At 55.6% G+C, this 264,644-nt stretch overlaps 14 protein-coding genes across 43 annotated transcripts; 4 read left to right on the top strand and 10 right to left on the bottom strand.

The window, feature by feature from the left end:
• Positions 1–7,204: 7,204 nt before the first annotated feature.
• HDAC10 (histone deacetylase 10) lies at positions 7,205–13,525 on the bottom strand. 6 transcript variants are annotated; one of them, XM_058740918.1, is made up of 20 exons: positions 12,465–13,525; positions 12,260–12,394; positions 11,937–12,033; positions 11,609–11,706; positions 11,405–11,509; positions 11,180–11,248; positions 10,962–11,088; positions 10,705–10,770; positions 10,446–10,505; positions 10,279–10,368; positions 10,032–10,138; positions 9,892–9,959; positions 9,548–9,812; positions 9,366–9,450; positions 8,913–9,004; positions 8,716–8,772; positions 8,190–8,268; positions 7,865–8,047; positions 7,613–7,772; positions 7,205–7,521 (listed from the first exon to the last, which is right to left on the bottom strand). In XM_058740918.1, exons 1-20 carry the CDS (start codon positions 12,521–12,523, stop codon positions 7,505–7,507), a joined length of 2,019 nt encoding a protein of 672 aa, XP_058596901.1. In that variant the 5' UTR covers positions 12,524–13,525; the 3' UTR covers positions 7,205–7,504. The 6 variants fall into 6 exon arrangements, with proteins under 6 accessions (XP_058596901.1, XP_058596905.1, XP_058596902.1 ...); XM_058740922.1 differs by lacking the exon at positions 10,279–10,368; XM_058740919.1 differs by lacking the exon at positions 10,705–10,770.
• Positions 13,526–14,457: 932 nt separating this feature from the next.
• MAPK12 (mitogen-activated protein kinase 12) lies at positions 14,458–23,289 on the bottom strand. Its single transcript, XM_058740925.1, has 12 exons — positions 23,045–23,289; positions 22,826–22,955; positions 20,294–20,352; positions 19,291–19,402; positions 19,130–19,159; positions 18,802–18,849; positions 18,119–18,233; positions 17,817–17,888; positions 17,616–17,695; positions 17,457–17,535; positions 17,200–17,373; positions 14,458–15,086 (listed from the first exon to the last, which is right to left on the bottom strand). Exons 1-12 carry the CDS (start codon positions 23,167–23,169, stop codon positions 15,007–15,009), a joined length of 1,104 nt encoding a protein of 367 aa, XP_058596908.1. The 5' UTR covers positions 23,170–23,289; the 3' UTR covers positions 14,458–15,006.
• Positions 23,290–25,423: 2,134 nt separating this feature from the next.
• MAPK11 (mitogen-activated protein kinase 11) lies at positions 25,424–32,248 on the bottom strand. Of its 3 annotated transcripts, none has more exons than XM_058740926.1 (12): positions 31,886–32,246; positions 29,386–29,515; positions 29,238–29,296; positions 29,035–29,146; positions 28,929–28,958; positions 28,806–28,853; positions 28,601–28,715; positions 28,138–28,209; positions 27,864–27,943; positions 27,323–27,401; positions 27,061–27,234; positions 25,424–26,729 (listed from the first exon to the last, which is right to left on the bottom strand). In XM_058740926.1, exons 1-12 carry the CDS (start codon positions 31,999–32,001, stop codon positions 26,650–26,652), a joined length of 1,095 nt encoding a protein of 364 aa, XP_058596909.1. In that variant the 5' UTR covers positions 32,002–32,246; the 3' UTR covers positions 25,424–26,649. The 3 variants fall into 3 exon arrangements, with proteins under 3 accessions (XP_058596909.1, XP_058596911.1, XP_058596910.1); XM_058740928.1 differs by lacking the exon at positions 31,886–32,246 and adding an exon at positions 31,686–31,793; XM_058740927.1 differs by lacking the exon at positions 28,929–28,958 and having other exon boundaries at positions 31,886–32,248.
• A 4,484-nt stretch (positions 32,249–36,732) lies between these two features.
• On the bottom strand, positions 36,733–66,207 carry PLXNB2 (plexin B2). Of its 5 annotated transcripts, none has more exons than XM_058740907.1 (37): positions 66,084–66,207; positions 55,033–55,085; positions 49,838–50,924; positions 49,370–49,552; positions 49,151–49,279; positions 48,409–48,509; positions 48,170–48,296; positions 47,828–47,981; positions 47,105–47,219; positions 46,919–47,027; positions 46,736–46,837; positions 46,150–46,242; positions 45,802–45,883; positions 45,565–45,725; positions 45,300–45,448; positions 45,048–45,156; positions 44,715–44,851; positions 44,349–44,519; positions 43,736–43,865; positions 43,398–43,625; positions 43,116–43,292; positions 42,861–43,000; positions 42,657–42,757; positions 42,243–42,472; positions 41,937–42,118; positions 41,042–41,108; positions 40,762–40,908; positions 40,177–40,333; positions 39,928–40,028; positions 39,755–39,839; positions 39,446–39,600; positions 39,111–39,271; positions 38,879–39,026; positions 38,319–38,383; positions 38,102–38,177; positions 37,668–37,742; positions 36,733–37,583 (listed from the first exon to the last, which is right to left on the bottom strand). In XM_058740907.1, the coding sequence occupies exons 3-37, from the start codon at positions 50,909–50,911 to the stop codon at positions 37,479–37,481; spliced, it is 5,526 nt and encodes a 1,841-aa protein (XP_058596890.1). In that variant the 5' UTR covers positions 50,912–50,924; positions 55,033–55,085; positions 66,084–66,207; the 3' UTR covers positions 36,733–37,478. The 5 variants fall into 5 exon arrangements, with proteins under 5 accessions (XP_058596890.1, XP_058596891.1, XP_058596889.1 ...); XM_058740908.1 differs by lacking the exon at positions 66,084–66,207 and adding an exon at positions 59,259–59,386; XM_058740906.1 differs by lacking the exons at positions 55,033–55,085; positions 66,084–66,207 and adding an exon at positions 54,486–54,506 and having other exon boundaries at positions 36,733–37,365; positions 37,444–37,583.
• A 1,177-nt stretch (positions 66,208–67,384) lies between these two features.
• Positions 67,385–80,471, bottom strand: DENND6B (DENN domain containing 6B). Of its 6 annotated transcripts, none has more exons than XM_058740900.1 (20): positions 80,143–80,467; positions 75,381–75,419; positions 75,265–75,307; positions 74,447–74,559; positions 73,842–73,922; positions 73,091–73,196; positions 72,892–72,971; positions 72,742–72,804; positions 72,466–72,521; positions 71,854–71,976; positions 71,652–71,747; positions 71,459–71,553; positions 71,247–71,312; positions 70,870–70,934; positions 70,690–70,779; positions 70,561–70,614; positions 70,127–70,236; positions 69,924–70,026; positions 69,748–69,825; positions 67,385–69,667 (listed from the first exon to the last, which is right to left on the bottom strand). In XM_058740900.1, the coding sequence occupies exons 1-20, from the start codon at positions 80,302–80,304 to the stop codon at positions 69,545–69,547; spliced, it is 1,746 nt and encodes a 581-aa protein (XP_058596883.1). In that variant the 5' UTR covers positions 80,305–80,467; the 3' UTR covers positions 67,385–69,544. The 6 variants fall into 6 exon arrangements, with proteins under 6 accessions (XP_058596883.1, XP_058596884.1, XP_058596886.1 ...); XM_058740901.1 differs by having other exon boundaries at positions 69,748–69,822; positions 80,143–80,463; XM_058740903.1 differs by lacking the exon at positions 75,265–75,307 and having other exon boundaries at positions 73,842–73,884; positions 80,143–80,471.
• A 13,561-nt stretch (positions 80,472–94,032) lies between these two features.
• Positions 94,033–176,735, top strand: PPP6R2 (protein phosphatase 6 regulatory subunit 2). 8 transcript variants are annotated; one of them, XM_058740895.1, is made up of 24 exons: positions 94,034–94,261; positions 127,739–127,868; positions 138,568–138,810; positions 146,311–146,497; positions 155,801–155,938; positions 157,336–157,401; positions 159,002–159,114; positions 159,502–159,615; positions 161,511–161,637; positions 162,595–162,747; positions 165,374–165,577; positions 166,719–166,783; positions 168,449–168,564; positions 170,787–170,872; positions 171,284–171,364; positions 171,730–171,827; positions 172,258–172,315; positions 172,533–172,657; positions 172,834–172,997; positions 173,403–173,565; positions 173,651–173,739; positions 174,259–174,421; positions 176,226–176,486; positions 176,570–176,735. In XM_058740895.1, exons 3-24 carry the CDS (start codon positions 138,584–138,586, stop codon positions 176,619–176,621), a joined length of 2,850 nt encoding a protein of 949 aa, XP_058596878.1. In that variant the 5' UTR covers positions 94,034–94,261; positions 127,739–127,868; positions 138,568–138,583; the 3' UTR covers positions 176,622–176,735. The 8 variants fall into 8 exon arrangements, 7 of the variants coding, with proteins under 7 accessions (XP_058596878.1, XP_058596879.1, XP_058596876.1 ...); XM_058740896.1 differs by having other exon boundaries at positions 173,400–173,565; positions 174,262–174,421; XM_058740893.1 differs by having other exon boundaries at positions 173,400–173,565.
• Positions 176,736–178,728: 1,993 nt separating this feature from the next.
• On the bottom strand, positions 178,729–206,368 carry SBF1 (SET binding factor 1). Of its 3 annotated transcripts, XM_058740892.1 has the most exons (42): positions 206,147–206,363; positions 205,661–205,749; positions 199,808–199,893; positions 199,329–199,466; positions 198,936–199,094; positions 198,740–198,850; positions 198,038–198,143; positions 197,791–197,923; positions 197,606–197,714; positions 197,398–197,511; positions 197,207–197,284; positions 196,670–196,783; positions 196,464–196,592; positions 196,282–196,380; positions 195,972–196,176; positions 195,780–195,892; positions 194,322–194,471; positions 193,938–194,006; positions 193,684–193,842; positions 193,341–193,606; positions 193,079–193,251; positions 192,923–192,996; positions 192,651–192,846; positions 192,279–192,406; positions 191,610–191,788; positions 191,359–191,495; positions 191,035–191,242; positions 190,671–190,867; positions 190,408–190,545; positions 187,294–187,371; positions 186,796–186,977; positions 186,539–186,718; positions 186,165–186,266; positions 185,899–186,084; positions 185,696–185,822; positions 185,479–185,609; positions 185,178–185,408; positions 180,588–180,695; positions 180,288–180,499; positions 179,515–179,602; positions 179,279–179,410; positions 178,729–179,191 (listed from the first exon to the last, which is right to left on the bottom strand). In XM_058740892.1, the coding sequence occupies exons 1-42, from the start codon at positions 206,254–206,256 to the stop codon at positions 179,093–179,095; spliced, it is 5,823 nt and encodes a 1,940-aa protein (XP_058596875.1). In that variant the 5' UTR covers positions 206,257–206,363; the 3' UTR covers positions 178,729–179,092. The 3 variants fall into 3 exon arrangements, with proteins under 3 accessions (XP_058596875.1, XP_058596873.1, XP_058596874.1); XM_058740890.1 differs by lacking the exon at positions 205,661–205,749 and having other exon boundaries at positions 206,147–206,368; XM_058740891.1 differs by lacking the exons at positions 187,294–187,371; positions 205,661–205,749 and having other exon boundaries at positions 206,147–206,368.
• A 4,521-nt stretch (positions 206,369–210,889) lies between these two features.
• On the top strand, positions 210,890–212,865 carry ADM2 (adrenomedullin 2). Its single transcript, XM_058740889.1, has 3 exons — positions 210,890–211,041; positions 211,166–211,285; positions 211,967–212,865. Exons 2-3 carry the CDS (start codon positions 211,176–211,178, stop codon positions 212,283–212,285), a joined length of 429 nt encoding a protein of 142 aa, XP_058596872.1. The 5' UTR covers positions 210,890–211,041; positions 211,166–211,175; the 3' UTR covers positions 212,286–212,865.
• Positions 212,866–215,564: 2,699 nt separating this feature from the next.
• On the top strand, positions 215,565–218,207 carry MIOX (myo-inositol oxygenase). Its single transcript, XM_058740888.1, has 10 exons — positions 215,565–215,684; positions 216,161–216,241; positions 216,475–216,555; positions 216,706–216,868; positions 216,998–217,065; positions 217,190–217,299; positions 217,377–217,444; positions 217,539–217,588; positions 217,736–217,848; positions 217,953–218,207. The coding sequence occupies exons 1-10, from the start codon at positions 215,670–215,672 to the stop codon at positions 218,059–218,061; spliced, it is 858 nt and encodes a 285-aa protein (XP_058596871.1). The 5' UTR covers positions 215,565–215,669; the 3' UTR covers positions 218,062–218,207.
• Positions 218,208–227,251: 9,044 nt separating this feature from the next.
• LMF2 (lipase maturation factor 2) lies at positions 227,252–231,939 on the bottom strand. Its single transcript, XM_058740879.1, has 14 exons — positions 231,792–231,939; positions 231,053–231,306; positions 230,847–230,875; positions 230,497–230,714; positions 230,242–230,420; positions 229,651–229,792; positions 229,377–229,511; positions 229,201–229,306; positions 229,031–229,127; positions 228,779–228,961; positions 228,507–228,675; positions 228,270–228,381; positions 228,100–228,196; positions 227,252–228,008 (listed from the first exon to the last, which is right to left on the bottom strand). Exons 1-14 carry the CDS (start codon positions 231,883–231,885, stop codon positions 227,703–227,705), a joined length of 2,121 nt encoding a protein of 706 aa, XP_058596862.1. The 5' UTR covers positions 231,886–231,939; the 3' UTR covers positions 227,252–227,702.
• A 128-nt stretch (positions 231,940–232,067) lies between these two features.
• NCAPH2 (non-SMC condensin II complex subunit H2) lies at positions 232,068–245,274 on the top strand. Of its 4 annotated transcripts, none has more exons than XM_058740882.1 (20): positions 232,069–232,302; positions 237,573–237,674; positions 240,259–240,314; positions 240,407–240,491; positions 240,569–240,637; positions 240,763–240,842; positions 240,935–241,068; positions 241,375–241,455; positions 241,908–242,035; positions 242,899–242,961; positions 243,291–243,357; positions 243,542–243,649; positions 243,745–243,798; positions 243,935–244,005; positions 244,088–244,181; positions 244,272–244,340; positions 244,460–244,512; positions 244,593–244,694; positions 244,792–244,941; positions 245,007–245,274. In XM_058740882.1, exons 1-20 carry the CDS (start codon positions 232,195–232,197, stop codon positions 245,145–245,147), a joined length of 1,815 nt encoding a protein of 604 aa, XP_058596865.1. In that variant the 5' UTR covers positions 232,069–232,194; the 3' UTR covers positions 245,148–245,274. The 4 variants fall into 4 exon arrangements, with proteins under 4 accessions (XP_058596867.1, XP_058596866.1, XP_058596865.1 ...); XM_058740881.1 differs by having other exon boundaries at positions 244,457–244,512; XM_058740884.1 differs by lacking the exon at positions 237,573–237,674 and having other exon boundaries at positions 232,068–232,302; positions 244,457–244,512.
• Positions 245,275–245,375: 101 nt separating this feature from the next.
• Positions 245,376–247,425, bottom strand: LOC131518641 (protein SCO2 homolog, mitochondrial). 2 transcript variants are annotated; one of them, XM_058740886.1, is made up of 2 exons: positions 246,943–247,425; positions 245,376–246,217 (listed from the first exon to the last, which is right to left on the bottom strand). In XM_058740886.1, the coding sequence occupies exon 2, from the start codon at positions 246,202–246,204 to the stop codon at positions 245,404–245,406; it is 801 nt and encodes a 266-aa protein (XP_058596869.1). In that variant the 5' UTR covers positions 246,205–246,217; positions 246,943–247,425; the 3' UTR covers positions 245,376–245,403. The 2 variants fall into 2 exon arrangements, with proteins under 2 accessions (XP_058596869.1, XP_058596870.1); XM_058740887.1 differs by lacking the exon at positions 246,943–247,425 and adding an exon at positions 246,757–246,922.
• Positions 247,426–247,546: 121 nt separating this feature from the next.
• On the bottom strand, positions 247,547–251,096 carry TYMP (thymidine phosphorylase). The gene is given in 7 exon segments (XM_058682083.1): positions 247,547–248,440; positions 249,090–249,240; positions 249,671–249,873; positions 250,120–250,364; positions 250,367–250,493; positions 250,691–250,817; positions 251,050–251,096. Coding segments are annotated over 7 exon segments (1,224 nt in total). The 3' UTR covers positions 247,547–248,116.
• A 273-nt stretch (positions 251,097–251,369) lies between these two features.
• CIMAP1B (ciliary microtubule associated protein 1B) lies at positions 251,370–253,545 on the bottom strand. The gene is made up of 7 exons (XM_058740885.1): positions 253,394–253,545; positions 252,879–253,025; positions 252,500–252,703; positions 252,122–252,226; positions 251,854–251,975; positions 251,622–251,765; positions 251,370–251,502 (listed from the first exon to the last, which is right to left on the bottom strand). The coding sequence occupies exons 1-7, from the start codon at positions 253,473–253,475 to the stop codon at positions 251,422–251,424; spliced, it is 885 nt and encodes a 294-aa protein (XP_058596868.1). The 5' UTR covers positions 253,476–253,545; the 3' UTR covers positions 251,370–251,421.
• Positions 253,546–264,644: the final 11,099 nt, after the last annotated feature.

Genomic DNA, 264,644 nt, shown 5'->3' with positions numbered 1-264,644 from the left:
CCGGCTTTGTCGCCCACCCTGGAGCTGGAGGGCGAGTTTGCTCGGCGCTCGGTGTGTGAGTGCCAGGTTACCCTCGGCGTCTGTGTGATGGCCGTGGGTCAGCCTCCTCAGAACTAGAAGGTTCGGGAAGCTGTTTGATGGGGGTATGGAGCCCACGGCTAGGAAGGAATTCCCCAGACTTCTTTGGTGCAAAAAGGTGGCTTTACTAAAGCACGAGGACAGGACCCCTGGGCAGGAGGAGCTGGGCTGGACTGGTTATATACTGTGGACTTGCGCGAGGTAAAGGCAACAGAGAGTTTTCCAGAAGGACTTTGATATGCCAAAGAGAACTCCTAAGATACTGGAGACCTCCCTATTGTCCGGCTACGGTTGTTTTCTTCTAGTAAGGTATTAACATTAGGACAGTATGGGGTTCCTGGAGAAATGTTATACTCTGCATTTGTCAACGGGCGGCAGGTAATAAATTTAATGTTATTTACCGTTTCCTTCTTGCCTTTGTTCCCACATCACATGGAGGGGAGGGTAGCGTTGGGGCTCCAGGAAACTGAGTCCACAGTTTTCTGCAGATGAGACTATTGATGAGATTGCCTTTTTCTTGCAATTTACTAAGACATTTGTAAACTTATGGAGACTCTCAGTGTGACCATTTGTTTTCTGTCCTCTCCTTTGTCCTTGGGCAGCGGGAGTGCCTGAGGAACGTCACATGTACCCCACCTGGGGGAGGGTTGTGGGGTGTCAGCTTGCCTTCTCCCTCATCATGTTTGCTCTGAAAACCTCCAAGAAATGGGAGCCCAGACATCACACTCCTTTGAGGACATCCCCCCTTTCTGGGACCCCAGCCAGTTGTATGTTTAAAAACTACGGTGACGTCTCCTGCGGTTCTAACCAAACAGACCCATGGAACCAAAAGTAATTTAGAACGTCAGGGGCCATTGTGAGGAACTTTCGATCTCCCCTAACTTACTTTTTTCAAAACCGGACAGCCATGGCTCTAAAATTGTCAAAACTGAGGCGCCTAGGTGGCTCAGTCGGTTGGGCGTCAGACTTCGGCTCGGGTCATGACCTTACACTCCGTGAGTTCGAGCCCCACGTGGGGCTCTGTGCTGACAGCTCGGAACCTGGAGCCTGTTTTGGATTCTGTGTCTCCCTCTTTCTCTCTCCTCCCCTGCTCATGCTCTCTCTCTTCTCAAAGATAGATAAATGTTAAAAAAAAAAAAAAAAATTTTTTTTTTAATTGTCAAAACTGATTAAAAGGGCAGGGGAGCGGGGGCAGGGGCCTGGCTGGATCAGTCAGTACGGCATGCAATCCTTGATCTCGAGAGTCGTGGGTTCGAGTCCCATGTTGGGCATAGAGATTACTTCAAAAATTAAATAAAAAACAACAAAAAACTGAATGGGATGCCTACTTTGACTGGAATTTTGAAGCTTCAAAATGTTGCCAGGAATCTAAAATTGCCTGCCTGCAAAATACAATTTCTAGACTGAGGCAAGCAGACAAAAAGCTTCCAAGCCTCTTTTTCCACTGCCCTGTCTTCTGTTTCAGGACAAGAGGCAGCCGCCTTATCCCACCTCCTGCACACTCGGTTTCCCTATTCTGATTATCTCAGCAAGCTTCCCTTTCCTCCAAGCTTCCCCAACTCCTTCCTTTCCTAAAACTATCAAAACCTGCACCTTTGGAGTTAAGTCTTCTGAGGATCCAGACAGACCCCAGGTTTTTGACACTGCCTGGAATAAGGCTGGCTCGTAAGCATTGTCAGAGTTTCCTAAAGTGACTGAGGACCCCACAGGCTTGTTGAAGAATTTAACGTAAGTGACTCAAGCTCACCAACCTGGTTTCTCCGATTTGCATCAGTTAAGTCCATACGGGTTTTTGGTGAGGGCCAGGCCCACGGGTACATGCTGAAAGGGATTTAGAGAAACGAACCCCTTATGTTGGGCAAGATGCTAGAACTCTCACTGGAAATATCTACAGAACAACGATAGGAGCCTTTCCCAAGGCTGTTGATGGGAGCAAAATTCGGGCTTGCACACAAAAGCCTGGTGACTTGTTCACGGCTACTAGAATTAACTGCAAACTGTTTTCAAATAAAATTCTGGTCTTCCTTTAAAAAAATTTTTTTAATGCTTATTCATTTTTGAGAGATAGAGTGTGAGTGGGAGAGAGGCAGAGAGAGGGAGACACAGAACCTGAAGCTGGCTTCAGGCTCTGAGCTGTCAGCACAGAGCCCAACACGGGGCTTGAACTTGTGAACCAGATCATGGCCTGAGCCACCCAGGTGCCCCTGGTCTTCCTTTAGATGTTGAATCCACCTGGAAACATTTAACTTTGTTTACTAACAGGCTGAACCAGGTCTTCCTCCGGTAGTCAAAAGGACCGGGCTAGGGGCGCCTGGCTGGCTCAGTTAGCGGAGCGAGTGACTCTTGATCTCGGGATTGTGAGTTCGAGCCCCATGTTGGTGTAGAGATTACCTAAAAATAAAATCTTAAAAAAAAAAAACAAAGGACCAGGCTGGAACGGGAAACTACATCCATGCCAGATTTAGCTGTTTTGGCAGACTAGCTCACCCATATCCTAGATGAGTCACCTAAAAGCAAAACCACTAAAATTCTAGATTTTCAGCTCTGGGAAATGAAGGCCCCTGAGCAAAAACCAAAGCTTAATTTCTGTGTTCTTGCAGAGCGCTGCGATGCTGGTTAAACGACTGTTACAGACATCACTGCTTTCAGGGCCCTCAGCCGGCTTTCCAATGTCCCAGTCCCCAGCAGTGAGGCTCCAAGGAGCCGTCACAGTCCTCCCTTGTAATCCATTCGGAGGAACCCCTGTCCGGGTCAGGACGGTATCTGCTGCGAGCACTAGACCCTTCAGATGGGGAGAGTTTCTAGTAACCCTCAACAGCTTCCTGTCTCTGAACCTGTTCCTTTGTCTAGGCTCTTCTGGAGATTTCTGGAGATGCGTACCCTGTTCTTGGTACCTGCCCCATTCATTTCCTGGGCTGAGACTTCTCAGAAAAATATGACAGAACTCCTTTAAAAAGGAGGAAATAATTCTAGAATTTGACAATAGTAAACAAAATAGCCAACCAGGAAAGGGGCGCCTGGGTGGCTCAGTCAGTTAAGTGTACAACTCTTGGTTTCGGCTCAGGTCATGGTCTCACAATTCGTGGGTTCGAGCCCCTCAGCGGGCTCTGCGCTGGCAGCGTGGGGCCTGCCTGGGATTCTCTCTCTCTGTCTCTCTCTGTCTCTCTCTCTCTCCCCTTTCTGCCCCTCCCCCACTCTCACTGTCTCTCTCAAAATAAACAAACTTAAAAAAAAAGTCATCATTAAAAAAATGCTCAAGTCACAGCAGCGCGCGACTCTTGGCGTCAGGGTTTGTGAGTTCGAGCCCCACATTGGGTGTAAGATTGCTTAAAAATAAAATCTTCAAAAAAATAAAAAACAAAAACCAAAAAACACGGGGCCCCCGGGTGGCTCTGTCAGTTAAGCATCCAATTTTAGCTCAGGTCACGATCTTGCGATTCATGGGCTCGAGCCCAGCACTGGGCTCTGTGCTGACAGGTCACAGCCTGGAGCCTGCTTCAGATTCTGTGTCTCCCTCTCTCTGACCCTACCCCACTCACACTTTGTCTCTCTTTCTCTCTCTTTCTCCCTCTCTCTCAAAAATAAATAAACATTAAAAAATAAATAAATAAAAGAAAGAAATGAAACCAAAACAAAACCAGTAGCCAAATCTCTGTCATGGTCCCAAGTGATGTTCTCCCAAATGGTAATTTTGGAATACTGACCAGAGATGCCTGAACAATTGGCCCTAGAAAAGGAAAAATGATATTGGAAATCTAATGATTGCCAGTTTGGTAAAAAGGGAGAACTCTGGTTTGGACCAATAACAATCTGGCCCTACCAGAAATTCTAGAATTCCCACTGCTCACCACAGTACATGCATTAAACTACTGGCCTACTGACAAAATGATAGTGTTCAGGGGTACCTGGTTGGCTCAGTAGGGAGAGCATCCAACTCGATCCTGTGGTCCAGTCTTAGCCCCATGTTGGGTGTGGAGATTACTTAAATAAATGAAACTTTAAAAAGATCATAACTTAAAAAAACAAGATAGTGTTTGTGAACCAATATTGGTGGATTGGGGGAGAAATCACAAGGCCACACAAAGTTCCTGCCTCGCTCGTTCCACCTGTCCAAAGTATCATCCAGGAAAACCTGTTCACACAAATGGATCTCATACAGCTTCCCTGTCTCCTGGATATAAACGGCTCAGCCATGGTTTGTAGGTTTTCTCACTGGGCCAAACCTTTCTCTTCTAGACAAGCCAGTGCTGCTTCTGTGGCTAAAGTTCTGTTAGCAAATATTATCCCGACCCCGGGGAACGCCTCTTGAACTTCGTAGTCACTGGGGTCTCCTTGTTCAGAGTAAGCTTTAGGACATCCATGCTGCTCAGCAGGCCTTATGTTTTCGTTGCACGTTGCGTCCGCAATCCCGGCATTAGTCACACGCAGTACAGCACCATTAGGCCTCAACTGGCACATCTGTAGACCTTCCAAATACCTTGGCTGACAGCATTGCTGTTGGTCCTTCTAAGCCTCAGATCCACCCCTCTGGAACTCCTGGAGTCCCACCCTTTGAGATATCCAGGACGTACAGTGAATGCACTTGGCTCCTGCCTCCTCTGACTTACAGTTAAGGAGGCCTCATTGCTTCTGATAAAAGTAACCATGCTGGGGCGCCTGGGCGGCCCAATCGGCTCAGCGTCCGACTTCGGCTCGGGTCACCATCTCGCGGTCCGTGAGTTCGAGCCCCGCGTCGGGCTCTGGGCTGACGGCTCGGAGCCCGGAGCCTGCCCGGGATTCTGTGTCTCCTTCTCTCTCTGCCCCTCCCCACTCACGCTCTGTCTCTGTCTCTCAAAAATAAATATTGTAATGCCTATCAAAATGACACCGGCATTCCTCACAGAGCTAGAACAAACAATTCTAAACTATGTATGGAACCACAAAAGACCCCGAATAGCCAAAGCAATCTTGAAACAGAAAACCAAAGCTGGAGGCATCACAATCCTGGACTTCAAGCTGTGTTACAAAACTGTAATCATCAAGGCAGTATGGTACTGGCACAAAAACAGACATTAGATCAACGGAACAGAATAGGGAACCCAGAACTGGTACCACAAACATAGGGCCAGCTCGTCTTTGACAAAGCAGGAAAGAATATCCAGTGGAATAAAGACAGTCTTTTCAGCAAATGGTGCTGGGAAAACTGGACAGTGGACATGCAGAAGAATGAACCTGGATCACTTTCTTACACCATACACAAAAATAAACTCAAAATGGTTGAAAGACCGAAGTGTGAGACAGGAAGCCATCAAAATCCTAGAGGAGAAAGCAGGCAACAACCTCTTGGACCTCACCCACAGCAACTTCTTACTCAACATGTCTCCACAGGCAAGGGAAACAAAAGCAAAAATGAACTATTGGGACCTCATCAAGATAAAAAGCTTCTGCACAGAGAAGGAAACAATCAGCGAAACTAAAAGGCAACCGCTGGAATGGGAGAAGATGTGTGCAAATGACATATCAGATTAAGGATTAGTATCCAAAATCTGTAAAGAACTTATCAAACTCAACACCCAAACAACAAATAATCCAGTGAAGAAATAGGCAAAAGACATGAGTAGACTTTTCCAAAGAAGACATCCAGATGGCTAACAGACACACGAACAGATGCTCAACATCACTCATCATCACGGAAATACAAATCAAAACCACAACGAGATGCCACCTGACACCTCAGAATGGCTAACATTAACAGCTCAGGAAACAACAGATGTCGGCGAGGATGCGGAGAGAGAGGATCTCTTTTGTGTTGCTGGTGGGAATGCAAACTGGTGCAGCCGCTCTGGAAAACAGTATGGAGGTTCCTCAAAAAATTATAAATAGAACTGCCCTACGACCCAGCAATTGCACTACTGGATATTTATCCAGAGGATACAGGTGTGCTGTTTCGAAGGGGCACATGCACCCCAATGTTTATAGCAGTGCTATCACCAATAGCCAAAGTATGGAAAGAGCCCAAATGTCCATCAACGGATCAATGGATAAAGATGTGATATATATATACGATGGAGTATTAGTCAGCAATCAAAAAGAATGAAATCTTGCCATTTGCAACAACGTGGATGGAACTGGAGGAGGATATTACGCTAAATGAAATTAGTCAGAGAAAGACAAATATATGACTTGACTCATATGTGGAATTAAGATACAAGACAGACGAACATAAGGGAAGGGAAGCAAAATTAATATAAGAACAGGGAGGAGAACAAAACATAAGAGACTCTCAAATACAGAGAACAAACTGAGGGTTGCTGGAGGGGCTTGGGGAGGGGGGCCATGAGAGCAGAAGGCGTACAGGACGCTGGGCTTGCCTCCACAGGGAGAATTTTTCTCCTCTAAATCGGAATAAGTGCCAAGAAATCCCTCAAGTTGGCTACTTTGTAGACCAAGGGTCCTGGTTTAGAACCATCATTCGCTTTGGGATTGTTACACTACTGTTACACTACTGTCTTGTTTTATATACTTATTTTAGGTTTTATATTTTGTTGCCTGCCAAACTTTTGTAAAAATGATGTGCCCGGCACAATAAGGAAATCATCTCCAATATTTATAACCTTGAGAAGAGAGAGACTTTAGATGGGAGTGCCTGGCCTTCCTGACCTTCCTTCTTACTCAAACTTGGCCTTAAGTGGTTTCCAGCTGGGACGCACTTTCCCTCTGACATGGTCCTTGACACGGGAAATGTCCTTCCTGGCACCAACGGACAAAACCACTACATGTGGAAAACCTGCCTCGAACAGTGATGCTTTCAAAGAAAAGACCTTGATCAAAAGGAGGGGGGAAGTGTGAACAGGAATAAAGGGAAGCTCGCTGGCATGGGCTTGGGATGCCAGGACGGGAGCTGCACCATTTGGCCGATCACAGGAGGAATCGTCAATTCCAGACCCAACAGAAGCGTCAGCAGGAAAGAATCCTCAGAAATCCTCATCATCCTTCTCCAATGGATGCTCATTCAAAACGATCCCTCCCCACTGCCTCCTTTTCCATGAAGTAACGTTCCTCTGCTTTGTTAGTTACACTTGCTTATGGCTTTGCCATAGTCTGCTTATCCTGAATTTCAGTTCTCTGCTATTCCTGAATAAGCCCATTTTTGCTGGTAAAACGACTTTTATTTTTTGAGGTTAAGAGGCGTGCAGGAAGTGAGGATGGAACCATCTGTGCAGAGGCAGACCACTGGAGGCGGGGGGGGGGGGGGCTCCCGGTCACGGCCGTGGACATAGTGTCCCTGAGCCAGAGCCCCAGACAGCTCTGTAGCCTGGCCATCAGGACAGAGGCCTCAGGAAGTGGTGCACACGTGAGTGTTTAAAGCTGGTTCTTGGGGGACTAGTCTGTGGTGTCACCTCTGGAGTGCAAAGACTCCCACCCTGGCAGATTTCAAGCTGCCCGGTCACGGCACTTGAGGAGCTGGGAAGAGGTGCACAGTCAGCTTGTCACTGCGGTGAGCTGCTTCCCCCAGACCCAGTATTCAGCCTGGGCCGTGCCCCCCCAGCCTCACCGGCCACCTGCAGCATCTTCCACTCTGCTTTCAGCTGCCCTCTCAGGTATATCAGGGCCTGTGTGTCCTCTGGGGAGGCCACGGAGAAGGGACCCAGGCTGGGGGGCGCCTCTCCCTGCAACACCCGGGCCAGGACCCCTGCAAGCTGGGATGTGGATCCCTGGGCCGGGAGCAGAGGTGGAAGCAGCAAGTCACTGGTCGCTCCCCACCTGCCCCCCCCCCCCCAGCACATCCGCCCCCTGCCCAGCTCACCTGCTCCAGCAGGACCAAGACTCGGCCCCCCGCCGGCCCCCGCAGCAGAGAAGCCAGGAGTGTGGCTTGGGGGACCTGCAGGCCGTGGGCTGGCCCCAGCGCCACCAACACGAGGTCAGGCTGGAAGCCATAGGCCAGGGGCAGCACAAGGGCCAGAACACAGCTCACGAACCCACCAGTAGTCTGTGGGAAGAACGGCAGTCAGGGGTGACCCTGCCTCCCAATGTCAGGTGCACAGCCACACCAACAGCCCCACCAGGAAGGGCAGCGGGAGGAGCGGACCAGCCCAGTACGAGGACACCCTGCCCTCGACATCACCGCTCACCCCTGGCAGTGGCACGGAGACCTGGAATTTGGATGGGGCAACCGCTTCCTTGCCTCTGATGTTCAGCCACAGGTTCCTCCTTCCAGGGAAGAGCGAGCACGCGTGGGGGGTGAGCAGGATAGAGCGAGCACGTGCGGGGGGTGAGCAGGATAGAGGGAGCACGCACGGGGGGTGAGCAGGGAAGAACGAGCAAGCGTGGGGGGTGAGCAGGATAGAGCGAGCATGTGTGGGGGGTGAGCAGGATAGAGGGAGCACGCGCAGGGGGTGAGCAGGGAAGAGCGAGCACGCGCAGGGGGTGAGCTGCTGTTTGCCCTCCAGAGCCCAGACCACAGAAGGGGAGGTGGAGGAGACCTTGGGGGGTGGGGGGAGGGGGCACTGCTGACCCTCTGTGCTGGAGACCCTCCCAGGGACTCCTCTGCCAGCCCCCAGCTGTGGAAGGCCCTGCCCACCCATCACCCATGGGGACCCAGGACTGCGTGCCCACCCACACACAAGGCTGGATGTACACCTGACCCAAGGGTCATACCCGTCGTCGGCAAGGTCTGTGGGCCGATCCAGCTGTCCCACAGCCACACAGAGAAGCCTGGAGGAAAAGTGGGCCCCGGGACAGGTTGCACTCACCCAACCTGGAATCCATTCCCAGAGCCCTCCCCACGCAGCGGGGAGCAAGAGTGGTGGCCAGCAGGGCAGGGGGTGCCCACGGGCCATGCCCTGAAGACTCACCTCCGCGCTCCGTGGGACAAGCTGCGCCCAATGACCACATCCAGGGTGGGAGCCAAGGCGGGCTCCGGGGTTGCTGCAATGCCACTGCTCACCTGGAGGGGTCGACAGCGGGCGCGCAGGACCACTCCCAACCAGATAAACAGACACATCTGCCCCTTCTCTGGGCCCCCCTCTACATAGCTGCCATCTGTGAGATGCTTAAAACTAACTTACGTCATCCCCTTCACCTCTCCGTCAAGGAGTACTTAGTTGGGAAGACTGAGCGACCCTGAACTCATGACCCTGTCCCTGAGGACTGTTCTAGAAAGGGTCCAGGCACAAGGTAACTCACGTCCATGTGGTTGTGCACCACCCAGCACTCCCCCGGACAGGCCATCTGCTGTGGGCAGGTCCTGGGCCCTGGGCCCTGCCCCTGGCTCATGGCCACCCTTGGCCCATCCCAGGTGCACCCACCTGCCCATCCAGGATCCCATTCAAGAGGTGCAGGACCTTCCCAAGTGCAGTGAGAGCCTTGTCCTGGGCCAGGGCCTCGTGTAGCCTATGGTGGGAAAGCAAGACACATGGACAGGAATTGACAGACCGCAGCACATGTACACACACAGCCCCATCCCTCTCCCCAGGCCCACGCTGCCCACCTGGCCCAGGCCCGTGTCTCCTCCTGTGGGGCTGACCCCTCCTGACGGAGGACGTCGGCGGGTAGGACCAGAGCGGCATCCAGTGCAGTCAGGGCAACAGCCGTGCGGACAGGCAGTGTGGGGTTGAGGTGCAGCTGGTCTAGGAGGGAACTCAGTGCGGCCGAGGCCTGCGCCTCTGCTGCCTTGAATTTGGGTGCCCCGGGAGATACAGGTGAGGCTCTCCGCTCCAGGGAGTAGGTGCTGGGATTCAGTATGGGGGTCGACCCTAGGGGGTGGTTCAGAGTCAAAGCCACTGCGTGGGAGCCCAGGATGTGACCCTGCCTCCCAGCTTAGGCCACGCTGACCTTGCTGCCGGAGGCTCTTCCAATGAGGGGCCTGGGCAGCCCGGACACTCTGGATGGATTCCAGGGCACTGTGGGGAGAAGCAGGAGCAGTGAGGCCTGGCATCGCACCCCCAGCCCTTCCCACCTTCCTGGCCCCGAACCTGTGATGAGGCTCCATGGGCCCCGACAGGGGCAAGGCAGGGTCACCCAGCAGCGCCTTCACCACCATGCACACGGACTGGGACAGCGACTCCAGGTGGTAGCCTCCCTGGGAGGAGAAAGAAAGGAAGGGATGCGACTGGGCCGGGGCGTCGCCATCCCAGGCAGGTTACCCCGTCCTGTACAGCAGGCCCCCTCTGATGGCACCCCCGCATCTGACCAGTGCGCCCTCCCAGCTGTCACGGTCACCTCCAGCACAGCACAGACTCGGCCGCCGGCCAGCACCTGCAGCAGCTGTGTGAGGTGGGAGAAGCACTCCGGCGTGGCCCGCATCTGCCCCTGGAACCAGAGCCCAGTGTGATGGGCGCCTGGCCCCGGGACCCCGGGAGCCCTCCCCTGCCAGGCCAGGCCCTCACCTCCGGATCCCCGATCGCAGAGTCAAATCCTGCTGAGATGAGCACCAGCTCAGGGTCAAACTGTGGGCGGGGCCACGCGGGGATGGGCAGGAAAGAGACCGGAGCAGGGGTGAAGGAGGCCCCTCCAGATAGCACTCCCCATCCGGAGGGTTCCATTCTTCTATGGTGTGGGCGGGGGGGGGGGGGGGGGTACTTTGGACAGAGGATCGCCCCCCCCTTCTCCTGTCATCAAGACCACGCCTGCCCCCCATCCAGTTACCTCAAAGGCCACGGGGAGCAGCACATGGAGGAAGGCGGCCACGTAGTCAGCATTTCCCATCCCAACCTGTGGCCATGGGGCATCAGTGCTGGGCCCCGTGGCAGAGGGCTATGAAGTCTCCGTCCCTGGGGCCCAAACTCTGGGGGTGACCCTGGAAGGATGCCCTGAACTCTGTTCAGGAGGCCTGGGGCTGCAGGGCAGGGGCGAGGCCTGGGTGAGGGGCTCTGTGTAGGCGGCTGGCGGGGAGAGGCAGGCACCTGATTCCAGGGCAGGTTGACAGTGAAGCCACGGCCCTGCCCCTGCCCAACAGCATCTGCATCCGATTCTCGAAGGTAGGGCCAAAAGTGCCCATGCTCATAGCGGTGCCAGGAAAAGTAAAGGACGCTGTGGACAACCAGCCACGACCAGAGGTCAAGACCTTGTCCCCATGGCTCCCAGCAAAGGGTCTCGGGGAAGGGTTGCGTCCCCGGCTCACCTGGGGTCATCCTCAAAGATATACTGGATGCCCTGACCGTGGTGGACATCCCAGTCGACAATGAGGATCCTGGGGACAGGGAGTGCTCAGAGGTCACTGAGCGGCAGAGCCTCTGACCTTGGGGCCACAGCCCACCCCAGGAAGACAAGGGGCTGCATGGGGTCTCTCAGCAGCCCACTCTACCACCCTCCTGTGGGGCCTGGGCCCCTGCCTCGCAGGGCACACCTGTGCAGCCCGTGTCTCTGCTTGGCGTATTTGGCGGCTATGGCCACATTGTTGAACACGCAGAATCCATTGGCAGCGGCTCTCTGGCTGTGATGCCCAGGAGGTCTGTGGGTGAAAATTGGGTGTGGGACCCGTCAGGGTCATCCTGTGCCCTCACAGGGCCACCCACAGGTGGGAGCGACCCAGGAAGGGGACAGCTCTCACCTCACCAGGGCGAGCCCGTTGTGCACAGCCCCCGTCAGCACGGCGTCCACCAGCTGCAACACAGCCCCCACGGCCAGCCGGGCACAGTGGAAGGTACTCTGTGGGGCAGGGGTGCAAATGAGCCCCCACCCCCCGCACCTCACAGGCTCTGCCCAGGCCCGCGCAGGGTGCGGCAGGCAGCAGGGCGTGTAGGCCATGTGCACATTCATGAATGTGGGGCCGTTGGCCAGGGTTGGCGGCAAGGCCATAAGTCAGGCGCGGCATGTGGGTGTGCAGTGGGGAGGTAGCGTGTCCCCACCCAGGAAGTGGTGTGTCCCCAGGGCCGCACCGGATGGAAGTAGACAGCGTTGTATTGTCCAGACAGCGCCTGTAGTTCCCTAGTGCTCAAGGTCTGGGTTCCTCGCAACAAGGACACATACTCTGGGCTGCAGGGGGACAGGTAGGCAAGGCAGGGTCACCAGCAGGAAGAGGAGGAGAAAGAGGGGCTGGACCCCTGGGGGCACTGCCCACCTCACTGTTTCGTCACCCACCCACCCAGTGGTGAAACTGAGGCAGGTAGGGGAGACGCTCTGTTTTCAAGATGCTGGCAGGCTGGGTGGCCTCAGGTCCTAGCTGGCCTCCTCTGTGGCATGTGGCTCCCCAGGGTCTGACCTGTGTACCAGGCCCAGCTCTGCCTCGGAGGCCTCTCGGGCTGCCAACTGTAGACACCTCTGCTCCAGGCCCCACTGCCGCAGGCGCTCCAGGGCTGTAGTCAGGCGCTCCGGACGCTCGATCTCACACTCAGGGCTGAGTGGACACAGAGCTCAGGGTCCAGAGCCCCCTCTCCATCCTCCCACCTCTGCCAGGTCACACTTACTCTTCCCAGAGCAGCCGGGCCGCTGTCATGTCCTCGTGGTGCACCAGCGCAGTCCTCATGGCACAGCCGTGGTCACTTTGGGCCACCCTGGCCGGGCAGGTGAATGCACTGCCTGTCCCCTCCTTGCAGCCCCCGGGAGCTGGGACGACCGGCAGGGAGCCTGGGCAGGAACACGCAGAATCCAGGCAGGGAAGTAGGCCGCCGCGGGGGGGGCTCCCAGGGCCAGATTTCCCCACTTCCTCAGACTCTGACCCAGCGCCCAAAACCCCGCCCCGAAGCGCGGCCTGACGGGAGCTGGGCTGGCGAGACGCCTGGGGCCCGGGCCGGGGCCGTGCTGCCCCATCTCTCCTACTCCGCGCTCCGGCTGCGGCTCCAAGACCTACCTTCCCCCACCCCAGCCCGGAGCCTGAGGCGTGTCGCGGGCCTCCCTCTCCCTCCAGAGGTGGAGGGGGCGGGTGAAGTCCAGTGTGCCCAGGACCCCGCGGACCGCCCCAAATCTCCCCCGACCCAGCCTGACCGCGCAGGCCAAGGCGTCAGACGCGTCCTCAGCCCATCACGTCTGGTGCTGCCCTGGGACGCATCCGAGGGCCGCTTGGGCTAGGGGAGCCCGGGCCTGGGCGACGTCGACGCGCTGCGCTTCCCCCGAGGTGTAAGAAGGGAGTGGCGGGGTCCGATTTTAGCTCCAGAAAGACCCTGGCCAAAGAGCAGACCAGTCGGAGGGTCAGGGGGTGGCAGAGCAGCTAGACAAGAGCCGCGGAAGCGTGGGGCGAGGCAAGGCAGGAGGGAAAGGCGAACAGAGGGAGGGTCTGGGCAAGGAATGCATGCATGAGGCCAGCAACCGAGCCAGATGGCCAGAGAGGAGGAAAGTGGGAGCCAGGGCCCTGAAACATAAGGGCTCTGGCAACAGCGCCCAGGGCCCAAATCCTGAGGCGGCGGGCTTCACGGAGGCGGCGTTCTGAAGGGGATAGGCCCTGGGGGGCGGGGCACGTAGGAGGCGGGGCCCTGGGCGGGAGTGCAGCCAACCCCGTTCGTGGGTGCCCCGGAAGTGTAGGAATGGCCCCACCGGGGTTCCCACCGTCCCGGTCGAGGCACGGGCCAGAGTCCGCAACGGACAAGCTACCAGCGCCGGGAAGACTCCGATTGGGTCATTTGGGGTCAGGTGCCCACCCCTCAGCCAATCACGGTGGCTATGGGGCTGGCGTACTCTGATTGGCCATCCTGGCACACGTGGCCCCAGAGGCGGGGCCTGTGGCAGACCGCCCTTCCCGGATCGCTCTGAGCCGGGGGTCCAGAGAAGGGTCGGCCCCGGGAGCACCAGAGAGCCCCTGAGCAGAGAAGGCCGGTGTCCGCTGTGGCAACTCGGCTGGGCCAACTGTTCACGTGTCCGGCCGAACTCCAGGCCAGAAGGGGGACGGCCTGGCCCCGCTTTGGGCATACCTGCCCTGGGGACAAGTGGGAGGAGCCAGTGCGAACGCAGGAGCCCTAGAGCCTAGAGAGCCCGGCTCTCGGAGACATCCACTGGCTGGCAGAAGGCTGCGCGGGCTCGCCGATGGCGCTGGCATGTGGACGCCGGGGCGGGAGGTTTCAAATGACAACAGAACCCACTGGCGTACTGTGTGTGACAGGTGCCTCAAAGCGTCTAGCGTGACCCCTCCTCTCCAGGAACCTGGCCCTGGAGACTGCTGGGAGCTCAGACAGCTGGGACCGAGCCCCAGGTTGGGCCCTAACGCCCCGTCCTGAGCGGGCTCTGCCTGGGGCCTGGCTCCAGAGTCTAAACTTTTAGAGGAAGTCCTCAGAAGGGGCGGGACCAACCCCTACCCCGGGGGCTTCAGGCTCTGGGCTCACAGTGGACCTGGGAGGAAAGGCGTGCCCGGGGAACAGCTACTAAGTAGGGACTGAGGCTCAGGAGCCAGCTTCTTTTCTCTATGCCTGGCTGCAGCTCAGAGACCTAAAGGTGGAGATCCAGCGCGAGAATTAGGAAGGAAAGCCAGAGTGGGATCTCTACAAAAGGGTTTATTTCCTTCCCGTCATGTGGGCATAGCACAGGGCCAATTTACATTCCGGGCTGGGGGGTTCAGGAGAGTCCACACCAACGCCCCCCAGGAGAGACATCCCTGAGTAGGCACTCAGTGCCCTCCCTGTGTATCTCTTTCAGCTGTGTGAACTGGGTTCCAGCAGGGGCTGGAGCGGACAGGGTCAGGCCAAGCCTTGACCCAAGCCTCACCACCCCCATCCCCCACGGGCTCTGAGGCTTCTTGTTGCACCTGGGGAAGGGGACCACTGCCCAGGGAGTCAGAGGCCAGTCCCAGGTCAGTTTGGCGTCCTGTTCAGAAGGTCCAGATGCCCCCCCCCCAAGGTTAGACTGAGGTGGTAGCCTTGAGAGCAGGGTAATGGCTGGGGGAGGGGGTCCATGGAACCATAGGTCTCCTGGGATGCAAACCCCAGCCAGAGTCACAGTGATAATCAGGATCCCCTTCCAGGTGGAAGCCCCAGCCAGGGTCCTCAAGGCCCCCTCCCCACCGCTCTCAGGGCCCAGGGGTCTTCACAGCGCTGTCTCCTTGGACACCTTGGTCCCCAGCTGCCGGGGAGGCTTGAAGCTGAGCACTTCCTTATATGTGACACCTGGGGTGGGGTGAGGGAGACAGATCATCACGGGAGAAGGGACCCCATCACCCTTCAGAATCAGCTCCTACAATTCACACCAAAGGCAGAAGCCAGTGACCCAGGAAGAACACTGGGCCCAGCTCACTGGTACCTGCCCTAACCAGCACTGAGTCCTGTGAGGGGCGGCTCAGGGTAGGGGTGGGAAGAGTTCCCCAGCCCTAGAGCACAGGCTGTTAGCCATTGACCTAGGGGGCCAGCCGGTCCCCAAAAACATCAGGGCCAGAGGTCATTGCTGGAGTGCAGGTGCCACTTCATCCAAGGCTACGGCCACTCTCAGCCCACCTGTGCCCATCCACCCCGAAGGAGCTCCTGTAACCCAAACCCACTGCCCCTGGCGTGGCCAGACAGGCCCTGGCCCCGCAGCCTTCTGCAGTGAGCAGAGGCTGTCCTGGCAATGTAAATCAACGTGTCTACTCAAGCGGAGCCACTCAGGGCCCCAGCAGGGCACACCTCGATTTCTGGATCGAGACTATCCATAGAAACTTAAACGAGGGGAATTCCCACCACCCACAGCATCTGCCCTCCTTGCCTAGTGGTCCTGTCCCCTGTCCCGAGAGCAAGCCATCCCAAAGGAAGGAAAAAGCCTGATTTGCTTCTCCTCTGGCCAGTCTGCAGCGGGACAGGTTCTGCTCAGCCTACCTCACTGTTTCCATGCTCACCTGGCCAGTGGAGCACCTGTTTGGGGGACTCTGCTCCTCCAGAGCCCAGTTCAGGAAACACTGTGCATTTAGAGCAGGCGATCTGTGGTTTGCCCTGCCTGTGGCATGGATGTATTCCCGCCCCCTGTGGTGCCTCCTCGGCCCTTCATCTGACCCTAACACAGGGCTCAACCCATACACGGAAGGTCTATGTGAAGCTGGCTGTTCCCAGGGAAACAGGAGGCGATGAGAGTTTGCATTCCTGACCAGGGGCTTAGCCACAAACAGGTCACGTGTTCCCCATGGTCTATAGTAAAAGCAAAATCTCTTACCACAGTCTGTGTGGGTGGGGACCACAGAGAGGAGCCTGTGGCCCGTGGTTTTCATGTTATCTTTTTTAGCAGCAGAAAACTTTCCCCAAACTAAACGAAACTTAAGAGCACAAAACAGCACAACTAAGGGCGGAGCTCTGTTGAGAGTTAGCAAGCACCCCGTGGCTTAAGGAACGTGATTTGGGAACCACCAGTCCAGTCCCACCCTGACCCCCATGTGCAGGACCAGGGCCCTATGTCTGAGGCAGAGCCAAGATGGGGCCTAGGACACAGTGGCCACCGTGTGCCACGGCCCCAACAGTGCTAACTGCTGCCCTCGGACATCCCAGCACCCTCCAGGCTGGTCCTGCAGCCACCAAGAGAAAGACACCAAGCCCAGCCCTCACTGCCTGCCGTTCTGCCAAGACAGTTCCAGCCCAGGGCTTCAGGACCACAGCAGAGAGAGGCCTGGGGACCTGGCAGGTGTCCCTGAGCCCAGCCTGAGGCTTAATATTTGCTGGTTGGCCCTCAGGGATGAAGGGAAGGGCCCTTAGTGTACGGCAACAGCCAGCCTGGCAGTACAGAGCAGTGACAGGTGCATCTGAACTGCTCAGTGGGACTGGAGGAACAGGCGAGGGGTGGTGAGGGGGCTGTCTGGGGCTGGGGGTGGGGGGCTTCTGCTGCTGGCAGGACACGAGAGGTGTGAGTTGTGCAGGTGGGAGGGGTCCTGAAAAGGGCAGAGAGGCAAGGACGAGTTCAAGAGGTAAGAGTGGAGGCCTGGGGGATGAGTGGGAGTGGAGGGGCTCCAGAATGGCCTGGGTCTCTGGCCAGGACATGGGGAGGATGTGGGCAGCATTGGGCAGGGCCGGCAGGGCTGGGAGAAGCCAAGTGCTCACAACGGCCCTGAGCTGAGAGCTGCCTCCTGCAACTTCCAGAACTCCCCTCCTGCTCTTGTTTGTGCCGAACCTCCTGCCAGGAACATTCTTTCATCCCTCAGCTCCAGCCAGAGGTCACCTTGACCTAGAAGCCCCACTGCCCTCTGAGTCTGTTGTGTTCCTCAGCTGACCTGCATCCCAGGACTCAGAGCCCATGCACAGGCCCTGCCCAGAGCCCCCCACTCACGCTTCCACTCGTCCAGCGTGCGATCCACATCGTCAAAGGACTCGTCGTACTTCTGGGCCTTGGGTTCATCCTCCGTGTCCTGCAGTGACTCGAAGTAGGGGTGTGTGAGCGCCTCGGCCGCAGTCACCCGCCGTTCGGCATCCAGTACCAGCATTTTCTCCAGGAGGTTCACAGCTGCGGGGAGAACTGGTTAGGGAGGGTCGCAGGCCCCAGCGCCCTGGTCACTGACCCCACCCCACCCCCCAGTCCAGCCCTACCCAGAGGACTTGCGTTAGTCAGGATGGAAGCGAAATCCTTCTTCTCCAACTCGGGGAGGCCCTTCATGTAGTTCTTCGCCTTTTAAGGAAGAAAGGGTAAGGGGCCAACCCACAGGCCCGGCCCCAGCCCCTCCAGCCCCCGCCCAGCTCCCCACTGACTTCGGCACTCTGCAGCCTCTGCACAAATTCATCGGGAGGAGTCCCTGTCACCTTCATGATCTCCTTCAGCTGGTCCAGGTCTGTGCTGAGATGAGGAGCACAGCACGGGGCCAGAGAGCAGGGCGTACCCCCCCACCTGGCTGGGGCAGCATGCCCAGCACCCCCCCCAGACCCAGCCTACCCCCCACAAGTGTAGGATACGGTCACTGCCCTTGAACAGCGTCTTCCCTGTGATCATCTCTGCCATGATGCAGCCCGCTGACCAGATGTCCACTGAGACAGAAGCCCCTGCATCAGGGCTCTGTGGGCCAGGGAGGGGGGCGGGGGACACAGACACGGGAGGGGGACGTGGACATAGGGGCCATCTAGCCTGCCACACCCTCGCCCCAATCCCATCCCAGGTCAGCAGCCTCCCCGTGGAGCAGCCACCGCTGGGCTTCCCATGAAGAAAGGGAAGAAGGTGGGCAAGGCCAGGGTGGCTCTGCGTCTCTGGGCATCCTCACCCGTCTGGGTGTAGTGCATCCAATTCAAGATGACCTCAGGTGCACGGTACCACCGGGTCACCACGTACCCAGTCATCTCGCTGTCGGCCTGCCTGGCCAAGCCGAAGTCCAGGATCTATAGTCAGAATCAGGAAGGTGGGGCAACACGGCCCCCAGGGAGCAGGTGGGCCAGCCTATGACCCAGGAGCACCGGGCACACCGGGGCCTCTGCCAACCCTCCAGGGCCTGAGGTCATGGCCTCTCCATGAGTTCCTCCCCATGGCCAGTGCCCCCAGCCCCACCCGACCTTGCCTTTCCTACCCTCAGGAGCGGGCACTCCCATGGGTCTCCTCTCCCTGCTCCTCTACTCTCTGCTGACCCCAGGACCTGGCCAGCACTTTACAGGGGCCCCCTCGGCCCTATGCTGGCTCAGGTATGGAGGACCAGGGACACCTCCCGCCCTTCACCTTTATCAGGTGTGAGAGTGCGCCCACTTCGGCCCCCCATTCCCCGTGCATCAAGTGCCTCCCCAGGGCCCCTCTGCCTGTCAGCTGCCAGCCATGGCCTGGATGGCTGCAGTCTGGTCCCTCTGCCTGGGCTCGAGCCAACACTCCCCCAGGCCTGAGGGCCCAGGGCTACAGGCAGATGGACAGGCGGGGAGAGATGCCCAGCCCCCGCCCCCCCCCATCCCAACCAACACACACCTTCAGCTCACAGTCCTCATTCACTGCCAGATTGCCAGGCTTCAGGTCCTGGGGGCACAAGAAAGGTGGGCGAGCAGCCCCGCCCACCACACCAGGGCCAGAGCCTGGACACCTGAATGTGGGGCAGCCAGACTCGGCCATCCCCACCCGGATGCCCTTCCAGGAAGGACAAAGGTACCCAGGCCCCCACAGCTGTGTGTGAGCCTCGCACACACTCCCCACTGGCCCCATCTTGCCCCTTCACAGGCCAGCAGTGGAGGCTCCTGGCAATCAGGCCCCTCCCACACCTACAGGGCACAGAAAGTTCCCACCCAGCACCAGGACTCACCCTGTGGATGATGCCAGCAGCATGGATGTACTATGGGGACAGACAGAGGGTCAGTGGCAGTCAGCTCCGGGACCTCAGAACCACGGACGAGCAATCCCACCCTGGCCCCGGCCTGGCCTGGGGGGCTCTGCCCCTCCTGCAGCACCCCTGTGCGCTCCCACCTTTAGCCCCTTCAGCATCTGGTAGACAAGGAACTGGATTCGGTCCTCGCTCAGCTTCTCGTGCTTCATGAGTTTGCCCAGGTCGGTGCCCATGAACGGCATCACCAGGTAACTGCAGGGACCGGGGTGGGTGCGGACAGTGGGCATCACACCCCCTGGGCCGAGGCTCAGACCCTGGAGACCCTGGGGATCGCCTGGCAGCACGTTCTACCTTCCACAGTGCAGCACCAGGCTCCACCCACCTTCCCACGCACACCTGCCCCAGAATGTCAGGTGGGTCAGGACCGTGTTCTGGGGTTTCCTGCAGGGCCACATGGAGGCTAGGGTGTAGGGAGCACCAGGGATCACAGACAGAAGAGGGTGCAAGAGGAAGGAGGGAAGTGCCTGTGGGCAGGGGTGGGGACAGGAGGACACGTGGCTCAGAGGAGCAGGCTGGGCCTGTAGGTGGAGGGAGAGAGACACAGAGCACAGACATTTAACACCTCGCCAGGACACTGAGGCCTATGTGTGTCCTCGACCTCTGCAAGGTCAGACGGCAAGGAGCCTGTCCTCAGCCCTTCCCAGGCTCAGCCCCCAGCCTTGGCCGAGGACGGTATGAATCCAGGGATGGCAGCCACAGGCAGGCCCCCTGCCGCCCCTCCCCTGCCTGCCAGCAAAGGTCAGCAGCTCCAGTTACAAAGCCACATACTTGACGCCAGGGTCCCAGAGCACGGGGCCTGCTGGCTAACCGACGCAGGTCCAACGCTCACACCTCCAGCACTGGACAGCCCGTGCCAAGCGTGGTCCAAGGAGGCCCGGGCTGCACCCAGCTGCGCCAGTGCCGTGGTTCCCAGGGGTGTGTGGCAGGGGGTGGACTGTGGTGTGGGGAAGGGGTGGGCAGTGTGCATCCCGACCCCGCTGGGCCGCAGGGACAGGCCCACATGCCAACACAGAACCCGAGTCAGCACCCAAGAGCAACCCAACACCCCTCTGCCCTGCCCAGCCCTCCCAGGACGGCACTCACAAGTCTGTGAAATCATCCAGGGTTTCGTCAGGAGTGAACACGTCCAGCAGCCCGATGACCTGGGGAGGAGGCCGGAGTAACAGGTGGGATGGGGGCACAGTGGAGGGCATGGGGGTTCAGGCAAACCCCTGAGGCTGGCACTGTGCTCTGAGCAGGAAAGCCCCCTACAGATATCCCCGTCCCTTCCCACTGTCCACAGAGCCTGGCTCTGTCTGTTGGCCATGCAACCCAGCGCTGGCACACATGCCCATACACAGGCTATTTTTGAGTGATGACCACAGGAATCCTCTGGGGGAGGGGCAGCCCCAAGTCTGGGTCAGCTCCCAGCCACCCAAGGAGCTCCAGCCCCTTGGCCCTTTGTCCCCCTCTTTCTGCCTCCATGGAAGACTCGAGACCAGGGTGGGACAGCCCCCCAGGGGAGTGCCAGCCCCCAGCAGGTCCACCAAGGAGCCTAGTTTCCGCTGGAGAGGCCCAGGCTGACAGCACCATGATCGAGCTGACAGCTAGACCCAGCCCCGCAGGTCCCTGGGCAGCTTGTACATCCTAGTGGCCAGAGGGGCAGCTGGATGTGCCAGGAGGGAGGACCCCTTGTATAGGCCATGCAAATGGGGGCCGAGGTAGAAGGGAGAACACTCCAAGCGTTTGAGGAACACGGGGAGAAAGGCCAGGTGGCCGAGGCCCAGGCCAGGGAGCAGCCAAGGAGAGGCCAGAGGGAGCCCAAGTAGGCCCTTGCATGCCAGGTGAAGGTTTGGCTTCGATCCTTAGAGCTGCCGAGAAAGGGTTTAAATAGGTGTGATGCTGAGTGAGTCCCCCTGTGTGCTGTATGGGGACAGACAGGAGTGAGGCAAGAGTGGACACAAGGTAGAGGGATGGCTAGATGGCCTTCAGAGCCGCCAGCCAGAGCCATGGGCACAGGGAAGGAGAGAACAGAGAGGGAGGTCCAGTGAGGGCCTGGAGGCAGGCAAGTACTAGGGAATGAGGACAGTGTCTTTGCAAGAAGAGGACAGAGGACAGCGTCCCCAAGTGTAAGGAGGGTCCATCAGGTTGATGGGGACTTCCATACCTCTGCAGCGTGGATTCTGGCCTAAAGTGCAGGGAAGGAGAGGGAGAAGGCCTGAAGCATGGGTGGAAGGGTGGGACCCGCCATGGCACCCAGCCCCTCATAGCTTCAGCATTCTTGTAGGAAAATGGGTTTACGACGGGCTGAGCCTCCTAGCTGCGTTCAGGCACCATGCAGGCAGTGGCAGCTGGCTGCTAGTGGGTTGGGAGCTCAGCTGGGAAGGCACAGAGGGGGGGATTGGGCCAGGGGGCCCAGCAACTGAAGGAAAGCCCTGAGCCCTTGGGGAATGGGCAGGGCAGGCAGGAGAGGGGGCAGTTGGGGAGGAGTATGCAGCCTTGAGGAGATGGGTCTGCCTTCATGGGAACCAACCTGGGCATGACTGGGTGTAACCAGAAGGTAGGGAGGGCGGCACTGGGCTGCTGTCCGTCCCAAATGGATTCTGCCCCCGTTCCCCCCCCCCCACCGGGAAGGGCCAAGGGCAGAGAAGGAAAGTCAGAGTGAATGAAGGACCCTGTGTCAAGGGGACAAGTTTCCTGGTGGACGTGGGACTCGTTTTTCCCAAAGGAGGCTGGTGGCTCTGATGATCCAGGAGGGGCCAGACCATCAGGAGCATGATTAGCCCAGGGTCTGAGTACTCACACCAGCAGTCCAAACTAGGGGTGAGGCAGGAATGGCTGGTGTGGGAGGGACAGAGTTCAGGGCCACAGGAAGAACATCGAGAAGCAACAGGGGCTCCCCTAGGAGAGAGAAGGGACCCAGACCTGCCCTCTCCCGGCACAGAAGGAGGAGTCTCTGCGCTGGCCACTGCCTAGTGCCCTCCACACACCAGCTCTGTAAACCCCATCACCACCGGACACCCCAAGGCTCTGAGGTGACAATGCCGGCATGCCAACTCCTGCTCGGTGACTAGCTCTGCACCCCTGAACCGAGGCCGGGGCGGTGGACTGGAGCAGAATGCGCAGGACAGGGACCCGACGGGAGCAGAAGGGGGCCTGGGGCGCAGCTGTGGAGGACGCCTGGGGAGAGGGAAGAGGCTGGTGCCTCTAGGATGACTGTGTCCTCTCTCACCTGCAGGCTCCGGCTGGGGGCAGGATTGGGGTGAGGCCTGGAGGATGCCCTTGGCCTGGGCAAGCCACCGTCCCCTGACTGGGATCTGGGTTGAGGAGCCAGATGTGGCCCCAGGAACGAGCCAAGGAGCTAAGCCCTTGGCAGGGCCTGGCCTAGCAGGGAGGACCGGAGCCTGGGGAAGCAGTCTCTCTCAGAAAGGGGGCGGGGGGGGGGGGGGCTGCCCTCAGCACGTGGAGCCCCACCAGCATCGTGGCGTACAACGCCCTGATCCCGCACGTCCGCCCTGCCACATGGGCGGGGTCGCCCAGGGGCTGGGTACCGGGGCCTCAGCCTCCCAGGGCAGGACTTGCACGGATGGACGAGGAGGCCCTGAGCCCAGCTGAGCGGGGACCGGCGCGACTCACGTTCTCGTGACGCATGTGCTTGAGGAGGCGAAGCTCGCGGTAGGCGCGCTTGGCGAACAGCTCGGACTGGAAGGGCCGGTACAGCTTCTTGATGGCCACCTTGGCACCGGTGCGGCTGTCCACGGCCGAGCTGCGGGGCGCACCGCTGAGCGGGAGGCCGGCCCGCCCCCGCCGCGCGCCCCCGCCGCCCGCCGGCCGCCCCGCCCGGCCTGCGCTCACCACACGGCGCCGTACGCGCCGGAGCCCACGGGCTGCAGGTCCTGGTACACGGCGCGCACCTCCCAGGCCGTCTTGGTCACCTCCTGGCGGTAAAAGCCCTTGCGGGCGGGCGGCGGGGAGCTCATGGCAACCCCGGGCGCCGCCCCCCGCCGCAGACCCCGTGGGCGCTGCGCCCCGAGGACCGGTGTGTGTGTGTGTGGGGGGGGGACACCCGGGATCGGCGGGACTCCCTTGGCGCGCGCCCGGGGCCGCCGCCTGGGCACAGCCCGCTACGCGCCGCCCGGGTCCTCCGGCTCCCGGCTCTCTCCCCTTTTCCCGCCGCCGCCCTCCCGGCTGTCGGGAGCGCGCGACCCCGGCCCGACCCCAGCCCGGGCCCGGGGTAGCGCGCGGTCCCTCCCCTGCCCGCCGACCAACCGGCCCCCGGGCCGCGCGCACGTGACGCCCCCGCCCGCCCTCCGGCCCCCGCGGAAACCCGAGGCGGCCGCGGCGGGGGTGGGCCGGCCGAGGACGGGGGAGCGCCGCCCCGCAGGGCAGTGCCCGCCCGAACGCGCTCCGCCGGAGGCCCCCGCCGCCTCCCCACCGGAGCTGGACTCCCCCGGCCCGGGTCGGGGGTGTCTCAGCCTTAGCGCCTTGGGGCTCCCGGCTCCTCCCCAGTAGCCACGCCCCCGGGGAGCTGGGCCCCGACCGAGGACCTCTTGTTCCCAGCCGCAGGTCACTGTCCACCCGCCTCGCCAACTCCACCCCACCGACCCGGTCCCCCAGCCCTGAGCCCCCCTCCGCCCCCACCGGGCTGAGCTCCGTGTTCCCCGAGTCTGCTACCCACCTTGCAGGACACGCCCTTCCCCTGGGGCTGACCATCCTGTCCCAGTATGGGGTTTCCCCCCTAACCCTCGAATTGCCAGCATCCCCTTCCCTGTGGAGGAGCTGGTTCCGTTTCCCAATCTTAGGCTGCATCCCCAGCACCCCTCCCTGTGACCTCCCGACCCCAGGAGCCAGAGAAGTTGTTCCTGTAGGGTCCCCGCCTTGGGCCCTTGTGCACCTCCCAACCCCCTCCTCTCCATTCCCCCCTCCCCAGTGGGAAAGCCTGCTCCCAGCATTTGCAAGTCCCTTTGTCCGTCCCCCCTTCTGCCCAGCTTACTCCCTCTGGTTTGTCTCAAGGTTGGTCTGAGCCTCTGCACCCTCTCCAGAAAGTTGTGCTTGACCCCAGGGGTGAAGGAGGGCCCCACTTGGGCTCTCTGCGCCCTCTTTAACCCTCGATGGGGGCAGCGTCCTTCCATGTCTGGCCACATCCTGGACCAGATGCTCCTGGAGGACAGAGCCCCCTCCACGACCTCTTCCACCCAGTGACCTAGGCCTGAGAACCAGTGGAGTAACAGGATCCCTGAGGCCCCCTGCCCCTCCCTCTGTGCCCTGCCGGCCGCTGCCGCCATGAATCAGCAGCTCAGAGGCGGCCAGAGCAGCTTTGCACCTGGGCTGCGGGCTGGTGATCTGCAGCACCCAGGACTGGAGACTAGTCAGTGGGAGCAGCCTGGGGTCACTGGAGCCACAGCCAGTGGCCTTCATGCCCTGGGCTGCCTGTGACACTCCACCTGCCTCCTCCAGGAGGCCCCTAGCTGGCCTTCTTACTCCCTGTGGTGGGGTCCAGGGGTCTGGTCGTCTGGTCGGCTTCCCTAGGTGGCACGTGTCCCAGTTCTCCCATCCCCTAACCCCCACCCAGCCTCGCTTGGTTTCCAGGGGTTCCCCAGAACCTGAGGCCCAGTAGCCGTACTGACCAGGCCCCCGGAGGCCTCACTCCCACGTGGTCTCCACCCCCAAGGCCCAGGGCAAGGGCACGACTGCCTTTGTTGAGGCCAGTGCCTTTCCTCTGTTGAACTGCAGTGCAAGTGTGTCCTGAGAGCAGGTGGTCTCTTTCCCCTTAAAGAAGCTATTCCCCACACACACCCGCTTCACCCAGTTCCAAGCAAGGACAGGCCTTTGCTCCCAGAGACCCCCGATTGTCCCCCAGCAGCCTCCCTGACCACTGAAAGGCAGCACAGGTCTGTATCTGGGCCAGAAGCTGAGCCTGCCCAATGAATTCCTCAGCAAGGCAGCTGGGGTCCATCTGTGGGTGGCCATCCTGCCTTGTCCCTCCTCAGAACCCATTAGCCTGGGTGGAGAACCCAGTCCACCCCACCCCAGTCCCCCCTGAGCTCTTGGGGAGCAGGGAGGGTGCTATGCCGGTGATGGCTGCTTGTCCGCCTGGACACCCAAGGGATGGAGGCCGTGCGGGGTCTGGTGGGGCCAGGCCAGCTGGGGATGTGGTGCACAGATCCAGCGACCCACTCCAGGCAGTGCGGACAGCCAGGCAGCGGGGCCTGGAGACTTGGGACACAAGCCGAGTGAGAGAGAACCCCTTTATTGTGAAACCCTGGTGCAGGCACTTGACGTTGAGGCCTCTGGAAGGTGGGAGGTCACCACCTCCTGCATAGGGTGCCACCACCCCACAGAGAAGCCCCTCGACGGAGGACCCACACCCCCAACATGTCGAGCAGGTTCGTGTCCAGAGCTTACTAGATCAGCTCCATCCTGGAAGAAGGGAGGATGAGGGTCACCCACAGACCAGAACCCCTGGCTCTCAGTGGCAGGGCCAGGTGGACAGAGGTAGAGCGTGCAGAGCTCTGGGCCAAGGTCCGGAGCCTGAGTCCAAGTCTGCACTGGTGTGTGCCCCCTCCCCCCGCCCCCTCCAGGCTGGAGCCCCCTGTGCCAACCAGCTCTTCACACCTTAGAAGCACCTGCAGCAACCCCCACAGCCAAGGAGAAAGCGCTGGCTTTTGTCCACTGGATGCCGCCACCCGCCTGAGCCCCTCGAACGGTACACACAGGATCTCGGCAGCAGCACCACCACCCCTGCACCCCTACAGCAGGCACTGAGGGAAGGGGAAGTGACAGTGCGGCCACCTCCGTTCAAGCTTCTTGCTGGTCATGGAAGCTGGCCCTCCCCTCAGGCAGCCACGGATTCACACGTGCCTGCACACGCCTTGACACGTAGGTACCAGGAGCACACGTTAGTGCACACGTGCCACACACAGCACAGGTGAACACACGGCTCCAGAATGACTTTCTGATTTGATACCTGGTGGCTGTCCCTACCCTGCCAGCCTCCAGGAAAGACCCCGCCCAGCTTTCAGACTCGGGGCTCCGCATTTTCCAGAGTAGCGCCGCACTTGGGGGCTGAGAAGCTCTGACAACTAAGACCCCCACTTCAGTCTCCAGGGGGCCCTCCAGAGACAGTCCTCTGGGACTCAGGAGATCTGGAGACAGACACACTCCCCAGAGGGACCCCTTATGGCATCCAGGTGAGGTCCTGAGGGAGACCCAGATTGCTGGGAGGAGGCAGGGGGAGCAAGGACGCTCTGCCTAGACTCCTGCCCCAGTGGCTTGCACACAGGCACACTTCTGTGCGTTCACATGCATACGAGGACTGCCCACAAGGAGCAGTGTGCAGGCGAGGGGTCCCAGGCTAGGGTCGGGCCTGCTGGCCACAGCGGTGCTGGGAGGCACTCCTCATGGGAATCCGGCAGGCTGAGGGAATCCTGCAGTTCGAGTGGCCAGCCGGCACATTCCCCTCACTGCTCAATATCCAGGCTGCCAGGTGACTGCGGTGGCTCCGGGGGCTTGAAGCTGAGGACCTCCTGGTAGGTGAGCTCTGGGGAGCCAAGGAAAGGGTGAGCTCCTGCGGTCGCTGGTGGCTGGCCCGTCTCCCCTGCTACCCCAGCCCATCACCCTGAGGGCAGCCTCAGCTGCCCGCCCCCCCCCCCCCGCTTCCTTCCGGAGTCTGCCCTGTGCTGCCCGCCCCCCAGGTCCCTGCTGGACACCCCTCACCCCATCTCTACCTGCCCCACCCTGGAGGGGGGGGGTGGCGCTCTGGGAGGAACTAGAACACTTCCAGAAGGAAGCAGGCAACTCCTAGCCTCCAGGGGAATGAAGCCCTCAGGCCCTGGGCTCCACCTGTCCCACCCAGCCTTCCTCAAGCTCACCCTTCCACTCCTCCACGGTCCGCTCCTTGGCCTCAACGCTTTCATCATAGGGCTCAGCCTCGGGCTCATCGTCGGGGTCGTGGTACTGGCTGAAGTAGGCATGGGCCAGGGCCTCGGCCGCACTGACCCTCTGGTCACTGTCCAGCACCAGCATCCTTCCCAGGAGATCCACAGCTACAGAGTGGCCAGTGGAAGGTGGGTGGTCAGTTAGGCATCCAGGGCCAGACGTGGAGCCCAGCCCAGACCCAGGGCACATCCTCACCCAGGGGGTTGGCTCCACGGAAGATGCTCCTGAGGTCCTTCTGGGGCATGGGGGGCAGGGACTGGATGTACGTCCGGGCCTGGGGGCACAGAGGAAGGGCCTGAGGGGGCTGCTCACACCCTCCCTCCCCTGGCCCCAAGCCAGGCAGACGCTTGCTGAGAGAAGCCCCCAGACTCATTCCCTCCAACAGGCCTGGACAAGAACATGCACAGACCAGAAGCATCTCCCACTTGGGGTTTAGCGGCTCGAGCACCCCACTTGGCTCTCGATGCCTGGAGCCCCAGGGCCTGGTGTCGCCCCACTGCTCTGGGCAAGGGCAATGTTGGTTAGTGCTGGGGTTGTGCCCTTGTTGTCCCTCATGCCCCAACGAATGTCTTCCCTGTTCACCTGTTTCTCCCTTAAGGGGTCAGGCACTGCCTCAGGCTCCATTCCACTGTGACCCATGCTCCCCACAGGCTCCCTGGTCTACTCCCACAGAGCCACTCCCTCCAGAGTACCTGAGGGCATGGTTAGCAGAGGGAGCCGGGAGCTGGTGACTCACGTGTTCCGATGATATTTTTGCTAGAACCTCAGGGCTGGGCGTGCCCACCACCTCCATGATTCGCTTCAGCTGGTCGATGTCTGCCTGGCTGAGGAAATGCCCACTGGCCAGGAGTAGACCCTTCCCAGCCCCCAGATCCCAGACCTTGGGACACTGCCCCAAACCTGCTCTCCTACAGCGGGAGGCAGAGGAGGCAAGACCAGCCAGAAAGGGCCAGTGCCACATCCCCTGACACCCACCCAGCAGAAAGGGACCCAGCCTGGGGCAAGGATACAGTCATTTCCTGGGAAGAGGGCCTTTCCCTGGAGCAGCTCAGCCATGATGCAGCCCACAGACCAGATGTCCACTGTTGGCGAAGGAGTCTCCATTAGTCTGCCCTCCCCAAGCCCCCCCTCAGAGAAGCAGGGGGCTGTCCGGACAGTGCCAGCCTAGTGGCCTCTCCGTCACACCCGGGCCCAAAGACAGCAGCCCGCTTACTCCTCTAGACCCAACCCTGGGAGGGGGAGGAGTTAGCCCAAGACCTGCTGTGCTCAGTACCTCTAAGGTCTGTTTTGGAACCATGGTCCCAAATCTTGCCTGTCCCCAAGGCTGGACACAAGCACTCCCCCCCCGCCCCCCCCCCCCACCGTAAGGTCCTTGGCCTTTGGCCTCATAAGCCCCCACCCTCCCCAGGCCCTGGCCTGCCTGCCCACCCTGGCCCAACACAACCCGTGTGCCCCCATATGGGCTGACATCACCTGTCTGGTTGTAGTGCATCCAGTTGAGCATGATCTCAGGTGCGCGGTACCAGCGGGTGGCCACATAGCCGGTCATCTCCTCATCAGCCTGGCGGGCTAGCCCAAAGTCCAGGATCTAGAGTGACCACCAGGCCTGTCAGTGCCTCCAGGCAGGCCCCCTCTGCCGGCCAGCAGGGTGGCCGCCCCGCCCGCACGGCCAGCTCACCCTAAGCTCACAGTCCTCATTCACAGCCACGTTGCTGGGCTTCAGGTCCTGTGGGGCAGGCAGGGCGTGAGCGCAGGAGCAGGGCAGCGCCAGCCCCGACCCTCACCCGGTGGCCACACCTACCCGGTGGATGATCCCCGCGGAGTGGATGTACTGCAAGGGGGAGACGGGGCGAGCGTCAGGTTGTGGCCACCACATCCCACCCTGCGCCCACCCGCCTGGCTCCCACCTTGAGCCCGCGCAGCAGCTGGTAAACCAGGAACTGGACGTGCTCGTCGCTCAGCGCCTGGCACTTGACGATGTTGTTCAGGTCGGCGCCCATCAGGGTGGTCACCAGGTACCTGGGAGGGGTCAGGGGTCAGGACAGCCCCGCCTCCCCCCCCCCCCCCCCCTACAAGCTCCCGGCCAGCTGCCACAGTGGCTGCCACTCACACTTCGCTGAAGTCCTCAATGGAGGTGGCCGGCGTGAACACATCCAGCAGCCCGATGACCTGGGAGGGGGGTGGGAGTCAGGCCTGCCCTGGCCGGGGAGCCCCGCCCCGCCCCGCCCCGCTGACCCGCCCCAGGGCTCTCTGCTCACGTTCTCGTGCTTCAGGTGTTTGAGCAGCCGCAGCTCGCGGTAGGTCCTCCGCGCGTGGATCAGCGACTGGAAGGGTCGCGACAGCTTCTTCACTGCCACCTTCTGGCGCAGCCTCGTGTCGTAGGCCGAGCTGCAAGGCGGGCAAGTGAGGCAGCGCTGGCGCAGAGGGGGGACCCAGCCGTGCGCCCCCAGGCCCTGCTCCTTTTGGGCCTAATCTCGCCCTCTGAGCGCACTTTTGCTCGGAGGACCCCTAGGGTGCCCTGCCTTCGGTGCAGCCAGCCCCTGACCGGCCTGGAAACCCTCTCCTCTGAGCCTCCTCTGGGCCGGATCGCACCCTCCAGTCCGCCCCTTCCCACCAGTATTCAGGCCCACAAGGTCCTGGCCTGCCCCCACCTGGGAGTTCTAGAGCAGGACCCGGATCTTCTCCCCCAACTCAGCATGAGGCTGGGGGAGGGTCTCCAATGACCAGGCCTGGAAAACAACCACTGCAAATTGTTCTCCTGTTCCCCTGTGGGCCCATGCATTGGGGGGGGGGGGGCTCCCCAGGTCGTTCCAGAGCCACCTCCAAAGCTCCTGGACCCCCAATGCCTCTGAATATTCAAAATATGGACAAAAAACTGGCCAAAGGTGTTTACTGGATTGTTATTTTTTAAGAATGAAAAAATGGACAACATGAAATGTTCAACAGAGGGTGGTGTCTGGACCCCCACTCCACTCCCCAGCTCCTCACCAGCCTCACCCACCTACTCTTCCTCAGCAGAGACAAAATGGTCACTGGCATCATCTCCAAATGCAAATAGTCTGTCACCCCCACCCTCTCAGAGTCCCACTGCCCCCAGCACTGGAGCCGTGCTAACAGCCATGCCTTTACCAAGACTGTTTGGTCACTGATGCCCAGACCTTCCCTCTCTCCCAGTTTACCTCCACTCTCTAGGACCCTGCTTCCCCCAGGAATGAGTGTGCACAGGACAGGATACTCATGGGCCCAGGTGGTGGTGGAGGAGAGCCAGCCAGGTGCCTGGGGCACCCAGGCCCCTTCCCCCAGCCTGTCGCCTGCTGGGGAAGGTCCAAGTCACTTCTGGGGAGGCAAGCAGGGGAGTGGCTCCTCATGTGGGGCAGCGGACCTTTTCCCCCAGTGCTGTCTGCACAATCTGGTGACACAGAATTGGCACTAGGTCACCAGCTTCACCGTGGGAGCCCAGGAGAGGGCCGTCACCTGCACCGGGGCAACAGAGCAATGGGGAGAGACCCAGGCCTCGCTCAGGGAGCTGGCCCCCCCTAGGGACCCCCGAAGGTGGCTCCAGTTGAGAGGTGAATCCAGCAAAGACTGGTTAGTGGCGGGGGCCACTAACGCATCATCCCTGACCCTCTTCCTGCCCTTGAGGTCTTAGAAATGAAGTCAGAGGCCAGAGGCTGGACCGGCTGAAATGGCCAGCCTGCGGATTCTGACAAGCTGGCGGATGACTGCAGATGGGAGGTGGGGGTGGGGGGTGCCGAGCCCTTACACCAGCCCTTACAGCACTGGGACTCTGGAGGGGTTCAGGAAGTGCCACTGGTAACCTTCTGTCAGAGCCAGGAGTAAAGCCCCATCTCGAGGGGCTCTGGCCTCCCCACCTAAGACCCCCTCAGTGGACGGCAGCCACCAGCTCAGGCCTTGGTAAGGACCCCACTGGGTTTGGGGGGGGGGCACCTCTCAACATCCACATCCACACTCAGCCTGAAGGTATTGTAACTGCACCCCCACCACCTGGAACCACCTCACCTTAAGCCCCACCCCCAGTCCCTCCACAGCCCCACACAGGTCTCAGCCAAACCCCCAACCCTGTCTCCCACTTCCAGACTCTGTCCTCTGTCAGGGCCCCAGGGCTCAACTGTGGGGCTGTGGTCTGAGCTCTCTGGGTGGGGGCAAAAATGGAGCAGGGGTAGACCCCCACAAGCACTGCAGAGGGAATGGCAGGCTTCTCTGATCAGGCCTGAAACCCCATCCAGAGTCTGAGACCCTTTGGAAAACCGGGGAGGGGGCAGGACCCAGGGGAGTTTTGAAGCCGATGTAAGGGGAGGGGTCCTGCCCTCCCTCAAGTTGGGCTTTCTCTTTTGCAAACAAAACCACCCATCCTAGGAACGGGGCAGACCCCAGAGCTGCCCAACCCTTGACGGGGGAGGGGGTGGCACCCTGGACGCCTGTTCGCACATTTAGGGGCCCGGGAGACCCGCCCTTTGGCCGGCTGTGACGCCGCAGGATTTGGGCCCGGTGGGGGTGCTCCGGCTGGGACGGGGGGAGAACGACCCCTCTCCCTCACCCGGAGCGGCGTCCGGTAGGAAAGTTTCCTTCTTCCTGCCCCCGACCCCCCATTCATTCCCGCGATCGGTGAACGGCCCGGGGGCGGAGGCAGGGCGAGGCCCCTCCCCACGCCAGGAACCTCGCCAAGGGAGGGGAGGGGGCGCGCACTCCGTCCCGCCCGCACCTCCCCGCCCTCCCCGCCCTCCCCGCCGCCCCTACCAGACCGAGCCGTAGGCGCCCGAGCCCACCGGGCGCAGCCCCTGCAGCCGCTGAGGCACCTCCCACACCGTCTTGTTGAGTTCCTGCCGGTAGAAGCCTGCGCGCGGGCCCGACATGTCCGAAGCGGCCGCCGCTCGGCCCGCGCCCCGCCCCGCGCCCCCGCCCCCGCCCCCGCCCCGCGCCGGAGCCCGAGCCCGAGCGGAGCGGACGGAGGGCGGCGGGAGGAGGCGGCGGCGGGCGCGGCGCGGGGCGGGGCCGGGGTGGGGGTGCGCGGGGACGGCCGCGCGGCTTCCTGCCCCTGCCGGGCGGCGGTCGGCCGGAAGCCAGCCCTGCCCTCCCCTCCTGGGGTCGCGGCCGGGGCGCTTCTGCCTCCTGGGGTCCGCACTGGCCCCAGCGTCCTCCCGCGTTCGGCCCTCGGCCGCGCCCCGCCCCTGCCAGGCCGCCTCCGCTCCCCGCACCCTCCCCTGCCCGCACCGGTGCCGGCACCTCGGGTTCGCTCATCCCTCCTCTCCCCGCTCCTGCTCCGGGCCCTGCACGACACCCAACCCCCCAGCCTGCTCCCTCAAGATCAAGCCGTGGGAGCGGTTTTTCCATCGATGTAGAAAATGCTACCTAATCACAACTGGACACTTGACTGGGTCCCCCTCTGGGGTGTGCAGATGGCGGCGCCCTGCATCCCGGGCCAGCCTGGCTTCCCTCTCCCTTGGAGGCCGTTCTCGGCTTGGCCGTGTGGTTCCTCCGCTGGGAACCTTCCGGGGTCCGAAGCCGGCCGCTGGGCGCCGTCCGGCCGCCCCTGGGGAGAAGTGTGGCTGCTGGGCGGGCCTGGGGAACCAGCCCTGTCAGGACCAGGGACAGCGGCAGCGCCAGGGGACCTCGGAGGCGCTGCACCCATCAAATGCTATCCCCAAGTGTGTCCTTTCTGGTTCCTGGTACCTTGCCTCCTTCTAAACGCACCCTCGGCTGTCACCTCTTCCAGGAAGCCCACCCTGACTTTCCTATGTACAGAGGAGCTCCTCTGGCGCGTAACCGCTGTTACGCCTCCGCGCTCAGCGCGTTCCCCGGTTTCCTCTCCTGGCCTGGAAGGATTATTTCAAGCAGGCTGCTGTAACTGACTGGGGGGGGGGGGGGGGGGAATGTTCCTCATTCCAGCAAGACGGCCTCCCGCGACTGTCTGTTGCTCTGCACCCGCGTAGTTACTTTCCATTTTGAAGTGATACTTGTTCACAGACAGCATTGTCCCCAGGACAGACGCCTCCTGGCCCTCTATGTTGGGAGGGCAGTGGGTACTGTCTGGGCTGCAGCCTCCTGGAAAAGTGGGAAATCAGGCTCTGCGTGGCCTGAACCCCCACCTCTCAAAGACAAACTAAAACCTGAGTTTTTACGTGAAATCTCCTGATTTTTAAATATTGGCAACCAAATTAAAATAAGACATCTCAAGGCAGTGCCAGGCAAACGGACATAACTGCCCAGCGAATCGAAACCCTGGCGGGGGGTGGTGGCTGGGTGGGGGGCGCTGGGTGGCTCAGGGGGTTAAGCCTGGGACTTTGGCTCCGGTCATGATCTCAGGGTTTGTGAGTTCGAGCCCCCCCCCCCCCCCCCCCCCGCCCGCAGTCCGGCTTGCTGCTGCCTGCGCAGAGCCCGCTTGGGATCTTCTGTCCTCTCTCTCTCTCTGCCCCTCGCCCCCCAAAAATAAACATTAAAACCAAATAAAACAAAACAACTCTGGCGGGAGCGAAGAAACCACAAAGAGGGGCGCCTGGGTGGCTCAGTCGGTTAAGCGTCCGACTTCAGCTCAGGTCACGATCTCGCGGTCCGTGAGTTCGAGCCCCGCGTCAGGCTCTGGGCTGACAGCTCAGAGCCTGGAGCCTGCTTCCGATTCTGTGTCTCCCTCTGTCTCTGCCCCTCCCCTGTTCATGCTCTGTCTCAAAAATAAATAAACGTTAAAAAAAAAATTAAAAAAAAAAAAAAAAAAGAAACCACAGAGAAAGCGATCCGAGTCTCGCTCCGGCCAGCCTTGCGTGACTTCGGCCAAGTCCCGAGCCATCCCTGGCCTCAGTTTCCCCTCTGGGAGCCAGTGCTGGTCGGGCGGTGGTGGGGGGAGGAAACCGGTGTCGCCCCGCTCCGCACCCCCCCTCCAGAGTCCCCCCCTTCCCGGGGGGCGGAGGCGCGCCGAGCCCCGGGCTGCGGGGAGAGGAGGCGGCCTTTGTTAGCGCTAGGCGGGCGCGCCCCCCCTCCCCCCGCCCCCCAGACCCGCAACCAAAGCAGGTTCCCCGGGCGACAGGCTCCGCCCTTCTTCCGCGGCCCGGGGGTGGAGTCGTGCCGCCCCTAGGGGAGCCTGCGCCCGGCCTCCCCCTACCTGCCCCAAATCCGGGCTGAGTGGTCGGAACTGACCAGAGCGGAGTGGACTACCCGGTCGGCTCAGTGAGTCAGGCAGAATGGAGACCCTCCCTCAGAATTCACCCCCGTCGGCCCACCTGGCCCCAGGCTGGCGGGTCCTGGCCAAGCTGCCTCCTGGGGAGGGTCCGGGAGAGAAACCAGGGACTTTCCGGTGGTGGTTAGGGTGGGGAGAGGGCACAAAGCCGGACAGGTCAGGAAGTCCCCTGGAGAGAGACACCAGTGGAGCTGAGCCAAACTTTCAGACCGTCCTGCCTCCCCGGGACTGAGCTCGGGTTGAGGGACAAGAAAGGGGGAAGGTGGTCAGGGAGGAGGGTTGAGGCAGGCTGGGTGGGGCCACAGCAGGGATTTCATTTTTGCTCTCAGGGTGATGGGAAGCTGCGCTGGACATTTTCACAGCGTAATCCTGGCCACCAGGTCCGGAGGGTGAGAGAGGCCTGAGCCTAGAGAAGTCGGTGGTCATGGCGTGGAGAGCAGCGGGCAGCGGCAGGGGCAGCAGGTTGAGGATGGGGCGCAGATGGGGAGGCTACACCCAAGGGCCTCCTACCCAGATGGAAGCCCTGAGTCTCAGGACCCCCATCCCTGGTCTCCCTCCACCCTACACTCCAGTATCAAGATCCCACTCTCTCCATGTCCACTCTCCCCTCCACTGGCCACTTGCTGGCCTCCTGGCTGCACTTCTCCCTGTGGTCAGAATGAACTTCCTAAAAAGCTGATGTGGCTCTATCCTGGAGGCCTGGTGATTTAGGAGAGGGTCCTTCCTCGCCGTTAAGCAAGCAGGGTGTGGCCTTAGGCTGTTCCCTGCAACTTGGAAGGAAAGGTCACTGAAGTTGTGTGTGCATCCTCCCCGCCCCAGCCACTACATCAGGAGGAAAATGGTGAAGTGGAAACAGGAAGGTGGGTCATCCCTCAGTTTGACACCATCCTGACAACTCAAGGCTGGCCTGCCCCCTGCCACCTTGCACCCCAACATCTATGCCTTCAACAGCCGCATGAAAGGACAGCCCCTGGACCTCTTCATACCCCATCTGTTGGACCTCCAGCCCTTCCTGTCTCTAACCTTCACAGAATGGGAAGGGGGTCCTCACACTGCAGACTGTAGTCTGTAGGGGGCAGTAGTGGCTTCTTAGGGGCAGTAGTGGCTTGTGGAGGCCCAGTCTGGAAGCCAGGCCTCCTTGCCCCAGGCACCCCCAGCCTAGCACTTCCAGACTCTGTTCCACCTGCTTCTGAACAGCTAGATCTCAGGGAAGAGGAAACCTCGTGTGGGTCATAACAGTGTCATTTAGGGGTCCCTGGGGTAGGGGGTGTCAGCGTTTGCCTAGTACCCTTCCCTGTAGGAGAGACCCACCCTCATTCCAAGTGCACAGGGAGCTCACGATCGAAGGCCTAGCCTATCCCCAGCCACCACGATGCCCCAAGTGGAGGAGACGCAGTCTGGGGCTGCCCATCAACAACGTCCCCGCTGTCTGGGGACACAGCCACATAGGCCGGGAAGCAGTTCGGACAAGATGGAACCCTGAGACACGTGAGCACCTGGGTCCAGCCAGATCTGAGGCGGGACCAGCAGCACGCCCTCATTTTGGAGCCACCGAATCCCCTTTCGGCTGCGCGGTATTCCTGGAGCACCAGGGCTCCCTCGGAGCAGCCCGTCTATGCCATTTACTGCTGTGTTCCCAGGGCCCAGGACAGTGTGTACTGACCGCATGAAGCTGCTGTGTTACGCACACGCTTGTGTGCTGATGCTCCGGGGCGGTGCATCTCATTGCTGCCGCCCTGCGTGCAACACGGGGACCGGGAGCAACATGCTTTTCCTCCACCCCCAGAATCCTGGAGCACCCCCTCCGTGAGGCATTGGCAGGGGGCACTACTCAGCCTTACTTTTGTCCCAGGTCATTCTGGGGCTGTTCTCGGGGCCAAGGAGCCGACCCTGGGGGACACAGGGCCCTCTCTCCCAGAGTCACCCAGTGTCTGGTGGGGTCTGCACACAGCAGTGACTTACTACCTGTATGCTGGCTGGACCCCCTCCTTAGAAAAGAGGATCATAGGTCCCTGACCTACCAGGGGCCCAGACAGTAGCCCCTGCCAGGCCCACGAGTGCCCCCCCAGGCCCAAGCAGGCTCAGCCCAAGGAAGGCAGGCAGGGGCGTCCTGGCCACCAGATGGCGCCTGATCCACACTCCCCTGCCTGGAACCAATCCTTCCAGGATCACTTACTGGCGGTGGCGCCCAGCCCCTTTCTGTGCCCCAGGCCGCATCTCTCAGCCCTGGGGCAGCGGGGAGGGCAGGGCCTGGACTCAGCTCAACTCTCCCCTGCACACCCCCCCTACCCCCACCACCAGAAAGCACATGCTGGCCTGAGGGGAGACCCTCGGGCCAGTGTCCACAGGAGGAATGGGAGTGGAGAAGCAGGGACTGCAAATCTGCTGCAGCCACAGGAGGAACCCAGCCACGCAGCAGAGTGAAAAAGACAGGTGTATTTGATTTACAATGAACAAGATTTACAAAAGGGGGTAGGGGTGAGGGTGGTCCCGGTGGAGCTGCTGCCAGACCCCTCCGACCTGGGCAGGGCCTCCGGCACGGCCCAGTCTTCTGGGTCCCCTCTGGCCACCTGGGCCTCGACGTCTGACGTCCAGCTTGACCTTTGAGGTGGGGCCCGGGGCCCGGGGTCCACCCGGAGTGCCAGCGCCCCGCAGGGCAGGCCACGTGAGGTCAGGAAGGCTTCGTACCGTTGTTGTCCTCCAGTCCCGGCGGGGCAGACAGACACAGTCTGGGCGCGAGGCCCTGCGGGCCACAGGCGAGCAGACCCCACCCGAAGAGGCCAAACCCAGGAGTCTGAGGTGGCTGCTGGTGTTCAGACAGGGGGAGCTGAGGCCCCACTGCCCCCAGCGACCCGGCGCGGCGCCAGGGGCGTAAGGCACATTTGCGAATCGCGCGGGAGATGTGACACAGACAAGACCTGATGCTGGTTCTGCGGGAGCTGGCGCTGGAGGGCGCACGGCACTATTGCTCAGGAGATAGATGCTACAGACGCGGAGGTGGGGGCTCCCCCGCTGCACCCACACGCGGATGCCCGGGGCTCTTCCCCTGCTGGTGAAGGGTAAGGGCCTTACCCCTCGGCCTCGTTTCTCAGGGGCTGCCCGACGCCTGACACGGAGCATCACGCACCTGTGCCCAGAGTCAGTGGTGGCCGAGGCCAGAGGTCAGAGATCTGTGACTTTGTTCTCCAGCGCAGCCGCGATCTGCTGGAGGCGGAAAGCCAGCTGCATCTTCTGGGCGGCAGGGTCCTCCTCCAGGGCGTTGATGATCTGCAGGCGGGCCGCGTCAGACCGCACGCCAGGGAAGGGCGCTGCCTGGGTGCTGGCCCCCACCCCTGGGAGGACACCCCTCACCTCGTCATAGTACTTCTGTGTGTACTGGTAGAGCTGGTGCAGGGCCACGAGGGTGTTCAGCGAGTCTGTGTGTGCCTGGGGGGTTGGGGGGGGCGTCGGAGAGGGGCCGTGTGACCCCGCAGGTAGGAGGCTGTCCCCGGAGGGGGAAAGGGCCGACGCGTAGCACCCCAAGCACACACACGCGTCGGAGGCTTACAGGTACGCGGGACGGCCACAGACAGACAGGCGCTCTCACCCGCAGACCCACGGCAGTCGGGCCGGGTCAGCACGGCTCGCAGACCCCTTTCCTCGGGGCACGCCTGGCCCACCCCGCTTGCGCCTCCTGCAAGTGCAGTCTCCAGCGCCACTCAGCAGGGGGCTTTGGGGGAGGGGTGGGGTGCCCGGCCTGGGTACGGTCAGGGGGCGCACACGCACCCCGCGTCACCCTCTCTTACCCGGGAAATCTCCGCCAAGTGCGTGTTCATGTCCTGGTCGCTGACCTGCACCGTCTGCCTGACCCCCTTGTAATAGCTGCGGGAGAGCGGGCGTGTGGTCGGGGGGAAGGGGCGGGGCAGCGGGTCCCAGTCGCGGGCGGCGCCACCCCCAGGGGCCCCACTGGGTGGGGTCAAGGGCGAGTGCCCAGGGCCCAGCTGGGGGGACGGGAGCACTCACTCCTCCACCATCTTCTTGTAGGTGGAGATCTCCTTGGCGTAGAGGAGCTTGTTGCTGGGAGAGTCCTGTGGGGGGCCGGAGCCGAGAGACGCCTGAGTCGTGACAGAGCCGAGCTCGCACCCTCCCAGGACACCCACGGAACAGAGAACCGGAGGTGTGGCGTGTGGGGGACAGAGGCCCAGCAGGGGAGGAGCGCCCAGTGCCTTGGGTACCCACGTGAGGGGAAGGCAGGGAGGGCCCAGGCCCCGCCCCTCCAGGGCAGCGCGGGGGCGCAGACCGGTCCACGCTGACCTCCAGAGCCCACAGGCCGTGACGCGGGCCCTCTACCTCCCACAGGCCCAGTTACCGTGCACTTGCCTTTCTCGTGAGTTCGGGCCCCAAACGTACAAACCAACACCCCAAACTTCCCGGCACATCCCAAACTGACCTCCTCACCCGCATCGCACCATGGCTTCCCCGGGCCACCCCCCACCCCCCACTACTCGACCCGGACCCTACAGAACTCCAGGGCAACGACCTAAATCTCCCCACCCCCGAAACTGCCCTCAGGGTCCACTCACGCGGCTCAGCTTGTGCTCTGTGCGTGTGCAGGCGTCCATGAAGGTCTGAGCGATGACTGACAGGGAAGCGTCCACCACCTCATGAACGTGCACGTCAAAGATGAAATGGGGGTTCTTGAGAATGTTCACCCAGAACCGCAGTGGTAAACTGAGGCAGAGCGACAGGGAGTGAGGGGCTGGCTGCCGAGACCCCGGAGCAGGGCAGGCAGCAGCAGGACGGAGGAGCCCCCACCTGTTGGTCTTCCAGATGTGGATGGTGTCCTCATCCGTAATGTCGTGTTTCTCGGCCTGCTCGTCCAGAAAGTCGAAGAAATACTTGACAGCGGGCGGCACCGCATGCCCAGGTGCCAGGACGCTCTGGAAGAAGTTGTCCACAAACTGCTGCAGCGTGCCCTGCGGGGTTGGGGCAGGAGGGGGGGGACTCAGCCGGGAGTGGGAGTGGGCGCCGGACCCTGTGACCGCCCCGTTCCCCCCCCCACGTTGCTCCGCCCACAGGCCCCGCCCCCGGTGTGACCGGCCACATGTTGCCCCGCCCACCCACCCCCCACCCCCCCCAGCAGCGCCCACCTTGACAGAGAGCAGGCGGGTCAAGTATATCTCGGTGATGGCCTTGGTGCGTTCCTTCTCCTTCACGCTGCCCCGCTTGGACTTGCCCTCGTCCACCTCCTCCGCTGGCCGCACCAGGTGCCACACACGGTTCTCCTCCTCCAGGAGGGCATGGCCTGTGGGGAGGTGGCACTGAAGGCCAAGACTGGAGCTCAGTAGCCCCCCGCCCCTCCAGGGCAGCACGGGGTGCGGGGGGGGGGGGGGGGGGGCAGACGGGTCCACGTTGACCTCCAGAGCCCACGAGGGCACAGGCAAAAGGAAGGGACTCACGCTCTCCGGGTAGATCCGGCTGGCTGTCCTCAGGCTGTTGGGAGACTCCCACCGTGGACAGGATGAGAGTGGCTCCATCCCGGACCTGGGGCATGCAGTCGTGAGAGCGGGCCCCCGGCTCCCCCCCGAGGCTGGGGCTGCCGCCCTCCCCCTGCCCAGCCGCCAGCACTCACGTTGTAGTGCATCAGGGTGTTGACACGCTTCCACCGGCCCTCCCGCTGAGAGGTCAGGTCCAGGTCTGACAGGATCTGGGCTGTGGACCCAGGACGCCACTCTGGGAGGACACAGCCCAGCTCCTGGAGCCCAGCCACACCCCACCCGGCTCCCTCTTGCTGTCCCTCCACCCCACCTGCCCACCCAGGGTCCCCAGGGCAGGACCCCGCCCCAGGGCACAGAGCTGGGTACACGAGGACCTTGCTCACCGAGGACCACGCTGTCAGCCTTAGGCCAGCGAGAGCAAGGCTGCGTGCGGTACACCTGATCGATGATCTTCTCCTTGACCTGGGAGATGGTGTCACAGTTGAGGACCTTTACCGGGACAGCATCGGCGCCTTCGTCCTGAACGATCACGCTCACCGTCTGCCGGGGGACGTGGGGTGAAGAGCCAGCGTGGGGGGCCTCTCTCTTGGCCACCGGTGTGGGAGCAGCCTCGGGCACCCCCGTGGTCACACCCTCCGGTGCCCCTAGAGCGGCCTGACCTGGCCTTTCCTCACAGGCCCTGGCTCAGCGGGACAGAGAGCATCACTAGCCACGCGCCACCTCTCGTGTGCACGTAGGCTCACCACCAGGCACACCTGGACGCCCCACACAGGGCTGCAGGGGACCCAGGTGCCCGGGAGGCAGCTGACTCGGGACACTCGGAGCCTCTCTGCAGGGACACCTCTGGGGCCCAACACCCACGGAGGGTGCACAAGCCCCCCTGAACTCAGGTGGGCCCGTGCGAGGCTGTGAATGGCATCCAGCGTCCGCTCCTGAGGCAGCCCAGGCCCCCCAGCTGCAGTGCTCACCAGGGGCGCATACTCCACATCATCCCCCAGCAGCCCCGTATCGTTGAGGGTGTATTTGGCCTTCTTCTGCACAGCATCCACTGGCCCCTTCTCCACCTGATGCTTGATGGCCTTGAAAAGCTTATACAGGGGCTCGCCGGCACTGTCCTGGAGAGCAAAGGGCAGCTCAGCCACGGGTGAGACTGGAGATGCCCCCCGGGCAGGTGGATGTTTTGGGGGGAGGTCGGGGAGAACACCACCTCACTCCTGCCCCGACCCTGGCCAGGCCGCTTAAACCCACCTTGAGGTACTGGTATAGGCAGATAGACATCCAATTGGACAGCATCCTTTCCACCACCGTCTCGGACCTGAACGTACGAAGAGATGTTTCCTGAGGGTTCCCTTACTGCCCCAGGGCCCAGCCGGCTCCTCCAGGCACCCACACACCCCTATCCAGGCCCTGGGTCCCTGACCGAAAGCCAGGGGCGCCACCCCTGCCGTCCCTCCGCTCTCCCTACCTGCACTGCACTGGCTACATCTGCTGACAAACTGGATACTGGACTCAGCCGGTGCCACCCCACGACCCTCCACCTCCACCTCCCACCTGGCGCCGCCCCCCCCCCCCGCCCCACCCGCGCAGCATCGGCTTGGGGTTCTTGGCCACCAGGTACCGGCCCACCTCCCGCCTCTCCCCCGCCCCACCCGCGCAGCATCGGCTTGGGGTTCTTGGCCACCAGGTACCGGCCCACCTCCCGCCTCTCCCCCGCACACACCCGCGCAGCATCGGCTTGGGGTTCTTGGCCACCAGGTACCGGCCCACCTCCCGCCTCTCCCCCGCCCCACCCGCGCAGCATCGGCTTGGGGTTCTTGGCCACCAGGTACCGGCCCACCTCCCGCCTCTCCCCCGCACATACCCGCGCAGCATCGGCTTGGGGTTCTTGGCCACCAGGTACCGGCCCACCTCCCGCCTCTCCCCCGCCCCACCCGCGCAGCATCGGCTTGGGGTTCTTGGCCACCAGGTACCGGCCCACCTCCCGCCTCTCCCCCGCACACACCCGCGCAGCATCGGCTTGGGGTTCTTGGCCACCAGGTACCGGCCCACCTCCCGCCTCTCCCCCGCCCCACCCGCGCAGCATCGGCTTGGGGTTCTTGGCCACCAGGTACTGGCCCACCTCCCGCCTCTCCCCCGCACACACCTGCGCAGCATCAGCTTGGGGTTCTTGGCCACCACGTACTGCTCCATGAGCTCCAGGAACAGTGTGCGCATGATGTCCGTGTAGTACTCCAGCTTCCCGTGCAGCGCCACCGTCAGCAGGGACGCGAAATAGACCTTGGCGCGGGCTGAGAACTCCCGCTGGCTCTCCAGGGTGTGGATGAACTGCGAGGGCCAGCAGCCAGAGACCGCCTGAGCACTTTGGCCCCGGCACCCGCCAGCAGCCGAGGCCCCGGCTGTCCCCCTCTCCTCCCCGCCGACCCTGCCCTGCAGCCCTGGCCCCACTCACAGTGACCAGGAAGGACTTGCTGTTTAGCAGGTTGGAGAACTGGTAGAGGGCCTGCTCCACCACTGGGCGCCGTGACTCGGGGATGTCCAGCCTGCCCGTGATCATCACGTCCTTGTCGCCGTCCTTGGAGGGCAGGAAGAAGACGCGGTCGGTGTAGGTCTTGTAGTCCAGCACGGGGATGCCCGCCTCATGCACGTCGTTGGTCTGGTCCTCCATCTCGATCATCAGGTCTGGGGGCGGGGGGCACGGTGAGGCGTCCCGGCCACGAGCCGCAGGCCACCCTGCCCACCTCTGCCTCTCCGGATGCAGCCTCTTCCAAGGCCATCCTCCCTGGCCTTCCAGCCCCCAAGAGGTCTCGGCAGCGGGCTCCCAGGGCAGCCCGAGGATCCCGCTGCCCCTAGCAGGCAGCCCTACCTGTGAACTCCTTCTTACAACGGTCCCGCACGCTCTCCTCCAGGCCCTCCAGCTGGGACTTGATCTTCTCGTACTCACGCTCTGCTTGTTGGCTCTTCCTCCTGGGGGCACAGGGAGGTTCCTGGGACCTGGTGGCCCTGAGCCTGTGTGTCGTGCTGGGTGTGTGTGGCCAGAGGGGCGGAGGCAGGAGTGGGCGGGGCTCACCAGTAGCAGTAGACGGACACGACGATGACGGCCACCATGGGCACGATGACCAGCGGCAGGATGAGGTTGAGTGGCACATCACTCACCCTCGTGTCATACTCCACACGGCCCAACACCCACTCTCGGGAGCCAAACTTCACCTGTATTGTGGACAGGTGTGGCTTCGCAAGGACCCGTGGCTGCCCAGCCTGCCCTCCTGCCCTCCCTCTGCCACCACCGCTCGCCCAGCCCGGCACCCGGCCAACCCGCACGCACGATGAACTCAGGCAGGTTGTGTGTCGTGTCTCGCTTCTGCCGCCGCTTGGGCGGGGGCTGCACCTCGGGGGGCTCGCAGTACAGGTCCGTCTCGGTCAGCGTCTTCATGATGCAGCGTTCAGCGCCCACGAAGGCCTCGGCCTCGTGAAGCGTCATCGCCTTGTTCAGATTAGTGCCCTGGGGGTTGGTGGGGGGACGGAGGTCACAGTCACCGGGAGGGCGTCAGGGCCGTGGAGTTGGGGCCGCCTCCCCCGCCGACCCCGGGCTGTGGCCAGTCCTCACCCGGGCGTGGATGAGCTTGTTGACCTGCTTCTTGACGCCCCCCGTGAAGTTCTCAAAGGTGGGGTCAGCCACGTACTCAAAGGCACCGGCCTCGGTCCTGAGCAAGGCGCGGTGCCCGTCCATCTGGATGAGCGCCGTGAGATTGTAGGCCTCGGGCTCCTCGGGGACCGCCGGCGACAGGAAGACCACTTTGGAGTCGTTGTGGAACATGTACTCCGTGCCCACAACCTGCAGGCCGAGGCCGGGCCGTCAGGCCACGTGGCACAGGCCCCATCCCTACCCTGCACTTCCCGGGGGCCCACGTTGGAGCCGAGTCCCCAGCCAGTACCGGGACTGACCGTCGTGGGCTGCAGAGGTCCGGCCTCCCGCCTCCGCCGCCAGGACTGCAAGGGCTCAGCGATGACCACCATGGCGAATCTCTGGATCAGGCTGAAGCCTTGCCCCGTGACGTTGATGCTACGGCCACCGCTGGGGACGGGAGGTGGGCAGTGCCTGAGTGGACACAGCTCGGCAAGCCAGCTCTGGAGGGGGTGCCCTGCAAAGCTGTGTCCCCAGCAGCTCCCCCTCCCCTCTGGGGGGGAGGGCAGGGCCCAGAGTCCCCGGACCCAGTGTGCAGTCAGTTATGGGTGCAGGTCTGTGTGAACGAGTGCTTGCTGCGAGGTTGAGCTCAGAGCACATGACCATGGGCACTGCTGCTGCCTGTCGGGAGTGGGGCGGGGCGGGGGGCCGTGGGGCCTGCCCCTCTGGGTTTCTAGGAGGAAGCTGATCTGGGGGCACCCAGACCAGCCCTAAGACATCCTCCAAAGCCTAAGTGGCGGAGAAAGCCTGGGAAGTAGCTGAAAGGGGTGGGGTGTGGTGTGTGTGTTTTGGGGGGGGGGGGGAGGGTCCCATGGCTGGCGGTGGAAGCGGGGGGCACCATGACCTCTCAGGGAGGAGGGAGGGAGGCCACACCTGACGAAGCTTCGCAGCGGTTCAAAGGCCCGTAGCACTGGATTCTCGCGGTAGGTGAAGACGACACCAGGGCTGGGCACACGGGAGCCCCCGTAGTAAATCTCTAGGGGCAGCTCCCCCAGAGCTGCCTGCGGGCCAGTGACGCACTGCAGCTGGGCCCCAAACTGTGTCCTGGGGGTGGAAATTGCTAATCAGTGAACTCGGCTCCAGGACCAACCCCAGCCCCAGGCCGCCTAGTGGGGCAACAGATCAGGCTGGCTCCACGGCCCTCTCCAGGGCAGACGCCAGGTCATAGCCAGAGAGCCCCAACCCCACCCCCAGGACCAGGGCAGACCACAGATTCACCAGCCTGAAGGTGACACCCACACTTTACAAGGGACGTCATTGAGGGTCACCCGCACGTCTTCCTCAGAGCCTGTGTCTAGGTGGGTGCCATTGATGGTCAGCGTGGTGCCGCCTGCCTGTGGCCCCTGCTTTGGTTCCACACTGAGGGGCTGGGGCTGCTACAAGAGTGACAGGTGCATTCGGGTCAGGGTTGGGGCGGTGGAGACCTGACTGCGTCAACTGTTGTCAGAGCTCTGCCCCACCCCGTGTCAACACGCAGCCCCCGACGGTCCAGAGGTCAGCAGCAACAGCCACATCCCACTCACGTCTGTCCCAGACTGCAAGACCCACGCAGGTCCCGGGGCCAGGCGTTACCTGGTAGGTGAACAGGACGTGGGGCGGCGAATGACCCAGCTTCCCATTGACATCCACAACGACACCGGCCGTGATGGGCATCTTTGCAGCGTCGATAGTGCACACGATCCTGGGAGAGTAACAGACGAGGTGGGACACTCTCGAGCCCCTCCCCACACGTCCGAGGCCGTGCAAGTCCCGTCCTCCTCCTCATCCACCTGGTCGCCTGGCCCCCCAGGCCAGGACAGCACAGGCTTCAGGTCGTCCACTCACCGGGTGGACACAGAGTAGCGCTCTGGCTCAAAGACGCAGTTCTGCTCGGCCACGGTGATCCTCTTGACGTCATCCGCTCTGACCCCCAAATTGGACCCAAGGATAGTGATGCGAATGCCCCCGCCCAGCGGGCCCGTTTCAGGATGGATCTGGAATCGGCAGAGCCCAGCTTGACCCGGCAGCGGGGCCAGGCTGGCGTGCGCGGGGGCCGGGGCCAGGCTGGAGCTCCCCCCTCCCCGCCCCCCCACAGGCACCAAGGGCTCACCCTGGTGATGACGGGCGGCGGGCACTCGGAGGTGGCGTTGCTGCACAGAGCCTCGTACACGCACCTGCTCTGCCCGCCACACCACACACACTTGTACACGGGGTCGGCGGCCAGGCACAGGCTGCAGTCGCTCCGGCCAAAGGAACAGTTGTAGAGAGTGACTGTGGGGACAGCAGCCGGTGGTCAGGGGCTGCCCTGCCCCCCTAGCCCCTCTAGCCCCAGCTGCCCGATCCCTACCCTGGAGTTTGCTATCCACGTTCTTGCCGTAGGACTTGACGTACAGGTGCAAGGGCAGCGTCTCATTGGCATCATGGGACAGCTGGGGGAACACGCAGGGACAGGCTGCACTCCCTGAGCCCACCCAAACCCAAGGGTGACCACGAGGGCCCGTGTGGTCCCCTCACGGCCGAGAGGCAGCGGGAAGCTGGAGCCTCAGAGATACAAAGGGTCACTCTGATTGCGCGGCGTCGGCAGGGACAGAGACACTCTAAGGCCACAAATGAATGGCTGGCCACCCCCCGTGCACCCCCACCCCCAGGGCCCTTCCTCGGAATCCAGCAGCTGGGCCTGCCTGGGGAGCCGCACCTTTGGTGTCCGAAAGAAGAAGGTTCCTGGTTCCTGTGTGCTCACCGGCTCCTCAAACTTGAGCAGGTCACTACCCACGTACAGAGAGGAACCCTGCAAGGCAGTCTGGTCAGGAACCCCAGACGGGCCCCCCCGCCCTACCCGCCCCTCCCTGAGCCCAGTGTTCATAGTGCTGGTGCCCTCTCTGTGCCCCACAACCAGCAGTCGGGCGCTTCCTGCCCCACTGAGCCCTCGGCTGCTCCCAACCACGGCCCTGCTCCCTTCTCACCAAGTGACACCCCAGCTGCCCAGCCACTCAGCACCTGAAACTCAAACCTCGCTGTCTCCTGCTCCTGCCTATGTTTCCAAGGCCCACAGGAATGTACCCCCGTCCTACTGGACCTCTCCACCTTCTTCTGTCCCCAAATATACGTAGAGCGCCTCCCTCACTGGCTGGGTCCCGAGCCAGGGGAAGCTTGAATGCAGACCAGGCACTTTGACTTTGGTTTTGCAGGGAAAGGGCTCTGAAGAAGCCCCGCAGACACTCTACCAGCCCCCAAGGCCCCCGAAGGGCCCCCAGGCCAGCACCCCACAAGCCCCGCTCCACCTTCACTGTGTCCAGGTTCTTGCCCTGGAAGGTCACATCCGTCTCGTGGTTCATGGGGATGACCAGCGGGCTGGGGTTCAGGAACTGGGGGCAGCTGTCCTCCTGGAGAGAACAGGGCTGGTCAGGTGCTGCCTGGCTGTGGCTGGGCCACCCAGCTCCCGCGAGGTGCTCCCGGCGCCTCACCATGTGGGCGGGGACGATGCCGGCCTCGGGGTTGGGGGAGGCCTCCCGACACTCGTGGTAGCGCAGATCCCACTGGCAGGTCCAGCGGTTGCTTGAGCAGGAGATACACCTGGGGGAGAGGGCGGTGAGGGACGCGGGGCCCCCAGCAGAGGCGGGGCAGGCACACGGGGCCAGTGAGACACTCACGGCAGGTTCTCCGCCAGGCTCATGGCCTCCCGGCAGTCATAGAAGGGATACAGGTGAGAGGTGAGGAAGATGCTGCCGCGTCTGAAGAGCAGTTGGATGTTTACGGCCACGTGGTCTGTGGATGGCACCCGAGGACGGCATCAGGCAGGGGCCTCAGAGCTCTGGGCCCGGCTGGCACGGTGGGGGCGCGGCAGCCCCGCCAGGAGCAGAGGCCGAGGGAGGAGATCCCAGCCTGTGAGCTGGCGGCGGGGGGGGGGGGGGGGGGCGGGGGGGGCGGGGGGGGGGGGCCTTGCAGGGGCTGGCCCACTGACGTCGTTTGGGCTCAGCCAGGCCTGCCAGCGTGATCGGATCTCGGCTCCTGGGCCAGCTCCCGGGGCTGGGTCCAAGTTGCTCCCCAGGGGCCTGTGCTGCTGAACCCTCTCTCTGTCCCAACAGGCACCGAGGGCCATGGTTCCTGGCCGACGTCTGGGTCCCTGACATGTCACTGTGTGGCCCCCGCCTTCACTAGCAAGCCATCCTCCGCTGGCCCACATTCAGAGCCCTGCAGCGGGGAGTGGGGGCCGACAGCGCGTGGTCCCCGCGCACACGGCTCAGGAAGCCCAGAATCAGCACTGCAAGCCTCCCCCTCCATCCTGCACCCCTGGGACTGCAGGCCCCCGTGACCCCACGGCACGCAGAAGGGAGAGTGAAGTGCCCACTCTAGTCACCGGACGGGGGCCTCACCTTGGCCAGGCGGCGTGCCAGGAATGCTACTCGGGGAGTTGCATATGATGGCGTCGCCTTCCACACGGGCCGGGTGTGGTGGTGAGTCACCAAAGAGACACAGCAGTTCGTCGTCCTCACTCAGGGCCGGGAGAGGGCTGACAGACAGCTGCACCTGGGGAAAGGATGTGGGCTCACACCAGGACCCCTCCGCCCGCCCAGCCTTGGGGCACCACGGCCCTGTCCTCAGGCGGGAGTATGATAATACCAGGCTGGCTCTTCACGTTGTCCCCAAGAGCCCCAGGCCAGTGGAAGCCCCACCTCTGCCCAACACCGACCCCCTATCCCGCCCCTGCCACGCACCTCGCCCTGGGCCCGGCGGCTCATGTTCTGTGGCTGGGCCCCAGTGATGGCTACGCAGGACTCGTCACGGCTCCACAGCCAGTGGCCGTGCTCCTCAGCCCGTGGGCACTCGGCCCTCCTGGTGCATCTACAGGGACGGGGGGGGGGGTGGGGGGGGTGGGGGCTCAGTCCTGGCACCAGCCAGCCACACCCCATGCCCCCAGCGCAGGGCTGAGACTCCTGGTCTCCCGGGCACTCACCGTCCCTCGACGACACACCAGCCGCAGTAGGGGTCCTGGGAGCTGTGGCACTGTGTGCAGGTCGTGTAGCTCAGACACTCCTGCACGGGAAGCCGGAACACCTGGGCCAGCAGGGCAGTGAGGGGGACTACTGCAGTCACAGGCGACCGGCCAGCAGCCACAAGCACCTGTCTCTTGGGCCCTGGACTTTCCTGGGACCACAGGCTTGATCCCACCCTTATCTTTGAGCCTAAAAGCCTGATACTAACTCGAGGCTCACCGACAAGCGTCCCGGAACAGCTGCCCTCCAGACTCTGAATGACCCTGTCCAGTGGCTACAGCTGGCCCAGGTGATGCGGAGCCCAGGAAACCATGGGGATCCAAGCTATGGAGCCTCCCTATGCCAGTTCAGGCTCTTTAACTCCGCACCCCGAGAGAGGCGCCTGGCCAACCTCGGTGCTCCCGAAGGGCTCTTCTTATACTGCGGGCCCGGCCCATGTCCCCCGCCGCCCAAGCTCACAGGGCTGCACGGGGTCCCTTGCCACCCTGCCCACCCTTGGAGGAGGCCCACTCAGAGCACCGACTTGTCCCTTCCATCAGAATGGGGTCAGGGCAGGGCCGCAGACAGGGAAGGCACCGGAGAGACACGGGATCAGGACGCTGCCAGGAGCCCTTCCCGCCCCCCTCCGCACCTCCCTCCACACCGCCTGTCCCAAGGGCCCGGACCAGCAGGGCCCCTTCCCTAGGGGCTCCACAGGCCCACCTTGTCCTGGGTCAGAGCGTAAAGATTGGCCAGGTCTGCAGACAGCACCAGGTCCCGCTGGATCCTCTTACTGATCTCCACGAGGATGGAGCCGTACTCCGAGGAGCTGCCATCCGGGGCAAGGTACACCTGTGGGCACGAGGGCAGGTGCATGAAGATGGGGGGCCTTGTGCAGACGGCCCCCGCCAGAAGCTGCCCTGCCCCAGCCCCAGGCCCCACCTTGAGGACCCGGCCATCTGAGGTGCCCAGGAAGGCAACAGTGTGGCCATTCTCCGCGGTCACCATCACGGCCGTCAGGTTCAGGCCTCCACGCTGCAGCACGGCTGTGGCTGTGAGTCCGTCTCTGCTGCCCAGCGGGTAAGGCAGGTGCTCAGAGCCACACGGGAAGCTCTCACTGGCGCCCTGTGGACCACAGCGTCAGCGCTGGGCACAGACCCCCTCGCGCTAGAGTTGTCTCCCTGCGAGGGCTCCCAGCACATGTGCCCCCCCCCCCCCCCCGGAACAAGCGCCATGCCAGCAGGGACGTGTCACTGCCGCACGCCCCTGACACCCAGCGCGGGCCTGGCAGGGGACGGAGCGAGTGATCAGACACGTGGAAGAAAAAGGCGGCACCCGACCAGAGCGACGCCTCGCACACGCACCCTCGCGAGCTGGCGGGACGCGGACACACCGACAAGCCCCACATACCAGCCCGTGGCCTCCACACTGGATCTCGCCGTGGAAGGGCTTGTAGAAGGTGTCACGGCCCGCCTCCCGGGTGCCCGTGTAGCAGGCGTTGCGGCTGGCCTCCATCTTGGCGTGCACCTCGTCCAGGGGGAACAGGCAGAGGCCCGCACGGGGTCCCCCGCCGCTCCGGCCGTCCCTGCTGAAGACCGCGTACAGCACTCTGTCGGCGCTCGGCACACCCACGGAGGCCGCCAAGCAGGTGCCGAAGGCCGGGGCCTGGGGGTCGGCGGGGTCAAGGCACCGCAGGTCTGTCTCCAGGTAGGAGTAGTAGAAGGGGTCTTGCTTGCACATTCGCGCCAGCAGCGTGCGGTTGCGGGGCGGGTGCTTGTCCTGCTGGTTGAAGACGAAGAAAACGTAGAGGCCGTCCTCGAAGGCGGCCACGAACTGCTGCGTGTTGGTGGACAGGTAGCCGGCCTTGTAGGTGGCGTGGTCCGTGTAGGCCTCGAAGGCCTCCCTGCCCTCAGTCCGGTCCAGCAGGCGGGTGCTCACGATGATGCCGTTGTCATGGGGCCCGTTGCCCTTGCCCACGAACAGAACCCTCTCGCCACCGGGGCTCGTGGCACTCACCAGCCCCACCGTGGCCACACTCTCGTCATTGCTGGCCACGAAGGACTTCTCGCCGCTACTATCCTCATAGAAGAGACGCACAGAGATGTTGCTCAGAGCACGCAGGGCGCAGATGCCCTTGAAGAGGCTGCCGCACTCGATGAGGCGCTTCCCGGGAGGGTCGAGCAGCAGCAGCTGGTTGACGTTGTCGGTCAGCACGGCCTCGTGGCACTGGCTCGCCTCGATGGGGGGTGTACACTTCTTGTTGTCCAGGGCCGGGCCCGTGGCCGCCCGCTGCTCCAGCTGGAGTCTGGCACTCAGCTGGTAGAGCGCGTTCACCGCCCCCACGTACACCACGCCCGAGGCCTCATCCACAACCAGGTGGTTCAGCTCCGTCTCGCTTCGGAAGAAGTCCAGCTTTCGGGGCCGCAGGCCCGCACTTGTGCCCACGAGGCCCAGGAGGGCCAGGGCCCAGAGCTGCAGAGACATCGCCCCCGGCACCCTGTGGGAAGAGACAAGGGTCAGCGGAGCCCCAGCCCGGAGGATCCACCTGCGCACGGGAAGCCCCCGCGTCACGGGCCCCTCCAGATCCCGCCCGAATAAGCGGAACACAGGCCAGAGAGAGTCAGGGCTGTGCAGCACTCCCCCGAGAGCGCCCGGTGGCTTCTCTGCCTTCCCTGTGTCTGGGCAGGCACGCCTGCCCGCCTCCTCTCAGAGGAGACGGTCTCCCGGACCGTCTCAAAAGTCTCCCCTATAGGGGCGCCTGGGTGGCGCCGTCGGTTGAGCGTCCGACTTCAGCCAGGTCACGATCTCGCAGTCCGTGAGTTCGAGCCCCGCGTCGGGCTCTGGGCTGACAGCTCGGAGCCTGGAGCCTGTTTCCGAGTCTGTGTCTCCCTCTCTCTCTCTGCCCCTCCCCCGTTCATGCTCTGTCTCTCTCTGTCCCAAAAATAAATAAAAAACGTTGAAAAGAAAAAAAAAAAAAAAAAAAAAAAAAAGTTTCCCCTATAACGCAAACTAACGAGCAGGGTCCAGCCACCAGCACTGTGTGCTCCGGGCAGGGTGAGGCAGCCCCTGCACGACTGTGCCCCGACCTCCACCTCCAGGTTCTCAAAGCACCCCCTCCAGGAAGTCTCTCAGGCACTCACGCACGTGCCCTCCCCCAACCCGAGGACCCCAGAGCTCCAGGCCACGAGCCCTGCCAAGTGCCGCACACGGGCATCTGACAGCAAATAAGGAGAAAAGGAGCTGGAACCAACTGTGATCAATGAAGGCACACCCTTTTTTTTAAGTTTATCGTTTTTTCAGTCATCTCTACCCAGCGTGAGGCTCAAATACACACAGACCGAGTCGCACACTCTTCCGAACGAGCCAGCCTGGCACGCGCTTATCCACATTTGCCCACCCCTGCCTCCCCACCCACCTCCCCTCCAGAACCAGCAGAGGCGCCAGCCACACTCCACCCACCCTGCCCATGCCCTCCCGAGGACAGACACACTCAGAGACACTGGGACGAGTTTCCAGACACCACCAGCTCTCCGAGGTGGGGACACTCGGAGGCGGCAGTGGGGTGTGTGCTGCCCTCACGGCCAGGGCAGGCCGAGTCGGTGCGCAGGTGTCTCTGAGCACATTCCTGCACATACACAGGCCTATGCCCCCATCGACGTGTAGAAGTGTCCCCAGATTAGGGGACCCAGAACGCACGTAGTTCTCCCTCCCCACCTCAGGGACACAGGGATCTCGGGGAAACTCAAGCCCCTCTGCCTCTAGGCCTCTTCCATGTTGGGAGGGTCCCATATGCCCCGCCCTGGAGACCCTGCTCTATCCTGGTCAGAGTCCCCTGTACTGTCCTCTGCCGGCTCCCTCACAAACTGCCCTCTCTGGATGCATGCTGGGGCCCTTGCCCTCGAATCCACTGGAACCTTCCCTGAGGGCACCTGTGCCTGGCATGACACCTAGAGCAGTCCTGCCCACGCCACGTGCGTTGAGTGGAGCCAGACCCAGATGGCGGAAGGCAATGAGGGGCCCAGGCCCCCCGTCTCCCAGACGCCCGTACCGCCTACTCCTGCATGGTCCCAGACGCCCGTACCGCCTACCCCCGCATGAGGGGCCCAGTCTACCCCTGCACAGGCAAAGGTGGCTGCTCTTACACACCACACACCTGGATATGCTGGTACTCCTCTGAGAAACAATGACTTTTCCAACACCCTGACTTGCCCTGTGTCCTGTCCGTCTCTTCCAAGAAGGCAGAAAGGGATCTGCTCTGCTCCTTGGCCAGGGGAGACGTGTCTCTGGAGCGCTGACTTTGTGCAAAGCTGTGCTTACTAGAATAAGTTGGCTTTTTCGCATGGAATCCGTGATTCTGCCATCAAGCTAACTTCCTTCTCTGCTTGGGCCGCTAGGAAACCCCTGACCAGGCTGTGGCTGCTCTCCATCCCCCCTGCAACCCTCTGTTCTGAGTAACCGCAGCCTTCCTCAAACGTCTTGAGGAAGTAAAACCAAGAAGAAGCAACCGACTGACAAAACCGTCTCTCCCTCAGAATCACTGCAAGGCTTGGGAAGACACCACCTCTCTGGGGCAGCCACTGCCTCTGAGAACCCCCACCTGGTACTGGCAAGGGAAGTTCTCGCCTGGCCCCTGGCAACCCCAGATGCCCTCCTCACCGGCCACCGGAAGAGAAAACACCCACGGGTGAGCTGGAGGGGGTCCACAGGGGGAGACTGCAGGGACTTAGGAACCAGCCCCTGGTTGCTGGGGGCAGAAGGCTGGGTAGTACCAGGGAGAGGTGAAGGTGGTTCAGGGCAGGGCTGTAGAAGAGCCAGGGTGACCCCTGATAAGGGTAGCTAGACTGGGGAGACTTTAGTCAGTTAGGATGTCACAAGCCCTTGAGGTCATCCCACTGAATGGCAGGGGGTCCCCCCCCAGCACAGACTCCTCTCTGGTCTCAGCTGCCCATCTGTGGGGAGAGGAGATCAGGGTTTGGGAGATGCCCCAGACTCTGAGACCACACAGACCCAGGCGCACCAAGAGGCCCTGAACGCTTGGGCACCAGCTGGCACGGTCACTGCCGCTGGTCCCTCCCTCCCTCCCTCCCCGGGAAGGAAAGGGCCTGGGCTGGAGGACCCGCCCCCTCGCCCCTCCCCCGCCCCCACGCTTAGGGCCCAGTCTGGGCTCAAAGTCCACTCAGTGGCGCCGGCTAGGGCGCGGGCCAGGATGAGGGCCAGGGCCAGGGCGAGGGTGAGGGCGAGGGCGGACTTCCTAGCCCCTCAGTCTCGTTGCCAGGCTGGCCCTCCCCCACCTGGCTCCCCGCTCACCCGGAGTCCCGCTCACCCGGAGTCCCAGAGCCCCTGGCCCCGCTAGGCTCCCACCGGCCGCCTGCCGAGCCCGGAATGAATGGAATGTTCCCGGGGCCCAGGGAGGGACTGCGGGCGGGCGGGGGTGGGGCGTGAGGGCGGGCCCGGAGCCCAGGCCACCCTGGCAGCAGTCCGGATGGATTCGCCCCACGTGGACCCAAGGAGCCCAGGGCCCCTCTACTGGTCTGGACCAGGGCTTGAACACTTAGCTGACCAAGTGGGGGAGCTCTGGGGCACCCCTGTTGTAAAAAAGCTTGACTCAAACCCCAGCCCCTCCCTCAGCCCTGCTAACTCACAGCCTTGGGGAGACCCAAGAGGCAGAGGGGTCACAGTGCACAAAAAGAATGCTCCGGTCTCTCTCCGGTTCACACCCATTTGACTAGTCCATTAGGGCAGGAGCCCAGCCCTGCCCTCTGCCCCAGGGCCCTGCCAGGTCTGGGACACCATACCTGCTCAGTAGCACTGTGAGTCACCAAGGAGAGCTGGGCCAGACCCAGGCTCCCTGCCCCAGGACCCCTCTGGGTGGTGGGCAAAGTGAGGCTTAAATCCCAGAGCTGCAAACTTAACCCCCACCCATAACAAGCCCAGGTCACCTGGGGTGGTAGGAGGGACTTGGGTCACACTCCAGAGGCCGCAGCTCCCCTCCACTTCCCGGCCAAACAAAGCCTCAGGTGACCTGCCAGGCCAGGTCCCGGAGCAAAGGGTGACCCACCTGACCAGGGAGCTCAGGCCACTGTTGAGGAGGCACCAGGCACAGCCAGCAAAGCTTCCTGTGGCTAGTGTTCCTGGAACGGGCGCTTCCTGTTTTGCAGAGAGCCCCAGGACCCCTGGCTCACCGGGGCTGCCGGGGATTTCCTCAAGGGCATCAGACGGCCTCCTTCCTGGCTAGGGTCCAGAGGTGCACTTCCAAAAAGTTGCACAAACTCCGGCCTGTTGTTGGCCCAGAAAATGTCTGGACGGGCACTCCTCCCCCAAGCCCAAATTCCCAGCCTCAGTGTTCAGAACCCAGCCCCCTGCCAGTCTCACTGAAGAGCCCACCCTCCCGAGGAAAGCTTGATCTCAGAGAACTGGGGCGGGGGGGTATGTGTGCTGGCAGTGGCCCCCACAGGCAGGACACTTGGGTCTGCGCAGATGTGTGCACACTGGGCTCAGCCAGACCGGGGCCTCAAGGTCACCCCCACCCCCACCCCGCCCCGTGGTCAGTAGAAAGCGCGTCTAACCCCATTGCCTTCCCCAGGTGGGGCCCAGCCCCCACTCACCGAGGCTCCCGTAGTCCAGCTCAGTGTCTGCTCTGGGCCAGCATCAAGATTCTCTAGGAAGCAAAGGAGCAACAGTGGTCTCACCACAAGCCTGGCCCGACTGCACCAGTTTCCTCTGCTCCGTGTCTGGGGGGCGGGGAGCGGCTCAAGGGGTCCCATCTGGCCCTTGCTATCCTGGCACAGGAGACCCCAACCTTCTCTGCTTCCTCCACCCTGCTCCCAGCACACCCGGCCCTCAGATGCCAGCCTCCAGGCCCCCAGTGCATAAACACCCATTTGGTCGTCCCAGAATACAAGCCTGACACATCCCTCTTTCTGTTCAAAAGAAGCCGGGGAAAACAGGAGCAGGGAACAGCTTTCTTTCATTATAAGTCTGTCGGTATCATCTGCTTTTTTTTTTTTTTTTTTTTTTTGCCTTTTTAAAACTAGGTACTTATATTACCTTGATTAAAATATAAATTACTTTCTGAAAAATGAGCATACCCACTTACTACGAATTAGTAGAATACAAATTCTACTTACTAGCTGTGTGACTTTGGTCAATTACTTCCCTTTGCCTCATTTCCTCACCTGTAAAATGGAGTCACAGTGAACTCCCCCGGGAGTTTGTAAGGGCCAAATGATTCATTCACGAAAACCCTGGGCAGACCAGTTACACTGTAGCACTCAGCAGTGCTACTGCCTCCTACCACCTTGGATAAATAGCCACGTGTGTCCACGGGGGAGACATGTTCAAGGATACTTCTCAGCATGGTTGATTACCAAGAAAATGTGGCAACCACCCAGCATCCAACCAGAGGACCCCCAAAAAACAACCATGCCGACGCACATGGGTGGTCCATGCTGAATCCCACGGAGCCCAGACAGGACAGTGATGGCTGTGGCACAGGATTCCAGGTGCCTTCATGGGTGTGTATACGGGTGTGGGTTTAACTGCTGAGTTCTAGAAGCCTTCGTTCAAACTGAAAATAAGGGCACCTGGGTGGCTCTGTCGGTCAGGCATCCAACTCTTGGTTTCAACTCAGATCATGATCTCCTGGTTCGTGGGACTGAGCCCCATATCAGGCTCCTCACTGACAGCACAGAGCCTGCTTGGGATTCTCTCCCTCTCTCTCTCAAAATAAATAAATAAACTCAAAAAAGAAACCTGAAAACAGTAGTAAGGCCTGGGGGCAGGAAGGAGGGAATTAGGATAGCAAAGTAACTTCTTTTGCCAATTTTTGAAAAATTTTTACAAGAATATATTTGCATATCGTCTAGATAAAAAGAGGTATGTACCTAATAATAATGGTTGCCGCCCCCCAGCTCACCCCCTGCAGCTCCACTCTACCTTAGGATATGGCTTTCTGGGTCAACCATCTCTCCTGGCCAATCCCCGCTGCGCCGCCCCCCCCCCCCCCCATCCAAGGTTCAGCCACTCCTGCTTGGCCCTTTGGCTCCCAAACTGGCTGCCCCACCCCCAGCACTGTGCCTTCAGCACCTGCTCCATAAGGACCAGCCCCATCCCCCCCCCATCCCCCCTGGTCACCATCTACCTGCATCCTGGAGGGCAAGACCCAGGGCGGGACCTATGGCAGGTCCAAGGGGAACTGGAAGGGGCAAGGAGGGCAAGGGCTGCAGGCGCTTGGGCACAGGGTCTCCCAGCCCCTGGCTGAGGGGCTCGGGGCTCTGGGCACAGGGATGAGGGATGTCCTTTTGCCACAGGCCCTAAAGGCAGCCTTTGTGTAAGGAGCAAAGACCACTCCACAGACCAATGTAGGGGCCAAACCACAGGGCGTCAGCACCATGCAGTCTCATGAGAAAGCTGGGGCGAGCCTGGACCGGAGGCCGTGGTCGGCACAGGTGCAAACCACACTGGGGCCCACAGCACACAGAGTGCAGTTCATGCCGACCTGCCACCTTGAAGGGACAGCATGCCAGCCTCCAGGTACCCCATGCCTGTTCCCTCCCCCAGCACGGCGTGCCCTGGAGTCCCCAGCCCCCAGGCAGGGTGTGTGTGCATGTGTGTGTGCGTGTGTGTGTGTGTGTGTGTCTGTCTGTGTGCTGCAGGCAAAGCCAAGGGAGGCTGGTCTCTTCCAAGGGACACCTTCTTCCTGGGCCCACACAGGCACACAACCCCCTCCAGAGACCTATCCCGAGTGACCCACTGATGATGCTGGGTCCTCCTCTCACACCGGCCCAGAGGCAACCCAGTGACTTCTCCCCCCAACATCCGGCTCCTCCAGCCAAAACTTCTCGCACAATGAAACCTGGACCCCTCCCCTTCCTCAGACACCGGGCCTGGGGCCCATCCTAACTCGAGGTCAGCTCTCTCGACTACCCAATCCTGCTCCAGTCTCCCTCTTGTCCATCCTTCCCCCAAAGCCTCCTGCTCTCAGGAGGGAGCACCCACGGGCCACTGAGGCTGTGGCCAGCCCTCCACCACAGTCACACACGCCAAACACTGCTGCACAGAGGGGCCTCAAGGGCAGAACTCTGGAGCCAGACTTTTGGGTTCAAACCCCAGCTCTGTCGATTTCCGCGCTTAGGTTGTGTGGGTTGTTCACAAAGCCACACGGTGCCTCAGTGTCCCCATGTGGAATGGGAGTAATAACAGCATTGATCTCCGTGAGCTGCCATGAAGTGTAACCATGTCCACGTGTGGAAATCCTCACGTGTGTGTGTACAGCGAAGGTGGTTGAGGCCACCCTGTCCCTGCTCTGCTGTCCCACACCCCACCCAGAAAACTCCTACCCCTCCCTCAGAGTCTTGAGACACCCACCCTGACCCTGCAGGTCACTCACTCATCCCTAAGGTCTATGGGTCTCCATTGATGGGCCTTCCCTGAGCAAATCTGAGCACAGGAGCTGGCCAGGTAGGCACCTGTGGGCCTGAGTCCAGGGAACTGGGCAGGCGGAGCCATCCCAGAGTGGGGGGCTGAAAACACAGATGCCCTGCAGGGGCAGGAGACAGGCGCTGCCCAGGGAGCCCCCACCTGTCCTCCACACCTCAGCCTGAGCAGGAAGCAGTGGTCCCCTCCCAGATGGGTCCCTGTACTGTCTGTCTTCAGGCTCCAGCTTCCTCTAACCCAGGGCCACCAGGCCCCCGGCAGGGACAGAAATGCACCCCCACCGAGGAAGGGCAGAGGCCTGGCTCCAGACTAGACCCGGGAGCTGGGGCCTCTCTGGCCCTTCCCCCCCCCCCCCCCCCACCGGAGGGAAGCCTCTGCCTGGGGTATGCGCCAGAGGTGGGGGTTCTTTCCAGGTCGCTATTCTCTAGTAAACACAGACTGAGTGATCTCTTAATGCTAAAATCAAACCAATAACAAGCATCCGGGCCGGTGAAGTGGGGTCCAGCTTGGGGGCTGTCTTCGGCCACGCCAGCCAGCCTGTAGTTCAGGAAGAGAACCCGGATGGGGCTGGGAAGGGATAAGGGGGCAGAAGAGGTGCCCAGGGACCAAGACAAGGACTAAGGTGCAGGCAGACACAGAAAAAGGGATGATTCGGGGGAAGGCGCAGGGCCAGGTGGGGACAGACGCAGCTCACCCCACCCCAGCGACCGTGAGCGGAGGCCCCTAGCAGCCCCCCCACCTTGGGCGGGGAGCCAGCCTCCAGGCGGCCAGGCGCCACGTGAGAAGCCAGGGAGTCGCCCCTCCCCCGCCGGGCAGCTGGCAGCTAGGGGACCGGGCCTCAACTCTCCCGACGAAAATGCAAATCTGCAATTAGCCGGGAGCGTTAAACAAATCAGAGGAAACAAAACAGGCCGAAACGCCGGCAAATCGCCGGCAAATCCGAGCCTCGGCTGTTTTCAAAACAAGCGCGAGGGAGGGGCGCGATTGGGGGGAGAGGGGGGCGCTCCTGCCCGGGAGGGGTCGGTTCCCCTCGGTCTCGCGCGCCCAGCCCCCCCCCCCTCCCCTTGGTGACCCGGGTCAGAGTTCCGCTGGGGGGTGGGGGCCGCCCCGGCCGCGTTCCCGCGGGACCCAGCCGGGTGCAGAGAGCGGAGGGCGCGGGGCGGGTACCCGGGGACGCGGCGGAGGACGAGCCGGGCCCCGGTGCCGGCCAGAGGCGACCTCGGCGCCGCCCCCCCCCGCCCCACGCGCCTCACCGGGGACCCCAGGGCGCGCCGGCGGGTCGGAGCCCGACCTCCAGTAACAATGACAGCGGCGGCGGTCACGTGGGCACAGGGAACCGTCGCCACCGAGCGCTCACCTGGCGCCAGGCTCGGCCCCGCTCTCGACTGCCCATTACCTGCCTTAGTCCTCCGGGCCCAGCGGGTCGGTCCCAGGGCTCGGCCACCCCCTTCGCTGCCGGCCGGCCACGCACCACCTGGGCCCCGGCGGCAGCTGGCATGACCCCGACCCCGCCGAAGGCTGAGCTCTCCCAACACAAGCACCTAGGGCAGGGGTGGGGCGGGGCGGGGCCCTAGGGACAGATTGACGTCGCAGCCTGAGACTTGCGTCAGCGCCACCAGAGCCTCCCACAGGACCCCTGCTCCCCCAGGTCCCTCCCACCTGCCTAGACTATGGGGCCAGGTTGCCCAAACCCGGCAACGGCCTCACTGGGGGGACTAGTTTGCATCCTGAAGTCTGGACTCTGGGTCCCAGCATGAAGTCAGCCCTGGCTGGTGGCAGTGAGCAGTCACAGGCCCCAAACTAAATCTAAGGAGAGTGTGCCCAGAGAAACCCCAGCCCCTTGTGACCCCACGGTGCTCCCCCCGCAAGCCTCCCACTCAAGCTTCTGATGCTGTGTCCGCCTGAGTGCACGCAAGTCTTCTCTCAGCAACCCCTCCTGAGACCTGAGGTCACTGTCACCAGGGTATCTGCATCTAGCCCTCACCCTCAGGTGCCTCATGAGCTGGCCCAACCAAGCCCGGGAGTGTGTGCTCCAGCCCCTCCCTGTCTGCCCCTTGTGGGTGCCCACGTACACCAGGGTCCACATGCTGCTGGCAATCAGGCCACTCTTCCGTCCCACTCACTGCCTAACCCTGGGGGGCGCCTGGGTGGCTCAGTCGGCTAAGCTGAGTTGGACTCTTGATTTCGGCTCCAGTCACGATCTCACAGTTCTGAGTTTGAGCCCCATATCGGGCTCTGTGCTGACAGCATGGAGCCTGCATGGGATTCTCTCTCTCTGCCTCTCAAAACAAAGAAAGAAAGAAAGAGAGAAAGAGAAAGAAAGAAAGAAAGAAAGAAAGAAAGAAAGAAAGAAAGAAAGAAAGAAAGAAAGAGAGAGAGAGAAAGAAACAGCTGAGAACACAGTAAAATAAATTATCCTGGAGGGACCCTGCCTGCAGGCAGTGGCCTCCTGGGACAGAGGTAGGATTTGTTAGGTTCTGATGCTGACCACCGGCCGCCCCCACCGCTGCTGTAAGACCTGTCCCTTCCACCCTAACCACCCCTCCTGGGTCCTAGCCACCACTGTGTCACACCAGGACGTGCTCGGGCCCCACACAGGTCTCCTCACTCTGGCCTCACCCCCAGGTTCCTCCTCTGCACAGCAGTTCTGCATCAGAACGCTCCACAGCTCAACACCCTCCACTCACATCCCTGTGCTCCTGGGAAACCCCAACCTGGACCCACTGGCCTGTCCCATCTGCTCAGCCCAAAGCCCCTGACAGCTTCCTGTGTGCCGGGGACCCAGGAACGAGTCGGCACAGTGGCCTCAGTCAATACTTAAATGGATGACAAGGATGGGCCTGGCCCTTAGGTCCTGAGATAACCTCCCCAGTGGGTAGCCTATGGTCTAATTGAGGGAGACGACGCGGGGGTGAGAGATGGGCAGGGGCCAGCTGAGGGTGCAGGGCCTCCAGCCACCACCCAGGGAAGAGCAGTTCAGACAGCTGCAGAAGGGGGCCCTGTAGCTGAGTCCCCGAGCCCCCACATCCAAGCTAGGAGAGGCTAAGGGCAGTCCTGTGGGCACTTGGGCCTCAGTGGCAGGCGGGAACCACCGGTTCTCATGTTTGGCCTCCCTGCACACCAGCACCTCCCTGCCTGCCTGCCTCACCATCTCCCCTCTGCAGGCTCACCTCACAGCTGACTGGATGCTGCAGGCCACGACAGCCTGAGGCTCACGGCAGCTGCACATGGCCCAAGACCAGCCCCCACCCAGAGCCCCCTTCCTGGGCCGCGTGCAGGAGGCGGGAGTGGGCGTGGGGGGCGGACGGGTGAGGGCCTGAGCAAGTGAGGAGCAAGCAAGGCCTATAATCTCCCCATCAGTCTGTCAGCGCCTCGGTGGTCACCCCAGCCCCGCCTCCCCTATCACTACAGAACCCCACAATTAGCCTGGGGCACTGTGCCAAGCCGGCAAACCAGCCACCGCTCACACACGTGACCACACATGTGCAGGCACACACGTCTGTGATGCCAGCAGGGGTCCTTCCCCAACACCCACACAGCATCCCCAGGACAAAGAGCCCGTGGGAAGTTCCCCAGACCTGGGCTCTTGGGCTGTGAGAGGCTGTGTGTGGGAAGGGTCTTGGGCAGGCCCAGCACTGGCTTAGTCCAGGATGCCCAGAGGGGCCAAGAGGGCTGGCAGAGCTAGGCAGGCCTAGAGCTGGCCTCCAGGGTGGGACCATGTGCAGGAAAGGTGGGGGCAGCCCCATACACAGAAAGGGCTAGAATCCACATGCGGCCCAGAGCCCCGACCTCTTACTGGCCTTCAAACCCACCGCTTTATAGCTGGGCCCCCATACCACCCAGGTCACCCCCATGCTGCCCAACTGCCCCCTCGCGGCCTCTGAACCACACAAGTGCCACAGGCTCCCTTGCACCAGACCTCTGCCCAGCATACTTCCTCCCAGCAGGGAGAACACCCTCTTCCCCTGTCACCCGTGCTGCCTTCTATGGCCTTTCAGGGCCCCGGACCTGCCTCAGCTTGGGGCTGGTATGCCGGGAGGGGAGCCAGTACACCCCCCGGTAAGGCCCAGAGTCTACATAGGTGGCATGCTGGCTCAGGGGACACAGGCCAGAGGAGAAGGCCAACACCCCTGCCCGGCTGCTCTGTTGACACAGGTGGCCTCCTGAAAGGCTGACATCAACCCTGATTCTCTTTCTTGCTTTTCCTGAGGAGGGGCCAGGGGTTTGGCCCCTGCCCCAGAAAGCGATGGGTCCAGGGCCACGCTGATGGCAGAGCTAAGGCCAGAACCCAGGCTGCACCCAAAAGGCTTCCCTCTCCTTCCCCGCAGCACTCGGGCCAGGACCCGCCTAGCACAAGGATGGGGAACTGGTGGGCATCATGCCATCTGAGGACAAGGATGTGGGCACTGAGCCAGGCCCTGCGCCCAGATGCCCCCGATCCCAGCCCAGGGCGAGACCCTCCTGCGCCCAGCACACCGACATACCAGGCACTCAGGTGGACTAGCCCCCAGCCACAGCGGGAGGGAGCAGTGAGTGGTCCAGTCTCTATGCCTGAAAGGTTGGGTGGGGAGACCACGGAGAGTAACAAAGTGGGAAAGAGAACCCCAGCTCCAGGTCCGGGCCCGCCCTGGGGGTGTCCCCACGAACGGCCCCCGTTGCCACCCATGGCTGCGTCAGGCTCCCTCCAGAGCCCAGGTCCAGTCACTGTCACAAGAGTGTGAATCAACCACAGAGCAGAAGAACGCAGACCCACTTGGGTGGGACCTGGAGGCAGGGCAGCAGAGGCCAGGCCCAGCCCTTCGAATGCTCTGGCCGAGATGAGGCAGGGTGAGCTGTGTGCTGGCCTGGTTCAGGGGCCGCCGGGGGAGGCCAGGACAGGGCAGCGTTCTTGCCTGGGTAGCTGAAGGGGCTGAGGTCCTCCTATCATCGGGCAGAGAGAAACAGAGCCTGTCAGATGTGAAACCATGGAGGGGAAGGGAGTGCAAGGACCACGGAGAGAAAAGGGAAGCACTGGTGCAGGGCCCCCCCACAAGTCCCCCCACCCACCAGTCAATTACAGGCCACTGATCCCGCCCTCTCAGCCTGTAATTTGAGTCCAAAGACAATTAGCTCCAGGCCGGCCCCACCCCACCCCACCCCACAGCCCCACCCCAAACACAAACTCCTACTAGGCTCCGGGGCAGGGACTCTGCCCAGCCCCCACCCTCAGCAAGGAACCTGCCCCCAGTGAACCTGCGACTACTTCAGAGGTTGGGGCTGGAGGGACACTGTGGCCCCCCCCAACCGGTCACACGTGGGCTTCGGTTCCCGGAGGTCTGATCCGCTCACCTCCTCCTCCACCCTCTGGTCCCCAGCCTTACCAGGACCAGACCCGAGTCCAAGGCAGGCTCTGGACACAGGAGCCTCCTCGGACAGGGGAGAAAAGCTTATGTCCCCACCCACGAGCACCTGTTGCTGCAGCAAGGACTGAGGCAAGTGACCAGGAGACAGCCCTCAGTGGCAGAGGGCATCACACCTCAGCGTGGCCCTGCTCATATCTGAGAAGGGGCGAAATGGGAGGGTGCTGGAACCCACAGCCTCTCCCCCGGTGCACCCACACCCACACCCAACGTCCCAGGGGGATCATTGGCTCTGGCCCCAGGATGTGCGGACAAGGCAGGGGACAGGATGCCATGTTCCCAGAGTGGTTTTGGTCTTGGGATGGCTCAAGTGCCTGCAACCGTGCCCTCTTGGGAAAGATAGGCATATGCCATATGGACCCCTCCCCAGGCTGCCAGCCCACCCCAGTGCTTTCCAACCCAATCTCTTCTGCCCCACTTGCCTGGGCTAGGGCCAGGACCCTGGGCTTCCTGCTCTGTGCCCAAGCTGCCAGCTCTGTGTCTCCAGTGGGGTCTCCACAGGGGCTGCTGAGCACAGGGCTTATGGGCACACTCAGGCACAGAGCCAGGGGGCCCACACAGCAGAGGCAGCGCCCCAGAGAGCTCCTCATTCATGAATGGCTCATATCTCTTCACCTGGGGAACCCCTCACCTGCAGGCTGGGCTGTCAGAAGGGCTTCGAGGGGGCTGTGCATCAGTCAGCGTCTGGTCAGTGGGTCTTGGGGGGCGGGGACAGGGAGGTGGCCTGAGGGCCAGCCGGAGAAGACCCCTGTGCAGCACCCTAAGCAGCCTAAGTCATGCCCCTACCTGCTCCTCGTCATCCCTGGGAAGCACCAGGTGTGAGTAACCCAAGGTGTGTCCCTGAACCCAGCTCTGGAGAGTGGCCTCAGAGGCCTTCAGGCCACGGTGCGAAGCCTTCTGGGGCTGAAGGGGGTCCCCCGGCTGGGCCCCTCCCCCAAGCCCTTGAGGACAGGATCTGGGGCTCCTCCAGCCCTGTGGCCTCCCTCGGAGGGGCCTGGGTCGGCTCCAGGCTGGCTAGGCAGGGCCTGCAATCTCCAACCCGAGGGTGACGCATCCCCTCCCACCCCGCCCCCGACCGGTCTGAGCAGCCTCAGGAGGCGGTGGAGCTGCCCAGACTAGCCCGTCCCTCCCTCCCAGGGCTCTCAACCCTCAGCCCCGGAAGTGGATCCCTCGGCAGGGCTGCGGCCTCCCCCCTTGGGTGGCTGGACACGGCTGGATAATCCAAAATAATTCCTTCTTGGCAGGCAGCCGGCGGGGGAGGGGGGACTCACATTCCAAACCCTTGTTTTTCTCGGTAACCTCCCTCCCCTCCTGGGGCAAGGAACCCCTGGCCAAACCTCAGGCCCTCCTTGAGGGGCCCACCCCTTAGACCAAGGTGGGCACCCACAGGGACACGGTGGGAAGAGGTTCACATCTGTGGAGACCACCTGTTTGTCCTTAATCTCCTCTGGGAATTCCTGAAAGCTGACATGCCACAAAAAATAGCCAGCAGGCCCAGCCAGGCCAATGCTTGACCTTCCCTCCTAGGGACCCTCTCCTCAGGGCAGAGGGATGGCCACTCCTGCGAGCTGTCCAACTTTCAGACTCTCAGACGGCCTCTCCCGGACACGTCAGGGTAACATCTGGGCATGGGCCGACCTGCACCGCTCCGCTCTCACAGGGCCCAGCCCTGGGTTTGGGGAGGGCACAGGGGCTTAAGTTGGACATGGAAGAGAGAGTTCTCCCACAGAAGGCATGCGCTAGAAAATCCTCCAAGGTCCAGGATATTCCTCTAGCTTTGGGGCCCTGCTTCACGCCCCCGCCCCCGTCCTGTCCACTGCCACAGGCAGAGGGGACAGATGGACCCCTTCCTTCCTTTTCCAAGTTGCTGGGAAGAGAAGCCTTCGTGACGTGGCAGGAAACTCCGGGGCCCTTGAGCTCAGGGACCCCAGAAATCTGCCAATCAGCCTGAGCACAGAGGGGTGGGGAGAAGCCCATCCAGGAGGGCTTCCCGCAGGAGGAAGCAGCAGAAATGTAGGGTCAGAGGGTGAAGGGAGGGCTCAGGGACTGGGTATGCTCCCCCCCCCCCCCACAGTCTGAGATTTTCTCAGTAATAAACACTATTCCAATCAAGCACACCAGGAGCGGCCTTAGCAGGCCCTGTGGAGACGCAAGCAGGCCCAGGGCCACCAGGACTCGTCAGGTACCCCGGGTCAGTGCTAAGCTGCCCTTAGTCCCAAGACAGAACGCTTGCTCCCAACCTTCTTGCCGGGGCCAAGCACAGACCAGGGGGCTCACAGGGTGGTCCCAGCCGAAGCCCTCCTCAAAAGCAGCCCCAGCGGGTGTGTGGGGAAAGGTTGGGGGGGAGGGGGGGAGCGGGTAGCCAAGCCCTGACTGCCGGTCACTCCCCTGGGGAAGCCTGAGCTGAGACACCCCGGAACTGCTGCCGGGGTGGGGGCAGGTGGCTGGGGGTCCCGAGCTCTTGCACAACAGGGACAACTGCAGCCCTGCCCACGGATCTCAGTGGCTGGAGAGGTGGGAGGCCTGGGCGGGGAGGGAGGGTCCGGAACCAGAAAGGGTCCGAGCGGTCCAGAGGGCGCGGCGCCCGGCTGGGGGCCCTCGGCCGGACCAAGCCCGCTCGCCCCCGGCGCCGCGGGCCTCCCCGGCCACCTGGAAGAGCCGAGGACACACGGACGGCGGCCGAGGCCCGATCGTCCTCCGCGGAGCCGCAGCTGCCCCGGGTCCCCGCGCCCAGGGCGCGCAGGCTGGGACAGGGCGGCGCTAACGGCGAAGCCCCCCGACCCGCGCGGGCGCACCGTGGGCCCTTACCCCCACCGCGATACCTGCACGTCCGCCGCCGAGGCTCGATGGCGCCCGGGCCGCGATCGGCGCTGCGCTCCGGCCCGCGCGGCTGCCATGGAGACGGGCCTTTGTGTGGCCGAGGAGGGGCCGGAGCGCGCGGGAGCAGCGGCCCCGCCCCCGACGGGGAGAGGGGGAGGGCGGGGAGAGCGGGGTGGAAGAGGGACAGGGAGGAGGCGGAGGAGGGGGAGGAGGGAGGGGCGGGGAGGAGGACGAGGGCAAGGGGAGGAGAGAGGGGCGGGAAGGGGGGGAAGGAGGAGGGAGGAGGAGGGAGGGCCCGGAGGGCCCCGCCCCCCGCCCCCAGCCCTCGCCGCGAGTACCCCGTACCCCGTACCCGTACCCGCAGCGAGTGCGCGGCAGCGCGGGGTAGGTTAGGCAGCGTTCGAGCCCCGGTTCACTGCAGGCAGAGTGCGCCCCCCACCCACCGCCTGGCACCACCCTGGGAGGGCCCGGGTTCACCCGGGAGCTCAGGCCTCAGCGCTAGGGGAGCGCTCCGAACCACCCGACACGTCTGAACCCCTCTCGGTTGACTCCGAAGCAGGTTCGGCACTAGTACCGTCACCTCAGATGGGGGTCGGGCCGGCCACACCCCTGCTCTCCCCGGGGGGCGGGGAGGCCTGCGCCTTGACCAGTTCCCTGGAGCCTCAGCCCCCCCAGTCTCTCAGGGGAAGAGCACGCCTGCTGGGAGCAGCCTCCCGACTCGGCATCAGCCCCCAGCGGCCCTTCTCCCTCCTCACCTACTTCCAGAGGGTCTTTGGGGACCTGTACCCAGGCCCAGCATCAGGACTTTCAGTGCCTGGACTTGAGATCACGTGCAGTCTCCCACCACTGGATGGCGTGTGCTGGGCAGCAGTTGGGGACCCAGGGAAGAGATGGGGACTTTTCCCAAACCCTAACCCACACTCCTACACCAGCATGCCCCCCCTCCCCGCCCCAGCTCCTCCTCGCACTGTTCACTTGCTCCTGTTCACTGCCTCCAGCACCTCCACACACCCTCAAGCATCTCCTCCCCTTCAGCTCCCCCCACTCCCAGACCTGCCCCCAGTGATCAAGAACTCCCCCAAGGAGATGAAGCCATGAAGAGCATTAGAAGAATGTCCTGTTCTTTCAGCATCTCAGCCGCCCTCCACCCCCAAGCAGCCAGGCCAAACCTTCTCTCCTTTAGCCCTGAACTGCATTCATACCCTGGCTTACCCAATCCCCACTGCAGAGGACCCTAAAATTACTAGGGTCTGACAAGGATGCCAACTTTTTATCAAAAAAGGAAGTTAAAAGACAAGCATGGTCACAGAAGAACATTTTAATACCAAAAATGTGGGAAGGCCACTATCCCAGACTAAAAGGGAATCTTTAAATAAAGCACAGGAAGCTGGGGGGTGATGACCGTCCTTCCTGTCCCTGGTGTGGCTGACTGGCGTCCCCACAGCCACTACACACAGCCTTCCAACCTCAAGAGCCCTCGCTGACCAACCAAAACACCCCAGAGACACCCCCCCCCAAGGCTGTACTGTGCCCAGAGGTCAGGGTACAAGGAAGAGGGACCCCCTTCGTGGCTCCAGGAGAGATGCGTCCTCACACCTCCACACTTCAGCCTTGGACTCTCCGCCCTGGGCTGCATCGCCCAGCCTTCCGGGAGTCCTTCCCCAGAGCTCCTGCCCACAGTGGTCCTTGGGATGAACTATGAGGGACAGCCACGGGGCCTCCACCACACGGGAGGACTCAGGGAATTGGAAGAACCTGGTTGGGCCATCCGGGAGGTCCCTGGGGGTTTTGAGAAGGCCCCTCCCAGCCCCTTCCCTGCAGCCTGTGCTTCCCCGGCCCACAGCATGGCAAGCAAAAGCTAGAGTGATGCTTGGAGCATACCCCTCACAGTTGGGGTCACAGCCAAGAGAGGGGCCCAGGTCAACTTCCCAAGCCACCCACACACCTTGAAGCCATGGCCCTCTGGGGGCCCAGGCCCAGGACTGGCCCTGTCCCTAGCTGGCACACTAGAGAGCCAGTCACAAAGAAGGTGTTGGTGTCTTTGCAGACCCCCTTGAACACCACATCCTGGATAAGGAGGCTTCCCCTCCAGGCTGACAGCCAGGGCAGGGAGGCCAGAGTGGCATTTGGGGCCAATGTAGGGCCTCTGACCCGCAGCTCCAGCCCAGTCCTGCAAAAGTGGATGTGCCTCCGCCCGGCTCTATTCCGTTCTGCTTAATTCACAGCCGTGTCCTTGGACCCTGCGCCAGACTGGGCTCAGCTGCCTGCAGAATGGCGGCAGTGACAGGCTGTCCTAGGCCAGTCAGGGCTGCACAAGTCGGCACCAACATTTCTGAGACCAGCGGCCACTGTCATCTGGTGACTCTGCCAAGCCCAGCACAGAAGGGGCGCAGTGGTCAGTGAGTACTCGATCTACAGGCACGTGGAAGGGGAACAGCTTGCCCAGCCCACGCCCACTCACCCTGTAGGGAGGTGGCCAAGGCCAGCCAGGCGCCCACACAGCCTCACCTCTTGGATGAAGTCGGGAGGTCGGGAGACTTACCTGCCGGCCCACGGCGCTCGGTCCACACCTCACGCCCACCCACCCGCTGGCCGACAGCGCCGTCACCTGCACTAAGCCAGGGCAGCGCCGGGACCGGCCAGCACCAGGCATTGAGGGGCCCGGCACTCTACCGTGTCACACCTCTGGGCCTTCTGTGCCTTGCCAAGCAGCCTGGTGCTCCGAGGCTGCGGCAGCAGGGCTCTGGCTGAGAGGACCCGGTGAGGCTTGAGGCCAGGACCCCTCATGCTGCACGTGGGGGTGGATGGACACAGGGGACATAGCTCGAGGGCCTGTCAGCCAGGAAGCAGCACTGGGCGGAGCAGAGAGGGTGCCCAGTCGGGTATGCCAAGAGTGATATCCAGGACGATGCCCCAGATCCTCCTGGCAGCCTCCCAGCAAACTACAGGGCAGAGCTCCACCCCTGCAAACAGGCCTTTGCCCATCCCAAGCCAGTGACCACAGCGAGGTATCCCCCTCCCCCACAGGATGGGTGGGTGGCTGCATGAGAAGAGGGGTCTGCCTAACAGCTGCCTCCTTCCGTCTCGGGCTGGGCAGCCTGGTGGGGCCGGAGGACAGGGCCTGCAGGGCTTGGGCAGGTGGGCACCACAGGGGGCGGGTAGCCATGTGCCCAGAGCAGTGAGGGCTCTCAGCCAGCTCCGCCTCCCAGCCCTCAGGCCCTGCAGAGGGCAGGTGGGACCCAGGGGGAGGTGAGGCTCTGGCCAGCATGTGATCCGCCAATAGTCAGGGGCCAGGCTGTGGTTCCAAATGCCACCTTTACTGCTGGAACAACAGTGGTGCTGACAGGAGGCCAAGGCTGGGGAGCAGCAGCAGGGAGCTCGTGCTTGGTTGGGACCACCTCTCACTGAGGATAAGGAAGCTGGGCCAGACCCAGATCCCTGCACCTTGCCCTTTGGCTCTGTCCTAGGGGGGGCACAGGACAGCCTGCAGGTCCTTGGGCAAAGAGCCGATGGCTGTCTCGATGTACAGCTGTGCCCGCTGAAGCGTCGCCTCCTTCACCGGGAGCTGGTGGCCTTGTGCCTGCACCTGCAGGGGCAGTGGTGGTCAGGGGCAGGTGACTCCACATCCGGCTGGCAGAGGCTGGACAGGGCCAGGAGGCATCTCACCAGCTTCTCCCGAAGCTTCAGGACTAGGTCCACGACCTCCACTTCAGACTTGTCCTTCATCCAGGTCTCAATGTTCTGCTGGGAATAAGACGGAGCCAGCCATCACCAGGGCCCGCCCCCTGCCCGGGGGCCTGCACACCCCCACTTCCTCCCCCAGCCCCAGCTCCCCCACTTACCGCCTCACAGATAGCTTCAAGGTGCAAGGCCTCCAGCTTATGGGCCATCTCTCTGTGCCGCTGCCGGTACCAGCCATCAAAGTGAGGGGACTTGAAAAACCGCCTGTGGGGGATGAGATACAGCAGCCGTAGGCTGACTCTGGGTGAGGGCAGGGTCTGCACCGACCACTGCAGGGGCCTTGGGCCACCTGCCATCCACCCACCTGTACAGGCCCAGCCAGTCGCCCTTGAGAATGCAGGTGAGCTGGGGCCCTGCGTGCTCCAGGCTGCGCAGGAAGTCATCCTGGCGGAAGGGGCGGATCTGGGGGGGAGTCTGAGACAGGGGCCTGGTGAGTGCGGGGAGGTGGGGGACACGGCCTCACAGGCCCCGCACCTCGGCTGGCCAGGACGCTTCGCTGCCATACTCCTCAGCCACGTGAGGACCCCCAGGCCCCACCCTTCCCAGGACAGATCCTAGGATGGCCCTTCTCAGAGAGGAGGGCCTTGAGCCCCTCCTGGGTGGGCCCCGTTCTTCTGTCCTCTGAGGGATGTCGGGCATGTGTGGGGATAGCCTGGAGCCCTGGGGGCTCCTGCATACCCATGACCTCCTCCCTTACCTTCCTCCCAGACCCTCCCCAGATGCCACCTGGACCCAAACCTTCCAAGGTGTGATGCTCTTCTTCAGGGGCATGAGGCTGGCCATGTAGTGCTCCTGGCAGGGAAGGGGAGGGGAGTGAACCAGGGCTGTGGCCCTCCGCTTCCCTCCCCCTCCTGCCCTGGGCCTCACCAGGGGGATGATGAAGCTGTGGGTGAGCTCCAGGAGGTGCCGCCTCAGCGATGCCGTCTGTGTGTCCCACGGCCTCTTCTTCTGCAGGCCCTAAGGGAGCGGGGGAGGCGTGGGCTCGAATCCAAGGCAGCGCTTCACACTTCCCCACCCCTGAGCCCCCCCCCCCCCCCCAGCCTGTACCTTGAGCAGCCGCTTCAGCAGCGCCTTGTCTCGGTGGAGGTGGGCGGAGTAAGCCGTGTAGAGGCCTGGCAGGAGGGCAGAGCTGGCCCCATCCCCACTGCCCCCACCCCCTCCCAAGGGGGGGGGCACCCCCCCACAGCCCCACCTCCTAGGGAGGGCAGAGCCGGGCCTCCCCCCACAGCCCCAACCCTTCAGGAGGGCAGAAGTGGCCCCCAGCCGAAGGGCCCCCTCCCACCCCCCACAGCCCTACCCCCTCTGGATGCACCTGCACATCTATCCCCCTCTCCAGCCCTGTGAAGCAGAGAAGGCTCCCCGAGAACTCAGAGCCTACTGCCTGGGTTCTGGAGGAGAGGAGGGCTCCCGCCAAGGGCACACACCTGGCTTGGTGTCCAGGGTCTTCAGCCTAGAGGGCTTTTTCAGCTTCACCTGCTTAGGAAGATCCCCTACGAAACACGGTGGTGGCTGGGCCTCAGTGCCGCAGCTCTGCCACTCACAGGCTCAGGGCCCTTGAGGCCCCTCTCTGGGTGGGCCTCTGAGCCCCTCACCCCACCTCCCCAGGTCCCCTGGGCAGAGGACAGGCCAGCTTCACCTGACATCTTGGGCTCCCCAACACGGAGGATGTGGGGCCAGTGCTGGAGTGTTTTGATAAAGAAAGGGTTTGTGACTCCCAGGACCACGTTTGGTCTAGAGAGAGGAGAGAAGAGAGAGAGAGAAGAGGCAGAGGCAGGCCCAGGGAGGTGGAACACGGCAGGCTGGGGACAGGGCACAGACGGGGGACTCACGGGGCCTGCGTGCGTGTGGTGAACTCCTTGAACTCGCTGTCATGGATGGTGAAATAGGGGCGGTAGTCACAGCAGAACTTGAGGGGCTGCAGGCAGCTGTGGGGCGGCGGGGGGGGGGGGGGGGGAGCGTGACAGGGCCAGTAAACACGGCAGGGGCCGGTCCAGTGCCCCGGCCAGCCCCGCCCTGTGCCGCCCGGCATACCTGATCAGAGCCAGCACCAGGTCGGAGGCCATGGCGGGTGAGGGCGCCAGGACCAGCAGGGGCTCCCCCAGGAGCATGAGCTCCCACAGAGTCTGCACGTGGGTCAGCACTGGCTGGAAACACCTGTGCGGGGCGGGGGCGGTCAGGGAAGCCCAGCGGGGGCAGAGCCTGCCAGCCCTGACCCGCCCACACCTGGCACTGCCCCGGAGGGAAGGCAGTGAGGACATGAGGCCATGCCGAGGGGTGTCTAGGGTCTCCCCCCACTCCGCCGGCGTGCCTGCCTGGCCCTGTACTGCCTCTTGGGCAGGGCGGCTCAGTCTCCAAACCTGGCTCCCTCATAGACCTGCCTGGAGAGGAGTAGCCTCAGGCAGCGAGTATCTCCCAATGCAGCTGCTCCCTCCCTGCACCTGACCTCTGGAACCTTCCTGCCCACCGTGCCCACCTCCTCTAGGTAGAGGCACCGGGACCCTGGGCTCTTCTTCTGTATCACTGTCCCTCATGGAACCGGCCAAGGGTTCCTTTCTGATAGGCGGCCCCCGCCCTGCACAGGCTCTACCTTGGGGGACCCCTCCCCATGTATTCAGGTAGCAGGCGGCAGCCTGCCGGGCTCACCTGAACAGGTCCAGTTCGTGGACACTGGCAAGGACCACTGGGGTGGGCAGCAGACTCTGAGATGAGGGGCGGGCAGGGTGAGGCCGAGGGCAAGGCTGGCATCCCCAAAGCCGCAAGCAGCACCCCTCACCTCAGGAGAACACTGGGGGCAGGGGCCCCTGCCCTGCACCCCACCCCCACCCCCACAGGGCCCCTAACAAGTGGGGCGGGGAGGCCTGAGGAGGTGGGAGGTTTGAGGCAGGTGTGAGGCCCCGGGCCCAGGAGCGGCACCCCTACCTCATGGCTGCACTGCTTCGGAGGACTGTATTCTGGCTTGTCCACCCTGGACGGGATGCGAACCTGGGGGAACAAAAGGAACAGACGCCAGCTGGGAGTGGGTGTCCCCATGAACCTGCGGCCTTCCCAGCCCAGCCAGCCAGCTCTCACCTGGAGGACTACTCCCATGACAGGCAGCTTCAGGGTCTGCCCAGGCGTGGGGGCGGGCCACTGGTCAATCTCACTGCACACTGTGGACACAGGTGGCCAGCGTCAGGAGCCTGCCCCAAGCAGCAGGTGCCTGTTGAAGCCACTGGGGGCTACGGCCGGGATGATGAAACCACTCTGGCAGGACCTGACAGCCACTCACCCGCTTCCAGGCACGGTGCCAGCCTGTCGAAGTACTCAGGGGCAATGAGGCCCAGCAGCGCCTGGAACAGCCGGACGAAGGGCAGGCGGGATACCAGCACCAGAGACTGCAGGGCGCGCCGGGCCGGTGAGATGGAATCCCAGCCACTCAGGAGTCTGCAGGGACCCCTGAAGCCTGGCTCAGCCAGAGTCTGCCCGGGGCAGTACATCCCACAAACCCCACAAGACACCTGTCCCCAGAAATGGCCCAACTTGGACCCCAGGCTTATTAGGAGAAAACCCAAAGCCTGCCTCTGACGAGACAGGGAAACCTCAGGCGACAGCAGAGTGGGGCTGGACCCTGGGCCTTCTCAGGAAAATGTACGTGGCCAAGATTTCTGGGGTGATCTTCCCAGGAGGCAAGCAGCTTTTGCTTATGGTGTCTGAGTTCAAGGTGGAAGTTGTCCTAATCTTGAAAGCGTGACGAGGGCCCCTCCCCAGTCAGCAGCAAGGAGCAAGCAGCAGAGCCCATGCCCCAAAAGGCCAGCAGGAGAGCTGGGTCCAGTGGCACCCATCCCCCACCCCTTGCCCCCAGGTGGGGCGGCCTATGTGGCCCAGGGCAGTGAGCTCTGCCCAGTGCCAAGTGGCTGGGGGCTGCAGGAGGAGTGGGCACTACCGGAAGGTCAGGACCCCCAGCCTGTTGGTCCATCTGTCCTGATAGCCACCAGCCCTGCCTTACAGCAGCACCACCCCCGAGCAGCCAGGTGGCTCACCTTCTGGAAGTAGCCCCTCTTCACGGAGCTGTCCTTCACCTGCCTGAAGTACACGTAACCAAAGTAGTGTGCCGGCTCCCTCTGGAAGGGGAGCAGTGTCAGCCAGGCTGAGCCCCCTGCCCACCCTCCGTCCCGCCCACCCAACTCCCTGCCAAGGCTGCTACAGCTCTCCCCAGCCAGGAGAGTCCTGGGCTCAGAAGGTGGGCGACACCTCTGCAGAGAAGGTCCCTGCAAACACGGCGGTCCCCGCAGCTCCGGGGCCTGGGTGCACCAGAGGCTTACGCTGGCCTCCACACACTGGGCCACGCCCTGCCGCACACACAATGCACCGAAAAGCTCCAGGGACCCAGGAGAGTCCCCGGAAGAGCGAGCCCAACCCCAGCAGAGGCCAGGATGATGAAACAACTCTGCCAACTCTGGCAGGACTTGACAGCCAGAGGAGGTGGGGGCGCCTGTGCTGCAGGCGCAGAGGGGCTGGTGTCGCTTGGAAAGCCTACTGGCTGGGCCTGGCCAGTGCCTGTCCTCCCACACAGAGCCCAGGTGCCCTAAAGGGGCTGCTCACACCAGCCCCACCCTGGCCTGTGGGGAGAGGCAGCCACACTCACTTGCAAGGACACGGGAGCCCCACTGTTGTAGTGTCTGTCTTCCGCATGCCAGGGGCTCCTCTGCCCACCACACTGCCGGATGCGGAAGCTGAACTGAGTGTCTCCGAGGCAGCCTGGGAAGGGAGGCAGCCCCCACCAGACTGTGTCAGGGTGGAACCAGAGACGAAAGCCCAGCTTGCCAGGAAGGCCGTGTCCTAATTCATGCCCCTGAGAGTTTCACAATAAACACAGCACACAGAAGCACCAGGGACAGCCCCAAAGCATCCGTGCTGTCAACGAGCACAGGTGGGATACTGGGACACCCTGGTGTGGGGCCCAGTCAGCTTGCCTGGGACAGAAAAACAGGCCTGCCTGGACAAGAGCAAAGGCCAGGTCCCAGGTCCTGGTGGCCACTGTGGTGAAGTAAAGGGCACCAGACCCCGCCGATCCCTCTGCCCAGAGACCCTTCTTTCAACGTTTTTTATTTTTATTTTTGGGACAGAGAGAGACAGAGCATGAACGGGGGAGGGGCAGAGGGAGAGGGAGACACAGAATCGGAAACAGGCTCCAGGCTCCGAGCCATCGGCCCAGAGCCTGACGCGGGGCTCGAACTCACGGACCGCGAGATCGTGACCTGGCTGAAGTCGGACGCCTAACCGACTGCGCCACCCAGGCGCCCCCAGAGACCCTTCTTTCCATGAGAATCCGGGAACGTGACCACCACTGAGGCAGTGTGGAGAGGGGAGTGGGGCTGGTGGGGCTCTGGGACAGCCTCGCCTCCCACCTCCTTCCTATTTCCCGCCAGCCCCAGAGCTGACATCCCAGCTGGGGCTGCCTACCTGAGTGGGAGTCGGGAAAAGACAGGTAGCAGATGCTGCTTTTCTGAAACACAGGAAACCCGGTGAGGCCTGGCTCAGTGCAGGGCCACATCCGTTCCCAACAGGCCAGGACCCACCTCCTTGTCCGTGAGCCGGAAGTCACTGGGGTACACCAGCTGCAGGGACACAAGCACCGGGTAACATCGGCTGGGCAGGCAGTGCCACGCTGGTCGGCAGGAGTGTGTCCCTTGCCCCCTCCTCCTCTTCCCTGGGCTCCCTCCGGGCCCTTCTCAGCACAAGACCACACTATCCTTCCCCTGCCTTGGCCGCCACACCTGGGCAAGCTCCCCAACTCCCTCCTCAGACCCCTCATGCAGACTGTGGCCCCCCTGCCTCCACCATCTCCAAGATCTGCCCCCACAGCTTCAGAAGGTGGTTTTCAGAGCCCCCCGTGGCCTCCTCTTTCTTCTGGAGTGTGATTACATGGCCCTGCTTGCTGGCCCCTGCCCCTCCTGCTCTCCACCTCCTGAACCCCTCTACTCAGCCAGAGTCTTGGGCTGTACCGTCCCCAGACTTGCTCCCCTAGACGGGACTTGTCAACCTCATCTCCTGGTTTTGATTCAGGTGTCCTCCGAGACAGCGGCACCCTGCCTGTCAACAGCACCTTGAGTGCTTTCAACCCAACCTCTGCCGTTCTGGGATCCACGAGCTTCTGGCTTGTGCCCCACCTGGAGCGAGAGCCCCAGGAGAACACCGTGGGCCCCAGCCATGTCAGAAGCAGGCCCCTAGTGATCTAGGAGGCAGGCCACGCCCCAGAGGGGCAGGGGGCTGAGGCTTGGCTCTCAGGCTCAGCAACTCCATGCACAGGCCCGTGGCCAGAATGGGTTTCGTTGTCGGGGACCAAATTGGCAGGGAGCCCCACAGCCCTCACCCTCAGTGGGCCTCAAGGGGATTTCTGGGGAGCTGGCGTACCGTGGGCCTTGCTGCTGCCCTGGCTTGTGCTGTCAGGAAGAGGCGGTGCTGGGAGTCTACAATGGGCCAGGAGCCAAGGGCCTGTGTGCATGGGCCCCTTGCTCTGTCCCCCAAACTCTAACACTGAGGAGGAGTTGGGTTTAAGCTGAGACTCCTCCTGGGGTGTTCCCGGAGCCCCCAGAGCAAAGCGCCAGGTTCTGGGGTTTGCACTGTCGGAATGACGTAGCTTCTTGTGCTTTTATGCTCGGGCTTGCTGCTGTGCTCCCATTTTGTCTCCTCTGCTGCACACCAAGTGTCCTGAGGACAGGGACCATGTCCCAGATACTTTGGCCTCCTGGCCCCGGCAGGGACTATACCCTCACCAGATACAGTATTTACGACGTGTGTGAAAACGTCATATGTTTTCGTATGTCAGTATGTTTGAGGGATAACAGAACAGGCAGGTCGTGTGGCAACTTCAAGGACATGTCAGCTAAGGAGGCAATAAGATTGAAGGGCATTTTGTCTATGGGACTGGACCCACAGAGGAACCTTGGGAGGGCTCGGAGGGGCAGGGCCACAGGACCACTCAGGCCAAGCCCTCATGTGTGTCAAGGCCAAGGAAAGGCAGGTGCCTGGCAGCTGGGGCAATGGACCCTCTGCACTGAGACCAGGGGTCTGAATCAGGAGTCTTGCAGCATCTAAGCAGGCCACCTTGGCCTCTGCATCTGTGTCCACGGACCCCACTGGAAAAATTGGTGAGAGCACACGTTTATGGCCTGGTGCAGTCTCTCCTGAGAATGGAGACCAGAGGGAAGGCCAAACTGAGCCATGCCTCGATGGGGGGAGAAGTGGAGTAGACCCTCAGAGAAAGGCAGGAAGCAAGGAGTCGTGCTGCCTGAGGACCCCATCCCCGTAGGCCCACGAGGGCCTTGTCCTCTCTGCCCGAGACAGCACAGCCGCTGCTCCTGGGATGCAGTCTTCCCCGAGGAAGACAGATGTGGTGAAGTGTCCCTTGAGAATGCCCAGGTGCCTCAGGACTCTGAGGCCCAAGCTGTACCCTCGCACATGCACTGATGCTTCCAGAGGTTGTAACGCACACTGTCACGGCACGCACAGCAGAACCCACGCGGGAAGCCGGCTGCCTTCTCTCTGGCCAGGTATTAAAAAGGTTTGTAGAGGAGCGCCTGGGTGGCTCAGTCGGTTAAGAGGCCGACTTTGGCTCAGGTCATGATCTTGCGGTCCATGAGTTTGAGCCCCGCGTCGGGCTCTGTGCTGACAGCTCAGAGCCTGGAGCCTGTTTCAGATTGTGTCTCCCTCTCTCTGACCCTTCCCCGTTCATGCTCTGTCTTTCTTTGTCTCAAAAATAAATAAACGTTAAAAAAAAAAATTAAAAATAAAAAGGTTTGTAGAAGTGTCAATGATGCCACTCCTTTCACTAAATTTTGTTTTGCAAAATATGGCTGTTTTCATGAAAATATTTATTTTTTTTTTTTAAATTTTTTTTTTTCAATGTTTTTTATTTATTTTTGGGACAGAGAGACACAGAGCATGAACGGGGGAGGGGCAGAGAGAGAGGGAGACACAGAATTGGAAACAGGCTCCAGGCTCTGAGCTGTCAGCACAGAGCCCGACGCGGGGCTCGAACTCACAGACGCGAGATCGTGACCTGGCTGAAGTCGGCCGCCCAACCGACTGCGCCACCCAGGCGCCCCGAAAATATTTATATTAACACATACAGTATTTGTTTTTCATTTGGTTTTGTTTTTTACAATAGCTTAGTAAGTATTTTAAAATTTTCTCAGTTTTAACTTCTGGTAAACGCTGATAGGTGTCGTCAATACAAAAAGCTTTTTGGGATCCTCGATGACTTTTTTACTAGAAAAGGTCCTGAGACTGTGCAGGAGCTCTGTCCGGGAAGGACGTGAACACCACAGCGGAGAGGGGCTCTCTGGGCCTCCAGCCGAAGTTGGGCATCCAGGGCAGAGCCAGGCCCTCTCCTTGGCTGATCCGCATGTTCTCATCCCCCCCAACAAGGCCCTGCCTGCCTTCCTCTCAAGTGGGACTCCTGCCTCACCCACAGGCTTCAGTGCACCCATCTGCTTGGAACCCCCTCCCCATATTGTGTGTCTGCGGGTGTCCTGTCCACTTACTGTCTGTGTCTCTAGCACAGAACGTGAACTCCGGGGGGCAGGGCCTTGTCTTCTCACTTAAGTCAGTGTTCCCCGTGTCCAGCCCCGGTGCTGCAGGGCCTGGCTGGCGGCAGCCACTTAGTACTTGGGTTTATCGGATGAGTGAGTGGACAACTCCTCGCCTTTGTCCTTGCTGGTTTTTTGAGGGAGGGGTTACCTGAAACAGCCCCTTCTCTCCTGCCTGGCTGCCTCCTTCTCACCCTCCAAGCTTTGGCCAAGCCCTATGCCTTCCTCTGAGCTGCACTTGTCCATGGGGCTTCTGTGGGCCAGGAGCTCCTGGAAGGCAGCCTCTGGCTGTTCTGTCCACATCCCAGCGCCAAGCACAGAGCCGGGCTGTTTCCGGTGCTCAGGCAGTCCAAGACATCCTCAAAAGCCGGAAGATTCAGCTGAAATGACCCCTGATCAAGAGGCAGACCTGATAAAGACTGTGGCTGCACTGATAAGAGCGACAGCCCGATTGCTGCAGAGACTTGATGATTTCGAGGGGCTCTGGGTCCCCAACATCCCCTCCCAGAGCTGTGTAGCCTCACCAAAGGCTCAGAAGCCCAGGCACACAGAGCCTTTAATGGTACTTGCTTCGAATTAGCTTTCTAAACGGTTAAGTTCTAGAAAAACTTACGGAAGAACGCCTTTTCTTGTGATTTTATGGGGAACAATTTGGGCAACAGCATGAGTGTGGGCTCTGTAACACTGGGCAGATCACCTCACCTCACCTCTCTGTGCTCAGGTCCCTCGGTCAAATGGGGCTATCAGAGTAATAATGCCTGCCTGGTGGGGGTGGGATCTTCACAGATACCTGGGCACTGCACTGGGATCCAAAAAGGTCTCAGGAAGGGCAGATCCTTTGTGTTTAGAAGACTCGGGTTCCCCCCAGGCTCTCGGAATTCAGCAAAGGCTGAGAAAACATGCCTTCACTGGCTTCCCCAAGGATGGCTGCTGAGCCTCATCTTGGCAACTACCTGTCAGGCTCCCTGACAACCTGGCGACGCCCCTGCACTGCTCAGCTCCCTGGTGTGGGTCACCGCTTTCAGAGCAGAGAAATGACCATTGTGACAGGCCTGCGGAAGGCCTCCCCTCCCCGAGGAGACCACATTTTCATCTATAGGTGGAGGAAGAGAAGCTGTTTGAGGTGGGGGGAGGGGGGTGCACACGGCAGTGGGGACGCCCAGGCCCGGTGAGGTGGGTGCCGCTGGCGAACAGAAAGATGACTAGTGTGGTTGCAACGAGACTCCAAGGGGTCCGGGTCTGTCTGTAAGCGAACAAGGAGGTGTGGACGGATTTCAAGCAGGAGAAGCCACAAAGGTTGGACTTTGAAGGACAATTAGAAGGGGGTGACGGCAACAGAGGCAACGCACTTCAAATCCTTGTTGGCCCCTGGGATTCTGGCTGGAACAAATGGGGAGGGAAGGTATCAGAGCTAGTGGTGGAAAGGGGAAAGACGGGACAGATTTTTATGGGAAAGATCCTTGGTTTCCCCAAGTGCGGGGCTCCTCTCTCCTGCACCGCAATGGGAAGTCTTGGCAATTTGCCTTTTTTTTTTTTTTTTTTCTGCTTTTGCCGGGGGCGGGGTTGGGGCACCTTCAGGAGGTGACAGGTGCGGGGCTTCAGAAGAGGAAGAGGCCACCTGGGGGGTGGGCCCGACAGTACCTCTAGCGCGGGCAGCGCTCAGGCCGCCTGGGGGCGATGGCCGGGCCCTAGTCGGCCGGCGGCGACAGAGGAAGGCCCGCCCCGCCGCCCGGCCCCCCGCCCCGCTCACCTCCAGCGCCTGGCCTAGCTCCAGGTCGAAGGTGACCACGCACACGCACTCCAGCCAGGCCGAGAAGCGCGCCCAGGGCGCCGCCGCAGCCCGCGCTCCAGGGGACGCCTCGCCCAAGCGGCCGCGAGCCCGGCGAGGCCCAGCGCCCGACAGCGAGTCCATGGCGGCCGGGACTGCGACCGCCGAGCGTTGCCGGGGGAACGGCTCGGAGACGTTGCCGGGGGAACTGCTCGAAGGCGGCGGCCTGGGCGCAGGAAGGGACAGCGCCGCAGAGCAGTCGAGCGGCCGCCGCGGGCTAGAGGGGCCCTGCCGCGGCCTCGGCACCCCCGGCGGCCGGAGGAGCGTCGTGTGGCGGAGCGACGCCGAGTCCACCAGAGAGAAGGGCCCGTGTGGGCCAGAGCGGCCCTAGCCAGGAGGAGGAACTTCCGGGGAGGGCTGTAGAGCCGGGAGAGACTCGGGGAAGACTGCCCAGGCTGGGGTCGGGGCTTCCGGGGGCGCCGCGGTTTCCGGGGGCGCTGCAAGGGCGCTGCGGGAGCTGGAGGGGGGTGTGGGGCGGGGGCCTACGCGGCCGGCGTTCACGTCCAAGTTGCGTAGTTGCTGACTTCCTACCACCCGTCGGACACGAATTCCAGTCTAGTTGTAACGTTCTCTAGAGATTCCTGGTCTCCTCCCTGGGGTCGCCTCGAGGTGTGGGGTCCTGCAGAGGTGTCACGTCCTGGCTTTGCGTCCGGACACTGGAGCGTAGCTGTTACCTGCGTGCGGACTGCGCCCACGCCCGTGTCTATCGCCTCTAGGGTCCGTCGCTCCCAAATATTTCTGTAACCCTTGGGGGCTGCCTTGCACGCTCACTCAGGCCTGTCTGTCGAAACCAGATAATGCCTGTGACATGTAATTCGAGCCACCTGTGCCTTTTCATTTTCTGCCACGGGGGAGAAGTGAGGTTGAGCGGGCAGGTCGCCTCTCCCTCTCTGGCCTCCCGTGTCCCTCTGGCGTCCCCTGTTGGCCGAGCCTTGCCTGCAGAAATGTGGCCTCCTGAAATGTGGCTGCAGAGTCCCCTCACCCAAGGGCGAGTTTGGAGTAAGGACAATAACTGATAAGACAGGCCGTGTATATTCGAGTTGTATGAGAATCCGCTCCAAAGTTAGGCTAAGCTAGCCTAGGCTGGAGTAACAACCTCCAAGTCCCCAGTGGCTTTTTCACGCGTGCCTGGGCCGGTGGGAGAGCTGGAGGGCTCTCCTTCATTAAACCCCCAGAATACATGCCTCTGAGGTCACCAGCAGCGGAAAAGAGATTGATGAGGCCCATTACTTGTTAACCACCTTGGTCAACAAGTGACGTGTGCATCACTTTATTCACAGTCCTAGGGCCAAAGTTAGTCACATGGATACAACCTAACTGCAGGGAAAATGAAGGACAGGGATACTTGATGAGCCACACAATTATCCTTTACAATTATCATGTGTCATTGAGTTTAAGATGCTATTTTATAAGTCACCAAGATAAACTACTATTTACACAGTGATGTGCAATCAAATGTTTTCAAACATTCTATTATGAAATATTCAAAAATACATAAAAGATAGATGAACTGTACAAAGACCATCCTTTTACCTGCAACCTAGAATCTACATCAATAGTTAATATTTTCTTATATCCGTTTTATCCTATATCTACATTTGTCCTTTCCTGTCCCCATCCATCAATGCATCTTATTTTTACTTTTATTTATTTATTTAAAAAAAATTTTTAATCCTTATTTACTTTTTGAGAGAGAGAGAGAGAGTGCAAGCAGAGGAGGAATAGAGAGAGAGAGAGAGAGAGGGAGAGGGAGACACAGAATCTGAAGCAGGCTCTAGGCTCTGAGCTGTCAGCACAAAGCCCTATGTGGGACTTGAACTCATGAACCATGAGATCATGACCTGAGCCACCAGGTGCCCCATATTTTTACTTTTAAAAGACAGTTATAGACATCAATGCTTTCACCCCTAAATATTTCAGTATGTGTATTATTAACTAGTAATCTTTAGGGTTTTTTTTTCCTTTTTTGGGGGGAAAATTTATATATAATGAAATACATGAATCTTAGATGGGCAGAACCAGTAACCCAAAGAACTAGCGAGATACGGAAGGGACATTACCATCACCTCAGTTCCCGCATGCCTCTTTCCAGTCACTCTGAACAACCACTCTCCATTATTCTGATTCTTTGCACCATGAGTGACCCTGTTCTAGAACTTCATAAAAATGGAATCATACAGTATGAAATTTTGCGTGTCTGGCTTCCTTCACTCACATGTTTTTGAGATTCATCAATTTTGTGGTATATTTCATGAGCTCACCCCTTCTTACTGCTGTGTATGCTTCTATTTTGTGAATATGCCACAGTTTGTTTATTCATTATCCTGCTGATGGACAGCCGGTCTCTTTCCAGTTTTGGGTCGTGATAAATGAAACTGCTGTGAAGATCCCTGTACAAGATATTTTGTGGAAGTACATTTTCATTTCTCCCAGCTGAATACCTAGGAACTGAATTGCTAAGTCATAGCATAGTCACAAAGATTTTTATTTACCTTTTCGTTTTTAATTTTTAGAGAGAGGAAGAGCATGGGAGAAAGGAGCAGAGGGAGAGAGAGAGAATCTCAATCAGCCTTCATGCTCAGCACAACCCCCAATGCGGGACTTGATCCCACCATACTGGGATCATGACCTGAACCAAAATCAAGCGTCAGAAGCTCAACCCAGGTGCCCCTGTTTACCTTTTTAAAGAAACAGCCAGAACTTTTCCAAAATCAACCATATATTTTTAAAATTCAACAACAATGTCTTCCTGTTTGGTGCATATCCTTGCCAACATCTGATATTATCAGTCTTCTAAGTTTTAGTCAGTCTAGTGGGTGGGTAGTGATATCTACTTGTGGTTTTCATTTGAATGTCTCTGATAATGGTGTTGAGCAGTTTTTTCATGTGCTTATTGCCTGTCATCAATTGTAAGATGTATTTTGATTTCAGGTGTTATATTGTGAAAAAAAGTGCATTTTTTAAAATGTTTATTTTTGAGAGAGAGAGAGAATGCAAGCAGGGGAGGGGGAGAGGGAGGGGGACAGAGTACCCCAAGCGGGCTCTGCACTGGAATCCGTGAGCCCGATGTGGGGCTTAAACCCACGAACCTCGAGATCATGACCTGAGCCAAAGTCAGACGCTGAACCAACTGAGCCACCCAGGTGCCCCCCAAAATGTGTATTTTACAATCAATGAAATATAGTACTTCAAAAAAGTTCCTCTGTGCCAGTTCACAGCCAATCCCCACTCGCTCTTCAGGTCCAGAGGTCCAGGTACCTACTGATCTGCATTTTTTCTCTGCAAATTGACCTTTTCTCAAAATTTGTATATAAACGCAACATACCATGTAGCAGGCTGAATAGTTACCCTCAAAGATGTTCATATTCTAACCCTTGGAACCTGTGAATATTTTGCCTTACATGAGGCAGAAGGGACTCTCCAAGTGTGTTTAAATTAAGGATCTTGAGGGGTGCCTGGGTGGCTCAGCCGGTTGAGCATCTGACTTCGGCTCAGGTCATGATCTTGCGGTTCCTGGGTTCGAGCCCCCTGTTGGGCTCTGTGCTGACAGCTCAGAGCCTGGAGCCTGTTTCCGATCCTCCCTCTCTGTTCCTCCCCCACTTGTGCGCAAATGCGCTCTCTCTGTCTCTCTCTCTCTCTCTCTCTGTCTCTCTCTCTCCCTGTCTCTCAAAAATAAATAAACCTTTAAAAAATTAATTAAGGATCTTGAGATAGGGAGGTTGTCCTGGATTACCTAAGTGGACCCATTGTAAGAGTCCTTTTATTTTTTTATTAAAAATTTGTTTTGATGTTTTTATTTATTTTTGAGACAGAGAGAGACAGAGCATGAGCAGGGGAGGGGCAGAGAGGGAAGGAGACACAGAATCCAAGGCAGGCTCTGGGCTCCAGGTTGTCAGCACAGAGCCCAATGCGGGGCTGGAGCTCACAGATTGTGAGATCATGACCTGAGCTGAAGTCGGACGCTTAACCGACTGAGCCACCCAGGCACCCCTGTAAGAGTCCTTTTAAGAGAAGCAAGAGGATCTGAGTCAGAGAAGGCAATGTGATGAGAGAGAGAAATTGGAAAATGCCTCACTGCTGGCTTTAAAGATAGAAGAAGGTAGGGGCACCAAGGTGGCTCAGTCAGTTAAGCCACTGACTTCGGCTCAGGTCATGATCTCATAGTTCATGAGTTCGAGCCCTGCATTGGGCCCTGCACTGACAGCTTGGGCCCTGCTTTGGATTCTCTGTCTCCCTCTCACGTGCTCTCTCTTTCTCTCAAAAGTAAATAAATCAACAACAACAACAACAAAAAGACAGAGGAAGGGACCATGAGTCAAGGAATGTAGGCAGCTTCTAGAAGCTGAAACATTCAAGGAAACAGATTCTCCCCTAGAGCCTCCAGAAGGAACACAGTACTGCTGACACCTTGATTTAAGCCTCATTTCAGTCTCATTTCAAGTTTCTGACTTCCAGAACTGTAAGATAATAAATATGTGTGGTTTTAAGCCACTAAGTTTGTGGCGATTTGTTACAGCAGCAATGACAAACTAATCCATATAATATGTAGTCTTTTCTGTCTGGTTTCTTGCACTTAACATCATATTTTTGGGGTTTATCCATGTTGTTGCCTGTATCAGCAGTTTGTTCCTTCTTATGAATAGTATTCCATTATCTGGATATATGGCATCTTTCAGTCCACTCAACAATTGATGGACATTTGGATTATTTCCCATTTTTGCCTGTTGTAAGTAATGCTACTGTGTGCATTTGTGTAAAAATCTTTGTGTGGACACACCCTTAGGTAAATGCCTAGAAGGGAAAATATTGGGCTGTATGGCTATGTTTACCTTTTAAAGAAACTGTCAAACTGCTTTCCCAAGTGATTATACAACACTCAACCAACTGAGCCACCCAGGCCCCCCTAAATCTTATGCCTATTTTCAGATTGGGTTGTCTTCTTATCACAGGGTTGTAAGAGTTTTTAAAAATATATATTCTGAGGGGCGCCTGGCTGACTGAGTCAGAAGAGCATGTGACTCTTGACCTCAGGGTTGTGAGTTCAAGCCCCACATTGGGTGTAGAGATTACTAAAAATATAAATAAATAAACTTAAAAAGAATATAGATATATATGTTCTGGAATCGAGTCCTTTATGAGATATATGGCTTGAAATTATCGTGGCTTGTTGTTTATTTTTCTTAGTAGAATCATTCGAAGAGAAGAGATTTTTAATTTTGATAAAGTCTAACTCATCGGTTCTTTTCTTTCCCATGTCATGTTTTTGGTGTCACAGCTAAGAAATCTTTTCTTTAAAAAAAAAAAAAAGTTGTTTTTGGGAATGCAAGCTGGTGCAGCTACTCTGGAGAACAATATGGAGGTTTCTCAAAAAATTAAAAATAGAACTACCCTATGACCCAGCAATTGCACTACAGGGTATTTATCCAAGGGATACAGGTGTGCTGTTTCGAAGGGGCACATGCACCTCCACGATTATAGCAGCGCTATCAACAGTGGCCAAAGTATGGAAAGAGCCCACATGTCCATCGATGGATGAATGGATAAAGAAGATGTGGTATGTATATACAATGGAGTATTACTCGGCAATCAAAAAGAATGAAATCTTGCCATTTGCAACTACGTGGATAGAACTAGAGGGTATTATGCTAATGAAATTAGTCAGAGAAAGACAAAAATCATATGACTTCACTCCTATGAGGACTTTAAGGGACAAAACAGATGAACATAAGGGAAGGGAAACAAAAATAATATAAATACAGGGAGGGGGACAAAGCATAAGAGACTCATAAATATGGAGAACAAACAGAGGGTTACTGGTGGAGGTGTGGGAGGGGGGATGGGCTAAATGGGTAAGGGGCATTAAGGAATCTACTCCTGAAATCATTGCTGCACTGTATGCTAACTAATTTGGATGTAAATTAAAAAAAATATATATATATATATACATATATATAAATTTTGTTTTAATGTTTATTTATTTTTGAACAGAGAGACAGAGCATAAGCAGGGGAGGGGCAGAGAGAGACAGAGACACAGAATCCGAAGCAGGTTCCAGGCTCTGAGCTGTCAGCACACAGCCCGATGCGGGGCTGGAACTCATGAACCATGAGATCATAACCTGAGCCGAAGTCAGACACTCAACCAACTGGGCCACCCAGGCACCCCAAAGAAATCTTTTCTTAATCCAAGGTCCTTACCCAAATAGTTTCTTCTATGTTTCTTCTAAAAGTATTTCAGCTCTCACATTGAGGTCTGTGATTCATTAATTTTTGTGTATGGGTAAAGTAAGGATTTAACTTTTTAAAAAAATGTTTTATTTATTTTTTGAGAGAGAGAGAGAGAGAGTGTGTGTGTGTGTGTGTGTGTGTGTGTGTGTATGAGTGAGGGAGGGGCAAGGAGAGAGGGGAACAGAGGATCCAAAAAGGGGGCTCCGTGCTGACAGGATGACAGCAGCAAGTCGGATGTAGGGCTTGAACTCACAAACTGTGAGATCATGACATAAGCCGAAGTCGGACACTCAAGCAGCTGAGACCCCATTGCCCCCCACTTTTTTTGGCTTATAATAACCACTGTTTCCATGATCATTTGTTAAAAAGATATTGCTTCCCTATTGAATTGACTTAATGAAAGATCACATTTGTGAGAGTTTATTTTTTGACTTTCTATTCTGTTCCATTGATCTATATGCCTATCCTCATGCCAGTTCTATACTTTCTTGGCTATTTTAGCTTTATAGTTAAAAATAGTAGTGTAAGTTGTTCAACTTTGTTCTTTTTCAAAATTGTTTTGGTTATCTTGATCCTTTGCATTTCTACATAAATTTTAGTATTAGCTTGTCAATTTCTACAAAAAAAGAAAAACAACAAAACAAAACAAAACAAAACCACCTGCTGAAATTTTCCCAGGTATTGCATTGAACCTATAGATCAGTTTGGGGAGAACTGGCATCTTAATATTAGTTTTCTAACCATGACATGGCCATGACACGTCACTCCATTTATTCAGGTCTTCTTTAACTTATTTTAGCAATTTTTTAAGGTTATTTATTTATTTTGAAAGGGAGGGAGGGGCAGAGAGAGAGAGAGGAGAGAGAGAGAGAATCCTAAGCAGGCTCCGCATTGTCAGTATGGAGCCCAGAGTAAGGCTTGATCCTAGGAAACGTGAGATCATGACCTGAGCTGAATCAAGAGCCAGATGCTTAACTGACTGAGCCAGCCAGGCCCCCTTAGCAATGTTTTTATTGATTGTGAATTGCAGAAACACACCAGGTTTGACAACTTCGAGGAGGGCTCATAGGATTCAGCACATAGTCATTCTATATTGTTACATTATATCATTATGGTAGTAAAGGGATACAAAATAAAATCAGCAAAGAGAAAAGGCCCTTGGGGAAAAGTTTGGGGGAGACCAGCCTCCAGCTTCCAGGGCCCTCTCTCAGTGTAGTCACACAAGAGGCATTTAATTGTCTCCATGAGCGGTGACAAGAGTGTGTGAAATGTTGGCAACCAGGGAAACTCATTAGAGACTTTTATCCTCTTATCTGGAGTTTATATTTCTTTTCTAAGGCTGCTGTAACAAATTGATACAAACTAGGTGGCTTTAAACAACAGAAATTTATTGTCTTACATTTTGGTAGGCAGAAGTCAGAAATCAACGTGTCAGCTGGTTTGGTTCCTTCTGGAGACTGTGAGAAAGAGTGTGTTCCAGGCCTCTCTGCTAACTGCCGATTGCTACGTGCAAATCTGATTGGCTTGTAGATGTATCATGCTAATCTCTGTCTTTATGTCACTTTGTCCTCTGTGTCTTCTCTCTTTCCCTGAGAAGGACACTCGTCATTGGATTTAGGACACACACCCCCATCTTGAAGCAAGGATGATCTATCTCAAGATTCTTAACTTCATTACATCTGCAAAGACCCTATTTCCACAGATCACAGTGACAGGTTTTCAGTGGATATATCTTTAGGGAGAGAGGCACCATTCAACGCATGACAGGGCTGGTCAGATAGGCAGTCTCCATCTGGTGCCTGCCCAAATTCCAGACACCCAGAAAGAAAATGGGTGTTCAGTATAAATCATATTGCTTTTTTTTTTTTTAATGTTTATTTACTTTTTGAGAGAGAGAGAGAGAGAGTGCAAGCAGGGGAGGGGTAGAGAGAGAGGGAGACACAGAATCCGAAGCAGGCTCCAGGCTCCGAGCTGTCAGCACAGAGCCCAACGCGGGGCTCGAACCCACAAGCTGCGAGATCGTGACCCAAGCCGAAGTCAGACACCCAACCGACTGAGCCACCCAGTCACCCCTGCTCTTAATCCCCATCATCTAGTTCACCCATTCCCCATCCACTTCTCCTGTGAATGGAGTTTTTTCTTAAAAATTTTCAGATTGCTTGTTGCTGGTATATAGAAATACAACTGTTACTTATACATTGATATTGTATCCTCTGACCTTGTTAAACTAGCTTATTATTTCTTTTTTTTTTTAATTTTTTTTTCAACTTTTTTTTTTTTTATTATTTATTTTTGGGACAGAGAGAGACAGAGCATGAACGGGGGAGGGGCAGAGAGAGAGGGAGACACAGAATCGGAAACAGGCTCCAGGCTCCGAGCCATCAGCCCAGAGCCCGACACGGGGCTCGAACTCACGGACCGCGAGATTGTGACCTGGCTGAAGTCGGACGCTTAACCGACTGCGCCACCCAGGCGCCCCACTAGCTTATTATTTCTAGCAGGGTGGTTCTTTTTGTAGATTCCTCATGATTTTTGTTTTTTAAAGTTTTTTTTTATTTATCGATTTTGAGAGAGAGAGAGCAAGAGCAAGAGAGAGTGTGAGAGTGGGGAAGGGGCAGAGAGAGAGGGAGAGAGAATCCCAAGCAGGTTCTGAGCTGTCAGCACAAGAGCCTGAGGCGGGGCTTGATCCCAGGAACTGTGAGATCATGACCTGAGCTGAAATCAGGAGTTGGACGCTTGACTGACTGAGCCACCCAGGCGGCCCTCCTTATGTTTTTTTTTTTTTTAAGTTTAATTATTCATTTTTGAGGCAGAGAGGGAGAGAGAGAGCGTGTGCATGCACAAGTGGGGAAGGGCAGAGAGAGAGGAAGAGAGAAAGAATCTCAAGTGGGCTCAGTGGTGCTGACAGCACAGAGCCTGATGCATGACTCAAACCCACAAACCGTGAGATCATGACCTGAGCCAAAGTTGGATGCTTATGACAGCCACCCGGGCACCCCCTCCTTATGATTTTTAAGCAGATAATCGTATCTTCTGTGAATAAAAATGATTTTGCTTCCTCTTCTAATCTGCGTTTATTTTTTTTCTTGCCTTATTGACTAGCTAGAACCTTTAGTACAATGGAGAATCATTTCAAATATTTCTTCTGTTCCTCAGTGTCCCTTCTCCTTCCAGTGTCCCATTCCATGTATGCTATACCTTTTGTGGTTGTCCCGTAGCCCTTGGATGTTCTGTTTTGTGTAGTCTTTCTCTTTGTTTTTCGGTTTTCAAGGATGCTTCTGACACACGCTCTAGCCCAGAGATTCTTTGCTCAGCCGTGTCCAGTCTAGTAGGACCACAAGAGGTATTCTCCACTCCCGCCACAGTGTGCTTTCTCTGGCATTTGTTGTTGTTCTTTCTCAGGACTCCCATCGCTCCGCTTACACTGCCCACCCGCTCCTGCACGCGGCCGACTTTACCTATTAGAGCCCTTAGTGTATTGGTCACAGCGTTTCATGGTCTCCCTCTGACCGTCCCAACATCCCTGCCACGTCTGCTTCTGTCTCTTCAAATTGTGTTTTTTGCCTTTGGATCGTGTAATTTGCCTTGGAAATTTTTCTTGATAGGCAGACATGATGTGCTGGGTCAAGTCGGCTTTTAGTAACGTGGTGGTGAGGTGTGGGGGGAGAGGAAGAATTCTAGTCCTGTGATTAGGCCTCAGTCTTCAGTGAGCCTGTGCCTCTGGACTGTGGGTGCTCCTCAGGGTTTTGTTTGTTTGTTTTCCTGTCCTTTTAGCTGGGACAGGTGTCCAGAGGGGCTGGAGGTGGGTATTTCCCTTCCCTGAGGAAAGTGAGGTTCTGGTTAAGTGGTTTTCCTTGAGGTCAGGCCTTGGTGAGCAGAACGACCAAAGGGCTCTTTTCCCTCCCCTGCAGGAAGCATCAGGGGCCTTTCCTCAGGTGTTTACTGTGGGAGCCTGGCCAAGGTCCCGGGGATAAACCCCACCATGTGGTGGGACCCCGATGACTGGATCTCCCGAGGTTTTGAACTCCGAGTTGTGCACGCTGAGCCTCCGGAGATCCATCGGTCACAGCTCCCGCGGCGGCTCCTGTTTGTGACTGTTCACTCTGGGCCATGATGGCTGGGATTTACCTGTTCTCTGTCATCTCAGGAGCAGGGCTTTGCTGTGTCCCCCTTCTCTTAGAGACCCAAGAAGAGCTGCTTTTTCATTCTGTTCAGCTTTTTACCTGTTAGGATGAATGGTAACTTCCAAGCTCCCAACATGCAGTCCTAGAAGGTAGAATTGAAGTGGCAAAAGCACACAATCTTGTCTTGTTTTCAGTCTTAGTGGAAGACTGGTAAACATTTCCCCGTTGAGTTTGATATTATAGATTTCTCCGCATGTATTTGATGGACTTGAGGAGTTGCCTATCCACTCCTAGTTGGTTCAGAGTATTTATTACGATTGGTATCAACTTTAGTCAAATGCCTTTTCTGCAGCTATTGTGACCACCCTGTGAGTTTTGTCCTCTGTTCTCTCAATAGTGTGTATGGCATTGACTGAGTTTTGTTGCTAAACCAACTTTGAATTCCAATGGGATAAGCCCCATCGATCTTGGTAGGTAACACTTTTTACTTGCTGCTGAACTTGGTTCTTCATTCATTCCTGTTGATTTGAGTGATCATCTTATGTCATGTCCATTCAGGTTGAAGAACTCCCTTTAGTATTTCTGATAAGGCAGATCTGTCAGTAATGGATATTCTTTTTCTTTTCTTTTCTTTTCTTTTCCTTATTCATTTTGAGGGAGAGACAGTGTGAGTTGGGGAGGAGCAGAGAGAGAGAGAGAGAGAGAGAGAGAGAATCCCAAGCAGCTGAGAGTGCAGAGCCTGATGTGGGGCTTGATCTCATGCCCCTGGGATCACGACTTGAGCCAAAATCAAGAGTCAGACGCTCAACCGAGCCACCCGGGTGCCCTAAGAGTTTATTTTTAAGTAATCTCTACACCCAACGTGGGGCTTGAACTCACAACCCTGAGATTCTACCGAGTGAGCCAGCTGAGTGTCCCTAGGCAGCACTCATTTTATACCAGTTTTACCTTGTCCAATTTATTGGTGAATAATTTTGCATTTGGTGTACTTACTGATAGAATTTACTTTAGTTGATCCTTCTGTGTCAGAAATACGGAAATCAGCTTGGCTCTGTTTTAGCTGTGTTGTATACACCATAAGGCAGTTTAGAAGAGAAGTCTGTTGAACAGCCATACATGTCAACCATGTCTTGTAAGCAATTACAGAAACAGGGCTGGTGGTAACTTTACGTATTTTCTCTTTGACTGTTACAGTGTTTATTTGCATATACTAATCATTTTCTTCTTTCTCCTTTCCATTCTTTTAAATATACAAGTTTTCAGAGCTTAACTTTATTATTTAGCTTTAATGTAAGAGCATGAGAGAATGCTCAAAGGGACAATGGCACAATTTGAGGAGTGATGAATGAAGCCAAGCATAGATACAGTGACGGTTGGGAACGGGCCTGTGCTCATTTGCAATGCTTATATCAGCTCTATCCCTGGGCAACCCAGGAACGTCTCTGTTACCCACCAGGCTGCGGCCACACACCCCACCCACACAGAATGAATTCCCACCTTCGGGAGGGGACCCCCTTCAAGTCATGTCCTTTCTTGAATATGGAGTCCTCTTTACTCTTTTATGATAATCCCTTGCTATCAATAATTTCATACCAAGCTTTCTCTGTTGAAGTCATTGTGTGGTTTCCGTCCGGTTATTGGACCATGACTGTTGATACAAGGCAGAAAAAAACAACAGGGGAAAGAGGCTTTGAAGTGTGCATGTGTGCATGCAGGCTTCAGCTGTGAAATAGGTCAGGGAAGCCCTCACTGAGAAGGGGCTGAATGAGTAAGATCTAGGAGGGAAGTTAGTAGGCACAGCTGTAACTAGAGGAAGGACATGTGCAAGTGGGCTATGGGAGGAGGTTATCGTAATTAGAAGCAAATAAACACGGGTAGAGTAGGGGAGACGGGATCAGATCCCGTAGGACCTTGTGAGCCACAGCAAGGACGAGGCTTTCTCCTTGTGTGAGCTGGAAGCCCCTGGGAGAGGGGTGTGATGGACTTGTTTCCATTTGATCCCTCTAGGTGTTAGGCTGATGTAAGCTGGCCTCTAGCAAAAATGCCAAAATAGAAGCAGGGAATCCATGGGGGGCTGCTGTTGTCAGTCAGGTAGGAGAAACTGGTCTTGGACCAGGGTGTGGTTGTGGAGAACTGGCCATATTTAAAAGTGGAGGCATTTGCTGATAAATCCAGTGTGGAATCTAAGAGAAGGGCCCAGGCAGACCTCAGGTACTCTGGCCTGAGCACAGGAAGAACAAGATCAGGTAGAGGGTTGCAGGCGCTTTCATAGTGGGAAAATCAGTGGAAACATCTCTGGCATTAGGCCCCTTGGCCCTGAGCCCCCCATTCTGCTGCTCAATCCATTGCACCTCCAGCTTTGGTTGTAAGGGGCCTTCATAGGCAGGGCTTGAAGGGCGTTTCTTTTCTCAATTGTAAGGCCGATGCTTTTTTTTTTAACCTCCAATTCCTGGAAGCTCACCCTACAGAACTTGCCAGATATCTGCACCGCAGAATGCTGGGGAAAAGTGTTCAGGGGAAGACGTCTCACTAGAGACATCTGCTATAAAGTAACCCAAAGGGGTACTGAGCTGTGGGCCGCGGACCTGGATGCCGGGAAGACAGGCAACTGGGGAAGCAGTGCCTGCAACCGCAGAGCAAGCCCCAGACCAAAAACCCCTTCCCCCAGAGCTCAGCGTCTCTCTTGCGCCGCCTACTGATAACGTTTAGCATAGCAAGGGCTCGGATGCACTGTCGGACGGCCTCGGTGAGTTTGGAGGGTGTGCAGCTGTATCTGGCAAGTTGGATATTCCTGACACCTGAAATAATAATTTTCGTTTTAGAGATTAGTTTGATTGGATTAAACAAATCCAAAAAATTTCAATTTGCACATATTCCAATGTGCAAAACATTGCCTCTGGAAAAAAGAGTAAGTCTGGTGGCTGCTGCTCAGGACGGAGAGGGGACCTCGGCACGGGGTACAGACGGCTGACCACTGCTCACTCTTGCTTTGGCCGTGCCCACCCCACATGTTGAGGGGTTCAGGAAACACCCAGTGGGAAAGACCTTCGAGCAGAGAGGAAGGCCTGCAGGAAACAGGGAGACCCCTGCCCCGGGTATGTGACCCTCAAATCATTTCGGGCATCTGGAGGGGTTGCTCTGTTGCTGACATGGCATTAGCAAATTCATTACCGCAAGTGCATTACCCCGAAGCAAGTTAATTACGCTTGTATATTCGCATCATTATTCAGTAGCACCCCAGAGGGAAAAGTGAAAGAAGGCCGCTCGCCACCCCACCGCGCTCCAAGGCGGTCCAACCCCCCGCGCTCGAGCTAGCCGGCGCTTCGTGGCGAGCGCGCGGCCCCGCCTCCTCCCACAACACAGCTCCGCCCACGAGCGCGACTCCGCCCGCCGCCCCGCCCCGGCGCGCACGCGCACCCCTCCGCGCCAGGCACCGCCCCCGGCGTGCGCGCGCGCTCCCGCCGCTGCCGCCATTTTGGAGCGACCCGAGCGCCGCCCGCGGCCCGAGCCGGTCCCGAGCCGCCGGCCGGCCCGCGCCGTGTCCGTGGGCGCCGTGTCCGTGGGCGCCGCGCCCGGCCGGGCCCATGTGCGTGCGGCTAGCCCCAGGTCGCCCGGGCTACGCCTCCGCCAGCGCCCTGGCCTCCACCCGGGCCTCCGAGGAGCCGCCGCGACGCCCGGCCCGCGGGGCAGGTGAGTGCGGCCGCCCGCCGACCCCGCCGTGCCCGCGCCTGCCGGTGCCCCTGAGGTGTCCACCCCGAGTGCTCACCCGCCAGTGGCCACCCCTCTGTTAGTGCACCCGCGTCTGTCCACCCCGTCAGTGTCCGCCTCCGTCAGTGTCCACTCACGGCCGTGCGCACCCTGTCAGTGTCTCCCCCCCTCCCCGTCAGTGCCCCCACGACAGTGTCCCCCCTGTCAGTGTTCCCCCCCCGTCAGTGACCCCCCACGACAGTGTCCCCCTGTCAGGTGTCCCTCCCGACACTGTCCCCCACGACAGTGTCCCCATCAGTGTCCCTCCCCCTATACTGTCTCCCTGTCAGTGTCCTCCGTCAGTGTCCCCCCAACAGTGTCCCCCCCCCGTCAGTGTTCCCCTGTCAGTGTCCTCCCTCGTCAGTGTTCCCCACAACAGTGTCCCTCCATCAGTGGTCACTCCCTGTCACTCCCCCCACCTCTTTTCTTCCCTCCCCTCATTTTTTCCCCCCAGGCGCTGTCCACCTCCACCCCCATTCTTGGTGCCCTCCCAGTCAGTGACCCCTGTATCAGTGCCCCCCCCCCCCCCAAGCGCGCTCCTCGTCTGTCAGTTCCTCCTTCCTGCCCCTAGTCCCCTCCGTCAGTGCCCTCCCCTCTGCTGCCAGTGTCCCCCATGTCAGTGCCCCCCCCAAGGAAGCATCCCCCCCTTCAGTGTCTACCCCGTGCCTGCCTGTCAAGGTCCCCCGTCAGTCCTGTCGGTGTCCCACCCACATCCTCACTGCTCCTCCTCTCTTCCCTTCAGTAGGGACCCTTACCATCAGTGCCCTGACCTGTTTCTTAGTGCCCCCCTCCCCACCTGCTGCCACCCCTCTGCCTGCTCCCCCCTCTGCCTGCTCTCCCCCCCCACCTGCCCCCACCCCGCCTGCTTCCCCCTCCTGCTTCCCCCTCCCTCTGCCGGCTCCCCCCTGCCTGCCCCCCCCACCTCCCCACCTGCTCCCCCCCCCCCCCCGCTTGCTCCCCCTCCCTCCCTCTGCCTGCTCCCTCCTCCCCACCTGCTTCCCCCACCTGCTCCCCCCCCCGTTTGCTCCCCCCTCCCTCTGCCCACTCCCTCCTCCCCACCTCCCCCCACCTGTTCCCCCCTCCCTCCCTCTGCCTGCTCCCTCCTCCCCACCTGCTTCCCCCACCTGCTCCCCCCCCCCCGTTTGCTCCCCCCTCCCTCTGCCCACTCCCTCCTCCCTACCTCCCCCCACCTGTTCCCCCCCTCCCTCCCTCTGCCTGCTCCCTCCTCCCCACCTGCTTCCCCCACCTGCTTCCCCCCCATTTGCTCCCCCTCCCTCCCTCTGCCTGCTCCCTCCTCCCCACCTGCTTCCCCCCCATTTGCTCCCCCTCCCTCCCTCTGCCTGCTCCCTCCTCCCCACCTGCTTCCCCCCCATTTGCTCCCCCTCCCTCCCTCTGCCTGCTCCCTCCTCCCCACCTGCTTCCCCCACCTGCTCCCCCGTTTGCTCCCCCCCCCCTGCCTGCTCCCTCCTCCCCACCTGCTTCCCCCCCATTTGCTCCCCCTCCCTCCCTCTGCCTGCTCCCTCCTCCCCACCTGCTTCCCCCACCTGCTTCCCCCCCATTTGCTCCCCCTCCCTCCCTCTGCCTGCTCTCCCCCCCCACCTGCCCCCACCCCACCTGCTTCCCCCTCCTGCTTCCCCCTTACCTGCTTCCCCCATTTGCTCCCCCCTCCCTCCCTCTGCCCACTCCCTCCTCCCCACCTGCTCCCCCCACCTGTTCCCCCCTCCCTCCCTCTGCCTGCTCCCTCCTCTGCCCCCCCCCCCCCACTGGCTCCCTCTCTGCCTTGTCCCTCCTCTGCCTATCCCTCCTCTGCCTGTCTCCCCACCTCCTACTCCCACCCTCTGCTTGCTCCCCCCACCACCGCCTGCTTCCCCCCACCTGCTCCCCCTCTGCCTATACCCCCTGCCTGCTCCCTCCTCTGCCTTCTCCCCTCTGCCTGTCCTTCCTCTGCCTGTCCCCCCTCTGCTTGTCCCCCCCCGCCTGCTCCCCCCTCTGCCTGTCCCCCCTCTCTGCCTGCTCCCCACCTGCCTGCTTCCCCCCAGCCTGCCCCACCCCCCGCCTGTCCCTCCCACCTGTCCCCCCTCTCTGCCTGTCCCCTCTCTGCCTATTGCTTTGGGACTCCCGTCCCCAGTGCCCACTGTAATCAGTCCCCTGTTCCCTCACTCCTCCTGTCAGCATCCCCTCTTTCTATCACTGTTGTGGCTTCAGCGCTTGTGAACCTGTCACCTTCCCTGGCCTGTCTCCTTACCGTTCACTGCCTCCTTTCTTCCTCCATCTCCATCATCTCTGCCTTCCCCATGCACCTTATTGGCCCTCTTCAGTGGCTTCCTGACCTTGCTATGGTGTCTCCTACACACCTCCACCTGCCACTTCGTGGCCTTGACACCTGTTTACCTTGTCCGCCCACTAGTCACTCACTGCTGTCAGTTCACCACTGGAACAGTGCCCTGTCACCCCCAGCTCACCCACTCTGTCGTTTCTGTTCAGTCCCTGCCTCTCACTTCACCTCTCCCCCATTTCGTCACTGTACCCACCTGTCTTGTCCCTGTGGCCTTCTCCAGCCCCGCCTGTCACCTGCCCCTGTTGCCACTCCCTGCCATGCCTTTGGCCTTTCAGTGCTGGGGCCATCACTGACACTCTCAGCTGTTTACTTCTCCATGTTCCTTCCTTTCTGGTTTCTCTTCCATTCTGGCCACTCTAAGTCATGTCAGTTAAGCTCTGGAAGGTGAGAAGCAGCCAGCTATGAGAAGAGTGGGGGACAGGCGCCTGGGTGCTCAGTTGGTTTAGTGCGAGATTCTGGATCTCAGCTCACGTCTTGATCTCAGGGCTGTGCGTTCAAGCCCCGCAGAGTGGGGGGATAGAGCGTTCCAGGTTGAGGGGACAGCACATGCAGTGGCCTTGCAGTGGGTCTTCTCTAGGAACCTAGGTAAGACTAATGTGTGGCTGGGGTAAGGGGGAGATAGGAGCACAGGGTACCGCGTGGGCCTTGCAATCATCTGTTCTTGGCAGGTGTGTGCCTGAGTTGTGAGGGGGACCGGGATGGACGTTAAGTTGGGAAGGGCCGGCATCACAGAGGCAGGACGTGCAAGAGGGGGGGCGAGATGAGGTGGTGGGAGCGGTGTAGTTGCAGTTAGACCTTGGGGGTCGACTTAGGGCGATGTTTGGGAGGCAGAGCTGTTAGGACTTCCTGCCAGATGAGAAGAGGGTGTGGGGGAGAGGGCCCAAGGTGAGGTCTGGGCTTCTTGATGGGACTGTGGCATTGTCAGCTAAGATGGGGAAGCAGGATGGGGTGGTGGCAGGTGCAGGGCCTTAATGGTAGGTTAGATGTGGAAAGTAAGGCTTTCTCTTGGCTTTAAGTAGTGGGCGATGTCTGACTTATCCAAGGGTCATTGGCACGAAGGTATCTCGCAGAAGAATCTGGAGCCCAGAGGAGAGGTCAGGCTGCAGGCATATAGGACCTCAGCACAGGGGTAATGTTTAAAACCTTGGTAATGGCAGTTTTTTTTACACACGCACAGCAGAACGTGCTGATCGTTTATTGTGTGCTGCTGCTTGAAATGCTTTATGTGAATGAACTATTTAATCTTCACAAGAATTCAAGGGTATAGAAACTATTATTTCCTATTTTACAGATGAGAAAACTGGTATACAACAAAGTAGGTGATTGACTCAGGATTTATACCCCAGACAGACTGGCTAAAGCCCCTCCCCCTACTTTTTCTTTAGGTTAAGGAAAAGGCTGACTTTCAAAATACTGTTTTAAATTTTTAAATAGTGGTAGCTGATTACGTACCAGGCATATTTGTGTGCACACATGCATGTGTTCCAATAAAGCCTTATTTATTTAGGAAAGCAAGCCCAGGCACATTTTAAAGTACATTACCTATACCATCTTATTTAATTCTTTTTTTTTTTTTGTTTTTTTTTTTTTAACTTTTTTTTTTTTTTAACGTTTTTATTTATTTTTGACACAGAGAGAGACAGAGCATGAACGGGGGAGGGGCAGAGAGAGAGGGAGACACAGAATCGGAAGCAGGCTCCAGGCTCCGAGCCATCAGCCCAGAGCCCGACGCGGGGCTGGAACTCACGGACCGTGAGATCGTGACCTGAGCTGAAGTCGGACGCTCAACCGACTGAGCCACCCAGGCGCCCCCTTTTTTGTTTTTTTAAACAAAGTGCTTTACCGTTTTATTATCTTTGTATCCTTGTGAGATCTAACAGACATTTTGACAGAAAGCAGGTACATGACTTGTACAGAATTTATTATAAACCAGAGAGTGAAAGCCAGTGCTAAATTTTCTATTTTGACATCTAACACAGTAAGCACTTAATTCTTTTTTTGTTTGTTTTTTTTGGTCTATTTATCTTGAGAGAGGGAGGGAGAGGGAGAGAATGAGTGGAGTGGGAGAGGGGCAGAGAGAGAGAATCCCAAGCAGGCTGAATCCTAACCACTGACAGTGCTGAGTCTGATGCGGGCCTTGATCTCACCATGAGATCATGACTTGAGCTGAAACCTAGAATTGGATGTTTAACTGACTGAGCCACCCAGGTGCCCAGCATTTAATTCTTAAAACAACTTAATGATATAGCTAATCTTTTTTTCTTTAAATATCTTAAATTTTATTTTGGAGAGAGAGCGCTCATGTGCATGCAAGAGAGGTGGGCAGGGGGGGCGCCTGGGTGGCGCAGTCGGTTAAGCGTCCGACTTCAGCCAGGTCACGATCTCGCGGTCCGTGAGTTCGAGCCCCGCGTCAGGCTCTGGGCTGATGGCTCGGAGCCTGGAGCCTGTTTCCGGTTCTGTGTCTCCCTCTCTCTCTGCCCCTCCCCCGTTCATGCTATGTCTCTCTCTGTCCCAAAAATAAATAAAAAACGTTGAAAAAAAAAAAAAAAAAAAAAAAAGAGAGGTGGGCAGGGGGGGGGAAAGTGAGAGAAACCTAAGCAGGGTCCACACTCAGTGTGGAGCCTGACGTGGGGCTCGAGCCTGTGACCTTGGCATCATGACCTGAGCTGAAATCCAGTCGGATACTCAACCAACTGAGCCACCCAGGTGCTCCTATAGTTACTCTCAATATTCCTATTACCATTTATATGAGAACATTGAGGCACAAATTAAGAAATGTACCCAAGGTCACAGTAAATAAATGTGAGAACCAGAACTCAGCCTAGGTGGTCAGACTCTAGAGGTTGTGTTTTTCATTCTCACCTCCTGTGGTTCATACACAGGGTAGTCTGAACTCAGAGTATAATTCTGGAAGGTATCAAAATGGGTATCGTGAAGTTAGTCTCATTCTCACCCCATTCCTCAGCCATTGACTTCTTAGAAAACCTGTCACATCCATGTACAGCAAGCAGCTTTCTTCTTTTTAACACAGAATGTACGATTTTTTATTTCTTTAAAAATATTCTACCACTAAAAATTATTGAAGAATATTTTATACCCAGTAAAATGTACAGATCTTAAATATGCTTGATGAATTTTAGCAAATGTGTACACCACAAGTGTGTACACGAAAGTGTGTCCATCACTCATGTCAAGATATAGAACATTTCTATCTCTCCTAAAAGTTTCCTTGTGTCCCTTTTCAGTTACTACAACCAACCCCCAAATCCTGAGGCAACCATTGTTCTGATTTCTGTCATTACAGATTAATTTTGCAGGTCCTCAAACTTCATGTAAATGAAATCATAAAATATATGCTTTTTTGTGTATGTCTTCTTTGGCTCAGTGTAACGTTTTTAGATCTTCTTTACTTATTTAAAAAGTAATCTCCGGGGTGCCTGGGTGACTCAATGGGTTAAGCGTCCGGCTTTGGCTCTGATCATGGTCTCACCGTTTGTGGGTTCGAGCCCCACATCGGGCTCTGTGCTGACAGCTCAGAGCCTGGAGCCTGCTTCAAGTTCTGTGTCTCCTGCTCTCTCTGCCCCTCCCCTGCTCATACTTTGTCTCTCTCTCTCAAAAATAAACAAACATTAAAAAAAGAAAAAAAGTAATCTCCATGCCCAACATGGAGCTTGAACTCATGACCCTGAGATCAAGAGTCGCATGCTCTACTGACCGAGCCAATCGGGTGCCCCTTGAGATTTATTGATTTTAATGCCTATATCTGTAGTTTGTGCTTTTCATTTGAGTAGTACTCATTTGTATGAAAATATAATTTACGTTTTTTTTTTTCCTGTTGATGGGTGTCTGGGTTGTTTTTACTTTTTGGCTAGTATGACTAAAGTCACTGAAGATTCTTATGCATGTCTTCTGTGGACGTACATTATTCCTTTGGGGTAAATATTTAGGAGTGGTACTGCTGAGGGTCATAGTGTAGATACATTTTGAACTTTTTTCAAAAACCGCAAACTATTTTTCAAACTGATACCATTTTCCACTCCCACAGTAATGTATGAGAGTTCTAGTTTCTCTACATCTATGCCAGCCCTTGGCGTTGTCAGTCTTTTATGTATGTATGTATGTATGTATGTATGTCAGTCTTTTTAATTTTAGCTATTCAGTTGGTAGTGAGTGATATCTCACTATGGTTTTAATTTGTATTTTTCTTTAAGTTTTTTTTTTTTTTTAACGTTTTTTTTTTTTTTTTTTTTTTTTAATTTATTTTTGGGACAGAGAGAGACAGAGCATGAACGGGGGAGGGGCAGAGAGAGAGGGAGACACAGAATCGGAAACAGGCTCCAGGCTCCGAGCCATCAGCCCAGAGCCTGACGCGGGGCTCGAACTCACGGACCGCGAGATCGTGACCTGGCTGAAGTCGGACGCTCAACCGACTGCGCCACCCAGGCGCCCCAAGTTTTTTTTTTTTAAAGTTTACTTAGAAAGTGTGAGTGGGGAGGGCAGAGAGAGAGAGGGAGGGAGGGAGGGAGGGAGAGAGAGAGGGGGAGAGAGAGAGAGAGAGAGAGAGAGAGAGAGAGAGAGAGAGAGAGAGAGAGAGAAAATCCCAAGCAGGTTCTGAACTGTCTGCACAGAGCCCCAATGCGGGACTCAGACTCACAAACCAAGCCTCGCAAACTGAACCCAACTGTTAGATCATGACCTAAGCCAGAGTTGGATGCTTAACCTCTGAACTGCCTGAGCCACCCAGGTGCCCCTAATTTGCATTTTTCTGATGAATAATGATGGTGAACAACTTTGGTTTGGTTTGGTTTTTTGGTGAACACCTTTTTTTTTTTTTTTCTTTTGAGACTGACAGAGCACGAGTTGGGGAGGGGCAGAGAGAGAGTGAGAGACACACACACACACACACACACACAGCAGAATCCAAAGCAGGCTCCAGGCTCTGAGCTGTCAGCAGAGAGCCTGACACGGGTTTGAAGGGCTTGAACTCACAAGAGAGAGCCGAGAGATCATGACCTGAGTCCAAGTCAGATGCTTAAAGGACTGACCTACCCCAGTGCCCCAATGAACAACTTTTTATATGCTAATTAGCTACTTAAATATTTTTCTTGTGAAGTGTCAGGTTTTTAATCCATTCTTCATTGGATTTTTTTTTTTTTTTATTCATTTTAAGAGTTAAAATGACCTCCAGGATCAAGAGTTGCATGTTCTACTGACTGAGCCAGCCAGGCACTCCTTGCCTATTTTTTTTCTTAATGGTGTCTTTTTTTTTTTTTTTTTTTTAAATTTTTTTTTTTTCAACGTTTTTAATTTATTTTTGGGACAGAGAGAGACAGAGCATGAACGGGGGAAGGGCAGAGAGAGAGGGAGACACAGAATCGGAAACAGGCTCCAGGCTCCGAGCCATCGGCCCAGAGCCTGACGCGGGGCTCGAACTCACGGACCGCGAGATCGTGACCTGGCTGAAGTCGGACGCTTAACCGACTGCGCCACCCAGGCGCCCCTCTTAATGGTGTCTTTTGATGAACAGAAAATTTTAATTTAGGTGAAGTAAATTTTTGTCTCTCTCTCTCTCTCTATATATATATTTTTTAGTAATTTCTACACCCAATACGGGGCTCCAATTCACAACCCTAAGTTCAAGAGTCGCACGTTCCTCCGACTGAGACAGCCAAGTGCCCTGTTGGTAGTTTTCTTTTATGTTTATTATGTGTCCTTACAAAATTTTGCCTGCACCAGTGTTGTGAAGACACTATCTTTTTTTTTTTTTTTTTTTGTAAAAGTTTTCTTTTTTAAAGATTTTATTTGTTTTATTAAAAACATTTTCTTTTAAGTTTATTTATTTTGAGAGAGACAGAGACAGGACGAGTGGAGGAGGGGCAGAGAGAGCAGGAGACAGAGCATCCCAAGCAGGCTCTGTGCTGCCAATGCAGAGCTGGATGTGGGGCTTGAACCCATGAAACTGCGAGATCATGACTTGAGCTGAAACCAAGAATTGGACGCTTAACTGACTGAGTCACCCTAAAGATTTTATTTTTAAGTAACCTCTACACCCAATGTGGGGCTCGAACTCACAACCCTAAGATCGAGTCACACATTCCACTGACTGAACCAGCCAGGCACCCCTATGAAAGTTTTATAGTGGTAGCTTTTGTATTTTGGTTTATGATTCACCTTTTTCTTTTTAACAGCTTTATGGAGATGTAATTGATGTACAATAAACCACACATGTTTAAAGTGTAAAATTGGATAAGTTTTGACATGTATATACCTGTGAAATTATCACCACAGTGTAGTGAATGTCTATCATCCCCCAGATTTCCTCATTTCATTTTGGCAACCGTCCCTCCCACCCTTTCCTGCCTCCATCTCCAAGCAAATACAGATTTCCTTTCTGAATCCTTCTTGCATTAGTTTTTTATTTTTAAAAAAATTGTAAATGTTTTTACTTAATTTTTGATAGAGAGCACGCGTGAGCAGGGGGAGGGGCAGAGAGAGAGGGAGACCAAGAATCTGAAGCAGGCTCCAGGCTCTGAGCTGTCAGGCAAATGCAAGATCATGACCTGAGCCGAAGTCAGACGCTTAACTGACTGAGCCACCCAGGCTCAGTTCTTGCATTAGTTTTTTTTTTTTTTTTTAATGTTTATTTATTTTTGAGAGAGAGAGAGAAAAACAGAGCATGATTGGGGAGGGGCAGAGAGAGAGGGAGAGAGAGACAGAATCCAAAACAGGCTCCAGGCTCTGAGCTGTCAGCACAGAGTCTGATGTGGGGCTCGAACTCCTGAACCATGAGATCATGACCTGAGCTGAAGTCGGACGCTCAACCGACTGAGCCACCCAGGTGCCCCTTGCATTAGTTTTTAATGTCAGGTGAAATCAGGATACTTCCTCCCTGCCCTTCCCTCATGGGGTTATGTAATCATTCTAGCATCATTTTTTAGAGCCTTTGTCATACATTAATTGAACATGCGTGTGCAGGCTTCTTTTTGGGTTTTGTTACATTCTCTTGGTCTGTTTTTCTATCTTATGTCAATACCACAGTGTATTAATTACTGTAATTTAAAGGTAGTATAAGTCCTCCACCTTTAATCCTCTACAAAATTGTCTTGCCAGTTTTAGAATAACCTCTTCACTATATACAGAAATTTTTGCTGGAAGTTTGGTTGGGGTTATATTGAATCTGTAGATTTATTTTATTTTATTTTATTTAACGTTTATTTTTGAGAGAAAGAGAGCACGCACACCCACAGGGGAGGGGCAGAGAGACAGAAAGACAGAGGATCTGAAATGGACTGTGCGCTGATAGCAGCAAGCCCAGTGGGGGGCTCAAGCTCATGAATGGTTAGATCTTGTACCTGAGCTGAAGTTGGATGTTTAACTGATTGAGCCACCCTGTGCCACCCAGGTGCCCCTCAATACAGTGTATTATATTAATTTTCAGATGTTAAAGCAACTTTGGAGTCTTAGGTTAAATCTGCTTGGTGTGGTATATAATGCTTTAATTTTTTTTTTTTTTTTTTTTTTTTAAATAATTCAGAGCTTGAGCATGGGACAGGGGCAGAGAGAGAGAGAGAGAGAGACACTGACTGACTGACTCTCAAACAGGCTCCACCAGTGTGGAGCTTCACGCTGGGCTTGATCCCACGACTCCAGGATCATGACCTGAGCCGAAATCTAGAGGTGGATGTTCAACCATGACTGAGCTACCTAGGTGCCCCTATAATGGTTTTTATAGGTGGATGGATTTGGTTTGCTAGTGTTTTGTTGAAGACTTTATATATATTCATAAGAGATTTGTGAATGACTTTCTTTTTATATGATATCATTGGTTTTGGTAATACTAGCACCTTGGAATGAGTTGGGAAGTTGTTCTTTCCTTTTTGCAGATCAGTTTTCTATGTGGGATCATTTTATTTCAGCCTGAAGCACTTCCTTCAGTATCGCTTACATTGTGGATATGCTGGGAACAGAGTCTCTGTTTTTGGTTGTCTGAAAAGGTCTTTTTTTTATTATTATTATTTTGTTTTGTCATGATAAGTGTACTTTTTAATTCTCGTTCTGTGTTTAATTCCCATCCTCCCTATTTCACCCACCTCCCCTCTGGTGACCATCAGTGTGTTCTGTACAGTGAAGATGTGAAGGTCTTTATCCTTCAGTTTTGAAGGACATTTTTGTTGAATATAAAATTCTAGGTTGATAGCTTTTTTTCTTGTAGCACTTTTAAGTGCTTTTAGCATCTGTTGTTTCTAAGAAGTCAGCTATCATTCTTGTTCACCTGGTATCTTCTTTCCTACTGTGTTTAAGGTATTTTATGTACTTATTTTAAATAAATTATTTTTATTGTTTTTCAATTTGACTATAATTTTTCTAGGTATAGTGTTTTTGTGTTTTTCCTTTTTGGGATTTATTTAGTTCGTTGGATCTTTGTGTTGATGTGTTTAATAAACTTTGGAAAATTTTTGGCCATTGACTCTTAAATATTTCTGAAATATTTTTTCTGCTTCATATTTTTTCTCCTCTTGGGACTCCAGTGATACTTACTTTACATGGTTTGACATTTTCCCGTAGGTTTTGAATGTTTGTATTTGTAATATTCCTTTTCTTTCTATTTGTATATGTATATTTTCTATTGATCTATCTTCAGAGTCCCTGTTTTCTGTTTTGTGATCATTGTGTTAATTTTATCCAGTAGTGTTTGATTTAACATACTGTATTTTTCAGTTTAGAATTTCCTTTTGGTTTTTACATCACGTTTGTTAATGAATATTAGCTCTGCTAATGAATATTTTCATTCCTTCTGACCATTTCCCCAAATGTTTTAATATATTATAATTGCTGTTTTGAAGTTCTCATCTGCCAGTTCCAACATATGATCTTTGTGGGTCCTATAGATTGTTTTTTCTCTTCATCATGGGTCACCTTTTCCTGGTTTGCATGTCTAGTAATTTTTTATCATACAATGAACATTATGCACGGTGCATTATAGAGACTCTATTTGGGGTTCTCTTCCTATAAAGGATCTTGAGTTTTGTGAGGGCAGACTTAAATTACTGGGAGATCATCTTGACCCTGTAGAAGCTTGTAGCCTGTAGGGTGGATCTGTTTTGTTTTGCCTTGTGTTTTAAGACATGACCTTTAGTTCTGGAATATGGTTTTTACTCCTCTAAGGTGTGACCTGTCTAGGATTTTAATGGAAAACCTTTCTAATTTGCCAGAACTGAAACTCTAAATTGTCTTCCCAGGACTGGACAGCAGCTGGCGTCTTTGCTTAGCTCTTTGTCCTCACAACAGTTGCTTTCTGCTTGTTTTTCTTTTTAGTTTTTCAGCTTTATTGAGATATAATTGACAAAGTTGTAAGTTATTGAAGTATGTTATGATGATTTGATGTATGTATGCATTATGAAAGGACTCTCCCCATCTGGTTAGTTGTTACATCTGTCACCTCACATATTTATCTTAGTGTGTGTGTGTGTTTGAGAACACTTAGGTTGGGGTGTCTGGGTGGCTTGGTTGGTAAAGCATCCAACTCTTGATCTCAAGTCTTTATCTCAGGGTCATGAGTTCAGGCCCTGCATTGGTCTCTGTGCTGGGCATGAAGCCTACTTAAGAAACAAAACAAAAAAACCTCAGTTAAGTTGTGCTCTCTACAGCGTTCTCAGCTGTAGTCACCGTGTCTTACATGACGTCCTCAGACCGTAGTCATCTGTGTGTGGACCCTTTGACCAGCCTCTCCCTGTGTCCCCTGCACCCAGCTCCTGGCAGCCATTTTTCTGCTCTGTTTCTGGGAGTTTGATTTTTTTTTTTTTTTTTTTTTTTTTTTTGCTTGCTTTATTGGTGTCTCATCCTGCCATCTGCAGTTTAGGAGTCAGTCAAGGATTGGGAGGAATTTAATGCAGATGTGTGAGATTTTTGCTTCTTTTGGGTTTTTCCTTTCAGTTTCAGCCATTTTGATAGTCCTGAACTCTGACCTCTTTTCTTCCTGTAGTGAGATGCTTAGCACTGCTGTCACCTAGCACTGTTGCCTCATGCTCAGTGAGAGCTGGGCAGTGCCCACAGGTCACAAGACATTTCAGTGCAGAGCTCATAGTTTGTTCTTATACTGATTGTGCTCCCTCCAGTTTCTTTGTGTTTTTGGTTGTTCTCCAACACCTTCAGATAGCCTTTTTTTTTTTAAATATTTTGTGCAGTTTATAATTATTATCAGTAAGAAGATCAGTCAGATAGAAGCTGGAACCAGAACTGTCAGATCTGCACTTTTTAATTTTTTTTTTTTTTTCAACGTTTTTTATTTATTTTTGGGACAGAGAGAGACATAGCATGAACGGGGGAGGGGCAGAGAGAGAGGGAGACACAGAATCGGAAACAGGCTCCAGGCTCTGAGCCATCAGCCCAGAGCCCGACGCGGGGCTCGAACTCACGGACCGCGAGATCGTGACCTGGCTGAAGTCGGACGCTTAACCGACTGCGCCACCCAGGCGCCCCTAGATCTGCACTTTTAAACCCTGTGCTATACATGCCTGACAGAGGAAGAGAAGGGAGACCACGGGGAACGTGGGGGTGTGTCCACTTGTGGAGGTGAGCACAGGAGATGGAAGCTGACCAGGAGTAGCTGTGGGTGCTGGACGGAACCAGGAGAGTGTGGTGTCGCAGAAGCTAAGAGAGGCTGGTACTTCACTGTGATAAGCTTTGGGATGTAGAGTGAGGGAAGGACTGAGAGGTGGTCCTGGGAATTCATTGGCTTCCTTCATTGGCTTCCTTGACAAAAGTGGTCTGGTGGCATGCTGGGGAGAGAGGTTTGATGGGAGGAGAGGGATTAGGGACCGTAAGTGCAGACAGCTCTTTAAGGAAGCATCGCGTCAACAGGGATTGGAGAAATGTCTATGGGGCAGAGGGGTGTGTGTGTATGTGTGTATGTGTAAGTGTGTGCACACTGACGGGACTGTGCTAGCAAAGGAGGAGGGACTGGAGATACCAGAGGAGCAGTCTTGGGAAGGCATGAAGGGTGGGGTCCAGAGCATAGGTGGAGGTCTTGGTGGGAGCAAGGACCATTTCTCCATTGTAATAGGAGGGAATGCAGTGGATGTGGTGATTAGGGTTGGTAGGTTTGATGGAAGGAAGATGGGAGAGTTCACACTTGAAGCCTTGTGCTTTTTCTGTGAATTAAGGGGTAAGGTTATTGGAGAGTTGAAGAAAGAGTTGAAAGAAAGTATCTATTGCTTTGTAACAGAGCATCCCAACAATGATTGGGGACTTAAAATAGCAATCTTTGTTTTTGGTTATGAGTGTGGGTTGAGCCCAGTTTGGGCTGGTCCAGGCGTGGCCAGCATGGCTCCTCTCTGCTCCTTGTGTTGTCTGCTTGGCTTCTTGTATGATTGGGGCTTCAGCTGCATGTTTAGGTCTCTCTCCAGGGTTCTGTCAGCCTCAAGGAGGCCACATTGTCACAGGACTCCAAGAGGGCAAGACTGGCAGCTGGTTCTCAAAATGGCACCTGTCCTCTGCTGCCTTTTGGTGGTTACAGCAGGTCCCAGGAGTCACCCGATGGGTGGATAGACTTTATATTTTATGATTTTATTTTTTGACTTGACTTCTTGATACAAGGAGCTATGTAGAATTTGTACCCATCTGATATTTGTCACAGTTGTCTCAAGAGAGGGAAGCTAGCTTCTTAAGAGTTCGAAGGCTAGGCTGTATTTAATGTTCACTTGAGATGTGTGGTCGTTAATTTAAAACAAGTGAAACTCAGGCTAGGTTTCCTCACGGAACCCTCTCTGACCAACAACTTCCTGCTCCCTGACTAATGATAATTGATGACATTTATTGGGCACTTACTGTTTTCCAGGTATTTTGAGCACTTGATTCAGATTATCTTGCTTAAGATTCACACTGTCCTTTGAGGTAAATACCATCATCATCTCCATCTCATAGCTGGAGAGACCGAGACATAGAGCTTAAGAAATGTAACTCAGGTCAGTATGTGGAGGCGCTGATGCAGGCCAGGCAGTCGCATCTGGAACTGAGCTTGTAGCCACCTTGACGCACTGGCTGCAGACGTCACGTCTTCCACGCGTGACCACCATGGTAGCTGACACACGCAGGCACTCTTGGTGCCTCTGGTTCCTTGCAGTGAACTTTGCCCTGGACAGTCCTCACGTCCACCCTAGGAGGATGTTATTTTTATCCCTGTCCACCAGGACACCCCAGGGCACAGGGGACCAGTGACTCTGTCCTCAGGGCTTGCAGGTAGGAAGCTCTCTGGGCAGGGTCCTTCAAGATTTACTGGAGGTCAGGCCTCTGGGGGTGGGGCTGTGTTTGTGTCCTTTCTTCATTTGTTGCTGAGTAGAGGACACCCGGTGTCCTCTCTGTGGGCTGTTATCAGCATTGAAACCTTTCAGAGTTGGGGGGTGGGAGGGAGGGGAGGGTGGGTGATGGGTATTGAGGAGGGCACCTTTTGGGATGAGCACTGGGTGTTGTATGGAAACCAATTTGACAATAAACTTCATATATTGAAAAAAAAAAAAAAAAAGAAACCTTTCAGAGCTCCTCTTCAGGGATGTGCCCATCTGTGAGCCCACCGACCGCTCCCGTACAGCACTGAGATGGAAGTCATATGCCATAAAGTCGCCCTTCTAAAGTGTGCAAGTTAGTACATTCACAAGTGCAGCCAGCACCACTGATTCCAGAACAGTTTATCACTCCACGGAGAAGCCCATTGGCTGCGTCATTTTTAAGACTTGCTCTTCTCTCCTCAGGGCCTCATTTCCCCTCAAGCCTACGAGACCCTCTTCTCACCCTTTCTTGGCTCTGCCGCATAGTCCTCCCTGGACCAGGCCAGCCCTGGTTGGTACCTTCATGTTATCTCCCTCCATCATGATAATTCTTTTTGTATCTCCTTTGATACCTCCTTTTTTTCTTTATTGACTGGACCAGTACCTGGTGTCATGTGGAGACTGAGAACTTGACTTTGCTGTCAGACAGTCTGGGTTCAGGTTTTGAATTGATGTTTATTAACCTGTGGCCTTGGGCTAGTCCTATAATTATTGAGACCTCTGCTTTTTAACCTGTGAACTGGGATTAGTGGTAAACTCCCTGCTGCACTGAGTTGTACTGGGCTCATGCAATGCTTGCACACAATAGAGTGTCCGTGAACCAGCTCTTGTCGATTCCCTTTCTTGTGGCAGGTGTAACCCTGCAGAGTTCCTCGAGTTAATTCTCTTGTGCTCTTGTTTGGACTCAGCTTTGTCCATTGCCCTGGCTTCTGCCCTGTGCTTGTTGGGGCTTTTTCTCTGCCTTTTTGGCAATGCTTTTTAGCCACAAGTCTCCAGTTACTTGTCCTTCCAAGAGTCTCGGCCCAGCATGTGCCCTGCCTCCCCTTGGAGCTGGTTCTCCCAGGACCACAGTGTTGAGAACACCTGCAGTGCAGGCATGGTCTGTTGTTTGTTGTGTGGGGCACATGTACACTGGGGCCTTGCTGTGGTGTGTCTTTGGGTCCCTGTACAGGCAAGCCCAGATCTAGAATGGTTCACCTTAACATATTTTCAACTTTATGATGGTGTGAAAATGGCATGCATTCCATAGAAACTGTACTTGGAATTTTGAATGTACATCTTTTCCTGGGCTAGCGGTATGTGGTACGATCCTCCTGTGTTTCTGGGCAGCGGCCTCAGCTCCCGGTCAGCCCATCAGCACGAGGGCAACAATCATCTTGTACCCAGACCACCATTCTGTTTGTCACTTTGAATCCAGCATTCAGTATGTTAACATGTAGGTTGAGGAAGATCTACAGTTGATTCCTCTTCTCTGTCCTAGACCAGTGGTAGCAGTCATGACATCTCTCTGTCAGTGAGTCACATTTTTACTTGCATCACATACACATTGGACCAGGATTGCAGAACTAGTCAGTGGTGGAGGCTGGACTTCATGCCAGAGAACACCTCCCATGGTCAGGTCTGCTGCCCTGGTGGGTTCTTTGCTTGGGTTCTGTGTCTGTCTCCAGGAGGGAGGATGGGGGCCAGGTGCTTAGCATACGTGGGGAGAGTGCGTGCCAACAGTGCCAGTTGGCTCTATCCTTAACCAGGCAGAGTGGCCGTGATTACTAGCAGCACGCAGACAGAAGGTCTTCAGCTTTCACTTTGAGTCTTCTCTTCGTCACACCCAACAGCCAGGAGGAAGCTCTTGAGAAAACCAGGAGAAGGTGAGAGCCCTCTCAGGCCCGACAGAGCTCTTGCTCAAGGTATCTGGTGGGGCTGTGTATCGATCACCTTTATCAGACTTTGGTGGGAGACCATCTGGGCTCCACCACCAAGGGGAGAAATGCGGCTTTTGGTAGCTTGGAGCCCCAGGAGTGTGCAGCCACCTAGGCAGGCTGTGGTTGGGTGGCACTCAGGCTGATGGCAAATTGTTGGCTTTTCCCTGTAGGCCAGGTGTGGGGTGGATGCTCCCTCTGCATGTGGGTCTCATCTCGTCCTCACAGCTCCTGGGCTGGGGTCAGCGGGGGCAAGAAGGCAGGCTAGCTCTCTGGCAGGGACACTGTCAGCCTGAAGACGCACTTTTACTTATTCTTCACAGTATTGGCCCACATAGTGTTAAAAAATGCAATTAGTTGTTGGGGCGCCTGAGTGGCTCAGTCAGTTAAGTGACTGACTCTTGGTTTCAGCTCATAAGTTCGAGCCCCATGTCGGGCTCTGTGCTGACAACATGGAGCCTGCTTGGCATTCTCTCTCTCTCTCTCTCTCTCTCTCTCTCTCTCTCTCTCTCTCTCTTCCTCTCCCTCTCCCTCTCCCTCTCCCTCTCCCTCTCCCTCTCTCTCCCCCCCCTCCCCCACTCATGCTGTCTCTTTATCAAAAATAAATAAATACATACACTTAAATTCGTTGTTGAGGAGGGCGACTGTTGGGATGAGCACTGGGTGTTGTATGGAAACCAGTTTGACAATAAGTTATATTTAATATAAAAAAATAAGTTAACATTTGAATAGATTGGGGGATTTAAGAAAATCTGGGTTTCTGGCCTTTCTTGTAGAAACTGGCAGATGTGTCCTCGTGCCCTGTGTCCCTGCAGGCCTGTAGGCGGCTGCCATGGATCTTCCCTGCTCCTGCCCATGGACGGCCCTGTGCTTCTCCTGCAGGCTTCACTCCTCCTTCTGTCTTCTCTGGCTGCTTCCTTCCACTTAACACCTTCCTGTTCTACAGGCCTTTTTTGCGTTGTAGCCCTTGCATTAGGATGTGGCCGAAGAACTGGAAATTCGGTGACTGGGCGCTCTCCTATTGCCATTGTAGGACAGCTCTTGCTCCAGAAGCGTAGGGTTTGGGTTGTTCGCTTCTTAGTGGAGCTAGCTTCCTTTCTAAAAAATTCTTTTGCATCCTTCTGGCACGTGGAGTTAGCTAGGCTGCGCTTTCCTGTTTTCTGACCACAACACTCGTGCACTCGTTCTCCAGGAAGACTCTCCGCCTTTTTCTTGGCCCCTCTTTCTGGGGACACCTACCAGAGTTAGGAGCTGGGAAGCTGCATGCAGAAGAGGCAGCCGGCTCAGCTGTCAGCAGCTGCTCCCTCCTCAGCCTGCTGACCCCTCCTGCTCTTGGAGACGGGCAGGCTGGGGAAGGAGTTTGATTGCAGCCCTCCCACCGGCACTTGTTTTGGGGTCCAGTTTTTCTCTCTTGTTTCCCCATTTATTTATTTTGCTAGAAAGTGTTTTCCTGTAGAATTTCAAGTTTATTTCTATATATTTGTATGTCTGATTCTCTAATAGAGCTTTTTAAAGAAGTGGCTGTTTAATTGCTAACACAGTAACAAATATATGGGGCTTCTAATTAAAAAAATCTATTCTTACATGGAGCCTTCCCATCTTCTAGTTCTATTTCAAAGAAACAACTATTTTTGAACTTTTAATAGCTGTTTAATTCTGGTAGTTAACTTCCATAAGTTAATAATAATAAAAACTAGTAGCAGCTCGCATGTATCAAGGCTTTTCACGTGTCAGGCACCTTCCTAAGATCTTTACATTGATTTCTTTCAGTTCTCACTGGCAGTGTACAAGGCAGGTGTTGTTACCCACCTTTTGTAGATGAGGAAAATGAGGCACAGAGGCTAGTTGACTTGACCAGGGCCTCTGTTTTTTGTCTTTTAATTTTTAAATTCTGGTAAAAATATATGTAACAAAAAACTTATCATTTTAATAATTTTTAAGTGCATAGTTCAGGGGCACTAAGTACATTCACATTGCTGTGCACCCACCCCACTACCTGTCTCCAGAACTTCTCCATCTTCCCAAACTGGAACTCCCTCCCCATCAGACGCTTACCCCCCCCCCCCCCCCCCCCAGCACCCTTCCCAGCACCACTGTCTCTACTCTCTGCTTCTGTGAATCTGACCACTCCAGATTCTGGCACCTCCTATAGATGTGAAACCACACAGGATTTGTCTTTCTATGATGGCTTCTTTCACTGAACACAGTGCCCTCAGGGTTCACCTGTGGTGCAGCAGGTGTGAGGAGTTCTTTCCTTTTTATTTTTATTTTTGAGAGAGAGAGAGAGAGCGAGTGAGTGCACATGTGAGCGGGAGAGAGGGGCAGGGGAAGAGAGAGAGAATCTTATTTTTATTTTTGAGAGACTGCAAGAGTTGGGGAGAGAGGCACAGGGAGAGAGAGAGAATCTTAAGTAGGCTCGACGCTCAGCACAGAGCCTGACACGGGTCTTGGGATCATGACCTGAGCTGAAATCAAGAGTTGGATACCCAACTGACTGAGACACCCAGGCACCCCAGAAGTTCCTTATTAAGGCTGAATAATACTCCATTATATAGATGGGCCACAATTTGTTTATCCCTTTGTCAATCAATGGTTATTTGGGTTGCTTCCACCTTTTGCTGTTGTCAACTTCTTCTTTTTTTAAAAAATACTTGTTTATTTTGAGAGAGAGAGAAAGCACGAGCAGGAGAGGGGCAGAGAGAGGGAGAGAGAATCCCAAGGAGGTCCATGCCCAGTGTGGAGCCTGATGTGGACCTCGATCCCATGACCATGAGATCATGACCTGAGCCAAAATCAAGAGCTAGATGCCCAACGAACTGAGCCACCCAGGTGCCCCATCAACTTGTTTCTTGATATGGTCACAGGAAGACCCTCTTGGGGGTTCTGTGCTATGAACTGTTTTGCGTGTCCCCGAGATTCGTATGTTGATGCTCTAACCCCCAATGTGATCATATTTGGAAATAGGACTTTTAGAAATGTAACCAGGGTAGGGGCACCTGGGTGGCTCAGTCAGTTAAGCGTCAGACTTAGGCTCAGGTCATGATCTCGCGGTTTGTGAGTGAGAGTCCTGCGTTGGGCTCTGTGCTGACAGCTCAGAGTCTGGAGCCTGCTTCGGATTCTGTGTCTGCTTCTCTCTCTGCCCCTCCCCCACTCGTGCTCTGTCTCTATCAAAAATAAATAAATGTAAAAAAAAATTTAGAAGTGTAACTAAGGTTAAATGAGGTCATATGGGTGAATCCTAATTCAGTGGCCTTAAAAGTAGAGGAAGAGAGAGGCCTCTCTCTTCACATGCACACACCAAGGCAGCCGTCTGCAAGCCAGGAAAGGACTTGCGCCAGAGCCACGTTGGCCCTAATCTTGGACTCCCAGCCTCCAGGACTGTGAGAAAGGAAATTTCTAGTTGTTTAAGCTTCCCAGTCTGTGCTGAGCTCAGCCACCCTGGCCCCTCGTGAGGATCAAGGCAAATTGGCAGGAGCAGAGATGACCCTGAGGAGTTATAAGAACCATTAAACCTGGCTGGCTCAGTTTGTGGAGCATGCTAGTTTTGATATCGGGGTTGTAAGTTCAAGTCCCACGTTGGATGTAGAGATTACTTAAAAAAATCTTTAGGGGCTCCTGGATGGCTCAGTCGGTTGAGCATCTGACTCTTGATTTTGGCTCAAGTCATGATCTCACGGTTCCTGGGATCAAGCCCCGTGTCAGGCTCTGGGCTGACAGTGCAGAGCCTGCTTGGGATTCTCTCTCTCCCTCTCTCTCTGCCCCGCCCCTGCTCATGCTGTATCTCTCTCTCTCTCTCAAAATAAATATTAAAAAAAAGAAACCTTAAAAAAAAAATCTTTAAAAAACAAAACATCTGTTTTGACCCAGCTTAGAGATCCTTTTAATTGTCAGGCTCCTTGTTGGGTAGCTGGAGCCCCCAAACTATAGAATGGAGGTGCCTGCCCTACTTTGCTTTCTGACCATAACCATGGGTCTTAGCTTCTAGAAAATTTTTCAGGCCCAGGAAGTGATTGAGGATAGATGCCCATGGCCCTCTGCCTGCCTCAGGGAGAAGAGGATATCATTCTTAGAAGGTCGGACTCTGAATCTCAGCTCCATTAATCTTTGGACCTGCTATGATACCCCATTGGGTGACTGTGCAAGACATTGCTGAGTCCTCTACTGTTAGACAGCCTGACCACCGTGGTCGTAAAAGAACATCTCCCATTCCTCTGCTGTCTGACACTTCCACTGGCTGATTATGTCTTGGGGATGGTCACTGAAAGTACTCCTAGGGTTGATTCACCAAGGAGCCCCATCCAGTCTGGGTGACTTGTCCCAGAAAGCCTTCAAACATCCCTCTTTCCAGGGACTGGTTAGATGTGCTCCATCTTAAACTGGAGGAATCTGGCCTCCCACATCCAGGGGAAGTCCCACCGTTGGGCATTTGGCAGAGACTGGTCTGTGTGGCAAGGGCAATAGTTATCTTCTCTTAGATTTGGTGATCTCCCGTGAAAGGCCCCCAGGACTTTTAGAATGTGGCTTACTCGGCCAGAGTTTTCTGATGGGTAGTTACACACATACCTACACATATGCACAAGTAGAGATAATTATGTAATGAATCTTTATGTACCCATTACTTAGATTTGTCAGGGAGCAAGAATGTCCTGTCCCCATCAGGGTCCTTCTGGCCAGACTAAGGATCAAATAGACAGGAGAAATTAAATTTAATTTTGATGTAGGTAGGGGGAATCCAAACAGACATAGAAATTCCAAAGATAGTATAAACTACCAAAACTGAAACAGGAAAAAATATAAAACTTGAGTAGACCCATGACCAGTAAATAAATTGAATTAATTAGTAACAAAAAGTCTCCCCCCAAAAACGAGTCCAGGACTGGTTGGCTTCCCAGGAAATTCTACCAAACATTTAAAGAAGAGTTAACACCTATTCTTTTGAAGCTGTTCCAAGAAATAAAAATGGAAGAAAAACTTCCAAACTCATTCTATGAGGCCAGCATTACCTTGATTCCAAAACCAGACAAAGACCCCGCTAAAAAGGAAAACTGTAGACAGTTTCCCTGATGAACATGGATGCAAAAATTCTCAACAAGATACTAGCCAACCGGATCCAACAATACATTAAAAGAATTATTCACCACGACCAAGTGGGATTTATACCTGGGATGCAGGGCTGCTTCAGTATCCGCAAATCAATCAATGTGATACACCACGTTAATTAAAAAAAGACAAGAACCACATGATCCTCTCAATATATGCAGAGAAAGCATTTAACAAAATACAGCATCCTTTCTTGATAAAAACCCTCAAGGAAGTAGGGAAAGAAGGGTCATACTTCAAGATCATAAAGTCATATACAAAGGACCCACCACTGATACCATCCTCACTGGGGAGAAACTGAGCGCTTTCCCCCTCAGGTCAGGAACACGACAGGGATGTCCACTCTCGCCACTTATTCAACATAGTATTGGAAGTCTTAGCCTCTGCAGTCAGACAACACAAAGAAATAAATGGCATCCAAATCGGCCAGGAGGAGGTCAGACTTTCAGTCTTTGCAGACGACACGATACTCTATATGGAAAACCAAAAAGATTCCACCAAAAAACTGCTAGAACTGATCCATGAATTCAGCAAAGTTGCAGGATATAAAATCGGTGCACAGAAATTGGTTGCATTTCTATACACCAATAATGAAGCAGCAGAAAGTGAAATCAAGGAATTGATCCCATTTACAGCTGCACCAAAAACTATAAAATACCTAAGAATAAATCTAACCAAAAGAGGTGAAAAGCCTATATACACTGAAAACTATGGAAACCTTATGAAAGAAATTAAAGAAGACGCAAAAAAATGGAAAAATATTCCATGCTCATGGATTGGAAGAACAAACATTGTTAAAATGTTGATACTACCCAAAGCAGTCTACACAGTCAATGCAATCCCTATCAAATTAACACCAGATTCTTCACAGAGCTAGAACAAACAATTCTAAAATTTGTATGGAACCACAAAAGACCCCGAATAGCCAAAGCAATCTTGAAACAGAAAACCAAAGCTGGAGGCATCACAATCCTGGACTATTACAAAGCTGTAATCAGGACCGTATGGTACTGGTACAAAAGCGGACACTTAGATCAATGAAACAGAATAGAGAACCCAGAACTGGTCTCACAAACATAGGGCCAGCTCGTCTTTGACAAAGCAGGAAAGAATATCCAGTGGAATAAAGACAGTCTTTTCAGCAAATGGTGCTGGGAAAACTGGACAGTGGACATGCAGAAGAATGAACCTGGACCACTTTCTTACACCATACACAAAAATAAACTCAAAATGGTTGAAAGACCGAAGTGTGAGACAGGAAGCCATCAAAATCCTAGAGGAGAAAGCAGGCAACAACCTCTTGGACCTCACCCACAGCAACTTCTTAACATGTCTCCACAGGCAAGGGAAACAAAAGCAAAAATGAACTATTGGGACCTCATCAAGATAAAAAGCTTCTGCACAGAGAAGGAAACAATCAGCGAAACTAAAAGGCAACCGCTGGAATGGGAGAAGATGTGTGCAAATGACATATCAGATTAAGGATTAGTATCCAAAATCTGTAAAGAACTTATCAAACTCAACACCCAAACAACAAATAATCCAGTGAAGAAATAGGCAAAAGACATGAGTAGACTTTTCCAAAGAAGACATCCAGATGGCTAACAGACACACGAACAGATGCTCAACATCACTCATCATCACGGAAATACAAATCAAAACCACAACGAGATGCCACCTGACACCTCAGAATGGCTAACATTAACAGCTCAGGAAACAACAGATGTCGGCGAGGATGCGGAGAGAGAGGATCTCTTTTGTGTTGCTGGTGGGAATGCAAACTGGTGCAGCCGCTCTGGAAAACAGTATGGAGGTTCCTCAAAAAATTATAAATAGAACTGCCCTATGACCCAGCAATTGCACTACTGGATATTTATCCAGAGGATACAGGTGTGCTGTTTCGAAGGGGCACATGCACCCCAATGTTTATAGCAGTGCTATCACCAATAGCCAAAGTATGGAAAGAGCCCAAATGTCCACTGACAGATGAGTGGATAAAGAAGATGCAGTGCATATATATATATATATATGTGTGTGTGTGTGTGTGTGTGTGTACACACATACATACAATGGAGTATTACTTGGCTATCAAAAAATGAAATCTTGCCATTTGCAACAACATGGATGGAACTAGAGAGTATTATGCTAAATGTCAGAGAAAGACAAATATATGACTTCACTCGTGGGCTTTAAGATTCAAAACAGGAACAGAAGGGAAGGGAAGCAAAAATAGTATAAAAATAGGGAGGGGGACAAAACATAAGAGACTCTTAAATACAGAGAACAAACTTAGGGTTGCTGGAGAGGTTGGGAGTGGAGGGATGGGCCAGATGGGCAAGGGACATTACGGAGGACATGGGTTGGGATGAGCACTGGGTGTTATATGTAGGGGATGAATCCCTGGATTCTACTCCTGAAGTCATTTTTACACTATATGCTAACTAACTTGGATGTAAATTAAAAAAAAAAAAAACAAACCAAAAACCCCTAACTGCCCCCCCCCCCCCGAAATTCCAAAGATGGTCAAACTGGTATATATGTCATTCTGAAATAAGGAGAATGGGGTGGGAGTTTGGGATGTCAAAGGGGGGAAGGGATGCAATTCACAGGAAGGTGAAAAAGAGGAAATGTTTTGTAAAGAAATGTTTGCTGCTCCCCAGGAACAGTGGGACCCAGAGAGGACTTGGATCAAACGGGCCTTGCTAGATTTCTCCCCGTCTGCTGTACCTAGTTCATAGTATGATGTAGTTTTCATAGTGATAAATCTCTTCCTGGAGGAGGTCCTCTATCTAAATTTTTTTTAGGCAATTTGAGGGGGAGGTAAAGAGCTCTTCTTGGATCTGCTGGGTTTTGATTGCTTTTCAACTCAAAATAACCTTCATGCCAAAGTGGTCTATCTTGGGGCAGCCTGCCTTTGGCCCCTATAGTTTCAACAGTTACAACATTTTGCCAATCTTGTTTTGTCTATCTGTACTCCTCCCAATCTTTTTTTCCCCTGGTGGATTTACAAGCAAATTCTAATGGGGCCCCTGGGTGGCTCAGGCAGTTAAGCGTCCGACTTCGGCTCAGGTCATGATCTCACGGATCCTGAGTTCGAGCCCTGTGTCGGGCTCTGTGCTGACAGCTCAGAGCCTGGAGCCTCCTTCAAATTCTGTGTTTCCCTCTTTCTCTGCCCCTGCCCTGCTCGCTCTCTCTCTCTCTCTCTCTCTCTCAAAAAAATAAACGTTAAAAAACGAATTCTAGCAATCATGCCATTTTACCTGCCTGCAGATGGGTCCACACTCAGCCTAAGAAGTGTCTTCTGTAGGTTTCTTTGAACCAAAGTCCAAGTGTCACACTTTGTTGAGGGTCTCTTAAATCTCTTATTCTTAGAGTGCCTCCCCATTCTGTATCATTGATTTGTTGGAGAAATTTGGTTATTAGTCCTGTTAATTCCTACATTCTGAATTTCACTAGTTGCTTCCTTTTGTGTTAACTTGTTCCCCTTTCTCTCATGTTTCCAGTAAAGAGATTGACAGGGTGATTAGACTTAGGTACAACTTTTTTTAGGTAGGAAAACTGAACAGGTGTGGATCTGATGGATTTTAATGTAATTTCCACAGAAGACCTGGATTTTAAAACATTCCCTTTCCATTTTATGTACATTCTAGGATGGGTTGACTATCCTTATTTCATTAAACTCTGGGGATGTCTGTCCACATAGCAGTTTATTCCTTTAGGTTTTGGTTCAGTTCTCTGTTGAGGTAGACTGGTTCTTAGTGTGTGATGTCTGCTTAGGTGTTCAAACTTTTTTTTTTTTTTTTTTTTTCATTCTACCTTCATTTGCTCACTGGGCTTCTTCCAGTAGCTGTTGGAAAATAGTAGAATTGCTTCTCTTTGGCTACAGACAAGTGTATTAAACCCTACAGACAAGTGTATTTCCCCTACAGACAAGTGTATTAAACCAAATAGAACATGTTTAAAGAAAACAAAAATGGGGCGCCTGGGTGGCTCAGTCAGTTAATCATCCAGTTCTTGATTTCAGCTCAGGTCATCATCTCCTGGTTCATGAGATTGAAACCCATTTGGGGCTCTGAGCTGACAGTGCAGAGCCTGCTTGGGATTCTCTCTCTCCCTCTCTTTCTGCCCCTCCCCCCACCACTCGTTCTTTCTCTCTCTCAAAAATAAGTGAAAAGAAAACAAAAACAAAATCTAGTGGTATAGAGTGATGATACGTGGGACACATTTTGGGGGTGAATGTCACATACGCCTTTCCTGGAGACAGGTATCTTTTTTTTTTTTTTTTTAAATTTTTTTCAACATTTTTTATTTATTTTTGGGACAGAGAGAGACAGAGCATGAACGGGGGAGGGGCAGAGAGAGAGGGAGACACAGAATCGGAAACAGGCTCCAGGCTCCGAGCCATCAGCCCAGAGCCTGACGCGGGGCTCGAACTCACGGACCGCGAGATCGTGACCTGGCTGAAGTCGGACGCTTAACCGACTGCGCCACCCAGGCGCCCCTGGAGACAGGTATCTTATATAGGTCATAGTCCTTATGGTGAGTATTTTATATTATTCTTTTATTTTAACCCTTGTATAGTCAAATAAACAATGAAATAATTACTCCAAATAGATCAGGGGTTATAATATAAAAAATTAAGCCATGTGAGTACTAAAAACAAAGGTGAGTTTCTTTAGAACTTAGGAGTGGGGAAAACTTTTCTAACTATGACTCAGAATCTAGAAACAGTAGAAGACTCACAGAAATTGATTACATTAACAACAGAAAAACTGCATTGCAAAAATCACTGTAAGCAAAGTCAAAAGACAAATGACAAAGAGAAAGATATGTTGAACTTCTGTCATAGCAAAGAGCTTTTATCTCAAATATTTAAAAGAACTCTACACCTGAAACTAATGAACACACACTGTATGTTCACTAACTGGAATTTAACTAAAAACTATACATACATACATACTCGTTCGTAGAGGGGCTTTGGCTGGCTCAGCTGGAGAAGCATGTGGCTCTTGATCTTGGGATAGTGAGTCTGAGCCCCATGTTGGGTGTAGAGATTACTAAAAATATATCTAAAAAATTACCAATAGAAACTGAGAAGAAAAATAAAACAACCTGATAGAAAAAAATGGGCAAAAGATGGGAATAGTTTATGGAAAAGAAATGAAAATGGACCTTATATAGTTGAATAGATGCTTACCATTTCTTGTAATAAAAATACTAATCAAAGCTATATGGAGACACCACTTTTTGCTTACCATATTGGTAGAATGGCCAACTCTCCTGGTTTGCCCAGGACTTTCCAGGTGTTAGCACTGAAAGTCCTCTGTTTTGGGAAACCCCTCAGTCCTCAGCAGACTGGGACAGTTGATCACCCTACATATTGGCAGAAATTCAAAAGTTTATATTTTCTTTTGACAAGGCTGTGTTGAGGGGTGCCTGGTGACTCAGTCTGTTAAGCATCCGACTTCAGCTCAGGTCATGATCTCGCGGTTTGTGGTTTTGAGCCCCACATTGGGGGCTCTGTGCTGATGGTATGGAGCCTGGAGCCTGCTTCGGATTTTGGATTCTGTGTCTCCCTCTCTCTCTCTTTGTCCCTCCCCTGCTTGTGCTCTGTCTCTTTCTCTCAAAAAAAAAAAAAAAAAAAAAAAAAAAAAAAGTCTGTGTTGAAACTGATCTCTTGCCAATAGAAATGCAAAAATGATACAATGCTTCTGGAGGAGGATTTGTCTATATTTTGCAGATTTATATGTGCATTTGTCCTTTGACCCAGCAATCCCACATCTAGGAATCTGTCTTAAAGATATGCTGGCAAAAATATTAAATCACTTTGTTAAAAGCTCTTCATTGCAGAATTATCTGTAATAGCAAAAGACTGGAAACAACATGTGTCCACCACTAAGGATAAGTCCACATAATGGAGTACTGGCTAGCACCTTTGGGGACATGAGAGGTACTTCTGGGTGCTCGTAATCCAGTTTCTTTTTTCTTTTCTCCTTTTTTTCCCCTTAAATCTTTAAAAAAAATATTTGGTTATTTTGAGAGAGAGAATGCGAACAGGGGAGGGGAAGAGAGAGAGGGAGTGCAAGAGGGAGAGAGAGAATCCAAGCAGGCTCTGTGCTGCCAGTGCAGACCCTAACCCTGGGCTTAAACTCACGAACCACAAGATCACACCCTGAGCCAAAACCAACAGTCAGACGCTTAACTGACTAAGCCACCCACGTGCCCCAGTAATCCAGTTTCTTGAAATGGATGGTGTGGTTGCATAGATGGGTTTATTTTGTGAAAATTCAGTGAGCTATTCACTTACGATTTATGTCCTTTTATTGTGTATTTAAAATTTGTAAAAAGTTTGTTTAAAGAAAGAAGGAAGAGTTTTATGAAAAAAAACAAGACACAATAGCAATTTGTTACCTTTTGAACAAGAAATGTTGGAAAGTATCAAAAAAAATTTTTCAGTGAAGCAGTAAATCAGAAAATTAATAAAAATAGCTATGTTGAGAAGGAGGAGGGAAGCATGATGAAGGGGCAGGAATGGGATGAGACTCGTGAGCTATTTTCTTATGAAGTTCTTTTACAAAATTTGGAAAAACTTTGGGTGTAGTTTCTTCAGGTATTTTTATGCTCTATTCTTTCATTTTCCTCTGAGATTTCAGTACAGGTATGGTAGGCCACTACCAGTTGCAGGTATGGTCCCACAGGTTACTGAGGCTCTGTTCTTTCTTTTTTCTTTATTTTTGGCTCTATTCATTTTTAATTTTTTTTTTTTTTTTTTAATTTTTTTTTTTTTTCAACATTTTTTATTTATTTTTTGGGACAGAGAGAGACAGAGCATGAACGGGGGAGGGGCAGAGAGAGAGGGAGACACAGAATCGGAAACAGGCTCCAGGCTCCGAGCCATCAGCCCAGAGCCTGACGCGGGGCTCGAACTCACGGACCGCGAGATCGTGACCTGGCTGAAGTCGGACGCTTAACCGACTGCGCCACCCAGGCGCCCCGGCTCTATTCATTTTTAATAAAACCTTTCTCTCTCTCTCTTCAGGTTGACTAGTTTCTGTTGATCTGTCTTAGGTTCACTGACATTTTCTTTTTCAGTCTCAGTTTTTTATTAAGTCTATCCAGTGTATATTTTTATTTCAGATATTTTACTTTTCAGTTCTAGAAATCGTTTGTTTTTCTGTGTAATTTGTTTCTTTCCATCTCTATTTCTGAAATTTTGTTTTTTCACTCATTATCACTATCTTTTCCTTTAAGTCTTTAAACATATTTATTATAGCTGCTTTAAGGTCTATTTCTGGTAAGTCTATCATCTGAGACATCCTATGGTCTGTATCTAATAGCTGCTATTTATTTATTTCCTAATAGCTATTTAAAAAAATTGTTTTTGAGATGAGATGATTAAAAAAAATTTTTTTTTAATGTTTATTTTTGAGAGAGTGAGAGAGCGTGTGCGAGCACAAGTTGGGGAGGGGCAGAGAGAGAGAGAGGGAGACACAGAATCCAAGCAGGCTCCAGGCTCTGAGCTGTCAGCACAGAGACCGACTTGGGGCCTGAACCCACCAGCCGGGAGATCATAACCTGAGCTGAAGTTGGAGCTTAACTGACTGAGCCACCCAGGCACCCCTGATTTGTTCATATTAAAAAAAAATAAATCATATTAATTTTTATTAATGATGACTGCTACTAATAAGGCTACAAATTCTCATATACAGTGTAGTGGAACCTTTCCCACCATTTTCTAGAAATTTGATTTTTCAACTCTTTTTAGTGTATCTTTTTTTCTTTCTTTTTTTTTAAGTTTACATACAAGTTAGTTAGATAGTGCAGTAATGATTTCAAGAGAATTCAGTGATTCATCCCCCACTTATAACACCAAGTGCACATCCCAACAAGTCCCTTGCCCATTTAGCCCATCCCTCCACCCACAACCCCTCCAGCAATCCTCAGTTTGTTCCCTGTATTTAAAGAGTCTCTTATGTTTTGTCTCCCTTCCTATTTTTTATTATTTTTGCTTCCCTTCCCTTCTGTTCCTGTTTTGTATCTTTAATTCCACATATGAGTGAAGGCATCATTCGTCTTTCTCTTTTTTAAATTTTTTTTTTCAACGTTTTTTATTTATTTTTGGGACAGAGAGAGACAGAGCATGAATGGGGGAGGGGCAGAGAGAGAGGGAGACACAGAATCGGAAACAGGCTCCAGGCTCCGAGCCATCAGCCCAGAGCCTGACGCGGGGCTCGAACTCACGGACCGCGAGATCGTGACCTGGCTGAAGTCGGACGCTTAACCGACTGCGCCACCCAGGCGCCCCTCATTCGTCTTTCTCTGACCCTCCATCCACGTTGTTGCAAATGGCGAGATTTCATTTTTTGATAGCCAAGTAATACTCCATTGTATGTATGTGTATATACATACATATATATATATGTATGTATATACACACACATATATACGTATACACACACACACACACACACATATATATATATATATATATATATATATATATATATATATACACATACACACTGTATCTTTAACCATTCATCTGTCAGTGGACATTTGGGCTCTTTCCATACTTTGGCTATTGGTGATAGCACTGCTATAAACATTGGGGTGCACGTGCACCTTCGAAACAGCACGCCTGTATCCTCTGGATAAATACCCAGTAGTGCAATTGCTGGGTCGTAGGGCAGTTCTATTTTAATTTTTTTTAACGTTTATTTATTTTTGAGACAGAGAGAGACAGAGCATGAACGGGGGAGGGGCAGAGAGAGAGGGAGACACAGAATCGGAAGCAGGCTCCAGGCTCTGAGCCATCAGCCCAGAGCCCAACGCGGGACTCGAATTCATAGACCGCGAGATCGTGACCTGAGCTGAAGTCGGACGCTCAACCGACTGAGCCACCCAGGCGCCCCTATTTTTAATTTTTTGAGGAACCTCCATACTGTTTTCCAGAGCGGCTGCACCAGTTTGCATTCCCACCAGCAACACAAAAGAGATCCTCTCTCTCCGCATCCTCGCCGACATCTGTTGTTTCCTGAGCTGTTAATGTTAGCCATTCTGAGGTGTCAGGTGGCATCTCATTGTGGTTTTGATTTGTATTTCCGTGATGATGAGTGATGTTGAGCATCTGTTCGTGTGTCTGTTAGCCATCTGGATGTCTTCTTTGGAAAAGTCTACTCATGTCTTTTGCCTATTTCTTCACTGGATTATTTGTTGTTTGGGTGTTGAGTTTGATAAGTTCTTTACAGATTTTGGATACTAATCCTTAATCTGATATGTCATTTGCACACATCTTCTCCCATTCCAGCGGTTGCCTTTTAGTTTCGCTGATTGTTTCCTTCTCTGTGCAGAAGCTTTTTATCTTGATGAGGTCCCAATAGTTCATTTTTGCTTTTGTTTCCCTTGCCTGTGGAGACATGTTGAGTAAGAAGTTGCTGTGGGTGAGGTCCAAGAGGTTGTTGCCTGCTTTCTCCTCTAGGATTTTGATGGCTTCCTGTCTCACACTTCGGTCTTTCAACCATTTTGAGTTTATTTTTGTGTATGGTGTAAGAAAGTGATCCAGGTTCATTCTTCTGCATGTCCACTGTCCAGTTTTCCCAGCACCATTTGCTGAAAAGACTGTCTTTATTCCACTGGATATTCTTTCCTGCTTTGTCAAAGACGAGCTGGCCCTATGTTTGTGAGACCAGTTCTGGGTTCTCTATTCTGTTTCATTGATCTAAGTGTCCGCTTTTGTACCAGTACCATATGGTCTTGATTACAGCTTTGTAATACATCTTGAAGGCCAGGATTGTGATGCCTCCAGCTTTGGTTTTCTTTCTTTCTTTCTTTTCTTTCTCTTTCTTTCTTTCTTTCTTTCTTTCTTTCTTTCTTTCTTTCTTTCTTTCTTTCTTTTTCTCTCTCTCTCTCTTTCTTTCTTTCTTTCTTTCTTTCTTTCTTTCTTTCTTTCTTTCTTTCTTTCTTTTTAAAATTTTAATGTTTATTTATTTTTGGGGGTGGGAGGGGTACAGAGAGAGAGGGAGACACAGAATCTGAAGTAGGCTCCAGGCTCTGAGCTGTCAGCACGGAGCCTAATGCGAGGCTTGAACCCGTGAACCGTGAATTCATGACCTGAGCCGAAGTTGGACACTCAACCAACTGAGCTACTCAAGCACCTCCTGGTTTTCTTTTTCAAGATTGCTTTGGCTATTCGGGGTCTTTTGTGGTTCCATACGTAGTTTAGGATCGTTTGTTCTAGCTCTGTGAAGAATGCTAGTGTTTTTTTAATAGGGATTGTATTAAATATGTAGATTGCTTTGGGTAGTATGAGGAAAAAAAACTTCTTAAGATTTTACTTTTAAGTAATCTCTACATCCAATGTGGGGCTCGATCCCATGAACCATGAGTAAGATCCTAATCTGAGCCAAAATCAAGAGTCAGACGCCTAACCAACTGAGCCACCCAGGCGCCTCCTAGCTGCTTTTTAATTAAAAAAAAAATTATAGTTACATTTTCTGCTGCTTTGTATGTCTAATAATTTTTTTATATGTTGGTATCTGGATTATGATCTTGAGTTTTGTTCTGGCAGATGGTTAAGTTATTGGAAGATCATTTTGATCCTGTCAGGCTTGGCCTTACTCTTTGAGTAGTGTATTTTGGATTTGAACTTTGTGTTTGGCTATGGCCTTTGCTCCAGGTTGTAATTTTTACTCTGCTGGCAGGGCCTTACTGGGATGTTTGCTGTGTACCTCGTGGTGCTCTGTCTGCCTGGGTTGGAACTGCCAATACCTCTCCAGTGACTGGGTCTGTGTAGCTGGACACCTCTTTGTACTTTTTTACTTTGCAACCATGTAAATATTTTACATAAGTTGAAAACAAAATTAAATAAAAAACAATAGCAAGTAGGCAACCCCCCCTCCCCCAGTTAAATATAAATATATTCTAATAAACATTGGTTCAAAGTTAGAATAAACAGGCCTAAAGTCAGTCTTACTGAAATACTTTCTTACTTTGAAAACTGTATAAAGTGCTGAAAAGCCAATGTTGAATTATTTAGCTTAATAATTTAAAGTGCTAGATGTAAAAAGAGTTACCTATCTAGAAGATGATAACACTGATTTGTGGCTTAGCACACTTTATTGTCTTTTTAAAAAAAGGTTTTTTTTCAAGTTTATTTCTTTATTTTGAAAGACAGAGAGTGTGAACAGGGGAAGGGCAGAGAGAGGAAGAGAGAGAATTGCAAGCAGGCTCCACAGTGTCAGTGCAGAGCCCATTGTGGGCCTCAAACCCACGAACTCTGAGACCATGACCTGACCGAAACCAAGGGTCAGCCATTTAACCAACTGAGGCACCCAGGCGCCCCGTGTCTTTTTTTTGGGAGAGAGAGAGAGAGAGAGAGAGAGAGAACGAACCAATGGGGGCGTGGTGGAGAGTGAGGTGGTGTTAATGTATAGTTATGAAACTGGACAATTTCATGGAGATCCTTCTCATATGGATTCTTTGGAGTGATATTCAAACCATGGCACTAGTTACCCAGATGTAGAATGGGTTGTATCATCAATTCCATTCTCTCTAACACGAGCAAAGACAAGGGAATTTTTAGTTCCTTAATCATAAAATAATTTGATCATAATAATCGTAAAATCTGATAATTTGAATACTAAGTAAAGATTCTGATTTTCGTTTTCCTTTCCTCTACTGTTCTGGTAAGTTAACTTTACAAAGGCAGAACTTAAAATAAGTTTTTTTTTTTCTTATTTTCCAGGTGAAAAGATTATAAATCTTCCACTGAATGAAAAAATCCTTCTTAAAGTTGCATATAGTCCAAGAAAAAAAACCCAAATGTTTTTATATTTTGTTTGAATTCAAACGTAAGCAAGAAGTTTTCATAGAAGGTAAGATAATTTTCCTTTTTAATTCTTTTTTGTAATTTATGTAAATATACTGTATAAGTGGAAGTTCAAAGATGGATGACAACAAAATTAGCTTAGAAGGTGTTGTATAATTATTGTCTTTTGGTTGTTTTTGATCCTTCTGTATCTGGTTTTAATTGCTCTGCTGTGGAAAAGTCACTTAGTCTCTCTAATACAAAAAAACAGGGAGAGTCGTGTGTAGTGAGGCACATTCTCACTTGGGGGGAACACATGAGACAGGGCACAGACACTGTCATGGTTGCCATCCAGAACATACACTCCTCTTACAACATGAAAATTGAGGAGGACTTGATTTCCTGCAGTGTAAGATGCTGTCAAAAGGCTCACCATTGCAATCCAGTTAGATGCTGAGTAAATTGCAACAAATGTAATTTCTTTTTGGGGGGAAGGGGCAGAGAGAGAGGGAGACAGAGGACCCAAAGTGGACTCTGCACTGAGAGCAGAGACTCCAACATGGGGCTCAAACTCATGAACTGTGAGAGCATGACCTGAGCCAAATCTGGACCCTTAAATGGCTGAGCCACTCAGGTGCCCCACAATAAATGTGATTTCTTGTGAGCACTTCAGTACATTAAAAGCTGAGATAACTCTCCAAAGGCCAATAGAGAAAAAAAATTTTAAAAAGGAACAATGAGGGGCACCTGGGTGGCTCAGTAGGTTAAACATCTGACTTCAGCCTAGGTCATGATATCACCGTTCCCACGTTGGAGCCCTGTGTTGGGCTCTGTGCTGACAGCTCAGAGCCTGGAGCCTGTTTCAGATTCTGGGTCTCCTCTCTTTCTCTCTCCCTCTCTCTCTTCCTCTCCCTCTCCCTCCCTCCCTCCCTCTCCCTCCCTCCCTCTCTCTCTCTCTCTCTCTCTCTCTCTCTCTGTCTCTCTGCCACTTCCCTAACTCCCCTAAGCTCTCCTTCTTTCTCTCTTGAAAATAAATAAACATTAAAAAAAATATGAACAATGAGCATTGTGATAGCTGTCCTTTGTTCCTCACTGAAGAAAACCAGTCCTCTTCAGAAGAAAGCATACTCAGTGTTGGCCCTCAGGATTTCTATAATTTTTTTTTTTAATGTTTATTTACTCTTGAAGGAGAGAGAGAGAGAGAGAGAGAGAGAGAATGTGAGTGGGGGAAGGGCAGAGAGAGAGGGAGACACAGAATCTGAAGCAGGCTCCAGGCTCTGAGCTGTCAGCACAGAGCCTGATGCGGGGCTCGAACTCACGATCTGTGAGATCATGACCTGAGTGAAGTTGGTTGCCCAACCGACTGAGCCACCCAGGCGCCCCTCTATAGAGTAAATTTAAGCAAACTTGAACTTAATAGTCAGAACTCACACACCCCTGGGAGGAAGTTAGCATGATTAGATGCCCCAAGGCCTGCAGATTGAATAACTGGATGCAGTATAGAGTGTTTGAAGTAATACAAAACAGAATACAAATTAGTAATGAAAAGCAAAGTAGCAAAATGATCCGAGAGGAACTTTCAGAAATGGAAATGATGTTGAAATTAAAAACTCAGTGTATGTGGATTAAACAGATTAAATGTGGCTGAAGACAGAATTTGTGAACTGTAGTATATGTCTGAAGAAATTACCAGCAGCACTGAGAGATGGGGAATGGAAAAACGAGGATAAGAGGACGGAGGATAGAATAAAAATGTGTCATAAATGTGTAGTTGGAATCCCAGGATGGAAGGGTTGGGAAAATGGAAGAGAGGCATTGTTCAAAGTATTAATAGCTTTGACTTTTCAGAAACTAGTAAGAGATACAAATCCACAGATTTAGAAGCACACTATGTACCAAGTGGTATAAACAAAAAGAAACCCACACCTATATATTGAAATCATGTAGCAACAAAGACAAAAAGCTCTTAAGCTGTAGGTAAAAGATAGATTTCCTACAAAAGAACATCTGTTAGGTTGACAACAGATGTCATTAGCATGAGTAGAAGCCAATAGAGGAATAGTTCGTCAAAGTGATAAGCGAATATAAATTTCAGTATAGAATTGTGTATCAGGTATGTTTGGTAAAAACTCCCAACAATGGTACTGATAAATTTTTAAAAAAATATTTTACTTATTTTTGAGAGAGAGAGCGAGCGAGCGAGCATGCACGGGAGGGGCAGAAAGAGAGGGAGACAGAGGATCCAAAGCAGGCTCTGCGCTGACAGTAGCGAGCCTGATGAGGAGCTCAAACTCATGAACTTTGAGACTGACCTGAGCTGAAGTTGGATGCTCAACCAACTGGGGTTTTTGATTAATGTTGAGCTAGTTCATTTGGACTACCTTCTAACCTCCCACCCCCTACCTTTTGGAAAACAACTACAAGTGTTGGATTGAAAAAACAAAAACAAGTGAGAATATAACAAAGAAGTTCTAGACCAAAACCAGAAAGTAAGAACCCAGATAATTTAAGCACTAGAGGGTCTGCCTTTGCTCCGAGGGCGTTTGCTGATCTGGACAAAGTGGGACTTTGATTTCAGAGGTCTTGTAGGGTAGGAAGAGTAGGAGTTAAGATCCACAGTCTTCTCAAGGTGGAGAGCCCAAAGGAGACTCTTCGCCGTGTGAGAGGGGCTCTGAAGGCTCTATCCTCAGAGCAAGAGTGAACTAGAAGCAGATGTACCTCACTCTATCCCTCCCTACTACCACCTGGTTGTCTTTTACTGTTAAACACAGCAGGAAAAAAGTGGGGGGGGGGAGTGCTTGCAGCTATGGGTTAGCCTTTGTGAGGATTTATAACCTAGGTTCACATTGCCTGTAGTTCAGGGAAATCAAGCACAAATTTAGTTTAAGATTTTCTGGTTTGGTTTATGCCTTCAGGCATCCTGCAGGAGCAAACATAAAACCTCTGTGGAGGAAGTTACCTGTATCCTAAGATGTGAAAAAATCCCTATAGATATTTTTTAAGGACATGGATTTGTGCACAGACAAAACTGACCAAGCACACAAGGAAATAAGGCACCATGAGTAAAACCCAAAATCTGAAGCCTTCCAAGAGTTCATTTTTGGAATTATCAGAAATAAACTCTCAACACAAGCATGCTGTTTATTTTTAAATAAGTATTTGAAAAAATAAAAATATCTGTAGGAAAGTATAATAAGTGGTCTATAATATTTGAAAAACAAAACAAATAGAACTCCTAGAAATCCGGATTGCAATATCCACTGTTAAGAATTTCACGTATAGGATTCATACTGAATTATATATAGTGAAGAGAAGAGCTGGGACAGAAGGCAAGGTGCACACTCTGGTCACTCAGTTAGCCCCTCTGAGCTTCAGCTTGTGGAGCCCAGGCCCTGTTCCAAGAGGCAGGCTGGCACAGTGTGTTTCTGACAGTCTCAGGTGGCTGCAACTTGCTTTGAATTTATTGCATAGATCTGTGTAAATTATTCTTTTACAGTCATTTTAATTTACCTTTGTGGTTATTTCTTCTCTTCGCTTTTAAAAAAAATATTTAATTTTGAGAGAAGAGAGAGACAGAACAAGCAGGGGAGGGGCAGAGAGAGAGAGAGAGGGAGAGAGAGAATCCTAAACAGGTTCTGTGGTGTCAGCAAAGAACCCAGCCCGGGGCTTGACCTCATGAACCATGAGATATGACCTGAGCTGCAATCAAGAGTTGGGACGCTTAACCAACTGAGCCACCCAGGCATCCTTCTTCTCTTCTGATTTTCTGTTTTTGCTCATCTGTTCCTCCAACCCCAACCCTTTTTTAGAATTGACTCTTTTATTTTTTAAGTTCGTTTATTTTTGAGAGAGAGCGAGAGAGAGCATAAGCAGGGGAGGGGCAGAGAGAGAGAGAAGGAGAGAGGGAGAGAGGGAGAGGGAGAGAGAGGGAGATAGGGAGAGGGAGAGGGAGAGAGAGAGAGAGAGAGAGAGAGAAAATCCCAAGCAGGTTCCTTACTATTAGCGCAAAGCCTGATGTGGGACTCGACCTTACGAACCGTGATGTCATGAGCTGCGCCAAAATCAAGAGTCAGTTGCTTAACCAATGAACCACCCAGGCGCCCCAGACCCTTTTTTTGATCTTTCTTCCAGTGCAGTGTGTCCATTATAGACATGGTGTCATTTGTTGATTGGGCAAAAATTACTGCTCTCCATGGACTCGAATTGCCATTTTTTTAGGCCAAACAGAATTCCAGTGGTACATTGGTAAATGTTTAACAACTGGCTTTCTGGAAGAGTAAAAAAACCTTGTTGTTTGAAGCATTTGTCGATTTCTATAGTGCAAATACTTCCATCATGTCTGATTTAAGTGGGCAGTGTGATGCCACCGAAGGTGGGGTTGGGAGAGGCATGAGCCTCTCTGGCCACTGTGAATCTGTCCTCTGTGGCAAGGTGACCTCATTTGTTTCTTTCTCTTCTTTGCAGTCAGAATCCATGAGGGTAAAATGTGCCAGCCACTGTTCTGGAGTCAGCCCTCACAGTAGCTCTGTGAGATGCTCATTATCCCTGGGTTACAGGGGTGGAATCCAAGGCATAAGAGGTCTTATAACTGGCCTCAGGTCATACAGCAGAGCCAGGGCTTTGATCATAAATTAAAACAACAACAACAAAAACCCAATTGATTTGTGGCCAGATGGGTACAGGGTGCATTCTGGATTCTAGTTTTTCTTAGGAACAGTTTCTACCACAGAACGTTTTTTTTCTGGAGAGCTCTGTTCATGGAACTATATGGGCTCATATGGGCAACATTTCTCTTTAGAATCTACCTTCTGTGTGATGGTTATGCTAACCTGTAAAAGTAAATAAAGAATTTCAGGTTCCTTTTGTTTAAATGTTGGATGAGCATCCAGAAGATTTTGGTAACAGTTTGGTTGACATTGCAGATGGACTGTGCAGGGCCTTGTCAGGGTGTGCCAGGGACCCTTGGGCTGTGTTGATACTTTGTGAATACCAGAGACGTCTCAAGCCAGTTCATGAGCCAATTATCTGTCCTAAAGATGCTGTCAGTGGTGGGTCTTTCAGTCATCTAGGGAAGGAAAATTATGACCTTCCATGTAGGTAAGTGCCAACTGACAAGATGCTAGCATCTCTGTGCAGAGTAGTGCACAATTGCTGGGATACCAGAAACCTTTGGAAGCCACATATGTACTGTAATCTGAGTAAGAGTTCCAGAATCAGGGGCACCTGGTTGGCTCAGTCAGTTAAGCATCCGACTCTTGATTTTGGCTCAGGTCATGATCTCATGGTTTGTGGGATTGAGCCCCATGTTGGACTCTGTGCTGACGGGGCAGAGCCTGCTTGGGATTCTCTCTCTCTGCTCCTCCCCATCTTGTGTTCTCCCTCTCAAATAAATAAACTTGAAAAAAGTTATTATTTTTTTGAAGTGAAATGCTATCCTTAATACTGAGATTATGGCTTTCCTTTTTTTTTTTTATATTTAAAAAGTCATTGTTTCCTGCAATTAAGGTAATTATGGGTGATAATTTATCCTTTGCTTTCTTTTCGTTTCTTCCTTTGTGTCTTCACTCTCTCTTCCCTCCCTCCTTGTTTGACCTAGTTGAAAAGTTGGCAACCCTTTGTTGGTTTTCTCTTTTCTTTTCTCCTTTCTTTTTCTTTTCTTTTCTTTTCTTTTCTTTTCTTTTCTTTTCTTTTCTTTTCTTTTCTTTTCTTTTCTTTTCTTTTCTTTTCTTTTCTTTTCTTTTCTTTTCTTTTCTTTTCTTTTCTTTCATCTGTGTATCCATTCTGTGGGAGTGGGGGAGCACGGGAGGGGCAGAGAGAGAAAGAGAGAATCCTAAGCGCTGTCAGTGCAGAGCCAACCCACAAACTGCGAGATTGTGACCTGAACCAAAATCGAGTCAGATGCTCAACTGACTGAGCCCCCAGAACCCCTCCCCCCATTGTTTTTCTAAATTAAAAGAAAAAAAATTTACCTGCCCGCAAAAGCCCAATGTTTTGGAACTATGGAGCTGGGCCAGCTTTTCAGACAGGTCCCTTGTGCTTGGTTCAGTGAATAGGTGACTTGGTACACTTGATTTCTTAAATGCGGTGAGTTCTCAGAAGCCCTTGAATGTCTTACTCTTCTTACAGGGTAGATAACCTTACTAAACTTTCTGTTTTACAATTTAGAAGTAAACAAGTGGATGTTAAATTAGTTTGTTATTTCAAATTATAAATTATAAGTAAGTGGGTAATATGATTTTGGTTTAGTTTTGGTTTTATTTGTTGTACAGATTGTTCTGTTTGTAGTCTGTGATGGAATGCATAATATGTATGACCTGTCCCACCCACAGGGGGACCTGTGGTCCGTGGACTGTTGTGTGCAGACTCCTGTGTTTGCTGTGTTGGCTTCACACAGAGTGCCATCGATGACCCCTTTCCTCAGTGGGGGATAGTGCAGTGGGCACCTCAGTGCCTCTGTGAGTGGACCTGCTGGCGAGACATTGCCTGTGCCCTCATATGGAAAAAACAAGCCAACCTCTCCATGAAGGGGAGCTCCTAGATACCTGGAAGGACTTAATGACAGAGTTAATAATACTGGAGAGATATCTCAGTAGCCTGGGCAGTGACATGGTGATGTCTGGGGAAACTCTAAGGGGGCAGGGTTAAGAGGCAGTCTGGATAAGAGCAAGTGAGCTTGAGTGGATCTGTGTTGAGGCTGAGAGAGAGGCACAGGAGGATCATTGTACTGCTCTCGCTATAGTTAGGCATGCGTGAGATCTCCCAAAACAAGTTAAAAATACAAGAAAACAGGTAAAAACCCCAGCCACGTAGGAACAGTGATGAGGTGCAGATTTGACCTGGGACCTCTGTGGCTCCTGGTTGCTGGGGAACACTGAGCATCCCTACCCGCCTGTGGACTCTGTGAGAGAGAACCGTGCAACTGCTGCGGGGGGGCAGGGGATGCTCTGCAGGGTTCATGGAAGCATGACGTTCTCGGTCCCTCTCTCCCTTTTCTGGGGGTACGCTCCGGGTCCAGGCGGCCTGGCTCCCTCGGCTGTTTTTTTCCTTCAATCTCCATCTCTCCCTACAAGCAGTCATTGTGACGTGTTCATTGGATACCCTGTTCTGTGTCTGTGTTCCTCGGAATGCATGTTGTTGCGGGGTGTGCATATATTTTATTTTACTTTTATTTATTTTTTGGGGGGGGGTCTTTTTAAAAATTTTTATTATTGCATGTAGTTTAAATTAAAGGGGTGGATTGCATTATGGACCTGATTTGTTTCTTATGTTTTCTCGTATAGCACCATCCTTTTAGGAATCCGTGCTGTCGTGTGTCCCTCTAATTTTCAGTCCCTGTGTGTGACTCCCCAGTTTGCTTCCTTCTCTGCCACCTCATCCTTGTGTGGGGTCCTGCCGCTCCTTTGGCATGTGTAGGTAGGAGTGGGATCGCTGGGTGAGCGGGACATAGGTGGTGTCCTGGAGTGCCGTCCTGAGCGCCCCACAGCAGCCGCCTGTCTTCTCTCCTGTCGGGAGTGTGTGAGGCTTTTGCCTCCTGTGCCGCCAGCTCTGCTAATGACCTGGTCGGTCCTGCAGGTGTGGAGTGAGAGTACTTAAGTAATTACTTATTTTCTCAAAGAATCAGTTTTTAGTTAATCTCACTATTAAAATGTCCTATTTCATGGATTCGGGTTATTATATTTATCTGTTCTTTTTCCTTTTCTAATGTTCTTGTCTAACTTTTTTTTAACAACCCATTTTTAATGTTTATGTATTTTTGAGAGAGAAAGAGAGAACATGAGCAGGAGAGGGGCAAAGAGAGAGGGAGACACAGAATCTCGAGCAGGCTTCAGGCTCTGAGCTGTCGGCACAGAGCATGACCGTGGGGCTCGAACTCATGAGCTATGAGATTATGACCTGAGCCAAAGTCGGGCGCTTAACCGACTGAGCCACCCAGGCGCCCCATGTATCTTTATATTTAAAGTAAGCTTTTAATACCCCGAATACAGTTCTTGCTTTTTAAAATCTTATCTATTTCTTTTTTTTAAACATCTTTTAAGGTTATTTATTTAATAGAGCAAGAGAGAGAGACAGACAGACAGAGCACTTGAGTGGGGGAGGTGCAGAGAGAGAGGAAGAAAGAGAATCCCAAGCAGGCTCCGCACTGTCAGCACGGAGCCCGACGGCAGGGCTTGAACTTATGAACCATGAGATCATGACCTGAGCTGAAACCAAGAGTTGGACGCTTAACAGACAGCCACCCAGGCACCCCTATTTCTGTCTTTAATTGAAATTATTCATTTGCATTTAACGCACTTATTGACATGGTTAAGTTTATGTGTGCTGTCTTGCCATTTTTTTCCATTTGTCCTGTTTGTTTTTGTTGCTTATTATTTCTTATTCTTCTTTGTCTTCATCTTTTTGTCTTCTTTTGTATTAATCCTGTCCTTTTTTAGGATCCTGCTTGAAAAACGTGTTCCTTTGCTGAGGGATCATGTGATCCACCCAGCCACTCACCCACTCTGTGGCTGAAAGCGGGTTGCACAGAAGCCGTCTCTAGTTGCCCCTCTTTGGAAGAAAACCTTGGCAGGGTGGGAGTCTCCTGTGGTTCCTCTCTTTCCTTGGATTGTATGTTATTCAAGTGTTTGAGTCGTTCTGCAGGGCATTTGGGAGAGACAGCCATGTTATCCTGAAACTACTGGTAATTATTTCTGCTTTCACAGGGTGTATTGCTTCCACCCACAAATATCCATCTACATTCCTCACAACAGAAATAGGAAGATCTTAGGACCCAGAAGGAAACTAAGTATAGTGTCAGACTGTGGAGTCACTTGCGCTGCAAGTCAGAGGCCCCACTGACAGTGCAGGTGCTGGCCAGAGGGAAGCCCAGGCTGTGCTGTTCCTTAGCTCGGTCTGGCAGGGTGAGTGGGATATTGGCATAGGAGGGACTGAGCACAAGAGCATGTGCAGAAGGATAAAGGTAGGAAAGTGTAGTTTGTGTGGGAAGAAAGACAACGTCCTTGTGGCAAGGGTAGGGTTAGGAAGAAAGCAGGAAGTGCCAGAGGGCCTGGAGGAATGCTGTAAAATGCAGCCTGGTGAGTGGTAGGCATATGGGCAGCAGAGGTTTTGGGGCTGAGTGAGGAACTTGAAAGTGTCTGTGTTTTGAAAAAGTGAGTTGGATGTAGCAAAGGCAAGAGGCTGCAAAGGAAGGAAAGGGGGCTGGCTGGATGTGGTGGAGCCTGCTCCTAGGGCAGCGGGCTTCACACACACAAATTGCAGCTTCTGTGTTGTGTGAGGTCTTTTATTCTTCTGATTAAAGATACTAGAGAAGATAAATCCCATCTCCCGGTACCATAATTTTGCAAACAATCGATGTAACATTGAAGAAGAGATTTTATAATCTCAAAATACAGGTTTAACTTTGTTAAACATAACAGGCTTTATATTTTTCATTTTGTATCAAACAGTGAAAACTTTGTTGCAAACCAGCCTAGGCCCTCAGAGCCTGCCCTATGACACTCACTGAGCAGGACAAACCTTGTGTTGTCTAGGCAAAGACAGCAAGAGCCTGGAGAGGGTGGGTGGTGTGTGATGCAGAGGGATGGCTGGGTCCATAGGGATTTCTCAGGTGGCTGTGGTGTGGGGCCTAGTGTCAGGGGTGTGGATGTGAGGGAGACTGTGGCTTCAAGGATAAGACTGGGTCATTTGGTGGGATGGGTGGTGAAAGGGGGGGCCTGGCTGGGGGACAGCAGAGCTTCTGAGGGTCAAGCAAAGTGAGCTGTCAGGAGTTTGACTTGCTTAGGTTGAGGTCTGCCAGATGTCTGGTGTTCTTTTGTGAGATGGTGAGTCAGGCATGGGCAGGAGAGGAGACACAGGGGAGGCTCAGGAAAACTAAGTTTGTTATACATCCAGTCCTGGAGATAGGAGGTGTGGGCCTCATCCAGAGCCACATGGGGAAACCCCAGGGGGGTCGGGAGGTATAAGACAGGAGTCGGGGAACGCTTAAGCCATGACCTTTATTGGGGTTTCCACAGGAAAGATAAGGCATGGCAGGATGAACAGCTTAGGATCAGCTAGTTTGAATTATTTTGGTGGGCTCTAAGCTGTAGGGGTGGTCCCTAGTTGCCTGGCCCCTGGCTGTGGGATAACGAAGGCAGAGGAAGATTGTCTCCTGGGATGTGTGGGCCCAGAGAGGAGTAGTTGCTCTGGATGGAGTAGATCACAGTGATGCTCTGGCTTGGGCCCCTTGCTGTCTTTAAGAATTGGCTGGTCCTGGGAGGGGCAGCCTGTTCCTAGCCAGAGAGGTTTTTTAAGATGTCAAACATGATATACAGGAAATTAAAAATGTATGCAACTGGGGAGAGATGCCTAGTGTTCACACAGGCGGGGTGGGACCCTGAGGAGGTGGGCTGTAGAGTTGCTAACTTTCTTAGGGTGGAGGGGCATCCCCAGTGCTGACTCATGGGAGACATGGGATGTGCTGGCCTCAGGGAGTGGAGGAAGAGACTAAGAGCACTGAAGGTATGTCCAGCGTTGGGTGGGAAAGGAGAGCAGGGAAGGTGAGCCAGCGAGAGGGAAGCCAGAGAAGGCACAGGCTCAGCGCTGGATGCTGGGGAGCTCTTGCCGGCTTTGGAGCTGGACCCGGCGAGATGTGTTGAGGGCAGCTCCTGGGGAGAGCACCCTCCAGCCCTGGCTTGTGCTGGGGACGGACTCGTTGGACTTTGGTGTAGACTTTCTGAGGGTGGATTCGCACTGCTTGGGGGAAGTGACCCTCAAATCTTTGCTTGCAGCTTCGTGGCCGTCACCATGTTCTGGAAGTTTGACTTGAACACCACGTCCCATGTCGACAAGCTGCTGGATAAGGAGGACGTGACGTTGCGTGAGTTACTGGACGAAGATGACGTCCTACAGGAGTGCAAGGCTCAGAACCAGAAGCTGCTGGGCTTCCTCTGCAGGCAGCAGTGTATGGAGGAGCTGGTGAGCCTCATCACACAGGACCCACCTCTGGACATGGAGGAGAAGGTCCGCTTCAAGTATGTACCGAGGCTCTGACGGGGGCCCAGAGATGGGCAGGGCTGCAGGGAGGGCAGGCAGGGAGCTGGTGGGCAGCATTTGAGGACAGCCAGAGCCAGGGCTTCTGACAAAAAAGCCCACTTTAAACATTTACCCCATCTGAGAAGGAAGGAGGCCACTCCCCATGGGGTCTGTTTTTGTGAGGTTTGAGATTTCTGAATCTCTGTGTGTGTGATTTCTCGTCGTGAGTTGTGCTGAGTTATGCTGTGTTCTGAGTACCTTGAGTGCACATGTGTTGAGGGAAGACTGACCCCATGACAAAGAAGCAGATGGGACTGCACACTGGCGGGAAGTAGGTCCCAGCCTGGTGAGATGGCCTGTCAGGAGGGGTGGGTGGCATCTGACTGCTCGACCATGGGGACTTGGGATCAGAGGAAATAGGCCATGTCGTGAGTAGTACTGACCATTCTCAGAGTTTTTCCTAAAATGTTCCATTCAGCATTTGGCCAGCATGTTAGGAGATGACAGAAGGGCGGTGGTGGTGTGGCTAGGGCTGGGGGTGAGGACAGAGGTGTGTGAATGAGAGTATAGGACAGAGTGGCAGAGCCTGGGACTAAGGACACCGTGGGAATGGGTGCAGACAGGGTACCCCTCGGGTTCCAGTGTCTGTAGACAGCCAGATAGTGGATGGTGGTAAAGTCTTAGGTTGGCTGACTGTGGCCCACAGGTCAAATCCTGTTTTTGTATGGCCTGCGAGCTAAGAATAGTTTTACATTTTCTTTTAATTTTTTTTTCATAAATTTTTTTTTTTTTTTCCAACGTTTTTTTTTTTTATTTATTTTTGGGACAGAGAGAGACAGAGCATGAACGGGGGAGGGGCAGAGAGAGAGGGAGACACAGAATCGGAAACAGGCTCCAGGCTCCGAGCCATCGGCCCAGAGCCTGACGCGGGGCTCGAACTCACGGACCGCGAGATCGTGACCTGGCTGAAGTCGGACGCTTAACCGACTGCGCCACCCAGGCGCCCCTCATAAATTTTTTTTTTAATGTTTATTCTTGAGAGAGGGAGGGAGAGACAGAGTGTGAGCAGGGGAGGGGCAGAGAGAGAGGGAGACACAGAATCAGATGCAGGCTCCAGACTCCAGACTCCAAGCTGTCAGCACAGAGCCCGACGCGGAGCTGGAACCCACAAACCGCGAGATCATGACCTGAGCTGAAGTCAGCACTTAACCAACTGAGTCACCCAGGCACCCTAGAATAGTTTTACATTTTTAAATGGTTGAAAAAATCAAAGGATAATACTTTGTTACACATGAAATTGGTACCACGTTGACATTTCCTTGTCCATGAAGAAAGTCTTGTTGGAAGGCAGCCACACTCAGCCTTTGGTGACTACAAGGGCAGGGTTGGCTAGTTACAACATAGACTGTCTAAAATACTTACTCTCTGTACTTTTACAGAAGTCTTTGTTGACTTTTGTCTTAGGAGAAAAAGAAAGCTGGAGAGGGTGACGAGAAGTGCCTGTGCAGGGGACATTCAATCTAGGGACACCCAGTGAGGGTGGTCTGTCACAGCCTCTGACAGGGAGCCCTGCAAGATACTGGCAGAGGAGAGCCTGAGACAGAGGCAGGGGCTTGTTGGTGAGGAGCCTGCGGGTTTAGAGCTGTGGTGGCCATCTGCAGAAAGTCGGATAGAAGCCGTTGTGCACGGGACATGCCTGGTCAGTGCCCCTTGTCTCAGCGTCCCTGTGGGTGTCCCTCATCCCTTTTACCCTCTTACCCCTAATGTGTCCTGTTTGGTGATAAGTTATAGGGTCTCCCTGTGTAGAGGGCACTGGTGGCAAGATGGGGAGCAGGGGCAGGGCCATGTGTTCCAGATCGGGGCAAAAGGATCTTGGAGTGGCATCAGTGAGCCAGGAGACATTCGTGTTCAGAGTCAGAAAGTCGGGGAGTCAGAAAATTCGTGCCTGAGCACAAAGCCAAGAAAACAAAGCTGTGAGAAAACCATGCCTCTGGGGACTTGGAGAAGTTAGCGAAAGGGACCGAAGTGAGCACGTCAGCTCCACTGTAAGCAGTGTCTGCACAGTCACACGGGGTAGACTAAGCCCTGGGTTTAAGAATTGTGGTTTGATTTTACAGAGAGGGTGAGGGGCAGGGAGCAGGAGAGCTGTGTCTTCATCCTCCGTCGTGGGAGGTTGGTTTGTAACATCTGAGGGTGGCAAATGAAGAAATGCATCTGTATTTTATTTAGAAACACGGAGGTTAACCGCAGGTCTGAGGATGGACACGGGAGGCTGGAGGCTGCTCCGCCTTACAGGCCCTGTCCAACTGTCTGAGTTTGAAAGCAGGTGTACATATCGCTTACATAAAAAAATCAAAAATTAAAAAAATTAAAGTTAATTTGATTAAAAAAATTTTTTTAATGTTTGTTTTTGAGAGACAGAGACACAGACAAAGTGTGAGCAGGGGAGGGCAGAGAGAAAGGGAGACACAGAATCCGCAGCGGGCTCTAGGCTCTGAGCTGTCACCACAGAGCCCGACGTGGGGCTCGAACCCACCAACTGCAGGACCACCACCTGAGCCAAAGTTGGACGCTTAACCGACGAGCCACCAGGTGCCCCAAAGTTAGATTTTAATTAAAATTGAACCAAAATGTCCTCTTTGAGAAAAGGAATAGGATGGATGGATAGATGGATGAGGTGGTAGGTAAGAAAGAAGTAGAGTCAAGATTAGTTTTCGAAGATGGGAAAGGTACAAGTAGGGACGTCGGCCAGGAGTTAGCACACCAGCTCCGAAAGTGCAGAAGACGGGAAGTACTGTGGGCCAGCGGGGCCGCTGTGGCGCTCTGCTCTGATGTGGCGTGAGAGCCGCCACAGACCATACGTGAGTGAGTGAGTCTGGCTCTGCTCCTGTAAAGTTGATGTACAAGAAGCACTGCCTGTGCATCCCAAGGCTCTAGGCAACTGCCCATTGTGGCCGGCCTGATGGGGTCAGCAGCGACGCCTCCTGTGGCCTTCGTGCTTTTGAAGCGCGGGCTTTGCCTGCAGACCTGGCTGAGCAGCATGGCTAGCTGCTTCACCCCTGCATGACTAAAGGCTGGGTTCTGAGGGGACTTTTGTCCACCCAGGGGAGGATGTGTGGGAGCCATGTCTGCTTCAGAGAAGCTGCCCCTGGGTGCCAGTTTGAGGTCAGGCAGCAGCCGCTGTTCCTGCATAAAGCCAGAGTCTGGAGGCAGGTCGGGCTTGTGCAGTAGCCCTGGGCGGAGAGTTCGGCCACTGGGTCCAACCTGAGAGCCATGAGGAGGGCCTGGTCTTTCTCTTGAGGCTCCTGTCCAGTTGGTCTGCTGCGTTCTCAGCCACTTGAGAAATCAGACGAAAGAGCCAGCAGACAGACGTCAAGACAGCACTGCAGTTACTTGCAGAGTGCAGTGGAGAGTGTGTTCCGTAACTCTGGGCAGTGGGCTTCCTTGTTCCAAGTTGCACAGTCAGACCTGCTTGCTGGGTAGGAAACAGGGCTGCAGCAGGATAGCCCTCAGAAAGGACACCCCCCAGAAGACCTTGCAGTGCTACAGTCAGAGCAGGAGAGCTGGCTAAGCCCATTTGCCCGGATCACCCTCCCGCCTGCCCCCGCGGGGCGCAGCAAGTTTTGGCACAGCGGGAGGCGTCTGGAGGGGAGAGGGGTTCCCTCCATCCTCACTCTGAGAACCCAGGCCCACCTTCCGTATTCCGGGACCTCGTCGTCGTCTTTGGTTTCCTTCCTGTGGGGAGTCGTATTCTCTAGCAGCCTCCTGAGGAGTACGATGTGAAGGGCGATGTTTGCAGATGAGGCCTGTTGGTGCGTTGTTCTCTGTTCACGCTTGTTTGAAACTCCCTCTGCCTTAGACTCTGCACAGACGCCATTTTCTGTCCTTTTGAAGACTCCATGGTTGGCTCCTCTTCTGGCCTTGCTGCTGACAAGCCGGACAGATGCAGCAGGACTCCCAGGTTTTCTCTCCTCCAGGGGGCACTTCGGTCCTTGTCTAGTCCCATTGTCCTGGAGTCTCCTGCTACTGTGAGATCACCCCCGGGGTCAGGCAGGGCAGTCCCAGAAGCAGCATCTATAAGCCAGGAGAGTTTTGTAAACAGTCGGCTCAGCTGTGAACAGTGCTGCATATTCGTACCACGGTGAAGCTGGCCCTGGGGTTCTTGTCAGTCCCTGTGCGGGGTACTCCATGGTACCACAGGGCCCTTTCAGTCTAGAAATTCATGGCCTTCCCCACAGGGAAGCTTCTTGTGTTGCTTCTTTTATAATTTTCTCCCTTCCGGTTTTCCCTCTTATCTCATTCTGCAGCTTTTTAAGTTATTTATTTTGAGAGAGAGAAAGAGAGGAGAGGCAGGCAGAAGGAGAGAAAGAGAGAGGGAAAGAGAGAATCCCAAGCAGGCTCTGCACTGTCAGCACAGAGCCTGACACGGGGCTCAATCTCATGAACCAGGACATCATGACCTGAGCCGAAATCAAGAGTGGGATGCTTAGTAACCAGATGAGCCACCCAGGTGCCCCCCCCCCCTTTCTGCAATTTCCAATCAGGTGTTAGATCACCTGAATTAATACTTTTCTTCGTATTTTTGCTCTTAATATCTTGTCTAGGCCTTTTTGTTCTACATCTGAGAAGCTTCTTCAAATTTTATCTTCTTATCCTTTCATTGATTTTTAAAATTTCTATCATATTTATTTATTCATAAAAATTTTTAAATAAGTTTATTTATTTACTTAGAGAAAAAACACCAGGAGGGGAGGGCGGGGGGGGGGGGAGGGGGCGGACAGAGGAACTGAAGTGGGCTCTGTGCTGTTAACACAGAGCCTGATGTAGGGCTCGAGCTCATGATTCATGAGATCATGACCTGAGCCAAAGTTAGGTGCTTAACCGACTGAGCCACCCAGGAGCCCCAGCCCTTATTTCCTTTTAAAAGAGAGACACTTTTTTAAAATAATCTTTTTATTAAGGTTATTTATTTATTTATTTTAAGAGAGAGAGAGAGAGAGAGAGCGAGCGCATGAGCAGGGGAGGGGCAGAGAGAGAGAGAGAGAGAGGGAGACACGGAATCCAAAACAGGTTCCAGGCTCTGAGCTGTCAGCACAGAGCCCGGTGCAGGGCTCTCTATCCCACGAACTGTGAGATCGTGACCAGAGCCAAAATTGAGAGTTGGATGCTTAACTGACTAAGCCCCCCAGGTGCCCTTGGGAATAATTTCTGAGTCCTGTACTGGCAAGAGAGGGTCAGGAAGCCCACTCCTTTCTTGAGCCAGGCCCTCTGCCCTGTCCAGTAGCTGTTGCCTCTGTGTCCAGTGGTTTCCAGTTGGTGCTCCCTCTGTAGCCACCTGAGACTTCGATTCCCTGGTGTGCCACACCAGTCCTCCGGGCCTTGCCAAGGATCATTTCCACTTCTCTTGTCTTTTTTCCTCTGTGTTATTGGAGTAGGAATTTGAGAGGGAATGGCAACAAGCCTGTATATTTGATCTGCCATGCTTAGCTGGAGTTCCTATTCTCTGCATAAATTTTAGAACGAACTAAAGCAGTACTTTATCTCAGTCCCTCCACCTTAGAGGGTCAGTGCCTTATAGCTCAGCTTGCCACATGTGTGCACATTTGCTTGTATGTGGAGACCAGATTGGGACCATTCCTTGTGCTCTGGAAACATCTCCTGAAGGAATAGTCTATACTTTTCTCTGGGACTTGATTCTTTGGTGCCATTGGTACGTCTTCTCTTGTTGTTTGCAGTCTGGTGGGAACCTCTCTGCCTGTGTGATACAAGTCTTGCTCTGGCTTTTAGGGTTGCTGACCTGGCCCTTCTACCCTGTACTCTGAGCAGGCTTTCTCTGACGACCTGCCCCTGGCACCTCTGTGTTCTCTGCCATGCTGGTCTCACAGTGTACGTCCATAGGGCTGAGCCGACTCATTCAACCCTTATAACCATCCCATGAGGTGGGCACTGCTCCTACCCCTCCCTGGGCACTGCCTACACTTCTCCTGGCCTGGGCCTGCCTGCGTATTGAACTAGGACACCTCTTTTTGAATGCCGCATGTCCATCACACCCAGCCTGCCCACACGGCCCTGTTTCTCTGGTCTCTAGAAGGTGCTTTCTCTTCTTGGGGCTGACAAGGAGCACCCGTCTCTTAGCCAGACCTAGATTTCTCAATTTCTTCCCCCTTCCACATGTGGTTGACTACATGACTACACCACTACAGAGTGGTGGCCATACTCTGCCGACTGCTTTCTCCAGGGTCTCAAACCCAGGCCTCACTAGCCAGGCCACAGTGACCACTCTTTGGTTCAGGCCTTTGTTAGGGCTTGTGCAGGTGGCTGCCGGGAGCAGGAGGATCATAGTGACTGACCTTGACCCGGGGCTTACTGTGTGCCAGGCACTGCTCTGTTTTATATTCATCCTTGTGGGGAGGGTGGGCACTTGCACCTCTACATTCAAATGAGAATGACACAGAGAGGTTAGGTGATGTGCCTGAAGCTGCCGAGCTTGCCCTGGGTTGTGCCAGATGTGCTCTAGGGCAGGCAGCTCCATGGGACGATCCCTTGCGTTCCCAGATGTTTCTGGATATGGCTCTAGGCACTGTTACTGGCCCTGCTGTTGTGGGCTGTGTCCTGGATGTGGCAGGTTGTTGGGTAGCTGTGCCCATTGCAGGGCAATGGCAGTGACCCTGCGTCTATCAGGTAAGTCAGGGAGCAGAGTGATGTCACGGTATTACATGTGATGGGATAAAGATTATTTTGTATCTGGTCATTTTTATCAAGTGAATAGTACATCATTTGGTATTGGTACATCAATATTGGTATTTCTTTTTTTTTAAAGTTTATTTATTTTGAGAGAGAGCGCGTGAGAGAGCAAGAGAGCATGCCCAAGTGGGCGAGGGAACAGAGAGAGAGGGAGAGAGAGAATCCCAAGCAGGCTGTGCACTGTCAGCCCAGAGAGACGCAGGGTTTGATCCCACCAACTGTGAGATCATGACCTGAGTCGAAATCAAGAGTTAGACACTTAACCGACTGGAGCCACCCAGGGACCCCTGATGTGGCATTTCTTTAGCCTAGAGACAAGCTGGTTCTGTTTGTTGGTATGCTGGGACAGGAAGGGTATGGAGAGGGAGGGTGCACATGATGGACTTGGTGTCGCTAACTGTGTGGTCACAGGAGGTGAGAGCCCTGGCAGGTGGGTGTAAGGGCAGAGGTTTTGAGAGAGGAGATGCCAAAAGACTCAGAAGGGTTATTTAGAGAGTGCAGTAGAGTCAGAAACTGTGAGATGCCAGAGTGTAGGGTATGAGGAGCAAGAAAAATGCATGTTAAAAGCATTGAGCTTGTAGTAGTCAAAAATGCCAGTTGGTCACAGAATATTCACGTTTTTACTTCGTTCCAAGGTCTGAGTGTTTTGGTCTTACCCATGGACCTGCTTCCTACGAGGCTGGTCGTTTAAGCAGCTTCCTGAGAGCTGGAGAAGTCTAATTTCACCTCCAGTTGCTTGCATTGTGCCCTCTTAGGTATCCAAACACAGCCTGTGAGCTGCTGACATGTGACGTGCCACAGATCAACGACAGACTAGGAGGGGATGAGACTTTGCTGAACCTTCTTTACGACTTCTTGGACCACGAGCCGCCTCTGAATCCTCTGCTCGCCAGTTTTTTCAGCAAGACCATTGGCAACCTCATTGCAAGAAAGACTGAACAGGTGAATAATCCGTCAAGCTTGTGTGGTTTGGGGTGGCTGGCATAGCTGATGCTGACATTTCTTTCTGTCAGCTGTCGCTGTGCAAACTGTATCATTAGGGCTTGGAGAACAGTGTTTCTGACTGTTCTGTGGGACACAGGCGGAGCAGTGTGGGCTGCTGGTGTGAGTTGGAATTTGATGAGGAAAGTGGCTTCCTGAGGATGTTTCTGCAGCCTGGCTCTGGAATAAGCAGCTCTTCCCGCCATCCCTGAGAGCTGCACAGGACTCCAGAGCACGCTGGCATGTCTTGTCCTGACCAGTCACAGGCATGAGGAATAGGGATATACCTGCATCATGACAGGTTCATAGGACGCCCACCTTCTTTTTTTTTTTTTTTTTTTTTTTAATTTAAAAAAAAAAAAATTTTTTTTTTTCAACGTTTTTTATTTATTTTTGGGACAGAGAGAGACAGAGCATGAACAGGGGAGGGTCAGAGAGAGGGAGACACAGAATCGGAAACAGGCTCCAGGCTCCGAGCCATCAGCCCAGAGCCCGACGCGGGGCTCGAACTCACGGACCGCGAGATCGCGACCTGGCTGAAGTCGGACGCTCAACCGACGGCGCCACCCAGGCGCCCCGGACGCCCACCTTCTAAGATCTGCTGCTCTGTTTGTGTGAGTGGCAGGTATCCATGTGTCGAGGACACTTAACTGTTTCAAAGCAAATAAAAGAAAACTTCTAGCATTAGGCTTCTGTAAAAATAGTGAGTGCATTTGTTTCATTAGCTGGAGCATGGTCTCCTTAGGGTGGGTTCTTGCTGCTGCCTGTGCTTCAGGGCCATCAGTGTGGTGGTGTCCTGCCTGCCCCCAGCCTCAGCAGTTAGTTTGGGTTAGTATTCACCTTTTATCCCTTCCTACCATCCCCAGTGGATTATTTCAAAACAAATACTGGATATCATATAATTTTTAATAAATATTATGGTATAGGGGCACCTGGGTGGCTCAGTTGGTTAAGCATCCAACTCTTGGTTTCATCTCAGGTCATGATTTCACGGTTTGTGAATTTGAGCCCCACATCCGGCTCTGCACTGACAGTGTGGAGCCTGCTTGGGATTCTCTCTCTTCCTATCTCTCTGCTCCTCCGTGGCTTGTGCGCGTTCTCTCTCTCTCTCTGTCTCTGTCTCTCTTTCTCTCGCCTCTGTCTCTCTAAACCTTAAAAATTTTTTTAAAAACTAAATATTATGGTGGGGTGCCTGGGTGGTTCAGTCGGCTAAACGCCTGACTCTTGATCTCACCTCAGGTCATGATCTCATGGTTGTGAGATGGAGCCCCACATCGAGCTCCGTGCTGAGACCATGGAGCCTGCTTGGGATTCTCTCTTTCCCCCCCACCTTTCTCTTTGCCCCTCCCCCACTTTCTCTTTCTCTCTTTTTCAAAATAAGAATTTTAAAAAATATTATGGTATATATCTCTAAAATGTAAGGACTTCTGGGGCGTCTCGGGTGGCTCAGTTGGTTAAACGTCTGACTTTGGCTCAGGTCATGATCTCGCGGTTCATGGTTTTGAGCCCCGAGTCGAGCTCTGTGCTGACAGCATGGAGCCTGGAGCCTGTTTTGGATTCTGTGTCTCCGTCTCGCTCTCTGCCCCTCCCCCACAAATGCTCTGTCTTATCTCTGTCTTTCTAACGTTTATTTATTTTTAAGACAGACAGAGCATGAACGGGGGGAGGGTCAGAGAGAGAGGGAGACACAGAATCCGAAGCAGGCTCCAGGTTCCGAGCTGTCAGCACAGAGCCTGACGCGGGGCTCGAACTCACGACCGTGAGATCATGACCTGAGCCGAAGTCAGACGCTCAACCGACTGAGCCACCCAGGCGCCCCAATTATCTCTGTCTTTCAAAAATAAATTAACGTTAAAAACATAATAAAAATAAAATATAAGAACTTTAAGAAATTCTTTTAAACATATCTCTAGGAGGGGACAAGACTTTGCTGAGCAAATTGCATTATCACGTCCCAAAAACATTAACTATAAGTGTTCGGTATCATCACATATCTGGTGAAGGAACAGACCCAAATTTTGTGTGTATGTCTGGGATTCTGAGAAGGTGTGACCTTCAGGGCATACCATCATTCACCGGAAGAAATTGTTGGCATGTTGTAAGTGTTCAGTGGAACATACCTTTCACAGGACCTTAAATCTTAGCTTTGCAAGGGATCTTAGAGGACTACCTCACCTCAGATCTTTTTCTGAACCAGTCAGAGCATAAGTGAAGAGTGGCGGTAATGCAGGTAGTGAGAGAGGCTACTAGCAGTGGCAGTGGTTCTAGGATGCGACAGGGAGTCCCTCACACTAGTGACAGTGCTGCGAGGATTGAGGGCAGGGGGCACTGTGGCCGTCAGGCAGGGAGTGGTAGGGGTGTCCTGTGTCCGTTGGGTGGTGGTGGTGGGGGCGGGGTCCCTGTGGCCATTGGATAGTGAGGGAGTCACTCTGGCCATCGGGTAGTGGGGGGGGGTCACTGGCTGTCAGATAGTCGGGGGTCACTGTGGCTGTCGTGTAGTGGTCGGGGGTGGTCACTGTGGCTTGTGGCTGTTGGCTAGTTGAGGGGTGGTCGCTGGCTGTCGGTAGTGGAGGGGGTCACTGATGGGTAGTGGGGGTCACTGTGGCTCTCGGGTAGTGGTAGAAATTCCAAAGACCTTTCAAGTCTGGCTCTTGCATCTCAGCTCATAATTGTCTGTAGCTTCACAATATTCCTCTGCTACTTTCAGATATTTGCTGAATTTTACTGCTTCTTAACAATATTTCTGTCTTCTTCCCTTGTCCAGTGCATCAAAACAATATGAAATGCACTGTTTAAAGGTATTTCTTATATTGACAAACATGTAGCACGTTTCTATGAATTTAAACAAGACAGAAACACATGAACGGTCTCCTCTAATACTCTAGATCAACCACTGTTGATTATTTAGTTGATGTTCCTCTTTTCCTGTTCTTTTCCTGTAAGACATATTAAATGTATTTTTTTAATGTTTTATTTAGTTTTGAGAGAGAGAGACAGAATATGAGTGGGGGATCGCAGAGAGAGAGGGAGACACAGAATCCGAAGCAGGCTTCAGGCTCTGAGCTGTCAGCAAAGAACCCAACGCGGGGCTCGAACCCACGAACCGCAAGATCATGACCTGAGCTGAAGTCGGATGCTTAACTCACTGAGCCACCCAGGTGCCCCGATTATGTCACACATAAAGAGAAAATAGTTTACAAATCCTGGTGTTTCTTTCACACAGCTTCAACAGTTGTGTGTTTCTGACCAATCTTATTTTTTCTGTTCCCCCATTACCAACCCCCATTCCAGATTATTTTGAAGCAAATCGCAGATATTTTATTATTTTATATGTAAATATTCCCATCTGTGTTTCTACAGGATAAGGACTCTTTACAGTTCTTTATTACTGAGGAGTAGTCCAGATTGTGGATGGACCACAGTTTAACTGTTCATCTTTTGAAGGACATATTAGTTGTTGACACTTTTTGTCTATTACGCATCAGGCTGCTATGAATATTTGCATGTAGTAGTTCCACCTTGTCTGTAGTCAGCCTGGTCCAGAAATAGGTGATCCTTCTCCTGACATAGCATCAGAAGATCAGTAGGAGCCTAATGCCACATCACGTGCCCAGGTCATTCACCTCCCTGCATCTCATCAGATAAGCAGTTTATCATCTCACATTACAGGAGGCAGGGTCAATATAGCACAATAAGATATTTTGAGAGAGAAAGACCACATAACTTTTCACATAACTTTTATTATAGTACGTTATTATAATTGTTCTATTTTATTGTTGTTAATCTCTTATTGTGCATAATTCATAAACTGTTTCATAAGTAAGTATGGATAGGAAGAAACAGTACATATAGAGTTCAGTACTATTCATGGTTTCAGGCATCGATTGGGGGTCTTGGAATGTATCCCCTGTGGATAAAGAGGGATAACTGTCGTTTTTTTGTGTGTGAATTGTTATATTTGAAAAGAATTTCTTGGGGCACTTGGGTGGCTCAGTCTAAGTGTCCAGCTGTTGATCTCACCTCAGGTCTTACTTAATCTCAGGGTCATGAGTTCAAGCCCTGCTTTGGGCTCCACGCCCAGCATGGAGCCTACTTTAAAAAAAAAAAAAAATGAAGTGAATTTCTTATAAACAATACATAGTTATGTGTTTTTATTTGTTCTACTGATCTATCTTTAATTGTCATATTTAGGCCATTTACATTTAATGTAATTATCGATATGTCAGGACTGCCATTTTATTGTACTTTTCTGTTTGTTCTGTTTTTCGTTTCTTTTTCTTGCCCTGGGTGTTAACTTGACCATTAAAAAAATTAAAATTAAAAAAATTTCATTTAAGTTTAAATTTAAAAAAATTTTAAAAATTCCATTTTTGGGGGGTGCCTGGGTGGCTGAGTTGGTTAAGTGTCCAACTTCGGCTCAGGTCATAATCTCATGGTTCATGGGTTTGAGCCCCACATTGGGCTCTGTGCTGACAGCTCAGAGCCTGGAGCCTTCTTCAGATTCTGTGTCTCCCTCTCTTTCTGCCCCTCCCCCACTTCACACTCTGTCTTTCTCTCTAAATAATAAATAAACATTAAAAAAAATTTTTTTAAATACTCCATTTTGATCTACCTGTAGTGTTTTCTCATGTGTCTCTGTGTAGATTTTTAGTGATTCCTTTAGGTGTTACCACATGACTAGGACATGCATGTGGTTTGAATGGATACAGTGAATGAAAGTGGTTGAGCCAGCAGAGTTTACCAGTTCCTTTTGCTTGCTAACCCTGAATATTATCATTCTTTTCTTCTAGCTGTTGTGGTGGGTATATGTAATATAGTGTTGTGATCTTAATTTGTGATCTCCCCGGTGACTAATAAGGATATATACCTTTTCATATATTAATTGGCCATTTGGGTACTGTCTTTTGGGAAGTCTCTTGCCCATTTTCTGTTGGGCTGTCTCTTCTTTTTGATTTGCAGGAATGTTCTGTTTTCATGGATATAGTCCTTTGTTGACTTTGTGTTGCAAGCATCTTTTTCACTCTGGCTAGCTGCACCCACACCCCTTAGTATTAGTGGTATTTTAATGAGCAAAGGTTCAGATTTTTATGTTGTTCGGCTTTTTTTTTTTTTTTTTTTTTTAATTTATGGTTGGTGGGTTTTTTTGTTGTTAAGAAACCTCTCTACCACAGTCACAAAAATCTTCTGTATTTTTTTTTAGAAGTTTTATTGTTTTACCTTTCACATTTCCATCTATAATTTACTTAACTGATTCTTTTTTTTTTTTTTTAAGTTTATTTATTTTGAGAAAGAGAGCACAAGATGGGGAGGGGCAAAGATACAGAGAGAGAGAGAATCCCAAGCAGGCTCCGCACTGAGCCCAGCACAGGGCTTGATCTCACAGCTGTGAAATCACGACCTGAGCAGAAGTCAAGAGTTGGGTGCTTAACTGACCGAGCCACCCAAGCACCCTGAAATTGATTCTTGTAAATGATGTACAGTTGAAGGTTTTTTTTGTTTTTGGTTTTTAAATACGGATGTCCAGTTAGCTCAGCAGCATTTATTGGTAAGGCCCTTCTCTCTCAGTTGCTTTACAATAATGCCCCCCCCCCCCCCCATCATAAGTCAGGGGCTCACATATTGTGTGTCTGTTTCTGGACTTTGCTCTGTTGTCCTGTTTGTAATTGCACTGATGCAATACTGTCCTAATTCCCGTAGTTTTATAAGTCTTGGTATTTGATAATTAGTCCTCTCACTTTGTTTTTCTTCAGTATTTCTTTTTACTAATTTTTGCCTTTTGCATTATTTTAGAATGAACAACTTTATTTTTTTTTTTTTATTTTTATTTAAAAAAAAATTTTTTTTTCAACGTTTTTTATTTATTTTTGGACAGAGAGAGACACAGCATGAACGGGGGAGGGGCAGAGAGAGAGGGAGACACAGAATCGGAAACAGGCTCCAGGCTCCGAGCCATCAGCCCAGAGCCTGACGCGGGGCTCGAACTCACGGACCGCGAGATCGTGACCTGGCTGAATCGGACGCTTAACCGACTGCGCCACCCAGGCGCCCCTAGAATGAACAACTTTAAAAAAAAAGTCTATTTATTTTGAGAGAGCAAGAGTGTGAATGGGAGAGGGGCAGAGAAAGAAGGAGAGAGAGAATCTCAAGCAGGCTATACTGTTAAACTCACAAACCGTGAGATCATGACTTGAGCCAAAATCAAGAGTTAGATGTTTAACCAGCTGAGCCATCCAGGTGCCCCTAGAATGAACAGCTTTTGGACTGAGGGTCAGTTTCCACATTCTCCCCAGCCCTCCTCTCCCAAGAAAACCTACCAAAATTTTTATTAGGCTTACATTGGCTCTAGATTGGGGTTGGCAAATTATGGCCCACAGGCCAAATCCAACCTGCCACCTATTTTTGAAATGAAATTTGACTGAAACACATCCATTCTTACATATTGTCTATGGCTGTTTTCGTGCTACAGTGACAAAGCTGAGTAGTTAGGGCTTATTTGATTTCTCTTGGTAACATGTTATAATTCTCTGTGTAGTGGTCTTACACATGTTTCATCAGGTTTATTCTTAGGTAGTTGGTATTTTCATATTATTCTAAATAATATCTTTTTTATCAAAATGTTTTACTAAGGTAATTGTGGATTCACTTGGCAGTTGTATAAGGTAATTTGAAGAGGTGCTTTGTATACTTTGCCCAGTTTTGTCAATGGTGACATTTTGCAAAACAGTAGTAGAACATTACTGGCAGGATATTGACATTCATACAGTCCACTGATCTTATTCAGATTTGTTCACTTTTGCTTATAGCTGTGTGTGTGTGTGTGTGTCTGTGTGTATTAAGTTTGGTACTGTTTATCACCTATATAGGTTTACTTATCCATTATCAAAGTCAGGATACTGAACACTTTCAAAACCACAAGGATCCTTCATGTTGCCCTTTTATAGCTACTTCCATCTTCCTTCACCTCTACCCCTTCACCTATCCCTAGCCTCTGGCACTAATCTGTTTCCATTTCTAAAATTGTGTTATTTCAAAATGTTATTTAAATTAAAGCATACAATATGTAGTCTTTGGGGACTAGTTTTTTCCAGCATAATTCACTATAGATTCATCCAGGTCGTTGTGTGTTTCCATAGTACATTCCTTGTTATTGCCAAGCAGTGTTCTGTGGGGCAGGTGGACCACGTGTTTCTCCAGTCACACGTTCAAGTATAGCGAGGCTGATTCCAGTTTTTGGTGATTATCAGTAAAGCTGCTATTCTAATAACTTATCTGTCATTTTGTTTTATCCATGTACAGGATCATGTCATCTCTGATTGATGACAGTTTTATTTTGTCGTTTACAATTCTTATACCTTTTATCTCTTTTTCTTGCCTTATTGCATTGGCTAGAACCTTTAGTACAGTGTTGAATCAAACTGGTGATAGTGGGTCTCCTTGTTTTATTACATCAGAAGGAAAGCTTTCAACATTTCATAGTTAAGTATGAAGTATATTATGAGTTTTTTATAGATTTTTTTTGTTTTAATCAGAGTTAAGGGAATTTTCTTTATTCCTAGTCTTTTTATAACATTAATGGTTGTTGAAACTTATCAGATGTCTTTATTGAGTTGATCATATGATTTTTCTTCTCTATTCTGTTAATTCATAAATCCTGCCCATTGGTTTTCTAATGTTAAGCTAGCATTGGTTTCATGGTATTACCTCACCCATTTGGTTGTGGTACATTATGCTTTCTTTCATGTGTTGAAGTTTTGCATCTGTGATCATCAGTGAGATTGGCTTATAATTTGCCTATCTTACAATGTCCTTATCAGGTGTTTAGATTTTTTTTAACATTTATTTTTGAGAGACTGAGAGAGACAGAGCATGAACAGGGGAGGGGCAGAGAGAGAGGGAGACACAGAATCTGAAGCAGGCTCCAGGCTCTGAGCTGTCAGCACAGAGCCCAACGCAGGGCTTAAACCCATGAACCGTGAGATCATGACCTGAGCCAAAGTCAGACGCTTAACCAAGTGAGCCACCCAGGTGCTCCCTATATCAGGTGTTTAGAATCAAAGTTTTATGTTCTTATATAATGATATGGGGCATATTCTCTCATTTTATGTTTCCTGGAAGAGTGTATGTAAGATTAGAAATTATTTTTCTTTAAATACTGGGTAGAATTTACTAGAAAGTCATTAGAGCTTGGAGTTTTCTATATGAGGAGGCTTTTAATTATAGATTTTGTTTCTTTTGATGCTCCTAGAACTATTCAGATTTTCTATTCCTTTTTGTCAGTTTGAGATGAGTGTGTTTTTCAAGGAAATTTTTCATTTTTTCTAAATTTACATAAATTGTCACGAAATCGTTTCTACTAACCCTATCCTGGTGATAACCCATGGGCTCTGTCCTGATGCACCTTGTTTCATTCCTGATGTTGTTCTTGGCGCCTTCTCTAGGGGTGTGTACTCATTCTCCTTACAGAGCCTCCTTCCCTTCTCCTCTTTTCCTTCTTCCCCCTCCTCTTCTTCGCATCTCAGCATGAGTATGGCTGGGGTCCTTCAGCGAGGTGGGCCTTCTCTGTGCCCCCCCTATCTCCATTAGAAGCCTGGGTCCACCTCGGTGACCTGCATGTTGTAGGCACTTAATCTCTGGCTGAGCTGAGCTGAGCTCGTCGACGTGCGATTGAGAAGGACTTACCCAGGCTTCTCCACCTCCATCTCCACTCTCACCTGCGGCCCACCCCCATGCCCGGCTGTCCACATCCTGGTGGCACTGGTCGCCAGCCGGCCATGCATCGCCGCCTTTTCCTTTGTAGAACCTTAGTCCTCTTTCCCTCCCGGGCTGCGGCCTGTCAGTGACTGGCTGTCTCGTGTGCTCTGTGCTGTCGGGTTGCGTCCCAGGTCTGGGGGTTGCAGCGACGACGTGACTCTGCTCCGGTCTGTTCACACTGGTTATTCCTGTTGGGAGAACTTGAGGCAGTACTGAATGAGCAGTACTGAATGGCTACTGTGCTATCTGAGGATATTTGTGTCATCAGAGCATAAAGCCTCAAACCGTGCAGCTCTCCATTAGCTGGGGATCTTCATAGGCCCCCACCACTGCCACATAGACTTCCCTGTGTTCAGGTCTCTGCCTGTCCTTGGAAAGGTCTGTCTTACAACTTTTTCTGGGTCTCCATAATTTCTGCTCAGTGTAATTGAAAATTAATCTTTCTCATGAGAGTTCTTGGGGGAAGCATTTCATGGGTGTCAGGCTTATCACGCACAGTGTGTTTGATTTCAGGTGATTCTGTTCTTGAAGAAGAAGGACAGGTTCGTCAGCCTGGTGTTGCAGCACATCGGCACCTCGGCCCTCATGGACCTGCTGCTGCGCCTTGTCAGCTGCGTGGAGCCTGCCGGGCTCCGGCAGGAAGTCCTGCATGTGAGTGTGTGGGCCCCTCCTCTCTGGAGCCCTCTCCCTGTCGGCTGAGTGCAGGCCGAGTGCATGGTGAGGGCCTGCCTCAGGGAGGCCAGAGTTGGGTGAAGGCGCTCAGAGACCACTGGAGGGCCAGTACCTCCAGCCTTCCACCCGCCATGATTTTCTCCCTGTGGGGCCATCATGGGTTCTTGGCAGGGCTTGTATTTTGAGGCTGGGTCTGCAGTCTGTACCTTTTCTGCTGTACTGCCTCAGTCTGTTGAGAAACAAAGAGCAGAGTGTTCCTTTTCCTCCTGACACTCTCTGGGCTCCTTCTCTGTGAAAGGAAGAAAAGGACTTTCCTCACCACCCCCCAGACCCTAGTGTCCCCATGGCCTCAGAGCAGGGGCTCTGTCAGGTCCTGGCTCTATTATCTGGCACCTACCTATGAAGAAGGCACCAGCTGACAAGGATTCTTTGCAGAGAAATCACAGAGACCTGAGCAGGCCTGTGTTTTGACCTGGAGTCTGTGCACGTGTCTGTCCTGACAGGCTCGCAGCCTGATGAGCTGCTCATAACTCCCTGAGGGCTTTCCCGGAAAAGAGGAGGATTCTCTTTCCCAGAAAAGAGGAGGAGTCTCAGAGGAGCCAGGAAATGAGTGCGGGATAAACTGTTCACTGTTGTTTGGCAGGTTTTGTCTGTGATGGAATTTAAAGTAAAGGCCTGGGCCTTCTTGCTCATTTTCCAGCTCCTGGGACCCAGTAACAGTTGTCATCAGGGTAGCCGTTCTCACGTTTAGGTTCGTTATGGAGCAGCCTCCCACGAAGAGTCAGTCATAAATAGCTAACGTTAGGCAGTGAGACACAGCATGAATGTCAGCTGTTGTTAATGGCGGAAAGCCCACATTAACTTCATGTTAGCAACCGCGGGGGCAGATCTCCCAGTTTTGGATAAGGAAACTCACTGGTCTTCCCTGGGTCCCCACCACCTTTGGGCCTCAAATAGTGTTGGGCATTGTAGTCCTCACAGCATTCAGGCACCGGCACCAGACCTCTTTGCTTCTCCCGACCTTGGAAAGGCCCTGACACAGCAGAGAGCAGAGCGTCCATGTGCAGCCAGGCTGTGCACCGGGGCAGCCCTGTTGGTGCCTGGGTGGCTCTGGGCTCCAGCTCATTCTGTCTTCCGAGACACCCTGAGGACAGTATGTTTAGGCGTCTGGACCACTGGTCCCTTCTTTGTGGAGTTCAGGTCTCTCCAGAATTTGGTCACCGCTTGTTCTTTCTGGGTCTGGGTGGACACATACGTTGGACAGAGAATCTCTATGCCTGGAACCTGGCACGTGGATTTCTTCTGCACTGACGGACTTTCCTTCTCTTTAGTTAGATGTGAACAGCGTCATTGGCAGGCCTCTTTTTCCCTTTCAGTGGCTTAATGAAGAGAAGATCATCCAGAGGCTGGTGGAGCTGATCCACCCAAGTCAGGATGAAGAGGTGAGTATGGCTCCCACAGAGCCCACCTTCCGCAGAGCCGCTCACTCGGGGCTACTAAAGAACGCTCTCTGCCGCCGAGGGCAAGAGTTACATACTTTTCTTCCTTCAATCAAGCACAGACTTGCAGACTATGTCTTTGTACTAAAAAAAGTAATACGTACATATTATAAAAAACAATTTGACCAGAATTGTATTAGTGATCGCATCTCTGGCTGAGTAACAAATTATCCCAAAACTTAGTTGTTTATAAGAACAAGTATTTTTTAAATTTCTCTTTCTATGAGTCAGGGACCTGGACACGGCTTAGTGGGTCCTCTGCCCAGGGTCTCTTACAAGACTGTGGTCATCTCAGGACTCAGCTGGGGGAGGCCCTGCCTCCAGGGTCACCAGTGGCTCAACAGGACTCCGCTCCTTGAGGGCCGTGGACCTGTCCACGGGGCAGCTCACAACGTGCTGCTGGCCTCCCTTGGAGTGAGCAAGACGGAAGTTCTTCTTCTGCAGTCTTAGAAGGGACAGTCCGCACTGTGGCTGTACTCTGCTCTCTAGAAGTGAGTGGCTGAGGAGGTGGGGTTTACGAGGGCGTAAAGCCTCTGGGAGGGAGGCCCCCACCGCCAGTGTGGAAGCATGTAGGGTGGCAGTGGGGCTTCCTCTTGGCCCCCTGCCTGCTCCCTGCAGTGAACACTGTTGAAGAATTTGGGGTGTATTTTTTCCGTGCATGACAAAAGTAAACAGACACACTGCCCTCAGCAGTTTGAGAACAGTGGTGCCGACCTGTGTCTGAGCCTGTGCTGTGGCCTGGCCACACTGTTCTCTGTTCCTCTCCGCCCACGGGGCCGTCACACAGCCGGGTGAGGGTGCCTATGCTCCATACTGAGGAGGGCGGGTGCCCCTCCACCAGTGTGAGCACCACAGGCCGACTGGCCTGTTCCTGGCCCAGACGCAGGGGTGAGGCCACAGGGACCACCTGACTGCTTTCATTTCTCCCTAAAGTAGTCATGCAAACACTTTCTGTAGCCCAGAGTTCCCACAGTGTACAGGTCACGGCTGCATGTTCTGATGCTCCCGGCATGGAGCCAGGGGGCTGAGTTTCTCTCTAGTTAGTTTATCTGCACCACTAAACACCCCATGTTGTTGCGAGTGCACTGATTCTAGATTTTCACTAGTTAAGGATTAATGGTTCCCTAGAAGAGTTGAGGCCTCTGTTTTCTGTAGCACCTTGTCTGTTTCCATTAGCTCATAGGACTCATTCTGAGTGTTACCAGCTACAGTTTAATACTTAATATTTTAAATACTAATTTAAAATACAGTGGCAGTAACGTGGTCACATATGCAGCATATCTCAGAATGGTTCCAGGGATAGAGCAATGTCTCTGTGGTGTATCTGACCCTCGAGAGCCCTATCTGGAGTCTGGGTTAGTTCAGTACAGCTGAAAGGTCTGACCGGATTGCATCCTGACATTCAGAAAGGCCAACCAGGCTTCTCTGAAATGGACTTGTTTAGAGAGTCCAGTGTGTTCTTCCGAGAACTGAGCAGTGGGATGGCTCTACTGGCCTCTCTCCCCAGCCCTGAGGGGAGTGCTGTGTCTCCTTTTCCTTCCAGAGACAGTCCAACGCCTCTCAGACTCTCTGTGACATCATCAGGCTGGGCAGAGAGCAGGCCAGTCAGCTGCAGGAGGCCCCGGAGCCAGACCCCCTCCTCACAGTGCTGGAGTCGTGAGTACTGGCTGCATTGCGGGTGCCTGGCTGGGTGGGGTGGGGTCTTTCTGAGCATGAGGAGGCCTCCAAGCCCTGCCCTGAGCACAGGCAGATACTGCAGATGCCCAGATTCTGATGAGCTGGCTGTGAAATACTCCCATCTAGTTAACTTGATGAGCCTGTTTCTCATGGGAGGAGGGGTCTCCAGGGGACCCCTGGCATGTGTAGTGACTCTAGGCCAGCAGGGGCAGGAGCGTCGTGAGAACCCTGGGTGCCCAGCCTGAAGCCCAAGCGAAGCCGCTCGAGTTTTAGGGTGTTGCTCGTTTATAGAGAGGAGAGGCGGTCCTTTGGACGTTGGCCTGTGTGTCTGCTCCAGCAGCAGTGACCTCTGTGTGTGTCTGACAGGCAGGACTGTGTGGAGCAGCTTCTGAAGAACATGTTTGATGGAGACCAGACTGAGAGCTGCCTCGTTAGTGGGACTCAGGTGTTACTTACCTTGCTGGAAACAAGGCGGGCTGGGTGAGTGTCTCGCGTGAGAGCTTGAATATGATGAGTGGTCTGGGTGTGTGGGGTTTTTAACTAATTGTTAATGATGGGTAGACTCTCTTTCTTGAAAAGATAAACTTACAGCTCCTTGACCTTTGGCGTCAGTCATGTTCCTGCCTCAGGCTGAAGGTACCCAATGTCGCCAGCTTACAAGGTGTTTATAGATGTATCTGTGGAATAGGTATGAACAGTGGGTTTCCCCACAGACTGTCCCAGTGTGTGATGTGTGTAAATGTGGTGTGGTGTGTGTGTGTGTGTGTGTGTGTGTGTGTGTGGTTTTTGTGTGTACACGCCAATGTGTGGGGGTGTGGGCTGCGAGGTGTGTGTGTGTGTGTGTGTGTGTGTGTGTGTGTGTCTGATCTGTTCTGTCCCGTCATGTGGTGTGGTAGTGGCCTGTCTCCCAGGGTGACTAGTTCTCTTATTTCTTCTGGAGGGGACTTCATTGAAGCTCCCAGCACTGATAAACTGCACTTTAAAAATTAAAAAAAAAAAAAAAAAAAAAAAAAAAGCAATAGGGACACCTGGGTGGCTCAGTCAGTTAAGTATCCAACTCTTGATCTCAGCTCAGGGTCTTGATCTCGGGGTCTTGATCTTTGGGTCATGAGATTAAGCCCCGCATTGGGCTCCATCCTAGGCATGAAGCCTATTTAAAAAATAATAACAATAAAAAAGGGCACCTGGGTGGCTCAGTTGGTTAAGCGTCTGACTTTGGCTCAGGTCATGATCTCGCGGTCTGTGAGTTCAAGCCCTGCATTGGGCTCCGCGCTGACGTTGGGCTCTGTGCTGACAGCTCAGAGCCTGGATCCTGCTTGGGATTCTGTCTCCCTCTCTCTCTGCCCCTCCCCTGCTCGTGCTCTGTCTCTCTCAAAAATAAACATTTTAAAAAATTTAAAAAAACAACAACAACAACCAAAGAATAAGAAATGACAAGAAATTGAGTTAATCTTGGTATGGTATTAGTAGCAGTTTTTGGCTCTCTTTCTCTGGGATCCAATACAGATCTATTAGTTTATTACCTAAAAATAGAATTATAACATTATCATTGTTTTCTCTAGTTAGACAATCAGGATATTGATTTTTTTAATGTTTATTTTGAGAGAGAGAGCGAGAAAGCACATACATGCTCAGGGAGGAGCAGAGAGAGAGAGAGGGAGAGAGAGAATCTCAAGCAGGCCCTGCAGTGTCAGTGCAGAGCCTGATCTGGGGCTCGATGCCACCAATCATGAAATTGTGACCTGAGCCCAAGTTGGACGCTTAACTGACTCAGCCACCCCGGTACCCCAAGAATGCTGATTTTTTTTTCTTTCAATCTTTGTGAATCCTGGAAGCCTGGGCCTTTTCTGTAGGATGTGGGGTTCTTCTCAAGGCCTCTCCCAACCTTGCCTGCAGTAAAGGGACAGCATGGAAATGAGACATAAAAACAGAGATGAGCCAGCTGATTCTTTTTTTTTCTTTTTTTGTATTTAAAATGTTTTTCTATAATGGTCACGTATTACTTTTATAACTGGAAAAAGCATTTAAATAAAGATCTCAGAGAAATTAGTTTGAAAAAGCTGGAGGGACGATGTGGAGTCCTGTCTCCTGTTTTTCAATCAAGGAGTAGGAACAATGGTGAATTTTCCAAAACCAGAGGTGGGGGCCAGAGGTAGGTCCGGTGCGTGTGAGATGCCACCAGCCCCGTGGGGGTGAGGAGGCTGTCCTTGGCCATCACCTGGGAATGTTTTCTAAAGGCCACTGTTGCTTTTCTCTTCTCTCTGTACCAGCCACCAAACCACTCTTGAGCCAATAGGTGGAGAAGTTGGGGGGCGAGGTGTGACAGAGGACGGGGGTGTATGCCCTGTGTCTCCATCTGCTGTCCTCATCCACAGGACAGAGGGCTTGGTGGACTCCTTTTCTCAGGGACTGGAAGGGCTGTGTACCGTCAGCAGCAGCATACTGCACGGCATTGAGCCACGACTGAAGGACTTCCACCAGCTTCTACTCAGCCCGCCAAAGGTGGGTGACCCTGAACAGCTGTTAGGTCCCTATGCAGGCATTATAGGCAGGATGATTTGCAAGTAGACCACCAGACATCCCAACTTGAGAGCCACCAGACAGATCCCAGAGGCATGTTTCCATACCCTCATCTGCTGAATGTCCGTCTCTTCTCTGAGGTAAGGCTGGGTGGGGAGGACATTTTGCAGCCCCCCAGATGACTCTTGCACTCTGAAATAGGGGCCGTCTGAGAGCCCAAGTTTACTGTAGGTCTGGCCTCCAAGTCAGGGGTACCTGGCCAATGGTCAGGGAAAATCCCAGGGGAGGCCTTTGCTCAGCTCAATAGCTCCAGGCAGCACTTGGGTCACACGGAGAAGGGCTCAGTCGCTTAGCCACCATGGAGCTCACTGTGGAGCCCCTCTCCTCTGTCAGGGCCCCTTTCCCTTTCCTTGGTGCTTCGTAGCACCTACTATGATCTGTTGCACTATGAAGGTAAGGATTCTGGAACATTTCATTAATGAAACGTTATGCTGCATGTGTGTGGGGTCAGAAAACCCTGGCATCCAATCTGGTGAGGCCAACTGTTACTTGTCTCCTTCAAGTATGTTCCTGGGGTGTCTGTTAGCTCGGTGTCCTGACACGGTGTCCCCCAGAGAGCTGGCCCCATGTTGGACATGTCTCCTAACCTGACATGCACATGTCTTTGCTTGGTTTGCTGGGACCAGAGAGCCCTGGGCTTCTGGGGACAGTAGACCACCATTACTTACTGTTTTGTGAGGCCCTGAAGGGAGTGGTGGGGTCCCTGACCCTGCTGACCCCTTATTTCCTCTCATAGGCAACGCCGGCTTGAGGAACCTCCGCACACACATCGTATGCCTCCCCAGGCTGAGCCGCTTCATGGAGTAGCTAAGAGAAGCCAGTAGCGGCCATCCATGCCGGTTGCAGGTCTCTGACTGGGTGGTGCTCTTGTGTTTGTAGAAAAAAGCGATCCTGACCACCATTGGCGTGCTGGAGGAGCCTTTGGGGAATGCCCGTCTGCACGGGGCCCGCCTCATGGCTGCACTGCTGCACACGAACACGCCCAGCATCAACCAGGAGCTCTGCCGGCTCAACACCATGGGCTTACTGCTGGTAAGTGGGCGCTCCTGCCAGCCCTGGGTGGCTCTCTGCGTGTCTTGCACGGTCAGCAGGGGGGTGGGCAGACAGGGCAGGTGCACTGGGCGGGGGTCTGTCAGGGGCGGGCATTTGGACCTCAGTATCCAGACAAGGTTCTGCCCGGAACAAGCATAGTCTGTATAGAGAAACCATTTCCCAGACCTGTCGCAGGGTTGACCGCACAGGTCGCTGGTGAAGCACACCGAGTGACCGTGGGATAGGCCTTGGTGTAGGCTTACAGAGAACTGCCCCGAAAGCAGAGGGCAGATTTCTAATCCACTGTGAGGGACTGGGGTAATACAGTCCATCCCCTTCCTGTTTTCTCCCCAGGATAGAATTTTTATTATAGCTCTCCAACATAAAACGTCCTGAAAGAGCAAATCCTGGTCACTCACAGTAGAAGGCCACCCTAGCAGCTCTTGCCCAGGCCAGTGGGAAGTGGTCCTCTCTTCAGCAGACACCTCTCTGGTGCCTGCGGGAGACGGTCAGGCAGGCAGGGATAGCAGAGCAGCACTGGCTGTGGGCAGCAGGCTCCGCCACGGAAGGTGGGTGCTGATGGGGAGGGCGCCCCCTGGGTGTGCGCCGTGAACACATGGGGTCTCGGTCTCCCTCTTCCCTTCTGCCTTGCCTTAGGGCCTCTACTCCCAGAGAACTGAAATCTTTTCTAATTTAAATTCTTATCCCAGGGGTGCCTGGGAGGCTCAGTCAAGCATCAGACTTTGGCTCAGGTCATGATCCCGCGGTCCGGAGTTCAAGCCCCGTGTTGAGCTCTGTGCTGACAGCTCAGAGCCTGGATCCTTCCTGCTTTGGATTCTGTGTCTCCCTCTCTCTCTGTCCCTCCCCTGCTCCTGCTCTGTCTCTGTCTCTCTCTCAAAAATAAACATTAAAAAAAAATTCTCATCCCAGAAGGGGGCAGCCTTGGAACTAGGCCTGAAGTACTGACTATATCTCAGTTTCTTACAGGGTTTGGGAGTCAGCTGGGCATTGCTGTGCTGAAATCCCAGATACGGATCAGGGCTTCGTTTTTGAAAGACCTCCTTTCCTTTTCCTCTCTTCAAAAAAAGTGTCTCCCACCCCCCTTTTTTGGTTTTATTTTATTGTGGTAAAATATATATAACATAAAATTTATCATTTTTATAATTTGTAAGTGTATAATTCAGTAGAATTAAGTACATTCCCAATGTTATATAACCATTACCACTCTCTGTTTCTGCAACTTTCTCATCTTCTGAAACAGAAACTTTGACCAGTAAGCAGTCTATCCCCTGCCCCTCCCCCTCCCCCAGCCACCACCATCTGCCTTCTGTCTCTCTCTTTTTTTTTTTTTTATATTTTTTACATTTATTTATTTTTGAGAGACACAGAGAGAGACACAGAGCACAAGTGGGGGAGGGGCAGAGAGAGAAGGAGACACAGAATCCGAAGCAGGTTCCAGGTTTTGAGCTGTCAGGACAGAGCCCGACACGGGGCTCAAACTCACAAACCATGAGATCATGACCTGAGCTGAAGTTGGACACAACCAACTGAGCCACCCAACCACCCTATACCTTCTGTCTCTTTGAGTCTGACTCTTGTAGGGACCTTACAGAAGTGGAACCACGCAGGATTTAGCCTTTTGTGTCTGGCTTATTTCACTCAGCAGTGTGTCCTCAAGGTTCATCCATGTGGTGGCACGTGGCAGGATTTCCGTCCTTTTTGAAGCTGAATAATATTCCATTGTGTGAAGTGACCACATTGTGTTTGTCCAGAGCCATTAGTTGATAGACACTTGGGTTACTTCCAGTTTTGGGCTGTTTTGAATACGCTGCTGTGAACATGGGTGTGCCCGTATCTCTTCTGAGTGTGTACCAAGAAGTGGGATTGGCGGGTCGTACAGTAATTCTACGCGTCTGTTTGAGGAGGCAGCAGGTTACCGTAGTCGCTGCCCCATTTTACCGGCAACGTCCTCACCGATGTGGCAGGCACATTGTCACTCTCCTTGCCAGTGCCTCCTCCCTGGCCTGCGGGACCAGAGAGTCACAGGCAGACTGCTGTCCCCACCCTGGTCCAGGGGAAGGACACAGCCATCCTCTAGGCTTGGCTGGGGTTTGGGCCTCACTGGGTTCCCTTGGGGAGTGTCCACCTCTCGATTTCACATCCCTTCCTGAACAGAGTCCCTGGGTGTTTGAGAATTTAATGTACTTCCAGTAACTCATGGGTCAAGACAAAATCGTAAAGGCAGAATAATAAACATTTACATAGCAAAATGTGTATCATGTACTTAGAGTGGATGCCACAGGAAAAGTACGCTTGGGAAAGAAAAAAGGCTAAAAAGTAATGAGTTAAACTTCTAAGTTAAGGACAAAAAGATAAGCCCAGCACAGGGTGTGTTCAGATGAGAGCAGAGATTGATGAGACAGAAGGGCGGGTGGCCCTTTGTCAAGGTTCCAAACAGAGAGACCATCTCAAGGAGGTACCGTCAGCACCCGCCTGGCCACCCACATGGTCAGGGGACAGCGTGTGGGAATGGTGCACTACCACGACAGCGATCCCCTCACCTCTGTGGTCCTGCTGCCGGGAGAAAACCCGTCCAAGGACTTTCCTCTGTCCTCTGTTTACTCAGGACCTGTTTTTTAAGTACACCTGGAATAACTTCCTGCACTTCCAAGTGGAACTATGCATAGCCGCTATTCTCTCCCATGCTGCCCGCGAGGACAGGGCAGAAGCCAGTGGACTGGAGGGCAGGGTGGAGCTTCTGCCCGGAAGCGGGGACCCAGAGGCCCCCCAGCCTGCTGCCAGCCGCCCTGAGAACACAATGGTGACCCATGTAAGTCCAGCCAGCGTCCTGTGTGTTGCTGTGCGCCCTTCCTGTCACTGCGAGCTGAGCCCCACCCTGTGTGGATATCCGCACTGTGGCTGCCCCCTAAGCCTCCCATGACGTGGGTGCGCTGCCCTCCCTCCACTGTGAGACAAAGAGTCATGGAGAAAGTGTCCCTGTTTGCCAGGGAGCCGAGGGCCGGGCCCTGTGGTGGGCCACGCTCACCAGAGGGGGCCAGAGCATCTGGATGCAGCCCCAGGGTCTGCTGCCGTCATGACAAGGCCATGAAGGAAAGTGTGCAGGAAAGAGAATGTGTCGAAGTCTCAGGGGAAAACATTCTGGGGTTGTGGACCCTGTGAAAGGAAAGTCTTGCCTTTTTCTTGGCACTTCCATGCTGGCCCATGAGTGTCTCACGGGAGTCTCCCCTCTGGGACTGCCCATAGCTCTTGCCTGGTGTCCGTGTCTGTGTCTCCTCTGCCCTAAACAGCTGACAAGAGCAATGTTAACAAGTGTTTGTTGAGGAGGAGAGGAAACAGGCGTGTGGGTGGGTGGGTGCCATGAGGAGGTGGGCACGGTCACTTCTTCTTGAGTCAGGGAGCCCACTGGTTCGTGCTTCCCTGGGGAGGCTGGGGGCTGCGGGGGTGGGGGGGGACGATTCTGACCCTCAGGCTGGCTGTGAGGCTCAGACAGGAGGGACACAAGTGTCTGACCAGAGAGGCCTGCGTCGTGCAGGCCTGAGCTGGACAGCAGCCCAGGGGGTACACAGCTGGGGGCAGGTGCCTTGACACCAGTGAGTGAGGGACCCTCACCCAGATGAGGAGGCCCTGTATGGAGTGGGGTGTGAGGTGGGTCCAAGAACACATGCAGAGGCACAGGAAATGGCGTCCAGGCCCAGAGGCCAGAGGAGGCACTTGGGCCCAATCCTTGCTTCTGGACAGAGAAGGTGGGAGGCGGCCAAGGGGAAGGAGCGGAGCTGGGTGGCCCTATGGGGCCCGGGCAGCACCTTTGCTCCTGTTTGGACTGTAGGGAAGCATTGGGGACGTTGCGCTGATGTGCCTGCTTGCTGCCAGCCTAACCCACACGGTCCAGGGTCGGGTAGAGGGCAGTGTGCAGCCCTGCAGACCCTGACTGGGGTCACCTGTCCCCTTAGCTGTTCCAGAAGTGCTGCCTGGTCCAGCGGATCCTGGAGGCCTGGGAAGCCAATGATCACGCACAGTAAGGACCCACGGGAGCTGTAGGGGGTACCCCAGGGGCTGGTGTGCGGCTCCGGTGGGGAACCTGGAAGTGCTGGCCAGGGAGGGGCAGGCCTAGGGTGCCCAGGAGAGACAGGCAGAGCCACTCTTCTCCTTGTCCCACCCGGCCTGTCAGCAGGGACCCCAGCCTTCCACTCACAGTGTGTCCTCAGTCCTCCCATCTCCCCATCCCCGCCACCAGCTGCTTCTCCTGCTAAGCCCTGAACCCTCAGCAGTGCATCTGGGCTACTTCCTGCTTTCTCTCCTGCCCCACCGGCCTCTCGCGCCCTGAGCAGCTGGGATCTTTTTGAAACACACAGATGGTCTTCCCACTGCCTAAGTCTCAACCATCCAGGTCCCTGTGTGGGCTGCCCCTGCCCACAGCCCTGCCCACACCCTGCCGTCGCTCCACCCTGCCCACTGCTGCTTCTGGGGGGCTCTGATCTCACCCGCTTCATGGCTCGCATCCTGCTGTTACCCCACCAGGTTGTGTCCTCTGCAGAATACGTGCAACATGTGGGACGGGGTCATCTGTCCTTCCTTGGGTCTGGCCCACGTGATACCACTGAAGCCCCATGGGCAGCTTGCTCTTGTCCCTCTTGTGCACTTGTGCACACGGTGCCTGTCACGGTGGGTGGCTCACTCCTTTCAGTGAGGGGCCCACGATGCCACAGAGGCTGGGACTCACAGCAGGCTGCACACAGGCCTCCCCGCGGGCCTGTCCCTCCAGGCTCCCTCCTGACCCCTTCCTCTGCCAGGCTGGGCTCACTGACTCAGGAGCCCACCTTTGCTTCCTCTTCTGGGCACCGTCAGGCTTTTAGGACAGAGAACATGGTCGAAAGTGACTTTGTCCCCTCTGAGGATTTAACGCCTTCCTAGCACAAGGGGCTTTAAAGATTTGCCCTTGTGTTGGGTCACGCATGTGACGGAGGAGAGGTTGAACGTGAAGCTGTGTGTGCTTGGCAGCGTGGGGTGGGAAGGTGGACGGAAGCCAGGACTCAGGCCTTAGAGTGTGTAGAACTCAGCAAAGGAGGCAGTTTGCAGACCCGGGGAGCCAGGCAGCGACAGGCCAGCTCCCAGCCACTGCCCATGTGGAGCAGCCCCTGCCTGGCTCTGGGTCCCAGTCCCGTGTCCGTTCTTGACTCCCCTTGCCCTCCCCTGCCACCCACCGCTGGTCAGCACCCGTGGCAGGAATGCACTGTACTGGGGTCTCTGAACCTCTTCTGCCCCACTGGGTGTTCCTTCGGGTCAGCCGGCTCTGGGTGGAGCTGGAAGGGCCTCTGGGAGCCAGGACAGGGCAGAGGTGTCTGCATGTGGGCTGAGGGGCGCAGCATCGGAACAGCCCTGCAGGGTGGGCAGAGGCCCACCAGGCCCTGCTGGTATGCAGGCCCCATGGCTGCCTCGGTTTCTGGTCTCTACGTTGGGGGTAGGAGCGGTGTCTGCCTCATTAGCACTCCTTGTAGTGAGATTGGAGTGATTGGCTGGCCTGTAGCAGGTGCTCTGGAAAAATAAGTGTCCTGCAGGTGGGATTCGTGGGGTGAGGGGAGTGGGGGGGACAGGGAGGGCTGGGAGCAGGGGCGAGGCCAGGGCCCTGATGGACACAGTGAAGAAAACCTAGTGGTCCCCTGATGCTGCCCTTCACTTTCAGGGCAGCGGGTGGCATGAGGAGAGGCAACATGGGCCACCTTACCCGAATTGCCAATGCGGTGGTACAGAACCTGGAGAGGGGCCCCATGCAGACCCACATCAGCGAAGTCATCCGAGGTGAGCCCGTCCTGCCCTTGTTGCCCTCCTGGCAGCAGGAGCCCCGTTCTGGGTCTGCCCCCTGCCCCTTCCCTCAGCCCCCTGCCTCTGCCGCATCTCCTGCCTCTGTCCCCTGCCCCCTTCCACTGCCTCCTGCCCCCTGCTTCTGCTCTCTGTCCCCTGCCTCCTGCCTCTGCCATCTGTCTCCTGCCCTCTGCCCTCTGCCCCCTGCCTATGCCTTCTGCCTCCTGCACCCTGCCTCCTGCCCTCTGCCCCTTGCCCTCTGCCTCCCCCCCCTGCCTCTGCCCTCTGCCTCCTGCCTCTGTCCCCTGCCTCTGCCCCCTCTCTCCTGCCCCCTGCTTCTGCCCCCTTTCCCTGCCCTCTGCCTCCTGCCCCCATCCTCTGCCCCCTGCCTCTGCCTCCTGCCACCTGCCCCTGCTCTCTGCCTCCTTCCCCCTGCCTCTGCCCTCAGCCCCCTGCCTCTGCCCTCTGGCTTCCTACCCCCTGCCTCTGCCCCTTGCCCCCTGCCTCTGCACTCTGCTCCCTGCCTCTTGCCCCCCTGCCTCTGCCCTCAGCCCCCTGCCCCCGTCTCCTGCTCGTCTCCTGCCCTCTGGCCCCCCTCAGCAGGCGGTAACTGCATTGGTACAGGACAGTCTGCTTGCTGTCCCACATGGGATCTTCTCTCAGGGTGGGCCTGGGTCCCAGGTGTCAGTTCTGTTGAACAGACCTCTGTGGAGGGCATCCTTGTGCCCAGCAGCCCTGTCAGGTGCCTGCACTCAGCAGCTCAGGTGTCAACAAGTTCTCCCCTGTGTCTGCTGCTCAGGGACCACCCGAGTCCCGCCCGAACACTGCCTTCCCGCTCCACAGTCCAGCTTGTCTCTGAACTCAGGCAGCTTTGCAGACCTTTCTAGCACAAGTCTGGGGAGCTGGGGAAGGTGGCCTCTCTTCTTGAAGAACAGGTTTTCGGACCTGAGCAGAGGCAGCCCCTCCTCTGGTCAGTCCTCCCCTCTGCCCTCAGCCTGAGACATCCGCCATCCTGGGCTTCTCCTGCCTCGGACCCAGGGCCACCCCTGCCCCGACCTGGGGTCCCACCACCCACACCCTCTCACATCCTGGCCGTGGTTTGCAACTCCTGGCCACCAGGCTTCCTGAGCAGAGCCGGGAGGGCCCAAAGGAGTCTTGCTTCAGACAGGAAGGTGGGCAGGTCAGAAGGGCCCGTGTGGCTCCCCTGGGGAGGACGATGCCCAGACCAGCCCTAACAGCGTGCTGAGAAACACTGGGAGGTCAGGGCTGGACAGGTGGATGGAGTGCACTAGTGAGTCCAGGGAGCTGAAGGTGGGCAGAGGACAGGATCCCTCAAGGCCCTGGGGGCGGTGTTCACACCAGTTTCGTGACCAGGACCGTCTTCTCAGCCCCACGTGGGATGCTTGGGCGCGGTGGATGGTGTTTGCACAAAGGAGTGAACTCCATCTGGCAGGACCCCCACCGGTGCCGTGATCCTGGAGCATAGGGGGGTGCTAGGGTTCCTCCCCCATCGTGCAGCAGAGGAAGCTGTGCTGCCAGTGTTAGGTCAGCTCTGTGGCAGGTGTGGTCCCCGCCGGTTTAGACCGGTGGGCCTGCCACACTGGCTGCCTGGTTGTCCCTTCAGGGAGTCTCTGCTGTGGTCCCTATGGCACAGCGCCAGGGGTGAGTCCAGGAAGCTCTGGGTGGCCCTCCAGAATGGAAGCAGGGGAGTGTACTTGGTCGGTGGCCAACAGGCCGAGGTCAGGCACCTGTGACAAGGGTGTGTGGACCCAGGGAGGCTCCCTAGGAAGGGTGCAGTTTGGGGTGTGTGAGGTGAGCAAGGAGCTTTCTGCTGTGGTCTTCACTTGCTCTGGACTGTGACTCTTTCTGGGGCTCTGACCTTTCCAGAAAACAGGCCCCCACAGGCCTGTGGGCTGCACTGAGGGGTTGGGGGGATGGGCGGAGAGGGAGATACAGCTGCAGTGGTATCCGCACGGCAGAGGGAGATCCGCACAGCAGTGGTCCCCGTGCTCACTTCGCACCTGGGGGCTCCTGAGGTCAGCTTGTGTGCCAAGATGCCCGCTGAGTTCAGGCCCTCTCCTGTGAGCGCCTTCGAGGTCCTGCAGGACCCCTGGCCGCCTAGGCCTCCCTTCCGGTGGCCCTCAGGCGTCCCCTCTGGGCCCTCCATGCCTGAGCACAGTGGCGCTGTCCCAGGGCTAAGCAATGGTGCTCCCTTGCAGGGCTCCCTGCGGACTGCCGTGGGCGCTGGGAGAACTTCGTGGAGGAGACACTGGCGGAGACCAACCGCAGGAACGCTGTGGACCTGGTGAGGGGCTCAGCTGTTCCCGTGGCACGGCATCCGTTTGTGCTGCGGCCATGCCTTCCTGTCCAGTGGCGCGGCGGTGGGTGGGGGGGTGGTGTGGTGTGGGGTGTGTGTGTGTGTGTGTGTGTGTGTGTGTGTGTGTCCGTCCGTCCGTCCGTCCACATGGCCCTGAATGCGTGCAGTGGTCTCTGCCTCTGTGTCCTGAACACCGACTTGTCCTGCCTCAGGCCCCAGTGGCCCCCTAAAGCCTCAGCAGAGCCGGCCTGGCCCCTTGACCCTTCCCTGTCCCCTCAGGAGCCCTAGTGTGTTCTCGAGGGCTCCTGATTCCCGAGGCCTGGTGTGCCCTACACCAAGGGGAGGGGCGAGGGGGCAGCAGCCCCGGGGGCTCACGTCCACCCACTCTGGCTGTTTCAGGTAAGCACCCACCACCTTCACCCCTCGAGTGAGGATGAGGACATGGAGGGCGTTTTCCCTAATGAGCTGTCCCTGCAGCAGGTGCGTGTGGCCGCTCTGCACAAGCTCAGGCAGCCCTTCCCGCCCTTGGCAGCGCTCAGTCTCCAGGGCGTTGCCAGGCTGCTGCGGGAAACAGCCCAGGGGAGTGTGCTTGTCCCCACGCACCAGGCTCGAGCAGGGGAGGGGCCAGACGTGCAGCACCCTCGCCCCTTAATGAGGGGGGAACCCCCAGAGCCACACCGATGAGACCCTTGGGGACCCGGTGGATGACCTTTAAAGTAAACGAGGCTCTTTGGACGCGACCCTGCGTGCATGTCATCCGGTTGGGAGGACCCCGTGAAGCAGCAGAGTGAGCTTTTCTGGGAGCAGCTCCGTCTGAGGCCGCCTTGCGCCCCCCTCCCCGCCAGGCTTTCTCCGAGTACCAGGTCCAGCAGATGACAGCCACCTTCGTGGATCAGTTTGGCTTCAATGACGAGGAGTTTGCAGACCAGGATGACAGTGTCAAGTGAGCTCCCATCATGCTCTCTTGGCCCCTAAACCATGTCCACCCCACCTGGGATCCTGTCACCTGGGTGCCTCCCTCCTGTCACCACATCCCACATTTGAGCCTTCACCATCTCCCACCACCTTGTCCCTCTTGGAAAGGAGCTGGGTTCTGCCCAGTGTGACCAGGTTCCAGGCCTGCAGGAGGGGCTGGGCTGCAACACCCTCTGGGGAGGCAGATTGTCACCGTGCAGACCAGGGACAGAGGGGCCTGGGTGGAAAACGAGTGAGTGTGAGGAGGGAGGCAGGACGGAGAGCTGCCCCCTTTGTCCGAGGCCCCCATTTACTTACACTCAAGGGGACAGGTGGATGTTCCCGGGGCATCAGGGCATGGATGGTTGCAGGACAAGCCCCAGGTGGCTCCATGCTGACCATGTCCCTTGTTGCTGCAGTGCTCCCTTCGACAGGATTGCTGAGATAAACTTCAGCATCGATGCTGACGAGGACAGTGTAAGTCCACAGCTCCATGCTCATTAGAAGTGGATGGGGACACTGGTGGGTGGGCAGTATGGGGACACAGGGCTGCTTTGTGGAGCCAAGCCCCCCATCCTGGGATCCCCCTGTCTGACTCAGCCCCTCTGGGAGCCCAACCCCCCATCCCATGCCCCCCCGTCTGGCTCAGCTCCTCCCGGAGCCATTGCCACTATGTGGGTGATGTTGCCTGCAGCCCAGCGCAGCTCTGTTTGAGGCCTGCTGCAGTGACCACATCCAGCCTTTTGACGATGAGGAGGAGGATGACATCTGGGAGGACAAGGAGACGCAGTGCACTGCCCGAGTGACGGCTAGAGCCAGGTGTGAGGCCCACCTGTCCTCCTCCAGCCTCCTGAGGCAGAGAGGTCCCAGAAGGCTGTGTGTGCACTCCCAGCCCCACGCCAGCCACGATGTTCTGGGTGCACAGGAGGGGACACTCTGGGGCACCCCATGTTGGTGCTGGCTGGTGGCTGCTCTGACCATGTGTCTTTCCCCAGGTTTGGGGGCCCTCACACCTCAGAGAGCTGCTCAAAGAATGGCCTGGAGCGTGGAGGCCAGGACAGGAAGGAGGGCTTGGAAGCAGACAAGGATGTGGCTCTGGCAGGTGCCCCTCTGGCCTCAGCCCAGAAGGAAGGTCCTCGCTTGGAGGGTGGCTCAGAAGGTAGATGCTGGGGACACAGGGTTCAGGCTGGGCAGGGGACTTGGGCAGGGACACAGGCCCTGGCCTGTGCATGGTGGTGGTGGGGGGGGCCTGCTGTCTGTTGTCTGCAGACTCTGTGCCCAAGCTTGCAGGTGATGCTCCAGAAGGCAGCAGTGTCCCCACAACCCCCGGCTGTGCCAATGCAGGATTGGTAGCAGATGCTTTGGCCCAGATCTTGGCTGCCCGCCTGCCCCCTGTCGAGGTCACTCTGCCACATTGCCATGGCTGGTGGCCGGCCGGTGTCCACTGGTCTTGTCGGGGAAGGCATGCCCTGCGGCACTTGTTGCGGAGCCCCAGGGCTATGAAGGCAGGTGGGGCTCACCTGTGGGTCAGGGCTGCCTGGACGGCTGTGTCTCCCCCCAGCAGGCGCCTCATGGGCAGTATTTGAGGAGACGGTGAACTCGCCAGTGCCGGTTCCGGGAGTGGCGGTGGATGTGGGTTCCGGCGTGTGGGCATCCAGCACCCCCAGCCCTTCGGCTTTGGAGGAAAAAGGCTGGGCCAAGTTCACCGACTTCCAGCCTTTCTGCTGGTGAGGTGGGGCGGGCCAGGAGGTCACCCCATCTGCCTCTGGGGGTGGCATCTCCCTGGCCGGGGCTCAGCCTTGCCTTCCACAGCTCCGAGTCGGGGCCCAGGTGCAGCTCCCCGGTGGACACGGGCCACGGCGGTGCCCAGGATAGCCTGACCCAGGGCCCAGAGAGGACCCGTGAGTAGGAGGGGCTCTGAGCACAGGCAGTGGGAGGATGTAGCCAAGACCCCACTGTGGCTCCCTGTCCCCCTGGTGATACTGGGGTTTGCACATCTCCCAGAGGGCCCAGGCATAGGGCGGGTAGCCCTCGGGGTGTGCATGTCACTGGCCTGCACCCATCTGCTGCCAGGGCCTCTGGCGGACAGTGAGGGCCTTCCCAACCCAGGCCAGTCTCCCCAGGCCTTGCTTTCTCCATGCAGGTCACCTGAGTGCACTGTGCCACCTCAGTGGCCGTTATGGGGCCTGTTCAAGGTCCTTGACCCTGTGCCCCTCATCAGACAGGCTTGGAAGCTCCACAGGGTATCAGAGCCACACCGAGAGGGAGTTGGAAGTCACAGGGCTAAGTGGGGGCCCTCCTGGCCTGGGGGAGGAGAGCCCCTTTGTACAGTTCCTGTAAATACACAGATGCACGTGTGGGCTTAAGGACCCTGAGACCGCGCCCTGCGGCCCCTCCGTCCTCAGCTCCCTATCCTGTAGTAGGCCCAGCTTCCCCATGTGCCTGGAACGCGTGTGTCACCAGGAAGGCCCCCCCAGTGGTTTCCGACAACACTGAGGACGAGCAGAAGATGGCAGGTGCCTTGGAGACTGTCAGCATGGGTCCCAGCCGGGAGACCCCCCTGCTGCCTGCGTCAGTCCCCAGGTGTGCAGGGTCCCTAGGTCCCCAGCACTCTGCTCACCTAATGCCCTGCTGGCCCTGTGACCCTGAGGATGCTGACTTTTGGGGGGTGGGGGGGGGGGGTAGGGATGCCTGTTCGTCCAAGTGGAAGCTCGGGGTCAGGGATGCTTTCTTCACACAGGGAGAGCACAGGGGCTGAATGTCCCGCCTTGGGGACTTGGGGATGGGGCTGCCCCAGATGGTGGGGAGGGGCCGTGGCCTCTCAGGCAGGAGGGAGGGTCTCTGAGGACATCCTTGGGTCACAGGAGTCCTGACTGGGGGCATCCTCCCTGCAAGCTCCCCTGCACGCATCCCTCCTTCACCCACAGGAAGGCCCAGGCCTTTGGGATCCGTCATTGGATGGACAGACCCCTCCTGGCTGGGCACGGTGGGGAGGCAAGCTGCATAAGGAGCTGTGAAAATAGGGAACTGGGGGCCAGTGGGGCACTTGAAAGAGAAGGTGATGGTGGAGCTGAAGTTTACAGGGGCGAGGGGGGGGGCAGTCCCCTGGCAGGAGAGGACAAGGACCAGATGTGTGACAGTGGGAACAGCCGTGGAGTCTCCTTCCCCCTACCCCCCAGCCCGCTGCCCCAGCCCTGGTGGTCCCGCAGGTTTGGGGCTCAGTCCATCCCATTGGTGGCGGTCCAGCTCTGGCTCACAGCATGCTCGTTCTCAGGACCCCAGACAATAAGGCCTGTCCCTCAGGGGGCACAGCTAGGAGCCAGCGGGGCCAGGCAAGGAGGCAGGGCCCCAGGCCCCTGAGTGGTGATCCTTGGGTTAAAGGCATACATGGTTCTTGAATGGGTTTAATTCCTTCTCAAAGTGCAGAATCATTGCAAGTCTCAAAGCCTCTTCCTCTTTTCCTAACTTCCCTAAAAACCAGCTTTGCTCTGAGAAGCAAATTATGTTCTGAAAGCAAGTGGGCCATTTCCGGAGCTGCCTGCAGGACTCTGGTCCCAGCCTGCCTGTGGGTGAGCCCTCAGGCTGTGCCCACCTAGGCCAACACCTGGTCACCAGGCTTTAATGTAGGGCGTTTCTTATGCTGCCCGTGGCTCCCCCACCCTCACTGGCTCCCAGGGGTCCTTGTACGGTTGGAGCTGACCTTATACGTAATTGAAGCAAGCACTGGGCAGGTGTGGGCTGAATGGAGGAGCCATGGGCTCGCTCTCCTGGGCTGCAGCAAGAAGGGCTGTGAAGACCAGAGCCCGGCACTGGGGCTGGTGTCCTGAGGCCACTGGTTCTTGACCTTTCCAGTTACAGGAGGGACCATTTCTGGGCACATGGCCCATGGGCTGCCTTTAAAAATTTTTTTTTAACATTTATTTATTATTGAGAGACAGACACAGAGAGTGAGCAGGGGAGGGGTAGAGAGAAGCAGAGACACAGAACCTGAAGTAGGCTCCAGACTCTGAGCTGTCCGCACAGAGCCTGGCTTGAACTCACAAACTGTGAGATCATGACCTGAGCCGAAGTCAGACGCTCAGCCGACTGAGCCACCCAGGCGCCCCCCATGGGCTCTCTCAAGTGGGCTGGGTGTGGTGCAGTTAGTGAGGGTCGCTGGAAGTATTGAGGGGAGCATGTTGCATACCAGGGTGGGGGGTGGGGGTGGGGAGCTGTCTGGAGAGAGACCAGCTCAGGGCAAGCACTACCTGGAAGGTCTGAGGTCTCGGTGGACAGGCAGGTGATCTCTGGTGTTTGTGGAACTTGGGTGGTGGGGGGGGGGGGGGGGGGCGCAGAACCACACTGGAACCCAGAGCCCAGGTAACTGGAGCCTGTGTCTGCCGTACAGGGCTGAGTGCACCGCCAGCACGCTGTCAGACCCCACCTCCCCTGCACCTGCAGAAGCAACCTTCCCCCCAGCTGTGGCTGTCCCCCCTGAGGCTGCTGTGGCGGCCACCACGGCGCCGGGCAAGGCCAGTCCCGCCCCAGCTGCCCTGCCAGTTGCTCCTGTGTTGAGCGGGGCGGTTCCAACAGGGCCCGTAGCGGCCATCACCACTGCAGCCCCATCCACATGCACAGCAGCCATCCTGGGGACAGCGACAAAAGACAGGTGAGCCGGTCAGGCTGGGGGAAGGGGACCGGACGGGACCCTTGGGACCAAGGGCTCTAACCGCCCCACTCGTCTTCCTGCAGGAAGATGGACGCACCACCACCTGCAGGAGCCACCTTGAACGGCCCCGTGTGATGCTGCTGCTGCCCAGCCGTGGCGCGCCCTTAATCGAGAAAACTACCTGGTGATGCAATTTGTCTTTTTTAATTTAATTTAATTTTATTTTAAAATAAATGCTGCATTGGTAAAGCTGGCAGTTGGAACCAGTTGGACAGCCCAGCTTGCGTCTCTCCTGCCTGACCCCACGTGGGCCTCGAGTCCAGCGAGTCCAGCTCCGCGCACAGCAATAAGGCCTCAGATGTGCGCTCTGCCGGCGGGAGCCAGGGGCCAGAGCCCCAAGACACCGTGAGGACTGAGGGCCACGACGGGCATGGACGTCACAGGCTCTAAGCCTCGGTTTTTACTGATTATTATTTTTTTTAAACAAACGCAGGAAAGAGCCACGTGTTTGCACTTTTGTGTCCAGCCACAACGAAGGGTCTCCCTGGCTCTGGGGACAAATGTGGGTCTGGAGCTGGACTGGCCAGACAGGGTCTTAGCTGCCCAGTGGCCCTGGGAGCCGGCCTTGAGCCAGGCTGCAAAGTTTGACTGCCTTAAAATAAGACCCTCACGGCCTGGTGGGCAGTTGGGGCACCTGGCAGGGGCTGGCCATGGGCGTGCAGGATAGGGGCACAGGGGGTGCAGAGACTGGCTTCGGCGATGCCAGGTGGGGTGGGGGGTGGGGGTGCACCTGTCGGGGAGGGCAGGGCCAGGCCATGCTGTCCTGGAGGGGTCTGCAGGATTATTTTATGTTGAGTCCATTTTTAATGTTCTGATAATCTGACAGGGCACCCGAGACCCCCAACTCCCAATAAAAGCTGTGTTATTCTTACTGACAAACCTGTGTGTTGTTCAGCCGTAGGCCCTGGAGCCCTAGCCTGGCCGGCAGCAGGGGGGTCACTGCTGCCTCCGCCCCCGCCCCGCGTTGGCAGTAGTGTCTCAGAACTGATGCAAGTTGAGAGCTTTTTTTCTTCGTAAAACAGGCTCTGCCTACAGCCAACCCAAGGGCCACCTGGTCCTCACCAGCCAGGCAGCAGGGGCAGCCAGCAGGGCCTCCCCGGTCACTGAGGGCCTGGATGTGGGTCTGTGTACTCATCAGTGCCTCCATTCCTCCTAAGCAGCTGTGGTCCTGCGCTGACCTCGCCCTGTGGCCCCTGCTTTGGTGACTTCTGACCTCCTCTCTTGAGACAGCCTCCGTGTGAAATCAGGCAGGCACAGGACCCCAGGTGTGGATCTCCTGGGTATTGGGAACCTTAGTCCAACAGCTATCCACTGTGTGACCCAGAGAGAACCTGGGGGCTCTCCTCACAACTCACCTGATACCACCAGTGGGTCCTTCCTGTGCCTGTGTCCACACCTGCTCACCTCCCACCTGACAGGTGCTACCTACCACCTGTCAGGCCCCTCCACACCACCAGCCCCTCTGGCTGGGAATCTGACTCACCACCGTCCCAGACCACTGTGGAATGTTCTTGGCTTATGTGATACCTACACCCCGATCCCACACACCCCACCCGACAGGCACCTGGTACAGGTAGGGCTCTGGTCCCGGTGGGACTCACATTTGTGTGGGGAAGGAGGAGGGTGATCACAGTGGCACCCATCATGCCCCGGACAGAGGCCAGGGTGCAGGGAAGAGGGTGGGCAGGCATCTGGAGCAAACTTCCCAGAGCCCCCACCCCCCAAACATAAGGAGCCCCCCACTCCTCAGGATCTCCCTCCCAGATTCCCTCCCATCCACTCTCATCTGATCAGGGAACAAACAAATCTCAGCCACCCATCCTCCAGCCATTCTGACTCTGCTCTCCGGACAGCCTTCTGGGGGCCACACAAATGGCCGATACCAGCTCCCCTTAGTGAATTCCTGCCCTCCTCACGTCACACCTCTAGATGGCCACCTTCTGTCTGAGGGCTGCTTGGGTGGGGACGGGGGAGGTGTCTTTCTCTTCCGCTGTGCCAGCCCCAAGGCCACCCCTGAGGGTGACTGGGCACCAAGCTAGGCCCTGATGAAGCTGCCTCCACCCCCAGGGCCATGGATTCCCTAGCAGCAGAACCCGGCCCCCACACAGTGGCCCTGGGTCCTGGACCGAGTGGGTGGCGGGTGGCGGTGCTCTGGGCAGGGCGAGGACACACAGGCATGTGGTGTTGTTAGTTCTCTCTTTATAGACTCTGGTTCTAGGAACAGGGTGCCTGCGGTTGGCCAGCTGGGACCAGCACGCTGACGGGCAGGGGGGCTGGGCAGGAGCGGTCTATTTACAGGCCCGCCGCAAGGGCTGTACCATGGCCGCCTCCCGGCCGGCGCTCACCCATAACTCCAAAATAAGTTAGAGCTGGCCAGGTGGGCGGGGGCGGGCAGGGGGCGGGAGCTGGCAGGGACTGTACACATAAGTTTGGGGGCGGGACCTCAATACTGTCGAGGGTGGGGGCTGTAAACATGGCCGGGGGGCCCTGCCCACCCCTAGTGGTCTCTAACGACTGGACGCAGAGCAGCCGGGGCAGAGCTGGGCTCAGGCATCTGACAGGCAGCTCTGGATCTGGTCCACCCACTGCTGGGCTGAGGGCACGTCCTGGGCACAGAAGTTGTAAACGCGACGCGTCGTCTTCACCTGGGGATGGCGGGTTGCTGACTCCACAGTCCCACCCCCACAGAGCACCCCGCCCCCCGCCATCCCTGGGCCCTGGCCACAGCTCACGTCAAAGAAGGCTTTCTCGTCCACGGTCTTGGGGGCCCCCATGGTAGGAGTGCCAGGAGCCACTGCTTCCACTTCGGCCAGATCGATGACACCCTTGCACTCCGTATCCACACGGTGGTCATAGTAGCGGAGCTGAGGGGTGGGGTGGGGAGAGCAGGAAGTCAGGGCACAGCCCCTCCCTCTCCCGAACTGCTAACCTCTTTCCGCCCCCCCCCTCCAGCCCACCGACCACTCACCTGGTGCTTGGTCTTGTCCAGAACGAACCAGCGGGCCTTCCAGGGCTTCATGAAGGCCCCCTTCTTGTACAGGGTACCCTCGTAGGACCTGAATTCACAGCAGAACCAGGGACTGGCTGGCCATCAGGGCCTGGACAAGCCCAGACACTAGCAGTTCCCACCCCAACCCTCAAACCAGACCAGCCCCAGAAGCAAGACCAAGGCTCCTGCCCCCAAAGAGCCCCAAGGCTGGCCTGGCCAGGAAGGCCACGAAGCAGCCTTGGGTTTGTTCCTAGTAAGGAGATGGAAAAGCAGCCCCCCACCCCTCACCTCTGGCATGACCGACACCAGAGAGGGTCCCGCATCAGGACCTCAGAGCAGCAGTCCCACATGTAGCAGGTAGGTCTGGGGAGGTAACTGTAGCAACAGGGCCCCCCTCTCCAGGCCTGGAAAGTAGGATGCGGTCTGCCAGGCCCCAACCTCACCCGGTACCTTGCCTACCCTCACAGGTGCCCCGCAGCCGCTGCCCCTCTGCTCCTCTGCAGCCGCCATGGCTCAGCTGTGCTCACTGACTGGTTCTATGGCCCAAACCCCTTCTAAGCCCTCCCACTTTTCCCTAGCAACTGTCAGCTTGTGCTCGGCCACTGTTACGGCGCCCCCCACAGATCCACCTAAGAAAGGGCTACAGTTCCCCAGGGGCACCCACCCCCAATCTGAGAGCAGCTGTCCAGCACCCAGAGCCCCCAGCGCAGAGGACCCCACGCTGACGCGGGAGGTGGGAGGTGTGCTCACACCTGTTCTCACTCTCAGCTGTCTGGAACTGGCTGTACAAGGTGCTGGTGCTGCGGCGGGCGGCCTGCCGGGAGCCGGATGCTGTTGAGCCGCTGCTCTGGTCGCTGTCCAGGCTGAGGCTCAGAGTGGAGCCCACAGGCCCCTCCTGCAGGTACACACCTAGCGAGCGGCGGTGGTGGGGCACGCTGGACACCAGCAGGGAGCTGGGGGTGCCCTGGGGGCAGGAAGAGGGCCTGTGTCAGGGCCGGTGGCCTCCACTTGTCCTGACAGCAAGCTCACCCTGGCCACCCACACCCACTCACACGTCCATCTGGCCGGCCTTCCAGGCGCTGTGCAGCCTTCACCCGGTCCCAGGTGTCCTTCCAGCGCTCAGGGGGTCGCCCCAGCTCTGTCTCCAGCCGCTGTAGCTCCTGGGGGAGAGTTGGAGAACTAAAATTATTCAGAAGAAAATATCCAGACTGGGGGGCGCCTGGGTGGCTCAGTCGGTTGAGTGTCTGACTTCAGCCCGGGTCATGATCTCGCTGTCCGTGAGTTCGAGCCCTGCGTCGGGCTGTGTGCTGACCGCTCAGAGCCTGGAGCCTGTTTCAGATTCTGTGTCTCCCTCTCTCCCTGCCCCTCCCCCCACTCATGCTCTGTCTCTGTCAATAATAAACAAACGTTAAAAAAAAAATCAAAAAACAATATCCAGACTGAAACATGAAAAGACATAATCATGGAAAACAGGAAAGTGAAGTGACAAACTGGAGCACTAAGTGGGTTAAGGGTAGGGGGATGGGCAAAAACCATGATTTGGGTGCACCTGGGTGGCTCAGTCGGTTGAGCATCCAACTCCTGATTTCGAATCAGGTCATGATCTCATGGTTCATAAATTCAAGCCCCACGGCGGGCTCTGTGCAGACAGTATGGAGCCTGCTTGGGATCCAACCCTACCCCCCCCCCCCCCCAATCAATCTCTCTCTCAAAAATAAACATTTAAAAAAAATAAAGATTAAGAAAACAGTTATTTGGAGACAACAAAAGCTATTTCTGCAAAACTAGCAAGAGGCAACAAGCAACATAATAACCAAGCACTACAAACCCCAAACGAGATAAGCTGCACACACACACACACACACACACACACTCCTGGATATTAGAGAAAAATGGCTAAAAAGCAAAAAGAAAATCCCAAAACCAGCCAGAAAAAAAAAAAAAAAAGCTATGTTCTCTTCAAAAGAGCAAGAATGTCATTGCCAGGTGACAACATTTTCAGCCACGACACAGTGACTCAGTCCTTGGCTAATCCTCCTGCCATGAGCAGCTACAGAACTGGACAAGAACAGGAAGTCGTTTACAGATGTTGGACAGTCAGCAGTGTAGCACTGAAACCCTGGGATGGGACCACACCAGGGAGCCCTATAATCTTCTAGCTCTTTGCCTGGCCAGAATGCCAGGAGGTGGAGCCCAAGGAGAGCACTGCGTCCTGAGTTAAGGAGGCAGAGATGTGGGGCTTGGGGATGCTGACACACATGGGTCTACAGGGTGGCATGTGAGAGGGGAAGGAGCGGCACACAGAGCAGGAACCCTAGAAATCCAGAGGCCTCCTGGAGCCTTTGGCCAAAGTAAACTGTCAGGTGCCAGGCAAGATGTCACAAGGCCTGGCAGAGAGCAGCTATAGGAAGCTGTGAGCTAAATCCAAACTCTGGAGGTTACACAACCTGCAGGAAGATGCCGGGGATTCCCAACAGCCAGAGTGGACACCCTCGCTGAAGATCCCAAACCTTTAACTGAAACCCTGGAGAGGCCATGTCTGAGTCGGCCTCCTCTAACTCTAGGAGGAGAGCTTCTCTGGAACTGCCCTAATAAAGCCGAAGAACAACCCTTGAAAAAAAGATCTAAGTGACCCACAAGTTCATTAACTGAATGCAAGAATAAAACTCAAGACGCTTTAAAGGAAGACCACATAATCCTGATCCTCAACAATGCAGAATCCCCAATTACAAAAAACTTACAAAAAAAATTATTAGACAAAAAAGCCGGAAAATGAGGTCCATAGTTAGGTGAAAAGTTGAAAGAAACAGACCCAGAAAAGAAACAGGTACTGGAATTACCACGTAAGAAATTCAAAACAGTTGTTATAAATATGTTTAAGATGTATAGTAAAAGATGGACACAATGGTTGAGCAGACGAGAATCTCTACAGGGAATAGAAACTATATTTAAAAAAAGAAGCAAATAGAAATTCTGGGGCTGAAAATATCTAAAATGAAAAATTCATTAGGTGAATATTAAATGTAAGTAGATACTAAACGTTAGAAGAGAGCACTGAACTTGAAGGTAGGGTTGTGGAAATCATTCAAAATGAATAGCAAAGACAAAAAAAATCAGAGGGAAAAAACAAAACACAGCTTCAGGGGCCAATGGGACAATCAAGTCCCAGAGGAAAGGAGGGAGACATGGTGCAGAAAAAACTTTTTAAAGAAATAATAGCCTTGAGGCACCTGGGTGGCTGAGGCGTCTGACTTTGGCTCAGGTCATGATCTCCGCAGTTCGCGGGTTCGAGCCCCGCGTCGGGCTCTGTGCTGACAGCTCGGAGCCTGGAGCCTGCTTCGGATTCTGTGTCTCCCTCTCTGTCTGACCCTCCCCTGCTCACGCTGTCTCTGTCTCTCCCTCTCTCTCAAAAATAAACATTTAAAAAAAAAAAAAATAGCCTAAAATGCATTAAATTTGATGAAAACTATCACCCCACACAGATCTAAAAAGCTGAAAGAGCTCCAAGCAGGATGAACAGAAAAACCCCAAATGAGGGGCTCCCAGCTGGCTCAGGCAGAGCAGCACACAACTCGATCTGGGGGTTGTGAGTTTGAGGCCCGTGCTGGACGTAGAGATAAATAAAGAAAACTTCGTAAAAAAATAAGGACACAACAGGCCCAGAGCCAAAACCCATTTTGCTTCTCCGAGCTCTCTGCTAGGCTGGGCTGCCACTTGCCGCAGATCTGGCCTCAGCTTCTCGATGTCTCTCTCCCTTCTTTGGCCAAAAGCGCACTAAGTTGTCTCCAAGGTCAAAGCGTCCGGCAGACAATGGCAAGGCAGAGCCAGCAGAAATGGACAGCTGGTTCCATGGCAAACGTGGTAATTCGGCGTCAGCTAGTGCAGCCGCTCTGCCGTGCGGGTGCATACGGCGACCAGACAGAGAGGGACGGAACCACAGGAATGGAGGGATCAGTAACTGTCCCAGCTGGCAGGATACTGGATTGTTGCAGAACCAACCTGTAAACGATGCCAAGCAAAAGCACTGTGCACCTATTAAAATACGGCGTGACTGAGGAAATAAAGTACATTGGAGACTTTCAAAACAGAGACACAACACAGACGTTTCCAGGTAAACAGAAGTTGAGGGAACTATCACCGGCAGACCTGCGTCGCCAGAAATGCCCGAAGTTCTTTGGGCTGAAGAGAAATGAAACCAGGTCAGATCGACACTGGAAATAGCAAATACAGAAGGCTTTTTCCTCATTTTCTAATTTTTTTCAAAACAAAGTTGACTACATAAAACACAGTATGCACCATGTGCTTCCATCATATGTAGAAGAAAAACACGTGAGGACAGAAGGGGGTGAGCGGGCGGCACTCCTGTATGTCCCGTGTAGAAGGTGGCACAGCCAACCCAAGACAGACTGTACCTGCGGACGCTGACGGCCACGAAAACGAACACAGGGAGGTACAGCTCAAAAGCGGAGCACAGGAGGTGGCCGAATACTGTAAAATGATCAATTGTTACGAGGGAAAAAACAGCAGGAGTTCAAGCCCCGCATTAGGTGTGGAGATTACTTTAAAAAAAAAAAAAAAAAAAAAAGAAGAAGTTAGGCCTCAACCCAACCATGTCAATAGCTGTGTAAAGATACTAAAAATTTCAATAAACCGTCAGATTGGATAAAAATAACACTGCATGCTGAGTACATGACACTGAGCTTAAACATTAAGACACAGACCAGTCAGAATTAAAAGTATAGACGATGACAGGCCACACAACGCTGGTTGTAAGGAAGCTAAGCAGGATTCGCATCAGGTTCCAAGACCACGAGTGTCGCCAGAGATAAAGAGGGTCTCTTCTGCTCTCTGTGCTTGTGGGTCGCCTCTGTCCACTAAACCATGACCCTGTGTTCCCGCAAACCCCAGGGGACAGGTGCCTTTAGGCCAGGCCGGGTGCTGGATTGACATACGTTACTTTGTTCACACCTCACCGTCTCCCCGACGGCCAGGAGTCGACGTCCTCTTCCCAGAATGAAACCAGCTCCAAAGTGCTTAGGTAACCCTCCCACCCCCCCTGCCCAGAGCTACACAGCCAGTGGACGGGAACGGAATGCAGATCCTGTGTCCTGGGTGTGAGGCCCGCCACGGAGCACTCTGGCAGCTGGATGCCACCCGCTGTCACAACTCAGGCCTCACACCCACAGCCCCACAGCCTATCTCACAGGGCTCTCTTCCCTCTCCCAGGGCGCCTCTGCCCTGGGGGGGATCCTGACTCCTGAGGCCCAACAGCAGAGAACAGCAGAGGGAAGGCGAGAGAGACCCTAAACGTCAACCCCAAGCTTCCAGGCCCACAGGGCCAGAGAGAAGCCAAAAGAACTGCTCGCGCTGGGGTGCGTGGGGCAGGCTGGGCCTGGGTTGTGGCCAACAGCCAGGTGCACCCAGGGAACAGGCGCAGCAGTCTGAGGGAGGGCAGGAACGGTCCCTGGGAAAACCCGTGGTCCCTGAGGGTCGACTGCACAGGTGATCAGAGACAGCGCCTGGGCCCAGAGCAAAGAAGCTGTGCCCTAAGACCCAGGAGTCCCGGACAATGGCCACTGGACATCAGTGCCTGCAAACACGACCCGGTGTGGGGTGAGGGGAGGGCAGGGGGCTGCACACACCTCCAGGAGGCGCGAGATGGCATCTGGCTGGGCTCGGGGGCGGCTGTCGTAGCAGGGCCACACTACACGACGCCTGCTCTGCGGGGCTCCCCCATCGGGCCGCTCTTCTTCTGGGGGCTCAGGGGGCCCCTGGGCCAGCTCCCAGTCATAGGGTGGGCCCTCGGCCAGCGTCTCCTCGGTGTAGAAGTCCCACACCTTCAGGTTGGACACGTTGCTGTAGGGCCGCAGGACCTGGGGGTGGGTCCGGCGTGAGGAGCTGGGCTAGAAGGCGCCCACCCGCCCCTACCAGACGCCGGCTCACCTCTGTGTCCTCGGGCGCGTACATGTAGTTGTAGAACACAGGCGTCCTCTTGCTCAGCCGGTCCACGTACTCCCACACAGACCTGCACGCCTGCTGGCCCCTGCGCTCTCCCTTCTCCTCGTACAGCAGCCCTGCAGGGGCAGCGCTGAGCCCCGGCCGCCCACCAGGCCAGCCCCAGCCGCCCAGCCGCGCCCCGAGGCCCAGCCCTGCCCCATACCCAGCTCGATGCGCTCGTAGTCCGAATCGAGCAGAAAGGTCCTGAAGCGGCGGGACGCGTGGTGGTAGCCAAGGAACTTGAGGTAGAAGGGGCTGAACTCGAACTCCATGGGGAACTGCAGGTAGACCTGCATGAGGTGATGGGTCAGGGGTCAGGCGCCAGGGGCCGGCAGGCGTGGCGCCCACACACGGCCACCTGCTTACCTGGTGCACACAGTCCAGGAACTGCAGGAAGACGGGCGTGAGGCCGCTGCTCTGCCCAGCCAGGGTGTGGGCCCCGCGGTGGCTGAAGCGATGGCCGAACGACAGCCACTCCTTCTCCACCAGCAGGCGGAAGCCCTCCAGGGTGCGGTAGAAGGGATCTGACAGCAGCTGCACCAGAGACACCACCTGCCGGCACCGGCCTGCCTGTCAGGAGGGCGTCCGTCCGGGGGACCTGGTCCCGGCTGGCCCCGGCGCCCAGCACGCACCTGGGTGGTGATGTCCCAGCCGTCCTCCAGGCTCACCAGGACGGAGGAGCCCGAGTCGAGGAGCTCCACCACCAGCACCGAGACCTGCAGCAGCTTGTGGATCTGCACGGACGGGCGGCCCCTCAGCACCTCCCGAGGCCCACGCGCAGGCCTGAGAGACACTCCCTGTCCTGGAGGTGCCCAGCCCCTCGTGGCCTCCCTCCAGCAGACAGCACCACCACCCCAGTGGGACGTGTCCATCACCCCCTCCCAGGGCCCAACACCGTCAGAAGAGCAAGCCAAACCCCATCTGCCCTTGGCTCTGGATGAACAGGCACCCCCACGCCACCCCCACCCCCCCGACCCCGGCCACAGCGGGGGCAGGGCTCAAAGACCTGGGTCAACCACTCCGAGTCCTCCAGCGAGCGTAGGAAGGAGGCAGGGCCGGGCTCGGCGGCAGGGCAGCCGGGGACACATGCCTTCAGCAGCTTTTTGAAGCTGGCCTTCACCTGCCGTGCCTCAAACACCTCGATGGGCACCAGCTCCCACTGCTGCAAGGGATCTGGCCGCACGCCCTAAAGAAGGCCAGCTATGGTGAGATGCGCCCGGGGGCCTGTGCCCCTGCCTGGCCCTGTGCCTCCACCCCGGTCACCTTGAGCTGGGCTTTGTCCCCAATGATGTAGAGGGCTGCACGCTGAGGCCGCAGAAAGCCTGGGTCCGGGGGGGCCCCATTAGCCTGGGGAGGGGTCAGCATGTCTCTGCCTGCCAGCCGGGAGCCCACATCAACGCCGAGCCCGCCGCTGCGCCCACTGGCCCGGACACTGCCCCATTTACCTGTGCAAAGAAACCAGATGAGTGCCTGAGTGGGCCTGGAGCACCACTTAACCTGAGGCTGAGCTCCCCAGGCACGGCAGGGGAGGCCGACGGGACCCCAGATGGACCTGTGTTTGTGTTAGGGTCAAGTGCTGGGGTGGGACTCGGGGCCTCAGGCTGTTAGTGCCCTGGGCTGAGGAGGGCTGGGTTATGCTGATCGGTCACAGGGGCTGTTAGTGCCAGATGTGGGGGGACGTTAGTGCCCACGACTGCTCAGTCACACGGGGGTCATCAGTGCCAGGTGTGGGGGAGCCAGCCTGTGTGGCCAGTACGGTACCTCGGGGAGTGGTCCGTCTGGAGGCCGAGGCCGCCATGGGGTTGGACAGCGTGGTGACCCTGGCTCTGGGGCTGGGCACTGGGGGCACAGCAGAGAAAAGGCTCAGGCCTGACCCCAGGCCCGAGGGTGTGCCCAGCATGAAGGGCCTGTGGTCCGAAGGGACCAGCTAGAGGGCTGGGTTCCCACCAAGACCCCCGAGGGCCCCAGAGATAGCGAGGGCCGATGCCAAGGTCCTCTGAGCTCTCTTGGCCCTCAGGGACCGGCCAGGGAGCAGAGGGCCCAGTGGCAGGTAGGATCAGAAGAGAGGTGGGATCCCTGGGCTCTCCTTCCAGTGTCTTGTCCACAGTCCATCCCTGTACCCTCGGCCCCCACAGGCGCTGGCCAGAGCTGCTCACAACACACACCAGCAGGAGGAGCCCATAAAGCCCAGCCTAGAGAGGAGGAGGCCTGGAGCCTCGGAGCTCCCAGCCCAGAGCCATGGAGGCCAGTTCATCCAAGGACAGAGGCAGGGCTGAGCCCCAGGGGCGGCGCATGCTCAGTAGTGCCGCCTGCCCGAGAGCCAGGCCCCAGGCTTATAGGCTGGGATGGCCCGGCCAGGGGGCACAGGGAGCCCAGATGAGGAAGCTCCACGGTGCCCTGGGCCCCAAAGCCTGCTCCCTGCCCCATTCCAGGCCGACCCACCTCCGCTGAGGGCAGCCGGGCACCATCCGTACCCACCATGGCAGTCGCCACAGACAAGCATGACACCAGCTGCCACACCACAGGCAGGAGGAATGGTGCTCGCAAGAAGGACGCAGGGTGTCCCTCGTGACACGGACACAGCCTGGACTGGAGCCCACAGACAGCTGAGGCTCTGCACGCCCCTGAGCAATGAGGGAGAGGACCCATTCTCTGAACTCAGGGGGACACCAGAAGGCAGCACCAGTGGGCTTTGGGGACAAAGATACCCAGGCAACATTAGGGGAAGACACAGGCACTGGGGACAAAGAATCGGGGGGAGGGTGCCACCTGTGGGTGCTACTCACAACGGCTGGAGAAGGCAGAAGGCAGGACAATGGTGAAACCATAAAACCTACTTGATGAAGGACTTTTGTGTTTAGAAAACCAAAAAGCACTTCAGCTACAGAGAGGCAAGTTCCCAGCACAGAAACAAGAGAGGGGCAAGGACTGCCCCTGGAGAACGGTGGACACCAAGGCTGACCCTCCCTGTAAGTGACTACAAGGGCACCCTGGCCACCCCTGTTCCAGGCCCGCTTGGCCCCAGGGCCCAGCAAGTGGTCACAACAGACGTCGCTGGAGGGCAAAACACCCTGTAGTGGGAGCCAAGACCACACAGGGACGGAGGCTGGTGCTCAGATGACGAAGGCAGTGCTGTGCAGAGCGATGCTGCGCGGGGACCCTCCTCAGGCCTCGACAGGGAGAGGCGAAGGCCCTCGTGTGTTCTGGAGACCCTCTTGCCACAGGAAGGGGTGGGAGGGCCACTGTGAGGCCCCGTGGAGTGGGCACAGCAGGAAGAATCAGCAGGATGTGTACACCCACGGGTGGTGCCGCCAGCCCCCAAAACCCACCCGTGCACCCCAGTGCATCTGGAGTTGGGGCAACAGCAGAGAAGAATGCAGAGGAGCATGAGAATAGGGATGGGGGGGGTTAGGCAGGCGTGCCAACAAGTGACCCCGGCGTGACATCGGCACCAACCCGCACGTGTGTCATCTACCACCTCTCAACACACGACAGCCAGGACGGCTCCAGGTGTGGCATCAAACCAGGCATGGCAACCAGGCCTCCCAGGTGGACACCGTCAGCACATCTGCTGAGGGCCAGGCCAGCACAGGGAGCCTCACGGATCCAGGGCCAGGCCCCAAGCACAGACACTCAGCCTGGTCTGGACAGTGATGGCTGGAGTCCTGGGTCCAAGGACTGACCCTCAAGGAGCCCCAGTGTCTATCAGCCAGACCGAGAGGGTGAGGCAGACCGGGCCACGGCATCCGTAGGGATCCAGGCAGAAGGACGGGGGAGATGGGCTCATGGGACCAGTCGGGGTGAGACAGGGCAAGGAGACAGGGGCAGCAGAGGATGGGGGCACACGGAGGAGACGGGATAGGGGAAAAGGGGGAAGGTCAGGTCAGACAGGGGTGATGGGCTGGAGGGGGCGGGGGAGAGATGAGGGGGAGGATGGGGTCAGGGAGGGGCAGGTGGGGTCAGCTAAGGGGCAAGCGGGATACCGAAGTGACTGCCGTGGAGCAAGGGCCCCGGAGGACGAGACCGCCTCTGTTCTGACACACCCTCCTCCCCTTACAGAATGGGGGCCACGTGCCCTCCAGGCCCCCATCAGTGTGCTCTCCCATCTGAAAGCCTCTTCTAGAACCCAGCACAAACATGACTCACCTCCCCAGCAAGGTCCCCGCTTGTCCCCAGGAGGTCAGACCAGCCCTCTCCAGGGGCCACAGACCCCATGAGCAGCAGCACGTGCTCTTGCATCACTGAGCATCTCTGGGGCCACCCCACACCGGTGCCCCGATGCCCAATGGTGAGAGGCAGGGTCCACTGGTAGTCCCCGAGCCCGTGCCCCAACCTCCCAGGCCTGGTGCCTCTGCTGCGCACTGTGACAGCAAGACCCTGCCACATAGGACAAAGGGCAGGCTGGGTCCTAAGGCCTGGATCCACCGGGGGGCAGTGAGTCCAGGGGGCGGATGTTGAGGGTGCCTATGGTGGGGACAGGGACAGGGAGACTAGCAGACAAGGCTCGAGGAGCCAGGACAGATAAGAAAGGTATAAAGCAGTCAGACAGCTTTGACAAAGGGTGGGCCAGAGTGACCGGGGGCGGGGGGGGGGGGGGGGGGGGGGCGGCGGGGTGGTGGTGGACAGGACAAATGAGGAGGAGGGACCAGACGGGGGTTTCAAGCGCGGTGTCCCGTGACCTGGAGACTCTGGAGGCAGGCCATGGGCAAGAAAGACACGGGGCTCGGCCAAGGCAGGAGAGAGGAGCGGTCCAAGTAGGGTCAGGACAGTCACCTGACCCCACGCCCCAAACACTCTGCCCCCTGGCCGGCCCACCTTTCATCAGTGCCACCACAAAATCTCCCGGAAGCCCTCCCACCTTCAGGCACCCCTCACCGTGGCTGCCCACGTGGGTGGAGGAGAAGCCGCTGAGGGTATTGCGCCCTGACGCGTCTGCGTAGCGGGGCATGGAGCTGACCACGGCCTGCAGGTACTTCTCCTGCTCTAAGCTGCCCGAGTCCGCCTGGGACTGGCCTGTGGGAAGAGGAGGAGGAGGAGGAGCTGGAGCCAGGCAGGGCGGGGCGGGGTGGAGGGCCCAGCCGCACGCGCAGCACGCACGCACGCACGCACGCACGCACGCACAGCGGGGGAGTGGATACCTGGAGAGGGCGCGTTCTGGGCCTTGAACAGGCCAACGACACCCTTGCCGTGCAGGCCCCCGGAGCGCAGCAGCACGGCCTTGGAGCGCCCGCTGCGCCAGCACACCACGGGGAACCGGTTCTGGCGGTAGCAGCGGGAGACTCGCTGCAGGGCGTTGTCCTGGACGCTCTGGGGGACGATCAGCAGCCCCGGGTAGCTGCGAGGAGTCAGACTTGTGAGGGTGGCAGGCCAGCCCTGGATGCTCGGCCAGGGGCCCCCAGTCCCACGGCCTCCTAGGGGCCACCCTGCCCGCGCCCTCTGCCTTCCGCCTCCACGTGCCTCTTCTGCACAGGAGCCACGCGTGGCTGCACGGCGCGTGCTCACCTGCGGCAGATGGCGTACATGCGGTTGACCGGGGAGATCCGGAAGGGCTCGGACTTGGCTCGGCTCAGGCTACTGCTCAGCGTGCCCAGCCCCAGACGCTGGTAGTCCCGGCAGCACGCCCGCTCCACCAGGCTGCTCATGGTCATGCGATCCGAGGGCTTCAGGGCCGAGGAAGGGGTCAGCGTGCTGGGCTCCAGCTCCTCCGACACTGGGGCGGGCCAGGCACACGGGGGAAGTCACCCACAGACCGCCCAGGCCCCAGCCCTCCGCGTCGGGGGGGAGGGGGTCTTCGCCCAGACCACCTGGGGCTTCCCGTGCTGCCACCTGAGATCTCGTCCTCCTGGTCATCAGGAGGTGGCTGGCCCCGCTGCTCCCAGCTCGGGGGGTTGTACTTCTTCCGAGTGACGTACTGCCGTCCGATGGTCCTCTTGGCATTCTTCACGAGGTTCCGGGACAGGGTTCTGGGGGGCGGGCGGGCACAGGGGTCAGCAGAGGTGAACGGAAGGGACAAGGGGACACGCCCACGGTGCTTCTGGGAGGGGCGGGTGCCCCGGCCTTGGGGCCCAGCTCCACACCTGAGGGAAGGGCCCTTGTCCTTGGTGGCGCGGGGCGGCCGGCCCGGCGTGTGGGCAGAGCCCAGGGTGAAGGCAAAGGTGCCCCTGATGTCTGGCGGGTACCGCAGCTTGTGCAGCTGCTTGCGGAAGAGCTCGGCGCTGTCGGACCCCACCTCCTCGTCGAAGGCCATCTTTAGCAGCTGCAACAGACAAAGGCCCTCAGAGGTCCGGGCGGCCTCCCCGGGAAGCCGTGCACGCCCCGAAGCCTGGCAGGGGCATCCTCCTGAGGGACAGCAGGACGTGCCTGAGGGACAGCAGGATGCGCAGGGGCCGCTTATTATGGTGTCTGCGGCCGCGAGGCTGAGGAACCTGGTCCTTCACCACGCGTGATGGTCATTTGCTTAGGTTTCGGTGGTGCGGGGCACACAGCGCACGTGCCAGACGCAGACTCGAGGGTCAGGGCCCCGCAGAACAAACAGAAGAGCCCCAAAGGCCAGCACGTCACACAGGCAGCCGGCACCGAGCCAAAGCACAGCAACTTGCGCATAGACACAGAAACCACAAACGCCACAGGAGACATCCGGCTCAGCGGCAGCTCCTAAGGACGAGCCTGAGGGCTTAGCTGCCTGCCACACAGTGAGAGCCACGCGCCAGGGGCCCCGCCCCCACCCCTCCCCAGTACCCCCGCACCTGGAATGTGCAGGAACGCAGCTGCAGCCCGTCCTGCAGGAGCTGGTCCACAGGGGTCTGCACGCTGATGCGCTTCTCCTTGGTCAGCGCGGCCACCGGGAAGGAGCGGACCACCACCTGTTCCCCGACTTATCACAGGCCGGGCAGTCAGGGGGAGGGGAGGGGATCACAGAATCTTGGGGTACCAGAACTATGGGGGGTCCCGGGCAGGTGGGAGAGGGGCAATGACCTATCTTGCGCAGGGACCCTGCACCCCTGAGAACGGGAAAGAGAGAGGCAGGAAAAGTCCTGTTCGCTCACCCCCCGGGCCCCGGGGGGGGAAGGGAGCGAGGGAAGGGAGGCCGGGGACAGACAAAGCGTCCAAAGGCTCACCCAGGGGGTCGGTGGGCATCCCCGTGAAGATGACCCGGTACGTGGTGAGGAAGACGGCGCCCTCGGCCGGGAGCAGAGCGGGACCTCCCCCGCTGCCCCCCGCACCCTCCTCACGCCCATCTGGCAGCAGGTAGACACGCAGGCCGTCCAGCACACACTCCTCGCCGGGCAGCAGGCGTGGCCGCAGCAGTTTGGGCTGCTCAGGGACAAGGGTGGCGCCTCAGGACACGGCCCAGGCCCCGGTGCCGCAGCCCTGCCCGGCCCCCACTCACCTTCTGGATGGGGGGCAGCCTCTTGCTCTCGCGGTGCACGGCCTCCAGGGTCTCAATGTGCATCTGGACGATGTCTGGGAGAGAGCGGTTTTCACGCCCTGGGCCCCCACGTCTGCCCGGCTGAGGGGAGTGTTCCCACACCCAGACCCCCCATACCTGGCACCATGACATGCAGCCCCTTGAGGTGGTCGCTGGTGACCCCACTCTCTGTGCAGACCTTGTCCACAAAGCGGTTGATGAAGCGGACCACGGCCCCGGCCACGTCGCAGGTCTCCGCGTCCTCAAAGCCGCTCTCCGTGTCGTAGCTCTCCGCCACGCTGCCCGCCATGCTAGGCCAGGGAGGGGGCGAGGTGGGCACAGGCCCACCCCACCGAGCCCCACCCACCCCCCTGCAAGGCCCGCGGAGCCCCGGCCGCACCTGTTGGTGACCAGGCTGTTGCTGGCACTCTCCAGGTCGCCCAGCCCCGCGCGCTCCCGCAGCAGGCGGCTCTTGCTGCTGTCCAGGGGCAGCAGCAGGTAGCTCATGCGGTTGGCGTAGTGGATGGCCTGGCTGAACACCGTGCTCTCCTCCTTCTGCACCAGCTCCTGCTGCTTCTCGCGGCTCAGGGTCGGCCACAGGCGCCGCTGCTCAGATGCCACGTCCAGGGCAGAGCGCTCATCCTCCCGTGCAGACGGCTCCCCACCCTGCCGCGGCACCCGCAGGTGAGCCAGGACCAGGCCGGGCTGGCCCTCACGCCCCAGGCCCAGGGGTCCCCGCGCACCTGCAGGTGGTCTCGGTCCTCGGCGGGCTCCAGGTAGAGGGCCCGGATGTGGGTCTGCACGTCCCCGTAGAACATGGCCTCCCAGAACTGCGGTGTGCTCCACACCACGTGCTCCTGCACGCAGCTGTATGCAAACTGGGTCACTCCCGGGCTCAGCTTCTGCAGGGGCCGGGGGGGGGGGGTGGGGGGGGTGGAAACATCAGGCACAGCAGGAGGGGCAGCGGAAGGACCCCCGGGGCTGCCCCGGCACTCACCCGGCAGAAGGCCGTGACCAGGGGCAGCAGGGCAGCCGCGATGCCGTGCTCGTCCAGGGAGGTACAGTCCTGCAAGAGCCGTGAGCCCGCTGGAACCACCCCCCCAACACCTACTGTGCCCCGACTGGCACTTCCGCCCAAGCAGCAACTCCTACCACTGTCCCCGGGCCGTCTGCGCCGGCTCCCTAGAGGCTGCCCAGGGGCTCGGGGCGGGAGACCCCCTCCCATAACGGTTCTCTCCCCCGGCCGCCATCCCCGCCGCAGACCAGGATCTCCCCAGCTGTCAACGTTGCCAAGAGAGATATCCTTACAGGTAGAATGGGGAGCCCTGCCTGGCCTGACCCTTATGGCCGTATGGCCAGCGGGGGCGAGGCCCGGCCTCACCTGCAGGCAGCAGTTCATCATTCGGACAACGAAGTCAAACTGCTGGTGGTCCAGGACCGCCCGGTTCTGTTGCACATGCAGGTGCAGCTCCTGGGTGAGGCAGCGGCGGGCCGCGCGCCCTTTCAGAGCCCTCAGCACAGCTGGAAGTAGCTGGGGACACGGGAGCATGGGGGTTGGGGGCACGAGCCTACGAGGGCACACGTCCAACCGTGCCCTGGAGGAAGGCGGGGGAGGCACAGGGCACAGAGTCCGGGAGGGGAGGGCAGTGGGCACCTGGAGGGCCAGGGCCCAGGCTCTAAGCCCAGAGGAGCTCTGGAAGCTGTCCAGGTCAGGTGTGTCCAGACTCCGGGAAGTTCCCTGCCCAGTAGAGACTAACACGTCAAGCAGACCCAGCCCTCCACACACACGCAAGCCCACAAAGATGGACACACCACGTGTTCACAAGCCAGTGTACAGATGTGCCAAGGAGGCCCCTTGGCCCTGAGCTCCAGCACGCACCGGCTGCCACATCTGTGGCCCCTCTGTCGGCCAGGCCTCAGTGTCCAAATAGCACAAGCCTGATACAGAGCTGGTGGCCGGCGCAGCATGAGGCAGGCCACAAAGGGTCACATTCTTGTTCTCTAATTATTTTTCTTTAAGTTTATTTTTGAGAGAGAGGGAGAAAGAGAGAGAGGGAGAGAGGGGAAGAGGGAGAGAGAAGGAGAGAGAGAGAGGGAGAGAGGGAGAGAGGGAGAGGGGGAGAGAGGGGGAGAGAGGGGGGGAGGGGGAGAGGGAGAGGGAGAGGGAGGGAGGGAGGGAGGAAGGGAGAGGGGGAGAGGGGGAGAGGGGGGGGAGACGGGGAGGGGGAGGGAGAGAGAGAGAGAGAGAGAGAGAGAGAGAGAGAGAGAGAGAGAGAGAACCCCAAGCAGGCTCCATGCTGTCAGCACAGAGACCAAGGCGGGACTCGATCCCATAAACCATGAGATCACGACCTGAGCTGAAATCAAGTTGGACGTTCAACCAACTGAGCCACCCGGGCGCCCCTTATTATTTTTCTTTGTAGAACAACTAGGGACCCCGTAGGCCCCTCACAGGAGACTGTGCCGCTGTGAACAAAAGACACATTCAAACTGGCTGTCACGAAACCCAAGGTGTTCACAAACACCACACAGGGCAGTTTTTACCAATTAAAAAAAAAAAAAAAAAAAGCCTCGTGTGGGCCTGCACTCTTTTCATGAAGGAGGAAGGAATCCAGCAGCAGAAACCTCTAGCGTGTTCTGACGTCTAAGAGATGAAAGGTCCGTCTTGCGAGCCGCCTCGGCAGGCTCTGTCCAGCCGCGCTAAGGAAGGAGCCTGAGACCCGGCGTCCCCCTGCCCCTCCTCCCCTTCTGCCCGCCCAGCCCCCGCCAGCTGCCAGCAGGTGGACTGACCCAGGCTCAGCGCTCTCCGCCGGGGCTCCCCGCCCCCAGCCGTCCTCACCTTCTTGGCCTCCAGCATCTTCCCCTCGAACACGTAGGAGATGCAGTTTCGAACCACCTCCAGCCGCCGTGCGCTGTTGCCGTGGAGCCCGCCGCTCCGCTCCAGTATGGCGGCTGGGGAGCAGAAGCCGCGTTCACCTCCGCCCTCGTGCCCACCCCGGGCCACGCTAGGGGCCCCCTCCCCATTACGCACTCATGGGGGGCCCCGAGGGCACAGTGGTCCTCCTTTCAGCCTTCACGGCCGGGGGTGCGCCCTGCATCTTGGCCGTGGCCTGGTCCACGATCCACTGCACCACGCCTTCATCCAGCCGGGGGAAGGGGCGGGGTGCCCGCCGCAGGTGGCTGGCCTCCCCCGGCTTCTGTACCTTGTGCATAGCCACGGCGGGATATGGGTTCTCCTGGGGGGACACAGGCAGGTGTGGGCAGGTGGCCTGACGCCAGGAGGCGCGATGACCTAGCTAGGCTGCCCCACCACCCCACCCGCCCCGTGCCACCCGCCATACATTCTTGTAAAGCTGCTCTGCCAGTTCTTTGACGTGACGCAGGACGCGCTGGGGGTGGTTCTCATCCGCGCGCATCCGTGCCACCTCATGAGCCACCAGCTGGGGGAGGAGGCAGGGTCAGGAAGGCCGGGCAAGGCAGGGAGTTGGTGGTGGGAGCTCCTCCCACCGGGGCAGGGGCACACCTCATCAAACAGGTCCGTAGGACGGTAAGGGACCCCACGCTCCGACACGAAGCCTGCAAAGGCCATGCCCTCCAGCACCTTCATCAGGAAGTCGTCCTCCAGCAGCCCTCGCTGGCCCAGGAAGGCTGCCTAGGGGCACAGCAGGGGGTCAGTCCCTCAGCACTGACTTCCTGCCTGCCTCCACCCCTCCCCCTCCCATGGCCCACCTTATGAAAGCGGATGACAGGCTCCGGGTGGATGCGGACCATGTGCAGACACCAACGATAGCCCTGTAGGAGCTGAGCAAAGAGCCGTAGAAAGACGGCACGCAGTTCCTTGTCCTGGGGCACAGGTGAGTGCGGGTGAGCTCTAGGCCGCGGGCCCACCCCAGCCCCAGCATGCGGCAGCCCTCCACCCACTCCAGGTTCCACCTCTGCGCACCAAACACACCTGTCCACGCTGTGCCCAGGCCTCCCAGGCACCTCTGCCCCCTCCTGCCCCTCCACCCTTCCTCCACACGAAGCCACAGCGACTCCTCTAAGACCCAGTGTCGACGGCCACTCCCGCACAGGCCCCTCGAGGACTCACACACACACACACACACACACGGCCCCCACCAGCGGCCCCCTGCCGCCGGCCCAGAAGGGGTGGCTGCACAGGGTGCTCGGGCGGCCCTGCCCGCTGGCCATCGGCGGCAGCAGACCTGAGGAGAGGCTGCAGGCTTGGCGTGGGCCCCCCCGCACTGGAGCCGCAGTGACCCCCACCTGCATCTTCAGGGAAGAAGCGTTGGCTGAGGGCGGTGGGAAGGCGAGGTCTGCCAGCTCCAGCTCCGGGTCCAGGACCTGCGGCGGCAGACGGGAGCGGGGTCCGCTGCACACCAGCCCCGGGCTCCGCGGTCCCCTTACTGCCAAGCGACCCCACCTCAGCTTCCCCGAAGCCACGGGTCCCGCCTCACCATGCTCAGCACGCTGTGTGTCTGGCTCTGCAGGGGCTCTGGCAGGGGTGGAACGTGCACACACTCGGGGACAGTCACCGTCCCTCCGTCGAGATCAGCGACGATCACGTCCAGCTGGGGACCAAAGGGAGCAAGCGAGCGGTCAGGGGCCCGGGGCCGGTCAGCAGGGCCGGGAACGGAGAGGCAGGCACAAGCCCACGGGCCTCACCAGCTCTTGGGTCTCTGCCTGGAAGGCCGCGTTGACCCCGATGATGAAGGGGGTGGGTGTGCTGAGCACCTCCAAGAGCTGTGCCGGCAGGATGGGCACGTAGGTGAAGCTGCAACAGACCAGGGCTCAGCCCGGGGGGCCCAGGGGGCGGGGCCGGGGAGGGGGCGAGGCGGCAGCAGAGGCACCTGTATCTGAGGGGGAACAGCAGCGCCAGGAGCCCCCGGCAGGCGTCCGAGAGGCGCTGGTAGCTCCGGGACAGGAAGAGCACCTTGTGCTCGGTGAGCGCGGCGCAGAACAAGGACAGCACGTTGGCGATGCCTGGAGAGAACACACAGGCGTGGAGGGCCGGCGCCGTCAGAACCCCGCCTCTGACTGCCAGCCCCCAGGGAGAGGACAGGCAGGGCTGTGCGGGCTGGGGACGCCCGGGCTCACCCAGCTGGCGGAAGAGCAGGGCCACGCTGCAGCGGCTGATGGGCAGCGAGTCGGCGAGCGGGGTCTGGATAACCTGCCGGTCACCAGCCCCCAAAGAGATGGTTCTCTGTGGAAAGAGAGGGGCCAGCACTCAGCTGCTCCGACCAGACCCGCGTCAGCCCGGAGCTCCTGACTGGGCTGAGGTGAGACCGGCCAGGACAGGCGGCATAATATGAGGGGAAGGTCGCGCCTGGCCCGGCGGCCTGAGCAGTGCTGCAGAGAAAACTCAGGGCCTCTGACCTGGGGCAGGGTGGGGCCTGGGTGGGCAGAAGAAACAAAGAATCCGTACCACTCCATCCTCAACAGAGTCCAGCTGCACAGGACAGACAGGCAGAGAAACACAGTTAGACGCACCCACACGTGGGGATACTGACCAGGGAGCAGAGAGATAAGCGGACATCCAGAGACAGGCACACCCAAGGAGCAAGAGGACACAGAAACTGACAGATGCCAGATGGGGAGCCAGGCAAGACACGGGACACACAGGCGAGCAGGCAGGGCCGAGAAGGGACGGCAGGTGACGGCAGCACCAAGACGCAGGACAGTGTCCATGCTGAGCCCAAGTGCCCAAGGACTCCAAGTGCCTACAGGCCGCATGCTCGTGGCCTGGGACACCTGAAGGGCCATGGCTCTGGGTGGACAGCAGCTGCCCCCAAGACCCACCTGTGAGCCCCCAGCCAGGGGGATGATGCATGTGAGCAGGTTCCCGATCACGTTCTCCAGGCCCACGTTCAGGCCCTCCACGTGGATGGTGTAAATGAGACCCAGGCTGTTCTGCAAGGACCACAGATTGGAGAATGGCGGCACATCCGGCGGGGGCGCCCCGTGTCCGGCCTCGAGCCCCGGGTGCTCGCCTCACCCTGAACACCTCCGCGTGGTCCAGTCGAGATACCAGCACCAGTGTCTTTGGTGCGAACAGCTGGCCAGGTGGGCCAGGCGTCACAGGGGAGAGTCGCACCGGGCCACCCTCGTCCGCCTCCTCCTCCCTCTCGGCGGTGTCCTCTGTGCACACCACTTCCTGTGGACAGAAGCCCCGTTTGCCCAGCTCTCAGGCAGGTCCCGCGAGCCCAGGGGAGGCAGGGGGAGGACACAAGTGACTCAGACGGGACCAGCCCTCTGGGAACTCCGGCTCCCGTGGGGTTGAGGCCCCAGGACCTGCCACACACAGGGAGACACAGCCTTGGACAGAGGCAGAGGGTGGTGGCCACAGCCGGAACCCCTTGCGGCTGTACCCCAGAGCCCCCAAGATGACCTGTGTGGGCTCCGCCGGCTCCCAGAAGGTCAGGCAGGCGCAGTAGTGCCGCTCAGAGTTGATGTCGGTGAGGACAGCAACAAAGAAGGTTGGTGGGTTCCTCTCAGGACACAGCTGCCACCCACTGGGCTGGCAAAACTGCAGGGAAGGGTGGGTAGGGGTCACCAGTGAGCTCGCCTCAGTGAGGGTCACCTCGCCCTTCCCCACAGAAGGAAGTCACGGCCCCTGGTCTCCCCGCGTGCACGGAGAACCTTGTGACGCAGGACGTGGTCTCTGCCATCACGAGGGAAGGACGACATGACACAATGTGGGCACCAGGTACCCTGCCAGCCAAGCCCAGGACCTCCCCCCTCCTCCCCCCGCAGCAGCTCAGACATCCCCTTATGCGTGGCGGGGGCTGGGCCCTGCGCAGGCTCCTCACGGTCCCGGGCAAAACCAGTGCCGGCCTGCCCACCCCCGTCTCAACACCCCCGACTCACCAGCTCGATGCCCTGGGGGAACGGGTTGTCTTCCCAGTCCTTCTCTGGGAAGCGCTGCAGGATCTGGCCCTGGCCTTCCCCACTCCCTGAGGACAGGAGCAGGCAGTCAGGGCACCCACCACCTCTCCTGCACGCCCACCAAGTCGGGGGCCTCGAGGGTCTCAGATGGACACATCCTCTACTACCCTGGCTTTCATCTGGCATCAGACCAGCCTCCACTCCCAGGCCTATCATTTCCCTAAAAATATCTTATGAGGGGAGGACCCCCAGGCGGCCACAGATGCCAGGGCTACCAGAGTGCACGGAGAGAACCCCCTGGCATGGGATGTGGAGTCCTGAAAGCCGTGGGCTGGGCCAGGCCAGGCACAGAAGCCCCTTCCCAACACGTCGATACCCCCAGCCGCCCACCAGCAGGTCAGCCCTCCATCGAGGGGAGAGCAGCTCTGGACGGTTCCACAGCCAACCACCAGCTTCGACACCTGGTCCCCAGGACTGCCCGCCCCCCACCCTGCTAGGTAGTGAGCGCCACGATGACAGTGGGCACCCACCTCACTGCCAGCTCTGGGCCCACTCAAGAAGGCACAGGGGTCTCACACCTGTTGTCTGAGCCGGAGGAGAGGATACCCAGGCCTGAACTGCCACTCACACCACTGCCTCCGAGACGGACAGGCCCAGCACAGGACCCAGAGAGGGGTGGCAGGAAGGATGGAGACCAGGTCTCAGGACACCCACTAACGGAGGGCCCTCCTGAGTGCTGGGGATCTAGCAACTTGCAGGGGTCTATCCCCTGCCTGTGCAGCCCTGGGTGCCCTGGGCCAGGGAGGAGGTCTGGGGGCAGGAGGCCCAGGTCTGCTTCCCCCTCTCTATGCCCTGGGCACAACTCCCAGCTCAAGTCTACACTGGTGGGGTCAGAGGCCCCCACCTCTTGTTCACCCCTGGAGAACCAAACCGAGAGGCATGATGAGGGCCGTGTCAGGGGGCCACTCACCTGAGATCCGTGGAGGAGGGACACAGGCCTCTGTTCTACCTCCCGCTCCCACCCAGCGCAGCAGCAGGGTAAAGCAGGCTAAGACAGAAGCCTCCCTACCTTCGTGTCCCACACGTGACACGCAGGTCCCCGCACAGACCGGCTTTAACACTACTGCCCACACTAGCAGAAGAGCGGGAGCAAACAGGGAAGGAGAGGGCACTCGCACGAAGCTTCTCTGAGGGCCTGCCCCCAGGCCCTGAGAGCCAAGGCGCACACCTCTGAGGGCCTGATGGACGCAGCCCCCCCTCTCCCACTGCCCCAGACCAGCCAGCCCAGCCCACCCTGAATGTGCACAGGAGCTACAGGCAGAGCCAGGGGCCTGGGCACCAGCCTGGACCCCTGGGCAGTGATGAGCAGACCCCAGGACCTTGACAGCAGAGGAGCTGGGCTACGATCTCTGGAGACCACCCACCCTCCAGATCACAGAGGCAATGCCAAGGAGGTCGGCAGCAGGCTGGTTGTTGTGGGGCTGGAGGTGGCGGTGGGGCGATGGAGGGCCGTGACTCTGACTCACAAAACCTCAGTTTCCTGCTCCCCTCCCCCTCCTGACACTCTGAAGAGAAGCGGCAGACAAGAGGAGGCAGGGAAGAGGGACAGGTGTGTCTGCTGGGCCATACCTATCACACAAAAGCACACATACACACACGTGGCCCACTGAGACAAAGCCCCTTGGGGTCCCTCCAGGCCCACTCCCAAGAGCCACCCTCAACAGGTCCATGCCAGCTCACGGCTTCTCTCTCCCCACCCACTCCCCCAAGGGCTCACTTGTGCGCAGCCCCAAATCACCATCTGGGCCCAGGCCTGGCTGGCACCCAGGGCTCACCCAGTTCTTGCCACGAGGCAGTGGGCGGAGGAAGGAAGAGGGGGTGTGTGCAGATGGGGACAGCAGCCTCTGCCCCACAGCCTCCATCCCAAGGCCAGGCAGCCTTTGGAGGGCTGCTGTCAGCAGCCTCGCCCCCCAGGGAAGCAGACAATGTAACTGGCCATTGTCCACCCCCCCACCCCCACCCCATTCATCCCGTGAAACATCAACTCCCACTTGCAGGGCTCTGCCCTCTGAAGAACCAACTGGAGGCTTTCCTCAAGCTGTCCCAAATGCCTATGCCAGCAAGCATCCCCCCACCCCCAGCTCCTTCTTTGCACCATCATGGTCCTAAACTTGCCCTTCGGGTCTCAGCCCAAAGAGTGCCCCCTCCTCCAGGAAGCTCTCTGCACCCTGCCTGAGCCTGGGGCCTAGAGTCGGACCCCCAGGACCTCCCTCCCTCCACTACACCGCCCCGTGATTCCTGATGCACCTGCTGGCTGGGCCAGATGGGAGCTCCATAAGCAAGAAACTACGTCCCTGTGTCCATGGCCACACCTGTACCTGGCACAGACCGCAGCCTAATTAGGGCTTGCTGAATACATACAGCCAGCTACACGGCCATCCCCCACGCCCAGGCCCACTCACACCCCACAAGCAAACAGGTTCCTGGGTCAGAAGTGCAGGGCAGCTTTCGGAGCCCCGGGGGCTCCGGGACAGGCAAGCCCTTCCTGGAAGGGCACATCGTGGAGAGGCCCTGACCCCTGTTCTCTCTGCAACCCTCCCTGCAACCCAGCCCACACCTCAGCTTTGTGCTATCAGGGGCCAGGCCCCAACTCGGCTGCTGGCGTGCACAGGAGGTGCGGGGGGGGGGGGGGGTACTTTGCCATGCCTCTCAGTGTCCCCCGCTCACTTGAGCCCTTGTGGCCATGGAGGTGACCTGCAGTGGCTGAGTTCCCTGCCCCACCAAGCTTCCTGCACCTCGGGATAGCAGGGAGGGCATCCCCTCAGCCCTCGGGGATAGAACTGATCCAACAAGCACCATCATGTGTCCCGGGGCGGGACTCTTCGGGGAGCCTCAGGAGGAAGGGCACCAAAGTCCCCTGAGACACAGATGGGGACAAGCACTTCCTCTTGCAACCATGTCCCCGCAGCCAGCCGTGTGGGGGCTGCAGGCCTGAACACAGGGCAAGAGAACACAGAGCACGCGTTCTGTCGTCCGCTGGCAGTGGCCGTCACCAGTGCCAGGCTCCGACGCCTGGAGGCCCGGCCCAGGCCAGCATGCGCTGTGAGCAGAGGCAAGGGAGGATGACAGCCTCCCCTGCTGCCCCGCCCGTCCCTCCACACACCGCAGCACACGCGGGTGGGTGGGACTGGCTCAGCTATAGGAAGAGGGTGAAGGAAGGACGGGACCTTCCCGCTGCTCCACCCACCCAACCCCAACACACAGGCCATCCCACCGGCCACAGCAACAGGATGTGCGAGGGGCTGAGGCTCTCCAGAGGTCCTCCCCAACCTCCCCCCAGGCAGACCAGACTGGCTCCCAGGGTGGGGGCTGGAAATCAGCTGAGGCCATTCCAAACAGCCCCAACCTGCTCCAGAGGGCAGGAACATGGGCGGAGAGAGTAGACGGGGCCCAGGAATGTGGCCCGCTCAGCACAGCCAGGACTGAAAGAGGCCAGGCCATGGGACAGAAGGTCTTCTTCTCAAATGCTGGGATGGGGTCAGGGAGAGGGCCACCAGGAGGGGTCCAGCCCCTCCTCCCCGGTAGACCAGCTGCCTGGTCAGATCAAGAGTGTCTTCTGCTCCCAAAGACACACCCCGGCGCCAGCCACGCTGTGTGAGATCAGCTGACCGCTCTCAGGGACCTCCGAGGCCAGAAGCTGGGCACGGACCATCTGTCTGGCCCCCACAGTGTCCCCAGAGCTGGGCCCAGGGTGCAGGTGCTAAACCCATGTCCTCAGTGAAGGAGCTCCGACTCACCAAGGGAGGGGTCTGCACTCTGAAAGTAGGGGTTCCGCCCAGCCCCCTCCCCATCCTCCTGCTTGCAGAGATCCACCAGGTGGTAACCATAAAACCAGATGCTCCCTCAGGCCGGACTCCTGCATCCAGGCCCCGCATCCACCAACTCCAAATGGGATGTCTGGATCCAGGCCAGGACAAGACAGCCACCACTTCTATCCTCGCCACTGAACCCAGGAGACCCTGCATCCCTGCCCTGATGTCCTAGGCCTGCCAGCACACAGGTTCCTATACCTCCAGCAGAAGTGCCCGCTGTGCCAATGCCTATGGGTGTGCACACACCTGCTGCTCATCATTAATAAGGCATCCATCATTTCCTGGAACTTCACACTTGTGTCCACCTCATGCTCGTGGAAGCCTGGGAGGTCTGTGTGACTCATTCCAACTCCAGATGAAAACACTGAGGTGCAGAGAGCTGGGAGACTGGCCTGAGGTCAAGGGCTACGAAGTGGCAAAGCAGGTGCCACTGACTCCCCCTCCCCCTCCCCCCCCCCCCCCCCCCCCAGCAGCACTCCTACCACCTGACTCTGCCCTCAGGTCTACAGCCAGGGTCCCAGGCCGTGGGCTGATTCTTCCCAGCGATGCACCAGTCCTGCCAACAGAGGCCCTGAGGCTGGTTGGCCAGCCAGCAACTGACCAGCTCCCGCACGGAAGGCAATGGTTAGGTAGCTCCATGGCCCCCACCCCTCCTGCAGTGGACAGCTCGGGAATCCCTCCTTCCTGACACTCAGGGTAAGCAGGAATTATGGGCTCCAGCTGTCTCCCCTGTCTTCATCAGAGACCGCAGGCGCCAGGGGCACCGAGTGTCACAGCCAGCTTGTCATGCCACCTCTCCCCTCCCTAATTCACCTGCCACCACCTGGCCTCTGTCCGCAGTATCTGCCTCCCCAGACCCTTCACACACCACTCTCGGCACTGTCAGTTTCCAAGCCCACTCTGTTCATGTAGCTCCTGCCCTGGCACCCAGCCCAGGGCCCCTCACACTGGGGCAGCCCCTCGGCCGGCTTTGTTTCCCTGGATCCCATGCACCCCTGTGCTCCAGCTGGCATGGCCTCCTCACTGCCCCCCACATGCACCTCGGAACAGACAGTTCTCTCTCTGTGGGCCTGTACAACACTGACAGCGAGCCTGACGCGTGCAGACTGGGAGATGAAGACAACTGGCTCTTGCCTGCAAAAACTCCCTCTCTGAAGGAAGACACGCTCACGACTGAGGGTGTCAGGGGATGCATCCTTGGACAGACAGGAGCAGAGAAGAGGAGCGAAGACTAAAAGAGCACTGAGGAAGGTCTGGAGTGTGAAGGGTCCAGCAGGTAGTCTCAGCAAGAAGCAGAGAAGAGAAAAGTCTGGGTCCTGGGTGATGACACTGGCAACTGGGCTGATGAGAAGCAGCACAGATTGGGGGGCTCAACCCCACCTTCAGTCTCAAGGGTAAGCCCCACTGACCACACAAGCCTCCCCTGATGACATGCACCGTCCCCTCGTTGGGATTTGAGCCCACAGCTTCATTCTGGGTTAGCCTCTGTGGGGGCTCAGACCAGGCGATCAGCCTCTCGCCTGACTCCCCTTATGAATGAAGGGAAGAGCAAGGAAACCTTGGTGGGCTGCTCGGAGGAAGAAATGAGATCATGCACACACAAAGGGCTGTGCAGGGCCTGGCACACGGAGCGCACTCCCCAAGCCACTGTCTCCATGGCTGTTGCTGATGTCATTGTCAGGCTCCGTTTTCTCCTACCCCCTTGGGCTGAAGGGCTCTCAGACACAGGCAGTGACCCTAGACATGGACCTCCTGGACATCGGCACCAGTCACCACAACGATCCCCCACCCAGGGCTTGGCTTGCAGACATGAGGACCGCAGGCCTTCTGCCAGGAATGCTCTTCTCTCTCTCCTCCTCACATCGCCTCCTGAAGTTCTCCCAGTTATGGCTCAAACACCACCTCTCCATGAAGTACTCCTTAAATCCCAGCGCTCTTCTGCATCCCACCAAGCCTCCCTGACCTGAGACATCCCACACGGGCGGGGCGGAGGCTTCAGACCAGAGGCACTGGGGGTCAGAGGAGGGGCTCGCAAGCGAAGGATCCGTGCCCCTGGAGGCAGAGCCACCCGGCGGTCGGCCAAGGCAGAAGGGGCCCATCCCACCCAACTGGGAGAGGGGAGGCCGAGCCGGCTCAGGGCCCTCCCACCTCCCCGGCCCACGCCAAAGCTCTGCCTGACCCGGTTCTGCCCTGAGTGCGGTGGGCAGGTTCGGCTCGCCGTGTCGCACTGCCCTGCTCTCCTCAGGGCGGCCGCTCCTCCCTGACCCCGGTCCCCAGCCTGGCAGGTGCCCCAGACGACCCTCGCGCTGGCGCGACGGCCGCGGCCCGCCCGCCTCGCATGTCCCCGCGACTGCTCCGGCGCACCTGTCCCGCCGCCCCGGCTGACCCTTCTCGGTCCCCAGGCTCCGGCCCTCCGCCGTCAGCCATCGGCCGCGGGCCCGGCACTCACCGCGCGGGTGCGGCCCGAACGCCACCAGAACGAAGTAGTCCGCGAGCCGCGCCATGGCGAGGGGCGCGGGCGGGCTCCGCGGCTCGGGGACGCGAGGGTGGCGCGCTCATGGCCCGGCCCCGGCCCTGGCCCGCGCTCCCCGGACACCCTGGGCCCGCTCCGCGGCGGCGGCCAGGGCTCCCGCCGCCATCTTCCCAGCCAGCCGGCCCGCCCGGCCGCGCCGTGCGCCTGCGCGGCCTCGCCCCGCCCCCCAGTCATGGGCGGGGCTCGTAACCACGGACTCCCATTGGCCCGGTCGGCGCGGGCTCGGTTCCCGGGGGCGGGACCCCGCCCAGCACCGCCCACACGGGGCCCGGGCACCGCCCCCCGGGTGCTGACAGCGACGGCGGCTCGCGCGGGTCAGCTGCAGGTGCGGCCCGGGTCGCAGCTGGTCCGGGAGCTCCCGGCTCCTACGCCGGGGCGGAGAGGGGCCGGGTTTCGCTCCAGCGAGCTCCCGAGGCCCCGGGGCTGTCAGTTTGGAGGAAGGCAGAAGGGCCCAACCCTGTCCCCAGGCCTCCCTGGTCCCTTCAGGGGCTGCTAGCCTGGCGACTGCCGGGGGAGAGCTCAGGGCTTGCCCTTGGCGTTCGCAGCCCTTGGATGGCTCGGGCCCCACCTGGAAGCCCCACCTAGCTGGGATGAGACATTGAACACACGTCCTTTAAAAAGTTGCGCTGGCCGTCCCGCTGTGAAGAGCCGCGTCCTAAGCCGTGAGCGCTGGAGGCCGCCCCGGTGCCTGGGAGAAGACTGCACCCAGCAGAGTCCCTGACAGTGCCCACCACCCACAAGGACCAGGGCTGTGCAGGGCCCTCCCGCGGTGCCACAGGGATGGGCAAGGGGGACACGGGGTCTACGGCAGGACAGGCGAGGAGAGGAGCTGCAGAGCTGGAGAGAGTGAGCTGGCAGGACTGGGCTTGTTTTCAGATGCTTGGCTGCGCCAGAACCTATGAAGGAAAGAACTGCTGGCATCCGTATTCCACTCCCTTGCAGGAGCCGGCTGGAGAATGAATGAAATTCAACCCAGCGACAGGAACTGAGAGACCCTTACCAGGGGTACCCTGTCCCCGGCGCCCCTCCTGGGGCACAGGCCCAGTCACACCCTCCTCTGCTCCTGTCTGGTACTGGGTACATAGGCTGAGAAGTCCTTCTTTTGGTCCCAGCTGGTTTCCGTCACTTATACCCAAAAAGACCCTCGTTGCCACAGGACCACACCATTGAGCTCTGCTTAGGGTGGACAGGCAGGGTCCCTGGCAAGTCCTCTGGCCCCTAAGCCCAGGGCTGGCTGTCCCTCAGACACTGTGGAGACCCTTCGCCCCACCCTCACGCCCTAAGGAGCCCACTCCTTGCAGCCCTCTCAGAGATGCCTCAGGGTCAAGCGTAGGTTTGGGGTCCTTCTAGACCATGACACCCCCACCACTGAGCTTCTCACCATTGGGTCTCCTGACCACTGCATTGTCCAGGTCACCGTCAGGGGTGCTTGCTTCTGCCTGCTTCTCCCTCTTCCGGAGAATTGTGCTTGCTCTCTCGCCTCCTCTCTCCACGGCAGAGTCAACCTCCTTATAGGGAGTGACTCTCTCTGGCTTCCTCCTTTCCTCCTCTTACCCCCACCCAATGTGACTCCCATTGCCTGTCCTCTTGCCCATGTCCTCATCAGCCCACTGTCCCCGCCTGGCAAAACTCAGCCACTCACAGTCCTGCACCACCATACAGTGCAGAGTGGCCGTGATGAACCCATGGTCCAACTGCAGATGGACGTTCTCCCATTGCCCAGCCTGCTGATGTCTGGTCAGTCTCTGGTCCCACCTGCTGTGTCTCAGAGATGACTGCACCGGCCCTCCTTCACAGAGGAAACAAAGCCATCAGATGGAAGGCCTTGTGTTGCATTACCCCCAAGTCTGCCCCCACACCCCAACTCCCCCCACCCCCCCACCACTTGCTGTTCCCTATCAATGCCCCCTATTCTCAATCTTTTTCTCCCTACGGATCCTGGACATCAGGATTAAACTCAATCTCCCCACCTTTTCTTCTTTTTAATTTTTTAAATGTTTTATTTATTTTTGAGAGAGAGACAGAGTGCGGGCAGGGGAGGGGCATAGAGAGAGGGAGACACAGAATCTGCAGCAGGCTCCAGACCCTGAGCTGTCAGCACAGAACCCGAAGCAGGGCTCAAACTCATGAACCACGAGATCATGACCTGAGCCGAAGTCAGACACTCATCCGACCGAGCCACCCAGCCTGCACCCTAGCTTTTCTTGCCCCACACAGATTTCTTCATTAGAGAGTTCTTACAACATTCACCAGCACCACATGCCTCCTGTGGCCCAGTCTCTGCTCACCAGGGAAACCTCTGGTCTTCTTGCAAATTTTCACAGGTGAGCAGCTCCCGCAATGGAGGGTTACTGGAAGAAGCCCTTCGGTTTCTCCTTGGAGGGCACGTGGACAGTTACAGACAATAAGTACCGTGAGGTGTGCTATAGAGGGGTCTGCGGGATCGTGGAGGGGGCCTCTCATCCAGTCGGGAGGGACAGGGGCAAAATAAGCAGGTAGACTGAGACTTGAGGGCCAGAGGACACGCCACCCACCTGTGGGGTTTGGGGAGGTAGAACCCCAGGCCCAGGAATGCAGCGAGCCATGCATGGCCTGTGAACTTCACTGAGGTCTCCCTCCACTTTCCCAGATTAAAAACCTTGTGGAGACAAAGAAGTTTGATTTAACTTTTCTTTATCGGAAGGGTGAGTGATGTGATCACCTTTGAGTTTTGGAAAGATGGCCCTGGAATCAGTGTGCCAGACAGATTGGGGGGAGGGGCTGGCAAGAGGAGAAGCCGCTGCAGAGCCGCCGCCCCGGGGGCCTCTGCCCACCCCTTCCCCGGCTGTTCCTCCAGAGCTGTCATGCGGCTTCCGTCCCCTCTCTTCACTCTCTGTGGACAGAGCTCACCATACCTCTCACCTCCCAGAGCCTTGCCATCTATGAAACCCCAGAACTGTGTTCCAGGTCTGCCCTCTCTTCAGCCCAGACCCATGAGGCCAGACGGCAGCCGGCCGTCTGCCAGGATGACCTCAGGGAGCCAACCCCTACCCTCTCTCTAGGGGCTCCTGCATCAGCAAACAGAACGGTTGACGCTCCTCACCTGCCCTCCAGTGACACTCCTTTCTCTCTGACCCGGCTGCTCTGCCCCACACACCCCTCCTGCTATGCAGCATTTTTCTAAGATAAATATGATGGCATCACTCTCCTCCCCCAGCTGGTAAAAATAAATAAACAAATAGAAACCAGAATAACTGCTGATGCCTCCCTGCCTTCCTCAGGACGTGAACCAAGCTCTTTAATATGGCATGTGTTCAACACTTGTTCATTTATTCATCCAGCAAATGTTTATTGAGCTCCCATGGTGTGCACAGCAGGAGGAACAGAGAGTGACCAGGTCATCCGTGATGACTTTACAGAGGGAGCTGGACTGGGGCAGCCAAGACAGAAGAGGAAATGTGACGGACACAGAGATGCTCAGATGATCAAAGAAACATCTGGGGTGGGGATGATGGGGTGATTATCCCTTCTCAGATTGACAAAGACACCAAGACCTGCGAACGTCGAATCCATTATCGGTTGACAGCGGACTGGCACAGGCTTCGTGGAGAGGAAGTCGGCAACGTCTGTCAGCACAAACACAGGTTCACCTGCAACCAGATTTTCCACTTCTAGGAAAGTATCCTTTACGGACACTTTTGTGAGCTCACAACAGAAGGGTTCTTACTCTTGGAAAGACTGGAAATGGCCTGATTGCTCATTAATAAAAATCAGTTAAGTAGTTACAGAGCACCTACGTATTGGAGTAGGGCCAACCGTAGGAAAGAACGGAGGTCTCGGGGTGCCTGGGTGGCTCAGTTGGTTAAGCGTCTGTCTTCAGCTCAGGTCATGATCTCACAGTTTGTGAGTTCGAGCCCCACGTCAGGTTCTGTGCTGACAGCTCGGGGCCTGGAGCCTGCTTCGGTTTCTGTGTCTCCCCCTGCTCATGCTTTCTCAAAAATAAATAAAACATTAAAAAAAAAAAAAAAAGAACGGAGGTCTCTCTGTTTACATATATTTTCACTCACATGAGCGTGCGTAACACACACACACTACCACCTGGCCCTAGCTAAATATACCAGCATACATAAGAGAAAGTCAGGAATGGGATGCCCACCCAGAAGAATCCATAGTGGATGGCGATGCAAGGGTCCCACGTTGTACTTACTTAAACTTCTTACAAAAACCGTTCAGTACTTCGGTAGTGTGGAAAAAGAGGGTAGAGATTTTTCAGAACACAGCTGTGAGGGGATCTTGAGGAAGGGTCTCCAAATGACCTTTGTGAGGAACTGAATATCTAGCCTGCGTTCTCCAGCCCTGATTCTGGCCAGGCTCCCAGGCCACTCATCAGGGCAGACATCTGAGGAGCCGACACTCGGGACCAGGAGGTGGTGGGTGGCTGGCTGACTGCACCCCTAACGCCCACTCCCAGAAGACTGCCGGGCTCCAGGACAGTGTCCCCCACCAGAAGGCACCAGAGATGAGGCTGGTGGCCGCTGGGGTCCCAGGCCAGTCGCTGAGCACTTCCCAGTGGGATGGGGCCCCTGTCAGGCTAGGCAGGAGTGGGGAGCAGGACGGCCGGCCGGGCTCCCGCCCCGCTGGGGCACCCGGCTCCGCCTCCTCCTGGAAAGACTATTTAGATCTGGTGATGCGGAGGCCAGGTCTCCAGCAGGACCCACAGACGGCAAACTGGCTGAGGAGGCCCTCCACCTGCCAGGTGCCCTCTGCCCAGCCGACAGACAGCAACCCACCGGCCCGCTTCTCGCCTGAGACCCTCTCGCCGACAGACACAGGTACAAGCTTGGCTGTGTCCACGCCTGCACCCCTCATCACCGGGGCTTGCCAATGTGCCGGGCTTAGGGGTGGCTGGCGGTGAGGACTGCCCCCCCACAGCTACCTGGCTCACACTCCTTCCAGCCCCGCCCCCATGGCCCGGCCCCTGCCGGTCACATTCGGTTGCATCAGCCTGCTCTGCCTGCTGCTCCCAGGCACACTGTCCCGCGGCCTGGGCGGGAGCCAATGGCCTGCCCCGCCTAGGTGAGTGGGGTTCACACCAGCCCAAACCTCGGGGCCTACGGGGAAGGAAACCAGAATCCCTGGGGAGGCCCCCCTCGATCTCCCCCGCCCTGGACCCCCCCACGCCGGACTCTTCCTGCAGTGGGGAAACCACCCCCTGCCACTAAGCCTTGCCCCCTAAGTGAGAAGCCAGCAAATGGGCCTTCAGCAAATCCCGAGCAGGGCAAGGGACCCCTCTTTCTTGGCCTCCCTCCCAGGGCACTCCCCTCCCCTATGAGTAGAGGAACCACTTCGAGGAGAGGTTGGCTAGGAGAGGGGAGGCTGGAGGGATCCCCAGGATTGCCCACCTTCCTCCACCCCCAGGGGAGGGCTGGGGGGGGGGGTCACTCGGGTCGTGAGCACGGTGACCCACAGAGTCCAGGGGTGCCCTTTGCCCAGGTAAATGGACACGTGGCCTGGGCTACTGAGATGGCTGAGAGCCAGGACCCAAGCCCAGAGCTCACAAGGGCCGGTGGGCTTCCCCTGGCCTGCTGGATAATGACGTGGGGGCTGCGGGCTTCCCCTGGCAGTGCTCCAGACTGTTGGGGAAACTGGGCTTCCCCTGCCAGTGACCCCAGGCCTGTGTGGAGGGGAAATTGGGTGCTTTTGGAGGGTCCCTAAAAGGTTTGGCCATCAGGTTTACTTCCCCCAACCCCCTTGCAGGGAGCCCCCAGCCTGGGCCCCTTCCGGTGGCCTGAAGCCGGGACACCCTGCCGTTCAGCCTGTGGTCTGGAAGCTACACCAGGCCCTCCAGCCACAGAGGAGCGCCAACCGAGCCCCCGCCATGGGTCACCCTCTCCGGGGTGGCCCCCACCGACACCTGGGCCCCCGCAGGTCCCGAGCCCAGCTCCTGAGGGTGGGCTGTGTGCTGGGCACCTGCCAGGTGCACAACCTCGGCCACCGCCTATGGCAGCTGGTTGGGTCAGCCGGCCCACGGGACTCAGCCCCCGTGGACCCCAGCAGCCCCCACAGCTACGGCTGAGATGGAGCAGGACAGACCTCTGTCTGTCCCGGCCAGGATGCCACCCCCCAACCCAGTCCCAGAGCTGCATCTGGGCCCCCCTGCCCCCACCCAGCCCCGCGGACTTCCTACAAACACCAATAGCCATAACAGTGTGCAGGCCCCCAAGGCAACTCTCGCCCCACCCCACACCCACCTGGTCCTGTAGTAAGCAACCTTGACCGGCTTTGGACAAGGAAGGCCGTGCACATGGGTCGACCCCAGCAGGTCTGCAGGCAGAGTCTGGACTCATGAAAGGGGCTTCAGAGGGGAGGGGCAGCCCAAGGATGTGGGGCAGGATACCCAGGGCCACGCTGGGCCAGCACAAGGTGGGCCAGTGTGGCCCCTTCCCCGGTGGTCTGGAGTCATCAGATTAGGCCCAGGCTTTGGGCACGCGCACTTGGCCTGTCCCAGGTGCCCAGCCTTTCCATTCCCTGTGCCCTGGAGACTGGGAGGGCAGCAGGAAGGAGGACCCCCTGTGGTCCCCATCCCCAGAGCCTGAGTGAGAGAGGACAGGCCATGTCAAAGTGGAGACTTCCCCCCACCCCCCCCCACCCCGCCTCCGCCCTCCAGCTGGATAGCAGGGAGCCTGGGAAAAGGCCTAGAGATTCAGGAACCACACTGGGGCTGAGCAGCCGCCCCTTCCATCCCTCTGGGCGGGGTGGGGCTGGGTGGGGCAAGATCTCCAGCCCAGATAGGCCCAGTCAGAACCATTCCACCTCAGGTGGGGTGGGGTAGTCCAACAAGGGTGGGGGCGCCACAGGCTATACAATCTCCCCGGCCCCACCCTGCCCTGCTCTGGGATTTACTGGGGCAAACTAGTGGACAGCAGGAGGCTGGAGCAGGCTTGCCTAGAGTTGGGGAAGGTGGATTGTCCTTAAAGGCTTAGAACAAGGTCTTCAGCCAGTTCCCGGTGTATGTCCACCCCGGGTAGGGCCTTTACATGCTGTGATACCTGAGCCTTTGCTAGTCCCTCATTACTGACACCCCCATGCCATCAGGACATGACCCAAGGTTCAGAAAGGAAGTTTCCATTACTTGGCATACACTCATAATGGCACTTACTCTGTCAACATTTGCCCTCGTCCCCTTCTCAGCCACCCTGTGAGGGGAGTGCTATCATTATCCCGTCTCTAGAAGCAGAAACTGCAGCCACAGAGGTCGGGGAAGTGCCTACTGTCACCACAGTGCCCTCCCACAGAACCCCTCAGATGCCCTGCCCCCCCATTCCCACCCCTGAGGGTGGGAGCGTTTCCAGGACACCATTAGGCCCTGTGGAGACAGTTCAGGCTGGTCCCTGCCTTGAATTGCGTGTGGGAAGCAGACCAGGGCAGGCTGCCTGGAGGAAGCCTAGGTCTGAGGATTGCAAGGCTCCCAGGGGAGCCGAGGGTGGAGTCCACAGGAGGCATGAGTATGGCCGGGGAAGCCCCCCCACCCCTACTCCCAAAGCAGCTAAGAGAGGCTGGAACCAGCGTGAGTGGGGGTGGAAGAGGCCAGTGGGCCAGGCCTCAGAGCCATATGCCTGTGGTCCCTGAAGGGTGTCATCAGAGCAGGCAGGGGTCGCAGGGCCACGAAGACTGGGGAGAGAAGAGAAGGGGTCTAGGAGGGTCAAATTGGGAGAGTTAGGAGCTCCACTTGGCCAAGACCGCCCCGCCCCCGGCCGCCCCAGGCTTCCCATACTGGGCCTGTGTGTTGTCTGGTCCTCTGTACAAGCTGTTCCTCTGCCAAGGACACCCCCACATTGCCCCTTCCTCACTGGTCAGAGCTGCCAGACCCCCAGAAATCCATGCCCTTGTTGAGGACCTGCGGCAGTTTGGGGTTCATTTTCCTGGAAGCAGGATGGACTGTTGACGTCAAGGCATCCCTGTGCCGGGCCATGTGGTCACAGCATTGCACCTGGCATCCACCTGGCCCCTGAGCTCCAGGCCACGTCTGGGCCACCTACATGATGCTCCCTGATGCCAAGCTCACCCGACTCCCGCCAGCCTTCTCCTCTGTCTCCCTCACGCAAATCCTGTCGGCTGGTCATTTGCTCCTTTTTCTAGTCCAAGCTGCCACCTGTTTTTGGGGTGATGGCTCCAGCCACCTCCCTGGACCCTCCCTCCATTCCTTCAGCAAATGCTTGCTGAGCATGTGAGAGAAGCATTAGTGAATACCCCCTCCCAACTGACACCATAGTGGAAGGAGACAGTGAAATGGACACTTTGCCATTTCAAATGGGGGGCCCCAGCACTCTCCCCGTCTATTCTCAGCACTGGCAGGAGGAGACCATCATCGTAAGAGCAGCACACCCCACCCAAACGTCTTGTCTCTGAAGCTGAGTGGGTGCTGAGACCCACACGCCCGAGGAGGGGGTGTAGACTGACACCTTCGTCCCCTGTCCTTTCTCTGTCTGCCCCCAGATGACCCGACCATACTCAGCATCCCCCCCCACCCCCACCCCCCGTCTTTCTCAAGTGCACCGGCCTTTCCAGTATGAGACAATGATTGGTTTTGCGGTGTCTGCCTCCTACTTGGAGAACCTGTCAGCTCCCAGGCAGGCATATTGATCAGCTGGGTCCTGGCTATGTCTGCCTGACCTGGTCCATGCCTGATGAGTGCTAGCTGAATTCATCTCTACCCTGACTCCAGATGGAGCCCCTCACCTCAAAAGCCAGACAAAGATCACCACCACCCCCGTCTTGACCAAACTTTAGCCAGGCTGCTCCACTGGGCCTCACCCAGTATTAACAAGTGTCCCCTGCCCCTGAGATCTGATCACCTGGCCTGCCTTTAGCAAGGATCCCCCAACCTCTGTGGCTCCCCTTAGCAATCTTCTGTCCATTGACCCCCACTCTGCTTATTGGCAGTCACCCCCCTGCTGTCTTTGTTGGATTCTGTCTCCCCTATTGCAATAGTCACGAATAAAGTCTTTCACTCTCACTTAGCAAGCCTCAGGATAACTTTTCCTATAAACCCTGCCCTTCTCATAATCCCAGGTGCCTGAGGCTGATGGGTGGGGTCTGGGGTCTGCACCACCTGTTGGGAGGGGCCTACTGTGGGAAGGGAGGTGTTTAAGGCCCTTGGAGGAAGAGCAGGAGGCCGGTGTTGGAGCTGGAGCGGACGTCAGGCCTCCAAGTCCTAATCAGGTCAGTTGCCCAGAGAGGCTGAAATCAGGAAGAGGGGGCCGGGGCCGGGGCCTCTGGGAGCTGCTCCCGTGCTGACACATTAACTTCTGAGGCCAGGAGGAGGGTGGATGGTCACTCATTACCGAGGGCCAAGGCCAAGGGGCTGGGTGGTGTCCGGTCACTTATGTAACCTGTGGGCATATATAGGGGCACACGGCCCGTGGGACTCTGACCCACCTGCCAACTCTGCTCCCTCAAGATGAAGGTGGCTGTGGTGAGTACTCCAGACGCAGCGCACATGTGGCCCCACTGACTGATCACCCAGCGGCTGGTTGTCCCTCGTGGAGCCGCAGACCCCCGCCCTCTCCAAGCTGGTTCCCACCAGCCCGCTGGTCCCGGTCAAAGGGCTCCCTCCTTCCTGTCCTCCTCCTGTGGTCTAGCTGGGGCAAGGGTCAGCAGCCCCACCCCAGGCTCCCTGCAGACCCAGATCTTGAGAAGGAGATGCCGGGGGCCATGTGCTCCTACGCAGCATCCCGGGCACCCGGGCCTCACCCGGGGAAGCAGGAGTCCTGCTGACATCCACTTTGCAGATAAGGAAATCAGAGCGAGGTCGCCTCAGAATGTCATTGTGCTTGGGAGGGGCTGTGCCCTGTTGCCCACCTTTTAGGCTCTGGTGCCCCGTGGGGACGTCCTCACTTCCTCATGGAACTGGCATCAAGGCGAAATGGGTTTCGTCCTCCACCCAACCAGGGCCCAGACCCTTCCCTGGTCTACCGGCCCGATGTGGACCCAGAGGCAGCCAAAGACAAGGGCAGCTTCCGAAACTACACCGTAAGGACCCCACCGTTTGCCACCCTGCTCCCGCCCTGCCCCGAGCCCAACCCCACCTCAGCCCCATCTTTTCCTGGGGAGCGCAGCATCGTCCCCTTTTGCACAGCTCAGGGGCTGCCTTTGGGCAGCTCCCATTCACACTTGTGGGGCCAAGCCTGGGAGACCAGAGCAGTGGGCCCCACGGGTGTGAAGGGCAGGGATGGGTGCCTCCCGGCTGACCTTCTGGCTTGCAGTCTGGCCCGCTGCTGGACCGTGTCTTTGCCACCTACAAGCTTATGCACACGCAGCAGACCGTGGACTTCGTCAGGAAGAAGGTACTTGGCAGCTCTCTGCTGCAAGTCCAAGGGTGGGGCTGTCCCCTCCCCCCCCCCCCCCCCCCCGCCCCCAGGCCGAATGGATGGAGAGGGATCGGGCCCTGATCCCGCCAATACCATGACCGTGCTGACATCCCCTTCCTGGCCTAGCACACCCAGTTTGGGGGCTTCTCCTACAAGAAAATGACTGTGCTGGAGGCTGTGGCCATGCTGGACGGGCTGGTGGACGAGTCGGACCCAGACGTGGACTTCCCCAATTCCTTCCATGCCTTCCAGACTGCTGAGGGCATCCGGAAAGCCCACCCTGACAAGGGTGTGTCCCCTTCCCCTGGTGGGCTGCAGTGCAGGGCCAGATGGGGGTCTTCGCCCTTTCCTGACTTCACCCCTCAGTTCCAAGCCTTCTCCTCTGCCCACTAGCCTGCTCTGTCCCTCTCCCTCCCAGACTGGTTCCACCTCGTGGGGCTGCTGCATGACCTGGGGAAGGTCCTGGTTCTGGCAGGGGAGCCCCAGGTAAGGCCAGAGGTGGAGGGGTGCAGCAGCTTGGGGCTGGGGCAGCCTGGGTTCAGGGATCTGGGCTCTGGAAACCCCCCACGTGGGCAGGGCAGTCACACTCACTGTGCTTGCCTGTCCCCAGTGGGCGGTTGTTGGAGACACCTTCCCAGTTGGCTGCCGTCCCCAGGCCTCTGTGGTTTTCTGTGACTCCACCTTCCAGGACAACCCCGACCTCCAGGATCCTCGATACAGGTGCTCCTCCCTGGCGACTGGTCTTCCTCTTCCCCACAGTGCACCTCAGCCCCTCACCTTTCTATCTTTCCCTGCAGCACAGAGTTCGGCATGTACCAGCCCCACTGTGGGCTAGAGAACGTCCTCATGTCCTGGGGCCATGATGGTGAGGCCAGTTAGAGCCGGGCAGTGGGGAAGATGGGGACCATGGTGGGGGCCATGGCTCTGGGTGCTTTGGGGTGACACCTTGTCTCCCACAGAGTACATGTACCAGATGATGAAGTTCAACAAATTCTCTCTCCCACCGGAGGTAGGTGGGGGGAGGGGCTAAACCAAGAACGCCCAGCCCAGCCCAGCCCAGCCCAGTTCAGCCCGGCCCAGCCCAGCCCAGTTTAGCCTGGCTCAGTTCGGCCAGCCTGGCCCTGCCCGGCTGGGTGTGACTCCCTTCTGCCCTCAGGCCTTCTACATGATCCGATTCCACTCCTTCTACCCTTGGCACACGGGTGGCGACTACCGGCAGCTGTGCAGTGAGCAGGACCTGGCCATGCTTCCCTGGGTGCAGGAGTTCAAGTACGGCCATTGCTGTGCAGGGCTGGGTGGAGGGGACTGGAGGGTGGGGGCGCGGGGGGATGTGGGGGGCTTCCTCACGAGGCGCTGCCCCTCCCCTGTTGCAGCAAGTTTGACCTCTACACCAAGTGTCCAGGTCTGCCGGATGTGGACGAGCTGCGGCCCTACTACCAGGGGCTCATTGACAAGTACTGCCCTGGTGTGCTGAGCTGGTGACCGGCCTGCCCTCCCTGCCCAGGCCTGGTCAGGTGCCCTGGGGTGACAGCCACGGTTGGGGGGACTCCACGTGCACATCTGCGGTCAACACTCCCTGTCCTGGTGGCCACTCTGCCCAGTGGCAATAAAGACCTTGAAGCAGCTTATGAGTCTGACCTTCACTGAGGCGGGGGTCTGTTGTGGCCACAGTAACCTCTTGGACATGCGTGTCCACTCCTCCCACCACACGCATCTTGCTCCGCTTCCCAGCTCTGGCGTCGGCACCTGGGGTTGTCCTGCCCCTGCTCACATGCTCAAAACAAGTCCTGAAAAACAAGACCAAGCAGAACACTTGGTAGCTAGGAGAGCAGACGGCATAAAACCTCATGGACCGTGTGCAGGGTAAGTGCGGTGAGCTCAAGCCACAGATAGCGCCCCAGGGCCTTCCCGTGCCCCACGGTGCAGCCCTCGCCTGGGGTTGGCAAACCCCAAGTGTGTGTCCCTCAGCACGACAGTTTAGCACCGGATTCCCCTCTACCTTCTAGCAGCTGATTTCTTTACATTTCTTTCAGTGTTTGTTTATTTTTGAAAGAGAGACAGAGCGTGAGCAGGTGAGGGGCAGAGAGACAGACTCCAAAGCAGGCTCCAGGCTCTAAGCTGTCAGCACAGAGCCCAAGGCGGGGCTCGAACTCACGAACCGAGCCGTGAGACCACGACCTGAGCCGAAGTCGGACCCTCCACCGACTGAGCCCCCCAGGCGCCCCTCTGGCCACTTATTTCTTGGACAAAAGTGGATCATGGAATTTCCTTCTGTTGAGATTTTGCTAATTGCATCCCCATGGTATTTATTAACATTTCTCCGGTATTTCCTACTACTTGCACATGGAGGCTTAATCAGATTAAGACTTGGCTTGTGGGGGCAAGGGTGCTTTAGAGGCAGTGGCCTATTCTTTCCCAGGGGCCACAGGCTGTCTTTTGTGGTGTTGAGGCCACTCTGTTCAGGTCCACCTAGCAGCCCTAACCCATTAGAGGGCGGAGCTATGATGTCCTGGCCCCCGGCCTCCTCAGTCATCTGAGGGAACACTGCTTAAAGAGAAGCTTCCTCCCCTGCTTGCGATCTGTCTCTCTCTCTCAAAAATAAGTAAGTAAACATTTAAAAAATATTAAAAAAAAAAAAAGAACATGTCGATTTCAGCATATTTGTGCTTTGGTTCCTTGATTTTATCACCCTCGCTGGTACTCAGACTCCCCTCGGCCAGGGCTGGGGTACAGCTTCCAGATGGCTCCCAGGTCCTTCTGACGTGGCCGCAACAGTCTCTGGTGGGTGTCCTGCTGTCTGGTGATAAGACACCCAGACTGTGGTAATTTCCTGTGTTTTTGTAACAAATTACCACAAATTTGTTGGCTTAAAGCAAAAGTTTATACTCTCGAGTTCTGGAAGCCAGAAGCCTGAGATCACAGTGTTGGGCAGAGTTGCGCTCCCTCCACGGGCTCCAGGGAGGAACCATCCTTGCCTCTTCTGGCCTCGGGGGGCTGCCTGCACCCCCCGGCTTGTGACTCCACCTCTGCTCTGTCTTCTCATGCCTTCTCCATTTACCTGTACCTTCTGCCTCTCTCTTATGAGACCCAGTCATGGCACCAGGCCCATCCAGGTAACCCAAGATCATCCCTCATCTCAATATCCCTAACTCCATCACATGCACAAGATGCTTTTTCTTTTCTTTTTTTAAGTTTATTTTGAGAGAGGGAGAGCATGCATGAGTGTACAAGTGGGGGGGGCAGAGAGAGGAAGAGAGAGAATCCGAAGCAGGCTCTGCGCTGTCAGCACAAAGCCCAGTTTGGGGCTCGAACCCAAGTACCATGAGATCATGACCTGAGCCAAAGTTAAGAGCTGGACGTTCAACCGACTGAGTCCCCCAGGGGCTGCAAGATGCTTTTCCTTTTTTTTTTTTTTTTTTTTTGTGTGTGTGTGTGTGTGTTTATTTACTTTTGAGAAAGAGGGAGACAGAGACAGAGTCAGAGCGCAGGAGGGGCAGAGAGAGAGACACACACACACACAATCCAGGCTCCAGGCTCTGAGCTGTCTGCACAGAGCCTGAAGTGGAGTTTGAACTCAGAAACCCCAAGACCATGACCTGAGTCGACTTCTTCGGAGCTCAACTGACTGAGGCACCCAGGTGCCCCAAGATGCTTTTTCTAAATAAGGTCATGTTTACAAATTCCAGGGATTTGATGCAGACACCTTTGGGGGACTGTTTGTTCTCCAGCCCCTCCAGAGCTTTCCAGTTGTAATCCGAAACCAGCCGCCATTGGCAGAGGGCAGGAAGATGCCAAAGGGCCAGGCCGCTCCAGGTTGGTAGGTGGCAGGTTTAACAACCAAGGGAGCCTACACGTGAGGCTTGTCTGGGGCGGCCACAAGACTCCCGGATCTTTGCACCTGTCAACACCGAACTGAACCATGAGATCATGACCTGAGCCGAAGTCAATGGACGCTTAAGCTTAACTGAGCCACCCAGGCACCCCAGGGTGTCCTCAAGCTTTAAGAATATGAAGGGGTCTTGGGGCGCCTGGGTGGCTCAGTCGGTTAAGCGTCTGACTTCGGTTCAGGTCATGATCTCGCGGTCCGTGAGTTCGAGCTCCGCGTCGGGCTCTGTGCTGACAGCTCAGAGCCTGGAGCCTGCTTCGGATCCTGTGTCTCCCTCTCTCTCTGCCCCTTGCCTGCTCACGCTCTGTCTCTCTCTCAAAAATCAACATTAAAAAAATTAAAAAAAAAAAAAAAAAGTACGTAAAGGAGTCCTGAGACCAAACAACCGCTCTGTGGGCTCCGTGAGGGCTGAAGTGGAGGCCGTTTCTGAGCACAGCCATATGGAGCTCTCTCACCAACCCCCGGGGCCAGCAGCACACCCCCGCCCCAGGGGTGCCGTCAGTCTCCACGGCAGATGTTGTCTGTGATGCTGGGCAGTATCGCCAACACCCTTTTGTACCAATTTAGACTTGCCGTCCTCGTCCCCTGTGCTTCCTCCAGCATCGCTGTCCATTAACTCGTGAGTGCCCATCACCGACGTATCCCGCACAACTCTGCCTCTGGCCAAACGTGTTCTTCCGAGTGAAAGGCGGAAAACAGAGGCTGGTATCAGTGGGCCCCGCATATGCCCCATGACCCCCAAATCAATGATCTGATGGAATAATGGAGCAGGCAGTCGAAGCCCCGGCCACGGTGCCAGCTTGCAGACAATGCCCTCGGGAGTCAGGCTGCAGAGAACGCCCTGTGCGGCGAGCCTGGAGTGCAATGTCCGGGAGCCATCCAGTGAGCATCTCGCACTCCCGCACCCAGGGTCCCCTGGTGAAAGTGTTGCGGTCCATTTCGGTGACTCTGGGAATGCTGCATCGTGAAAGGTGGTTCTCAAGGAAGCAATGCTTTTCCCCAGACATGGCAGCGCTTCCCTGGGACTGGACATGGCTAAACACACAGCTGTGTGGAGTGCCTCTGCTGTGGGTTGGGCAGGCAGTGTGTGACTGGTGCTGGCTTCCACGGGGAAAGGGCTGCCGGCGCAGGACTGAGAGGCCTCGGGAATGCTCCAGGTGACCCCCGGATGCCCGAGAACTGCCAAGTCTCTGGCCAGCATCGGTGGAAGACTGCAGCACCCTGTGTAGATAGGCCCAAGCAACTCCGATGCAGAGTTGCTGAAATAAACACAACCCGGGGGCCCCTGGGTGGCTCGGTTGGTTGAGCGTCTGACTCTCGGGCTCAGGTCATGATGTCACCCTTCCTGAGATGGAGTTCCAAGTCGGACTCTGTGCTGATAGTACAGAGCCCGATTGGGATTCTCTCTCTCTCCCTCTCTCTCTCTGCCTTTCCCTCTCTCTTCTTCAAAATGTGTAACTAAGCATTTAAACATAACCTGGGTTTTTTCTTCGCTGTCCTTCAAACACTGACCAATTTTTTTTTTTTTTTAACATTTACTTCTTTTTGAGAGAGTGCAAGTGGCGGAGGGGTAGAGAGAGAAGGACAGAATATCCAAAGTGGGCTCTTCGGTGACAGGCTGACAGCAGTGAGCCCGAGGTGGGGCTTGAACTCACAAACCTCAAGATCATGACCTGAGCTGACGTCGGACGCTCAACCGACAGCCAGTCAGGTGCCCCCCAATTTTTGTTTTCTTCCCCGGTGGCTAACTTCACAGTCTAGCATGTGAAATGCAGAATTTGGAGACAGAATTGTGCTGAGCTCAAGGGAAGGTAGGTGTCATGCTGGAACCTGCAGGTGATGTGGGTGCAGGCATGGACCAGATTTTGGGTGTCTCTGTGCCTTGGTGTGACCTAGGGTTTTTGTGCAGGGTGTGGAATGGCCGCCTTGTATTAGTGAGACCATCGCTTGTAGGGGGAGGGGAATGTACATTAGGAAGATGGAATCATCAGAGTCCTGGGCACCCCAGGGGGTTACATGTTGCGTCAGATTTCCTGTGGGTGGGGAATCTGCATTCTCATGAGTCTGGGTGGGAGGAGCCACTCTGCCCCTTGTCGCCTTTCTTTCTGGAAGCCAGAAAAGGGAGAAACGTGGCATTACCCTGGAGCTATATGGGGCCGTATTCTAACCTGGCCATGCTCGACTCCTAATTTGGAGCTGGGAATAGGCTCTCAAACCCACTGTGTCCAGGGACAGTGTGTCTTCACTAGGCCAGGCCAGGTCAGGCCAAGATTTTGGCCATGGTCAGTCTTAGTTTGTGGTGTGGGGACATTCAAGAGAAGTGTTGGTTCACTGCATTTGTATGTTCATTCATGCTTCTTTTGAAGCTTGGAAAGATTGTGTTGGTCAGACAACTGAAGGGTTAACAAATAAACTAAAATTAAATTTGTAGAGCAGTTAAAGTATTTCAGGCATTTAGGATTTACAAATTAAGGGTGCGTGGGTGGCTCAGTTGGTTAAGCGTCCGACTTCGGCTCAGGTCACGATGTCCCAGTTCGTGAATTTGAGCCCTGTGTCGGGATCTGTGCTGACAGTTCAGAGCCTGGAGCTTGCTTCGGAATCTGTGTTTCCCTCTCTCTCTGCCCCTCTACTACTCTCTCTTTCTCTCCAAAAAATAAACATTAAAACAATTTTTTAAAGTGGCGCCTGGGTGGCTCAGTCAGTTGAGTGTCCAGCTTTGGCTCAGGTCATGATCTCATGGCTTGTGGGTTGTCGGGCTCTGTGTGGACAGCCCAGAGCCTGGAGCCTGCCTCAGATTCTGTGTCTCCCTCTCTCTCTGCCCCTCCACTGCTCACTGTCTCTCTCTCTCTCAAAAATAAATAAACATTAAAATTTTTTTTGAGAAAAAAATTACAAATTTAACCTTCCCAGAATTATTGCTAAAACCTACCAGATCTAAAAAAAAAAAGAAAAAAAAGAAAAAAGAAAAAAGAAAAAAAAGAAAGAAAGAGAAAAAGAAAAGAAAAAAAAACCCAACAAAACCAAAACCCTGCTAGATTTAAATAGAGGACAGAAAATTAAAATACATGGATGGGGAGACTTAATTTTGTTAAGATGAGAATATTACCAAAGCAGGCTACAGAGCCAGTGCAATCCCACTGCACTGCATAGAAAAATCCATCCTAAAATTATTATTACTTTTAAAAATTTTTATTTATTTTTGAGAGAGAGAGAGAGAGAGAGCAGGGGAGGGGCAGAGAGAGGGAGATGGAGCATCCCAAGTGGACTCAGTGCTGATAGCAACGTGCCCAATGCAGGGCTCGAACTCATGAATGGTGAGATCATGATCAGAGCTGAAGTCTGATGCTCAACCAGCTAAGCCACCCAGGTGCTCCCATCCTAAAATTAACATGGAGTCTCAAGGGATCCCAAATAGTCAAAAGAGTTTGAGAGAGAAGAATGCTGGAGGACTTGCATTTCCCAATTTCAAAAGTTACTACAAAGCTACAGTAGACAAAACACGGTAGAACCATCATAAAGACAGATATACAGACCAAAGCAATAGATCAGAGATTCCAGAAATAAAGTCCTTGCATATATGGTCAGTTGGTTTTTGACAAGAGTGCTGAGACCATTCAATGGGGGAAAGGGAAGCAGTCTTTTCAAAAATGGTGTTGAGAAAACTGGATATCCACATGCAGAAGATGAAATTAGACCCCTACCTCACACCATATGCAAAATTAACTCAACACGGATCAAAGACCTAAATGTAAGAGCTAAAATTATGAAACTCTTAGAAGAAACATAGGGGGAAATCTTCCTTGAATCTGACAATGATTTCTGGGATGTGACGCCAAAGTACAAGGAAAGAAGAAAAAACAGATACATTTGACTTCATAAAAATTAAAAACTTTTGTGCATTGAAGAACACTATAGAGTGAACAGTTAGTCTGCAGAATGGGAAAATATTTGCAAATCATATATCTGATGAAAGGTTAATATGCAGAATATACAAAAACCTACAACTCAATAACAAAAAGCAAATAACTGATGAAAAACAGGCAAAGAATAAATAAAAAATAAAGATACAAAAATAGGGGGGCCTGGATGCCTCAGTCGGTTGAGTATCAGACTCTTGGTTTCAGCTCAAGTCAGGATCCTAGGACTGTGGGATCGAGCCCTGTGTCAGGCTCTGTGCTGACAGCGCAGAGCCTGCTTGAGATTCTCTCCCTCTCCCTCTGCCCCTCTCCCCTGCTCGTGTGAGCGTACTCTCTCTCTCTCTCTCTCTCTCTCTCTCTAAACAAAACAAAACAGGCCAAGGACCTGCATAGACATTTCTTCAAAGATATGCACATAGTCAATGAGCACATGAAGTTGCTCAACATCGTTAGTCGTTAGGCAAATGCAAAACCCAAACTGCACGTAATACCATTTCAGACCCAATAGAATGAGTATCACCATAAAAAAAAAGGGGAAATAGCAAATGTTAGTGAGTATATGGATAAATTTGAAATTTGAACTGCGGTATATTCCTGGAGGGAATGTAAAATGGGGCACCTGCTATAACAGTTTGGTGTTTCCTGAAAATTTAGCCATAGAATCGCCAGATCCTGCAATTCTACTCCTAGGTGTGTGCCCAAAATAATGGAAAGCAGGGACTCACACATATACTTGCCTGTCAATGTTCATTTCTATTATACACAATAGCCAAAAGGTGGGAACAACCCAAATATGCATCGATGGGTAAATAAATAATCAAAATGTGGTGTAAAAACACAACAGAATAGTATCCAGCCATAAAAAAGGAGTGAAGTTCTCACACACGCTACTACGTGGATGAATCTTGGAAACATGCTGAGTGAAAGAAGCCAGAATAGACTGTGTGATTCTACTCACATGGAATGTCCAGAACAGGTAACACCATAGAGACAGCAGATGTGTGGTTGCAGAGGGCATGATAAGGAGGGGTTGCAAGATGCCAGGTAAGGGGAACGGGGGTTCCTGAGAGGATGAAGTTTTTTTTTATTTATTTTATTTATTTTTTTTTTAATTTTTTTTTTTTGTTTATTTATTTTTGAGACAGAGAGAGACAGAGCATGAATGAGGGAGGGTCAGAGAGAGAGGGAGACACAGAATCTGAAGCAGGCTCCAGTCTCCGAGCTGTCAGCACAGAGCCTGACGCGGGGCTCAAACTCACAGACTGTGAGATCATGACCTGAGCCGAAGTCGGCCGCTTAACCGACTGAGCCACCCAGGCGCCCCTGAGGATGAAGTTTTAACATTGACTAAAGTGATGGATGCACCACTCTGTGAGCCCACCGCATTTTAAGGGTGTGAATTATATGGCACGTGAACTATATCTTAAGGAAATTTTTACAGGAAACAAAACAAAAACCAAAAAGAGATTCGCAAACTGAGTTTAAAAGCCTGAAGGAAGGGGAGCCTGGATGGCTCAGTCGGTTAAACGTCTGACTCTTGATTTTGGTTCAGGTCATGTTCCCAGGATCACAGCGTTGTGAGATAGAGCCCTGCATGGGACTATGCGCTGAGTGCGGAACCTGCTAGGGATTCTCTTTCTCCCTCTGCACCCCCCCCCCCCACTCCCTCTCATGTGTGTGTGCAGGTGCCCTCTCTCTCTCAAAAAAAAAGTCTAAAGAAAAGCAACAGATTTTTAAAATTTATTATTTTTTTTTAACATTTATTTATCTTCGGAGAGACAGAGTGCGAGCAGGGGAGAAGCAGAGATAGGGAAACAGAATCTGAAGCAGCCTCCTTGCTCTGAGCTGTCGGCACAGAGCCTGACGTGGGTTTTGAACTCATGAACCATGAGCCGAAGTCAGATGCTTAACAGATTGAGCCACCCAGGTGCCCCCAGGTTTTAAAATTTTAAATACTTTACTGTCTTCAGGCAAAAGTCAATTTATAGATCATTTAATCTGCGTGTAAGAGCACCTTTGAAGGCACCCGAAAACACAGGTCACAGGTCCATGTAAACCACGCGTGGCTGTGGGCACAGGCTGAGCATGGGTTGTGTTCACATCAAAGAGGGGTTCAGTGACATGGGGGAGGGAGCTGAGCACACTGGGGGCTGACTAGGTATCCATGGGACCAGAGCATGAGAGTTGGGGGCTGAGGACAGAGTCCGGGCCGCTGGGCTACAAGTTCTCATGGAGGGCGGGGACCTCCTGACTGACCACAGAACCCCAAACAGAAACCTGAGTGTTGCCCTCAATACCTGCTTCCACATTCGTCTTCCTGGGTGGTCAGATGCATTCTCCCTCCTCTGCCCTTGACCCAGGGCCTCCTCCTTCCTCTCCCCACCCACACCCTGTGCCACTCTGCCCAAGGCGTGATGGGTTTTCATTCTGCTGAATGCTACTCAACACCTCCCTGACCTGGTGCCTGTGGTGCCCGCCCTGCCCCTCCCACCTGTCCTTTCTTCACCCGTGCCCAAGGGAGGTCCAGGGCTCTGACCCTTCAGCCGTTCCCTGAGATGAGGAAGCAGGACAAGCAAAGAAAGCAGGGCCCAGGTTCTGGTGAGTTCTCGGGCCCTTGGATGCTTCCAGGCCCTACATTGTGCCACTGGCCTCGCAGACTTGATGTGTGGAGCGGATAGGTCGGCCAGGCCGGCCCCAGCGTGTGCTTATGTCTGTTTCAGAGGGGAACGTTGAGGGCGGGAGAATGAAGGCATCCACCAAGCCAGGCCAGCTATCAGCTGGACAGCACGAGCTGTGTCCACTACCAGGGGTAGGGGAAGGTCCGCTGTCCTCAGGACTCCAAAGTGGGAAGAAAACATCCGACGCGTGGTCAAGCACAGAGACACCTTTATTGGTTCCTGGACCCAAATGGCAGGAGTCTCAGGACTGTCTTCCCTCTCCCTCGATGCCCGAGCAAGTCAGCCTCAGGCCCTCTGGTGCAGGAGCTGTGGCTGGGGCATCAGGCTTGGATCCCTACAGAGGGAAAGGGCTTCCCCAGCCCTGGTACAATGTCCCGGCAAAGACCTTGAGCTGGGTCACATGCCTGCCTCGTGGGTCAAGGCCAGGAGATGGCCTGGGGAGGGCACGGTTGGTGTGTGTCTGGGGAGTGGGCCCTCCGCGCAGCAGGGAAGCCAGAGCCCCCCCCCCGGAGGATGGCACCCCATCCTGCATCTGTCGCGGCAGTTGGCTAAGGCACGCTGGCTGGATCATGTCCTGCGGCAGAAGGCCAGAGACATGCTGGGGACCCTGACCCTCTCCGGACGTGTGGCTGACAGACGCAGCTATTTTTTCCTTCCTGGAGACTGGGAACTGCTCGTACAGTTGTTAGGGGCTGGGGCAGCTCGTTTGGTGGCAGCTCCAGAGTCCTTCTTCGGGGCTGGCCTGTGCTTCTCCTCCTTCCCCGGAGGGGAAGACCGGGGGGAATGAGGCCTTGAATGCAGGGCCTGCACGACCCTGATGGCCCCCACTGTGGCGAGGAGCCCCCAGAGCAGGGTGGAAGGCTCCAGGGGAGACAGCTGTCTCCGGACCCAGCGGAGGGCCTGGGCCAGGGTGTTGCTGGAGCTGCGGGCTCGGGGTGGGCTCTTGTCCTGTGGGTGTAGGATTGAGGAAGGTCCGTGGGGACCACTCCTGTGGGGGAGGGTCACCCCTGCCACTTCCCCCTCCCTAACGCCTTCCCACCTGAAGGCCAAACTGTCTGAGCAGCATGTCCAGCGTTGGGTCCCCCAAGGACACTGGTGGGAAGAATTCCTCTACCCACTGGCGTCGCCACCACTGGCTGCAACAGGGCGGGACGTTCAGGGGCTGCCTGAGCTCAGGCCCCAGCTTCCCACTGGGCACCCTGGCCTTACCTCTGCTCCCCAGGAGGTGAGAACCAGTACTTGTAGCGCTGGGCCCGCAAGTAGGTGGGTGGCCGCTTGTGGAAGGGGTACTTGGTCACGTCGTTCTGGATGAGGCGTATCACTGCCAGGGAGTGGGCTCAGCACAGCCAATGTTCTCTCGGCCCCACCCTCCCCTTCACACACACCTTGCCCCCACCAGACCCTACCCTTCCCGTGAGCCACCCCCAACTCCCCACGGGGTCTCACCAGGCTCCTTGCCCTGCAGCAGGCGCAGGACCAGGCCCGTGAACCAGGGGCTGTGAGAGTGTGGGCCCAAGGCTGCGAACCACATCTGCCAGTCGAGGCGGGGCTGGTGGGGCGCCACGATGGGGGGTGGCCGGCTCACGTTCCCGGGCTTGTACATGAACTCGATCTCCTGCCCGGCAGAGCAGGTTAACACAACTTGCTGGACTGGCCGGACCCTCCCCCTGCCCTCTGCAGGTCCCTCCCTGCCTCGTGGGGCCCGCGGGAGCATTTACCACCCAGCGGTGCCCGTCATAGCTGCCCTCCAGCACCACTTCGGGCCGCCCACCCAGACCGGTCATCCGGCGGAAGAGGCCGTAGGAGTTAGCCAGCTGTAGGTGTTCTACGGTGCCAAACAGGCGGTGGGCCCCAGTCCAGAGTCGCCCGTGGGTTGAGGGTTCCATGTAGGAGTATGGCACCTAGAGGCAGGTGGGCGAGACTCAGTGCTGCCCCTCCGGACCCCACCCTCCTCCCCAAGTGCTACCCACCAGGCTGATCACAAACAAGGCCACCGTGGCAGTGCCGAAGATGAGCAGCTGGACTGCAGTGCAGAGCCTCCTTGGCCACCCTCGCACCTGGGTCCACCTGGGGGGCGGGGGACCCGAGTGCTGTCAGGCCTGCCCTGCGCAGCTCTGCCCCACCCCCTCGGGCCACGTACCTCCAGAGGGCAGTCAGCAGTTCCCAGGTGAGGGAGGCCACCCCCAGCCACATGGTGGGCAGGGTCACCATTTTCAGCCACTGGGAAAACTGGTGGAAGGTAAAAGCTGCAGAGAGAAAGGGGTGTGAGGAGGGACGGTCCAGCTCTGCCCTCTGGTCCCCCCAGCTGGCACTCACTGGTTCTGGAGTGGACAGCATGCTGCTCCCAGTCAACTTCCAGGCCGAAGTAGTGCACGGTACCATAAGCTAGCAGGCCGTAGACGGCGAATTCCAAGAGCAGAGACAGCACAGCCAGCAGCGTCCTGGGCCAGGCTGTTGAGCAAGACAGTCATAGTCTTGGCTGGGGCGGAACTAGAGCAGGGGTCGCCCGGGGGGTGGTGGAGGGCAAGAAACTTGCTGGTGGGTGGTTGGGCTGAGAGTGTCTGACCGTCTGGGACAAGCTGACACTCACAACTGGCTGTCTTCTTGCAGTGGCTGTTGCCAGGTGTAGCAGTCAGGTGCCCATCATCCAGAAGAGCGGTGGTGAGCACCAGCGTGAGCAGGTTGAAGAAGTTATAGTTGCCAGTGATGATAATGAGGACTTGCAACAAAACCTGGGGGGGGGTTTGCACTCAGAGTTCCTGAGGCCCACCCCCTTCCTGGCCCTTCAGAGCCTGCTTCAAGCCCCGCCGCACCCTGTGCCTAGGTCTCTCCTGCAGGCATCCCACCCCCCTCATCATCCCCGGGCCTGTGTTACGTTCTCATTCCACTGTCCTCTACCCCCTGCTCATACCTTCCATGGCTCCCACCACCTGGAAGAAACCCAAGCTCAGCATGCCTCGTGCAGCCCTTCTGCACCTGCCTCTGCTGACCTCACTGGCGTCTTCTAGGGACGCCACAGCCTTGCCCCACAGGCATGCCTTTACATCCTGGATTAGCCTGTCCCTCCACCCACCGGGCCTTCTGGACTGCTTGCAACAGCCACCCGGTCCCAATGGGACCCGCTGGGCAGTGCTGAAGAAGGCCACATCCTACTTTCCTGATGGCTGAGGTCCCCACCCACCTGGGAGTAGAAAGCTGCCAAACGCAGGCGGCGAACAGGGGCGAAGAACAGAGGAGGCACTGCGATCTCAATGAGGAAGGTGGCCACCACACATAGTTTGTGCAGCCAGACGGGCAGGTGGTGGGTGAACCAGGAGGCAGGTGTGGGCAGGCACTGTGTCTCGTAGTGGTAGGTGAGTGCTGCAGGTGATAAATGGGTGGTCAGGGCTGGGCAGAACCCCCAAGACTGCCCCAAAGTCCAGGATAGGACCCTTACCAGTAAGCCCCCACCAAGCGGGGCAACGGCTGGTCAGCTTGACCACACCCGAGGCAAACATGAGGCGAAACAGCAGCCAGCGGACCAGCCAGAAGGGGAGGTCTTCGTGGGGCAAGGCCCCTGCCAGCCCGCCCTGGGGGGCCTGCTTATGGTGGTGGCGCGGTCTCAGGGGGGCCACCAGCACGGCCAGGAAGCCAGTCTCCAGCAGCAGGGAATCCCTATGGGAAGAAGGAACAGCACAAAGGGCCCCTCCCCATCAAGGTTGTTCCCCTCAGAGGGTCCTCCCTGGAGAGGCAAACATATCCCGCTCCACCCCATCCCCTGCAGCCCCACACCCAGGAGTCACTCACCACTGGAAATAAAGAAACACCTGGCCCACCTGCAGGGAGAAGGGTTGTCAGGGAGGCAGGGGGGCGGGTGTCTGCAGAGGCAGGCAAGGCAGAGACAGGGGTGAGCAGGAGGGTGGACAGGGCTGGAGAGAGTTGGTGACATGGGTCCCAGTGGTGCGGGGGGGGGGTGGGGGGTGGGGAGCGGGCAGCAGGCAGCCCCCACTTGCCTGGTAGGCCGACAGGTAGGCAGCCCAGAGCAGCAGGTAGACGAGGAGGGTGCGCAGCTGGCGCAGCAGCAGCGCACCCAGGGCCAGCAGGGTGCCCAGCAGGCTCAGCAGCTCCAGGCCCTGCGTGGTGTCTAGCCCGAGCTGCGGAGCCTCCCACAGCAGGGTCGGGGTCTCCCACAGCTGCTGCCAGCGCCCCTTGCCCTGTGGCCTCAGCGTCTTCCGCGCAGGTAGGATGCCCTCGGCACCATACAGGCCTGTGGGAGTGCACATCAGGGCCAGGCCCCGGACACTGTCCCCCAAGGCTAGACACCCCCCACCAGTCTGGGCCCACAGGACCCACCCCTTCCCCCAACCTAGGTCAGGACCTGGAGACTCTTGCAACCGGGTGAGAATCTGATCTCCAACCCCTCCCAGATCAGGCCCCAGAAGGTCTACCGGAATTCCCAAGTCAGGACCTCCCGCCCAACGGAGAGAGTTCTCTCTTCCAGGTCATATCTCCTAACTGCCCCACCAGGTCTGCGCCCACCCCCCTCAGAATTCTGCCCCGGCGCCAAGTCAGAACCTGCACACCCTCAAACCTCCCCAAGCCCCCCGCGGCCCGCAGGACATGAACCGAAGCCCCTACCCCAGGCACCGAGGCCTGGACGTTACTCCCTCCCCCAGTCAGCGGAGTGTCCGGCGGAGAGAGGAGGGGACGCAGGGCGCGGGCCGGGAGGTGTCCCACCCTCGGCGCCCTCACCCGGGATCTGCGTGTAGAGGGACGCGAACGCGAACATGAAGACGGCGGCCACGCCCTGAAGGAAGAGCTGTCGCGGGAGCCGGGAGCCCGCCATGTCCGCTACGCGGCCGGCCGGAGAACAGCCCTCGGGCACGCCCCGCCCGGCCCCGCCCCGCCCCGTCCCGTCGGCCCCGCCTCCAGCCCCGCCCGCGGCCCTTCCGGCGCGCTCCTGCTGCGCCGCGTCGGGGTTCGCTCTCGCCCGCTGCGGCCGCGTGCGTCATAGATGTGCGCGCGGCGTCACGCGCTACGTCCTTTCCCTGGGCGGGAACAGCAAAATGGCGCCAGAACTAGTGGCGGGCTGAGGACGCTGGCTCCCCTCGAAGACGGCCCTGCGGTCCCCTGGCCGCCCCGGCCCCTTCCGGACATGGAGGACGTGGAGGCGCGCTTCGCCCATCTACTGCAGCCCATCCGCGACCTCACTAAGAACTGGGAGGTGGACGTGGCGGCCCAGCTGGGAGAATATCTAGAGGAGGTGAGTGCCGTCCCGGGGAGTGGCGCGGGGCGGGGCGGCGGGCGGGGGGCTGCTGGGCGGCCCCGCCCCGCCTCCTCGTCTCTGTCCGTCTGGCGCTGTCCTCAGGCTCGTTTCTTTTTTTCCAAATCCATCTCTGTCTCTGGAAGTCATCCCTTATTAAATTAGCCTGGAGTTGTCATCACAGGTCGCTACCTGTTCCAGAGCTGTGAAATGGATTTCATGGGTGGTGACAAGCATTTTTCTGTAATGTAACAGAATAGACTAGAATTTATGTGCGTGTCTGGGTATTTGAGACCGCTGGATCACGGTGAAAGAGAGTTTCTTATCTTGGATTCTGAAACCGGTTTCAAGCTACTGTCATGTTCTACTCGTCAGCATTTGGTCTTTATTTACTTGACAGCCGAGTCTAGGCCTTGTTAATGTGCTGTCTGCTCCATTTCTGCACTTCGCTTTCACATTGCAGCTCACTTGGACTGCGATCAACAGTGACGTCTATCTTGGCAAATTCAAGGGACGCTAGAAGTGTCACCTTATTCAGTTTAGCAGCATTTGTTGGGCTGACCACTCCTTTTTGGATACAGGTTTACGTGCTCTGATTTTTTTCTCCCCATGTTATTTGCTTACCGTTTCTTTGCTATCCAATCTCTTAAGTGTTTAGCTTCTCTGGGCAGGGCCTGGGCCATCTTCTGTATCTCCCTTAAATAATCTCACTTGTTTCCCTCATTTTAAATATCACCTGTATGAGGACAACTCTCAGATTTATGTCTTCATCCCAGATCTTTTTTCTTTCTTTTTTTGGTTTCTTTTTAGACAGCACGAGGTGGGGGGAAAAGCAGAGGGGGAGAGAGAAAGAGAAAGAATGTTAGGCAGGCTCCACACTCAGCATGGAGCCTGACTTTTTGCTCAGTCACACGACCCTGGGATTATGCCATGAGATGCTCAACCAACTGAGCCCCCCCAGGCCCCCCAGCAAATCTTTTTTTCTGAATTTATTTTGTATATCCAGCTGCTTACCTTTGACATTCCTCTTAGACATTCCACAGAAGCATCTCAGGTTTTTTTTTTTTTTTTTTTTAATGTTTACTTATTTTGAGAGCAGGGTAGGGGCAGAAAGAGAGGGAGAGAGAACCCAAGCAGGCTCTGTGCTGTCAGCGCAGAGCACCATTTGGGGCTCAAACTCAGGAACTGGGAGATCATGACCTGAACTGAAACTGAGAGTCAGACACTTAACTGAGCCACCCAGGTGCTCCAAGCATCTCAGATTTATTTATTTATTTTTTTTTTTTTTCAACGTTTTTTATTTATTTTTTGGGGACAGAGAGAGACAGAGCATGAACGGGGGAGGGGCAGAGAGAGAGGGAGACACAGAATCGGAAACAGGCTCCAGGCTCCGAGCCATCAGAGCCCCAGAGCCTGACGCGGGGCTCGAACTCACGGACCGTGAGATCGTGACCTGGCTGAAGTCGGACGCTTAACCGACTGCGCCATCCAGGCGCCCCGCATCTCAGATTTAATACATTAAAGTGGAGCTTTATATTTTTTTGCCCTAATCTCGGTCTTCCTGATCTTGCTAAATAGCACTACTGTTCAACAAAAGGTGAGAACTAAAAGCTGTTTTAGTGAAACTCGGTGAATTCTGTCAGTTGCACCACCAGAATTTCCCTTGAATTCATCTGTTTTCTACCTGGCTCAGATTCATGTAAAACCTTCCTTCCTAGGCTCTGTAACAGCTTTTTTTTGGCCCCATCCGATTCACGCTCCATCCAGTAGCAAGTGTGACTGCAGTGGCGCCTCAGAGGCTTCTGTGCCAAGACTAAAGCACAAACCTTCTTTTCTGAATCTGGCCTTGCTGACTGTTGTAGCCTCAACTTGAGCTCCTCTCCACCTGTTCTTTAGAGCCAATCAACCTAAAACACTGGGGCTTATTTATTTATTTATTTTTAAGTTTATTTGTTTAATTTGAGATAGAGAACCAGCAGGGAAGGGGCAGAGAGAGAGGGCCACTGAGGATCCGAAGCAGGCTCTGTGCTAACAGCACTCAACCGACTGAGCCAGCCAGGTGCCCTCCCCCCCTTTTTTTTAAATAAGGAACTTTATTTATTTTATTATTATTTTTTAGTTATCTCTACACCAAACCTGGGCTCAATCTCAGGACCCTGAGATCAGGAGTTGCATGCTTTACCGACTGAGCCAGCCGGGTGCCTCTGGAGCTCATTCCTGACTGAGGGTCTTTGTATTTTCTGTTCCCACTGGGGAATATTCTTCACCCATTTATTTTTATGATTAACCACCTCTTATCCTCTGTGTCTCAGGTTAAACGTCAGGTGAGCAGCCTGTTTAAGATAGTTGTCCCAGTACCTTACGTTCTTTAGGATGTTTATCACAAGCTCTTCTTTAACTTGTTCACTTGTTTAACTCTGCTAGGGCAGGAACCATGTGTATACTCTGTTCCCTTTGCATAATAATAATAGAATGCCCAGCATATAGTAGGGGGCGTTGCATATAGTAGGGGGCATAGAATAAGTGTTTGTTGGATGAATACTTGATCTACTGATCTACCTTCTCTGCTGGGACACCTGGACTGCTGGGAAAATGCAGAGAATTGTGCTGGGTGGGGCTACTGTGAATTCAGGTTTCCACATTGGTCAGGGTGCCTGGGGATGCTTGGTAGATCTACTTCCTGGCTTGGTCAGCTCCCTTCCTGCTTTTCTTTGCTGTTCCAGACCTTCTCTGCCCTTTAAAGTCCTGATTCCCTGCTTCTTGTTTTGTCTTTCTCCTCCTTTCCTTTTCCATGCAGCTACCAGAAAGTTTTTTGTTTTTTTTTTTTTAAACACATCTTACCACGTTGCCACTCTCGCAGAGCACCATTTGGGGCTCGAACTCAGGAACTGGGAGATCATGACCTGAACTGAAACCGAGAGTCGGACACTTAACTGACTGAGCCACCCAGACTCTTTCATCCGTTTATTTTTTTGTTTGTTGTTGTTGAGTGTCTGCTGTATGCCGAGAATCATGTGAAATCCTAAGAAAATAGTGGCAAGCAAACAGTAGTCCCTGCTTCACCCTTGTAGGAGAACGGATCCTGAAGAAGTAACGACATAGGGTCGTTGGAACAGGTATTAGTTCTACAGGGAGGTTAAGAGATAGGCTCACAGTCCTAATAGGTGGCAGAGCAGAGGCCACTGTCCTCGTCACTGTGTCTTTGTGCAATCACAAACATGAGAGGTTCAAAAGAAAAGTTGAGGGCTCCACGAAGAGTTTATGTGGGGGACTGAACTTTGTTTGGGATGAAAGGAGTTGCCTAGTCCGAATGAGCTGAAGAATGTTCCACGTGGAGAGAAGATAGGTTCCGAGGTTGTGAGGTGGGAAAGTGCTTGGCTCCATGGGGGACCTGGAGAGGTAGCCCTGTGTGACTGCCGTGCAGTGAGCAGGGGAGGGTGGGTAGCTGCAGAGGGAAGCTGGTCAGCCAGCGAGGCTCTGTTTGCGATTTGGGTTTTTTCCCTGAGAGTGACAGAAAGCCATTGGGGTTCTGAGTGGAGTGAGGTAATTCTGCCTTGTGTCTGCAGACAAGCGCCGGCTTGTCAAGAGTGGGCTGGAAGGGAGTGAAGGCGGGGGGAGAGCCCAGTTAGTGCCAAGGGCCGGGCAAGAGGTGGGGCCGGCTGAGCAAGAGCCACAGCTACTATGGAGAGGAGCAGACAGTTTAGTCGAAGTGGAGCATGGAATTGGCAGGGAACTTGGCATAGGTTGAATGGGGAAAATGAGAGAAGAAGGAAGGAGCTGGGACTTGCGGGGTCTTGGACGGGTGGTTGGGGGGGATATCGAGAGTGCAGTGTGGGCCCGCCCGATACAAATTTTGGTTAAGACATCCAAATGGTGTTTGAAGAAGGCAGCTGGACATACGGATTTAGGCTTAGATGGGAGGTTCAATCTGGAGCGTGCATTTGGGAGTTGTTAGAAGGTGGATGGAGTGTGAGGTCCTGGGAGTGGGTGAGCCAGCCTAGGCTGAGAAGAAGAGGGCCTGGGTGGCCCGGCTACCCTCTGCTTCATAGTCCCTCCTTTCAGGGAAAGCCCTTCACTTATTTCCAGAATGTTTGCACTCTGTCAGACTCTCATGTTTCACTGACCTGAAAAACTCCCTCTATCCTTCAGGAACTAGTAGAGGTGGTCCCTGGGTGGTGTCCTCCTAGACTCCCTCTCCATAGTGTCTAACGTCTGACCTTGCTCCCCAGCACGCCCTGTGCTTTGGACATGTTTGCGTGATACTCATTTTCCTAAATAGTGGACACCCGGGTCAGCTAACTGCCTTTGTGGGAGTGGTTGCTCTTCCTAAAAGGCCTCTCCTTTCATCTGCCTGGGGAGTGTGTCTTTCAGGCTTAGTTCTGATGTCAGCACTTGGTTCGTTCATGAGACATTTACTGGACACCAGCGTCAGGCCGTGAGGTAAAGGCTGCAGTTGCCCTACAGGGAGGGAGAAGTCCCTGGCATCCGAGCCAGGCGTCCGAGCCAGGCGTCCGAGCCACACTGCTGGGTTCACACGGGGCACAGCTGGGGGCAGGTGTCCTAGGCACGTGGAAAGCAAAGGCAGAACTTGAAAAAACATGTTGGGCTTCAAAGTGCCGTTTGCTGAGAGACGTGCAGGAGAGGGGCCAGGTTCTGGGGAGCCCTGGTTTCAGTATGGAGAGAAAAAGTTTGGGGACATTTGGATGCGTTGGGGTTGCTCTAAGCACAGTCCCGCAGCTTAGGGGAGAGTGTTGCCGCAGATGGGTCTGGGACTTGTTGGCGTGTGGTCCGTGGACACTGACATTCAAGGGGTGATAGGAGCTGGGGCTCGGGAGGTTAGGGGTTGCACAGGAAGGAGGGGGACTCACCTGTAAGTGTTTCCTTAGTTTCTGCTCAAAGGATTGAGGCCCAGAGTTTTGTCTCTGTCTCCCCCACCCCTGAGGTTCCCCTTTCCTTCTCTCAGGGTGAGGGATCTTCCTGCCCGATTCTGTCCAACTTGTGCCTTGACTTAGATGGGCTCAGTGCGGAGCGTCTCCAGGGAGAGACTCCCGTGCAGCTCTGGCCGTTTGTGGCTGATACACTCCAGGGGCCTTCCTTTTCTAAACTAGTAGGTCTGAGAGGTTACAGGAAGTAGGAGAAATCACAAAGGCCCGCCTCCTCACTCCAAGCAGAGCCAGAGTGCCGGGAGGAGGCAGGGGCGCTGGGTGAGCGCTTGGGGAGAAGCGTACCCAGGTTTCGGCTTCCCAACGCCCTGGTGTTGTGTTTTGCAGCTGGACCAGATCTGCATTTCTTTTGATGAAGGAAAAACCACCATGAACTTCATTGAGGCAGCGCTGCTGATCCAGGGCTCTGCCTGTGTCTACAGTAAGAAGGTGGGCCCATCTGGCTGCTGCCCTTGCCATTGCAGCGTCTGGTGGGACTGAGCCTGACTGTCCTGCTGGGGCAGATGGCAGGCTCACCCCTGTCTCTTCCCTTCCTTGCCAGCACCTCCTGTCTCCCTCTTCCTCAGCACCTTTTAATACAGCTTGGATTTATAATTGAACAATTATAACTGAGGAACAGTCTTGGATTTATAACTGCAGGGCCTGCTGCTAATGCTAAACATCCAGTGGTATACAGGAGAACCCCACGCAGCAAAGAATGATCCAGTCCAAACTGTCAGTAGTCCAATCGTCCAGAACCCCGTGTAGAATAAGAGGAAAAGCAGGATGAAGGGAGCATCCTGAGAAAACCAGTGTTTAGGAAGTGCTCACAAGAAGGAAAAGTGAAAGAAAGGTAAATCAAGACAGTGTCCCGGAAGACAGAGCAGTAGAGAATTTTAAGGGGGAAGAGAGAAGACCGTAAGACCCAAAATGTTGAGTTCAGTGAATTGACCCACACCGGAAAGGTTTTCAGGGGTCCAGTGGGTATTCTGGAAGGTCACCAGGGGTTTTAGGGAGAGAAGGACCAGACTGTGGGGTGGGGAGAGGTGTGGAGACATGGCGTGACCCCTTTGGGGGAGAGGTCACTGGAAGGGGGGACAGCGAGGAAAGCAGCAGTCCTCCGTTCAGGCTGTGGTCCATCTCATGCCCAGCTCCTGGACACCAACTGCACTGGTGAAATCACAACTGGGCAGGGGGCAGGTATCAGTGACAGCCAGCGCTGAAGGGTGGGGGTGGGGCGGCGGATGCAACAAAATCGCAGAAGAGGTAGTTGAGGAACGGGTCAGGACCGTGGATTGACAAGCCTGCCTTGAAAAAAAGAAAAGGCACCTCATCTCAGGATTCTGGAGGAGGAAGTCAGTACTGATGCACAGAAGTTGGACACAGCCGTTTGGGGAGTTCCTGCCAAGGGCCCCAGTTTTCATAATGGAGAATATAAGTCAGCTGTTAAGAATCAGCTACTACGTAGGAAATTTGGTGAAAGTTCACAATGCTTGCTGAGGGGAATGCAAACGAAAGACTGACAGAAGGCACAGACCGTCCGCGCATCTTGCTGTCTGCAGGGGCACATTTGTGCCCTTTTCCTCCAGCGGTGCGTAGCCATCCCCTAGGGGGGAGCACGGAAAAGTGCTCAGAATTGAGCGGACTCAGAATTGGCGGTGTAGTGGGTGGGAGAAAGACAAAAGGTAAGAGTTCAGAACTGTGTTAAGGAACTTGATAATGGGGTCCGAACTAGAGAAGGGCAGTGAGCCATCTACATTCAGTTCCAATGGCACAGGACACGGATTTATCTCTGGGCACCATAAGTTATTAAGACAGTTTAAGATTTCGCCGGTTACGTCAGATTCCTACATCCTTTATTTGTCCTGAGAAGGAACGTCTGCAAGTGACTTTGAAAGCATAAAACGTGAGGTGACAGACGGAGAGATGTGTGGTAAAGCAAGTGTAGTGAAACGTTGACAAAGTCTGGGAGGTGGGGGGAGTGCGAGCTCTAGACGAGCACTGCCCAGCAGGACTTCCTGAAATGATGGACATGGTCTGTGACCTGTGCTGTCAGAGACGGTAAGTACTCGTCACACGTGACGACGGAGGCCTTGAAAGGTGGCCGGTGTGACTGAGCACTTCTGAGTTTTACTGGCTTTCAGTTAACTTGAACTTAAAATTGGTTGACTCACACGTGGCTAGTGGCAGTGGGAATCATGCATCCCTGGGTACAAATCCCAGACCTACCCCTGATCCAGGCGACTTTCTCTCAGTTTATTCTACTATAAAACGGGAACAGCAGTGACACCTAATTCAGACAGACTAGACGGGAAGAAGCACGAACACAATCCTGTATATGAACAAACACTTGAAACGGGTAGTGCTTATTGGTCCTAATAAATGGGGCCCCTGTGATGAGGGGGCACCATCTCTTGTGCTCACCATTGTGTCCAGTGTCTGGTGCAGAGCCCCATACATAAAAAGTGCAATGAACGTTTGTTGCATAAAAAAAAAAAAAAAAAAAAAGGCAGGACCAAGAAGAGGGGTTGCGTGTGCTCTGGGGTGGTGTCATCCCAGAGGGAAAGACCCAGAGGTGGTACACACACGCCCTGCTGGTCAGCCTCTCGGAAATCCTGACCGTTACCCTGTGATGGGGCAGGCAGGGACTCACGGGCTTCCGGAGATGGGGCGGTGGTGGCCCGAGCCTGCAGGCGGGGCGGGAAGGAGCTGCTGTGGGTGTCGGGCAGGAGCAGCACGGCGATGGGCCGGGGGGCTGCACGCAGGCCGGCGTGCAGGGGCTGAAGACGGTCAGAGCTGGGTGACGACGGCCGTTCCTGTGGCTGCATGCAGCGTGGGGACGGAGGACGAGGAGAGAACCACAACTGATAAGACGTGCTCGTTTGATCGGAGAGGTCACTCTAGCAGCCACGTGGGCAGGACTTGTGCCGGAGGGTTTCGAGGGGACGGTGGGCTTCTCTGTGCACACGCTCGTCTCTGCGTCTCTGGTAGGCTGCTCCTTTCCGCGTCCTCACCGTCTGCTTCTGGTCACCAGGTGGAGTACCTGTACTCGCTGGTCTACCAGGCTCTCGATTTCATCTCTGGCAAGAAGTGAGTACTGGTGGTCTGAGCCGGCAGGTGGAGGCCTGAGTGTCTGGCCTGCCTGCAGCCTCCCAGACACCCATGCACTGATTCTCCCTCAGGCGGGCCAAGCAGCTGTCCTCAGTGCGGGAACAGGGGACGGATGGGGACGCCAGTTCCGAGGCCCCCCAGGAGGCGGACGACCAGGTGAGATCTCTCGGGTGCGTGGCCACTGCCTGCTGTGCACTTGCCAGGCGCTGCTCCTGAGCTCTGTCTCCCCACAGTTCCTGTCGCTAGATGACCTCCCTGACTCCCGTGCTAATGTGGATCTGAGGAACGACCTGCCTCCCCGTGTGAGTCCCCCTCCCTCTGTGGGGCTGCCTTTAGCTGATGGGGGTGTTGGAAGGTGTCCTCCCATACGGTTTCCCACATGGAGCCCGTGGGGCCTGTGGCTCACCCACTCTTGGCCTCCACGCAGGAGATCCTCATCGTCCCTCTCCTGCCCATGGCCCTTGTGGCCCCTGATGAGATGGAGAAGAATGTTAGCCCCCTGTACAGGTACTGGCCTCAGCCTGGCTGAGGGGAATCAGATAAGGGGAGAGGGCTGCTTGGGAAGGGTCTCTGCAGTGGCTGTGTTTCTGCCAGCACAGCTGTCAGGGGGAGGTCCTGGCCAGCCGGAAGGATTTTAGGATGAACACATGCACCGCCCACCCCAGAGGAGCCTTCATGTTGGAGCCGGTGGGCATATCCCCAACGGAGACGCTGCTGCCAAGGAACCAGAAGGGTGAGGGCTTGGATGTGGGGGCTGGGTGGGAAGGAAGGGACTTCTGGGCTGGACCCCTTGTCAGGTCCCCTGTGCCTGCCAGCTCTGGTCCTGCCTCCCTCCCCGGGTACCTGCTGTGAGGCTAGGTCTGCCAGGCCACATCCCCTCTGCCCCCTCTTTGCCCATAGCTGGCTCGGCCCCTGGGTGCCCGAGTCCTGTGACGGGTCTCTGCTCTCCTTCCCCTGCCCTGGCTCTGCTGGGCCCCTGGGAGGGGCCTCCTGGAGGGAGGGGCTGGGCTGACCCTGTCCAGTCCCCCATCTTTCGCAGAGGCTGAGGGGGCTGAGGAGCAGCCAATGGAAGTCTGTGTGTGCAGTTCCGTCCCTGCGCTCAGCGCCTCCCAGGAGCCAGGTGAGAAGAGAGCACCACAGTGGACTTGCGGGGTTGGGGTGGGGAGATGGGGCTCTGCATGGGGCCATGCTCCGCCGCCCCAGGGGTGAGGTGTGGGGAGCAACGAAGCCTGGGTTCTTTGCACCTGGACCTAGGCCTCCCTCCCCACCTTGGCCTCACTGCGCTCTCTTGGTCTCGTGACTGCCCTCTGGCCGTTCTTGGGCCTGTGAGGTTTGGACCTAGCCCTGGGCACACACGGATGGCAGCCTTTTAGGAGGAAAATTGGTAAAACGAGCCAAATGAAACCGTGGCATGGCGAGAGGCGTGGTCATACCACTCCGGGTCTGATGAGTGGGGCTGAGTGAGGGAATCGGCCTTGCAGGCTCTCCGGGGTGTTGGCCAAGGCCAGCCTCCCATCTGCTGTCTGGCCTTGGGCTTCTCGGGGCTGACCGGTCTCTTGCTCCCCTGCCCAGGTACCTCTCCGGAAGGCCCGCTGCCTGGAGGTGGTGATGAGGATGATGCAGATGGGGCAGTGGAGCTCCCTGAGCCCATGGCCCCCGACGTCCCTCCCGAGCCCCAGGAGCCCAGGAGCCCGCAGCAGGTGGGGGCCCTGTGAGGCCTGCGAAGGCCCCACGCTCCGGGGGGATAGGTGGGCCTGGGGGCTTTGCTTCTGGTCCTTGCACCCAGCCCTTTCGGGTGGTGCCTTCTATATCTTTCCTCTTTCGGACCAGAATAGCTGCTGCTCCTTAGAGAGGTGGCCTAGGGTTCAAGGGTCTGAGCCCTGTGGTCATGGTACCACCTAGGGTGGCAGCTGGTCTCCCAAGCTGACTCCTGAGATCAGGCTGGTGGGAGGGGATGGGCTTTGGAGGCTGTTGCTGCCCCTTCCACCCCCGAGGGTTGGCTTTGTGTTCCTGCCTGGAGCTCCAAAATCTTTTTTTTTTTTTTTTTTTTAACGTTTTATTTATTTTTGAGACAGAGAGAGACAGAGCATGAACGGGGGAGGGGCAGAGAGAGAGGGAGACACAGAATCGGAAGCAGGCTCTAGGCTCTGAGCCATCAGCCCAGAGCCCGACGCGGGGCTCGAACTCACGGACCGCGACATCATGACCTGAGCCGAAGTCGGACGCCCAACCGACTGAGCCACCCAGGCGCCCTGCAAAATCTTTTTATTAAAACAAAAATCCTGATACATACAGGAGAAACGTTAATAGTTGTTAATTTTGATTGGTACATACATGGATGTTTATTGCAGTCTTTTTTTTCTTTTTTGGTATTTTTTAAAGGAAAAAAAACAGTACCCCATTTTACTAGTTTGTGTGTTCTAAAATTTTTCCTAGAGTGTTTGTTTTCCTTAAGAGGGTCCTTCTGCAGGGTTCTTGATGTCCGACCCTAGAGCAGACTACTGGGGTGCCCCAGCCTTGGGTGGAGGAGGGGAGAGGCATCCCTGGGGCTGTTTCTTTGCAGAGTGCTGCCCAGCCCAGCAGGTGTGTGCTGCGGGAGCGACGGGAGCCTATGTCCCTGCTGAAGGTGAGGGTTAGTGGGGCTCAGACCCTCCCCGGCAAGGAGGATGTGCTTTGAGGCTCTGCTGCCCACCCCTCACTCCTGCTAGCTTTCAGAGCTCCGCATGCCTGGGCTCCTAGCTGGAGGCCCTTTGTGCTGGCTCTCTTTTCCAAGGAATCTTCCTTGCCCCAGAAATTGAATCCCCTCTTCTGCTGCTCTGGGGAACCTCTCTCTCTGGTGGGTCACCCTTGGGTCCTGGATTGAATGTGGCCAGCCCTTCTCTGTGTCTGGACTTCTGGGGGGAAGGTGTACATCCCCTGCTCCCACCCCAGGGTCTGCTTGTGCTCTTTGCTCAGGAGACCCCAGACCCCTGGCAGAGCCTGGACCCCTTTGACTCCCTGGACGCCAAGCCCTTCAAGAAAGGTAATTGGGTGGAGGGACACCTTCACTCGGGCACCTGTGGCTGGGTTCTCCGGAGCACTAGTGGTAGATGAGGGTGGGGGCTGTGCTGCCTAGTGCGGTCTGCACTTGCTCCTAGGGCTTGTGGGTGCCATCATCCGCCCCAGGGCCTTTAGTTGTGCACTGAGACGTAGCCATTTGCCCCCAGGTAGGCCCTACTCTGTGCCCCCCTGTGTGGAGGAGGTTCCAGGACAGAAGCGCAAGAGGAAGGGTGTCGCCAAGCTGCAGGACTTCCACCAGTGGTACCTGGCTGCTTGTGAGTGGGTGTGGTGGGGCCGGGGCAGGGCAGGAGGGTCCGCGTGCAGCTCACGGGGACTTGGCTCGGTTCCTACTGACCAAATTCTCTTGAAGATGCCGAGCACGCTGACAGCAGGAGGCCCCGGCGAAAGGGCCCGTCCTTTGCAGGTGAGGTCAGGGTCATGTGCGCACTCTGCTGAGTGCCTGCCTCCCCTTGGCCTGGGGGCACCCAAGGCTCTAGGTGGACTGGGGAGGGGGGCTGGGCAGGGCATGGGAGTCCCTCTTACAAGGGCTTTGTGTGTAGACATGGAAGTCCTGTACTGGAAGCACGTGAAGGAGCAGCTGGAGACCCTCCGGAAGCTGCAGAGGAGGGAGGCAAGTACTGGCCACTGTCTGGAGCCCGCGTGGTCCCAGGTGGGAGACAGCAGTGTGCCTCATAGATGGTGTCTGCACACAGATGGCGGAGCGGTGGCTGCCGAGGCCTGAGGAGGGGCTGTGGCCTGTGGAAGAGGACCGCCTGGAGGATTCCCTGGAGGATCTGGGGGCGGCAGGTGGGAGCCTACTGGGATGGGCCAGGGTGGGGGCTCAGCATCCGCTGCCAGCCAACCTGCCTCCTCCTGGGCTTCTCTGTCTGCCAACAGATGACTTTCTAGAGCCTGAGGAGTATGCAGAGCCTCAGGAGGCAAAGCCTGGGGAAGCCGCAGACCTGGGTAGGTCTGAGAGGGAGCTGCTGGCCAGGGGGGGCCACTCCGGGCCCCTGAGGACAGCGGAGGGGGGAAGGGGTGTGGCCCGCGGCCACAGAAGCTCATAGCTGCCCCGTTCCCAGAAGCAGAGGCCGTGCCGGCATCCCTGAGCTATGAGGAGCTGGTCCGCAGGAATGTGGTAGGTCCCAGTCAGAGCAGGTGGGGGCGCTGGGTGCGGGGCTCCTGCACACAAGGTGGCAGCTCCTGGTCCCGCCCTAGGAGCTCTTCATCGCCACGTCTCAGAAGTTTGTGCAGGAGACGGAGCTGAGTGAGCGCATCAGGCACTGGGAGGACACCATCCAGCCGCTGCTCCAGGAGCAGGTGAGGGAGGGGTTGGGCCAAGCCCTGACTGACAGCTAGGGACTCCCCTGCCGCCTGCCTGGGTTTTGCCCCGGGATCTTGCCCCTCTTTCTTGCAGGAACAGCACGTGCCCTTTGACATCCACACCTATGGGGACCAGGTGGTCTCAAGGTTCAGCCAGCTCAACCAGTGGTGTCCCTTTGCGGAGCTAGTAGCTGGCCAACCTGCCTTCGAGGTGTGTCGCTCCATGTTGGCCTCCCTGCAGCTGGTGAGTGGCCTGGGGAGCCTGGGAGGGAAGCGGTCCCCGACTCTGCTGACACCTTATCCCTGTAGGCCAACGACCACACAGTGGAGATCACCCAGCAGCCGGGGCTGGAGGCAGCTGTGGACACCATGTCCCTGAGACTACTCACCCACCAGCGGGCCCACAAGCGCTTCCAGACTTACGCTGCCCCCTCCATGGCCCAGCCTTGAGTGGGGAGCATTGACGCTGACGGGTGGGCTCTGGAGCTCCGTCCCCCGTGGGTGCTGGGCATCGCGTCTGCTCGCTCGACCCTGTTTCCTGGCTGGCCCAGCCCAATAAAATGGTGTCGCCATCCCACTTAGTCTTAAAAAACACTCCTGCGCTCTGCAGGCGAAGGGCTGCGCTTCCCTGCCGTGGCCTCCTGGGGCCACCGACGACGCAGACCACAGGCACACAGCTCCATCACACCCTCTTTAATGACCTGGCTCAGTGCAGGACGCTGCGGAAGGCAGCCATGTGGCGCCTCACGCTGTCCGCGATCTGCTCTGCTGATCTGGCCCGGCTGTAGTAGTCTGTGAAGAGGCCGTCAGGGCTGAGCAGGTAGATGGCAATGGAGTGGTCCACGATGTAATCCTGGTCCTCGTCCTTGGGGCCCGCGCTGTAGTACACGCGGTAGCTGCGGCTCACTTGGGCCACCTGCTCAGCGGAACCGGTCAGGCCCAGCAACCGTGGGTGGAAGTCCTGTACGTAGCGGGCCATGGCTGCGACGGTGTCCCGCTCGGGGTCCACAGTAATGAAGACAGGCTGCACTGGGGGCAGGCCGGGCTCAGCCTCCAGCTGCCGTACCACCTGCACCAACTTCTCCAGCTCGTCTGGGCAGATGTCGGGGCAGTGAGTGAACCCAAAGTACATCAGCACCCACTGACCCCGGAAGTCGGCTTTGCAGCGAGCCCGTCCCTGGTGGTCCAGCAGGCTGAAGTCACCCTGGCCCACAGCCGCCTGGCGCAGGGCCTCTGTCCGCTGTTGCTGCCGCCGCTGCTCCTTCTCAGCCCTGGCAGCCAGCCAGGCCCCACCCAGCCCAGCCCCAAACAAGGCGGTGATCAACAGCCTAGTTCCAAGCCCGGGGCCCTGGGGCCGGCTCTGCCTGCCTGTGTCTCCGGGGCCCTGCCTTGACAGGAGCCGACACCTCACGTGTCCGGCCTTGCCTCCCGGGGTCCAAACGAGGGCTGGGGGCTTCAGATGAGAGAGCCTGTGCCAAGCCTTGGGTGCCAGAACCAGCAGCAGCATGGACCTGACGCTCCTAGGAAAGAGCACAGTTGTCAGGAGCCTGCAGTTGCCTCCGCCTCCTGGGTCAGCCCCCGTTGGCTCTGGGGAGACTTGACACCATCTGAAGGACCAAGCCTACATGGCAGCTCACAGCTGCTCACTGAGTGCTCAGGATGCCTCACCTATGAAAGGTGTTCTCGAATGCCCATGCTTGTCACTCCTGTCCTTTAGCTGGAGAGGCTAAGTCTGTCTCCTCCCACCCTGGTCCTGTGCCTGCAGCTCTAGGGCCCGGGGAAGCACTCCACACCTCACCGGGTCAGCTGATGGGAAGCATTCCAAGTGCATGCCTTGCCTGGGCTCCTGAGCATGTGTGTCGTTTTGCAATAAACCCATTTCTTGAAAGGAGGTGGCCGAGTCTCTGCCTTTAACCTCCAAAGATGGGCTCCTCCGGCCCTTCTGCGGCCTGCCAGCCTTTCACCACTTTAACTCTGTGCCCCCCCGCCCCCCCGCGCTCAGCAGCAGCCCTGTGCACCCATGCCGGTCCGCCCACAAGGAGCCTGGGCAAGTACCCACCGACGCCGCTCCAGGCCGAGCTTTCCTGGTGCTCTCACCCCGAGAGGAATGAGGTTTCCACTGGTCACGAGCGTCCCCACCCCCCTTCACAGCCAGGATCCTGACACCAACTTCAGTGTCCCCCGTGTCCTTCTCACAGGAGCCCCTGGAAATTTGCTAAGTGGGGGCCTTAAGACTCCCCCTCACCTGTTCGTTCAGCTGCTGAGAAGACCCTCCGGAGGATTCCCAGACTTCTGGTCTCCGCCCACTTCCGGATGGTTCCTGGGGTTGCGCTCTGGGCTGGATGACCTTTGGCACGTCCCACAGCCTCTGTCCACCAGCTTCCTTCTTTACATACACGCTCTAAGCAGTGCACGCGATGTGCCTGGCAAGCGAAGGCAGCCTGTGGCCTTCCTGGGCCCCTTTTTTCTGGGAGCCCCACCTCCAGGGCGCCCTCCCGGACGCGCACCTGTAAGGTCAGAAAGCTGGACACCGAGCCACACACCGAGCACGACCCAGTCTCCTCGGAACCCGGCGTAAGTACCGCGACTCAGGGGACAGCCCCGCTCTGCCAGAGCTCGTCACCGCTGTAGACTCAACCACGCTGCACTAGCCGAGTCGACAGGTTCCTGCGCTACCGGTGCGCTCCACGCCAGCGCGCACGCTCATGGGCATGGCGCACGCGCAGACAAGCGTGAACGTCCCCGCTCCCCAGTCCCTGCTTCTCTGCGCGCGTGCGCAAAAGGTGGCGGGCCCCGCGCAGAGTTGGGCGGGGCGTCTCCCTGGCCCCGCCCCTTCGCGCTCCGTCCCGCGGCGGCCCGGCTTCCCTCGGAGCCACTCCCCCACTTCCTCTCGGTCTCGCCGGCCTTCCTGCGGTTTCGCCGCGGCGGTCTGTTCCGCAGTGTGTCGATCGGCGCGCGCGGGCGGCGGCGGGAAGAGGTCGGCGAAGGACGAGGGGGTGGCGAAGGGCGCGCGGTTCGAGGGCACGACGACCCCTGCAGGGCCAGCCTCTGGCCCACGCCGACCTGCAGTTCAGCTTCCACCTCCCGCCGGAGTGGATGCCTCGCGTGGCTGCGCCCGGATGAGTTGCGCGGTGCCGGCCGGAGGCGGGGGGCCAGGGGTGAGAATCCGGGCTCGGGGAAGGAAAGGGGATGGGAACTCGGAGAAGGGAAGGGGCCTGGGTTGGTGGGGAGGGACGGAGGTCTCCCGGCGCCCACTGTCCACGGGCACGTGCAGCTCCTCCTCCTGGCGCGGGGGCCCGGGAGCATAGGCCTGGAGCCAGGCCCAGGTCCAGGCTCTTCTCCCGGGCATCCACTCGAAGCGCCCCTGGGCCGGGCGGTCCTCCAGCTCCCAAGAGGCACATGGGACCAGACTGCCAGAGTCATGAAGGGGAAGTTGAGCTCACGTTAGAAGACCTACCCAAACAGGCCACAGCCACACTGGGATTCCCATAGGACACACGAACTCCAGCAGGCACAGGTGCTCCCCAGGACTCTTGCCAGCTGGTGGGTGTGACTGGGGAATACTTCAAGTCCACCACCGGAGGGGATGGGCTGTCCACCATCTTATGGCTGAGGACGGAGGGGGTGGTGACGCAGAGGGGTCTGGAGCTTTTTCGGAGACGTGGCGTGTGAGAAGTGAGATGATTCATTTTCAGAAACACCAAATAAAAGTTGTGCTGTCTACTTAAGAATAGGTTTATAACCTATTGGAAATATGTATGAACCTCCCCCCCGCCGGAGTCCCAAACCCTTAGGCACTTCACTTCTTGGTTCTTCCCCTCTCCTTTTGCGGCCTTATTTTCTTGGGCTTTGCAGTTAGCGTGCACCAAAGAACTGAAGTCTGCCTCACCTCAGGGAATGTACATTTGTTCCAACCAGACTACTTTGTGCCTTCCGTGGGCAGAGGCGACCTCTGGGGAAGGCTGTAACCTCTGTAGTACTCACCAATGAAGAACAAGGGGAGGGACTTCACGCTAGGAGATAAATTGCCTGCTGTAACCGCCCTGAGTGTGCCTGGCGGTTAGACACCGCTCTTGCAAGAACGTTGATTAGAGCCTGGCTTCACTGTGCTCTGAGTCTCCGTGTCCTTTCTTCGAGTGGGTCGGTGGGCTTATTTCTCACAGGGGTATACTGACTCTTGGGTCGGTCATGAGGGTTTAGGGACCCTGAATGTTGAGGATCAAGTCCCCTGTTGTACCTGCAACGGGCTTGGTGGGTTGTGCATCAGTCAGGTCACCTTTCTGAGTTGGTGGTTCTTGTGATGGTACGCTGACCCTGGGGTCTATTCAGATCGCCAGTGATTGGGGGAAGTCCCATGGTCTCCTGCTGAGAGGACCCTGACTGTGTGGGTCAGAGGTCAGGGGTCTTTAACATGCAGGAAGTAGACCTGGAGTCTGAGGTCAGGTTACCTGTGATGACTATCAGGGTGTCAATGGTGACTGACACTCTGGCTTCATACAGGAGTCCATCCACAGGAACCAGCTTCTTGCCCTGACCCATAGGACTGCGCCCACTCCCTCCAGCAGCCCTTACATCTGGCCAGACTACCCTGCATCAGGACTTCCAGTGACCCCCTTCACTGACCCTGATCAAGGATTCATCAGCAACCATGACAGGTGTCCAAGACCATGACCAGAAACTTCTGAACAATTCTGGTAATTTCTCATTAATGACTGGTCTGACCCATCAGGTATAATGACCAATGTCCTGTGGCCCATTAAGGATTGATCAGAGAGCCCAATGGTGATTGTTATCAAGTCCCTATTAATGACTCCAATCAAGGTTTCACTGATGATGTGACCAAAGTTCAATGACCATCAGTGACCCATAAATAACTTTGATCAATATCCTCATTAGTGACCCTGATTAATGACCTATCAGTGATTCTTCAGAGATTCTGGCCAATATTACCATCAAGAATCTAGATCAATGACCAGTGGCCCACCTGCACCTGCTCTTAACTCCGGATGAGGGTGAATCCAGGAATAGACTCCAGTTTATTGGCAGGGCTTCCTCCCCGGCCCCACCCCTCCCTGCCCCACCAGGGTACCTCAAACCACATCCGTTGATCATTGGTACCTGCTGGGCAGGGATGCTGAGTACACCTGCACACCTCCTCCTCCACCTCCACCATTCTCTCTCACTTTCCCTGGTTAGAGCTTCAGCTGGAGTTAGGTATTTACTAAGTAGTTGTATGTGCAGCTGGTGGAGAGGGAATGGAAAAGAAATTGTTTCGATTTGGTATGGGGAGTGACGAGGAGGAGGCTAGTACCTACCCCTAGGAGCACAAGTCTGGGGAACCGAGAGAGAGGAGTACCCAGCTCTTCCCTTGGGAGTCCTGAGTGGGGTACCCAAGGGGCAGCTGGAGAACTTGGTCCTGTTATGGGGGGCTGGTGGGGTGGGGGGAACCTAGATTCCATCCTGGGGGTGAGAAGCCTGGACCCCATCTTTGGGGGACTTTGTCTAGGCCAGGCTTGAAGTTGGAGATTGCCTGTAGGCTGCTAACTGACCTCTTTGAGGTCAGACGTTCTGGTCTGGAGAGGAGGCATCTTCTAACCTTGTAGCCTATAGCCAGCCGGGTAGGTACCAGGTCCAGGCTGACCTTGTCACCCACTCCCCTTGTAGAATTTTGTTCATGAGTTGCGGGCAGAAGGCCTCTGGCAGCTCCAGCTGCTGCCCAGACTTGGCCAGGGCCTGGGTCAGCACCACTTCCTTCTTCAGATCTATGCCTCCCAGTGGCATGGCCACTAGCACGGCCTCTAGGCATGGAATACGGCGGTGGTGTAGCCATCACGGGGGTTGGGGGGGGGGGGAGTGTGGTGTTCTCACAGCGGTGGGTTATCTTGAGGTCACTGACAGTGCTGGGGCACTGTCCCCAGGACAGTTGTGGCGTCCCCAGGGGCAAGCGGTCTCGGGCTGACCTCAGGGTTAGGGGTGCCCAGAAGTTCCCACGCACCGATTTGCGCGCCCTGCGCACTCCCCTCCACAGCGCGCACGAAGCCCCGCAGGTCCCCCTAGCTCAGGGGGCTTTCGTCTCTCTTCAGGCGGATCAGACCCGGGAGTTGCTTGAGCTCCCTCCCCCTGAAAGGTCACCAGGCGCCCCTGGGCCGTGGATCCCTAGGACGCCATCGCTCCGAGCCTGCGGGGTGCGAGACCGCCGGACCCTGCGGCCGCCCTGTGTCCGGGTCTCTGCAGCAGGTGCACCTGTCCCGATCCTGATCCCGGTCTCTCCCTCTCATGTCCGCCCTTCTGTACCGTGTCTGTGGTGCCCGTGTGCGTGTCTCCGTGTCTGGCTCCTACTCGTCGGCCTCACAGCCTGACCCCGGCCTGCACCTGTCCGGTACGGCGGCCCTCACCCATCCCGCTCCAGACTCCAGGCGGGTGCGGTTTGCCGTCCCGCGGCCACAGGACGGTGGGTGGGCGGGGCCTCCCGGACAGGCGGGACTCTCGGCCAATGGTCGCCCCAGGCCCTTCTGTCTCGGCCAATCAGGAAGGCCCGCGGGCGCGCGCCTTCCAGGACTTCCCGGGCCGGCCCGCCCGCGGAGCTCCGGGGACCTGTGGGCCCCAGCGTCCCGCCGCGCACGCCCCGCGCCCCGCGCGCCCGCCGCGAACACACAGGGGCGGACACGCTGCTGGCTCGGGAGGCTTTAAGCAAACGTTTGTGGGGCCACGCCCGCCCAGCGGGTCAGTCATCCGCGTAGGTCAGGACCCGGGCCAGGTGGTCCGAGTGCCGGATCCCGAAGCTCCAGCCGCCGGGCTTGCGGTGCTGCGGATGCAGGAGACGGCGCTGACCTCGCGGGGCCAGGCGTCCAGCTCCGCGCCGGGGAACCCCGGGACTCCGACCCTCCTCCCCTCTCCCCTGACCCTTGACCCGGGACTCCAGACCCCTTGGTCCACGTTGTAGGCTGCGGGTCCCGGATTCAGGGTGTTGTCCTGGGGGAGTGAATTCCGCGCCAGCATCGAGAACTGGGGGGCCCGAGGCTTGTAGATCCCAGTGTTCACCACGTGGTAGGCGCAGGGACCCGGGGTCTGTGGGAGGGCAGCGGGGGCGCACTGGCCTTCACCTCTTGCTTCCTGACCCTCTGTGGCCCGCCGTGTCCCGCAGCCCCTCTCCCACCTTGCTGAGGTCCTCGAAGCAGCTGCCCACTGCGCTGCGGCCATAGATGGAGTAAGTTGGGGCCGAGACTTTACCGATGACACGCGGACCCAAGAGCGAGGGCACAGTGTAGGCCCCGGGGCCTGGGGAGGAGCCAGCAAGGGGTGGGGTCTGGGGCCGGGGTGAGTCTTCCTGGCCAGGCCAGGGTCTCCCCGCCGCAGCCTGGAGAGTGGTTCCCCGTCAGGGATAGGAAGGTCCACGGTGCTGGAATAGGCCTTTCTGGTCTCACCTGGGGTCTGCGGCTCCGCGTGGATACCCCAGTTTCGGGGGGCGATGGTGTGCCGAGGCGCACTGGGGTACGTCGCGTTCCCAGCTCGTTCTGGGAAGTACCTGCCTGCGGGGCGGACCGGGGGTGTGGGCCGGGACCGGGACCGGGTTGGGGGCCTGGTGGGGACCCGGGTTGGGGGTCCTGGGACTAAGGTGAATCCGAGCCACGGTTTGTCAAAGCCCGGTGGGGCTTGGGGTTGAGATCCAGATGTGGAGGTACCGATTTTGGAGTGTTAGGGTACACGGGGAGGGGGCGTCGGGGCTCAGGTAGGGGGTTCCCGGGTGGGCCTTCCCGGAGGCGGCTCTGCCCTGGGGAGCCCGGGGTCCCAGGGGTCCTGACCGGGTCCCGGAGTGAGGAAGGGCGCTGCGTGGCGCGGACGGCCGTAGATGGAGTAGGCGGGGGTGCCGTCGGGGCCGCGCACGGTCATACGAGCTGGAATCAGGTGGCCGGGCCCGGGGCCGCACGAAGTCTGCTGCGTGGGGAGGCGCGCGCCGAAGGAGAACGCCGGGGCGCGGGGCCGCGACGGGTCGTGCAGGATGTAGCCTGAAGGAGCTTCCCAGCGTCACCGCGGGCCCCCGCTGCTCCCCGCCCCGGGCACAGTGCACCGTATCCCTCCCTCCAACAGACTTCCCTCCCTTCCGCCCTGCAGCCGGGTTACGGCGTCCCCTTGCCGGCACAGGCCTCGGTAGCCCCTCCACCCCCCGCCCGACGCCGGTACCGGTGTTCGGTGGCAGCATGTACTTGGGCCCCGGGCCTCTGTAGAGCGCTGCGATGGGGCCGCGGGGCCGGTGCGGCCGCCAAGGGCCGACCCAGACGTCCGAGCCCATGGCGCGCGAGGGTGGGGTGAGCTTACGGCCCGCGGCACCTGTGGACAGAAGGTGGCGGCCCCGGCCCCTCCACCCAGGACTCGCGCCGAACGCGCTTCTCCGCTCCAGCTCCTCCCGACTCCGGGGGTGGGGCCCATCCTGTATCCCGGGCGCCGGGAAAACAAACCGGAGCTTTCCCGGCTCGGCGGGGGGCGGCGGGGGGCCGGGCCGGAGCTTCAAGCCCCCAAAGTGAGTCCAGTAGGGGTGTGTGAGCGCGCCAAGTTTGGACTCAATCCTGGGGGGGAAGGAATTCCCTGGGGTTCTGGGGAGCTGGGATATTTCAGGGGCGTCCGGCCAAGACACTGGGGCGAGGAGGCGACGTGGGGAACCTGGTGCCCAGAGGGGGCTCCAGAGTTGATGCACTAACCTGCTCTCGTGGCTCCCGGCGGGGAAGGCAAGGTGGGGTGCCCGGATGCCGGCCCCCTCCCGGCCCGACTCCCAGACCCCATTGTGTCCAGGTTCCGCCTCCTGGCAACGGGGCTGACCGCCCCTTACCCCAACCTGGCTCCGCCCCCCGCAACCCAGCCCTGGAGGCTTCTCCGCGGAGTCGTGGGCGGTGCCGCCGCCCTGCAGGCAGGGCCCTGCGCGGGAGCACTGGCCTGGCTCTTCGCTGGGCTTCAGTGCCCCCATTCCAGAAGTGTACGGCGCCCTGACAAATTCTCATTTAAAAACCACTGGATCAAAGAGAAACTCAAATGTGAAGTTACACGTTATGCATAAAACATTGCAAAGGTAGATCCCTCATACCCAACTCTACAGGACATAGCTACAGCTGTGTTGAGTGGAAAACGTATAGCCTTAAATCACTTCATTATTTTTTAAAGTTTATTTATTTTGAGAGAGAGTGCTATCAGGGGATGGGCAGAGAGAGAGGGAGAGAGAGAGAATCCCAAGCAGGCTCTGCACTGTCAATACAGAACCGATGTGGGCCTTGAACCCAAGAACCCCGAGATCATGACCTGAGCTGAAACCAAGAGTCAGATGCTTAACTGACTGAGCCACCCAGGTGCCCCTAAATAACTTCATTATTAATGAAGGAAAAATTTAAGTAAAGAAACTTAGTGTTTATCTTACAAACAGAAAAAAAAAAGCAATGAAGGAAATGAAAAGAATGTGTCCATTTTACCCAGCTCTGCCAGTCACCTGCCTACTCTTGGAAGAGGGCAGGGGATGAGAAGGAGTGCCCAGTGGTTTGTGGGAATTCTGGTCTTTGCCAAGGGAGCTCTGAGCCCAGTGTGGCATGGAACGCGAGGCAAGCTGGGGATTGCTGGGAGCTGCGCGTCTGGGCCCTCCAGGGGGGACCTGAGGGCTGAAAGGGAGAGGCAGGTAGAGGGTGCATTGTCTAAAGAGAATTTTAAAATAACACTGAGGGTGTGCCAAATTGATCAGCCTTTCATTATCCTTATGAGACCAGCAATTCTAAAGAAGGTCAGAGAGAAGATACTCCTACCCCACAAATCTTTTGTTAATGGTTTAAAAAGATACTGTGGTTACTGGTGCATTTTAATAGCACATATGTAAGTTTCAAGTTAGCAATTTTTATTCTTTATTAAATATTGTATTCTGTATGGAAGTTAATGCAGACTCCCTACAAGTTGTTCTTAGGGGACTCAGTGCCTCATGCCTGGACATTCGAAACGGCTTTTGGAGCTCAAGGGGCAATTGTGTCTCCTCTCCCTGAGGTGACACATATTTCTCCTTTTAAGCCTTAGATTTGAGATGAGCAATGAGACCAGAGTGATTGCAAGAAGGAAGAAGAAACAGAACTCAGTTTTCGCACTTTTGTAATTCTGTGACCATTTGGAGTTTTTATTTGTGTTTAAAATTTTAAATAGTGAGGGACTCCTGGGTGGCTCAGTTGGTTGTGTCCGATTCTTGATCTCAGCTTAAATTGGTGAGTTCAAGTCTCGCATCGGCCCTGCTCTGACAGTGCGGAGACTGCTTGGGGTTCTCTCTCTCTCTCTCTCTCTCTCTCTCAAAAGAAATAAATAAATTAAAAAAATTAAAATACTGAGATAGGGCAAGGTGTACTATTTTTGTTTGGTTGGTACAAACTTTATTTCATATGTGAAGTATTTTACTGAATTAGAATATTTTAAAAACAAAAATATTTTATTTTTTTATTTAAAAATTTTTTTTTAACGTTTATTTATTTTTGAGACAGAGAGAGACAGAGCATGAACGGGGGAGGGTCAGAGAGAGAGGGAGACACAGAATCTGAAACAGGCTCCGGGCTCTGAGCTGTCAGCACAGAGCCCGACGCAGGGCTCGAACTCATAGACTGCGAGATCATGACCCGAGCTGAAGTTGGACGCTCAACCGACTGAGCCACCCAGGCGCCCCATAAAAACAAAAATATTTTAAAATTGCTCGTTTTAATTGCTAATTAAAGAATGAGTCAATAAAATCATTGCTGCTTATTAGATGATAATTTCTGAAAAGCATGTTGCAGGATACCAGAGGGGGTGTTGACAGAAGATCCCTCATAAAATCAGACACACCAGGTTGGTCCACCCAGACGTGGGATCTGGGGTGCACTGAGCTGTGAGCTATGGGCTTCCAGGGGCTCGCAGCAGCTTGGCCATCCAGGGCCAGCATTTGAGTGGGAACCGGGACCTGAGTGGGAAGTTCCAGGACTGGTGTGCACCCCAGTGCCCCAGGACTCCCCATCTGCCCAGGACTCTGCCTGGACTCAGCCACCAGGTGCAGGAGCAGCGGCTGTAGAAAGACAGAAAGTCAGGGAAGGATGAGCTCCTAGAATGTGTGGGCAGAAAATGAGGGCTGGGGGCAGGACTAGATTCCTGGGGTTAGTGGACAGTGATGGGACCTGGTGTTTCCTCATTTGCCTTTGTTTCTTCAGCCAACGAATCATTTATTTCCCTCCTCCATGGAAATAGCTGAATTTCTACCCAAGATCTAAGCGTGGTGCATCCAGCTGCAAGGAAAAAGCCAACCTATGCAGAAAGACACACAGCCAGAAGCAGAGCACCCTGGATGCTTGTCTTATCCCAGAATGGGCTTGTCTTACCCACGCGATTCTGTGCCTTCCTGTATGACGACTTGACCAGTCCTCATTCACAGATATTTGGGTTGGTTCTGCAGCTTAAGACTGTGATCCCAGGTACTCTGAATTCTACTAAATTAATCTTCATAAGTTTACCCAAATAGTTCTTTAGGATAAACTTCCTAATGTGGGAGTGCGGGGTCAAGGGGATGATGATTTGGCGAATGTTGCCTAATTGCCGTCCTCAGAAGTGCAGCCTCCCTAGAATGCTCGCCAGTGAGGGTGCTGACTGAGCCTCTTGCTTGCTGTTGTGTCTCCAGTGGGTCATAAATATTTGATGAATAAATAGATTAATTTATACTTTCTTCAATGAATTGTGTTTCTTTTTCTGTACACACTAACCAGTGAAGGTTGAGATCAACCTTTTAAATAATGAGAGCCAAATATATTCCTAGAGCATGTATTATGTGTCAGGCACTACACTGAGTGCTAATTTACTGAAATTATTTCATTTAACCCTCACAGCAAAGTTGGAGTAAAGTGCTATTATTTATTCCAATTTTACAGATTAGGAAACTACATGAAGGCATGAAGGGCTACATGCTTAGAGAGTGGTGGAACTGAGATTCAGATCCAGACTATCTGGCTCTCACACTCTAGACCCTTAATGAATCACACTGCCTCTATACCTTGGCCAGTCTGATCTGAAAATAAAGTCTTGTTTTGTTGAGATTTGCATTTCATTGGTTCTTAGGAAGAATGAACATATTTCATATATTTATTGGCCATATATATTTCGACAAACTGCCTGTTCACGTGTTTCTATCAAATTTTCTGGGTTTTTTTATATTTTTCTTATTGATTTGTAAGACATTTATTTAAAATATTTTATTTTCTGATTTTTATGTAAACATTTTTTAAGGTTTATTTTTGAAAGAGAGAGAGAGAGAGAGAGACAGAGCATGAGTGAGGGCGGGGTAGAGAGAGAAAGACACAGAATCTGAAGCAGGCTCCAGGCTCCCAACTGTCAGCACAGAGCCCAGTGCGGGGCTTGAACCCACAGACTGTGAGATCATGACCTGAGCCGAAGTCGGAAGCTTAACCACTGAGCCACCTGGGCTCCCCTAAAAGATTTTATTTTTTTTTTTTCAACGTTTTTTTTTTTTTTTTTTTTTTTGGGACAGAGAGAGACAGAGCATGAACGGGGGAGGGGCAGAGAGAGAGGGAGACACAGAATCGGAAACAGGCTCCAGGCTCCGAGCCATCAGCCCAGAGCCTGACGCGGGGCTCGAACTCACGGACCGGACCGCGAGATCGTGACCTGGCTGAAGTCGGACGCTTAACCGACTGCGCCACCCAGGCGCCCCAATACCATTTTTCAAAAAAACATCATTTCCTTGATTATTTGAATTGCTAACTTGATCATATACTAAACTCCCCTAGGTTTGTTTCTGGGCTCTAAATTCCTATCTGTCTATCCCTGCACCTACACTGGAATGTTTCGTTATGGGCTTCTAGTGTCTTTTGATTTCTGATAGGGCAAGTCCCTTCTGTTTTGGCTTCCTTTCCAAAATTACTTGGAACATTTTACACATTTTTTTTTTCCCTACGTGCATTTCTGAATGAGTTGAAATTGATTGAAATTGCATTGGCTGCATAGATTACTTTGGGGAGGATGGACTGGATTAAGGTTTTGAGTTCACCAGTTTAGGAACAGGTTATATTTCTGTAGGTCCAGGTTGGATCTGTTGTGACTTTGAGTAAAGCAGTGATGATGGAGAGAGAAGGAGAGAGTGTGGTTGGAGATAGGTTTTGGTGGTAAAACTGACACTCTTTGGTAATATATTGGATGTAAGCGATAAAGGAAAGGTGGGGATCACTCGTTGCTTTTGGTTTGATGGACCGAGCGGTGTGCCACTTTCACTCCGTCCCCTCCCAGCACTAAACCCCTCCCCCCTTCTGTTTGCGCCGACACTGCCCAGCACCCCCTACACCTCCCCTTTGCCAGCTGGTGTGGTGCTAGGTTTTGTCCATAGGGGGAGCCGGAGGGACACCGCAAGGACTGGCCTAGAGAAGGGCCTTCATTCCTTGCGGCGCGCTGTTTGGTGCAGAGGCCAGGATCCGACGGCGGGAGGCGGGAGGCTGTCACCTGAGCAGCCCGGCTAGGCCAGCTGCGTCCTACCTGCCCCCTCTCAGGTTTCTGCACCGTGTGGCAGCTGCTCTTGCACGCCAGCTCAGACTCGCACCCTCTTTTCTTCTCCACCTGTGGAAGCCACACCCTCCAGAGAAGAGGAGCCTCACCCTTGTGGCAGGTGTGGGGCTCTTCCAGGTTCTGGGTTCTTCTCTCTGTCAGCCCTGGGTGTGCAGCTGGGAGCCTTGAACAACACGGGTGTGACCTGCACATCCCCTTATAGGCTGATGTTTTCAATAAATACAGCACAGTGTTGTAAATACTTTCTTATGACTTTCTGAGTAACATTGTAGCTTTATTGTAAGAATATAGCACATAATACATAAAACATTCAAGATGTGTGTTCCCCACTGTTTATGTCATCAGTACTAGGTAAATTTTGGGGGAATCAAACGTCACATGTGGATTTTTTCAGTGGGGGGGGGTCCCTTGGAACACTCTTCTATCTACTTGAGGGGGAATCTCCTTTTCTTAGTTAACACTTCTTCATCGCATTTTCTTCCTGTTCGCATTACCGGTGTGGTTTTGAATCTTCTGACTGGAACTCAGTTCACAGAAAATGGATAGAGAGGTCATTTCTGAGGTTAAGCTGATGGGGAGCGGGGCAGTTTGGGCGAGTGAATCAATCACGCTCGGTGCAGAAAACAGAAACCGCTCTCAAGTAGTTATGGCAGAAATGGATTTATTACAGGGGACGCTACAAAATCTTCAGGTGGGCTGGTGCGTGTGGACTGAGAGGTGGCCCCTTGAGTCTGAGAGACTTGGGTAGCCGTGACTGTGAGGCCAGGAACTTGGGGCCTTGTTGTCTCTCTCCTGCCAACCGCACCCCGCCCTGCCCTGACAGCCATCGCTGTGGCATCGTGTGCCCAGAGACTGCATGGCCACCCTGCCTCCTGTGTCGTCTCATGAGTGTGCATTTGATGCAACCACTCCCCTCGGAAGTCCCACCGCAAGGGGGTCTGAAAAATGTGGTTTTTCAGCTTTTAGGTTCTGAAATACAGGAAAATGCATAGAAGCAGCTGATGACAATGGAAGTTGAATGCAACTGGCCGCTTCCAGAAAGGTGGAAAAATCAAGTCTTGATTTGAGCGTCTGAGGTTCAAGATGGCTATTACGCCCCCAGCCGAAGATGTTAACTGGGGAGACACACGCACCTGGGGCTCAGTGGCGACGTCTAGCTTGGAAACGGGCCTGGAAAGCATCCTCAAGCCCTGGGAATGGATGGGATCCCTTAGAGAAGGGGCCACTAAGCCAGCCTGCCTCATCTACTGTTTTCTATGGTGCCTTTCATGCTGTAATAGCAAAGCGGAGTAGTTACCGGAGACCATATGACCTGCAGAGGCAAAAATAGTTATTACCTGGCTCTTTACAAAAGCAGACATTGTGAACCCCTGACGTAGAGCGGATGTGGGTGAAGAAAAGAAAAAGCACTGATTCTCGGCTACCCCGGCAGTCCCGGGCTAGAGATTTGGCAGAAATGAGTACTCTGATACATAAATCGTAAAGAAGCGACAGTCTCCTGGGCTTGGGTCTAAGGCCACATCTCAGCTATTCCATAAGCCATCAGGTGGTGTGACATTTGCTGAGCACAGCTTCTCAAGGTTCTGTGGTCCTCCTGGGTGATGGTTATGTTGGTAGAGCGATATTTTGCCATCTACAGTGAGAGCGGGTCAGATTGCAGGAAGACACGTACATCCCCAACCACATTACTGTGACATAAACTCCCCCACAAGTACCTTACATGCCTGTCAAAGGTGCCATTTTCGACGGACATCATTAGATCGACATCACGGTTCCTGGCGCAATTTCTTCTTACGTTATCGGGCCATCTTGCTGTCCGGCCCACGTTAGGCATCATTCATGTGGTAGCACAGCAACCATGTGACAGGAACTACACGACGGTCATTGCCATCTGCAAGGCTTGGGAGGGCCCCCAACAGGCCCAGGCACACTTGTGGCTGGCGAGGAGGGGAGGAACCGGCAACCAGTGAGGCACAAGGAAAACCAAGAGAAATGGCACAGTGAGGGCTGAGCTGAGAAAACATTTCAAGAAGCCTGCACTGGCCGGCTGTGTGATATTGCTGAGACTGAGGAAGGCCAATTTCCCGAAGCTAGTGAAACGGAATCGTGGATGAGGAAGATAGCTAACCTCCTGAATAAAAAACACTGAGCACAGAGGAAGGACAGGTGCAATGCGCACAGGCATACGCTCGAAAACAACTCCCCGGCAAACCGAAATTTTCGAAGGTGATGGACGCACAATAGAACAATGATGTCAGTCTCAAACTTGCAGTATCTGAACTACAGCAGAGAATGGTCGTGGCTGAAATGTGGACAGGTGGCCTGGACCACCACGTAGAAAGCATAGGAAACAAAAGGAGATGGAAATCATGAGGAACAAAGATAAGCCTGTTGGAGGAGAGGCACAGGTGTATGTGACGAGACGCAGGTGTTCCCGAAGGAGAAAAAGGAAAGGGTGGTACAGAGGCCACACTGCAATGAAAAGTAGAAGAGAACTCTGCTCAGCTGGAGACAGACTCAAGTCTGGGAAGCAAAGAGATCCCTGAATCCCAGGGTGGCCTGCTAAGAAAACATAGTGATCTGATTCTAAGAAAAGATACCCTATAAGCTTCTGGGAAGAAAACCCAAATTACCTACAAAAAGAAAAGTCAGAACGGCATCAGGTCTGTCCTCTTCAACACCAGGCGCTGGAGAACGGTGGGATAGCAAGATCACGGTAGGAAAAGACACAGCCTGGAACCCATGGCCCAGTCAGAACAGCCTCCACCTGCCAGAGCACAGCACAGGGCTGGAATGTTCCAGAAGTCAGGGGCAGAGCATCCAGGTAGCAGTGAGGAAAATGGTAGGGAAAGATGAAAAACAAACGGCAGATACACCAGAACCAGACCCTGATACAGCGGCAAGGAAGAAACGTTGTTGAGCAAGGAATCTCTATCCCTATACAAGCACGCACACGCACACACGTCCGCAATTCACACATACACGTGTGCACACGGGCGTGCGCGCGCGCGCGCGCGCGCGCACACACACACACACACACACACACGGTGTGGGGCAGGTTCTAATAAAGATTAAACTGTTTCAGTAGAACGGATGCTTGGGAGAGGTAAAATCTTTCCGAACTTCTCACGGAGATGGGGAGACAGGGAGAGAAATGGGAGAGAGAAATTATTCTAGAGGTTTTATCTTGTGGAGGGATCTTGTTAGGAGAGCATATTAAACTTCTTGTTTGTGACCAGTGGTACAGTCGTAAGTGTCTGAATTAAGAGAGCAGGGAAGGAAAATGAACAGCAGTGGAATAGAAAACTATAGGAGAGTTTCCAAATGAAAAAGCAAGAAAACAGAGAATAGCAAAAACAAAAACCCCTGACCTCCCCCCTCTGTGGGGGTGATGGGAGGAGGGAAAAAACACAAAAATTAGAAACAAAATAAAATGTAAAGAATAAAATAAACGAATTCTTACACAAGCTGATGTGTTCCTGGGTGGGGGCCAGAGAAGGGAAGGGAGGACGCTACTCCTAGATCACACAGCCAGTCGTGTGTGTTGCGCAGCTGTACAACGTGCATGTCCGTGGGAATATGTGTGTTTCAAGTTATTTGAAATACATGTAAAGAAAACACATTTCTCAGCTGTTACTCCTTGATTTATTTTTTAACTACTGGTTGTTGATGGCAGCTGTCAGCCTAGTGAACCCAACAGAATTTCTAAATTGTTGAGGCAGAAGTCTAGACATCCCTTCACTCTTTAGGAGGCTTAGTTGACAACAGACCCACCCTGACGGAGCCAGTCTGCCAAGACACAGCAAGGCCTTGGTTGATGCCCGTGTCCCGTTGCTCGGTTCCTCCTACACACACCTTAGTTCTCCATATGCACACTGCTGGGGGGCTGTTCCTGGGCCTGGACACTTTTTTCAAAAAAATTTTAATGTTTATTTATTTTTAAGAGAGAGAGTGAGACAGAGCATGAGCAGGGGAGGGCCAGAGAGAGAGGGAGACACAGAATCCGAAGCAGGCTCCAGGCTCCGAGCTGTCAGCCCAGAGCCCGATGCGGGGCTCGAACTCACGGACTGCGAGATCATGACCTGAGACGAAGTCGGACGCTTAACTGACTGAGCCACCCAGGCGCCCCAGGACACTTTTTTAAAAGTAGGTTTCACGAGGAGGGCCTGGGTGGTTTAGTCCATTGGGTGTCCGACTTCAGCTCAGGTCACGATCTCACAGTTGGTGAGTTGGAGCCCCACGTCGGGCTCTGTGCTGACAGCTCAGAGCCTGGAGCCTGCTTCGGATTCTGTGTCTCCCTCTCTCTCTGACTCTCCCTGGCTCGCACTCTGCCTCTCTCCCTCTCTCAAAAATAAGTAAACATTGAAAAAAGAATTAAAGTAGGCTTCACACCCAGTGGGGAGCCCAAGGCATGGCTTGAACTCATGACCCCGAGATCAAGAGTCAGACGCTTAACCCATTGAGCCACCCAGGTGCCCCTGGGCCTGGACAGTCTTTGATTTATTTCTTGTCACTTGGAGAAACTAGACATGACTAGTCACTCTTTGGGGAACCTACAAATATATAATGGGATCGGTGTTCCTGGTCACCCTTGCTGTTGGAACTTTACATGGGTGCCTTCAGAACATTTATGACTGGTCTATGCTGCAGAATAATGACACTTTGGGGACTGCTTACAATATTTACACTCTTAGCCATTTGTAAGGGCACAATTCAGGGGCATTAAATACATTCACATGCTGTGTACACCACCATCTCTACCCAAAACTTGTTCATCATGGCCAACATAAACTCTGTGCTCATTAAAAAAAAAAAAACTCCTTCTCGTCTCTCAGTCCCTGTTAACCCTAATCTACTTTCTGTCTCTATGAATTTGACTACTCCAGGTACCTCTTATAAGTGAAACACAGAATATTTGTCCTTTTGTGTCTGGCTTATTGCACTCAGCATAATGTTAATTATACATTATGGACATTTGGGCTGTTTCTTCCTCTTGGCTATTATGAATACTGCTGCTATGAGCATGTATGTACATATGCTTATTTAAGGGTCTGTTTTTAATTCTGTTAGGTATATACCTAAAATTGGTGGGTCATACGGTAATTGTATGTTTAATTTTTTTTAGCAGGATTTAAAAAAAAATTTTTTTTTTCCAACGTTTTTTATTTTTATTTTTGGGACAGAGAGAGACAGAGCATGAACGGGGGAGGGGCAGAGAGAGAGGGAGACACAGAATCGGAAACAGGCTCCAGGCTCCGAGCCATCAGCCCAGAGCCTGACGCGGGGCTCGAACTCACGGACCGGACCGCGAGATCGTGACCTGGCTGAAGTCGGACGCTTAACCGACTGCGCCACCCAGGCGCCCCTTTTTAGCAGGATTTTTTAAAAGTTTATTTATTTTGAGAGAGAGAGACAGAGAGAGCATGCATGAGCAGGGGAGGGACAGAGAGAATCCTGAGCAGGCTCCATACTGCCAGCACGGAGCCTGACGCGGGGCTCAAACTCATTAACTGTGAGATTATGACCTGAGCCAAAACCAAGATTTGGATGATTAACCGACTGAGCCACCCAGGAGCTCCTACTTTCTATCTCTTTAATTTGTAACCATCCTAGTGGATGTGAAGTGGTACCTCATTGCGGTCTTGATTAGCATTTCCCTAATGATGTTGAGCATCTTTTCATGTGCTTGCTGGTCATTTATGTATCTTCTTTAGAGCAATGCCTATTCAGGATCTTTGCCTATTAAAAGAAAATGGGTCGTTGGGCGCCTAGGTGGCTCAGTCGGTTAAGTGTCTGACTTCGGCTCAGGCCATAATCTCAAGGTCCGTGAGTTCGAGCCCCGCATCGGGGCTCTGTGCTGACAGCTCAGAGCCTGGAGCCTGCTTCAGATTCTATGTCTCCCTCTCTCTCTGAACCTCCCTGCTCACACTCTGTCTCTCAAAAATAAACATTAAAAATGGGTTGTTGTCTTTTTGTTGTTGAGTTGTAAGGGTACTTTATATATTCTGGATACTAGACTTTTATCAGAAATATGATTTGAAAATATTTTCTCCCATTCTGAAAGTTGTCACTTTTTTGATAATGTCCTTTGAACAAAAGTTTTATGTTTCATTGCAATCTAGTTTATCTATTTTTTTCTTATTTTGTTCATTTTTATTGCTGTCATATCTAAGAATCCATTGTTAAATCCAAGGTCACGAATGTTTATCCTTATGCTTTTCTTCTAAGAGTTTTATGGTTTTATCTCTTATAACTTAGATTGTTGTTCCATTTTAATTTTTTTTTTTTTTTATACAGCATGAGGTAGGGGTCCAACTTATTCTTTTGCATCATTTCTCAATGATGCAATCCCGGCACCATTTCTCAATGAGACCATTCTCTCTCCATTGAAAAGCCCTTGGA

The sequence above is a fragment of the Neofelis nebulosa genome, chromosome 8 (assembly GCF_028018385.1).
Source record: "Neofelis nebulosa isolate mNeoNeb1 chromosome 8, mNeoNeb1.pri, whole genome shotgun sequence".
NCBI lineage: Eukaryota > Metazoa > Chordata > Mammalia > Carnivora > Felidae > Neofelis > Neofelis nebulosa.
The sequence above is the reverse complement of the archived record's forward strand: the minus strand, read 5'-3'. Positions and strand labels throughout refer to the sequence as shown.

Bases quoted from the DNA above. Each gene is read 5' to 3' on its own strand.
- HDAC10 (XM_058740918.1), bottom strand. From the start codon at position 12,523: ATGAGGACTGCGCTGGTGCACCACGAGGACATGACAGCGGCCCGGCTG. The intron at 11,089-11,179 runs GTGAGCCGGGGA...GGTTGTCCACAG, and splicing joins ATCTTTGAGGATGACCCCAG to CGTCCTTTACTTTTCCTGGC. The intron at 7,773-7,864 runs GTGAGCTGGGCA...CTCCCGGCCCAG, and splicing joins TCTTGGTCCTGCTGGAGCAG to GGATCCACATCCCAGCTTGC.
- MAPK12 (XM_058740925.1), bottom strand. From the start codon at position 23,169: ATGAGCTCCCCGCCGCCCGCCCGCAAGGGCTTTTACCGCCAGGAGGTG. The intron at 22,956-23,044 runs GTGAGCGCAGGC...TGCGCCCCGCAG, and splicing joins GGCGCGTACGGCGCCGTGTG to CTCGGCCGTGGACAGCCGCA. The intron at 19,403-20,293 runs GTGAGTGCCGTC...CGGTCCCTGCAG, and splicing joins CTGGATGATTTCACAGACTT to TTACCTGGTGATGCCGTTCA.
- MAPK11 (XM_058740926.1), bottom strand. From the start codon at position 32,001: ATGTCGGGCCCGCGCGCAGGCTTCTACCGGCAGGAACTCAACAAGACG. The intron at 28,854-28,928 runs GTAGGTGTGGCC...CCTGCCCCACAG, and splicing joins CCGCGGGGATCATCCACCGG to GACCTGAAGCCCAGCAACGT. The intron at 27,235-27,322 runs GTGAGGATGTGC...GCCACTCTGTAG, and splicing joins CCGTGGAGCCAACCCCCTGG to CTGTGGATCTCCTGGGAAGG.
- PLXNB2 (XM_058740907.1), bottom strand. From the start codon at position 50,911: ATGTCTCTGCAGCTCTGGGCCCTGGCCCTCCTGGGCCTCGTGGGCACA. The intron at 48,297-48,408 runs GTGAGTGCCCGG...CCGTCCCTGTAG, and splicing joins TGGTGTGTCGTCGAGGGACG to ATGCACCAGGAGGGCCGAGT. The intron at 37,743-38,101 runs GTAAGAGAGGGT...CCAACCCCCCAG, and splicing joins ACTTGGCGGAGATTTCCCGG to GCACACACAGACTCGCTGAA.
- DENND6B (XM_058740900.1), bottom strand. From the start codon at position 80,304: ATGGACTCGCTGTCGGGCGCTGGGCCTCGCCGGGCTCGCGGCCGCTTG. The intron at 72,805-72,891 runs GTGAGAGCTGGC...TTGTTCCCCCAG, and splicing joins TCATGGGAGTAGTCCTCCAG to GTTCGCATCCCGTCCAGGGT. The intron at 70,935-71,246 runs GTGTGTGCCCTT...CCCTCCTGCCAG, and splicing joins GACCCTGGACACCAAGCCAG to GCCTCTACACGGCTTACTCC.
- PPP6R2 (XM_058740893.1), top strand. From the start codon at position 138,584: ATGTTCTGGAAGTTTGACTTGAACACCACGTCCCATGTCGACAAGCTG. The intron at 162,748-165,373 runs GTAAGTGGGCGC...CTGTTTACTCAG, and splicing joins ACACCATGGGCTTACTGCTG to GACCTGTTTTTTAAGTACAC. The intron at 171,828-172,257 runs GTGAGCTCCCAT...TTGTTGCTGCAG, and splicing joins GACCAGGATGACAGTGTCAA to TGCTCCCTTCGACAGGATTG.
- SBF1 (XM_058740892.1), bottom strand. From the start codon at position 206,256: ATGAGCGCGCCACCCTCGCGTCCCCGAGCCGCGGAGCCCGCCCGCGCC. The intron at 199,095-199,328 runs GTCATCTTGGGG...TTCTGTCCACAG, and splicing joins AGCCGGCGGAGCCCACACAG to GAAGTGGTGTGCACAGAGGA. The intron at 193,607-193,683 runs GTGCGCGGGGAC...GTGCCGCGGCAG, and splicing joins AGGACCGAGACCACCTGCAG to GGTGGGGAGCCGTCTGCACG.
- ADM2 (XM_058740889.1), top strand. From the start codon at position 211,176: ATGGCCCGGCCCCTGCCGGTCACATTCGGTTGCATCAGCCTGCTCTGC. The intron at 211,286-211,966 runs GTGAGTGGGGTT...ACCCCCTTGCAG, and splicing joins CAATGGCCTGCCCCGCCTAG to GGAGCCCCCAGCCTGGGCCC.
- MIOX (XM_058740888.1), top strand. The intron at 216,869-216,997 runs GTGTGTCCCCTT...TCTCCCTCCCAG, and splicing joins GAAAGCCCACCCTGACAAGG to ACTGGTTCCACCTCGTGGGG. The intron at 217,300-217,376 runs GTGCTCCTCCCT...CTTTCCCTGCAG, and splicing joins CTCCAGGATCCTCGATACAG to CACAGAGTTCGGCATGTACC.
- LMF2 (XM_058740879.1), bottom strand. From the start codon at position 231,885: ATGGCGGGCTCCCGGCTCCCGCGACAGCTCTTCCTTCAGGGCGTGGCC. The intron at 231,307-231,791 runs GTGAGGGCGCCG...GCACTCCCACAG, and splicing joins CCTCTACACGCAGATCCCGG to GCCTGTATGGTGCCGAGGGC. The intron at 228,382-228,506 runs GTGAGACCCCGT...ACTCCCTGGCAG, and splicing joins GCTGCAGGGCAAGGAGCCTG to TGATACGCCTCATCCAGAAC.
- NCAPH2 (XM_058740881.1), top strand. From the start codon at position 232,195: ATGGAGGACGTGGAGGCGCGCTTCGCCCATCTACTGCAGCCCATCCGC. The intron at 240,638-240,762 runs GTGAGTCCCCCT...GCCTCCACGCAG, and splicing joins GGAACGACCTGCCTCCCCGT to GAGATCCTCATCGTCCCTCT. The intron at 243,799-243,934 runs GTGAGGTCAGGG...CTTTGTGTGTAG, and splicing joins AAAGGGCCCGTCCTTTGCAG to ACATGGAAGTCCTGTACTGG.
- LOC131518641 (XM_058740886.1), bottom strand. From the start codon at position 246,204: ATGCTGCTGCTGGTTCTGGCACCCAAGGCTTGGCACAGGCTCTCTCAT.
- CIMAP1B (XM_058740885.1), bottom strand. From the start codon at position 253,475: ATGGGGTCTGGGAGTCGGGCCGGGAGGGGGCCGGCATCCGGGCACCCC. The intron at 251,976-252,121 runs GTGAGACCAGAA...GCTCCTCCCCAG, and splicing joins CGCGGAGCCGCAGACCCCAG to GCCCCGGGGCCTACACTGTG. The intron at 251,503-251,621 runs GTCTGGAGTCCC...CTGCATCCGCAG, and splicing joins CCTACAACGTGGACCAAGGG to CACCGCAAGCCCGGCGGCTG.